Raw genomic sequence first — 241,382 nt, 5'->3', positions numbered from 1 at the left:
AAAATGTCCTGTTGCATAAATGGGTAACAATAATAAGAACACAGCAGAACTTACCGCCACATTATTACATCTTAGGCCCTGACATTGTCCCAAGCCTATAGAGATGAAGGAACCCACAGCGCTGTTTCCATCTATCTTTCGAGCCTGCAGCAAAAAGCCCTCGAATACAGAAGTCTTTGTCTCCAACGTTACTTGTAGAACAAAGAAAAGTGATATTCAATCCGGCACAATAGACGGTCAACAGTGAATACAGTAAAAATTTCAAATGTAAGTCACCCTACACAAATATTACAAATGAGTGATGTCAGGTGTACCTAAGGGTAATAAAAAACAAAAGTATTTTCCTTGTTAGAAGAAAACAGGTGAAAAGTTTTTTAGGTGTAGTCTTACCAGGGGATTTGGATTTTCTGAGCAGCTCCGTGCATCTTTAAATATATACTTTAAAAACAGGGATGGAAAATCGGAAATGAAGAAAGAAAGAAAAGGCTATTGTAGCAAGATAGGATGTTAAGTCATTGTATTTTTTTGGTGTCCGATTCATATGGAAGCCAGAAAACTTTCATCTTAAGGGGACGTTTTATGGCCCAATGTTATTCTGCAATAGGTAAAGTGAAGAGGGGGGGGGGGGGGAATGAAAGCTGCTCCTCACCTGTGATTTGGTCTCCTGGTGCATATGTGGATTTACTCGTTGTAACACTAAATGGAGGAACTGAAGTCTGGGCAACATATCCAGTATGCCCTGGCATCATGCTATCGCAGGAGATTGCAACTGAGCCATTAGGGAAACCAAAAACATCTGGCACCAAATAAGCATTCATTAGAAGCAGGCTGAAAATTGTTTTTTGGTGCATCTAAGAATAAAAGAAAAACATTACAACATTTTGTGATCCATTGATATATTTTTGGCGAATCTTTAACACTATCGTGTCATCTCCCATTATTTTTCTGAGCAAAAAGACATTGGCATTAAAAATTAAAAATTAATTTAAAGTAAAAATTAAAGTGCCACAATTGAACTCTCATTTACAATGCTTGCATCTTTGCATGACACATTCTTTAACTGAGTTTTCATTTATCAACTGTAATGTTTTAGGGTTTTTTTTATTTTCATTCACTTTTAACATTCACATTCATCCTGAATATCATTGGAATCTGTAGTACATTAATTTTGGAAGTTGGTTTAATTTATTGTGTCGTGGGAAGAAGACCTAAAAACTGCAGCTGATACAGTGTTTATTTTGATTTAAAAATGGCAACCATTTTCAATTAAGTTCACAAAATGCTTTTTCCTTCATACTCTCATGGCTCAATCACATTTATGTCTTTCCCTCCTAAAGCAGAACCTCCTCTACAGATTCCTAGGTTCTAGATGAGCTGCAACAGATATTTATGTCCAGGACGCTCAGTATATGTGTTGTAAAGAAACTGGTAAACCACACACATGTTCTTATTTCAAGCCTGAGTTATACAACTTTGTACTTCTGAAGGTTTTATACAACTGATAGAAATGTGGCAAATAAAAATCAGGTACAGCAGAACTACAATTGAAGTAAATCTCTCCATTAAATGACTTTGGTCATCTGGTCATACAATTGAAATATACTGCAGTAAAGTTCTGTGATGGAAAGTTGAAGTTGATATATCCAAGGCACTGTAAATATTTGTGCTAATATATGTAATAGCTTGATATACTGTAGGTAGTAAGTGTACATTTATTAAATAGAAATCTTACCTTTTCATCAGTACCTGTAAGAAGTAAATCTTTGGAAAAGTGAGGTTTCCGATGAGGCTAGTTAGTTAATACTGGATGGTTTTATTGTGGTCTAACGGGTGTCAGGTGTACACCCTTTGTCAGGTGTGTTTTACTTCATGCAGTTCCCAAGTGATTGAATTGCAGCTTTTTTTCTCAATAGAAATGTTTCCTATAGACATGTACACTGAATAATTTAACTGGTCAGGCCTTTTTCATATGGACAGTAAATGCGGAGTAGCTCTTAAAACATTTTTGCAATTACATAGCGTTTTTTACTTGTCCTCTCCATTGCCTTATTTTGAATATACATACGGTACAGTACATACATTCAAATGCTGTAAATGCTTTCAGATTTATGATGCATGGAACTGCAATGAGGCCATCAACATTATGTTTGATATTCTAATAAATAATTGTAATATCTGTTAGCATTCTACTGATAGGGTTATACGTCATGGATTTTGTTCTAATTTGGAATTATGGGAGTAAGTATTTCTGTTGTATTTTTCATTGTGCATGCAGAAACCTTGTGTTTTACCCTTGAGCTGTTCTTCAGCAAGAGCAACTGGTATCCCTGGGGAAATTGGTGTTTGTACGCAGGTGGTAACAGTCATTTTCCCCTGTTCGGGGAGGAAGAGTGTAGCTGTGTGTAGTGCTTGTAACATGCTTGCCTTTGAACGGATTCAGATGAAAAACACTGTAAAACATTTCCACAGCTTTAACCTCTAATGAGATGTCTGCCTAATTACATACCCCCTCGTGGTGCTTATTTGCCTTATGCCTTATACTTTTTAGAACAAAGCAAAAATTAAAAAGAAAAATATAATGAATAAATTATTCAAAGATCTTTGTTTTACTTTGAAAGAACCTCATAAGCATTGTTAATCAATCAACAATAAAAAATATAGTCCAGTCACTTTACATTTAAGTTGTACAATACACACTTGTTTACATATAGAATTGTAGGAACCTTAAACAACATACTTAACCATGTTGTTGAAGGTGATAACCTTGCACTTGCACCACAGATTTGTCTTTTCATTTTCTCATATTAAGAGTTTTCCCATTCATTTTTCTAAGTAGAATCAATATTCATGAAAGACCTAGATTAGTATTTTACTGACAAGTGGAAAATTCCATAGAGTTTTTTTTTCAGTCCTTCTTTGACTTTAAATAAAGACAAACAACTGAAGACAATAGGTTCACACCCAATCAGCTCATTAGGAAAATTTGAAACCACTGAAATATGATCTGTTCTCTTCAATTGCGTTGCTATCATGTGATTTTTTTTTTACTGTAATATGTCGGAAATAAATATAGAAAATTAAGTTTGGACACCCTAAAACGAATATATCATTTTAAATTAGTAAAAGTAATTAAATTCTTTCATTTTTAATCCATTTGACAGATTAAATTCTATCAGTTTTACACCCTTACCCATTTCTTATATCAGTTATACAACAATCACAATTAAAGAAATTAAATATTACATAAAAAAATCATTAACAGGGTTGGAAAAACTCTAAGAGTGATGGGGTATTTAAACGATTTACAGTATTTCAACAGTCTAAATTACAAATGCTATGTGGATTTTTAATTTTTCTATTAATGCTTGATGGTCACCTGACAAGAATCTTCACGTGAATTAGAGTTCATATTTAGTACTATACCTGAAACTTGCTTGGAAATGTTGATATAATGTACCAGTATCGTATTTTTTAAGCGTCAGATGAAGCGTGACTTTCCTTTACATTTGCAAGTCTCCAAGAGCTCATATTACCGTTGTTTTGCTGAGTCATGTTGACACAGGGCTTTTTCAAGAGAGTGACGATTGCAAAACAAGAGTGCGGTCTGAAGAGAAGTACTGTACAGTATTTCAAAACCAGACTTTCAAGGCATGTCTTTTCTGAGTCAACCGCAAATAAGCCCTTTAAAAAGTTTGTAACACGAAACAAATAAGCTTTTAATAGCTATACTAAATAACACAGGTCCTCAAAGAGTTAATATCAAACATGTCTTCCTCTAAACTGGACGACATTATGTTTCTAGATACTTAGTTCCAGTCTTCTGTGATTCCAGATTTTAAATCTGTGAATTTAGCAAATCGAAAAAACGATTGAGAAGCTATGAACCATTCATGTGAGCTTTCTCTGTGTGTATGTGTCATCCACCTCGCAATTATATTTAGCAATCCGGATGGAATAATAATTGGCTATTCACTAAAGTGAATAAAGTTTCATTTGCTATGGCGGCCTGAGCAAGAGATTAACATTATTTTAGATCAGAAAACAGCAATGAAATAATGGAATGAGCAATGCATAATATACAAAAACATAACAAGGTATGTGACGGGCAGAAATGATTTAATGATTTTACTGAAAAGGACCTCAGATAAAACTGAAGTCATTTAATCTTATTCTACAAATTATTCTACTCAATTGCAGTGTATATTAAAATGACTTGTGCTCTAGGGTCAGTCTGAGAAAAGCACAGCATGATCAATTGCAAGATGGTGCAGAAAGCTGCAATAAATTAAAATGACCCTAATCAATTACTGTATGACAAAGTAAGATTTTTTTGCACAATTTGTAACTTAAAACCTGTGAAGCGATTGTCTACTCTGCAAAGACAGACAATCAAACAAAATGTAATGACCTACTGTAGTAATGAGTGAAGGGAGCACCATAAATCTTGGGGCAAGACAACAAGTTTCCAACAAAACTTTAGTAGGTTATTCTGTAAACAGCATCAATAAACAGAATATGGAGGTAGTTCAGGTGGGTAGCTGTATCAGTATGTTTAGTCTGCAAAGGAACATGTAATAGGTTTATTCCATACTGAAAAGAAGAGAAAAAACTTTTGGCTGTGAAGCCTTCTTCAGGTGTGAGCTTTTTTTCCTTTTTTTTACGCCTAGAGGAACATGTAAAACAAGATGAATGTGTGTGAGATCAAGGAAACCTAGTTTAGACTTGAGTTTTGACAGGTGCTGTTCTGCACTCTAGGAAAGGTCAGCTGAACACAGATGAATGATAGGCACTATCTTTCACTAGAGAGCATGAATGTATTCACCATATACTTAATCAACTGTCATAATATTTTAGGATTATTTAAAAAATAAGGGAATATGTGTATGCAACAACCCATTTAGAAGCATGGCTTGTGTGCACTGATTTCTTATACTGTCTAAAGAGGAGTAAATGAGTGGACTTCTCAGATGTTCTCAAAAGCCTTAGCATTTCAATAGGCCAGATTGTACTTAAAGTTGACAGCTCAGGGAATACCTTATGTTTGGCTTTAGCTTGTTAACAATATGACTAAAACAATCTTTAGAAAAAGATCCAAGCACCTCTGTTGGGAAGAGCAATATTGTACTCCAGTTTATTAGTTAACACACAAGCTGCTTCATAAACATCACTGGAGATTCTCTTTTCATGCCACTTCTATTGCATGCTGCAAACAAAGTTCAATACATAGTAAATGCAATTGAAATACATTTTAGCAAAAGATATTTTAACCAAGTCTCAGAAATAACTAGTGTTTCTGGAGAACAGCCTTAGCTGACTGACTTATTAACGGGAGACTGCGTATGTACGATAAAAGATTAAGTAAACCTAGACGGAGCTATGCCAGACATACTGTAGCTGCTTCGTGAATGGCCGGATTAGAGTAAATACCCTCAGAGCAAGGTAAAAACAAAAAAATAATCAAGCATCGCGAAAGAATCACCCTGAAAGATAGCTACTGTAGAACAGGTGGTCCCAGCCCCGTCATGGGAATTCCTTCCTTTTGTTTTGTTCCATTTTTTCTGTGATTGCGTTTTAGTGATTTGGGATTTCTGGCGATTTTAGTGGTGGGAACCACTGACAATGTTTACCGGCATAACGAACAAGTCTAATCTTAAATCTTAAAATGAATAAATACATTCCGAGAACAGACCTGAAAATATTTCAGTCGGAAACAAAACTGTGAATCATCCGTGCTTAACAGAGAATTGCGTAAATGCCTCCCCCCATCAAAAATCTGCGTCATGTGTTGTTTGAGTAACTCTACCCATAGCAGAAAAGTCATGTTTAAAGATTTTAGCTTCTGCTAGTCACCATCTTTGATGAAGAGGAAATATACGGTATTTTTTTATATATGCTAGTGCTAGTATTGAGGAACATTAGGGCAGACTGCACCTATTGGCACACCAATAAATGTAAAAGCAATAAAGATTAAGTCCAAATTTTGACTCGCCATCGCTATTTTGTTTCTCTTGATAAATGTAGTGTAAAGTATAACAATTCAGTTTAGGCTTGAGTAAAACTGAAAAGCAACAAACAGACCTGATGTCAGTAACAATGTAAAACAAAGAATAAAACTAGTGGACCTAGTCTGCCAGTCAACGATAAAACAATACAAATTTTACCAAACAATTTAGGTAGCACAACTATCATTGGAAACGTCGTATGAACTGCACTGGGAAGGAAGCTACAGGATTGGTGTGGTATCAAAGGGTCTCAAACCAGCTAATTCCCCACCGGCATCAGCCTCTTCAATGCACTTTCCTCGCCTTTCTCTTTCCCTGATGTCATGATAATTCATGTACTCTGCTCTGATCTTCCCACTGCTTTTCTGTAGAAAACGAGTCCTAATCAGAACCGCCAACTGTAATCACACGAGCACACATGGATAAAAGTAAGCAGAATGAACTGTATTATATGTCCAAAAGAAGACCAAGAAATTAAAACAGGAATATTGTACATCGTTCCTAACATGACCTAATCTTGAAAAATCTTGCTCTCCTAATCTGGATGATAATACCTGTTCCGGTATTTGGCCACACCTTAAGCCTGTATGACTGTTGTGAATAAGCATCTGTGTCTCAAAACTGCTCAAAGAGCACCAAAGCACTGCGCAACTGTTAAAGGGATTTACAGTAACTAGCAGACAATTAGATTAATCGAAACAGGCTTCTTTTTGATTGTCTCTGATGAAGGTAAGTCTCATTATGTTTGCTGTACGGAAGGTGTAGTAACTCCCGTTTTTGTTTTACCATAGTCGTTTAATGTTAGCTAAACCGTTCACTTACTATTTTTCACTACTTATTACGTGTGTTATTTCGTCAAACCGAATAATCCTCAAGCGCTAGTAAAAGCAAGGTAGTGTCGTTACTGGTAAAGTAACTAGAACTGCAACACGAAAGTCAATTGTCAGTTTACTATACACCTCCTACCCCAATTTAAGCAAAAACTGTTTGCCATTGTTTTGTATTTGCAGTCTGAGTTTGCTGTGTATATATTATTATGTGTTGTATTACTGTTCTTGAATTATATGAATTATTTTAATATTGAAGTTGATATTAATATTTAAACGTATCAATAGCATGATTCATTATTGACGGCGATTAATGTGCATGAAAGCGTAACTTTCCTCAGCATTAGATGTTGTTTCAAATGTTGTGGTCAGCGCTACATGAACACAGTTTATTTCAGATTTGTGTAAGCATTTTATTGTAAACAATTCTTGCAGTTTGGATTGCGTAAATGAAGAACCGATACAGTCTTTGTACCTTCGGGTATTTCGTGTGAATTCAAAACATTTCTTAACTAAAAAATGATCATTTAATTTTCCATAAGGGACCACTAATTTTATGTACTTAAAATAAATTAGTGATTTAGTGGAGCTGGGAAGCAGGTCAATACAGTATAGTGTGCTGTACGTGTTGGATAGTAATCGAGCTTCGTTTATTATCTCGCATCTCAATGACCACGTATTAATCATACTGCATTTTATCTGTTGTAAAACGTTACAAGAATGGCCGCAAACTCTTGATGAAGTCTGTCTGAATGCTACTGGAATAACACCCTACTGATAGAGGAAGAATATAGACATTATTCCTATACTGATAAATCAGAATTTGTTAGATATTGTGATCTCTAACAATATATCTCCAATTACCACTTTCTGCACACAAATATCCTAATCCAAAAATATATAGTTTTTTACGGATGATAGTGTCTTCACAGAGCTTTGCAGTTAAAAAAAAAGTTTTTTGAAATAAAAATAAAGTCTACTGATGAGTGCAATTGTTTAATCCAGTTAAAAAAAGTTTTTTTTTTAGATGGACAAACGGAGTCTCTTCTTCATCCTTCTCGTTTGTAAAAGTGCCGTACTGGGTGTTATGGGATATGGGAATGGTGCTGTTACATCTGCTTGCTCCAATATGATTCCCAACCACGGCAGTACCGGTCAGACAGTGACCTCTCTATACAGTGTCACAACAAGTCAAAACAGCTTCAAAGAAGGAGACTCGATCACAGGTAAAGATTATCTGGTTTTGATATTTCCAACTAAATGTTTTTCAGTCATGTGAATTAGTGTACTTAGTAAATAAAGGAAACTTATTTTTTGCCATATGCAAAAAGAATATATAATATTTAAAACATATGAATAACAATCGTATCTAATGCATAGTTTAAAGAAAAATTTGCATAATAAGATGTTTGAAACGTTTGCAATTAGTTAATTGACAAGTTGCGATTACTTAATTGCTGTTTTGAGCACAATACATTTGTAAATTTGCATTTTTCTAAAAGCGGTCTATGATTTAAAAAAATTGGGATTTTGTGGTAAGAAAGTACTGTCCCTCGTGAGATTTTTTTGAGACTTAGAGATGGGCGCAGTTGCATCAGAGCAGTAGTGTGAAACATTTTTTCAAATAACGACACATTATCTTTAGCTTGATTTAATATTTGTACAGTATGTCATTGTTTATGCAAATAAATTTAGGTGTGTTTTCTTTTTTTTCTTTTACAGTGACTCTCCAAGCTAATTCTAATTCATTCAAAGGTTTTCTGTTAGAGGCCCGAGAAACTGGAGGAAGCAGTAATCCTGTGGGTACTTTTACTGTAGCAGGTGCTGATTCTAAGGGTCTATCATGCAATGGGATCCAAGTAAGTTTATTCTTTAACTTATTTGTATTACAAGTTAGGGAAACTCCTCAAAATATTTTTCCTTTATATGGAGTACCTCACTTTGATTGTTCAAGTTCTGTAGGAACAATGGAGGAACAGCTCTGTCCATCCCAAAGAATTCCAAAGTGCTCTACATACTGTACTGTATAGAAGAGGAACTATACAAAGAGGGGCCAGTATACAAAAGCTCAGACAGAGAAGTGAGAAGTTACTTCAAATGAATTAGAGGAAATTTCAGAAAATGCAATAGCATCTTTGATGATCAAGTAGTTAGGACCTCAGTTTTGCCTGTCAGAAATGCTTGCTTAAATTGCTGATACTTTTAACCTCTTATTATTTGTGTCAACTTCCAAACTGAAGTCAATGAAGTAGCAAAAAAAAGTTACTTAACATTTTGGCTTTTGGCTGTCCTCGTTGTTTATTATGATTGGTAAATCATTACACATGTTTTATTTAATCTGTATCATAATTAAAAGCTCTTCTTAATTCGGGACATAGTGGAAAATGAGGATTTTGCAATGACCACTTTTTACCGCAATTTCTACCAGTGTACTGGGATTGCATAACACGATGAAGAACTGCTTCAAGATACAGATTCTCAAGACTTGCTGTTCATCACCAGGAGAGTCTGCATTTTTGTTCAAGTTTCCCTCTCAGTAGTAGCAGTAAGGTTTATGTTTGTATCTCAAAACCACTGGTATATCCAGGCATTTATTGGTAGCAGATTTATCCAAATTTCTAAGCCGGTATCTTTCTGGTAAATTCCAGTCAGAATGGAAGTGTTATGGAAATATGTTTGAACAGAAAAAAAAACGACAGCACACCCCACTTCCTTTTTTGTGCATTGTCACAGTTAGACCACATACCTACGTCGAGTGCCAACTGAAAGCAGAGACTGACCAGAAACCAAAAGGACTGTTGTGTAATATGAGCACCCAGAGTGGTGAATTTACACTGCCATTGAATTTTGTAGTGGTTAGAGGGAAGATGTGCCATGTGTAAGCTTAAAATTTTTAAAAAGATAATCATTTCCACAATTGGAATGTGTTGTCAGGGATAGGTATGCAAAAAGTGACCTCAATTTGCAAGCTAAATGAACTTGCATCAGACACTACCTAACAATGTTAAGTGTGCTAGGACCCCTCTCCTTCAGAGCAGGTTCTTCTCCCAAAACCACCAGCGCCCCCAAAGGACTGACAAGACAGTTATCCGAAATAAATAGATTTTAATTTCTCTTGACAACAATTCTCGATCATCTAATGTTAAAGTATCCACAACTGACACCCATACTCACAGACCAGGATAAGAACTCCATGGACCCCAGGTATCCCAAACCAGTGTCCCAAAAGAGAAATCCAGCATGGTCATTCTCCTGAAACAGCTCAGCCTGGTTCCTAGAATCCCTCCTTCCACCATGGTGTAGAAAAGGGCGAAATGCTGAATTTGTCCATAGGTTCTGCCTAAGTGTTCTCCCGAATTTATGGCAGTTCCAAAAAATATAAATATATTCTGGCCAAATTTCCCTCTGTCCTTAGCCGATTATGGCCCCCTAATAATACCCATCTATGAACTGGCTTCATCACTCTGTTCTCCTCCTCACTGATAGCTGATGTGTGGTGAGCTTTGGTACTGGTGTACTGGTGTGTTTTGGCTCCCATCGCATCATCCAGATGGGTGCTGCACATCGGTGGTGGGAGGGGAGTCCCCATTACCTGTAAAGTGCTATATAACTCTAAGAGTGTAAGGAATTATTATTACCCTGTTTTCTCCAAGTCCAATATCGAGTAGGGGAAAGAAGACAAGATGCCTGATCCTTCCTCTGCTGCTCTCAGTAGAGTCTCCCTCTGGGGTCCCAGTCCTATCCTGTGTTCAGTAGTGCAAGCTGTGTCTTGAATTCTTTTCTTGATTTCTCTTGACTGAGGATTATCCAGCCCATTGCTGACCAGAGCTCAGAACTTGAAATGAGAGAAGGGAATGTCCTACTTTTCACAGTAGTGTATGCAGAACTAACATATGGAGGCTAATTAATGAACTGACTGTACGGAGATAGCTGGGTGTTACTACGATGCATTGTCTATTCTTCGTCAATACTGGAGCCCCATCTCAGTCTTAGTCTGTTAAACCTGTCCCACAATCCCACATCAGCTCTGAACGTTTTGGGCATTTATGCAAACAGTGTGTTGTTCAATCTTTGTTGATTGCTAACTGTCCCACTGTTTGTGCTAGGAAGGCCCAAAGACTTTAATTAGAGGAAAAGCTCAAAGAAGGCAAATATATCAATCTTGACAATGACACTGGCCATTATAACCATATTTTATGTCAATATAGTCCCCAAGCTATTGCCCTTTTTGAATTCGCTGTTGTATTTTCGAATTCAGAAATAACGTTGTGATAACTAAATCAATGAATTTTATAGGAGTACAGTTAGACAAAATCCCTAATGTTGACACCCTTTAACAATCACAAGTATTTTAGGATGTCACAAAACTGGATATACAGGAGTCCTTGTGCTCTGTGCCTGTAGGGTTAGACTACTCAGCTCCATGCATCCTCTAAGAATAAAATGACTGCTAAAAATGGAGGGATAGATTATTACTTATTTGCTTAGTGGCCAGTCTTATCTAAGCTAACCTAAATTACAACTTAAATTACTTGTAAGTCCTCTATAATAATTAAATCAAGTATAAATAAGGCTAGCACAGTAAGGTGAAAGTACAATGCAATTGCCATTCAAAAATAAAAAAGTAATAACTAAAACCTACTGCTCAAACTGATATTAACGTCATTGAACATCATTAGTGTTATATCAGCCATTGAAACCATTAACTGATCAGTAAATTACAAAACACAAAACTAAACATACTGAATCCAACTAGTTTTTGATAAAAAAAAATGTTTCTTACTTCTTGTACTGGTACTGAAAATTGTCAAGAAAACCATTAGTATCTGTGTAACAGCAGGACAGGGAAAGTACAGTCAAACTATGAAGAGATGTAGCCTTGAGCCTTAAAAAGTGTTTTTTTTTGTCTCCAGAATTCAGCAGTTACTCAGACAACCAGCAGCAGCAAAAGTACCATCAGTGCCACCTGGAAGGCTCCAACATCTGGAAGTCTCAAGGACATTGAATTCAGGTTTTTACTATTATTTAAAACCTTGTTATTTTTTCTTCTTCTTCTGTACTGTATATATGTTATGCTCAAGCTGAAAAATCAGTTGTTCACTGTTCATTAGAGGAGCAGGACAGTCTTGTGCAGATTCAGTTTTTTTGAGTGCGATAAGATCAACAATGCGCGTCGGGTCTGCCCCACCTAACAGACAAACTGCAAGGGTTTCCCAGCTCTTATATACAGTCAGAAGAAAGTTTGTTTCACAATCTGAGTGCTTGTCCTGTTCTATGATATGGAATTACTTCTTGTCTTGCTCTAGGTTCTGTCCTTTGATATGCAGCAGACATTGGTCTGGTTTATCCATGTCTTTTATTATGTAGAGTTAAGCAAGTCAGCTTTATGGCATCTTAGTGTAGCTTTTGTTTGAGGCTAAATTAACAGACCCCACCCACACCTCTCACATTGTGCTTAAGTGGTTCCCACTTCATTCACCAAATAAATTTCATGATTTAAAAACCAATAACCAATAAATGATTTGATGTTTTCTAAATGTATGTAGTTTATGTTGAATAACAGTTCCTGTATTTAACTGGAAATTTAATACTTCACTTGGTGGACATTTTCAATACCTTATGTTTCATTGCTCTTGGTATTCAGATGAATTTCAGGAGAAGCAGTAGCTCCAAAAAGGCATCTTTGAGTTGACAATTTGATTAGTTCACTGTGCACAAAAACCTAAGCAGCCAAGCCTTCTATTTATTTTTCTGCCAGTTCGGAATTTTACATTTTTTTGCAATTTTAAATTTTCTAAGCTTTCTGAAATTAGTTTACAAAAAACTGAAGCCACTTTCTTTTAGGCTTACCTCTTTATACTGTTTATTTTGTTTAACTTTTGACAATTTGAGCAAAATGGTATTTTGAGGTTGGTCTTTGAAAATGTTTAAAATGTTAAAATGATTAAGTGTTTTTTTTTTTCTTGTTGTTGAATGACAAATTCTGAGATTGAGTGAAATGGGTTCCTTTTTACAGAAGCCATCAGTGGAATGGAAGCCCATTAGCGCCACAGAAAAAAAAACTGTTTCAATTCAATGTTATCTTGTTTAAACAAAATCTTATCTTGTTTAAATGCAATACAACAATTATAGTATTTAAAGGCAAGAAATATCTTGTTTAAACATGATAATTATTTTGTTTAGAGCCAATCTTATCTATTTTAAATGCAATTTTTTTTTCTTCGTAGATCTAATGGTTCTGCATTGATAGGCTTCTGCATATCAGACTATTGTTAGAAATTCATTTGTCATAATGTATTACTAATAATTAGATTAAAAAGAAATCCATCTATTGTGCTTGTTAACCAGCCTTTTTACTGTCTCTTTCAGGGCAACATTTGTTACATCAAAGAGTGTATTCTGGGTTGCAGTCCCAAGTGCCCGTGTTGCTTATGTTGGGAGCCCATCTTCTGGAAGCACTACACCATCTGTAAATGCCCCAGCACCTACTTCAACTACCATAAATTCACCCAGTTCTTCTTCAGTAGGTGTTTTGACTGAAAACCTATTCAGAGGCAAATACACCCAGTAACGTTAAGCTTTACTGTGAAAAAGCTGGGGCGGAGTGGTGGCTCTGTGGCTAAGGATCTGCGCCTGTGGCTGGAAGGTTGCTGGTTCAAATCCCGCAGCTGGCAGAGGAATCCTAGGATCCGTTGGGCTCCTGAGCAAGGCCCTTAACTCCAACTGCTCCAGGGGTGCTGTTTAATGGCAGACCCTGTGCTCTGACCCCAGGCTCTCTCCCTATCTGTCTGTCTCATGGAGAGCAAGCTGGGGTATGTGAAAAGATAATTCCTAATGCAAGAAATTGTAAAGGGTCAAAGTGATGTTGTTATTATTATTATTATTATTATTATTAAAAAAAGAACAGAGCAAATCTGTAATTGTGTTAATGAAACAGATCAGAAAAGGTTTAGAAAATATGGAATGGGTTCTATGCTGGGTGCTTCCACTGCCTTTCGAAAGATCACTGTGCAAATCCTTGTCTTCTTTCTTTAACCCCTAAGCTCTGTCTTCTCGTGTTGTTGATGTGATCAGTATTTGACTCTTATGTGATATCTGGCACTTTTCCATTCATGAATCTGTATCATCGCAGGACACTTTCTAATAATGACCAATTCAGCAAGTTTTTATCAGTACAAATACAATAACACGTGCAGGTGGAAAGAACCCAAGCTGAAAATATTGAAAAGTGCAATTGTATTTTAAAAAGTTTAGCATGAATTTCCAGATGGTTAACATGCTGTACTTATGATGAATTCAGCTTTGTAAATAATATCCTAGTAACCGATCTAGAATCATGATAAAAAATCTTCCAGTACAGAAGGATTTTTTTTTCTGTGTTCACAGATATCTGTTTCTAATGATGGTTGTGGGGTCAGTAAAAGCTGTTTCAGTTACCCTAGCAGTTGTAATCCAGCCACCAACAGTGACTGTTACTTCATGTCAAGTGCAGTTTTGCCTTCTTCATCCAATTCTCCAATACAATTCCAAATGTGTGGTCGCTCTGATGGCTACGTGTCCTTTGGATTTTCAGATGATGTAGAAATGGTAAGTTGAAATGGCCAGTGTTTGTTGTTTGTTCAGATCCTTTGTGCTCACAGGGAATTAAAGATTTCTTAGAAGTCAGATATGAGTGATTTAAATTGGCGTTAATCCCTGAAGAACGTCTTATAGACTGGTTCAAAGCATATTCATTAATTAGAATTATAGAGAGGAAAGCCTGCCAAAGAAGGTTTAATTACGCTGAGTTCCAGACACAGCTGTACCATAAGACTTAAATATCCATGAACAGACTTATTACCAGTAAATTACTAACAAACACCGAATGTGCTTGTTGTGGATCGTGTAGGTTATAATAGATAGACATGTCACACATCATATTTACAGAGATGCTTATTTACAACGAATGAAGTGTAATACTTCAAAAACAAATTCCCCATGCTATTCCCTATGCTTTTCTTAACTGTTTAAATTGAAAGAGTGCCTGTAATTGCAATATTTTTCATTTATGTAATGATCAACAATAGATGCAAATTAATAGAATTGACTTGAATGACTATTTGTTTTCTCAGGGAAATGATGACATTTATGCCTGTGTCCTGGATGGAAATGGAGTTGTTCAAGTCCAGCATGCGTATTCTACAGGAACAACAAAGCCAAACACATTACCTTTGGTACATTTATATATATTGGTGCATACTGATCAAACATATGTACATATGTATTTAAATATGTATTTAACTGTGTATACATTTTGTCTTTTACTGTTGCATCGTAGGGAAACGTCACAGAGATAAAATCATCTTACAGCAATGGTATCATCTGCTGCTCATTCAATTCAAGTAACACTATTTCAACACAGAGAAGTGCTGGGAACAGTCTCCTGTACTACATTCTGTTTGCTTATGGACCGTCTTCGCAGGGTAAGCATATTAATTTAGTCCAAGGTGGAACAGAAATAATTTCATACTTTAATTTAAAACAATTGTACTGACTTTAAGGGCTTATGCAATTACTAATTTTCTAAATTGCTACTTAATTATTTTAATAGTTTCATATTTCTGTACTGTCACCTTGTATTACAAAGATTTATTAGGATGCAGTGTTGAATATTTTGTCCTTTTCTTTGATAACTTGTTGACAAGATGTACTGTAATACATAAATCATTGTATGTCTTTAATCATATAATGACATCTCTTGCTCCAAAACATCTGGGACTGATTCATGCTCTTGACAGGTGAAATACAATATCACCCAAACAGACCTTTTGTCAGTAATGAGAAGGTGGATCTTGCAGCCGCACAAGTGGCAAATGGGGGTTCTGAGCAACCAAGCATAATTAAGGCTCATGGTATGTACTGCTTAATATATTAAATTGCAAACTTTCAGATCTAATATTAAAAATCTTTGGTCACCTGGTTTTTAACTAAAGGAAATATTGTCTGTGGAAGGTGTCAGTATAACAGTGTGACAATTAAGGTCTAACTCTTTCTGAAAAGTATGTTACTCTTAGGGATGTATGAAGGATTTTAAAACGTATGTTTAAGTGGACATGGTTCTTTCTAATATTTTGTTTTCTGCTTTGTAAATCAACATTCTCTTTTTCTTTTGCAGGAGCTCTTATGCTAATAGCCTGGATGACCACAGGAAGTTTGGGCATGATAATGGCCAGATATTTTAAGCGAATTACAACGGGGAAAAAGATGTGTGGAAAAGATTTTTGGTTTCTGGTAGGTCTTCTCATTGTGGCTAAGACAATTTTTTTGAGCTGGATCAGATCTGGTTCTTTGTCTTTTTCTGGCAGACACTCACTCTGAGTGTATTGTCATGTTGGTAGCAGATGTAGAGTACTGTATATCATCAGTACATCACAGTACGTTACAGTAACTGGGATTCTGCAAGTGGTACCACATACTGTAGTTGGAATAGTGCTAGACCTATATGGTCTGGGCTTTCTCTGCCCTCTGTAAAACAGTGGGTCTTGAGAACTTCTTGGGCAGGCTTGCAGTGATGTTACCGACAGATGCATCATGTCACCAATTGGATCTAACTCCCTGTGCAGCCTGTCAAAAGATAAATGACTGTGATGGTGGGTTTTATTTAAGCGTTTAATTATCCAATACTGCATTATTAATTGTGCTCTATATCCAACATCTTTAAAAAAAATGTGATGGTGGAAATCGAAACAATACTGATACAAATGTGGGAATTATTTGATAAGAGGTGTTGTAAAATCTGATTTGTTTTGTAATTTTTATGTCAGTGAACAGAGAATTCAGGAAACTTAATGATAACCGTTACTCATTGGTGCCGAGAATACAGTATCAGTGTCACACTGCCTGTTGTCAGCCAAAATGTTGAAATTAATTTAAAAATGATAACATACTAGCAACTGTCGGCATGTGTGAGGCTGCTTGGTGGCATGGTCTGTATTGCAAATAACCTGACCACAGAAAGTATAGAAGACAGCATCAAGCTTAAGGACAGCCAGATTGCACATACTGTTGTATGAGGTGTATGATAGATGGCACATCTTCAGTGTTTTTTTAATGTTAATATCCTATTTTTTAGGTTCATGTGTTCTTGATGATACTCACTGTTGCTGCAACTATCATTGCATTTGTTCTGGCATTTTCATCGGCAGGAAATTGGAGTGGTGTAAGTATTAGGTGGAAGTTTAATACTCCTGACAAGCCTTTAAGTTATGACATTGCTCATTATTTATAAACTATACCATAAATCTCTGCTGCATTTCCTGTTTTCAAATACTTATGAAGACATTTATTTTACCAAAAGCACAAGTGTGTCGCTAATTGCTATAGTTAAGGATTTTTCTACACTTCACTGTGTGGAAACCCAGGTTAATGCCAACCACCTAGATCCCATCTTTGCTGATTTTACAGTGTTTTTCATGACAATATGGCACCGTTAAGGTCATGATTCATTTTGTGCTAATTCTGTTGTCCCTCCTAGTCTTGACCATTTATATTCTAAGACATTTCTGTGTTTTTTTTTTTAATGGCAGGGAGCTCACCCAGTATTGGGGTGTATAGTGATGATTCTTGCCTTTGTCCAGCCAGCAGCTGCGTTCTTTCGATGTGATCCTACTCACAAATTGTAAGGAAATGAAACAGCGCAACACAGAGCGTAAAAGTCTTAACATTTCTATAGCATCACACAAGTCAGCCTGTAGCATTTACTTGCAAATATTTTTTATGGCACTGCTGAGGTCCTTGAAAAAATTATCTGCTGGAGCTAAAATAAATGCTTATGGGTTTCTTTAGAATTTCATTTAAACAGTCAGAGCACTTAGAAAGGATTTTGAGTGCATGGATGGGTGATAACATCCAAATGCAGGTGAAGCTGACATGCTAAATTATTGGATATTTTTGTTCAAGGAAATTCAGATGTTTCTGGTGTAGTCTGCTGTAGCTAATATTAATTTGAATAGTTGTTAACCAGCTTATTCTAGCCCAATATCTAATTCTATCACAAGTATGTGAGTTTTTAATTATTTGAAAAAAGAACTTGCTATGTTAGTACACTAAAAGTCCACCATGCCCTAAAAAGAGAATGAGTGGGGAGAATAAGGCAAGCCTGTTAGTCACCAGTACTGCAGTCTATTATCACTGGCAGGTACTGACATTTAAAAAAGCAGTGGAAATAATATTGTCTTGTAAATAGACCGTTTTTAGTACTGGTTTCAGTTATGAAATCTTGAAATAAAGTATAAAAAGCTACTCGTGTTTCTACAATACCTTGATTTCACTTTTCCCCTCTAACCTTTAGGAGGGTTGTTTTCAACACGTTTCATGCTCTGAACGCCCTGGTAATCAAGATTGTTTCAGGTATGTACAGTACTTCTGTGCTCTAAGGTGCCCTCTGTTGCATGTTTGTCCCCCTAGTGATTTTAGCCAACACATTTGCACAAATACTGTATGTATCGCCATTATTTAAGAGGTGGTTAACATACTTGATCAGGTGTTCATTTCCAGGGACGTCCTGTATTCCCACTTTCTTCAGCCCTACTTTAACCAGGAATAGCTTCTTGCTCAATGAATTACTTTGGACTCATAAGTTATAGAATTAACAGTTTAAAGTCCTGGCTGTAACAAAATATTATAGACTACCTCACTTTACTTTTTTTTATTACATCAGTAACATTTACATAAGCACGACTGTGTAATTTTCTTACTGTAAAAATTAACTAAAGATATTGTCAGAAATACAGGTGTTTGATTTACACCCACAGGTTATGTGAATACTTAGTGAATGTAAAGCAGTAGATTTTGCATTTGAAAAATTACTTTAAAAAAATACTTAAAAACGTCATGTTTCCTGGTAAAAGATTAAAGAAGCACTAGTTGAATATTTGCTTTGAAATTAAATCTGTCACTTGTGAATCTCTTTAGCCCTACATATTATTGTGCTCTAATGATGAGCTGCTTTAAACTGCCTGCATTGTTTTTCAGTGGCTGCCATATTTACTGGCCTGCAGCTTCTTGATAGCTCACCAAATCAGTGGCTTGCAAAAGTAATGGGAGGCTTTGTTGGATGGGAATTCCTGTTCTATTTGCTTCAGGACTTTCATTTGTTTTACAGAAAAAAAGGTGAGGTTGAAACAACCGCTTTTTAAAAGAAAAATAAAAGTTTACGTCTGTTACTGGATGTTAATTAAATGTGATGTGTTATTTTGTTTGTTTTTTTCAGACATTTCAGAGACTTTTCTGAACACGGTAAGAGTCACTAAAGTAAACTACTTTAGGTCCTAAGATTTTTTTTAAAGTCATCTTAGCAGTGGAAAAGCGTGGAGAAAATAGACATACTTCTTCAGGTCTTGGGTCCTGGATTCTGTTTCCAGGCTTGGGCGGTGCTATGATGGACTCTCCAAGGTGTAGAGCCATTATGTTGCACATGTTTCCAGAAGAGTCTTAGAGTTACCGGAGTCGTTGCTAGGATTACTGGGATTAAACCGTATTTCTGAAAATGGATGTATATGTTAGGAGTTATAGTGTTCTACTACTTATTTAGGAACTAATATGTTGTGTAGTTTTTAAAATATTTATTAAAGGGCTTTTTTGTTGAAATATGAACATTTTCTTTCTACTAATGTTTAATGTATGTTTAATGCAATCTCAATTTACTGGTACATTTTCAAGTACTGTACCTGTGTGTCAGTTATGAACATTGGGTTACAGGACAGCAGAATATAGAAAAACCTGTTGCCCAGGATACTCTGGTTTAGATAACGGGACAGATTCTGATAGTTCTCTGTAAAAAAGCAGATACAAAAAATTTTATAGTTCAAGGTCTTCATTTTCCCCATCATTATTGTAAATCCATCAAGAGGCTTAAATTAATATATACTGTAAATATATGTAAATGAAAAAGTAAGGTCTCACTTAATCATTTTGTCTTTCAGATGAGGTTTGAAGTCATGTTTCTGGTCCTGTATCTACTTGGGAATCTTATGTTTTTAATTGCTCTTCTTGTTGGAATTGGTATGTCATGAAGACTCGAGCACAAGGACTTGTCAAATACCCATCCTGATGGGGTGTTAAATACATGTTCCTTACTCTTCTCAAGGCATAATAGGAGAAATTGCTGAAACAGTTGTTTTTGTCAGTAAAAAAAAAAAATCATTTTTCACACCTGAATGTCCGTAAATGCAGGGTCATATTTATGAATATTTTTCATTCTTTTCACATCATGTCAATTTAAAAGGTCCCCAGTTGTAAAAACAAACCAGTTGTAGTCCCATTTTACATATGAAGTATGTTATTTTCTGCTTAACTTAATATCCAATCTACTCATACTTAAGAGATAGGTAACCATTTTAAAGATTTAAGTACACAATATTTATATGTCAATCTGACTGCATGCTAAGAGTAAATACAGGCCTTGGGGCCTGGACTCTTTCCAGGCTTAGGCAGTGCTGTGATGGACTCTCCAAGGGCTCCAAGGACTCTCCTCAACGTACTGTCACACTTTAAAATCTTTCACCGTCTTTAAAAAATTTCACATAACCAAAAGCGCTATATCAAAAATCAAACAAGCACTGATTTTTTTTTAAAAAAAGCTAAAACAAACTTGTTATATGAATACTATTCATATCATTAACTATTTGCTAAGTAATGAGTTTTTTCTCATACTGATTCAATTTAAATATATCCATATTGAGGAAATATTTTGTCCTGCAAATATTTCTTTGCAAAGATGTTTTTTTTCTAAAATAATAGTCAAATTTACCACAAAGTAGAAAAATGTTTTCATTACTGGCAAACATGTCAATATTTAGTATATTGATTTAGGCTAGTAATTTAAGAAACAGTTCTTCATCTAATAATAACCATTGATAACCAACTATCTCCAAGGTGCTTTAGTTTTAACAGCTACAGAAAAAAACTGTTTCTCAAATTACTCTTCTCTGTTTTTTTTTCCATGTTTAGCACTGGTTAATGTTTCATTAATGTCATATTGCTGTAATAAACATTGAATCCAGACATTAAGATTTGATCAATATTTGCTGTTGTACAGTATTTTAAATCCTAGTATGTTTAATAAAAATTAAGTTCAAACATGTAAAGCCAAAATGTTTGTTATTAAATGTGTATAGTTTTCTATAATCCAAGCAAAATTTTAATCAATAAAACTAAATCATTATTAGACTTTATGTCAAGTATGACAAGAATGGCTTTGGATGTTTACAATAACTAAAGATAGAACTAATATAACTAAACCACATATATAAAACATATTTTGTAATTTAGTATTTTTACAGTTTAAAATGTAATCTATACATTTTATGCTTGTAAAGATTCGGTGTAAATATTAGCAATTTTAGTACAAGGATTCTCATAAATAAAGACAATTTACCTCACTTATAAGATAAATAATGAAATAATGCCACAGCCAACTGAAACAACTATGTAAAGAACAAAATGTATTAAATGTCACTGCTATTTCTAAAGTATACAATAAAATAAATCTAGACGATGTTTGGTACTTCTTTGTGTCACACTGAGGCCAATCATAAATAAAAAAATCTCACATTTACTTCACTATTTCATTACATCTTGTTCTCGAAAGTGTACAGCTTTTCTGGAAATGTGCTATTTTAACATTTATTAGTGATGTCACATTGTCCCCCCAAAAAACAGGTTTTCTCCAGAAGCAGAACATTAACGGAAACCAACAGAAGACAAAAGATAAAGCCCCTTCTGTTGTTAGCAGAAGTGACGAGAGGTTAAGCTGTATCCCAAAGGAAGCTTGTTGCTCATTGTTGCTGTTTGGCATCACATAAACAGAAACAGGCTTTTTTCAAACTGTTCTGTGTTAACAGAGAAACAAACAAGAACATGCAGTAAAAGCACTGGTAATTCATTTTTTTGCCAAGTGTGATTCAAGTGCTTGCACTGTAGATGTTTGGACCAGTAACCTAACCGGCATTTGTGACTGACTGTGTTCAAAACACTTTTAATTGAAGTCACCTGACATAAAACACAAGCCACATGAGCCACTTCTCAAAGTCATTTGATGGTACCACCCACTAACGAGCGTTGACATACATACTGTAGTCCTATCATATTGGATTAAACACAACATGGTTTTGATAGCAAGTACACGGACCACCTTGTACAGTATATGAGGCCCCAATGTGATGTGAAAGTTCTATACTTACATGAACATGGTTTGGAATTGAGTGTTAACATGCTTGCTTCGCAGGAGGTTAGTGTGGAGAAGTAACAATGTATGTTGCTCTGTGCACTACTTTTAATGTTTTATTCTGACAGCTTCTGTGGTAATAAGTCTTAAACTGTTGTTTCCTGGCTCAATTACAGTGTGCCTGTGTGGTTATGAGGCAGTAGTTCATGAACAGTAGCCTGCCTGTCCAAAAACAGGATATTTCAAAAGGCAGTTGGCATTAACTCAAACCTTCAAATTGTTTTTGTACTGTACAATGAAATGCTAGGGACCATGATTTTTTAACCCTTTAAATACAATATATTATAGCTTTGATACTTTTTTGTATATACAGTAGGGGAATCTGACATCTTTTTACATTTAAAGAAATTACTAATCTCATTCAGTGATGTTAAATTATAGCAAATTGTGATTAATTGTAGCAAGTTTTATAATGCCATATTTAGGACAATCTGTGCTACCAGTATACCACTCAAATAGAAGCCAGTGATCCACTGACTCTCAATGAAAAGGTGGGTAAAATGTTTTACCCTACCCTGATTAACTCCTGAATAATGGTTGGTAAAACTGGTATTAATGTTTAGGAGGCATTATTAGGCAAATTAGTAGAAATTATTAGATTAGATTATTAGATTATTATTAGATGTCTTTTTACTTCACCAAACATCAGCACTGAGAAAGGGTTTCAATGTTCTTTCAATTTTAGCTTTGTTTGGTGCCGTGCTGCACAGGGGAATTTCAAAATGCTTTTATGTCATGGAGAAAAACAACATGATTTCCCATACATTCAAGTTTATCTCAATTCATGTTTTTACCTTGTCTTTTCTTTCCTCAAACCCTCATACATTGGTTAATTTTCCAGAACCTTCTCTGAGATTTCTACTTTCTTGCGATGACAGGGAGAGAGAGAGCTGGAGCTAAAAGCAAGTCTAGTCACACTTTGAAGATTGATAGTTCAAATTAGCCAATTATTTCTGGTTATATGAAATTAACTGATTTTACTGTAACAAAATAATCCATTTATATTTTGTGCTTCCTTAAAAACATTTTTACATAAAACTGTGAAGAAAATTACATTATAAATTCGTTTTTAAATAAGACTTCAAAGTACTTACCTTGAAAAGCGATAACAAGTAGGTAAAAAAAATGTGGGATGAAAAAGAACATCAGTTTTCAAAAAAAGCTTTTTCTTAAGGTTTATTTCATTTTTCTACCTGTTGCACACATCTTTCAAGAACTTTGATTTGTTGATACAAAAATCTGTACATGTCAAACATTAAGAAACAGCATCTATGACTTCTGCCAAAGAACATAATTCATTCAAGCAAACATTTCTAAATAGAACTACACATCCCGCCATCAGTCCAGATCTTTTTCTTTATCACAGCCCGATGAGCTGCCTCATGGCCTTTGTCAGTCCAAGAACAATGTTCATAGCACCTTTATAGGAGGTCTACCTGGACAAAGTATAGAACCTAAAAACTGTGTTCTGGTAGACTATGTCTTTAACATGGACAAATTTCACATTCTTTTCAGTTTTCTACTGGGACTTGTTTCTGCATGATAGACAGCAGGCCTTTCTGTAGTACCAGTGTGTGCAGAGTTTCACTTTCAAAACAAGAGCACAGTTTGCAGTGGCTTTGTCCTGACACGCGTCGTCTGTGGGGGAAGAAGAAAGGTAGTCACTTTTTCATACACACCGAATGCAACAAACTGGATGGTGCTCCAAGCAAAACGTTCTTCTACTTTCAGAATGTGTTATAAACCCCCCCACGAAAATCTCCACAGTCTTCACTAAGATTTTTTGTTTCGTGTGTGTTGCGGCACAGTGTACCTGGAGCTTCAGTAGGGCAAGGCTGGACTTCACATATCTGCCTGGACTCTGGCTTAAGTCCCGAGTCACAGCTGTGACTGATCTCTTCCCCTTGGTAGCATTTCACCTCACGCACCTTCACACCACTCCCACAGGTCTTACTGCACTGCAGCAGGAAGGAGAAATTGCCCACAAAACACAAAAAACAAACAGGTTCTGCGATCAAATGAAACTCCACAGAAACATTTGGTGGATGGGATTAGATATGCTGTTGACAGATACTCACTTTTTGGTCCTGACTGAATATTTAAAATGACAGCTTAGAAAGAGTAGAGCCTTATAAGTAGAAGAAATGACACTTTCAGATTGCCTTCAGTTCTGGACAAAAACTCTAAAAGTCACCAGTTTGATACCAAACCTTTTTTCTTTTGCTGGAGTCTGAGTTCTTTAGCAACAGATGATTATAAATATTTATTTTATAGTTTTTTTATAGTGTCTTTAAATTGAAGAATGATCCCCTCCCTGTGGAAGAAATCTACTATTATTCCCACTGCCAGGCCAAGCCTTAACAATTATGGGCCACTTGCTCTCACATCTCTCCAACAAAAAGTCTAAAGAGTGAACAGTGAAGCAGCACATCACAAAGAGCACACAGAAGCTTACTGACCCCCTGCAGTCTGCATAGAGAAAGGAGCAGAATAGACAACACAATATTCACACTATTAAATCTGGTCTATCAGCATCTCGACCAAGCAAAGACGATTGTAAGGATCCTATTTGTTGATTTTTTCTCTGCTTTTAATTCAATACAACCACTGCCTTGGATGGAAAAACTCTCAAAGAACTTCACTTTAAATAGTAATTTAATCAGATGGGTCCTAGACTGTTAATAAATAGATCCCTACTGGCCCCACTAACACCTCTTCCAGCAGGAACCTTTGCTTTCCCAGGAAGTCTCCCATCCAGATACTGACCAGGCTCACACCTGCTTAGCTTCAGTGGGTTGCCAGTAGTAAGGTACAGGGTGATGTAGCTGCTGGCATAACATGTAGCAACAGACAACGGACGTACTGTACCTGTGACCAGGATGTAGTGAACCATTTGGAGCAGGGTCTCTCGAAACAGGCTGCCTCTACCTCTGGTTTCTTTGTAGGGTCACAGCTCTGCTCTGGGAACTCCTTGAAGACCCCATTCTCCAGCCCAGCACAGATCACCAGCCGAGTTTTCACACCCCGCCCACAGGTGGCATTGCACTGAAACACCCCCACAAACACCATTAAACGTGGCACCTCTGTTAAAGTTATAAACACTACCCACTGGAAAACCCTAAAAAAACCTCTTTCTTCAAAATTGCAATTCTTGATATCCTTTTCCATAACATTACATACGAAAGTCAGCAAACTGGAAGCCACTAGACTGATCCAGCTCATTTGGTTGCTAGTGAATAATTAATCAGAGGTTCTCATCAGACCATTTTGTGAAAGAAGTTTATGAAGTAGTTTACTTCTATTACTTGCAATCCTATAGAAACAAGCAGTGATCTTCTATATAAGAAAACAACTGAACACCGGCTGATGTACAATAAATATGTAAAACAAAACCACATGATGTGTAAAGGTTCATCTATTATTCAGTACCTTCTCCCATTCCTGCTCCACCCAATGGGCTGGGCAGTTCCTGTCTCCACAGGGATACACCGCCAGGGGCTTGAGGGACAGGTCACACTGTATGTCGGAAATAACGTTGCCATCGCTGTTCTTGCACACCACGTAGCGCGTCATCCGTCCCTCACCACAGGGCCCTGAGCACTTCGAGGAACAGTCCGGGAGAGAGGGAGAGAGCACCGTTTCACTCCGACACGGATACGACAGACTCCGCTTATTCAAGGGAGACCGTGGAATAAAAAGGTGTTTTTCCTTTGACGAGAGTAGCTACGAATTTACACTCACACCCAATTTCTTTTGACACCTCTGTTTTTGAGGAAAAAAATAGTATTACTCATTTAAAAACATTTGTTTTGAAATAATTGTATTAGAATAAATGCCTGTAATTTTCCTGTTTTGTTTGGTAATAAAATACAGCTCATTCTGTTTATTTTATATGGCTTTTTTTGTTCATCTTTATCATGGGTGCCAACAAATTTTTGAGCCCAATGTATATGCTAGGATACCTTAAATAAATCTGCAACTCATGATGGCGTGTCCTAATACACATTTTCAAGTTCCCAAAGGCTTCCGGTGAGCCTAAAAGCTTCTTTTATGGTACAGAAATTATTCAATGCACTGCTTCGAAACAGCATGACTCACGGGACCCCAGTCGGACACTGTCCACCTCCTGTCACAGGGGGAGCCCTCACACTCCTTCTCACTCGCGGGCTTGGACGCCTCATCGCACAGCCACGTCTCCATGGAACAGCGAACCTCCCGCCTCATGAGGCCCCTCCCTCCGCACCTCGCTGAGCACTGCAGCCCACAGGCACACGACAGTCACACAAGTCACTCAAGCACGTGACCACAAAAACCAAGTTTTACTTTACTGTCCTAACACTTCTGGAGGGCACTGTGTGTTGTGTAAATGGGAAATTACCTAGTACGTCATAAGGTTACATAATTAACGGTTTTTATTGCCTGTGGAGAACTTTAATATTCATGTACATTTAAAGGAATTTTTGAATGTAATGAGCCTTCTTGAAAGTCGTAACATTTGAATAAGAGACATCTTAAATGAAGCAAAAAAAACACTCAACGTTATTTCTATTGAGGCCTCACCTAAGGTAATATTTTTGAAGTCTTTCATGATACAGCATAATATAATTTAGCGTTAACATTTCATCCAATACAATGACAAAGAAATGACCACAGGAAGCCTCAGAAGTGCAACCGTACCTCTGACCATTCGGAGATCTCCCACTGAGGCCCACAGCTCTTGTTCTTACACGGTTTGCGTGCCATAGGCCTCTGGAGGTTTGCGGCCTCGCACAGATCGTCGTAAACAGAGCTGTCAAACCCCGGTGCCATCATCTTCCAGCAACGCACTCCCCGGAACTGGTAGCCTTCCCCACAGGTTCGCGAGCACTCACTCCACCTGCTGGTCTCCCACCTGTTACAGAGGCTAATGGAGTGAAAGGGAAACAGCACCCGACAGCCAAGAAGCCTCATCAGCCACTACAGTGTCACTGTAAAGTCACCGAAGTTCCAAAACGAACAAAGCTTTGGTCTAACAGTTTGTGCTTGAAAACTGTTGCTACTGATAGTCAATATATATGATGAAATAACAGGCCAATAAAATTATACGAGTACAACCAATTTGATTATTCTAATAAACTGACTGTTGCTTTGGAAAAGAATGAGCTTGAAAAGGATGTTTGAAATGCTACCAATAGCCTTAAATATATTACTGCCATTTTTCCATTTTACTGTGCCTAGTTTATTATGCTGTACTGTATTGCTTACTGCACCATAAGAACTTCTGTCTTTCATTTAGGAAATTTGTAAACTTTGTAATAATGGTGCTATTTTAAGATGTATTCATAATAGTTTGTAATACTTTTTAATAATTTGTAATACTTTGTACTATTCTTATTGGAACACTCGTAAATCTTCTTGGATAAAAGCATCAGCCAAATGAAGAACCAAGAAAGATATCTGTCTCAGTTCTCATTGTACCTTGTTCACCCCCTCTGTGGACAATAAGGAAACAAACACCTTACTGAAGATACAAAGAAAAATACTGTTACAGAACAAAATTAGAACCACTCCTTAGCGCAGAAATGGACTTCTACGTATATTTTCTTCAGAAGGAGGCAATACACTGCATAATTGTTAACAATGAAGCTTCCTATACTGCTTCTGCTGTAAAGACTCTAGTTTTCAGTGGTTCTAGTCCAGCAAGTTTCAAAAGTTCTAACAGATATCTAATGACACCCTTTTCATTTTAGGCTGACCTCGGAGGGCACTCTTTTCCTGTGCAGAATTCGTGAGTGGGCTCTGGCCTTGCCAAGGCATCACAGTAGCTTTCGTCAACCTCCACTCCATCATAGCGAACACACATAGCGTAAGAGGTGCTTATTCCTGCGGGAAATTAAGATTTTTTTTTAGCATGATAATTTTCACTTTATAGTTCAGACTTTTAATTTGTTTAAAATCAGGATATTGATTCTGTGGAACAATCCTTGTAGGAAGAAAGCCTGCAGGTCTGACAACATAAACCCTACAATTTAGTTCTGGATCAATGAATCCCATCAATTATTAGACACTCTGTTACATACATATTGCTAGCAATAAACACAAGGTATTAGGCAAGTTTGCCTTCTGCGTCTGCTTTTGTCATTTATGCATAACCAAACTTTTTGTCCAAAAAGGACAATTATTTTTTATCTCAATGGCATCTGGAAGGACAAAGGAATGGTGAGGGGCTCGCCTCAGTGATATTGAGGAAAAGAAAGGACAAAATCTGCTGCTCCAGTAAAGCTTTTTTGACACAACCCTGGAGGACATTTCCCTAATTCAATACACTCTTTGGCCAGAAAGGTTTTCAGCACTTGCACGAACACAGTTACTGATCTGCCAACTGGAGAAGGTTTTACTTACGAAAGATACACATGTACACAAAGGCTCTTTCTGTAGACAGCAGTCAGAAAATAAGTGTGGAGTACTGTATATGCCAGGATGTATGGTGTGGTAAATAGATGCACCTGTAGTACATGTTGAACTGCAGGGTGCATGCGCGGATACCTTCCATCTGTACATGTCTGCCAGGCTGATGTCATGATCTACTGATTCCACCTCAAATTCGTTGCTAGGGAGACAGGAGAGAGGAGACGGATATATGAACAGAACAAGAATCTTCTTCGTTTTTCACTTCAGACAATTTAGCACTTCTGCAATATTGTAAGCAAAGTAAGACCTACTGCTACGTCGGTGCCAAAGGATAACAAATCACATATTCGGCTGCCTTAAAGAAAAACATGCACTAAATACTAATGAAAATTGCAAAGGATTTTGCCAAAGGAATATTTAGAGCCCCATAAACAAGAGAGAAAATGTTGACATAATACCTATATCCAGCTATCATACAAGGTGTTGCCCTCAACTAGCTTACCTCTCCGTTTTGGGGGCCTGTACAGGTTCCACTTGATGAAGATTGAGTAAACTGAGCCTCTGTGAGGAGGTGGAGTTCAGCAGAGAGAGCTTCAGTTCTGGTGTATGTTTGTAAGAGATGCCTCCATCAGGACCCATCTCGAGCTCAGGGGTCAGAATCCCTGCATACCCTTCCAGGGACAGGTTGTTGTCTAGTGAGGCACTTGAGTTTTGAAGGCCAAGCTGTGCCTCTGGGCTCCCTGCGTTGGGACAGACAGAGTTGCGTCCTGAGCTATGGTCCCCTCAAACTCTCAGATGTGGAAACGGTGCCTAAGGATGGACTCTTTAAAGGGGGCTTAGGAGCATGAGGTGTTATGTTTTGATCCCACAGATCGAATAAGAATCACAAGGAAACGGCATGATCATTTTGTACTTCAATTTTGTACTTTTGTAGATAAAGACAAATTAGTAAAACTTAACTAATTTGTTAAGTAAACAAATCTAAGCCCTTAAAGATTAAAAATCTTCTTGAAATAGGCAGGGGGTATCCTCCACACATTTGACAGGGCACTAACCCTAGTCAAAATCAAACTTTGGAATCATGTTCCATGAGAAAATACCTTACATGCATCTAGATTCTACATGTCCTCCCCTTGTACCGAAATACCTTTTCTATTTGCAAAGTTATCATACAAAACGCAATTGACCCTTTAGCTGGAACCTTTAATCCAGACCCACCCACCAATAAGCTAACCACCTATTCTAAGTTGCAGATAAATATCCAATGGAACAAGTAAAAGGTTTATTTCATGCTGAAAAGAGAAGAAAGGAAACACAACGTTTCGGCTGTGGAGCCTTCTTCAGGTGTGCACTAAGCAGTAGGTCTTACTTTGCTGACGCCCGAAGAAGGCCGAAAAGTTGTGTTTCCTTTCTTCTCTTTTCAGCATGGAATAAACATATTACTTGTTCATTTGCAGCTTACGCATGCCAACACAGCTACCCACCTGATAAATATCCAATTGCACACACAGTCTATACAGTATATGACCCCAGTGACCATTTCAAGATCACCCAAAGACCGTCGTGCTTGTCTGGCAACATCTTTTAGAAGACCGGCCTCTGAACAGACAGTTCAGAACTGTGAAGATCAAGGACTTCACCAAGCCAACAGCCTCTCATTTTTACATCTCTAATACATGACCACACTGACCTTTACGTCTTTGGCACTACACTCCTTCACAGGGATTCAAGAACTCCCATAGCATTGAAAGCCAAACCTATCCTTAAACTTGGTTCACATACTCAGTGATTGATTCCCTTTCTAATCTCTCTTTTCATGTATAAATATATATCTTCCACAATTCCCCTGGAACACTTTTCCAGCGATACTTCAATTCCCCCAACTCATTCTCACACTTCATCTTCCCAACCCCAACCTATTGCCTCACATTCCTGATCTCTCTCTCTCTCATTACCACACAGAAATGAAGACGTTTGTTTTCTTTTCTCTATTTATTTTCAGTGTGGAATTTTCCAATTCATGCTGACTCACATTGACACATCTCTCCACTCCTACCTCTTCACAGTACTTTAAAATGTCAAAATTATAATTACAAGCAAAGAAAAACATCATTTTGTTATTACAAGTAACCATTATAATAATTTGTAGTCTTCAACAGAAGCAAGTCCCTGCAGAAAATGCCTTTTCATCAATATCAATAATGTCAATGTGACCTGGTAAGAATCATAGTAAGCCCAGGGCTATCCCGCAATCATATAGGGTAAAAAATGGTACTACATCCATGATGGGACACCAGTCCTGTACACAAGGATAATTTAGTAGTGCCAATCAACTCAGTGAAAGCTGATCAGTGAAAGCCCATACTTGAACCAGGAACCCAAGAAATCAAAGAAGGCAGCGCTAACCACCACCCCATCTCTTTTTACCAAGAGCACGTGATCGTTTCAAAAGAAAAAGCTAAATCCTAGTGCAGTCGCATATTTGACGAACCAGGGAGTGAATTCAAATTACAAAGTATACAATGATTTTTTTTCTTCTCCATCCTGAATTTAAATAAAAAAAAACACTTCATGGCAAAGGAAAATACTTTTTGGGAAACATTCAATTTGGAGTATGTTCCTTTGGTTTCGAGGTACACGATGAATTTAGAGCAAGAGGTTATCGGGTAAATGCTCAACAAAACCTGTTTCTTCTTCATGTCCCTGGAAGCCAGGTAAAGCCAATGAGGTTTCCACTTACCATAGCTGGTAGGTCCTCCATTTTCCTCCATCTTGTTTTCTACTTTGTTTTCAAAGAACTTGTTAACAGACTTGAAGAAGACGAAGCCAGGAATACTGGAGAGATTAAGAGGGGCCTGCAGCTCCCAAACCAACCCTTCCCGGTCTAGATGGGCTCCTGGGCCGTTGTCAGAGGCCAACGGAGGAGTGCGATTTCTATATCTGTACTCCTCTCCATCGCTGATCTCATTGTTGTCATACGAGAGCTCCACTGATATGTTGTTGAAGTTCCCAGTGGGGCCAGCCTTGTCCTGCTCTGGCTGCAGGCCCACACTATTCCCAGTATTTGCCACAGCATCTGAAAGGCCTGTCTCCGTCCTTGGAGGCACTGTCCTGAGCTCCGGGGAGGTGGGCACTGTGTACTCATATGTGATATGAGGCATCTTTCCATTTAAGTTATAATACTTGAAACAGAAAAACAGACCTGTCAGTGCAAAATGACCTGTGCCAAGATCAATCTAAATGTCTGTAAATCCCAGATGTTCAGGGAAAATACATTTTGTGTAAAAAGCCCTGCCATTTTTAGCATTTGGGTTACCTACCATCACATTGAGACCTTGATTGGTGGGTCCCTGTGCAATGATGTACTCAAATCCATCGGATCTGAAGCTGGAGGGCCTCCTGTACTTGAAGATGGTGCCTGCCACGTGGAAGTTCCTGGGATTGTCAATTACCGTGTTCCCATTAAAGAAGAATTGTCCTGCTTCATCTGAGAGAGCTAGGAGAGGTGACAAAATGCTGAACATTGTTTAAAGGTGAACATTTGGTATGACAGCCAACAAACAGAGCAATATAAATGTATCTGTTCCACAGGGACAGACCAGATACTGTTTGCATTTCTGGGCATGTTGCTGATGATGTGCAATCATGATATTACAATTTACCTGGACACCTGTTATCAATCATGTTGTTCTTTCTGCTTATCTGTACAAATGGGAAACATCAACCCCAAAGCTGAAGACTACAAAAATAAAAGGACTTTGTTTTAAAGCTTTGCTGCTTTTACATCTTTTTCCTGTCCTTAATCATTAATATACTTTTGAAAGTAGAGTGTAGATTGGGCTCTGTGATCTACATGTTGCAAGTTCCTGGACCAGAAGATTCCCAAAGAAGTAGCATAATTTCTGCACTGTCAGAGAAGGACTGTGATCAACTGCCCAGGGTTCTCTTGGCAATCCAGCACCTTTGCAGGCACCTGTAGGATTGCCATGACATCATTGAAGGACAGGCCTCCACCTGGTGCTGAATCTCCTGTACATCACTACAGAGCTTGCTCAATGACTCAATGGGAGGATGAGCTGGAGGAGCCAATCTGAACTTCCTCAGGGGTTGTCACAGTGAACTGAGACATGTCTAGCGATTCACAATCAGATGGATATAGCTTTAAAACAATTGGGAATTCTATTGGTGAGAAAGCCAAAATGATTTTTTTTTTACTGTGTGTGTTTCTAAGCTTTTCTTTGCACTTTCAAAGTTTCATACAACTACCTGATCTTCAATATCAAAACGAGTGATGCATACATTGCCTGACTTAAGATTAAAACTCATCTTCTCAGTTTTCTTGATGTATGATTTATAGAATTTAGTTAGATAAGATTCCCATTTAAAAGATAAAACACCTGCTGCAATTCTGTATCTTTATTCAGCTGAGAAGTTCCCTGCAGAATTTGTGACATTATGGAGTAGCTGGATGTGGACTTTTCATTCTGTGTTAAGGTCTAAATATATTTATATCCTCTTCACAACATGATATTTATGGTATAGAAACAAAAGAGCTTGTTCGAGCTACCGTACAGTATGTCTCTAGAGTACATAAAGTGCCTATGAATGCCTGAGCTTTAGTGCTTTAGAGCTGCAGAATGAGAATGATGGTGTTTCAGTGTTCAGCTCTTCAAAGAGCCTTTTGTGATAAACTTATTTAAAAACTACTGAACTGTGCTGTCTTGCATCCCTACATTATCTACAGCCTGAAGTGCAGGCTCCCCCTAGTGCTGTACAGAAGGATTGATAACTAAGATACTGGCAGGACAGAACTGGCTTCATTACATTAAAGTGCCTTGGAAGTGATTAGATTCTCCTTTGTACAGGCTTACATAAAATAATTAGGCAGTTACCTAAGATGTTTTCTGTCTTTCTTCGTTCAATGATCTGGATGTCTGTTGCTCCTGCTGGGATGTTGGTTATAAAGTGGTAACCTAGGTAAAGACAGAAGTCATTATGGACAGTAATACTAATTTCAATGCTTGAATTGAAACAACTATAATGGCTCTCTCTTTAATATGTCTAGTGTAAAACACAAAATATTAAAACCTCCTGAAGCATCATACATTTCCAATTAGGAAATTCATAATACTATTTATTTTAGAAAAAAAACTTGCTTCATTACCACTGTGCAGATCTCTTAGGTGCTTGATAAATTTAGTTCCCTCTTCTAGGGTAGGCTTACTGATGTTAGTTACTTAGAAAGACCTGAGCATGACCTGAAATATGGGTTTACAACAGCAAAACTGACACAGAGACTCCTAAGTTAATCAACAGGTAAAGGTGCTAGTCTGTGCACGAGCTGAACTCTACGATCATGCGTTTGAGTCTGGGCCACGTCACTAGCCGACTGTGACTGGGGTTCCCCAAGCAGTGGCTCACAGTTGGTGGAGTCCTGCTAAGAGGACTGTAGGTACTTAGTCCAGCAGGATTCTCTTGGATCTTAACAACAGTGCAGCCTCCTGCCTCCTGGGCGCTTGCAGGCATTTTGTGCTGTCAGTAAGAGTGTAACGTAAGTGCCTTTCCTCCAATGAGCATAGAAGCTCTCGCTTTGGCCTCTGGTCCGTGTGATTTGTTAAAAAGACCAAAGGTCGATACCTACACATTCTCATTCATTCCTGTATGCAGTAGCAGATAAACGATAAATACACAATTCCAGTCTGGGTGGTTAAAACAAAAAAAAAAGACAGGTATTCTAAATTATTTATTGAGTGAAAACAAATTAGCAGTGTATACAAAAAGATTTACCATATACCATCCCTAATTCATTTAAGTACGTTTGATCAGATCAGTATAATGCACAAAGCCTTACAACCTCTTGTTTCCCATGTAAGGTATACCTAACTGTGCGATTCCTTTTCGGTACGATCCTGAAATGCGGCAGCACGATCCGCCATCTCCTCCACACACTCCACACTTGTCGACAGTTTTCCTGGAATACAGCTTCCCGTCACAGCCCACCATCTACAAGAGCATGCAGAAAAGGGTGAAGACTTTTTGGCGGGTCTCTTCTCCCCTGGAGCCTCCCGATTTACGAAGCACCCAGGAAGCGCAAATCTCCTGTCTAAATACACGCCCCCAAGGCAGCCCGGCCTTACCTCACACTTGCCCTCGATGCAGACTCCTTGATGGATGCCATCCCTACAGTTCGTGCCATCGTGGGCGGGGACCAGCAGCTGTCTCTCCCCGCTGGTGGTAGTGCACTGAAGATCACAGGGCTTGTTCGAGATGTTGATGTAGTCGTCTGAGCAGTGGGGTTCAGAGCACAAGCACCTAAATCAGAGATCTCTAGCCCTAGTGCCAGAACACCCCTGCGCACTGTTTTTCCTTCCAGCTGAGCTCCCAACTCACTTAATTCAGACCTTAATTTCCTTAACGGGTTTCTTGATCAGCTATTTTCAGCTGAAAACAGTTTAAAAGGCCTAGTTAAACACATTATTACTTCAATAGCTTCAGTTGGGTATCTGAAAGCCCCGCTGGAACAAAAACCCAAGGAAACAGAAATTCTCAGCGCTAAGTCTATATCATTGTTGAGACCCTTAAAGACCTCCTTTAAAACGTACTCCTTTTTTATCAACTCTTGAAGAATACTGAGATTTCTTATTCTTTATTAAAAATGTAAGGTAACTTTGCTTTATCCTTGAAGCTTAAATGCCACCTTGTATTTCAAAGTGCTTAACCATTTGTCTGCTCAACAGGATTAGGAAAGTACAGACAATTTTATTTTCGATGATTATTAAACCAATTAAGGGGTCGTCATTTAGAACGACAGACCACGACAATTATACTTTCACAGCATTTTTTCAGTGACAAGGTGAAGTTATACAACTTATACAACTTACAAACTAGGAGTTTTAAGATGTGCAGTTTTAGTAATGCATTAATTGCAGAAGGATATACAGACCCACGTGTGTTGGATGTTTAACAAACAATCCCGTCATGACGAAATAGTTTACCTGGATAGAGAGGGACCCAGGTATAATGTTTTCTGCCAAAAGATTTAGCATTGAAAGATGAGCACTGCTGCTGTTTAAAACTGATCCCATTGTTAGGGCATGGCTGAAAACACAAAGAGATACATAAAAGGACAGAAATGAAGTGTGTTCTACACATATTTGGAGACTCTTTCATCCCTAATCTGTTAAATACATAGAGGTTTGACGAGCTGGGGAGGGAGGAAAAAGAAGAGCCTTTATGGCTTTTATAATGTTTGGTTGGGATTGTAATTAAAACCTACTGTAGACCATAATCAAACAAACAACATAAAACATACAAAGGCTGATTAGCTTCAGGAAGCGGTTTTGGTTTTGCATTGCATTCTGAACTCTTCATGGATACAAGCTCCATCCTTTACATCTGGGACCATATCAGTCTCTTAAATTTGACCTAGCCTTGATATGCTTTTGTTACACCAAACCAAATGCTATGACAAAATACATTTGTTTTCAGATTATACAACTGTATAGAGCTTAGCACTAAAACATGCTGACAAAAATGCCCAAAAGAACAGGCTCCAGTGCAAATGGGATTGTTATTATACATTTCATTTATATTTACTTCCTTTTACTTTTTAGTGAAGAATTAACATCTACTTAATCTGTATTGTAAAAATATCTTTCCATTTACACTTACTGGACAAACTGACAAGACTTTTTATTCACAATATAGTAGTGAAGATAAAATGATTCAGGCATCACAGATTAAATATGAAGGCAAGGTAGAACCTGTACTCTCAGATCTGCAGACACTCCAAAATTGCCGCTACTGCTCTGTTCAGTATCACACTTACTGTACATGTTTTTTAAACCACTACCTGATTTTGGCAGAGCTGATACTGCTTGGAAGATCCAACACAGATGGTGCTGTTGACATTTTGCATTGCAATGAGCCTGGAAAAAAAAAGAAGAAGAATTTATTGCAAAAACTGTGTTTTGCTTCTGGTTAAAAAAAAAAAGAAATCCCTTTCCTCCCCTTTAGCATAAAGTGGAACTACCACAGAATCGAGCAATTTTTGCTAACCATTCTGAACTGGCAGGATTCCAATGAAGTACAAGCGAATTAAAATGCAATAATTGCTTCCTTTTCACAAAACATGTTTGTCTGCAGCATCATTTCTGCATTTGGCATCTCAAGCATTGGACCAATGCGGAAAAGTGTTAAATGTTTCATGCTTGTAACCCCCATCCAGACAGCAGATGTTGTACTTTCCCAGGCTTTCTCAGCACTATAATGAAACACTCCAAAGCATCGCCCAGATGATGGTTGCTTCCTTTTTTTTTACTTCTCAAGGGAGTGCTAATGGAAGCCAGCTGTGACCTAAGTCCTGGAGTTATCAAGCAAGGAATATCCCACATCAAGCCAGACTTCATATGTTTTCATATGAAGTTATTTACAAAATACATTAGCATTGGTGATCTAAAGGGTTGACTCCTGTCATCTGCATAGTGTCTGCACTCTGCATTATTTTATTTGTACTGATTAGAGCATGAAAAGCAGGTTCCCCTCCTCTCAAAAAATCTTATCTCCACTTCCCTCATATTTTGTCTACAAGTCTGCTTTTCATAGAACAAACACTATGCTAAACAGCAGTCTAAGTATGAGTGCTATGCAGAACACTAATAACATTATAAAAAAAAAATCAGAAGGAACTCCTCTATAAGAGGTCATATACATAACATTAATATTTACAGTTATAATCCTCTGGATAATATTGCACATTTTGTTTTTGCTCTTCTAATTACTTCAAACATTTTCAGAACCCAAGAAAAGCACAAAATCATGAACTTTGTGTGGTTGTCATTGTTGTTGCAATCCACTGGTCTCGCCATGAGCAGGAGCATGTGAAATGGCCCTTCCTGCTCACTAGTCACTGTAATGACGATTGTAATGCGATGTATGAGCGAATAAGTACAGGTTGAGGAGAAGACACTTCACCGCAGAAATGTTCCAACATGATCTCCATGCAGAGTTAACAAGTAAGTAGTATTTGTCGGCCATCTTGAAGCCGAGAGCAACATTTCTGTTGGATTAAAAGAGATGTATTCACAAGCCTGCTTGTTTACACTGCAATACTTCACGTCACTGGAACTTTTGTTACCTTGTTCTGAATCGTAGAATATAGCGCTGCGCATACCTGGAAATGGTCTATTTCGTGATGTAAACGAAAGGTTTTACATGTTACTGTGTACATTTTGCTTTCATTTTCGTTTGAAATGCACTCATCAATGCCGATTCTTTCCAACACCGAAATAGACAGTAAAAAAAAGTGTTGCAGTTCCCCTTTAAGCTAGGGGCTCTGGGGAGACTTTACCTCTGCTTCAAGCAGTGCCTTTCCTGGGAACGAACCCCTCCTCCACAGGTACGTGAGCAGGTGGACCACGAGCTCCATTCTCCCCACCACTTGGCAACCTCTTCAGCCTGGCTCTGGACATCCTCTCTCCCCTCACTACTGTCCTGGCAGAGACAAAGACACGGCTCGTCACACCCATCCACAATGCACTCAGGAGCGGGGTCTCTCTTTTTCAGAAAATCACCAACCTCTACTCTCACCCCCTTAACCCATCACATTCCACTAGAAAATAGTTTTAGTGACATTTCAAGAAAATCAATGTTTATTTAATGGTGCCTCTCAGGGGTCAAAAGTCAATAACAGACAAGGGGCAAATGGTCAAAATGTGGAGATTCAATTACTGGAGTACCACAGGGATCTGTATAAGGTCCCCTACTCTTCCTAATTTATATAGATTAGATATACAATGATTTACATAGCTATATATATAGCTATCCAACTAAAAATACAAAATGTGAAACACTAAAATAGAAGAGGCTACTCAGGAGAAAAAAACGTAGATGTTTATGTTAACACATCTTTTACCTACATCGTACAGACAATGTGGGGAAGCGATAAAAAGAATATCAAAATGTTACGATATATAGCTAGACATGACAATAGAACTGATGAGAATAAAGTGAACAGGAGTCAAAATCTGACATGTATGACACTGAAAAGAGATCTATGTTCGTGAGCAAATTGTTTTTTTACCAATGAAAGTATGCGGAACTTACTTCTCTTGGAATTAGCTTATAGCATCTGAGACAACATAGAGCAAGAACCTTTCTTTTGTTTTCCTTTTGCGATTTAGGTAATGATGACAACTATTAATCAGAGCTGTAAATTATTTTTTTAAAAATATTCTGTGTGGTTGGGGTAGCTTTAATATTTAGCATGGCTCCCTCATTACTCTCATGAAGCAAGACATTTTGCATCCTTGTGGGAGATGTTTCTGGGAGACCCAGGGCTCCAAAAAAAGCATTTCGTCTGTTGTGTGAATAATGCTCTAGGCTTCTTCGGCACTCACAGACCAGAACACAACAGGTTGATCCTTTACAGTGGATCCTCGGATCTTTCGACCTCTTGCAGTGTTTTCAGCAATTTTCCGAGGCAAACACTAGTTTCCAGAACACTAGGCAAAACAGCTCCTCACTCGGGTGCCCTACTGTAACTGCCTTCTGTGTACAACTTTGGTGATCTAGTGCACTTCTACAGTTCATTCACAAATTTTACATTATTGAGTGTAGTAGAAGTAGCTATGGGAACAAAGAACCAGTCTTAGTTGTAGTCCCTTGAAATTCCAAAGCAAGGTTTTTCACCATTTCCAGTCTCCTTTTTGTTTTTGATAAAATATCTCATCTATGTTGGTGCCATTTCATTGCAGAAGTAGACATGAGAGAAAACCTCTTTTCTTAGGCTATAAGTGGAGAGGTTCAGAAAATACTGGCAAACCTGGATTAAATTTATGATGTCACTGACACTCTGGGAAAGCAATTTTCTGTGTGGATTATTAGCTGTTTTTTGTTTTTACTAATTTCCATGTGTAACCTCCCATCTATGCTGGCATAATGTAAAAAGTTAATTATATAAAAAACACAATATACCTGAAAAAGGGAAGATAAAAGTAGAAAATCCTTTATTTTGTATAAGTTCTACCTGTAACTCAATTAATTGTTAAATAAAACATTTTTAAAAAGAAATAGACAAGAGGTCAACAGTGTATCCATTGCAACCATTTGAAATATTGCAGTTGCCAATACTTTACAGAGTAGCTTGAAAACGATTCTGAATATACCATTTATATTACAACACATTGCACAATTATTTCCACCACAGTTGTCATAACCAAATCTCACTCATACTAAACCCAGATCACTCCCAGACAATATCTAATCAAGACACTTTATTTCAACAAGGCCTCCTATTTCCACCAGAAGTGGGAGAGTAATTTTGTGTGTGTTAAATCTGTGGTATGAGGGAAAAGAAGCACTGCAGAGAGACACTTCAATACAGTTCATAAGAACTTCAGGTGTGATTTTCCCACTGGAAGCTGTCTGTAGTCTGGAATGGTAAACAAGCCCTGCATTGCAAAGGCAGCATACTCTGTTCACCAAACCAATTAAAAAAAGCCATGGGGCAAATGAAATATCTGTCAAAGTGGCTCATTACTTGACAAAGAGCAGGCAAATTTGTGCCAAACAAACAGGGTTTGATCCCGACATGCCGCCTGCAAATGCTAATTCAATTCATGCACAGGTGCTTCAAGTTATTTCTTGAAGAACGTTAATCTGCTGCAGACGTTTGGAGTCTGGATGCAAAGAAGCACAGCAGCATACACACCCCGGCCCACGGAAATAGCTTCTTTCTCTGGCTCAACATACCTTGTCGTGACATCAAGTCGAAGTTTTGAATGCACCTGACTAATGAGCAACTGGATGACTCCATTCAAGTCAACCTCGCAGCTTATACTCTGTATTACAAAGTGCAAGGTACAGAGCATGCAGTGTCAAGCCCTTCATTGAAATTAGGATATGCCTACAGTTTTTAAATAATAATATATAATACTGTAATTGCAATAGGTATATAACCTATTGTAACTAATGCTTTACAATGTGGGTGGATTTTAGTTTTCGTAACTAATTAGCCTCCATTTGAAATGAATTCTGGAGATCTGTGTGTCATTTTGGGGGATTTTCCGTCGCAGTCTTTTTCAGTACTAGAAAATAAAATCTTAGGATACAGCGATGTGACCACACTGCCTAAACAAAAGTATCTGATCATGTCATGTAACTAAACAAAAGATTAATTTGATATGCGTTCCCTCTGATGGCATAGATACATCAGTCCTTTAAAAATATTTAACATGGATTCGACAACATATACTGGTTAAAATATCATTTTTTATCTTAAAAGAAAATATAAACCTCAGATCCTTATCAATGACCCTAAAATCTGTGCCTTATGTATCTCCCTAAATGTATTTGCACAACACTGATCAGACACATTGATATTTCATTAGGCAAAGATAAGTATTATTTCTCTCACAAGCTTAAGTAAGTACATCTCAGATGTTTCAGTCCTTAAATCCATATTGAAGGAATTATATGTCCCACAGAAACTCCAACAATCAGGTTTTAAAATATAATATGCCAGTCCTGCAGGATTCCATATTATGTGATCTTGGGGAAGTGTTCATTCCTCCCAGTTTAAGCTATACGACACAAGGAAAAGGTGCTTCATGTTAATGTGTTTTCTTAGAGTCCCAAGAGAAAACACAAATCTGCCCCAACCTAATGTTCTATTTAGTCATGGTGTAAAAGTAGAGACACTATGGCTTAGATCTGAAACAGAGCATACGTCTGGCCATGAATCTCCTCTCTTTTCGAACAAAGACAAGCCAAGATAAAAAGCTTTGACATGACTCTGGTGAGTTAGAGAGTGAATCCATCAGTTGGAGAGGGGGAGGCAGGGGAAGACAGAGGTGGAGGTGGAACACAGACACTTAAATGAGAGCCAGATGAAAGGGCGAGCGCTTGTGCTTAAATTAACCTGACTCTTCTTGTCTAGACATCACGTTAATCTCTCCCTCCAACCCTGGTATCAGGGAACATTAACGGCACTTAGAAGCTCGAGTCTGGCAGCCTCTCAAGCAATTTTTGGCTGTTTCTGACCTGGCCTATCCATTTCTCAGATATTATCTTGATAGCGAAAGAAACACATCCACAGATCACTCCTATGCAAAAACAACAAGCAGAAAAAAGCAAACCCGAAAAAACTGATATTTTAACCAATAGTCAATTCATATTTGAGGTTTTTAACCTTTGCACATGCTTGGTGTCAGATGATATGACACATGCTCTTAACCTTTTGCAGATGTTTTGCAGCTTTTACTTTAATGTAATGGTAGTAATGGGAGAAACAGAGTAATGGTAGAAGGCAGTAGTTCCAGTGAGTTCGTGTGTCACTGGAAAGGGACAAGTAAAAGGTGAATTCCATGTGGAAAAGCAGAATAAACATTTTTGCTATTACATTGTTTTTCCTTTTTTTGTTTCAGCTTTGAATTTACCTTTACTCATTTCTTTACTTAATGTAGTACTGTATTTGATTTTCTAGGAGATCAATGAAAGTATACAAAGATAAAAACACAAGTAAAGAAAATGTTTTGCCAAAGATCACTTTTGAGAGTTCTGTTGCACTACTCAGGCGAACACCCTACTGTTGTGAAAGACAGACTACAATTTGAATTAAATTATTGGTCGCTTTTTGATTCCTCCTGTGCGATCATTATACAATCCTCATTCAAAGATCAATTTCAGAAAACAGGGAGAACACACAGGCACTAACTTTGACATAACTAGTCAATATGCACTTGCTTTAGCCTGCCATGTCCAAAACCTCCCTTCACTCTATATATAATTCAGAATTCACACCAAAGATTGTAAATGGTGAAATGGCAAAAGGGCAAAGAATCAAAATTATATAGGCCCATCCTGCACATTTATCCACAGATCTCAGGAGTCACTGCTGTACGGTGAAATGAGAATTTTCCAACCCACCCCTGAAAATTCCTAACCACAGTTAATATGGTGGTACTGCGTATGTCCAGGACACATGACTGACATTTCTGTACTCGAGGAGCAGTTTAATTAATTCACTAGCATTACCTTGTTCTCTAAGAATAACAACGCCCCAAAATTAGGTGTACTGAAAGGTTTATGGAGTGTTTTCACAATAAAATTTAGCTTAACCCGTTTGTCTGAGGGCGAACCTCAGGAAGACGAGAAGGCTGGGACCCCCATGCAGAGTGAGGAGTGGAGGTGGGATACAGAAAGACACATGTGAGAAAGAAAAGGGGATCACGTATAGTATTTATAGTGTTTTAGGACAGGAAATGACATCAAGAGTGATTAAGAATTACTGACACCCGAGTCTGATAGAACTTCATTGTTGTTATCCCACCCAGACTTTCATTATAATCTCCATAAAAAATGTATTCCCAGAATCCATTTCTTAACATCTTGTTGCTTCAGCATAACATTCACTCCATTCTTTTCCCCCTCATAAACTCTGCCAACAATTCCTAGCACTTTTATAGGTCTCCTTTAAGACTTGCACGTAAAAAAAAATTACAACCACTTTTATCAAATCTGGAACCAAATTTATTCTGGCACAGAAAGCTCCACAAATCATTTAGTACACGGTTTTAAGAGACTCAATAAATACCATCTACAGTATATCTAAACAGAGATAAGAAAATGTCCCTATAAGACACAGTACTCTATAAGTAACAGTTCTAGCGTAACTTCTAGTATAAGGAGTCCATCTTTTATAAGAATAGCAACACCTACTCTAGCTACGAAGAGACTTCACACCTTGAGGTTGCACAAATAAAAATAATGATGAAATGTCTTGATGTCATTACTTACGAAGCTAAGAAACATCCTTCAGCCAATCTCTTCACATCTACAGAGGACACAGAGTCTATCCAAACAAGACTCAGCATGCCTGTGTTTTGTGTCGGGGTATGAGGAAAACGTAACATCATAGCTACTGGGGAACACAGACATGTTGTGGTTTTTTTTATCATGATTGGGCATTAAGATCTCAATGTTTACCACCTAGTGAGTTAGACCTCCATATACAAAAGACAAAGTAGATAAAACTGTGACTGCCAGTTTTAACACTACCACATCAAGACACGCCCAGTATAAACTGAAGTCATGTGAAATAAAACCATGCTTGGTTACAGAGTCAGTCGGAACTAAACAACAGCCAATGCCCCATTTCTTAAAATTTAAGTATTTTAGCAATTCAGAACTGATTTTTTTCCTTTACCTACATGGATAAAGACAGTAATTTAACCATCGAACAATTTGTAAATGTGAATATATTAAGTATTCTTTAAGTATTAAGTATATGGGCGTAAAAAACACATAATTCATAGGAAAGGTTTAGCCACTTATCATCTTGATTGACTACAAATTTCTTCATTTATAACATTATATGCTAATATCTGAACACACATAATCTTTTATATACATTATGTACTGCTGTCTTTACAAAGATTGCTAACAAACTGACCACTCTAATACTATTTTTGTAAAACAGCTTAAAAGAAATGGTGCAGTTAGAAACTGCACATTAGTGCCATTTGTTACATCTGAAGCTGTTAAATCTCCTTAATTGCATGACTTGTTGCGCCCAGGTATCATCTTTCAGGCCAAATGAACGTGCTCCTCACTCTTCCTAGGTCGCACGCCTGAGCAGTATTTGCACAGGCGGTCTATGGCTAATTGCTCATTCTTGTAAATTCAAATTCCAAGTCAACAAAACTAATCAATGCACAAACCAAAACTTCCGAAAGTATATTTGTTGCTGTTGTCAGCCTTGCAAGTAAAATGTAATATGAAAAATCTCAGAGCAGATTAAAGCAAACACGTTTAACGCGTATTATTGCCCACACAGGGCAATAATAAAATCTAAATGTGTGACAATAACGAAAATATTTTAATTTCGTATAAAAATCCGCAATTCATGTTTTCGTCCTGTTGTCATCCAATTCATTTCATTCAGAACATGCAAAGTGTGTAATACCATATTCTCAGAAAAGCGAGCTCCGTACATGCAAACCCGTACACTCCCATACGTTGTCACCATTTTAAAAAGCTGATATACAAATAAAAGGACAATTAATAATACATTTTACATCGCCAATATCAAAATTTTCAGATGCTGATACTTTGTGTAATATTTCAAATGCTTATGCAGCAACAGCTACAATAAATATTAGTTCTTTTTATACCGGAATCTACAAGAAAAATAATTTCCCCACCCATGAACAGTATGTTAATTTGACTGAATTAGGTATTTATTTTCATTAAACACCCGTCCACTTTGTGTAAATCCCTGCCTGTCGCTCCAGTCTCATTAACCAAAGCCTACTGGACCACGAAGCCCCCTTCTAATAACGTTCAGCCACTTCAACAACTTTGAAAATTCCAGGGAGACATTAAGACTCCAGCTGGGCTTTGATCTCTAAGCTTAAAGACCACAAAAAAGAAAAAAAGTAATGCATAAAAAAGTTTTTAAAAAAAACTGTGAGCGCTTAACAACGGATATAACCAAAAAGAACTACCTGGTGCCGTGGACCAAATCGCATTTAAAGTCTTAAAAATTCTAATACCTGAACTGCATTCTGTTAAATAAGTTTAACATTCAGTTTCACATACTCTGGATACTGTTAAAATGTCACATTCTTTTTTATTATATAGTTAAATGAACATGGACCTTTACTGATCATATGTGCCAGGAAAGAAAATCACCAGACTACATACAAAAGCTTATATTGCAATGGAACGAAATAAAGAGTGGGATTTACCTTAAAACTGGTGTTAGATGTTTTTCCCAAAGTTCCGAAAAGTAAGAGTGCACAACGAATAAGAATAAAGCCAGATCTTGCCTTCCCAAAACAGTGCATGGTTCATTTGAGAGCAAGGATGCCTCCCCCCTTAACCTCAGCCACAACTCAAAAGGAGGCTAGCACAAAAAAAGTTCTAATGAGGAAAAAAACCTAGATACACTAATGGCTTTACAACCTGCTGGCTTGAAGGAAAAAGGGGCTGGTCACACTGACTTTTGATTGACGTGGTAGACTCGAGGAACTTAGCACGTTGCCATCGTTTCTGCGGTATGTGTGTGCGCGGTGAGTCTCGGACTTACAGATCTCCGTCCGAGCTGTAGCATTTGTGTGGCAAGGCGTTAGTAGCTAAGGTGGGGGGACGGATGCTTCCCACCTCTACAGCGTAGTTTTTTTGGGCTTCCGCCGGTAGAAGCTCAACGGGACAAACCTTGATTGCACGGTGGCGGAGTTCAAAATGGCAGGTCAAGCGTTCAGCTCCAAAGGCCCCCGACCTCTTGACATTTTAAAGCCCATTTTGAGGCGTATGTTCATTTTTTCCCCCCAAACGAATCAAACGTAAAACAACACAATCTAACACTTAATCATTTCAGCCAGAAAAAAAACCCCATAATTAGTGACTAGTGTACATAAATAATTGTAGTCTTGGTATCATTAAAGGCACATGCTGTCGATAAAAAGCATTCTTTTGCACGGAGGTTTACTATTTTTTTAAGGCCAAACTAAAATAAATGTCAAGGGGTTCTATACTGAACCTGCAACACACAGCATCCCAGTAACAACGTCTTTATTAAATACCATAGACTTCAAAGGAAATCACATCTTGGTTATGCACGTTTTAAAGCCTTTTTGAAGTAAAACATTTTTCTCGTACAGTTGTTGATCCTCACTAGATAAATGTAGCACCAGAGGACCTAAAACAACAGCACATTTCCATCCCTTTATTCACTCACGTCATCCGTATCAGAAATGCACACTTAGATTGTTTTTTACCGTGTACCATGTTTGTAAATGTGAAACGTTTTGGCATATTCATATACTTTCAGAGATGAATTTAAGTAGTATGAAAAATGACAGCTGTCTTTGTAAGATACAATGTTTGTGTAATAAGATAATGGCAGAAGAACAAGCCAATGGGTGTTGCCAATTGACAGTGTCACATCAAACCCTAGAGGTCAGATGTTAGCACTGTACTGATGCTCCTAAAACAGACTAAAAAAGGTTAACCCTTCACATACCTCTGGCAGAGCGGTGGCACTGTGGCTAAGGATCTGTGCTTGTGGCTGGAAGGTTGCTGGTTCAAATCCTGTGGCTGGCAGAGGAACCCTACTCTGTTGGGCCCCTGAGCAAGGCCCTTATCCCCAACTGCTCCAGGGGTGCTGTACAATGGCTGACCCTATGCTCTGACCCCAAGCTTCTCTCCCTGTCTGTGTGTCTCATAGAGAGCAAGCTGGGGTATGTGAAAAGATGAATTCCTAATGCAAGAAATTGAATATGGCCAATAAAGTGATCTGATCTTACCTATGGGCTCTTGCTAATGTTACCCAACAGGAGATCCTGTAGACTTTTTGGTTTGTTCTGGACAAGCAACCCGGTTTTACTTCATGTAAAAACCCTAATTATTTCTCATAAAAAAAAACAGGTTTTCCATTTATGGCTCAACGGCAAAATTTTATTCTGCCTGGCAGCCCCTTTTTAAACTTCTTTAAGAGCTTGCAGCTCGACCCGGACATATGAAAGACCTTGAAGACTGTGGCCTTCCTCTTGTGTCCTTTCATTTTTCTCTTTTTTTCGTTTTCCTTTGCTTATCTCTTCCACATCTCTGGTTTCCTTTTTTCTACCCCTTTGTTCCTGTTTTTATATTATTGCTGGATTTACTGTTTAGGTACCCCGTCTGTCACCCCATATTCTTTTCTAATATTCTAATATTCTTTTCTTTCTGAAAAACCAATAAACAAATTGAACATAAAACTCTCATGGCTTCAGAAGGGATTGTAATTCTTAAAAGAGTTATCTCATTAGAGTCTTAGCTTGCCAAAATGCTAGGGAAAACCATCTTTCATGCACCAAGGAAGAAAAAAATGTTAAACTATAGTGCTGTATATCAGAGTTTTAAGGAAGACAGCTTTGAGGTGGATCAATGCATCTGGGTATCATACTTGCCATGAGCCAAAAAATGTTTTTGACAATTATTGCTTTGTTGCCACATACAAAGTAAACCTTTGTATGCAGCATTATTTTGTAGATAGGCTTTCTCATTCCATTTCCAGCTAATCATTTGTGTCTGAGTATGTTGCTATTTGCCCAGCTGCCTTTGAAATAGTTATTTCTTAAGATATTCAGCTTCAAAGCTTCATTGGAAGGGGCAGTCCTGACCTGTGTGTCTGGGCATTGACTAGATAACATTCATAGTCACCACCCCTAGTCTTTCCAGATCTCAGTAAAGGTGGGGATGAAAACAGAACACCAACACACCTGCCAATCACAAATTCCAAGCAAAGCATTTCCTGTATGACCAAAAATTCTCATTCAGGAATTCCATTCTGGGCTTGATGTCTGGCTTTCTTTAAGTTTTCCTTAAATTCAGTGAAGCAGTTTCTCACATCTGATCTGCTCTATAGTGAGGCTGCCGGGACTTAATGGCTACCAGGTGTCATTCAGGTAGGTGGAGGATGAAGTGGGTCCCCTACTCTATGTGAAACGATTTGAGATTCCTTCAGATGAAAAGCACCCTAATCATTAAAGGACATCTTCATTTCAGTTTTGATTAAATTCAGAGAAAATGTATTGAAGGAAACAAACTGGTACATGCTCCATAAATGGGTCTTGATAGCTGCTCACTACTGTAGCCAAACTAATATACGATCTTTCTCAATGTGAAAATTTTGTATAGACATTTCAGTGATCTTGCATGTTGAAAAAGACTTTAAATATAAAATTAGCTACTGAAGAAAATAACTATTGAGTGAAACATACAGTATTGTAGTATGCCTGCTGATTCATTATTTCCGAAGGTGAAAAAAGTGAGAAATCAGGTACAAATTAGTGGTTTACATGTGACCCTGAAGAACAGTGATTCTGGTTTCTGAAAAACTTGTTCCCACACTGAAACCTCGTGAAAGTTTATTGTTTTAAGAAGCTATCACATTCACTAATCAGTATATACAGGATAAAAATGACTGAAACAGACTAAAACTAGAATGGAAAGAAATGTGAATTCACAGTAGTTAATGACTTCCCTTCACTGAAATAAACCACCCCTGAAATAACAACGTTTTCAAAAACCAGCAAACCTCCAGCTATGCAACCCCACGATGATTTTCCTATGAATAAATGGATTGATATTAGTCATTCTTTGATACAATGAAAATTTGTGTTCTGCAGTTCAAATTTCAATGTTTTAAAGCACAGAAGAGCAAGGTTCTTGAACTCCTGTTCCCAGACACTGTCAATAAAAGAGCCATCAATACAGTATGACCTCTGTGCTGAATGTAATTCCACAAGTTTCCTTTCACTACATGAAAAACAGCACAGACAAATGTACAGCATCCTTGTGATGTGGCAAGAGATGCATAAAATATGCTTGGAAACAAACAATATTAGCTATTATTTGCCACTGAGTCAACAACAGACCTTTAAATTATACTGGCTGCTAGGCAGAAAAGGTAAAAAATTACTCCCCCCAGTGGTGAAAGGAAAGAAGACACCTTTTAATTTTGTGGAGTCTAAGAACCTTCTCTCCCATTATAACATTTCAGTACTATGATACAAATTAACACAAACATGTGGTAACAAAATAGATTTTTATCTTTAATATTTGGTATTAATTACAAAATTCACAATCATATAATGTATGAGCTCTTAGTAAGGCACAATCAAACTGGTTAGGTATAAAATCCTAAATCCTAAATCATTAGGATCATTAGCACAGCATAAAAGATATAAAAAAAAACATTTTATGCTCATGTTGATACCGACTCAGACAACATCAATTCACACCACCTCTCTCCGAAAAACACGTTTTGTTGAGAAAACAATAAGGTTTGAGTTGTCTTCTGTGAGTAAGTAATGCATTCTATATACACCATTTGAAAAACTGAATCAAAGGTGTAAAAACAGTTAAAGAACCTGCACACATTTAATTCATATTTTTGTTTTCTCTTTACCATTAAACTATACATTTATCAGATATTTATGAATGCACTTGCACCCCTGAGAATTTACAGCTAAAACTCCATACTGGGATTTCAGTACTGCAAAAATAGTTTCACTAGTAGAAGCCTTTCAAGTAAAGCAAGAGGGCAAGTGATAAAAAGCAGAGCAGACAGTATCAAATATACAAAACATTTATAAAAATATTCTTCTCCTTGTCTTCCACTATTTACCAAGAGCTGTAAAGGAAGTACTCTCAAGTCAGCTGGTGCAGAAATTCATCTACCCTTAACGATAATTATTTGTCTGAACCTATAAGATTTGTTTTGAACCACACACAAACATATGCTCATTTCTCCAAAAAAAGCAAAACCCCACCCAAACAGTCCGTTTCGTCCTGGTTTTCTTTAACCGAAGGAAAAACGACTGAAACCAATGAGAATGAACCTGAGGACCACACAGAAAGCTGGCAAAGGCAATTTAAAAATGCATCAATTTTAAATCTCTAGAAAAATGCTAAATGATTAGCTGCTCCCCACGGCTTTTCCTTTCATGAAGAATCATACCTGACCATTCGCCTTTTTTGCCGACTTGGTCCCTAAATCTTAAGAACCTTTCAGGACAATGTGAGGATGGTTTTATTTTATTATTTATTGGTGTTCTTGTAGCTAAAGTAGAAAGAGAACCAGTGCAATCCCACTTTATTATTGAGACATTGCATCTCCTCTACATCTCTACCTTCCAGTCAAAAAATAGGTTTGAAATGGAAAAAAGTGGGATCATTATCCCTCACTGCAAGTGCTTAAAATTGGTCCCAGGGACAAAGGGAGAACGTTTCCCCATCTCAGCTGGGTTCTTTGTAAAAATCACAGCTTTGCTTTTCAGTACCATCTTCAGCTGTAACAGGTACAACCAAATGCGAAATGCGGCTCCAAAGGCCTCCAAATTTGTCAGTGTCCATCTCGTTGAAAGTGGACGGGTGGTGGGAAGACAGGAATTTGTTCTCGATATAGTCCCGGACCTTCTCCTCCACGCTGCCCAGAGTCTGCTCAGTGCCCAGCTCGTCCTCTTCCAGAAGAACGGTGAAGATGAGAGACACAGCCTTGTAGGCCGCGTTCTCGTGGTCACAGTACTTGTAGAAGATGAGTGTCGAGTCTGGAGGAAGCTCTTCAAACCGGTGGATGACTGCTGCCCTCTTGTTCCCCTCAAACGCGGCTGTCAGCTCCTCGTCTATTTCCAGTTTGACCCGGTCGCTGTCCAGCGCGGCCTTGCTCAAGCCGTCTATGTGGAGGGCACTGGCATTGAGGGCAGAGGAGTAGGCCCTGGCCAGGCCACTGGCCAGACAGTGCAGTGTCCTCTCAGCCTTGCGCCCAGCAGTCAGGATCATGCTGACGGGTTCAGTGGGCTCCTCTGACTGAAGGTGCTTCTCCATGTGGATCCTGCTTCTCCTCCACAGCTCCTTTCTCTGGCTGGGGAAGCCGGACTCCAGTTCAAGAATCTGCACATCAAAGTTTTTGTCTGTCTGATTTTTACTTTGGCGGACTCTTTCAACGAAAGGAAGCACAGCCACGAGAGCCGCAAGGATCAACAGAGCCAGACACACCAGTAAAAATTTAGACAGCCATCCTGTTTGGGAGAAAAAAACAATTCTGTTATTTAATTCTTCCATGTCTTTGGATAATTTTAATTTTTACATTTCTAAAATAAAAGGAAAGACTTTACAACTGCTGAAAAAACAAATAAACACGGGTAAAACATATTTTAATACAAAATCTTCTCACAAAATGTTAAAAACATCTGCATGTCAATGCTAATCTAAAACAGAACTCTTTTATATTTAAATAATTTCCGTAAAACAAAGTACTGACCTTTTCTGGGTTGGGGAGAAACAGGACCCTTTTTGACAACAGTTTGTCCTGTGCTGTATTCTAAATAAACATAAAAGAAATATGTATTTCTAGTTAAAACCATTGTACTGTATATGAATATAGTTGAATACATTTCAACAGAACCTACGTTATATTTCTGTTTTTGTGTGCAAATGTTACTGTATTATAACATCTTTTCATATCCTTTGTGTAAACTGGAATAGGAACTAAATCAAATCTGTATTTGCCAATGTTCAACTGCTCTTTGTGTTCTCAATATGAATTTAAGTCATCAAACCACATAGCACAAGGTCTGCAATATCTCATACACAATTTTGATTCTTACAGACTCTCAAGGAGAAAGGCTTTACCATCCCATAAGAACCACTATATGCAATTTAAAACAAATATGCAAACATCTTAAAGGTTTTACCAAACATTTGAGAGTGGCCATTAAAAAATAACAAAATGTGGATTAAAATTACAGGAAAAGGCAAGCAAATCAGGTATCGTACTGTTTTAAACTAGTTTTAACAGCATCCTTACCTTTTTTCTTTTCGCGTTCTACAATCCGATTCAATCGAGGAACGCTCAGCAGGCACTCATACTGTTTAAGCGGGCTGCATGGAGGCCCTTTGGCATAGCCTGCATCTGACACACTGTGATTAGAACCTACATAGTTTTGTTTTGGGAGGCCTAAAAAGAAAAAAAATTCAGTATTAGAATACTGCCATTAGGCTGTAACCCAAATTCTCAAGCCTTAAAGTCACCTTTCATTAAAATACACCAATGTTTTAACTCATACTAATCTTGAAATAACCAACACAACAACAACAGTTTTTCTAAACTGATTACAAGACTAACATTTTATTTAACGTGCAAAACTATGAGACAGAAAACTAATTTAACTGGTAGTAGAATAAATGCCATGCTTTGACCCACGATGAATTAGCGTTTGTGCATCAGTGCATTCCCAATGGTCATAGTACCTGTTTCACTGTTCTCCACAATTCTGTGACTTCTAATGCTCCTCCTAGAAATACGCTCGTCAGACATATATGGCGAATACTGACGAAGACCTGGAATGAAAGGAATAAGAAAGGTATTGTAGTGGGGCAGGTGCTGTTATGCCCCTGATTATAACCAGCTACAAAAAGGTCAGCATCTTTTCAAGTTTATTTAGACACTGAGACACCATAGTGGAGTAACACAGAGACTGCTAAAGAGAAACCTAAGCCGTACTATATTCACATTTGACCTTTTCCACATTGTATTATTTATTTTCTATATTGCATAAATACAAATCCTAAAACTGCAACCATGAGTGGTTTTTCTAATTGTCTGACTTGCGTGAGACAATCCATCGGTACTATACCTTCGCTCCTCTCCAGAGGTGGAGGTTTCTGGTTCCTTGATAAGTTTATCGATTCACCTTCAGTGCGGCCAATTGATTTATACATATATCCGAGCAAATCTAAAATCCAAAGAAAAAGATGGAAAAAGAAGCAAAAGTCACCGATGATGACTGCAGTCAACATACTGGTCTCATAAGGCAAGCTGTAGTATTGGGTTACTTTCACATCTAGTCCTTAGGACCTAGAGTTGCAATATTAGTGCAATGTTATTCTGTTAAAACTGGACTTCAGCCAGTAAACCCAACTTCACCTTTGATCAGGTGTTTTGCAACCCAGTCAGTCACTAAGAGCAAAATGTAATCTGACAAAAGGCTAGTCATCTTTCCTGTTCAGTGGTCTACTGTCTGGCTTGATGAAGCCCTGACAGCTCATTATTTTAGGGTAGTGTTAGTGGTTTGCAAACTGTCAAAAATACTTGCTTGAACAGACAGCTTTTAAAAACAACATTCTACTTTGAAATACAGATCCCCATCTGTCTAGCTTATGTCAAAACCTATGCAGACAACACAAGAGTACTTACGCCCCAAGTCCCTGTTGTCCAACATAACTAGCTTTGCCAAAATTGTTTTATATACAGACAAAACCAAAAGAACTGAAAGATGGCATGTCTCATTTAGTTGAAGTGCACAGCTAAAGAATGTGTTTCCCAGCTCTGTGGTGTGACCCGATAAATCCCCAGTCTCCATTACTACCTTCAGATCCTCTATCTGCCAGAGGAACTGGGTCTTCCTCTTCTTCATTCATCTCGATATCCTCTTCATAATCCTCTGGTGTCCCAGGATGGCTGTGATCTTCGTGGTCAGACTGAACTTTCCTTATTTTATTGGGAGAATCACCGTCTGTGAAAAGGGGGGCAAGAAGAAGAACGTAGGATGTTTCTGCACGTAACTATGAGCTTATCCATCAAAGTCTGAAACTGGGACGTGATTCATGAAATCTCTTCCGAGATCAGACAAAGCGGTGCTCACCGAGATGTGAAGCCCTGCAAGTTAATTTCCTGTTAAACACTTGGGGAAAAAAATACATTGAATTGATCACATAAATCTTAAGGTCTAAGAAGGCCTCCACAGTTAAACTAATCACGGGTGTGCTGTGAACAATTCCTATCTGGTTCTCCAGGTGTTTTGGGTTTTGATCAAACCAGTGCTGCCAGGTTATAAACTAATAACAAGATCAAAAGGCTAGTTCTAATGAGTCTTGTCAACTTAAGTGTTGGATACCTACAAAACCTGCAGCCCCGCAACAGGATCGCCATAGGGTGAGATCCTTCTGAAAAAGCATGCAACCACCACTATAAAATAAAACGGCGTGTGAGAGGGCATGACACCACATGATAGCTTGGTTGGGTTTTGATCAAAACCGTTACTGCTTTTAAGTGCTGGGAGAACGTGATATTAACTGCAATATCCACATTATTAAAGTCCCACACTCAGGAGATGGTACCCTTTTGTGTCACCTACACCTCTAAGCTAAAATCGAGTGCGTCGCAGACGAGGATAAATAAAACTGGACATTTTGAGATCTGAATAATGTCTTTCTTGAACACTGGAGAGAATACTGGAAATCCTTTCCCGTCACCTGCTGTTAACAGGTATTACAGCTGTAGCTGTTTATGAAACTAATATGACAGCATATAATGTATTAAGTGGTCCTCCCATAAGATAAACTCTATAGGTCTAAATCCTTCAATGCTCACCCTCGCCATCTTGCTGCAAGTTTTCTTCTTCGATTTCCATGTTGTCATCGCCTGCTCCAGCCTGGCTCCCATTTTCAGCTGGGGTGTCTTTTTTCTTTCTCTTTCTCCTTGCTCTGCTCTCTTCCGACACTACGACTAAATGCCAATGTCAGAAATTCACAATGTTGCATTCAAGATTCTTATGCCAGTACGCACTCCAAAGCCCTATACCAATAAATCCATCTAACGTACTTAAAAGTTTCACTATAACATCATGAACACTTGAAAATCGTGTACAAGACATCCACTTTATTTTAAAAAAAGCGTAACATCTTTGGAGAGGAGCGCAACACAAGGTAAAAACAAGAAACGTTATCTATGATCAATTCATTCTTTAAAAAAAACAGTGCCTACGGGCATCTTAGTCTTAGGCAACCAGTCTTAGTAAAGGATTTTTAAAACCTTTAAAAATAGTTTAAAAACGATGTTGTGAAACGATTTTTAAAATTATTTTAATAGAGATCCGAGACTTTCTATATAACGTATTAATTAATATAAAATTCTGAAGAGTTGTTTTAATTTGCGGTCTTCCGATTTCCGGTTATAGCTTAAATTGTAGTCCGTTATGAAATGTGATTTAATAACGGACCCAAAAATATGAATAATAAAGTTCAGCGTGACAGCAACTTCACAGCTGTCATTAATAAAATATAGGTTTCATTTTTTTTATTTTTAAACAATATTAACGCATTTTGTTTTGCATTAAACGGGTTTTTCCGTCGCAAAACGAAAGTGAAACAAAACTAACTGCGCGGGATGGTTAAGACTAAAAGAATAAAATTCAATGGCGAATAATACATTCAAACTTAATGCGTGCATGTGTGTCATCTGCTTCATTTTTTTCAACGAATGTGCGCTTCTTATTAAGCAAAACTGTGTCATTGAACTTACAGTTAGCAAAAATATTTTATTTTAAATTATGAAAATCCTTTTTAAGAGTCGTTTTTTAAGCCCTACTATGATATCTAACATTTATGAACAAGGTTCACGGTTTGGGTCACTAATGAATGAAGGGAAACTACTGGCTTGCTTCAAAACCTCCATCCATGTTATGTCCTCAACTCAAAACGTACTTAAAACAGCTCATCCGCCGTTTTTACGCCCACTTACCAGTTTTCGCTGCTCTTTGTCTCGTTTCCCGCATGTTTAATTCTAATCTTTTCTTTAAAAAGTCTTGCGAATCCGACTTCCGTGATACTTCATCCCCTTCTGTTACAAGACACTTGGAGGACTTCCCTGCCACAAGCCGGAAAGAAGAACTGGAGGTTGTTTCCCGGGGACTAGTTTTGGAAGAACACAAGCGTTTTCCGGAAAAGGCGCCTTCGTGTTGAGTAGAGTCTGAATGTGCGCTGCGAGCCGCAGAGCCAGTAGACTTTCTCTCTTTAATGGGTTGTCGCGCTGTCACGTCAGAAAAGAACACCCGTTTTTTCGCTGTTGTTGCCGACATTATCTCGGTAGTTTTAGTACCGCTTAATAGTTGAGGTATTTACAGATAAAAAAATAAGACTTAAGTGTTTCAGGTTGACAGGCCCTTTCGTAGGTTTGATAACAGCACTATCCTGTAGAACGAAAACGCTCGAAACGAGGAATCTTGCAATAGAGACTAATTCCAAACTCAGCTTGGATTCCAGTGTTCCGTCTAATATGGCTGTCCCAGTCGCATTCCTGCAGGGTTGTGTCGTCAGATACAGGATCTTAAAGTGATAGCAGCTCGTCAGTGGAGTTTGTCCCTCCTAACTTGTTGCTGTACACAACGATTTGTGCACACTAACCGTTATAGCAGTTTTGTGGTCCTTACTCCTGGATTACTTTATAGGCAAGGACGTCTCAACCTTAGCTGATCAAGACCTCTAAAAAAATACGAGAAGGTTTTCGTATTGCAACATTAAAGCTTAGATTCGTATTTAAGTGATAATACCAAAGGAGGGGATTGTCACATTGTACCTAGTGAGAAATAAACTATTTTACTTTTTGAGTTCGGACTGCGTTAATAGGTTAGCACAATATTTCAAAGTACATTTTTCAATATGAGAAAGACGTGCACCTTATGAGTGTTTTACAAAGCATGTGTTGGAAACAGACGTCCGTATGTAATCTGAACAATGGGTTCAACACCTGCTAACTTCTTGGCACAAGAACCTATCTGAATTATTTGTTCTTCAGATTCCAGATCGTATATGAAAATTGAGTTGAAGCAAAGTACCCTATAGAGAGAAATTGAACTCCCAATCTGTTGAAGTCTGTACAGAATTATGAGAATTTCAAATACTTATATCCTGAGTTTAGCTAGATGTGGCTATAGAAGGCTCTACTAGTGTAACTATAGATAATTGTGCACAAAATTTATTTTTTGAAATTTCAGTAGTCTCCTATTGACTAAACCCGAAAAGAGTATGTGTGCAGCATTAGAAAGTGTCCATGTATCAGAAATGAAACGGGGTAAATTTAGGTTATAGAAATGAGAATACCACCCATTGACCAGCAGCCATATCACCTTGCAACTCACAACTGGCAACCTACTAAAGCTAAGCAGGTGTGAGCCTCGGCAGTACCTGGATAGGAGACCTCCTGGGAAAAACTGGAAGAGGTGTTAGTGGGGCCAGTAGGGGGTGCTTTCTCTGTGGTCTGTGTGAGTCCTAATGCCCCGGTATAGTGACAGGGACAATACACTGCAAAAAGGTGCTGTCCCTCGCATGAGATAAAACTGAGGTCCTGACTTTCTGTGGTCATTAGAAATCCCAGGCTTTCTCTTGAAAAGAGTAGGGGTGTAACCCTGGTGTCCTGGCCAAACCTCCATTGGTATTTACTAATCATGGCCTCCTAATCCCCTTCTGCGAATTGGCTTTATCACTCTGTTCTCCTCCCCACTGAGAGCTGGTGTGTGGGGAGAGTTCTGGTGCTGCCGTCGCATCATCCAGGTGGATGCTGCACATTGGTGGTGGAGGGGAGTCCCCATTACCTGTAAAGTGCTTTGAGTGGAGTGTCTAGAAAAGTGCTATACAAGTGTAAGCAATTATTAATTACCACACATCATATAATAAACAATGCATACACCAGTATATCTCTGGATTCTACAAACATTTGTACATCTTTAAGGCACATAAATCTTTATTTACTAAACAAAGACATAATTTGCATGACAGACTGAATGAAGTTCAGGATCCAGATGGTGGCCGGCTATCATCTTTAATAACCCAGGTATTATAAACTAACCCTGTAGAAAATGAAGAATTTTGTTAAACTATCCAGATGAGGAACAAGCTCCAGAAGTTTTCATTACTTTCTTATCCATTCCACGCAGATCGAAACCTGTCTATCATTAATTTGGCATGATTTTTTTTTTATTATTTAAATGGAGAGAGAAAATATTTGATTCATTTTTCCCAATGCAAATTTCAGTAAAAAGTTTAAGAGTGGGTAATGCTACTTAATTTAAACAGTTAAAATTCACTATGACAGTTTTTGTTTCAAAACCATCAGCAACCAAAACATGATTTTATAACTAAGGACAGTAACTGATGTTTCATGGCCTACAAACCGTAATTAAGGAGACACGATAAAACAGCATTTTCAGAAATGATTACAGAAGCTGACAATTGTGAAAAGGTTACAGAAAGTGTCATGAAATTGGCAAGCAAAATCAATTTCTTAGCTCTTTTCCAACACTTAATAGAAGACATGGAAGGAATCCCTGGCTTATAGTTCAGAAAAAACTATATAGTATTTTCAACTTTTGTATATCTAAATATGCATGTTATATTGGGAAATGTATTAAGTGCTGTTATTTAAACATAATATTCTTATTGCTAAACCCTCAGAGATACAAATCTGTTCTTAAACACCCTACACTCCATTTTTGCCATCTTTGTTCTTCAGTTCATGTTGGTTAAACATAACTTTTGTCTTTTTACTATTACTTCACTTTGTTAAAACTGTGTGAATTCTGCTACGTCTGAGCTGTGAAAAAAATTAAAATCTCAAATTCCATATCTCTAGTGCTATTATTAGACATTTTTCAAGGCAACGTTAAAGTGCATTGACACAAGGTAAACAGGTTTATGATTATGTTACTCAGTGTATGTCCAACGAAACTGTCTTTGTCAATGTATTCCATTATAGAATGTCTCTTAAAATTTCAGTTTTTGACTGTACACAATATCTAAGATTCATACTGGAAAAGGCGAGTAAATCATAAGGCTGCAGTTTGGTTTAACAGGAGACATAAGGGAACACACTGGTTAAGACAAGTTTCCTGCATTCCTGAGCTGCAGTAGCCAATATCAGTAAAGGCCCAGTTGTACATTCCAATCTCCATACGTCTTTTGGTGAGAACTGACGGTTCTCTTCACAGATCGCAGCCTAACCTTTCACTTTTCTCCTCAGTGCTAACAGGTAAAATCAAGTGTGAGATCCGACTCCAAAGTCCACCGAATTTATCAGTATCCATTTTATCAAACACAGTCGGCTGGACTGATATAAAGAATTTCTCCTGAATGTGATCCTGCACCTTCTCCTCCACGCTGCCCAAATTCAGCTGCGTGCCCAGCTCGTCCTCTTCCAGAAGAACGGTGAAGATGAGAGACACAGCCTTGTAGGCCGCGTTCTCGTGGTCACAGTACTTGTAGAAGATGAGTGTCGAGTCTGGAGGAAGCTCTTCAAACCGGTGGATGACTGCTGCCCTCTTGTTCCCCTCAAACGCAGCTGTCAGCTCCTCGTCTATTTCCAGTTTGACCCGGTCGCTGTCCAGCGCGGCCTTGCTCAAGCCGTCTATGTGGAGGGCACTGGCATTGAGGGCAGAGGAGTAGGCCCTGGCCAGGCCACTGGCCAGACAGTGCAGTGTCCTCTCAGCCTTGCGCCCAGCAGTCAGGATCATGCTGACGGGTTCAGTGGGCTCCTCTGACTGAAGGTGCTTCTCCATGTGGATCCTGCTTCTCCTCCACAGCTCCTTTCTCTGGCTGGGGAAGCTGTACTCCAGCCGAGTAATCTGCCTGCGAAACACTTCGATACTTCTGTTCTCCCCCTTTTCAGCAGACTGGCTTTGGTGCGGCCATTTGAATAGCCACAAGCCAGCAACCACAAGTAGCACTAGAAGAACTGCAAGAAATGGACTTAGTTGGGGTAAAGCAGAATTATAAGATTGTTGGTTGTCTCCATGTTCTTGTGGTATCATAGTTTTGTTCTTCTCATCTGCTGGTTCAGACGTAATTTTAGGATGCGTGGGCCTCTTCTCATCTAGTTATGGAGAAAGATTTTACAAAGAATAAATAACTAATAAAAGTCATCGTATTAAATCTGGCTCCAAACCAGCAAGGCAGTAATACTAGCCATTGTACCACCATGCCACCTATACTGCATAATAATAATACTAATATTAATTATATTACTAATCATTATACATAATAATAATAATAAAAGTATATATATACGTATATATATTACTATATATAGTAGTATAATATATATATATAACTATATACAATACTAATTAATTATTATACAGAATAATAATAATAATATTAAAAGTCCTACTTTTCTCCCACATCTGATTCCTTTTCGCTTTTTTAAGATAAAAAGGAACATGGTTTCTTTAAGTAATGCCAAACAGGCAACTGCAAAAGATGGAGAAGTTTCACTATCCTTGTCTTGTTAGGTAGAGTTCTCCTGGTGTTTTTGGTGAGAGAAATCTTTGATATGAAGGACAAAACAACTAAAGATGATTTGTGTAAAGCATGAGAGAAAAGAAAGTCATTACATTAAGGTTTGCAACACCTGGACTCTTGTCACAAATAAAATCTTAAGTAAAGTATTTCGGGTAAAGTATTTACGGAGAAATTAGTTGACAAGTTAAAACAAATATTTTACCAGTTGTTTCTTTTCGGAAGGAGTCATTCTGGTCTTTTTCAGCAACTTTCTCCTTTCTCCTCCTAACGTCAGATTTATCAACTACAGCCGAGACCTCTGGGAGGAAAGGCTGTGAAGCTGTGTCAACAACTGAATTTCCTGTAGGCCGAGAAAAACAACAAGAACTTAAGACTTTTTCTTTTAGTCTCAAAAAATATAATTCAAAGTCTGACATGTAAAATAAAAAGCCTACAATCATTTGAATCAAGGCCCATCCAACTGTCCAACTGATCCAACGATCTCAAAACTAAGCCATGCACATAAAGACCTTCATACAGATTAAAAAAATATACACGCCTTACAACACTATTCATATATTCCAAAGTAAACAGTCATTAGATTGCATTTATATCATGGTGGTCTTACCACTCTTGTTTCTTTGGTCAGAACCTTGCTGGATTTCTTTATCAATGTCCTGTTTACAGCCAATACTCTTGTCTTTTCTGTCACTGTCCACCTGGACGTTTTCAGCATCTTTCTCTTTAGGGCAGGCAGATCCCTCTCTCGAAGCCCAGTCCTTCTGTTGAAGAGGCGGTTGAGTGGACTGAGTGTCAGTTCCTTCTACAAGACCTGAAACCCCCAAGAGAAGGAACCATTTTACTTCCATCAGAACACAACAGCAAAGATGACATCCATCCCCATTCCCAAAACCTACACTAAAAGGTTCAACATGTTACACAAACAACAAAAAACAGAACTCAAGGTGTCCAATATCTCTGTGCCGCAAACAACAATAATACAGCGGTCTCACAGTTCTCAGCCACCTCACTATGAACTCCCTAGTTCTATGGAGATGGAGTTTCCTGCCTCTACTGCAGGTGGGTAAATTGAAGACTAGTGAAGGAAGACAGATTTTCTGGCAGATCTGCTGTCCCCCAATCCTCATGTCTTTCAGATGTGCTGTCCGAACGGGCTGTATTAGATGTTCTGTCAGTGCCCTCTGCTGGTTGTGAATAAACATGCACGCTTGTACCTTTACTCCAGATGTCACCCTAACTTAACAAACAGGCAACAACTAAAGCAAAGACGTTGTACCAGTCTTGGATTTCGGACTGGAGTCCCCCTGGCCCTTTTCACCACCTTTCTCTTCAGGGAAGGCAGATGTCTCACAGGAAGAGTCCTCTTGAAGAGGCTTTTCGGTGGACTGAGTGGCAGCATTTTCTGAAACGCCTGAAAACCCCAAAACAAAGAAACATGTACTTTGATCCATCAAAATGACTAAATGCTCCAACACAGTGCCAAATGTGCCATTTTCGACTTCCACGCCTAAAACATCAAATAAAAAAGGTTGACAAATCAAGACAAATGAACAGAAATGAGTCCATCATCTCTGTAAAAACAACTCTAATACAGGAGTGTGAATAAGGAAGTTCTACCAATCTCGTGTTTGTGATTCTCTTGGTCTTTGTCAGAGGTGTCCATCTCTAGTGAGCAGGAGGCTTTGGAAGATGAGCGTGTTTCTCCATCTCTTGTTTCTTGTGAGGCTGAAATCGGCTCATGATGAGGCTCTCCAGTGGACTGAGAGTCTTGTGCAGAATCCAAAGCTGAGTAAAAGAGAAAACAACTTTTACTCACCAGGTCCAGAAGTAGAATAAAAAAGAAGACATTTCTGAAATCCCTATTTGTTTTCTGAAACATCATCTTCAGGGTATAATAATCACAGCCAAATAGATGTACTATACACATACAAATTAAGACATCGATAAAACTCGGACACCAAATTCTAAATGATATGTTACCCTGCAATGAGACCTGAAATTTGGTTTATTTGCACAAACCATGAAATCTTCACACTAATGGTAAGGATTCAATAGATCTGCATAGTAAAAGCAACTTAAACAGTTCACTGCAGAACAAGGCAATATCCAAAGAGCATTTGAGACCATGCTCGTTGAGTGTCTCTAATATGCTATTTAGACAGTTACCTTGCAAGAAACATTTCAGTTTACTGGACAGCACTGAAAACAGGATTACTAAATTCTGAATACCACCGATACCACAGACAGATTTTCTGGCAGGCCCCATACGGTCTGCCAATCCTCATTTCTTCCAGACATGCCTTCCCAATGGGCAACATTAGATGTTCTGGCAGTGCCCTCTGCTGGTTGTGAATAAATATGCACGCTTGTACCTTTACTCCAGATGTCACCCTAACTTAACAAACAGGCAACAACTAAAGCAAAGACGTTGTACCAGTCTTGGATTTCGGACTGGAGTCCTCCTGGCCCTTTTCACCACCTTTCTCTTCAGGGAAGGCAGATGTCTCACAGGAAGAGTCCTCTTGAAGAGGCTTTTCGGTGGACTGAGTGGCAGCATTTTCTGAAACGCCTGAAAACCCCAAAACAAAGAAACATGTACTTTGATCCATCAAAATGACTAAATGCTCCAACACAGTGCCAAATGTGCCATTTTCGACTTCCACGCCTAAAACATCAAATAAAAAAGGTTGACAAATCAAGACAAATGAACAGAAATGAGTCCATCATCTCTGTAAAAACAACTCTAATACAGGAGTGTGAATAAGGAAGTTCTACCAATCTCGTGTTTGTGATTCTCTTGGTCTTTGTCAGAGGTGTCCATCTCTAGTGAGCAGGAGGCTTTGGAAGATGAGCGTGTTTCTCCATCTCTTGTTTCTTGTGAGGCTGAAATCGGCTCATGATGAGGCTCTCCAGTGGACTGAGAGTCTTGTGCAGAATCCAAAGCTGAGTAAAAGAGAAAACAACTTTTACTCACCAGGTCCAGAAGTAGAATAAAAAAGAAGACATTTCTGAAATCCCAATTTGTTTTCTGAAACATCATCTTCAGAGTATAATAATCACAGCCAAATAGATGTACTATACACATACAAATTAAGACATCGATAAAACTCGGACACCAAATTCTAAATGATATGTTACCCTGCAATGAGACCTGAAATTTGGTTTATTTGCACAAACCATGAAATCTTCACACTAATGGTAAGGATTCAATAGATCTGCATAGTAAAAGCAACTTAAACAGTTCACTGCAGAACAAGGCAATATCCAAAGAGCATTTGAGACCATGCTCGTTGAGTGTCTCTAATATGCTATTTAGACAGTTACCTTGCAAGAAACATTTCAGTTTACTGGACAGCACTGAAAACAGGATTACTAAATTCTGAATACCACCGATACCACAGACAGATTTTCTGGCAGGCCCCATACGGTCTGCCAATCCTCATTTCTTCCAGACATGCCTTCCCAATGGGCAACATTAGATGTTCTGGCAGTGCCCTCTGCTGGTTGTGAATAAATATGCACGCTTGTACCTTTACTCCAGATGTCACCCTAACTTAACAAACAGGCAACAACTAAAGCAAAGACGTTGTACCAGTCTTGGATTTCGGACTGGAGTCCTCCTGGCCCTTTTCACCACCTTTCTCTTCAGGGAAGGCAGATGTCTCACAGGAAGAGTCCTCTTGAAGAGGCTTTTCGGTGGACTGAGTGGCAGCATTTTCTGAAACGCCTGAAAACCCCAAAACAAAGAAACATGTACTTTGATCCATCAAAATGACTAAATGCTCCAACACAGTGCCAAATGTGCCATTTTCGACTTCCACGCCTAAAACATCAAATAAAAAAGGTTGACAAATCAAGACAAATGAACAGAAATGAGTCCATCATCTCTGTAAAAACAACTCTAATACAGGAGTGTGAATAAGGAAGTTCTACCAATCTCGTGTTTGTGATTCTCTTGGTCTTTGTCAGAGGTGTCCATCTCTAGTGAGCAGGAGGCTTTGGAAGATGAGCGTGTTTCTCCATCTCTTGTTTCTTGTGAGGCTGAAATCGGCTCATGATGAGGCTCTCCAGTGAACTGAGAGTCTTGTGCAGAATCCAAAGCTGAGTAAAAGAGAAAACAACTTTTACTCACCAGGTCCAGAAGTAGAATAAAAAAGAAGACATTTCTGAAATCCCTATTTGTTTTCTGAAACATCATCTTCAGGGTATAATAATCACAGCCAAATAGATGTACTATACACATACAAATTAAGACATCAATAAAACTCGTACACCAAATTCTAAATGATATGTTACCCTGCAATGAGACCTGAAATTTGGTTTATTTGCACAAACCATGAAATCTTCACACTAGTGCTAAGGATTCAATAGATCTGCATATTAAATACTTGTTGAGTTTCTCTAATACGCTAAGTAGAGAGTTACTGTTGTAAGATACATTTCCATTACTGAACAGCACCGAAAACATGATTAATAAAACTTCTAAGTTACCATATAAAACGATGTAACAAGATAAATATCGAACTGTAGTTTAACGTAAGTCTGTAATATTTCATGACAAATCTGCAAAGGTCACCAACCAGTAGTATCGCTAAGGGATTGAAAAGAAAAAAACACTAGCAATAGACGTTACTACTGTTACATAATGAGCTTAACCCAAGAGCTTACAATACAAATTATCGAAAGACAATTTAGAAATAGCAAAGATACAAACTATTTTAATAATTTAGTCTTGTACATTCTACACTTACTATTAAGGTTCATAAATGAAACCGAAACTTCCGAATTTGTTGCTTCCTCTACACATTGAGAAAAACGGACATTAGTCGCAGTTACACTGGGTTTTTAAAAACGGTATCAAGACACCGCATTATAAAACCTGACAGGATTCTGAATGAGACTCAGTACTCCACTGTAAACAGAAAACTGAAGTATCGCAGTGTCGAAGAAAATAGCCCAGCCATCTTTTGACAGCCTCTAGGCTTTATTAATCTTCGATATGTTTTGAGGGTATTTATTTTCTTTTATTTCCATGAGCAAGTAACCGAAGCTCACCACAAGTCTTGGGTAACGAAGCATCAATCTCCATGCTTCTTCTTTACAGCGATTTGGACGATGAACTTTGCACGCCGCAACACCTCCACACCATCTATCTCCACATCATAACTTCCACGGCGGTACGGTTTCCCCCGGACTTTGTTTAGGGGAACACGGGGACGTCACACGGCGTCGACTGTGATTGGATCATCACTGTCTCAGGTATTTACAATCCTTAGAAAAAGTCGGAGTCGGAAAGTGATGCAGTAATACATTTTGAGTAGCGTGCTACGGCATGATAAAACAATTAAAGTGAAGTACCTTTTCAAAGCTTACAACGGTTGCAGCTATTCTCATTTTTGCATTTTAAATAACGAGTCCATTTATTAACTTTCTACAGAAAGTTTAAAACACATTTTTTTTAATATTTTGAAAAAAAGAACTGTAATTACCCCGGTTTGTGTAAAACGTTTTATCGTAGTCTTTATAAAGCGTAGAGAGAGAGAGAGAGAGTATTACTCTTTGTATTATTTAATTCAAGAACAGCCTAAGGCTTTTAGATTACTGTGTGATTTTGTGAGCGCTCTGGTCTGGGTATGCTTTAAATTATAAATTTCCCTGATTTTATTCTATAGTAGTAATTCTAAATAAACCAATTTATTAATTGACTAATTAATTGGTCAAAAATAAAGCGTGAAACTACAGTTCTGGTAAATTATACCACAATTTATTGCGGTTTATCATAGATTATAATGGTGATTATTGTATCTTTTCATTTGTGAGATTGGCATTAGACTTGCCAGACTCCTGACGAACTATTCAAGAAGCATAAAGCTCTAGGGATGTAGACGTTTGGCACAAATTCTGCTGTATCCCAGTTCTACATTACATTGACCCCTGGAACACGATCCCCATTTCTGATTTAGCACAGTTAGACACGATTTGTGAGGTTGCCAGTGGCCTCAAGGATAAAGCACTTAACTTTTCATAAAAATGATACAAAAAAACTAGCCACACCAAATAAGGAGCTCTTGTTGTGGGTTTAAGTGTCATACTGTAGCTGAAAAGACGACATTAGGTCTGAACCTTTTCCCAGGTTTACCAACCCAGAAAGGGTAAATGACGTATGGGACATCTTTTCTTAATGATATAAACTGCAGATGGCGCTACTTGCCCAGCTAAGGTCTAGTGCTCCGTTAACAAGTTCATCTGCACTGAAGAACGACAACCTGCAACATTGTCTCATGCAGAAAGATCAATCATCGACCATTCATTAACAATTCAATCCTGTCTATTTTTTACGTTACAAAACTCATGCAAAAAAACACTAACAAATAAATACTTATCTCGAGTACAAATAGCTTTCTGTTTTTGCTCTAATGATTCAGTACATTTTCTCTTAAAACTACTACTGCTGGCTTCCTTTAAAAATACTATAAAAGACTTTGGCAGTAGGTTACGTCTTACTGCTCCTTCACACAAGCAAAACTCATTAAAAGTATTATTTAAAGACATTTGGGTTCTGTAGAAACTGACCATGCAGGGTGAAATATCCCTATAAGCGAAATTGCTCGGACTATACAATCTTGCAGTATGCGTTTAAACTCCTCCCTGCTTTTGATTAATCCAGAGAGAACCTTCCCACCGATCACTTCTTCGCTGCATTCGAAAACTCTTTTGCTTGCGTCCATCCAGTTTTCATACAATCACTGAAGGATTTACGATTACCGGAGACTGCACGGGATTGATTTTTAATTCAAAAAGGGGACACGTTTCTTTGCAATTTGGTGCTTTTAACTCTTTGCTAGAAACTCCTGGAACCCCATACAGAAGCAGAATGCAATTCTTATTGAAATAAAAAGGGAGAATTTCTGGATATTGCGAATTGCAAAGAGGATAGCTGCAGCCAGAGTTGGTTTGACCACCCAGTCAATAAAGTACTGACCCTGGGAGTCCTTGCAGAAGTCTATGTGATGGCTAAATTGGAGCTCTGGTGTCTTTTGTGGTGTGTAGCGCTCAGTGGTACTTCACCTGCATCCAATGGAACGGCGAACAACAATATTAATGATGATAAGACCAGAGGGACAGAAGAATTAGATGAAGACTATATTGAAACTCTTGGAAGTGAGGCGGACAACCAGGAGAATATTTTATCACAGGTATTAAATGATGCGCTGTTTTTTTCCCCAGTGGGTATTTGTGTGTGAAATTCCATTCAGCCTTGTTTAAAGATTGATATCTTATTTTTCTCTGTCTTCAGGAATTTCCGCTGAGAATTATAAACGCTGTTTAGTTATATCTAGATGAAACAGCTTTTGCAGAATTTCAGGAAAACGTTTAATCCTGAGCATTAAAATGTAAAAATGCACTATACAGTATGCGCTTCGGTTAACATCAATTTTGGTGGTCCCTGAAAGCTTTAGTCTTTAAATTTGCCAAAAGTTTCGGCAAATGCAGTAATGCAGTTATGTAGCGGAAAACAGAAGTACTGTACTAGTGTCACTATGGGATAGTTAAATTGCGGAGTACTGAAGAGGTGAGATTTATATGCCCAATACTTTATAGATAAATACAGACAATCCATGCTTTATGCGTGATACAATTAACATTTGTTCTGTTTCATTTTTCTATCTGGATTTATTAAGGTGTTTGATGCAATTATGAGATTTTCTTCATACTCATAAACAACTACTAATAATAAAATAATAATTCTGGAATCTTTAAATTGGCATTCTCCCTAATCTGGTTAAGATCCCTCCACAGTGTAGTCTACAACTTTTTAGCGCTGCTTCATTTTATGTTATTTCAAGTAAAAAGGCCAACAAACAACACAAACTATTTGAATGATAATGTTGTTTTTTTTAAAACGAAACGGGTCCCTCCACGATACCACCCTTTACATGTCATAAGTATTTTTTGGGCGGTGGGGTGGTGACTCCCTTACCATACCAGGGGATTAGAAATTATTTTTCAGAAATGTTGAATATGTCAATATTGTGCACTGGTAACGCTGCTGGAAAATACATACATGTTCTTTTTATTGTAGCTGCTGGGTGATTATGACAAAGTGAAAGCGGTTTCGGAAGGCTCTGACTGTCAGTGTAAATGTGTTGTCAGACCCCTGAGCAGGAACGCCTGCCGGAGGATTGAGGAAGGCACTACCAAAGCGCAGGACTTTTACACAGTGGAGACTGTGACTTCAGGCCCAGGATGCAAGTGTGCCTGCATTGCTCCTCCTTCAGCCCTGAACCCCTGTGAGGGAGATTTCAGGCTGAAGAAACTTCAGGAGGCTGAGGCACAGAATATTAAGGTAACACTTAGACTGGAAGCGTCCTGTATTTTCTGCTACCCATAACAGCCCCATTACATTGTCCTTCAGCTTCATTTGGTGTGTTAGATAAACGGGTTTCTCAAATAAGATTCAGCCATGTGTTACTTTGGGCCACATTTCTGATGTGCAAATAAAAACTTACAATATGGCGTTTATTTTTATTTTTATTTACAAGTCTGTTGTACATTTGGTATGGTGTATAGCTTGGTATAGCTTTTGTGTTTTACCTCAGAATGTAAATATGCATATATTTAAAAGAGGAAGCAGAATTTAAATTTTTCAAATTAGAACGTATACGTTTAGTTTAATTAGTGTGCATGTCTAATTAGTGCTTACAAAAGTGTTCCAGAACTTATCTCAGATTGAACTCATTATGCATCCTTGCCTTTTCTCTTAGCTTTCAACAATTATAGACTTACTGGAAGGGGCCTTTTATGGTATGGACCTCTTAAAGATACATTCAGTCACAACCAAGTTGGTTGATCGCATTGACAGAATTGAAAAGGTAAGTCATCACCTTGTTCAACCAGTTACAGACAAGATGCTGCAGTATTTTGAGATAATGTATCAATAGATATTATCAGTAAAGCTGATCAAACCCCCCTCCCAGAAACTTCATTGTTCCTTATAAATACAGTAAATTAATATCTGAACTATAGTCCAAAAGATCTGAAAGAATAAAAGAAAAAGAGTAATTACTTAAGCAATGTTTACATGGACTAACCCTATTCCTTATTAAAAACTACATTTAGTCTTAAAACTACTTTGCCAGGACTATGACAAGTAAGAGCTCAGATTGATTAGATCTGTTGCACTAGTTTCAACAGATTGTAAAGAACATCTCTTTCAGTAGCATTTTCCCTGTTCAGGAGTTAACTGTCAAAATATGTAAACACCGCATGATGTTAGAGCTTTGCATGCATTGACAAAACTGTCCACAAGAGCTCTGAAGTTTAAAGAACAAACAAAAAATAATGATAGCTTTTGAGAGTAAATATGCACCGGAAATACTGTTTTCAAGAAGGTCACTTGATAAGATGTTTTATATCGCCACAGCATTGTGTTTTTCAGGACAGTGATGTATAAAAGTCTCAGAGTTGAAAATCGTGTTGGTGCTATTCTTATAAATTCATGTCTGAATGAAACCCTCATCACATCAATGTAGTGCTGTGGGCTAGCTGGCTGCCTCCTGTCAATTCTTTGAGTCGAGTCCGCTCAGCCTGCCTGCCACTACAGGACAAGGGTGTTAGGTTCTGAATATTGCCTTGTTTCCTTAGGCTGTTTCTGTAAACAACACCAAAGAAAAACAAAGTGTAAAGAGGGACTTTGATGGGCAGACACAGGTTAAAGAAAACCAGTCATTCCATCGAGTTGAGAAGAAGAAACGACTGAACAATTTGGCTTTAGCCCTGCAGAGAGATGCTGCTGCTGCATATATACACACTGAGGTAGGACTCATCCCAGTGGTGTAATGTACCCTCACAGAATGGACTTCCTTTCTCTGTGTGGGAGAGTTTATACTTTGTTTATAATGAGTGCATGCTGACAGAGGTACAGTATAGCTGTAACAGACACCTAGGAACCTTCACAGCACATTCATTACCCTGAATTTGCGTACCCTTTTAAATTATTTTAAACCGTCATTACCCTGATTGTTTGAGAGCACTAGAGTCTCATCTCACAGAGGTCTAGTGTTTTGGTGTAATGGGGCAAATGCTCATTTTGACTGCTGATCTTGGGCTCTCAGAAGAACTCTTCCATTAACAGTACCAAAAACATGAGAAAATAAGGCAGAATCTTTAATACGGCTCTATATGCTCTAGAAATGTACGTTTTCAAAACATTCCAAACACATGCACTCCTCAGTCCTACGCTGTGTTTTAAGAAACGGATTTAATGAATCAGGAAAATGAATGTCATGTCTCTCGTAAATAAAACTTACATATTTTTTACCTATGTAAAACGCATTAGTGTCAGATATTTAACTTCCATGCTACTGTTCTTTCTGCTTGTCAGATTTTTGTCCCTGTCTGGGAAAACTAAGGGCTACAAAAGTAGTTCATCAATACACAGATTTATACTCCTGGTAAAAGTACAATTGTTAACACACATCCTTGGACTATGAATCACTGCAAATGCTTACCATGAACATGATTAGACATTGGAAACAAATGACCAACCCATCACATAATGTAGCTTTACTGCCAAGTGACCAAAAGCATTTTTTCCATTACTTTTCTAATTTGAATGATTAAAAGACAGGAAAAAAAACTTTAAAATTATTTTCGCCACTTGAGACTTTACAGCTCAAATTATTTATATAGAAAGAAGCTTTTGGCAGAAGATGAATGTCTTTTTGCTGAGCACTATTGGCTTACTTTGTGCAAGATTCCTTCTGCTGCTCCTTACACCTACAGTTGAACTAAGTGTGGAAACTGAGCTGAAAATTTATTAGCCGTTTTACTTAGCAAAATTTAGCACCTAGCTTAACAGGGTTTGGGTTTTGTAGCCAAGATATCTTGTTTTCCTAAAGTTAATTCCTGGAATGAATTATTTTATCATTTTCATTTTTACCACACACTGGATCTGTTAAAGCATCCGTATTGTAAAAACTTGGATCATATCAAAGTGAGCTTTTTCTCCCCCAAATGGCCAAGTGTCAATTCTGTTATTCATGGAACAATTTTCCCGACAAACCTAAGTAAAACAGGACTCATAACAGTGAAGCCAGCTTAATGACAAATAACAAATGGAATGGAAGAATCATATTGGACATGAAAACAGTTATATAAAGTCCAGTGGGAAACTATTGGAATGTTTGCAATATATGTTTTTATGTGGGGCAAGAGCATTAATGACTTGAAAGACAAGATCATAGATTTGGAATGCTGTTTCAAATTCATTTTGTTTATAGTCACCAAGCTCTTCCATATGTATGAATGCCAACTTTTCTGTTTGTGAAAAAGTGATTTCCAGATTTCCAGGTGATCAGAATTTGAAAATGTGTTCTGATCATTTCTTGGTCCATAATATAACACTCTTCCTATAATTGCCTCCAACAGAAAAAATATGAAGAAAGATTTATCAAGGATCGAGAATTCACTAAGCCCCACTTAAAGAGAAGTCACACTGAACTCCCGACTCTGGCTCAGCAAATTAGGGAGCCACAGCAGACAAATGCCGTGGGGAAACCGGCCATCATCAGAGGAATAACTTACTATAAAGCCAACAATGTGGAGGAGGACACTGACACTGATGAACAGCGTAAGCAGATCCAAGATTGTCCTTAGAGCACCTATTTAGTAAATCCTTTTTAAATATCCAAGTTTCACCCAATGTACATTTGTGATTATTTACCTACCTAATGTAGAATTGTCAGTTTAAGTCTCATGTTACAGACATATCTCTTGTCCGGGTCACAGAGAACCCTGCTCCTTGACAGATGTGTCAGAGCCCCATTCATCTTTCAGCATGCGAGACAGTGCCAACTGGAGCAGCCTGTCTCTAACTGACATCACTGCATACTGTACTTGCAGGAATCCAACAACTCACAATCCAGCAAGCGGTATTGTTTCACCAGAAGCCACAAAGACCCTTGCTGACTGATTTAAGCCAACAATGCAGGGTATCCCAGTCACAACTTGCTAGTGGCATGATCTACATTCCAGTAGTGCTCAGCCTTAGTCTCTGAGCAAGTGTCTTTCACAGAAGAGCTATTTAGAAGCCCTAGGCATACCATTTTCTTTTGCATTAAAATTTATATTCAAGAGGTTAAGTGAGATGCATATCTGCTTAAAAAAACCCAACATCAACCCAAACCAAATGGCAATTACAATACCATTTTATAGTTTTTATACCGAGGATTATTTTTTAGCCAAATGAAGTTTTTGTGGTTTTTCCATTTCCCATCATTATAGTGTACACGAGTGACTTATTAGTTCACTCTCAGCTATTCTGTTGTTTGTTACTTGACCACAGCTGACATACACAGCAGATTCCTCTCGAAAACAAGAAAGGCAACTGTCCCTTGGTGAAAAAATGCCAATGTATAGCACAAACCTGCCATCATGTCTCCAGGCTGCTGTAGTTACATCCACTTTGGTGGTTACAAAAACATTGGCAAGGTGTTTTTATAGCTGATTAACAGGCTATTTCCCAAACAACAGAGGTGTTTTTTTCCCTTTTGGTTTTGCTCTTGAAAACTGGCAATCACCTACAGAACTGAACAGAGATTTCCAAAGGCAGAATTTTGTTTTTATTCAATGCATCTTGCCTTTATCAGAATGCAGCTTATTTCTGGGGTCACAGTAACCCAAGGGGATACTATATCTCAGTAGTACAGTATAGCGTGCAAGTCAGGACCATACCTTGAATGGGACGCCAGCTCATCGCAGGGGACACACAGGTCACACAGGGACAATTTAGATACACAGTTAACATAGCCAGCATGTTTTTGGAAGGTAAGGAGAATCTGGAGCACCTGGAGAAAACCCACTTAGACATTTAAAGAATAACGAATCAGGAAGTGCCCCAGTCCCAGACTGAAACCAGATTTTATTAATATTGTTTGTAAAATATAAGATCTTCATGTTTTCTGTGGTTACTACTTACTGTAGCAAATGTACATATGAAGAAGCTGTGTATAATGCTTGAGGACTGTGATACAGTTATTGCTTCAGTTGAATTTCTCCCTCTTAATTGTTAAGTATGAATGGAAGTTGTCTCCACTCCTTCACTGAAACAGCAGGCTATTTGGCTATGAGGTGTGAAGGAGTTGTTTTTTTCCCCAAGCCCCTATAAAATGAAACAAGTGCCTTTTTATTAGACTGTGGAGTCTGCTAAAGCAACTTATATTGACTTTTAAGGCAAAAAAAAATTTTAAAAGCATTTGCATTTGGAGATGATTTTTTTCACAAGGTTGGCAATGATTTTTTTAAAGACTTAAATACTAGCAGCTTTTAGATCTCTTTATTTCTTGCCTATCCAGCAGAGGATGAAAGTTTGAGTGGTGATGGGCCTGCAGATTTGCTGTTTGAAGAGCAGCTTATCAAGCAGACAAGTAATCCGGCTAGAAGCAACAGCAGGCCAGAACCAATGGCAGGACCTCCCACACCTACATCTTCCGAGAGTGAGACAGCTCAAAACTCTCAGTCAACACAGGCATCAGCTACGCACCCTGCCACTGAAGAATCTACAACAGCTGCCACTGTATCCTCTGGGGTTTTACCGTCTTTCACCATGACTGCCCCTAAGTTCACAACCCAAGAAACCACTGTGAAACATACAAGGACCACTGAGCAAAGCCCTGCCATTGCCACAACAGTTCCGGAAACTACCATCTCCCAGGGCACGACCACTGTCGCCACGACAACCAGTACTACAACAGCTAGTACTACGACAGCTAGTACTACGACAGCCAGTACTACGACAGCCAGTACTACAACAGCCAGTACTACAACAACCACTGCAAAGCCGACTACCAGTGAAACAGACTCTGTTACTGAACCAAATCTTACCACAACTAAGGCACCACTTCAAAAAACCATCACTCCTGCTACAGTCCCGCAAATAAAAACTGACGGCCCTTCTCCAGGGGTAAAACCTAGGCAGCCTTTCCGCTTGGATGAGGTTGTATCCCAGGAAAATATGGGGGATGAAGCACAGAAAAATGGTGAGTCCTGGCTTCCATCTTAGGTTTGCTCTGGTATCTCATGTACAAGTTTAGTTTCACTTTTGTTTAGCCTGAGCAACATTTTTTTTTCTTTATCAAGAGCCAAGAACGGATGTATTTATTAAGCAACGGATTCACTAAACAATTCACTTGAGCCTATTTATGCAAAATGTTAGTGACACGTTTCCGTGTAATCACACTTGTAAATGAGTATGCCTAAGTCAGAGAAAGACTCTTAAATGAAACTACTTTTTTACATTGGTTTTAATGAACTATGCCAGAGGTAGAGGTGGATGTTAAGCACACTGAAAAAAAACAAAACAAAAAGGTTTTTGTCTTTAAAAACACTAATTTTGTCAACTTTTGTTAATAGGAGTGTGTAAGGACACCTTGTCCACAATTTCTGATCCCGTGACTCATAACACTTATGGTCGGAGTGAAGGAGCCTGGATGAAGGATCCCAAAGCGAGTGATGACAGGATCTATGTCACAAACTATTATTACGGAAACAATCTTTTAGAATTCCGCACCATGGAGAACTTCAAGCAAGGTATTTTCTGTGTCATTTCTTTACAACAGGCAATTACTTAAAGGAGAATTTCTGATTGCCAATAAATGTCCTATCATTTTAATTCACAACTACGTTTTCTTGCCCCAGAGAAAAGTGTTCAAAGAGGTTTACAAGCTGAATGTTTTTTTTTCCCTTCCTAAGGTCGCTGGACCAACTCCTACAAGCTTCCCTACAACTGGATAGGCACGGGACACGTCGTGTACAACGGCGCGTTTTTTTACAACCGAGCCTTCTCGCGCGACATCATCAAGTTCGACTTGAAGCAGCGGTACGTGGCGGCGTGGACAATGCTGCACGACGCCGTGTTTGAGGAGGAGACGCCCTGGAGGTGGAGAGGCCACTCGGACATCGACTTTGCGGTGGACGAGAATGGACTGTGGGTGATTTACCCGGCCATCGACGACGAGGGATTCCACGAGGAGGTGATCATCCTGAGTAAACTGAACGCGGTCGATCTGAGCATTCAGAAAGAAACCACGTGGAGGACTGGCCTTCGGAAGAACTTTTACGGCAATTGTTTCATAGTATGTGGCGTGCTTTACGCTGTGGATAGCTACAACAAGATGAATGCCAACATCTCCTATGCCTTTGATACACATACAAACACTCAGATGATACCCAGGCTGCCTTTCCTTAACAATTACACTTACACCACGCAAATTGACTACAATCCGAAGGACAGAGTTCTTTACGCGTGGGACAATGGGCATCAAGTCACATATGCCGTCATATTTGCGTACTAAGAGGGGTCGCAGAAAGTTACAAAACAGGTTCTCGGCACTTTTCTGTATAAAAAAAAAAGAATAAATAATTTTATATCCCTGTGCAGATTGTAGATCAATCTACTTGGCTTATTACTTTTTTTTTTACTGGATGATGTAACTCGTACCGTTTTTGTATAGCTTCCTGTTTAATGTCTACCATGCCTATGTTTTTTTTGTTTGTTTTTTTAACTATGTTATTTATATTTCACTCCATTTCTCACCTCCAGAAGGGCTGGCAAATTAACTCCTTCATCACAGCATGACAAGGCTTATATTTTACTGCCTGCTATAAGTCAAAAATATATAATTGTATATAATGTAATTAAAATAACAAATAGAGGAAAATAAAGTACAGAGGAATTTAGGAGATAGTCTCTGGCCTTTCCTTTAAATTTTTAAAAACTAGTGAAAGACTATTGCAAGACCCGAGTACACACAACAATAAAAACAAACCCAAATAAGGATTAAACCATTTGTAAATAAGAATATGCACCTAAGCAATGGTATTGTACAGTGACATTTGTATGCACCTATGCAATAGGTGTGAATTACTGAATGATGTCGATGTATGATATACCACACACCTCGTTTAAAACTAACAAAATTAATACTATACTGTACCAGTTTCTGAATTGGTAGCTTTCAATCCTATTTGTTACAGTCCTCTGCATTTTTGTTCCAGTTACACCAGAGACTTAAATTCTTAGCTCTACATGTTTTTTTTTTTCCCCAAAAAACCACTTAAGCACTCTTCCTTTGGATTAGTTGAACAGTAACATATCTGAGCAGTGTGCAGTAAAAGAAAAAACATTTTAGTTACCGGTTATTTTCTAGTTTGAGTAACACAAAAAAACAGTCATAAATCACTTCTCTGTACAATACATGAAAATTGCATGTAATTTCCACTGGATTATGGGTAGTATTCTAATCCAGAAATTTGAACATGAAAGAAACTGTGGACAACACTACAGAAAAATGATGGTGTATATAAATGGCAATGGAAATACATCAAAATTGTCTCATTGGCTGTGGCAAAATGACTATGGGTTTCTTTGTGGCTTTTCTTTAATTCCCAAGTTTTAGCATAACAACTGTTCTCTTTTGAGTTTCTCTAAAAAAATGATTAATGTGCTTTTCCCTGTGTATTTTAAAACACAGCTTTTAGAAAGTAAACAGAAAATCAGAGACCTTATTTCATAGGATAAATCATTAATGTTTGAAATCTGTTTGCAAACAAAATGTTTTCAGACTGAAAAAAAATGATCAGTGTGGATTAAAGTTTTATTTGTCTAAATTTTACAATACAATACAAAGATCAAATGAATCTCACAGACTTGTCCTTTCTTAATGAACTATCGCCACACATCCTAGGTTTACAGGAAGGAAAAGCAAGAAAAACTTCTGATCTATACATTTTTTTTGTCAAGGTAAAAAATAAAGTAGAAACTCAAAACAAAATACAATTCCCAAACAACAAGTAATTTTTCACAGGTTTTGACCCTTGATTTTAAAAACATTTTTTACACTGTTGGTGGTTGTGCATTGCACATATTCGTACATTTTTATAAAAAAGTGAGCACTGCAAGCGATATATAAGCAAAGTTCACAGCTGAACTGTGCATCTGTCAGAAGTCCTAATTAACCAACACAGTGCTGTTCAGCCCTTTACCTGCTGTAAAAGGTTTTCCTTAATGACATACTGCAGGCACACTAGACATTGACCTGGGTGAAATTTCCACAAGTGTAATGGAGGGTCAAGCAAAACTGAGGATTAAAAAAATAAAACAGTGTTAAAGTATCAGACATTTATCAGCAGGAATAAACTACAATTTCATTATAATTTAATTAACCCTTTATAAAGCAACTGCATTTCACCAGCAACATGTGGTTTTAAAAAAGGTTTTCTTAATTACACAATACGCAAGTCCCAAGGTTCAGAATAGCACTGGAAATGTTTTATTCCTTTTACAATATCTTTAATATAGCATATCCTTTAAGTAAACTATCTTTCGTTTTTTCAAAATAAATACAATATATATTCATCTAGCAACTTCAGATAATTCTTTAAATTTTTAGCACAAACATTCAGCTACTTTTAATCAAATTGGTCTCACATTCGGCATAATAATGAAGTTCTACACTACACCGGATAGTGTATTTGAATAATCTGTATAAAAGTCTGGTTAATAAACACTGCAGTGAACAGTAGGACTAGCCCTGTATGTATGCTGCTGAGATCGCTGTGCAAAGAACTGTGTGATCTGTATAAAGAATTCTTTTAATAAAAGTAAAACCTGCACACCTTAACCCAGGTGTTTACACAAGCTTGTCTGTTCACTGCACTGATTCATCAGTGTAGGAGCCAAAAATGTTGGGCTCCTTCGACATGCTCTCTACCATTAGGAATTTGGCTGTAATCTCAGGTCCTAAAGCATTTTTTATTATAGTCTTTTAAGATTTTTTGATAGTTCATGTTCAAACTGAGAATTCTGAAACACCCAAAGCAAGTTATTTTTAATATAATTAATTACATGCCGAACAATGCTTTTTCAGCCTTTTGAAAAAAGGAATATTACAAGCTGTATTTTGAACACTAGGGCATTTCTTTTCCTGAGGAACAGCTTCAGAAATGATGATAACGTTAATAAGAATCTTTGACGTCTTTTTGCATGAACAATTCAAATACCATACACAGTACAGATATTTGTTAAGAAGTATTGCTTTTGAAGTATAAGGCTTCTTAAAATCTTCTTAGTATTTATAGGGGAGTGGTATAATTTTTAATTGATATGGATTTTATGAGGCAGTTACAATGCAAAGTGCCAACATCTAGCATAATTATACAGTATATGACAGTACAAATAGTAAAAAAAAACTATATCTCAGAACCTGAAAAAAATCTTTAAAAATAAAGCAAAATTAAAGACAAGACAGCTTATGAATAGAAGTATGACTTTAGTGGTCAATGATTTAATTTTAATGTCAATTCATATTTTAATATCAATTGATATGATCCAGCATAATTTAATATTATAGATCCTTTAATGTATGTATACGACTCCAACTAAATTAGAGGATACGTTATGAATTTATAGCTTTTCACATCTGTGACAAAAGCTTCAGGTCTTATTTGAGCCTTCACTCTGTGGCTTGGTGCGCAGGACCAAAAAATTGTTATATGAACAGGAAAAGAGAGGAACGCCGTAAAAGCAAACACTTCATGTCATAGAGAGGTGACTCAAGGTTCATTCTTGAACCACCTGCTGTTATTCAACAACTACTTTGATGAGGATAAGAGGCTGGGAGCCCACAGCCAAAACAGAACTTACACGTCACACACCCGGCAGCTCCACTAATATAGGGCAGAGGTATAGGAGAGGAGCAGTACCTGTTAGTCACAAAGGACAAAAATGCACATGAATGAATGTGTAAAACATAACTTGAATTCTGGATTTCTGCAAAACGGGCTTTAAGATATTCTGAAGTATTTACATTAAAGTTTACACTCTTTAGCAGACATGATTGATAGATGCAGAGGAAAAATACATTCAGTGAAGAAACAGAATTTAGGGAAAACATAATGAAGGTGAAATCAATTGACCTGAAACATTATCTTCGTAAAGACGTGCATTCTTCAAAAAACAATATGTATAAAACACACTGCTGGGTATCATTCCAGCAGTGCACTCCAGGCTCATGTGGCAGAACCTGTGATTGCTCCGACAGGTGGTGTGGCCTGCCTGCTGGCGGAGGAGTAGAAAGAGTCAGTCCGATTGCCACTGGAGGCCCGTAGGAATGGGGGGATGCTGGAGGCCTTGATATGGAGGATCCTGGTGTCCATGACCTCACAGTCAATCTGCATCATCACTTCGTATTCTTCTTCCTTTATCACACTCTCTGCAATAAAAAAACAAGCCATTTCAGGAACACATACCAACATAACTCCAACATAAGAAAGAAAATCCATGTGAATCGTATAAAAGGATTTTTAATGTTCCATTGACGGAGATCTGTAGAAAATGATAGCCCTCATTTTTAATAGCTTACAAAATAAGTTCCAAAATTCAGATTGTGCTAGTATAGCACCATTTCTGACTTGGGCATTAGATGACACCTTTCATGACCAAAGTGTCTTCTTCTTTCCTTTATTTTTAATTTTATTCATACTCCCTTTAAGTGAAGGCTTTGCAGCCAGTGAACCAGAAACTGGAAAATAAGACCGGACACTGTAAATCCTCAACCCATCACAGTGTAGGCTAGGCTGTGAGAAGTTAATGAGTGCATCAAGAATGGGGATCCAAGGATTTACAACACAACTCATATCATTAGAGGCAGAACCTGAGAGGGAACTCCTATGGATATCAGAAAATATGAATATTTGAATACAAGTTGATAATTCAAATTTCTTTTAAGAGTTATTGTTAAAAATTCCAGCTCCCAAAAACTGCTGCCCCCGGTGATCTTGTCTACTGAAACACCACAAATTCCTTTCGGCCACTTGAATCAAATCTTGCAGCACCCATTCTAGATCTTAATAGTTATTTCCTATAATTTTGTTTTGTTGTTCGGAACAAACAAGCGTGTTTTTGACTTGCGACTAATTTAGGCTACACATTTCACTCAACTTTATCCATAAATTATGAGGCCATAAATTCAGTTGCCGACCAAGGAAGGAAATATCCTGTTGCGCAAGAGGTTCACTTAAGTTAGGGGTGGATGCGTTTGCTCTCAGATGCAAACTGTTTTTCAGTTCACTCAAACTCCCATCTTGGACAAATGCCAGACAGCATTTACGTATCAATCCTTAAACTGTCTCAAGTTTACAGTACCACTGAAGTTCAAAAAATGCTGTAATTTCTGAGAGAAACTCCTATCATGGGTTTCTTTGTGGAATACTATGGATCCACATAACTGAAACCATATGGATTAGATGCATGTATTATACATTACCAACTTTACTGCCGTCTTGAATGACCCAGCATTCCGGATGAGGACTAAAAAGTCAAATAGTTCCTTAGGGGAAAATCTTCAAGTCTTAAAGCACCTGCAGAACCCATTAAACCTATTATCATCCTCTCTTTGCCCTACAGAAGCAGTTATAGCTTCTGTAGTTTAAGCTTTCTGCATTTGAAATTGTCAGAATTTACGGTTTCAGATGATCCAAGCATAATCACAGCCCTCCAGTATAACAATATATCAAACTTAAACTGAACTGTGCACAACTAAATGATTGCACTGCCACCACCTTAATTAGCTACCTTCCATTTCATTGTTCCTTTTGCATGAATGAACTCCTGAGAACGGACTTTATATTTGGTCTCTGCTTTTCAAATGTAAACCCTTTAATAATCATTTAGAAACCAAGATCCGATAAGTTAGCTAAAACACTTTGCTTCCTCTTATTATGCGTTCCTTTATTAACTATGCAATACAAATGATAACAATTAGCATACTGTACATCAACAATATTTAAGCATTTTTGTCAAAACTTTAGACAAACGGATCCCAAATTTCCATTCAGTTTGAGAAGCTTCCACAGCAGATGGGCCAGACAATCCATCAAGCTGAATTGAGAGCACACAGAGGAACATGTGGAGACATATCTGAAGGGTTACATCACTGGAGAGAGCCTGGAAACTGTTCAGATGTCTGACCAAGGCCACATCACTCAGACTGTGGATCTGCATTGTTCAACATACAGTAAGTCCTCTACCCATCATTTCAAGCCATTAATCATAATAAAAAGATCTAAGCAAAGCAGGATTGTAACAAATTTGCTTTTACCAGCATCAGCAATTTAATGATGTTTGCTTTTCTGGACACCCAAGCCCAAGTTTTATAAACAACTCTATGAGGGGAAAAAAAGCTTAAATCCTCTCGCAGGATAGATTCATTTACACGTATCACTTTACCGAAGCTGGGCTGGGTAGTTCAGTCTTCAACAAGGAGCTGAGACAGACTTTCATGAGAGAAAGTCAGCAGGCTGCCTAACAGCAGACGTGTCACCAGACAAGGCTCTGGCACTGATTACACTATGAACTGCTTGCTTACACTTACACAAATCACACTTGTGCCTTTGACTCTGCATTTCAAATGCAATCTGCATTGTAGTCAAGCAATATGAATCAGTTAGTAGCATCAAGGCTAAAATGCAGTTAGACTGCACAATTAAATCTTGGCAAATATGGTCACACGTTACTCAAAATGCATTATTGTCCAATCTAGGAAATGCAAACAGAGAAAATAAGGGAATATTTTCATTCCTTACGTTTAAATTTGTATTTCTTCAGAAACATTGTAGAATACTTCCCACAACAAAAAAAACATTTTTAATATCTCACTTTGGCCAAGTACAATTATTTAATCTCTTACAATTATTTAACAAGTTAATCTCTTAATTAATCTCTGAATTTGACTTTGACCAGTAAAACAAAGACTGGCAACATTTGACCAAGGCTATAAATAAAATATCTCCTAACTCCATCATAAACATTACACAACATTATATAACAACTGCCATTAAAAACATTTATGCAAATCACATTACAGGCATATAATTATTTTGTTACAATTCATAACAAGACCATTGCAGCCAAAAGCTAAGAGCAGAATTCTAGAAGGGGAAAGTTATTGTACTGGAAGACCCCATTAAGGACTTGAAACCTGTCAAGAACTTTCTGCAGATGCAGCTCAATAACAGTGGTCCTATTATGTTTAGGTGTTTAACATTCTTTTATGCAAGTTGTTTTATTGTGTTGTGAAGTCTTTCAAAGGAGTTATGAAAGGGATATTTAAGTCCTTTTAAGTAAAAACCAAAACAATCTTAATCTTGAGATTGTAACAGTATGATATGACAGCATAGCAATATTCTTTACTGTTAAGCCAATATGCTGGTATGCAACAGTTAAGATTTTATTTCATGTCAGCTGAGTCTGTTTAACAATCTCTTTATAAATTTCACAGTGCTGCCAGTGCTTCAGCATATGAGCAAAACATTAACAAGTTTAATTTAACAATGCATAAGGACTGAATTAGTTACCTTAGAAACAAAGCATGACAAACTGGAAGAAAAAAAATGCTCAGGGATAAAGCATTAGCATTTCATTCAGAAAATCAAATGGAAAAAAGATAACATTTTAATTTTAAATTTGAAAGATGGCAATAAAGATATTAAATATTGACAGTTAACTCCTGATGTGTCATTCTCAATGTGACACAATATTTTATTACAACTCGGTATTAAATCAATACCAGAAATACAACTCAGTATCAAGAGCAAAATTACTCTGTATTTTTTATGATGATAAAAAAGATTGCTTCTGATAAGATGGCGGACTGCAGGAAAAACATTTTGCGGACAATAATGTTAAAATAACTGATTCTTCTTGGTTGTTGCGATAAAAAGTCCTTTAACCAGGACCAAGGCAGAAAGAAGCAGAACACTGAGTCATTACTGAGGGTTCCAGGTGAGAGTCTACACTCTCAGAAGATCAGAAGTCTGTGCTCTGTGAAGTTGCTATCTCCTCCCTTAGAGCAATCTCCAATCCTACAGTATGTTCCCATTCCAGCTCACAAGCTTTTTGTTCCAAATGGCTGAGTCACCTTGTTATGTCCAAAGTTTCTGAATAAAAGAATGGCATTCATTGCTGCACTGCAAGTCTACTTAATCCAAAATAAAAAGTAGATTTTTAGACAATAGCAGGCTCCATCATTAGAGGACAATAAAAAGGAAACATAACCAGCAATTAGGAAGTATCTTCATGCAGACACTTTATCACAGAACGCCGTTTGCCACATCCAGGATTGCATTATGAATTGACAGAAATACCTGATGATTTCAAATTATAAAGAACAAAATTTTGGTTTGCGCCTGTCTCCGCTACATAGTGATGTAAGAATGTGTCCTCAAATTAGAATATAATGATTACACATTAGTTTTGATACATATTAAATTGACACTCTAGAAAAATATCACGTCAGAAAAAACATAATGTTACATTATGGACCTGGTAGAATTATCACATGACATCAGGCAGCCCTGAAAAAAAGTTCTTTTTAGGAATTACTACCTCCAAAGAGCAAGTTTCTAATATACTTTAGAAACAAGCACACAAAAAAATAATGTCATTATGATCATGTCATTAAAAAGTAGTAAAAATGACTAGAAAATCACAGGAAAACTGTAAAACTTATGTTTGGTATGAAAAAAATGAGAGATGAAAATTTAAGAGCTCCTTTTTCCTAAAGAAACAAGCTCCTGCTAATTGTTTCCATATTAAAATGTATTTTAAAGTACCCCACATATGAGTGAAAAAAATAAATTAGTGGTGTCCTGGGATTTAATTAAGTACAAACAGGGTCTTGATTTCACTGGGCTACACCTACAAATCCTGTAAGACAGTGGTTTTTGACAATAAGATTCCCTGTCGACAATATATTTCCAGTGGAGCATGAGTCCTTTGGAATAAATTATATCTCTGGTTACATTTTTCATGTTTCCCTTCAGAGAAAAAAAAATCAGCAGAATTTTAACCATTTTAAATCAAATTAAAGTTTTAAAAAATGCATTTAAGCAAAGGCTATTTTCTACACTTGAGGTGTTACCTTGAAAAACATTATTTACTCAAATAAAGTCAACCACAGTGAAATATTTTATGTGGCTGAAATGGTCATGGATCCGCGAAGACTTATCTTTAGCAATACTTAGACGAACCCTGCATGACTAATTAAAGCCTTATGGTTTCAGGTTTCTGCTGTGCACCTGTAACAATTTCTAATGACAAGAGAGGGGAAAAAATCTGAAAGGAAGCAGCACTTGAGAAATTTAGAACAATAAACTAAAGCGCCATGCTTATAGAACCCACAGCTGGTATAAAAACAGAAAGCATTCTGCACCACACGTCAACACTGTTGATGTTTTTGCACTGCTCAATTTGCTGGCAAGTCTCGATTCCCCAAGGTCACTCAGCAATACTGGGAAAGGGTTAGGGTCAAACGATACACCCAAAATACACTGCACTAATGGTCATATGTGAAAATATTATTGGCCGTTTCCAAAGATACCAAACTGTGTCATCTGTGTGATTGGCTGCCTTTGAACCATGGGAATCATTCCTATTAAAATAAATTCTTTCACGTTTCATTCCTTATAGGGTAAAGTTAAGTCCACCTCAGAACGTATCCTGTGATATAAAACCCGCTGTGTTCAATAAGAAGAAAATCAGAATGCCCTTCGTATAGCAGAATACTGGACCACTTTCAAGCTCATCGCATGTTTTGCAGTTTCACGTATTTAACCACCTTTTTCATATTTGCAGGACCAAATAAAAACAGTCCAGATGGAACCTATTTTTCTCATCCAGAGGGTTTCTCTAAATGAATTCAAGCTGTGAATGGAAAGAATTACATACAATAAGAGCTACACCTGGAACAATTGCTCTTGGTTTCTTCTTTTTCATATAAAGTATTATTTAGCATGATAGCAGAAATATAAAAATGTTTTCAAGCAAGAAAGCGTGCACCAAATTCAAGAAACATTGAACAATCAGGTTTTCTTTCCATTTGGGGGAAAAAAACCAACTAACAGCTAGAGTACATACTGCAGGCAGTCCCTTACATAACTCCTAGGGTGACTGTCAATTGTTAAAAACAGAAATTGTGTTTCTAAAACAATGCTTCCTTTTATTAGATGAAGTCTTAAACAGAGGAAACTGGGCTGTCATGGGAATGAGCTAATAGAAGAGAATATTAGCTAACAGATTATTTAGTTTGAACAAAATGTATCATTCCATTGTACAGAGCACTAAGGCATGTTTTCCACAGATGTGTAGCACAGCCAAACTTGAAATACCTGGGCTTGATTCATGGACTTGATTAATATTAGCCCTAAGTGGAATTGCAACTCATTATTTTAACAAAAATCGGTCCTGCCAAGATCTGCCACAGATATTAAACAGATTCATTCAAATGGAGCAGTTCTGAATAACAAGTGCAAACCATCGATCCACCTTTAACTGATGGGCTTCTCCACTGGGGTCAAAAGAGAAGCCGTTCGCTAGTAAGGGTGCACTGGGTGCTGGAATATTTGACAATACTTCTACTGTAGCTTAGATTAACCACTTGAAGAATGTATACACCATAAATCCCCCTTTTTTTCACAAAAGCAATCTGTCAAAGTGAGGCATCTGTGTAGGTTCATCTTAAGTATCATAAAGTGCACAACGTGTCAACCATACCATAATGCAACAGGGAGACACAAATAAATGTTCATTAGAAGTGGAATGCAGCCATGTGGACAGAATGTCCGAAAAACATCACCATTTAACCTGAGGGGTTTCAAAGGAGGATTTATTTTGGAAAGTGTTCCCCCTGTGTGTACTAATGTTCACTAAAAGCCAACATAGGTGTTAAGAATATATGTTTTGAACCTCCCTGATTCTTCAACCTTTATGAAAGGTATTTATTCCCTACTCTACTTCTAAAGCATAGTCCTGTTTTATGTTCAATTGACCAATAAACAAAAAATAACCCTATTTACACTAAAAAGACATTTTATTTGATATTACTGAAGGCAAAGAACTAAACTCAGCCCTTTGCGTAAGGTAAGCTTTCATACTATATGTTTAAGAAGCATTCCTTATAATGCAAGCACAATGAAAATAACTGATGAGTTTCTGTGTTTAAATAAGATGGTATAATGTAAAATAAACACAGATCTGCATTTTTTAAGATGGGACAGCTGACATCTACTGGACCAGGTCCACAATGCCCTGTATGCATGTAATGGTAATATTATTCATCTGAGTCATCCTTGCTTTTTACAGCTCCTAATCCAATCTGATGTGAAGATGATTTCACTGCAATAAAAAGCATTCAAAAAACAGCAGGAAAACAAAAAACAAAGAGACACTGAGCACTCAAACCAAATATAATCACGTTTCACCCTGACACCATTTCTTTCTTGCATGGTTCACAGATGTGCTTCCTTTTCATAGCTATACTATTTATTATTTGGGCATTCTTTACTGGTCATAGGGTTAATTAACATTCAATGAACAGGGGTTCAATCATTTTAAAAAGTATTAACAAATTATACTTAGTAGACTTAGTCAAAATACAAGGTATAGAACTGAATTGTACTTGCAGGCATTCATGTTGTGAATAGAATTTAAAAAGTAATGCATTACTGAACTAGAAGTTTCCATTAATTTGTTTTACCTGTGTGGTTTTTCTAACAACAAAAGTGTTTATGCGTCTCAAAAAAGATGTTCTAAAGTGTTTCTATTTAAAAAAATATCAAAGCTTATGGTATTAACACTTTGTTTTTACTATGGAAATAAACAGTAAGAAGCCCATCGGTCTACATTTTGCTCAAGTTGTGTGCGTGTCTATTTTCACATGCGCCATATCTACAGAAAATCCCAACACTATGATCTCCTGCATTTTACTCAAAATAAATTCTGGTCATTCTGGTCTGATGGCGTCTGCTCAAGACAAGTGGTTTGTTTTTCCCTTTCAAAACACTGGCAGATCAATTAAACTGTTTAAACTGATTTTTAATTTGTAGATCTCCCTACATCATTTGCTTAGAATATAAATTTGGGACTCTCTTACATATGTCCAGTCCTTTCCTATAAGGATTTTCCAAGGAATTCACACCTACAGATTACAACATAGATAAAAAAAAAGATCTTCACCCTTTAAACGTAAGGGGTGAGTTACCGGTGCCTGATCATGCTGGACAGAAAAGAAAATACACTTGTAAAATGCAAGGAAGCGAACTTGAACAATGAAAAGTGGACATCTGTTTTTGAGAGAGAGGGTTTTCTCAACAGAGGCCATCAGGAAAAAGTGATGATTCACTCAGATTTTTTTAGATTTGATTACATGAACTTCCAGGACCTACAGTACAAACTACCATAAACCAGATGGGCATCACTGGACAAAAGGGCCTTCATTAGTAACTTTTATTTTGCTGTTATACATGGACTATAAAGACTATAAACATGGAGCCAGAAGCAAAATGGAGAGCTCTAAAACAATGTTCTTCAAATGTGTTTCTAATTGATTTACAGCCCTGGATGTGCACTATGCTTCCTGTATGTCTAGTTTCTCTGTCACATAATTGTACATTTGTTGTTTCCTAACCATTTGTCTGCATTTGCAAGTTAAATGACAAAACCTTGGGGGATCAAGTCCATCAGTATGATATTCAAACTCGTCACTTCCTTTAAAATAAACTATTAACTTAATTGGAATCTCACCGTTAATGCACTGTTTCCTGCAAAGCACAAAGAATGAAGTGCCTCATCAAATCTTACACAACAGTAACAGCAGTCCTGGGAGTTCAGGAAATGGTAACAGAGAGTGAATGCACACACAAACTGTCTATTTAATAGATTTAAACTACATGGTATAAACCCACATAGCAAACTTTAGTGGTAGTGACTTATTTCAGCTTACTAAAAGAGAAAAAAAATGCATCTGGTTCCTATTAGACCCTATAAAAAGTCTAACATGTAATTAACAATGTAAATAAGCCAAGCACAGGGCTCACTATTGTTTTAACTTGTCTTTGAAGACAGATTTGCTACAATACAAGTGGAAAGAAAAACCCAAGTGGGACTTTGAAAAGAAAAATATCAATATTTATAATAATAACAACAAATGATAGCCTTCCAAAATAATTAATAAACAGCTTGTTAAACATATATCTATTTCCATTAAGCCTGGGGGAAAAAAAACAACATATAAACATTTATTCTTTTAACGATGACTCCATAGGCCTTAAGGTACATACTTACAAGTTTTAATTAAAAAAACTACTTTCTCACAGTCATGTCTAATCTGGAAGAGAGGTACTGTAGTGCATTTACTCCATATATCGGGATAATTAAATCATCCTGTAAAATAACCAAAGTTAACTGAAGAACTCCCTAATAACAAAGGAGCAATTAACCATCTGTTTAGCTCTACAGCTTTACGCTTAGTTTTCAAACTCTGACTGTGTGGTCTCCTTTGTTTCTGTCTTGGTTAAACAGATGAAATGAAATGAGTCATGTACTGTTTCCTCTTGTTGTTACTGTTACTGTTGGGTAATCCTTTTATCTTCACCTTAGCTTGAGTCAACCAGTCATTTTACCTTCTTGTGTACAAAAAAAGACATTTGTTATCATTTTGGTTTTGACATATCTAAGGGGTTCAATAATGAAAAATGCTGAACTTTCACACAGAATGTTAATCAGAAGAATAAACGAATAAATCTTATAAAAAGAATCCTAAATGGCGTTCAACAGAGTATCAATAAATAAAACACGCAAAAACCTTCAACAAGCACAATGTTTTGCCCTGTTACACACAAGTTGTAACAATACGGTTATCTGTTGTTTTCGTGACTGGTTCCCTTGCTTAGAAAATGTGGTAAATGACCTGTTTTCTGCAGCAAGTAAGGTAGTTTGTCAAAGACGGAGAAAAGGAGGGGTAAATGAAATATCTGATACGATTACATTGCATATATGCATAATATACTTACCATTTGTGTTAATAGCAGGTAAGACCAAAGACATCTTGGGCCTGTTCCCCTTAATGTGATTTGTAGCAGGCAGAAGAAGATGATCCTGAAACAAAGGTTAGAATGCAAAGCTATGAATCATTTTAACAAGAAGCAGCATTATTTGCAGTATTAGAAGTATTTCCAGTACACTAGCTACAGCACTGCAATTGCACGTGGAATTGCAGCATTTCAAGGCAAAATGTGAAATTACATTTCGTGTGACCTATTTTCGTTATTTGGATCGAGGGTTGTCAATTTTCAAAACCTGTCAAACAGTCCCCCCTCCACCCCCTCCCCCCACCCTCATTTGATAACGTGGTAAGAATAAGAGGGACAGTAAATTAAACCAAGTAATTACTACATCTGTGAGATACTTTGCTATTCCTTCCATGTCTCGAGAGGGGGGTTCTTTGCCAAGTCAAACAGGGATTTGGAGAGCTGACATCATTGTCTCAATCTGCCTGGCGAGGATGTGAGAAGACACACAGACCCGAGAGGGATGGGTTCTCTGGGTTAGCACATGAAAACTACTTTGGGTAGGGTAGAAACTGAACTAAAATAAAATCACCTAGGCACTGTGGTCCTTGTATCACATGAGAAAGTCAATGGGTCCAGATAGTGAACAGCTCCTTCGTCCACCTTCTAATCTAACTGATTTCGGCAACACAGAGTCGTGGGGGAGCCGAGGTCTATCCCAGCGAGCACAAGCCCCCCCCTTTTTTTAAGAACCTGATAAGCATGTTTAAAAATACAAATGTAACTTAAAAGGGAACCTTCCATTAACATGTATGTGTACAGGGATGACCGAGATGTGGCGATATGGAAAAATTGCAAACAGGACAAAATTTCAAAAACCGCTGCGAAAACAGCACTACCGCGTTTCCCTTTTCATCTTTTTTTTCTCTCCCACGTTCCAATTAATTTCATTCAGGACCTGGTCAGCTTACTGCCATCTATGAATAACACCCAATATTTGGGGGGGGGGGTGGATGTGCACATTCAAGTTTCTCCAAGACCCCAGCAAATTTTTTTCTGCAGTTCTGAAGTACGTGAAAGTAGTCTTTGTTGTAATTGATTTTGCTTAAGTAAAAGATAAAAAAAAAGCCTCTGAACCTCTCTAAGTCGCTTCTCTCAGTTTACAGTCAGCAACCAGCTGTGTTAATCTCTCACCCCAGAGGCTACAGCTTAACCTACTGCTCACAGCTGCGATTGAGCACTGAGCAGGTCACATCCTTAACTCTCTGTAAATACAGTAGTGCAAACTGACGTGGAAAACAGCCAGATTCAAGCTTGAAAAAAAACAAACAGGTTGGGGTCTTGCAGTTCTATTTTTTACATTGAAGTCCTGACACTAAAAGGAAGATAATGTACCATCAACATAAAAAAAATTAAATTTACAATATATTTCTCCACAACATGTTAGCTTTACAAAACATTCAATCTCTTCAATTAAGTAATTCACTGTATTTCTGCCCCAGTTTTACAAGGCTGTGTTCTCTTATTCTTCCTGTAAAAAGTAAAACGGACATCCTGTTTAAAGAAACTGTTGGTTCAGATCTTCTTTAATACTCAAAGGACTAATGCTAATTTTATTACCCATACCAAGGTAAAAAAAAACTTCAGCCTTTGGACAAAAACATCTATTGCAGTATGTTCTTGAATGTAGCGGAGATCTGGAATCTGTCCAGACTATACATTTATTGCAGGCTAACGGGGTCCCACAGGATAACTCCAGTAAGCAATCAGTGTTAAAAATGGAACTCTACTGGACAAAGAAAAATAGAATGGAAAAATAGAAACTCAAGTCTAATTTATTACTTTTTTGTAAACACGAGTCTTTGACTGTCAGACACCCATTGTTGCACAGCTGCATCTGTGATCTCAGGGTGTTTTTTAATGTCTTCTATGATCCAAGGGTTGGGATGTCAAGGACTTGAGTAGATTCAAAAGGCTTAGAAATAACAACAGGACACAGAATACTTCTTAGAAGTGACCTACTCCAACAAAATGGATTTCATGGAAAACCAAGCTTTGTACAAAAACATACTGTACCTCCATTTTCAGCCTATTTCTGTTGTTTTGTTCTCAGTGTATGATGACTAGGGCCTTGCATTTTCACAACCTGCTTTCTCAATCTGTCATCCTCAAGACATAAGAAACGTGTAACGCGTCATCATTAAACTCTCATTCCGTTGTGTTATTCTAATCACTTCATGAGCTTTCCCACTACCACAAAGTACATAATTAACTGACAAATAAACAGCAAGATATAGCTACATTGTCTTGTAAAAGTATTAAACTTGTCCAATGTTGTCCCACTTCGTTGAGTTACAAATTCTGTAAGCACTTTTTTTTTTTACAGAGAATATTTTTAATCCAAAAAGCACAATGCCTTGTGTTTCGGGTCATTGCCCTGCGGAAAGGTGAAGTAGCAGACTGAAGTGTTTTTTCCTCTAGAATTTGCCTGTGCATTTCTGTATCTATACTGTCAGAAGCAGCCCCATGACAACATACTTCCACCACCGTTCTTGACAGTGATGTTGAACACATTGTGAACACGTTGTTCCGAAGCAGGAAACACCATAAACCTTATATATAGCCAAAAGCAAATCTTCAAGATAATGACAATGCTAATAAAAAAACACCCTTTTAATATGTGGTCTGAGCTATACAGTAACTTGTTTTCCAATAAAATGGTCCTGAACACTACACTCCGAAGCAACACACAAAAAGACAAATTCACACAGAAGCTTGCCAGTCCTCTTTCTCACAGTAACTTTAAGACAGATGCCCATCAGCTGCAGTTACATGGGTCTGAGATTCCTTGGTATTAGCAGAATAAAGTTCTCATCATGCTTCATAGGCTATCCTTACAGTATTTTTTAGATAGACAGGAAACAACAACATTAAAAAATTTACAAACGCCTGTACTGTATCTCAGTATTTTTTAAATTATTATTATATTAAAAGATTATTACCCACCTAAGAACTGGTTTTGAAAGAGTTACATTCAGCCAGACACTTGGCTCACTTCAGCTAGAAATTTCCAACTTTTTGAGAAGCCATTCCTATATTTGCATAGGCTGAAGGTAAAGTTGTATTCCTGACCAGAATCACCTTGAAAACCATAAGATCCAGCTCTATACCAATGGATTCCTTCTACATCGTGAGTCTGTTGTTTCCATAGCAAATTCTGCCAGATGACAGGAAAACAATGAAATCTGATTCTTGCTCTGCTCATTCCATCAGCCATTGGAACTCTGAAATAAAACTTTCTACCTTTGCTGTCCCAAACTGTGCAGTTGCCATTACCCCTCCTTGCCCCTCAATAAAACGTCAGATGATACCATTCACAGCTCTAGTCAGTTGTCTCTCAATCACAGAATGGAAGGTATGCCTCATGATGAGAAAACTCAAACAAGTTTCACAAGTACTTAAACTCAGACATTTAGAGAGATCCCAAGAAATAACCTAAAATGATAAATGTAAATGAGAAAGTATTCCTTGCTTCTCTTTAACATGCGAGAGCTTTGATTTGCAAACATGACAATGTAGGTCTCCTTACTATCAACATTTACTATCAACAACAGAACCAAATAACTGTTAAAATTAAAACAATGTGTAGCCAACATAAAGCCCTCGAAAGCTAATGAGGACCAGAATAAAAGGAAATTAAAACCACAACTGATTGTAAACTTGATACAAAAGATGCTTGCTTGCATAATACTTATTTGAGAGTATTTCTAATCCTGATCTTAAAAATCAAAATTGTAGCATTGATTAAAATCAACACATATTGCAACATAACAGTGTGTTCTTTCACGTTTGTAACTGCTAATTTATATTTAATTAGATCTGAATACATGGATCAAACAATTTAAGAATGCATGTGAAGTTCATCCATTCAGCAAGCATCTTTTTAATCTCTAACAAGCTACACCATTAATGCACAAAAACCAAAATGAAGAAAAAAATAAGTAATTGGAGAAATCATCACAGTATGTATTCCAGTAATATCAACAATATCTTAATATCATCTGTGGTTGATAAATTGTATACTGTACTGAAACATGTCCTGAAATATCTTCCAAATAAACAGGGTTAAAAGACCAGACTACTGAACTTTAAAAGCTGACCAGCAAAACCAGATCCAGAACATCTGTCTGACTAAGAAACTAACAATGTAAACTTTAAATAACAATGTATTTCAAACTGAATAACTCACTCAAACTTCCTAGGGTTGACTTCAATTCTCAAGAAAATGTATTATCTTAAGAATCCAACCAGTGAAAAATCCAAACACACCAGTTCCTGCGTTGGATCCTATTAAAGTCAAACAAGACATTCCAGGAAATACGTTGCGAAAGAAACAACACAAGAGCACGACCCTTTGAAATAAAAGGTCAACAACTTTCCTGCTACGGAACACACTTTTACACTTTAAAATATCTGGACCACAACACTACAGTCTCCCTTCTGACATACTACAACTTGGAAATGAACTCAAAAAAGTTTATTCTCATAAGGCCTTGAAATACTAGATGGTGTAGGAGACCGTGAAATGTTTCAAGAATTCGGGTGTGAAGTCATTCTTGGGCCCAAAAACGTTGAAAAGTCATCCATGAGGGATTTAATCACGCCACTGCAGTGTGTTGTGAGGAAACACCCTTGGAAGAGTAGCACAAGAGGATATTTGATCCTCTGGCCAGCAGCAAAAGCAATAAGCGATCCTGACCTTTTCTGATCTGCCCCCAATATAGAAGAACAAACGAACATTTCAGATGGAGAAGTGAGAAAAAGAAACCACTAACAATGGTCTTTGATGAGTTTAAAAAAAATTCTTAGTCCTTATCAAAGAAATATGACCCATTCGTTCATTGATAAGTATTCAGTAGGTTTGAAAGACACTGAAACCTAGTCTTCTTGCTGTCCAGCATGGAGGTGGAGTTAGAGCTAGGAAAAAAAACTGCACGTTAATGAAAGCTTTATTTCTGTCAGGATACTCTATATCTTGAAATGGCAGAAATGTCACACACCACAGAATAAGAACTGATAGGGTCAGTGGAGACTTTCTTTCTCATTTGACGAAAAGACTAAACAGCATTCGCCAGCAATAAGAGGAAATGGTGAAATTTGAAATCCTGGCATAGTTTCTGCTTTCCATAGGCGTCTGTCGATAGAAATTTCAAGGATAAATGACTCTCTTTCGTGTTAAGAAATCTGAGGCGAAGAAAACTGCTTGGAAGACAATACATATGGAGATCAAGATTTGATGTTTTAAAATGGGTATATGCAGCATTGATCACTGCTATTCCTCACTAAGCATTACTGACACCACCGCTGGAGTTCTTACTACTCTCTACTACTACTACTCTTAATACTGCAACCCATGTAAAATGTACACAGTAACGTGGTAAAACTTCCGGTGACGTTAATTAGCCATATTACTTTGTAAAGAAGCAGGCTTATGAATACATCTCTTTTAATTCAATACAAATATTGCTCTCGACTTTGAGATAGTTTTGCCGACAATACTGCTCGCTTGTTAACTCTGCATGCAGATCACGCTGGAACATTTCTGTGATGAAATGTCTGCCGGCACAACCTGGAATCATTTGCTTGTACATCGCATTACATGATGCATTACGGAGCAGGAAGGGCAGTTTAAGTCACAATCCGTGCAAATCCGCGCTCTCGCCCGGGGCAAGACCAGCGGCTTGCGACAGCATGGCGACCATACGGTGCTGAATTCGGAATTTGTGCAATTTTGTGATACTTGTTGCTTTGTTTTGTTACCGAGATTTATTAAACAGTCCGAGAAATTGTGACTGCAGTTCCCCTTTAAGCTCTCACTGTGGAATCTATCAAACAGAAATCATACAGCTACACATTTGTATAGACTTACAGCTAGAGTCCCTCATATCTGAGACACTGAATATTTCATATACTGTAAGTGGGGATGACAGCTCCTGTTAAACTTCTTTCAAATAACTGTGAAAAGTCACTCCTTACGCAAAAGTGAAAATTATACATTTCAATGTATATACAGTTATGGCAGCAAAAGCCTTACAGTTAATAACAGCCTTTTTAATTAAAGAAAGCCAGGAAGCATGTCAAATTGTGAAAGACTATGAGGATTTTGGGTCAGAATATCTGTACAAAAATGTCACAAATATAAAGCACTTTGAGACTATTGTAACCGTGCTACAGCCCGACAAAATTTGTTATTGGAATATCAGTACAAAAATGACTTTGGGGAAAAAATACTGGTTAGTGTTGCACTGCAATTCTAATATTACCAATTATATATAATAACTCATTTCTTTATAGAAGCTACACCCTTCTGTCTACAGGGGCCTATAATTTACACTAATAAATTCAATGATGGAGTAAGGGTACATTGCTTTTAAGAGTCTGGCGTTGGATCAGTGGAACAAATAGCAAGATTCTTAAAATATTGTGGTGTTTGCCGAGTTTCAAATCCCAGTTGTTATGTTTTACAGCAACCATGCATTATTTTTTCTTTTTAAGAACATCTGCTTTCTCACTTTAGCTTTCCTATTTAATTAAGAAACTGAACTTCAGAACACAGCTTCTACACTGGTGTGAGCTCAGCAGTTCAATAAAATGATTTGCTGCAATTCTGGTTATAATCGGCTATATTTAAGCACCGTTTAAAAGCTTACTGGGGGTTACAATAAAATATGCAAAAGCCAACAAAATATTTTGGTCCTGAAAGGCTAAGCTGAACTGTAAATTTCTTATAGGACTCAATTTTAAAACTAAGAGAATAAATGACCAGCTGTGTGCTGAACACAGAAAAGGAATAATTTGAGTTGTTTTGATTGCCTACTTTAGTCTGAAAAATATACAAAAGTATTGGAGAAATTCCATTTGCACATCCACACATTTTGAAAATGCATGTTTATATGACCATATCATTGTAGCCTTTTAGTTTACAAGCCTTGAACTGACAACTAAATACGTCTATATGTTAAAAAGTGACCATAAACCATTATGATCTTTTTGTTTAGAAGTGTTAAGAAGTTAGAAGTTCTGTTTTAATATGGGGCCTTTGACTACTCACTGCTGCCCATGACCATACTGTAGTCTTGTCATTAGGAGACTTGTGAAAAAGTACTTAGGTTTGCCAAGTACAAGTAGTTTTTAACAGAATACCAGTGTACTGACACACTACTGGCTAATGCTGTACTAGCAGTCCAGCCCATTCTCACAGATTAAGTAAGACACCTGTCAACAGCCAATGCTTTTTATGTGCAGCGTCAGGCTAACTTTTGGGTTATTTTAAATTTTTGAAATTTACGTGAGATATAACTTCAGACATAGAAGGTAAAAAATATACAGGCCCAGTGGGATTATGTGAAAACCATAAAAAAACAAAAAGTCTTAGAAACCTCTGTGGAAATTTTTATTTCATTATTATAGGATATTTGGTGAAAAAGTCTTTCGAATGGTACTTGCGGTCTCACACTGCAGACACGACACAGCTAAAGAAGACACTCAGAAACGCAAAAAGTGGATCTAAAAGCCTGTGTTCTCTAATTAACTTTTTATGGAGGTTTTAAATAATACCAGAGGATGCAGTGAACATACACAGCATTCAAAAAAACAATAATACTGCATAGCTGTACATACGGGTAGATAAAAAAACTACAGTCTAAACATGGGTTTTCAGGCCCGTAGAGAATATTATATATAATATGCAGACATTTAAAGTATAATCTGTTTCGTTATTATATCCTTTTCTGATGATTTTGCTGCACTATAAAATAAAACCTCAAATTAGAATTTAAGAAACATCCATACTTACCCTTCGAAATGACACCACATAGAAAGTATCTCCCCTGCGGTGAATCTCTTCGAAGAAATCATTGTAGCTCCGGTGAGGAGCATAGTACACCTGTAACTCGCTCCCTGAGTTCCTGAGGGGATTGGAGTCATGAGTAAAGAAGCTGTACTGTATCATCATCATTATGAAATTATTTAACCGATGACTTGATTCTATCTAAGCAATTTGCAAATCAATGAAATGTGAAATATTAACTGTGCAAAAATATGTGACATCAATAAAGGAAATCAGTTAATACAGAATAATTCCTGGTCTGAAAGGAATTTCACACTCAGAGTAGAGGAACTCAATCTTTTTATCCATTTGATTTACATGGGGATGTGATCTTTAAAACATACAAGGTAAAGAAAAAATCCAGAAAGGTGATGGACAAAGTCAACAAAGCAGACATCTTTAAAAAAATGCCGCAACAGAAGGACCTAGGGACACGAGTGAAAATTACATGAGGTCTTTTCAAGACACAAAACAAAGAGACATCTTTACATGCAAGATTTTGCAAATCATGCTGTAGGAGTCATGTGGTTGAAGCTGACTCTGAGGGGTCCTTCAAAAAAGGAATATAAAGAACTCTTAGATCACTAAGTTACGAGCAATAGACAAGCAAGACAGGCTAAAAATGAGAGGAAGACTTTTATTCCTCCTTATGTTCTTATAAGACAGCTGGCATTCTTGCCCTGAATGCGCTCTATCACAGCACCAAAGGCAGACTATGTCAGAACGTTCACAGCTGCTACACTGCAAACATGAGTGATATGCTGCCTTGACTATTCCACGAACCACTTGCAAAGGCCACTATTGTGGGCTTTTGGCAAAATTATAGTACAGAACTTGTGGCAAGCCTTCCTGCTGAAGAAACAGAAATGTGGCCAGACCGTTGCTGTATGGTCATAAAAATGATATAAAGTGGGAAGCTGCCTGGACAACGTTCACAAAAAATACTCGGAAATGTGGAAGGTTAAAAATAAAGCAGAAACTATGAAATAGCATTAAACCTCGTCCTAACAATTATATGAATTGTGCAGCGTAATGGAAAATTGCAGACAAAACAACTGAACAATATGAAGTGAAAATAACCCTTACAGGATTCACATCCCATTTTACACACATATCTGTAGAGCATTTACAAAAATAAAGGGAAAAACTGTAACCACAAAGATAGTCTGCAGTCAAGCCACTTACCCTACCAGAGCACACAGAGAAGTAAAACTGCAAAGTATGGATATCTACTACATAAGCAACCAAACGCAAAGGCTTGTTTTTATGCTGTCTCTGCTCTATTTCATATTAGAAATGTTTAACAGAAGTAATGTAAAATAGAGTAATTTTATCAATTACCATACAACATCACAGAACTGTTTTTAATGATTTATCTTGAGATGTCAAGACAGGATTGAGCAAGCTGTACTTCATGGTTCATAGTATTTACTGTAACTTGGTAAGTATACACATATTCATACATGGACATATTTTACAGATGGCCAACCTCAAGTGAATAATGAATTTAAATATATTTTTTAAAACAGTTCACTACCAACATGTAAGACTGGGGACATATACCAGGCCTACCAGAAAAAAAGGCTTACTTATCCAATGTGTCGGTGTACTGGACTGTAACAATCTGTGAGACTTCAGCCTTTTTCTCCTGGGCTTTCTAGAAAAGAAAAAAAACACAAAAATTGAAAACAAATCCAGTGAACGGCAACGAGGTCTTCATTCTAATGAAAATAGATCAGGGTTCTCTCACTAAGCTCTATCCTATGTTTTTCTTTCCCCTGTTACATAATATGTTTCCACAGGTCTTTCTGCTTGTACTCAAGGGACTGGTGGGAGATTAACTTGAGCATCAGGACACCACGCAAATGAACCTGGGACCAGTCATCAAACATTACTTTGATAAAAGTCATGGCTAGAACTGAATTCTGATTGGAGTATTTTGAACTACCTGTTTGTTCTTTTGCCAACTTCCATTTTGCCTCATGAATACAGCATATCAGGACAGAGCAGCGCTGTATGACCAACATGATCACTCACAGACTTCTCCACCACTACGCATTTCAGTAGCCCACAGAGCTTTGCAAGCAATGATGGAATGTGCATTGTGTCCTTTAAAGGCTGTAATAAGAACGTATAAAAAAAGTTTAATGATCACTGACGTGACCCAGTTAGACGGAATTCAAAATGAACGTTCAGGAGAAAGACCATACCCCATCTGACAACGACCGGATCGCTAAAGTATAAATATGACACTACAAGCTTTCTTTCCCAACATCCTTTGCCCAACCACCACCAAAGTGACCAACACTTTTGCGCCTTTTAAATGAGAGTCTCCATTGCCTTGTCCACATGACCACATTTTTCCACCTTCAATCCTAACATACTGTATCTTAATTTCACTTAATGTAATCACATCAATTGGGATATGTCGGGATTTGTCTCCCATTTATCTGTAATACCACTGGGATTGTTAGATCAAATATCCAGTGAAAATACTGTAGCTAAGCAAAATGTTAATCACCCTCCCAGTTTTCTCTCCGAGCTGTGAAGTTTGTCTCGCTTCCTTCCTGCCCTCACTGTGCCACACTCTCACCAGACTATGCAGTACTCCGACAGCGAGACGTTTATAACCAAACAAACTTTCATCGCAATGAACTACTGAAATAGTTTTGTTTGTTTTTTTTTTTTAAATCTTATGTTTCCAAGTTATATGGCAAAAAGCAAAAATTATAAATGACTACTGAGAGGGGCATGTCTTTAGGGTGACAGCAAATGTAAGAGACAATCGTGCTGTCAGTTTATGAATAGGGAACAGCTGGACAAACATTTCTTAGGCTGCTTTCCAGGAACTGGGTTGTTTAGTAAGCTAAGACCTTGCCATTTCTCTGCACGCTACAATGTAGGTTGTTCTGCTGATGACTTGATAATGTTTCTTAGGTTAAAATATGCAACATTAGAGGCTCAAGGATGGTGTACAATTATAATACAGTACTATGACCAGAAAAATACCACCAGGCCACCAGTAATGCACTTAATTGCAACTTAAAGGTAACCAATAATTTACAAGGAGTTGATTTATAACTAACAACTGCAAATGCAAACAACAGTTCCTTCGTGCCAGAGTATATCCTAACTGTTTTGAAACTAATACCAGCCTGGTTCCCACAAGTAAAGAGTTTTTGTTTTTGTACACCATATTTTCCAGAAACAAAGGACTCCTAAGAGTCACGGGATGAGGACTGTGGGGGTTAAATTCTGTGGTTTCCACTAGTAACTGGAAACCATTCTAAAAGCTGAGTGAAAGCAAGGAGGCAGATTAAAGAGGATCAATGAAGGAAGCCCTGTTTCCCTTAGAGGCCAGAAGAAAAGTGATCATGACAAATAGTTTTCGACCACCTGTTCCATACATCCCGAAGAGTTTGTCTTCTCACAACAATTGTATTATGAAAGCAATCAGCCCAACACTCAAAACAGATAAAGTTAAAACATCAAGGTCTTTGGGGCTTTCCGTTTCAATTACAGTCTGACACGCAATGCTTCTATCTAAATAAACTGGCTCTGGTCCAAGTGGAGGAGAAACACGTTCCTCCAGAACACAGGAGCATTTCTGGGCAAGTTTAAGTGACAAACCCATTGCAAATCAACTGCTGCAGCTTCACAACATATCAGGCATAGTTCAGATACATTCAGTATAAAATATAATAGGACAGCTGGTGCTTTTTAACAGAATCTTATTTACTGTGGAGTGGCACGATGGTTAGCTTTGCTGCCTCACAGCACTAGACCTCTGAGTTAAACTCTTGGGGCGCTATCTGTGTGGAGATTGTATGTTCTCCCTGCGTTTGTGTGGGTTTCCTCCTGCAGTCCAAAAACATACTGGTAGGTTCACTGGCTTCTGGGAAAAATTGGCCTTGGTTGCGAGTGTGTGTTTGTGTCTGTGTGTGTCCTGCGATCGACTTGTGTCCCGTCCCGGGTGTACCCTGCTTTGCACCCCCTGCTTGACAGGATATGCCCTGGCTCCCCCTGGATAAAACGGTAAGAAAATGGACAGATGTTCGATGGACTGTTTCCAGCTACACATAAAACATCTAAATTCAGTAGAACAAAAAGTCTACCCTTCAAACTACACCTCGATCTATTTGTGTAGAATTTAGTTATGTACTGAACAGATTATCATAAAATAGCTTATCCTGCCTGTATTCTATCTTCATATTAGATATTTCAAATGCTGCACAGTAGTGCTGCAAATTGTACTAAAAAGGCAGTCATTAATGATGCCTTAAATACATTTTTTAAACCTTCACACCACAACACTCATGCTACTTTTTAGAAGCAGTAACATAACTACTCAGTGAGATTAGAAAACATAATGTCAGGACATGAAAGAAACTAATTCATTATAATATAAAAGTTCTAAAACAAATCATTATTCTAAAATGTCTAATTTTTATAATTGCATATGTAGCCCACATGAATTACTGAGAATATTATAATTGTGCTCAGCGGGATTTAAAGTACTACAGTCATAAACATGTCTAGTTAACCTGTTTAACCTACCTATTAAGATAATGACTACAAGCTGTTTTGAGGGAAAAAATAAGTTGCAATGGGATTTGCAATCACATTTTCTGAATACGTATTACCAAATTAAACTTGTACATGTTAAAAATACAAACTAGCGACTGTTCACCAAAACTATTTGTACCAGGAGTCTTTTATACTGATGGTGGTTTATCTCTGTTCACTGAACATCTGCTAAATGTGGTCATAAAACTGACTGCAAAATTGAATATATAAACCATTTTAACTTCCCATAAATATGGGTAAAAATACCATGACTCATTTAAACCACTTTCACATGAGTAACATACTAATTACAAAACAGATATTAAAAACATTTCACAAAAGGCAGTAAAAAGCAAGACTTTGTGCAAGAATTACTCACTAAATGTTTGAGCAAGAATACTCACATAGTATTCTTAGTGAAAACAATTTCAATATAAAAAACAAAGTTAGCTTAATCAGAGTGAACTGCTAAAAAACATGTTTTAATTTTCTAAAATAAATGGACCACATCTGTGTCTGCAGCTACACAGAGCTAGAGGAATCTCAGACTAATTCAGATTGAAAGCAGCTACAATACAACCAATCACATCCTTCAAAAACAAGATATCCTTTGCATCCTTTTAAGTTCAGTGATCAAATACTTTAATGAAAACAAGGGTTGTATTCTACGAAACCAGCCATTTTCCTCTTGTTGTCACCACTAAGCTGCCTAGAGCCATAAAGGAACTTGCAGAACTGCCCGTGAATGATTTGAATTCTGAAAAAGGGTATGCTTGTTTTATACATCTGGTTGTAGAAAGCTTTTGCCTTCAGGTTCAGTAGAAGCATTATTTCACTGAAAAATATTCAAACTAGCGTACACTGCCGTGGAAAGCATGTTGTAGCTATTATTTTACCTACTGTGTTCGTAACAAATGGAATACCTATTGTAGTTGAGACCTTTTTCAGCAAAATGCACGCAAGTCCAAATTACTTGACATTATTACTCTTATTATACCGCTTTTTTAAAACGTCAGCATGAATTCAGAAATGTCCGGAAAAGTTTAATGACAGGAAAGACTGTACAGACCAACATCCTAACTGAATAAAATAAAGGAGCTCTTTCAATAAATCCATCATTCCCAGTTTTTCCCTGTTGGTTCTTGTTTCTGTTATTTTCAGAGAATTCCTTGAAATTCAAGATCACCTTGATTTCACTTGTACCTGAGCAATTCTTTAGAAGAAAGACACAATGGTTCATTGTTTCTAAACATGGTTCCTACATACAAAATAAGGCTTCACCGGGATATTTAGTTTGATGGAGAATTTAAGAATGACTACAAACGAGAGGAGGCCATTTTGTTCATCTGGCCTGCTTGTCAGCGAGTTTCTTGGGTTTCATGATATCATGTTTCTTGTAGGAAACCATGGTATTGGCTTCAACAACATGGCTGGGTAGCTTTCTCCTTTCTCCCAGCTTAGCCTTTTTTATGAAGTTTCTATCCTTAGTTTGTGGTTCTCATGCTTATCAGGATCCAAATAACAATGTTCATCTACCTTAGTTACCATCAAGACTGTTTAATCTTGTTTAAAGGTTTGAACAGGATATCAAAGTAAAAAGGCCTGTGAATAAGAAAACTTATTTTGTGACTTGCAGGAAACCTTCTGCATGACATTTGGTTTCATTAAACCGCTGTTGACACAAGCAAAAAGCAATTTCAAACTGCAAAGTCAACCACATTCTTCTCCTGAAATATGCTGGATACCAAAATCAGTGCTGCATAACTACCAAACTTGTGCTAGCAAAAGATTCTTAGGCAACAGATTTCAGTTTAACCTAAATAGTGTCATTGTCAACAATGGCAACACCAGTTAAACAAGCACTGGATATAGAAATGGAAAAAAAAAGCAGCTTACAGTGGGCCTAATTTAAAAAAAATAATCTCCAATTTGTAGGATTATATTGCACTTCACAAAAACATGCATATGAGCACACAAAGCTCTATCCTAAATTGCCAGTCAAAAAATAAAATTCTACTGTTTTTAAGAAAGTAAATAAGAAACTACTGTTTCTGAAATACAAACAACATTTTTCAGCTCACAAAATACTTTCAAGAAGGTTTTTTCCATGAGAACTCCTATGTAACAATATGTAGAAAATGAAAAAAGAAATCACTAGGTACCAATCACTTAATTATGAGGGCCTATTCTATAAACTAAACCCTTTTTAAACTTGCATCTTAATTATTTTTATTGGAACTCAGGCACATATAGCTGCACACAGTAGTTGCAACTTGGTTCAAAACAACAGCTTGTGGCAACGCCCATGTTCCTTATTTGAAAAACAAGCTGCAAAGTTATGAATATGGACAGTGCTTAATCTAGACGCTGTACAAGACCACACATCATACCGTCATTGTTTTTGTTTTGTGTTGGTGGTTTGTCATTCTTCGGGATTTTGTCCGTTCCACCTCATGACGATGGACCCAGCCACGCAGTTCGTGAGCCAGCCTGCAGGAGAGATGTAAGCAATACTATAGCTCGTATACAGCTAACATAAGTAAAAACATTAGGAGAATCCGGATTGAATTAGGTTAAAAAATAACAATTTAAGCCCACCAATTAGAAAAGAGAAGGCATTTGTGTATTTGTCTGTCAGCTGCTCCACTCAGAAACCCTTTCTAGTTTATTGACAGAAAACTTCTCTCTTTACGTGGGATTTGCTTTTGTTGTCAAACAGCCAGGACTGTATGAAACTTTCAAGCCCCTGGAGCTATGCATAGAGGTGGAAATAATGGTTTGAGGATTAAAACAAGATCAGTGTGACTAATTCTTTAAAATCAAGGAGCTCTTTACCAACATGTGCAGAAAACATTATGGCAGAAACAATCACAAAAAGAAAAATGTAAAAACTTCCAACTTTGCATTCAATCACAGATTCAAAAATCATATATGTAGTAACGCCACTTAATTTTGACAAAACTAAAATTCTGTCATTAATGAGGACGATAAAGTATAGTACTCTAAAGTACAGGACAGTAGGGTCTCTACATCTACGAATTTAACATTCGCAAATTTGCGATTCGATCTTGACTATGGGGTCTTGCATGGGAGCAGGGTGGCACGAAACCGAGTCAAAAGGTAGTGAAGCACAACTTTCAAATTAGCCACGCCACAGACTGTGATCACAAATCTAACCAGTTTGAGAGCCTCTCCTTGCCCCCTGCCCAAGTACCCACTACCCAACACCTGCATCTCAACGTGGTCTTATGTGGTACTGTACTGTAACGAACACTCCAGGTTCTGTGCCGGAGGTGTGGGGAATGACAATCTGGAGATGACTTTATAAGCTCACAGCCATTTATATAGCCCTTTCCACTACACTGAAGTGCGTACTAATCACGGAGGTAGCGAGAGAAAGTGCACGCATCCATTGGACACAGAGGAGGAATTCATGTTGTTTATTTTAACTGATTGCTAGAAGGTTGTGATTACTGTTGTTCCTTTTAGATGATCAATGTTATTTTAATTAACTTAAAGCCAATATTTTAGTACGTAAATTATCATATAAGGGAGGATGTCTTTTAATCATACATACTATTTAATGTACTACAATAACGCAATGGTATAGGGGTAGAATCAATTATATGAGAATTCGCCCATTCACCACAGTTCTCTGCACCGGAGCCTCGAGAATGCAAACCACCTGATGAGCTTAGGGTTTGACAACAAAAGAGGATCCAGACAAATTGAGAAGGAAAGGAAAGCGGAGCGGTGGCTCTGTGGCTAAGGATCTGCGGCTGTGGCTGGAAGGTTACGGGTTCAAATTGCGTGGCCGGCAGAGGAATCCTACTCCGTTGAGCCCCTGAGCAAGGCCCTTAACCCCAACTGCTCCAGGGGCGCTGTACAACAGCTGACCTTGCACTCTGACCCCAAGCTTCTCTCCCTGTCTGTGTCTCATGGAGAGCAAGCTGCGAAAAGAAAGTCCTAATGCAAGAAATTGCATAGGGCTAATAAAGTGATGTTATGGGTTGTTAGAAAGACATTGATGGGCTCAGCACTGACTTGATAGACTTGGTTCTGTTGATAGGGGGCTGACAAGGAAGAGGAGGGATGAACAAAAGGGGCTCCTTCTTCACCACCATGAGAGCCTTCTTCTCCAAGGGAGCACTTTCAGACCTTCAGGGGAAAAAAAAAAAAGACGCCACGCAGTTAACCAGGAATCCAACTCTGCATCATCATTCTTGGCTTTTGTATTTCTTATTGAGAGCTTTTTATTTGCTGTTCTTCTGGTTTGTTTCGTATTAAATCTAAAAACGGGCATTTGTAAACTTTAACAATGCCAGATCTGAACTGCTATAGATGAATTCGGAACACTAAACCTTTTTTTTTTAGATCAATGCACAGCAAAAGTAGCTTTAGTCTGTGAGGAAGAAACACATTTTTGAATGTGTTCACACTTATATATTTCCCCTTTTATGAGACAATTTTTCCAAACTGTACATATCATTTTGGGTCTATGAACATCTGTTGGGATGAAGCTTTGTTCTGTTAGCCAATGCTGAGGAGTTGGATGTCGCATATATTTGAAGGGATATATTTAGCCAAGCTTCGTTTATTTAGATAGGCAAATTTCAATCTGGAGGCAATCACACATATGGTAATTCCCAGCTGCCAGAAAGCACATCAGCACAGAATTTCAGCAAATCTAATGCTTTTATCATTTAATGCCAGAGGTGTTTTTTCATACCAAAGGTAAAGAGCCATTAAAAACACTGTAAATTACACCATTATTAACAGGAGTGACACTGACTTGTATAAAGAGTATGCAGACACATGATCTACTAGATAACATCCAATCCTATATTAAAAAGCCAAACTTTATGGAGCATAGGTCTAAATAATTGAAATTAGAGGGGGACGTAAACTTAATTCTTTATAAACTACCAAATAAAATGCAAAGCACAAGCAAAAGTAAATAGAAAGCAAATGTTTTTTTTATTTGTACAGAAAAGAAGAATTAAGCTGAAAACAGCCATCTTTATGAAGAAGTTCAAGCAGATAAGCACCAGCATGCATAGGCTGCAAAGGAACAAGTTAGGGTTTATTCCATGCTGAAAAGAAAAGAAAGACAGCGTTTCGGCTGTGGTGCCTTCTTCAGGTGTGTTGTGAAACATTGTCTCTTTTCAGCAATTTATTACCCAGGCAAAGGGACCTGGCTAGAATTTTTCAATATAACTGCTACAAGGCGCACTTCATTAATGACTAAGAGAGTGGATAGTACTGTAGGATATTGCTGACTGGAAATATGGATTAAAGTTGCAGTTTTATACTGATCCAGTATAAAATACAGGATACAGGTACAGGATTCAGGGATTAGTGTAATGATGTGAAAAGAAGCTTTTGCTTAGATACCTTAGATAAAGGTAAGTCTGTACTCGATCCTTGTGGCTTATGCTGGTGTTATATTATCTGAAACATTAAGCAGACTGAGAGCATGCTGTTCGTCCCTGGATGTGATACTAGTCGATTGGAAGGTTACTTAGGGCAGTGCTGTATCTATTTGTGAAACTGGGGAAAGCTCAGAGTTACAACCGCAGTGTCCCCTGCAGGCTCTCAAACTCACTGCCTTCTAGTTGAGAGTGCAGAGCCCTAACGTGACTCTGTGTTTCCCCCTAAAGCTTGGAAGATACCACCTGCACTCCAAATCACCACCACCGCTGCGACCACCTCTCACATTCCTTGTAGCAGTGAGGAGAAACAGAAGTGAAACAAGAGAAAATGTAGAACCAATAACAAACAAATCTGTCTTAGTGAATGGATGTCACCATCTTACGTCAATTTCCGTTGTGCAGAGTGTTTTAAAGAGTTTTGCTCCTGGTCAGAAGTTTAATGGTAATAGTAGACAATTCAGACATATTTTAGATTGTTCAAGACACAGAAGTAAAGCTGCAAAAAGCACCCAAGCACTCTTTTGTCTTCCTAATCTTACGGCCTTCATTCTCAGGGTAGAATTACTTTGTAACTGTATGTTTTGCTATCTAATCTGCATACCACCGTAGACATCACAAACCACTGCTCCAGCCTGTTACTAAGCATCCTGCCATCAGTGGTGAAGCCAATCTGCACAGATTGGGCACAGTGGTTTCTGGACTTAAAACTATGATAATTTGCCTTTATATAAGCTAAGACCATTTGATCAGCTTTCGCATGTAATTCTTCCTTTCCTGGCAACAGCCTTCACTAACAGTCATGTTTAATGGGAAATGCCAGCACAGAGAGTCAGAACCATTGTGAAACCTAGCTTAAGAAATAAAAAAAACTAGGATATGGTTACATAACTTCTCACCCAGTTCAGTGACTATTAATACTAGTACTTCCCTTCCCTTTTTATTACATAATCATCATTCATAATGTTGTTTTTCCATGGCTGAGGATAAGTGATTAAGTTTATATTACAGTCAGTATATTTTGTGGTTGACCAAATAAAGACACAAATTGCAAAGGAAATCCACTTAGTAAACACACGCCATCTTGAAGTTTAACACAGGATTAATTTTAGATGGGAAACAAACTTAAACCAAATTTTTCAAAATACTGTACACTGTGTTTAACACTTTCCTTAATAAAGACAGCTTTATTAAGGTCTTTTTCTATCAGGATTTTAATTATTATTGCCATTCTTAAGATCATTGCTAATCAAAACAAATGTAAAAGTACTCTGCTCATTTTCCTTAACTTTTTGAAGTAATGCTAAGTAGATTGTTCTCTTGTTATATTTCTTTCCCCTCACCCATCACCCCTGAATTTCCAAGCTGTTCCCATATCTGTTCTTGGCACACAGAAGGGATGAGGTCTGGTACACTCTCCTCTGTAATGTGCATTGTCAGGCCATTTGCAGTTTTTCACAGCGCAAGTCCCAAAGCTTCAGAGTTAGAGACAATCAGAAGGCCAGTGTGACACTCAGTGATAACACAGCAAGCCCACAGGAGCCCAACAGGACACAGGGGAAATTGCTGAAAGATGATTGATGACACACTGGCCTTCTCCTGCCCACCCAATGCCGGCGTCACACACACCTGACTCGACACCACTTCTAATTTAGTCAAATTTAACGGCTGCAGTTGCTGAATCTCACTGCCTTTTCTGTGCTAGAGGGCGTCAAATGATACGACTAGGAATCACAGGGGGTGACTAATTACACGATTCCCTCATGACTTTTCATCACAGTTCCAAATCTCGTATTGCGCTGCAAAAGTACCGCGAAGTTGCCTCATTTTGGCAGCCAATCAATGTGGAGCACACCAGAATAAAGAAGCACCGCCCGGAAGTAAACAAACAACATGGAGAACAAGCAGGTAGTGGTCGCCTTCACTGTAGCCTGTGCTCTCCTTTGTGACGAGAAAAAAAAAGAAGAGGATACGCCGAAAAACTTGGAGTAGACCACATTTGTTTGGTTGCAGTACTTCTGGTTGAGCACCCTCTGGCTTTTGACTGTCACAGACACAAGAGCCCACCCCTACGACTTGCGACTCGCTACGAGAAAATCAAACCAGTTTGATTTTGTCGCAGAGAGTCATAGCGGCTATTAAGAGCGCTTTGACAGAGTCGCTGGGGGTGTCACACTACACAACTGACGGTAACGGGTGTGAGCTGCGACTTTCTACAACTCTCTGTGATTTTCTTACGATTATGGACATGAAGGCTACGACCGAAAACCCTAGGAAAAGTCGTGTAGTGTGACGCCGGGTTAATTCTGGCAGAATTGTTTCGAGAATCTGACCGATAACATTCCAGACCAGAATCGGTAATGTCTGAACTGAAAGAATGAATACAGTTCGTGCTTCAAACAAATACCTTTACTGGTATTCCAAAGGCTTGTGTTAATGACCTAATAGTGCTTAAAACTATGTACATGTTCATTATGTAAACCCAAAAGATCATGAAAAAGCAAGAGGTTACAAAATGAAGATCTCTTAGAGATTTCAACATTTTGGTGAAAATGCTCTGTAGAAAAATGTTGCAAAAGTTTTATAATTTCATATAGCTGTTTGATCTGCTGAACACCATCCAATCATAACTAATTTCTGAAAAAACAGCTCTTCGCAATTTTTTTCCAAGCGCTAAAAAATAATAACCCCTGACTTTCCATATACTTTCACAGACTTCTGCTTCGACCAGTGGTGTATAATTACCTGTCATGCGTTTGAGGAATGACAATTTCAGGAGTTTCCGCAATTCTGGTGTTCTCATTTTCTGGGGAGAACTCAAGCAGATGTCTGCTGTTGTGTACAGCCCCGGTGGGAATCTTAGATTTGGAGTCTTGATCAAATAAACTGTGGGGAGAAATTATAAAGTTAAATAAAGCAGAAATTCATACTGACAATAAAAAAAATAACCAGCAACAAAATTTTAAACAACACAACATTGGCCAATGGAATCCCGGTTTAATTATAAATGACTATGTAAAGACTTAACTATTGAACCTCTGTGTAATGTTTTGTATTCATGGCCACAAGTGAATCATCTCTTTGGTTAATTAAAATATGCAAACCTTTTAGATTTCATTTAAAATGAAATTTACTAAGCCAATCATAACGTTTTAAATAGGGTTTACAGTAATCAGGTGTAAAACTGCATCTATAGTTAAATTTGAATGCTTTATCAGCATTGAAGTACTGTCTGGTATTGCAGTATGATTTTATGAAGAGTGTATTAAAAATGTATCTCTTACATAAAATAAATCAAATTAAGAGAAATGATCAACATTGGCTCAAAAACTGTATTCTTAAATCTTTCAACATTGGGTTGGGGGGGGAAATGTTGGGGTTACACCATCAGAAATCATGTGATACTAATAAAAGCTAAGTTCTAGAAATGATCCATTGATTTTATTAATATGAGTTTAAATTTATTAAAGGCATCTGCAATATGTGAAGAGGAGAACAGTATTTACATGTTGTTAAATAACTAATAGGCTTCCCTGTGTGGGAAACTATTAACCTAACTGCAGAAGCACAGTGAGTTTGAAATCTCTATTGGTTTAAAACAGAAAAAAAAATGAGTGACACAAATTATACTGTTATAACTAGCATTATTAGTGAGGTCAGAAATTATGTATTGCTGATCTTGCTAATTTCAAAAAATGATCTACGGCAAAACCTAAAATTACACTTCATGCTCTTCTACTTTAAATTTATAGCCTTTTCACTTTAAATTAATAGATGTATACAGCTACATGATGTTTTTCAGCCCAACCACCGTAAAACCTAGGAAAATTATTAATGAGACCTCATACAAAGGTCTATTAACTAATTTAAAAAGTACTACGTTTAAGCTAACATCATTGTATACAGTAATTAAAAAAAATAATCAGATGGAAAGGGAAAAGTAGACATGGCTAGGAAACCAAAGGCAAAATAAACAGACAAGAGAAACAGAAAACCATAAACAAATAAAATCAGCACACAAGTGCCTGAAGTGTTTATTCTGAAATACATTAGCACTGGTCTGCAGCATCATAAAACCGCTGGTATGAAAGTAAAGATAATTAGAAAAGATTAATTTTATCCCAAACTGTAAGTAAAGCATATTATACACAACATGGATCATATTTTCAAAAACCAAAATGTTTATACTTACTATCAATCTTTCACATTTTCTAATTCTGTTAGCATAGCATTAAGTGATTTTTTTTAAAACCACAGATTTGGCCTGAAGATAAGTCCTCTTACAAAAATTAATTTATAAATCAAGACATCCTTACATATATGCTAGCTATTCTCTTTCTTTTTCATAAAGTAATACCCATACGGATTACAGTGTTAAAAATTACATTTTCTTAAGTAAACTTTCATCTAAAAAACAAAAACAACATTTCTTTGCACTTAACAGTAGACTGCACATTCCTTATTCCTCTAAAACTGAGACCATGGAAATTCCCAGTCACACTGCTCTCCTCCATCTTTCCAAAACTTCATTAAAACTTTTTTTTAGGTTTTATTGTAAGCAATCATTTTTTGCCAAAAGCAAAAAAGGAAAGGTAGTCTGTACAGTTCGTCTGGAAATAATGCTACAGCTGCTAAAGCAAAGGACATTTGCAAACACTTCATTAGAACAGGGTTATATTTAACTGTCACCTTTTGTTTTTAGCATCCTGCATTCATTTCAATTCAAACTGAAGATGTAAAAAAGGTATATCTTTTATGACTGAAAATTCTAGCGTAAATCACAATTACCACTCATTACTGGCAACTACGGCAATGCTCCATCAAAAACTGTCTTTAGAATAATGCCAATTTCCCAAACTGTGCCCAAGTAAATGATCTGAAGTAACAATAACTGACTGAGGTGAAGCAGAGCACATTCTGAAGTTATTTTCTAGTAATGGGCTCTCTTCTGAAGGAGTGACTATTTTAAATCTTTCCATACAAGCTCCTTAATCTTGGTATGCTTTCTATTGAAAACTCTACAACAGAACAAGGTTAGCTTTTCAACTGACCTACAGCTATTACATTTCTATAATGAATAGCAAATGCATTCTTGACCTATAATTCCTTTGTCTAACCCCCCTTAAAATAACCAATACCAACATTTGTCAACAGTCAAAGTCAACTCTGGTTTTAATAGAATATATCCCTACACTGTCATATTAATTGGGGTGCATTAGGCACTCAGTAATCCCTTCTAATTAAATAGACTTGAAAGGCATGATTTACAAATTGTCATCCTTCAGGTTCCAACGGGATTTTACCCCTCTTTCGCTGGGGGAAAGTTTGGCCAGATTGCTTATTGAACACAGATGATTTTAAAATAGTAAAACAGTAACGTAAATACTTACCTTATTGGACCACTATTCAGCATTACAAACGCCAAGACCACCATTACACACACCGCTCGTCTTTTTGGTGCTGTCACTTTAAGAATCTTGTTCTACAAAGAAAACCCAATTAGACCCATCAGTCCAAGATGCTTGCATGGAGTAAATCAGTTTATCATCAGACATTATTTAAGTCTGTGCCCGGCCTAAGCCATCTGCAACCACGACGGCCGTTAATGCAACACACAAGTGTCAGAGTGCCCTCAGGCTAGGGTTGGGATTAGTCCGCCAAGGCTCTTGGACAAACAAATTCTGTGGCTTGCTGGGTACGGGCACGTTTGTAGTGACGTCAAGAACAGATACATGACATCTCCAATGCACCTCTCCAGTCAGGCACTGTGGAGTTCACGGCATGTTCCCAGCGACAAACGGGTCTGAAGGTGGGCTTGATGAATCAGCCTGTCCGCATGGCTCCTTCTCTCCTGAGTGTGCACAGGAGTCACTGCAGGACAGGTGAGTCTCAAACCAAATCGCCAGCTCTACACTGGGCGGTTACGCGATTAAAAAAAAAATTGTCTACTTTTTTTTAAAAAAAAACAACACTTTGAGAGCTACTGAAAATTTTAGCTTTTCAGGTCATAGCTGAAACAGTGATTATAATTGCCAAGTTGCAACTGCCGCTGACCCAAAGTCAAGCCTTCTGCGTCGAAAGCCCTGGCGCGGTATTGGCCGGTCTGTGGCGAATGTTTCGCTCTTACCTCGGTCAGAAGCCCTTCGAGCTGCTTCTTCAGGGAGCCGTTCTCGTTCTTGAGGTTTTCGTTCTCGGACAGCGCCATTTTCAGCCTGGCCTCCAGGGTCAGCAAATACTCTTTCTTCTTCTTCCGAGACAAGGAGGCCGACTCCCGGTTTTTAACCATCCTCTGTTGCCTCCTCATCACACTTGTCTGGGGGGGGGGGGGGAATATACATTTCTTCAAAATACAGGGTCAGTCAAAATGTTGTCGACAAGTATAAATGCCATTTCTTTTACGAAAGTTTAGTTTACTCCTCCAAAGATGGCGAAGGATTATAAGGTAACTGTTAGAAACTTTGATATTTATGCTTTTGTTTGAAACCTTTTTTTTGTCACAGTAACCCATGTAATTAACTTGTAATAAACTGTCAAAGTTGTCCACAGCATTTTGATTAACCCTGTACATGCACTGAAGGGGTTTGAACACTTTCGGCAAATTTGAGATTCAAGGACAACCTTCACCCAGTGCTGTCAAAAACAGACAGGCAGCCATTAAAGCAGCTCAAGAAACATACTAAAAATTAATCAATGCAAACCTATGTCTTTTAAAGGCAGTTTTGCGTCACATATTTTGAGCTGCAAGGCTGTATTCAATATCATTGTCACAGAAAAACACAACGAGCGAAGGAAAAACAGATCATTTAAAATAAACGTTCATTCAGCCACAATGAACGTGAATTTCCCCATCAATTTTAAGGGAGCTGTGAAATATTTTAAAAAATAAAAACAACATTTCTCCAGAAATAACTGGAACAGGCAGGCATATTGAAGGCAGCTTGTCTTTAATTTGTCTGCTGCTGTACAGGGCCTGAAAGAAGAGGCCAACTGAATTCAAGGTGAAGAACTGGAACCTGAACAATCTTTGGCACTTCATGGCCACAGTCTCCAGCTGCATGCCTTTTAGTAGTCTAGAGCACTGGACAGTGTAGCAGCACCTCCATAACAGGTGTTGAAGTACATTAAGCTAAGATGGAAAAAATTACAGGAAATCATAAGCTCACGAATGGGCAGAAAATGTGAAACAATATTAATGACTCCAACATGTGTCAAAATACCTCATATGAAATAATTCAAAACCTTTTTTTTTTTCCATTCACTGCACGGTTGGTTGTACAAGGGTAGACTATTTTATGTCTGCTTGGCAAATTATTTCCTGTCCATTAAAAATAATGTATTAAAAAAAACAATGTTAAAAACAACTTATTTTCCCTTGCACGTGCTACAATGGAGCTGAAGGCTGCCAAATATCCAAAGCCTGCATTTCATCTTAAATCTAACCTAGAAACAGAAGTGACATATTTAGGAAAGCTGTTGATCTAACATGTCAGAGTGACAAGTAATAAAATGCACGACTTTAAGTAAAAACAAATCTGCAAAGTTATTCCAGACATATGCAGCTCTCAAGTTATTTGGGACCAGGAAGAACAACATATTAAAATATAGAAATGTTTTATACTCTTAAAATATCACAATCGTATAATTCACGCAACAGGATTTGTATGGGAGCTTTTACCTACTTTATCTTTAAGGTCTTGTTAAATAATTCAGGCCATTAACATTACATAAGTCTGTCTCAGTTGTCATTTGAGATGCAGTTATACATTTAGCCCTTTGTGAAATTAATGAAGGCTTGTTATGTGCACCACAGCAGGAAAACTATTTTTTCTCTGGCAAGTGTGCCCTTTTCCTAGAACCAAAGGTGTTTCCTGAAAGAGCCATAGTCTAGAAATCTGAAAAGATATTTGGTACTGAACACTGAAAAATTCTAGACAGACTTTTTTTTTTTACTGTAGCTGTGTTTTCATCCTGCTTCAGTATTCAAAAAGATGTATGGTAAAGAAGTTTTTATATATGAATAAAATTTTTTCCAGAACCAAAAATGTGTTGCGGTGAGCTCTCATATGGTATAGAGATCCATTTTTTCAAATTAAACATTGCTAATGCATCTTCCAGAGCAGATAATATTTCAGGGCTAAAGAACTACCTTTCAGAAAAGGAAGGAACAAGCAGAATCAGGAGCTTTAAATCTTTAAGCACCTCTGAAGCCTCAGGCAGAAGTACCTCTTTTTTATTGCCCTATTAATTATTGATCCAAAGATTACAAAGCATTTAACTGATTTAATTAAAGTAGACCAATTCAGTCATTTATAGATTATTCCTGATATGTTGATGAGCAGATGAGGAGTGTTAGTTGAACTGTGCTTTACAATCTGTTGGCAATACTCATTCAGAAAAGGATGAAAGCAAAGAATAAGACACTCCAGGCCTTTCTATATGTACAATATTCTTAGCTCTGGTTACTGTCAAATGATTATTTTACACAGATTTATTTGTAAGGATATGCTAGGGTTTTCAAAAAACATGACAAAGTTGAAGCCAACCACTGAATTATGCATTTTGTGAAAATAAACATCACTTCAGCCTTGTGTTTAAAAAGGTACAGCACACTTAGCTTGGGAATAAAATAAAGGAATAAAATGGCTAGACTGCTTGTCAGAATGGCACATTCCAAAGGAAAAAAAGCTTCTAAGCAGTGAAACAAAGAAATGCAGTGAGGGTCTCATCTCCATTTGTATGCTTAATCAACTGTTACAATCTCTGGTCTCTAGCTTTACTCAGCTTTGAAATGGGAGACCTTATAATAAGAGTTTTAGAATTCTAATAGCTTCTGCTATAACGTTATTTGAATTCCAACCACAACGTTTTAATCAGTCTCCTAAGAAACCATTTAGTCTGGGACCACTGCCACTGTAAGGTCCTGGGAACAAGACGACTGTTTAGCTACAAAATTAAGGCTGGGTTCTGCACCCACATCCCAAAAGTAGTACCTTGCACAATTATTATAATAACATTCTCTGCCCCTTTTAAAGAATGAGCCCTGAAACAGGAGTCAGCAGAATTTTGTAACTGTAAGCAGTGAAAGAAATGGCTTGTCTGATTGTGCAAGCCTGGGCTGAAAGGGTAAACAAAAATGGTGATTTGTGTGAATAATACCAGTACTATATCATCATTATTTTCTATGTTTGAAACTGGAGAGCATGGGAAAATACAGATACAAAAGGAGACTTAGAATAAGCCTATTTTAGATATTCAATAAAAAATATGTATCAACAATGGAAGAAATAGTGGCGGGCAAGATTTAAAACACCAGTGTCCAATCCGGGTCCTGGAAGTCCAGTGCGTTTGCAAGTTTTCCAGTGCATTGTTGTCTTAACTAGGACCAAACTGGTATTTTCTTTCCTAGTTCTTCCAGTACTGGTGCTTTATAGAGACCTAGAAAACATACAGTCTCCCTCCAGGGCCTTGACCGGATTAGACACCTCTGTTATAAAACCACTGTCTTCCAGACCATACAAAACATGATGAACATTGTGTGACCATGCATCTATAGAATGAGTCCACAGAGACTGGACTATTGCTAAAAATCTAAAAGCAATCTTACAATATCTTGGTATATCTTGTATTATAGTATAATAATTCATGTACCTTAATGCATTGTTCAACTTTTTACCTGATAATTTTCTTGGATCTATGCCAATCTTATATGTTTTAACAGTCTAATTCAGCAGTTCCTTGGCCACCTGCTCCTACTGCTCTCTTCGTTTATGCACCCTTGTGTTGAATACACTACTGCAGGCGATGTGTCAAATATTCAACAGGATTCTCTTTGATACTATCTGCAAGCTAAAGCACAGATCTAAAGAACCTGGTGCCATTAAATGAGGTGCATGTTACCTCCTCTAAACTCCCGTCGTGGTCTCACAGCTTAAATAAAAAAAGGACTAGACCTTCACTGTTCTGAAAATGTTGTGATTGTGTAAAGGTCTTAACAGACAATAGCCGTATAGTATTGGGAGGCACATTCTAGCTAGCATTCTGACATCGATCGTAACATGTTGCTAAACAGAGGACGTCCTAAGAGGCTCAACCAGTAAATGTGCTCTCCAGCAGCAGGGTTGAGCTTGGGTCACGTTACTAGCCAACTGTGACTGGAATTCCCCAAGCGATGACGCAACATTGGCTGAACGCCACCGAGGGTAGGTTGGGACTAGTCAGCAAGGCTTCTAAAACACAGCGAATCCAGTGACCCGCATAGAGCATGCGGGAGGGAGCTCCAGTCAGTGCTGAACCTCCAGTAGGAGACAATGTTGCCTGTGAAGTCTGCTACACTTCCTCTCTCTCCCCTGTGTGCGGTCACTGGGTTCGTAGCTACAAGATGGGATCTTAAAAGCCCCATAATCTGCATTTCAGAATGGGGTAGGTTTAAAAAAAAAAAAGTGGCAATCCTAAACCTCATCCTAAAGATTTGATCTTATTCTAAATCTTATTAGGACAGACTGAAGCAGGGATTGCTTGCCACTAGCACCCACTTTGCCTCTATTTCAGGTATCATATTGAAATATTGCCACTAAATACAGTACATCCTCCTCACAAATTCTCTGCCATCATGCAGCATCTATAGTCACTGTCTGTTTAAAGCAGCCTACAGAGCTCCTACTACAGGACCTAATTCACAGTGCTATTATTATCACACCAGACAAAGCAGGTTCACATCTTTTCCCACAATAAAAATTATTGTGTTCGTCCAATATTAAATTTTGATAGCATACGTCATTGTACTCAATGCTTCTTTTAATTAGCTCTTTCTTATTGGGAAATTTTAGGTTGGTCTTACTGTAAACATAGCCCATCTATCTACAGTTTTCTCATAATGATCCTGCTGTTTCAGTTAATGCTCTCTCTTTTCTGTATCTTTAACACTAGCCTTTCACCTCCATATTGTTCCCACTGCAGAATTTAGCATATTAATTGTGCCTTTTAGAAAACACCATTTGAACCTGTTACATTTATACATACTCAAATCTTACAGACTTTGTGAAATTGAGAAAACATACTGTAATTTTTGTAAATGAGGAAATCACAGCTGTTTTAAGTCTATTCAACATCTTCGTCTGCTGGCTGTTATCACTTCCTCATTATATCTACTTGAAATTTTGGCAGTAAATTTTATGAGACATCTATCAGCCAGGCTTAGAAGAGATTGGAAGTTTCTGCTTCTTCAGCATATATTGTTTTTGGTATCACAGCCTTTTCATATTCAAAATAAAAATCCAGATTTGCAACGCTAACCAAAACATAACCTATATTCTGTTTTTTTATGTCATAATCACAAACCTGTGAAAATCAACCCATTGCTTTTACGTGATACCATTTGCTAGATTTTGCACATCAATTTATCAAATTGTGGGATTATAAGAACAAAGATCAGTATAAGAAAATTACAACAAAGTGAATTTCACAGGTTAATACTGACAGACAAAAGAACAAGATGTATAAAGATAGACAAAATAAGCAATCTGTTATCTGAACACTTGCTGCGATGCATTACTTTTTTAAATTCACCTAAAAATACCACATTGCCTGCACCTTTGACCAAATAAGGAAGACAAACTACAGTACATTGTGTATGTATAATAAACTATCTTATATCATTACAGTCATTATATATGTGAAAGTATTCTCAAACCTCTCTATCCTGGTTTTTCAGCACTTCTATTATTTTATTCCCAGTGTGATGAGATAATAACAGAACAGTAATTTAGGCTACATCCATGGAACAATGGAGAAAACAAAAGATCACTCTCACATAAAGCATTGTCCACAGAAAGACAGAAACACATCTCCGGAATCATGAGAGCCATGACTCAAATTCCAAATTGTGCACTGCCTGCAAACAGGATCATGAGTCCTCGGAAATATCCTGAGACAAAAACACACGAGCCCTTGCACTTAACTCAGAGTTGAGTTGGCTGAGTTTATCATTTCGAAATGCTTTCACAGATTAGACACATTAAGAAACCAGCAGGGAGGGTAGGAATGCCTCAACTTAGACGGATCAAAAATACTTTAAAGACCCTGCTTACAGAGCTGCAGTGGTAAAGAACGTAGATTTAAATTTCACAGAAATCCTTAAGAAACCCCTTTTTTTTTTAATAAGCTCATGGGTCAATTTAACTCAGTCCATCTTAGTTATTCACAAAAATTCAACATGTAAACTGACATTTTTCTGTTATTACAGTACAAAACTATCTTGCATTAAACACCTACAATAACAAACTATTTTTTGTTTAGCATTGCCTTCCTAGGAGGATTGTATTAGCACAGCAGATCTGGGAACTTCACACAGAAACCACGGGCAAACATTAATTCCGTCTACAACTGTGCACTTAGAGAAATAAATTGGCATTTAAATACCCCCTCATCATCTCCAGCACAACTATATTTTTTTTCTGTGTCATTACACTGTTGTTATTATTACAAATAATGGAACAGGCCTGCAAAGAAAAGTTCCCAGCAAGATTAAAGCAAGTCTCTGCAGCTGTCCTTACATCACACTGTCGGAATGAGCTTCGTGGAGGAGCGCTGTGCAGAAACTGAACCCAATCCCTCTCTAACTCTTTTTTTCTCTTTAACGGCCATGGCTACAAATATCTAACAATTTCCACGTCAACTCAAATGCCCCTCCAAAATCTTACTGATGAGAGGTTAAAAAATGTTGCTTAAACCACTACTTTTTACAAGCATAAAAGGTTGGATTAACAGCATTTTGTGACAGCATGCTACATGGTGTTCCGCATTTAGAAGGATTTTGTTTTTTACAATGTGCATGCAGTGCCAAATATCCACAGAGTGTCCTTCTTGTGAGGACTGCATCAACCTACAGTCAGTCCCAGAACCACGCAGTGTCATGTGGACATTACTCTCACCCTGAACAGGACACCAGTCCATCACAAGGCTACAGAGGAAGGGACAGTTCCGAACAGCCACCCAAACCTAGTCAGGATGTCTGTAGGCGGTGGAAATCGGAGTATCTTGTATAATCCTTCTCACTGCCCGGATAAACTTCTCAAAACTGAACAAAGGAAACTGAAATGGAAAAAAAATATTTCCGCTGCGCAGGGTGTAGTCTTTTTAGAAAGCTACGCATGAGCATGGGCAAAAACAATTGATGCATAAAACTAGACAGAACTCAGATTTTAAAACAGAACAAGAAACACAAGGGGCAAGCAGATAATAGCAATAGCCCCTTTCATAATGTTAATACACCTCCTTAACATCCTTTTAGTTTGTGAATTCCAGTACAACAAATTACTTCTTTTTTTGTGCAGGTGTGGAATTAAGTGCTTAGGTCAATATCGCAACACCTCTGCAGGTCTGATAAGGGTTCCTAAATGCGTCACCTAGCAACATACCATGAAACATGGTGTGGATTACTCAAGTCAACCGCTGTTAGTGTACAACACAAATAAAGCAAATTGAAATAAACTCTGTACTCAAAGTTTGCTGACAGGTTGTAGCAAACTACCCCTTTTCTTATCAATTTGCATCACCGTAATACATTTTAAGGGCAGGTTTCAAGCAGGAACAAGTTTTATGGAAAAAACATAATTGTCAAAATGTGGCGATTGTCAAAAAAACCAACAATCTCTAAACAGGAAAATAACTCAATTACATAAGCAACAGCACATTTATTCACCTAGACACTTCACCATTTCACCCTATTAAGGAACTCATTGACTTCCATAATGTTAATCGTGGAAAATATGATGGGAGAATGTTTTGATCGAACAGTAGAGATGGTAACTAAAACATTCCTCACAGGCCTAGGGAAGTCCTGCCATTATTTCACTCAGAGGATATCTGCAGGGGATAGAACTGTTTCCTATCAAGCAAAGTTTATTGAGCACATACTTCTAGGCACAAAGTCAATTGTGTAATCTTTTTCATTACATAGCTATTTAAAAAATAAAACATTTGTATTTTAAAGCCTGCTTAAAATTATGTGGTATAAATTTCTGTATGCAACATCAACAGATCTATAACATATGGTATATTCCATCTCTGTCCTGTTGCAAATTGATCGATTCAATGTATCTGACTGAATTACACTTACTGGAACATAAAATAGATCTTGGAACTTAAACTTTTTTTTTTTAATTTATTGTCTTAGGCCTGTTTCTACCCTGAATCTATGTTGCTCTTATACTCATTTCTCAACACAGACTTTCTTCATGAATTTTTACAACTTAAACCAGTTCCAGATGAGTACACCAAAGAGCATGGATGTTTTCAGTCTGGAGCAAAAAATTACTTCAAACAGTGTGACTCTTCTTCATATGCTTGCTCTCAAAATGACATTTTGATAAGACTTCGGAAACTTTTTGTTTCTTTACAGAATAAGGTCAATTCTATCTTTTCAGGATAACTTTGTCTATTAATTTGTTTTAATTCCAGACATCCCCTGAAAATCCTGTACTCAAAAGATAAAATTCGATCATATATCCCAGCACTTATTTAAATCAAGGGATGTTGCCTTTAAAATTTGTGCAGTGCATTAGTTAGACTTCATTTGAAATGGTAAAGAATTGCTGCTCTGGAATCAGTCCAGAGAACAGCGACCAGATGCATTCCTGGGTTTAAAGGAATGTCACACACTGGCAGGCTAAAAGAATTTAATCTTTTGTAGTTTTAATCACAGACAATTACAAAGGAGACCTAAATCAAGTATTTAAAGTCCTCAAAGACAATGAGGAAATCTACTCAAAGGGTATCTTCAGAACCAACAGTGTAGCATGAACCGACAGACAACAGAAAGGACAGGAGAATGCATTTAAAATTGAGAACGGGAGACACTTTTAACCAAAAAGGGTGTGGTGGCCTGGAACAAGCTACACTGTAATATTGTTGACGCTGACTTCTGCAAAGGCATAAATGAGAAGTTCAAAAGCTACTAGAAAATAAATGAGCTAGCTAGGCCAAATGGCCTCCTTTGATTCATAACCCCTCTAATGTTTTTAATTTTTCAAAACCATTCAAAGTCTTTTTGACTTTTTTTTCTGTATTTTTAAGTACAGGCATCATTAAAAAGCCTCAGGTTTAAGTATGAGTATCGTGCTAAGACTTACATCTCCCAGGGCAGAGGTGTTCTGAATGGGTACAGTCAAGACAGGCGGAGTGGCTGCAGGAAATGAGCCATTTCCATTGGGCGCGTATTTGTCCTGGGCGAGAGTGGGCACGGTGATGAGCCCGTTAGGCATGGCCAGCACCGGCTGTGGTGGAACAATCTGTGGACTCTGCAGCTGCACCAGTCGGGTCGGCTGGCTCAGCATCACAGGTCGTCCTGGCAACAAAAGCAAGACACTTAGCCAACAGCAGCATACTTCACAGTTTTAAATGAGCGCTCCCTATATAGTAATACCTGCCTACTTAAAGAACATACTGTATACATGAGGAATATTTTCTTAGTTTTTACTCAATAAAGCCAACATATTCAGCTGCAACAATCAAAGAAGGGCACCATATCAATGAGGTAAAAAAAAGACAGAAAACTAATTTAAAATCATGAGTAAACTGCAAATTATACAATAGCTAACAGCTATTATATAGATTCTAAACAGCTATTTAACAGATTAAGGGGGTTAAAAGATGCAGAATTCTGGAAAAGATTCAGCCTATTTTGTATTTCAGGAGATATCTCGGTAAAGTAGTTCAACCTTGTCGTGATAAAGTAACAGATCTAGATTTCAGTCGGGAAGTCCTAGTGATCCCCAGATAAACGTCCTTGCAATTCGGCAGCATGCCGCAATTGTATCAAAAGATAAATATAGAAGGCAAAAACTACTTTAAAAAAAAATCATCGAGGTTCCAACACTGAAGGGGTTTCAAGAGTTCATTAAGTGCAAGACGAGACTGCAATTAATCTGCCATCACCTCTTCCAGAATTTGTGCAATAAACGGCCAATTAGAAATACCAGCACTGGACTACAGGGGATCACTAATGATGTTAGCAGCAAATGGGGAAGCAGCAGAGAATCTAGCATTAGGTAGGCATGTAGGTTTGGGGTCCAAGATACAGGCAGCAGGTCTCATTTGAACTATCAACTCAGTCACACGAACAGAAGGGAGCTGCTGACATTTTAGAAATCTCCATTATCACTGTGATTTTCAGGGGACGTCAATCTTACTTTATTAAAAGCGATTTAAATAAGAAACAGAGCAATTACTTCCCCATCCACTGTTATCAAACTGTCGTCACCAGCAACTGTTTGAATGAATTAAAAGCATGGCTGTAATAAAAAAAGCACTGAAAGCTTCCATGCTGGAAACAGGGGTCTCCATGGCGATATCAGTGGTATGTCATTTCCCAGATGGAGCAGAGTGAAGCTGGCTTTGTTAAAATGCAATGCAAGCGCTTGTTGTGCTAAAAGGTAAGATTCCCGTCTTATGAAAGAGGAGAAAGCTAGCAATGTGCACAGACCCATGAAAAAGTTACTAGATTTGCCATTTTACTTTTGTTGTTATACTTGTCAGAAACCAAAACGTCACCTATAAAAACACTTCCCCCCCCCCCATATCAAAACTATCCTAATAAGAAAACAGTATACTCACTGTGTAATGAGTAAAACAATACCACGTTAAGCGAAATGATCACTAAGGTGTGAAAAATAAGTTCCAAACTTTTTAAAAAATCTGTCCGTCTCACCAAACATGTACTTCCGACGGTTGGTGTTTTGGGTCTCTGACCAGACTGACAAGATGACCATTCTAAATTTGAGGGTCACAGTTCGTTTGTAAAAAAAATCAATTAGTACTCACTGCCACCCACTGGGGTCTATCTATATTCATCATAAATAAAGTAATGCATTATGGTCATTATTGTTGAAAATTAGGTCTGTACCATGTAGTGCTTTGATATTGTTTTAATGACATAATCCTGAATGTTTACTTTCCCATTGTACAGTAAATTACCAGTCATTAATCTGATTTATTCCATCTAATTTAGAGGAAACCTTCCAGCTCTCAGTGCAGGGAGAGCCCTTGTCCTGGCTGGGCTATAGGAAATGGCTTTGTATATTATAGCTATTCCCAACACCATTCCCAGTCACAGACAGCAATCACCTTTCCCACCCTCTTAGGAGCAGAATGACACAGCATGGAATATACGAGCTTGGGAAAAACCTCAGGCAGTAATTGCTGTGAGGAATTCACAAGGCTACAACCAACCTACCAGATCCTATATATCTGTCAATGCAGTTTTAAGAAACAAGCTGTATTTTGCAAGCCCCCAAACCCATTTTTATGCAGGGAGCATAAATTGGTAACAGCTGAGCCCAGACCCAATAATAGAAGTTTTTGTCTTGTCACATGCATGTTTAGGAATTAGTGACAGGCATAACAAAATTAAATTATTTTAAATAATAACAACCCTGTTTAAAGAGTCCTCTCATTAATCTGTAGACTATAGTAAGGGTGATATCAGTTCCTATGCTGCTTGAAATTCAACTGAAAGGGTGATCAGTGTGTGTCAGCTCTGATACAGGTCATTCTTCTTTAAGCAAGAAACTACCTGGCAGAGTGCAGAAGGAAAAATTCTGCACTTTGTGAAGCAGGCAAAAGGCAGACTGCACTTGGCCAAAAGCTTAAAAAATACTGTTCCGTTGTTCCTGGGGTTTAGGCTATGGGTGGGAACAAATTCAAAGACAGGAATTCCCCAAGTTCTATTCGCCCCAAGGACAAATGGAGCAGACCACAAAACAAAACTTGGATTTTTGTGTTCATTCATGCTAGCACTTGGACAAAAAAGTGCTGGCTATGGAAAACACAACACTCCCACTAAATCTGTATTATTTATTTCACTGATCTGTCAAGGGCTTCGCTATAACTAACCAGCAGGCTGAGCTGGGACCTGTATTCCCAAATGAATCAGAACCACATCAGGAAAAACATGAGGAAAATTGAAGAGCTATTTCACTAACACCAGTATTCCTTGAGGGCCACAACTGTGGATATAGGACTGGATTACATGCAAATGCTTTTAAGGGCGCCACAATCTTTAACAAATGTGCTATGCCAAAGGCTCTCATAACACAGGTTATAACGATTGAGATTAATATTAACTGTGACTAAGTAGTCGTTGTTGTTTAGATAGGCTGCTATCCTGGACACAAGAATGGCCTTAAAATAAGTTTCCACAACAAACATTCCCTAACACAGCCAAGCCCTGCTGGCTTTCACGGGAGGCCCGAAGGATATTTAGGCACACAAGAGCAAAATCATTCATTGGAGACAAAATTATAAGCTAGAGGAATTTCAGAAATGGATACTTATCAAATGATTTATGTTGGCCTATCAACTTGTGTGTTTGGTTGGAACAAGGGGAATAATGAATGATGGGAAAAAATACAATTCCTTTCAGTGTGTCTGAGAGATAAGAGAATACATATTTGAGACTTTTCAGAAATAAACTATGGATTGCAATAAATACAAAAATACCCCTAGTGACTGCTTTGTATAATAAATATAAAAATTATATATAAGTAGTGACATCTGCTGGATATTCTCTACAACTGCAGTTTAATACGTCAGTACTATGGTACTGCACTCATCCAACTGTCTCCTTAGCTGTAGTTTATCTGGAGTGAAACACGAACAGGTAAATGATGTTACAGCCATCCATCGTCTAACTGCTTCTTCCAATTCGGGGTCTGTGAGGTCCCGGCGTGTCTCCTAGCAAGCAACAGGCACAAGGCAGGAAACATCCTGGACAAGAAGCCAGTCCATCGCAGGGGCAGACACAGACACACACACTCACACCAGGGACAGTTTTCCCAGAAGCCAATTAACCTACCAGTATGTTTTTGGTCCACAGGAAGACAACAGGGCAGCTGGACAGACACCACACAAACAGGGGGCAAAGAAACAAACTTTACGGAGATAGCACCCTAGGTCTGGAATCGAACCCAGGTCCGTGCACTGCGAAGCGGCAGTACCAATGACTGTGCCCTGACATTACATTTCATATTAAAAAAATCAATTCAATCTATAAAGCCATGCTATAATCTCATCAAAACAAGAAAATATTCCACACAGAGGAAAGAATGCTTTATACATTTAAAAACAAAATGACAAACAATCATCAGACACCATTCAGCCAATAAACATCCTTCCCTTCGGTGGATTTTTTTTGGTGATATAATTACTGTTAAAATGTTTAACATTACAAAGCCTTGAGACCCAACCCTAGTCACACATGGGAGATGCCCTCTTAATTTGGCTCTATAAAAGATTAAAGAATGGGATAGTTTAAATAAATGTACTGAGCTTTCAGAAACACATCACAAAAGGGACTAGGGTTTAGACACTGGCTTTAGGGGTAGACTTAGCAAACTGTAAGGGTAAGGGTTAATATTCAGTGTTGAGTTTGAGATTCATTACACAACTTTGAAAAAAAGACAGACCAACAGGTAATAAAGTGCCAGCAAATGCAATTCTTACCACCAGGGGGTGCAGGCTGGATGCTCACAGGTGGTGGTTTGGATACGGAGAGCACGGTCTGAAGAGGCTGAATTATTATGGTTTTGGCTGTAAGGGGAGCCGTGGAGTGGGCAATTGGAACTGTGATAACTGGCTTGGGCTGAATGGACACTTTGGGGGTGAGCTGAATGGGACGTTTTGGAGCATATGATGATTTTCCTGCAAAGGCAAACCAAACATTTTAACTGTTTTGTGTCCCCAGTAAACTGGTACATCAATCAGATTGCTTCAGAAAACAATATACATTTATTTTTAATCCAAGATGATCTACAAATGTCAGACCAATTAATAATGATTAACCATTCCATACTCTGGCAAATGTATGTGTATCAGAAAATGTGCTACACCAGTTTTAAAGGAGAATGCTATTTTCATATTTTGGAGTTAGAAAGAATCGGCATTAATGAGTGCATTTCAAACCACAATGAAAGTCAAATGTCCACACTAACACCACAAAATCGATAAACTTTCCAGGTGTGCTCAGCACCATATTCTGTGATTCAGAAGGAGACAACCAAACATCCGGTGAGGCAAACGTAGGCAAACAAGCAGACTTGTGAATACATCTCTTTTAATTGAACAGAAGTATTGCTCTCTACTTCAAGACGGTTTTGCTGACAGATACAACTTTGTTTTTAAATCTGCATTCAGATCACACTGCAACATTTCTACGGAGAAATGTCTGCTGCAGAACCTGTACTTCTTCGCTTATACACCGCATTACATTAGTCATTACGGTGACTAGTGAGCAGGACGGGCCACTTCACATCATAATTCTCACAAACTGTCACTCTCGCTTGTGGCAAGAGACCAGCGGTTTGTGACAACATGGCGACCATACAGTACTTTCACAAAGTTCACGATGATTTTGTGCTTACTTCTGAACTGTTCAGATTTGGCGATCCAGCCTATTCATTTGTTATCCCGATTTCATAACTTGTCTGAGAAACTGCGACTGCAATTCCCCTTTAACATCATTTTGGGTTCCTCACAACAACCGTCTTAATTTTGTCACAGCAGGAGATACCTCTGGAGCTCTGGCCTGCCCTCTTCTGTGGCTTCTTTTCCTCCACGACATCATAAGAGCTGCTGGCGTCGGAGCAGACAGACACAGGCGAAGGCTGGGACTGTGGAGAGAGATCTAACTCCTCCTAAAAGAAAACATTGCAGGAGGAAGATTAGTAGGTGTGGTTGCTTTCAAAACAAAATTGTCCAGCTTGAAAGGAAATAAAAGGCACAATACACAGACTAAAGCCATCCTTTGCTTTGTTGGTGTTGTCTGCCACACACATCAAGAGCTTTGCCTCATAAAAAATGACCGTATAACTAGATTATCACACTGTCTGCGTTGGTGTCTGTCTGCCCTGTGATGGACTGGCATCCCGTACAGGATGTACCCTGCCTTGTGCCCATTGCTTGTCAGGATCCCGACTTAAAATAAGTGGTTAGAAAATGAATGGATGGATAAATATATTATTACACACTACAATGGGATGATACTGTAAATTGTTAGGTTTCAAGAAGATCACAGAAGAAAGATAAAAATGGCAAATGGAGCAACCTCTTTATTAAGAGGTCCTCAGGCCAGTTCAAGTCGGTGGCACAAAATAAAAACTGTCTGCCAAATGTAATGCTAATAAAACCGTTTTTTATAATGAGCGGGTAGTTTGAGAAGGTGGCGGCATAATTGGTATGGAGCTGAGCTGATAGAAAATTAAGACATCAATTTACCGTACAAACAGGATTTTAATCATTACTGGAATCCACTGGGGCATTGTGGCAGTTTTTTTCCCTCATTTCCAGCTGCTTAAAGCACACAGAAGCAGCTGGCATGGAAAAGCAATCCATCTGCGATGTTTCCTGATATAACTCCAAAACAGGTCAGACATTTCTTTTGCCTTTATCTCATCGCATAGCTCATCGATTCTAGCTGATTCTGTTGTTACTCTTGGAGCTGCACAGTATGTTTTTGTATGTTTTCTGTTGACTCAATGTCCACTGCCGGAGTTTGAATGGATGTTTTGTGAATTAAATAAAAAACGAAAAACAAAACAGGCCAGGCGTATTTCTACAGTGCAGTGTCTCCGAGTGGGAAAGCAGAAGGCCGACTTACAGGAACACAATAGGAGGAAGGGGACGCCACCGAGCAAGGAGAGGAAACTGAACTGAGCGTTAGGCTTGGTGAAAAAGGCCCCGCAGTTGTATCTCCATCTACAAAAAAATACCATACATGAAATAAACTGCTATTGTGTTCATATCATTATAAACACAGAATGTTCAGGAAGGGAAAAGGCTTTACAGCAGGTAACTGAAAAGATATTTTCTAATGACCCTACACTGGAACGCTAGCAGTCATACAGTTGCACTTATCTACATAACTGTTATCATACATCTGAGTGACTGAACATTTCAGAGCTTTATCCTTTACCAGGACACTTCAGTACAATGGTTAAAGCAGGCCTAGTGTAACTGATTTGCACTGCTTAGTCTAATTCCAACAAAATGCAGTTAATTCTGTGCTAGTTGAATTTATACACCCTAGAGCACGAATATGGGACCATACATTACAAGTTATTTTGACATAAAAACCAGCCATTTTTAAAGAATCAGGAAATCAGATTAAGAGGACTCTCACAGTGTCTGAACTGGTGTACTTATATTTCTCTTAGCCCAGGGTCAGGTTGAACTGCCTCGTTCCCCAGTGATCACATTCTGTAGCTGAACACATTCAGTCTAGAGTTACCTGTGCAGCTGTCCGAGTGCCAGGGCATCAGATCAATGTCAAAGTCTAGATCCGCCACCTCACCGGTCTGAGAAACGGGAAAAATAAAGATGGATATTTCACGAGAACGGCATGCTCACGTAACATGAAAAGATCCTTGCAAGGCTTACCCTCTGTGAAGCGCGGGGCGAGCTCTACGATCAAGGGCCATCATCACGGCACTAGCCCACCGTGACTGGGATTCTACAGGTGAGGTAGGGCAGGCATAGTCGGCTAGGGCTCTCTCGGCTCTCAGCAAACACAGAGACCTCTGCTGCCTGCCAGCCACTGAGGGATGCCTTGCAGTCGATGAGGACCAGGGACACACCACACCTGTCCTCAAGTTGGCACTAAGCCACTGGTATGGGATTGTGTTGCCCGTTAGAAACAAGCAATTCAAAGCTGGGCAGGTCAGAGGAGTCTGCCCACACTTGCTTATTCTCCCGTGTGCACTCACAGGGTTCATAGCCATGACCCGTGAAAAAAATGTAAAACTAGAGAATCCAAATTTACACCTTACCTCTGAAATTTAAAAATGGACATTATAATCAACATAACTCGGAATTTTAGGCAAACAATTTAAGCAGGCAGATAAAGTCAGCAATCTTTGGCAGTGCACTGTACAGTGGCATATTTATCATTAACTAAAGGTGAGCTCCTAAACTAAACTTCTAACAGCAAATCAATTGAAAAGCCGTGAAACACAAGGTATGAGACATGCAGTACTGGACTTACAGCATTTCCCAGAGCCTGGAACAGCTCGTCAGCATCTCCTAAATTATCCAGATCATCAAACAGGCTGAGATCTGGAACATAAAACAGACAAATTCAATTTAAGAAAGTGAAAAAAAATTGTTCTAGCATGTTGCGACAGTATTGATGTAAACAACAGAACTACAGCTATTATTGTAACAGTAAAAGACGTTACTATTTTTTTAACGTAAAAAAACTTACGTTTAAACACTGTCAAGAAACTGTAAAGCTTCTGTGAATTACTACTAATAAGAGAGAAAAAAATGCCCGAAGCTACAACATTAAACTAAGGTTTTATCCGTTCATGTGTTGACTTGATGTAATCAAAGTACCAGCCAAATAGTTGTGTTAAGAAACTTAATTTAATACAATTACATTTTATATTATGAAGATCATGTTTATTACTTGTTGGTATCAGTTTGCTAAACTGACAGATTTGATATTGGAGATATTAATCACAACTTCCTAAATTGTTTCAAGCTGAATACTTTGAATTGTGTTTAGACTCATTAGCACATTTTCCTCGTTTTTAACATATTGAAAAACATTTTAAAACTGTGTTGCGGTCTTCACTTGCTCAATATATTTCAATTAAATAAAAATAAAAACTAGAAGATTCCTGGAAATAAAATTCGGCCCTCTGTCAGTAACCGTAGTCAACTTTTCAAATGTTTATTATCACATTTAATTCCACGTTTTACTATTCGAATGGAAATTAAATTTAGCCGTTGAACCTGAAAAAACGACAAATGTACATTAATGGTATCAGGAAAACGCAGATTATGGAACACTTACCCCACTCGCCATCCTGGTCGATACAGACATCCCCGCTGTCGCTGTACATCTTAGTATCAATATGATTTAGCTGAGAACGAGTCTCTAAGTCTAACATCAAATCTGCCGACATTTTTCCTTGAATACATTAGTTACAGAGATAATAAACTCCGTGAATTCTGCGCAGATCTATAACGCTCAGTAAGAGATTAATCATATCGTCAATGTTCACACTACACTTCCTGCTTCAGTGGTAAATACACGTCTATACTAACCTGTACTTTTAACAGCGTCGAAGTATGGAAACCGTAGAAGGACAAACCTTACGGAACAGAAAAATGGAATGAAATTCGTATCACAATTTCCAAAGTAAGCGGAAAATGTGTTAAACGTCCTTATCAGAATGGCTGGATGTTTATTGTTCTTACACAGACCATTTTTCTTTCTTTCCTTCTAAGACCAAAAATCAAAAGTATATTTGAAGCCAGACAATTACCAATGCCGTTATCAAGCTCAATGTTCACAAACATATTGATGGTTACACCTCCAGTAATGATAATGTTTCTTTATTAGCCCTATACAATTTCTTGCATTAGGAATTCATCTTTTCACATACCCCAGCTTTTCTCCATGAGACACAGACACACAGACAAGGAGAGAAGCTTGGGGTCAGAGCACAGGGTCAGCTATTGTACAGCACCCCTGGAGCAGTTGGGGTTAAGGGCCTTGCTCAGGGACCCAACGGAGTAGGATTCCTTTGCCAGCTACGGGATTTGAACCGGCAACCTTCCAGCCACAGGTGCAGATCCTTAGCCACAGAGCCACCGCTCTGTATGTTTCTGTGTGCCCAATGTGTGTACCACACATTGGGCATGTCTGCCAACATGGAATATGCATTTTAGCAATAATGCTACAAAAGCTGGACCTGTTGAGTTGAAATTCACTAGGTGTTTTGTTAATCATAAGCACATTTTCAATCTTATTAATTTTGTACATTTTCATCAATTCAAAGTGGCCAATGTGGACCACCTGAAATCCAAGAAGTTGTTCAGAATTAAAAAAAAGTTTTAACTATATTTGACCTATGCTGTAGATATAAAATAGCATTATGAGGTCTTGAGGTGTGGTTGCTACATTAGCGTTTGCAGGACTTTTGTCAGTTCAAACTCTTCTCACGCACAGTAAATAGTATACTGTAGCTGTGAAAATGTTGTCTACAGATGCCCCTCATATCTACAATTGATTCTATTTGAATGGATAAAGCAGATGTTGTGGTGGTTACGCTTTTTATGCTCTTGAAACACAGTAAAAGGTAGCCTCATTACACTAGTTTGGAACTGAAAGCAATTTAAACAAATCAAATTAAACCTGTTTTTAAGCCACTTAAGGATTAAACATATAACTGAGAGGTCAGCTGGAACAAATATCATTAGGTGATTGGGTCTCCATGACCAGAATTGGGAACTCCTGAAGTTGGGTATTTCTGAAACTCAAGAGTGAGTGCAGGAACAATCTGACCACATCTAAACAAGCCGGCAGAGCAATTAAAGTCATCAATTAGCACAGGAGATGTAAATCAGCTAGAATCAGCTGGACAGATAAATGTACCTTTAATGAAATACATGTTTTTGTGCATTCAACTGTAAAAAGCCTTAAAAAACTAATTTCGGAAAAGAATTAGGTTGTCTGATACTTCAGGTTTGAACAAAAAAAACTTAAGACACAAGGCTCTCCAGGAACTGAGACTCCCTGGTGCATACTTACAACCACACTGAGCAGTACATGCCTTATGCAAGTATTCTCCAGGAGTGAATCACGATGATTAGTCATGTGGCTTGGTGGCTATATTATATTTTCTCCACAATGTGGACAGATTTAACTGAAATGTTAGTTGTGAGTTCTGATCACCATCAAAAAGGGAAATTTGCAGATTGGATTACCTTAATATTTGCCATGGGAAGTTGTACATATTAAGGTGATCCAATAAACCAAGAGAGTCACCATCAATCAAAATGTTTCCTTTTAAAAAGCTCATATGTGATTGAAAACAGCTGATTGAATAGTTGTTTTTGGGATTCCCACGACCTGAATATGCTGTTGGTTTACAGATTAAGCAGTTGCATTCGTTGCAAATGGCCTATATCTGATGCCATGATAAGAAAGCAAGATATATCCATCTTCTAAATGCTTTTTTCAATTCAGGGTCTTGGGGGAGCTGGACCCCAACCCAGCAAGCAATGGGCACAAGGCAGGTTACAACTTGGAAGGGATACCAAGCCATCGCAGGGTAACACAAACACACTCACCCAGGGGCAGTTTCCCTAGAAGCCAATCAACCTACCAGTATGTTTTTGTACTCTGAGAGAAAACCAGAGAATCTGGAGGAAAACCATGCGAACATGGGGGAAACATATAAAGATAGCACCCCAGGTCTGGAATTGAACCCCGGGCCCCCACACTGAAAATCAGCAATGCTAACCACTGAGCCACCCAGAAAGCGAGGTACTGTCACATGTAAAAACAGAAGACATTACGCTGATAAGCTTAAACGTTCTTTTCTATGATGCAGTAAACTGATGCATGCTGCTTAAAAAGTACAGTAACCTGTGGAAGCCATAAAGGTGCTTGAAACGTCTAGATTTTATCTGTATTGTGATATATAATTGGAAGGTGATTTGCACTATTTATTTATAGATAGATAATACTTTATTAATCCCGTAGAGAAATTATATACGTCTGCCACAAGCACCCATGTATTTTTTTTAAAAAAGCTACTGAACTATGGCGTTGTTTCAAAGGCACATATTTTATTATGTCTACAATATATTAGCTGAAATAAAAAAAGCAAAAACCAAAGCTCTTCGTGTACTGCATGGATAACCCAGAGCACAAGTTGGGAGAATTCTCTTCGATGAGGTTTTAGCCCGTTGTTGCGGCAAGACGTGACCTTTCCAGTTCAATTACAAGTACGACAATGTTCTCTTCCCGATGTAAACGTTAGTTTAAATGAAGAGAGAAAGACCCAGGGAAAGAGTCGTCCGCATCCAAGCTAGCTGTTTCCAGACAGGAGTCCAGGCATGTGTAGGGGCTTGATTTCATCCACTCGATTCTTATGGATCTGAAAGGCCGGGGTCACCCATCGGCCGCATGAACACTGCTCGCCGTACCAGTTGAAAGAGCCCAGCTTTGAGCTGCATTTTGGACACAGAAGCTGGAGAAAAATCAACAAGGATTGTATGAAACAACAAGACTCTCCTTTTCACAAAATCGATAAACCAGAAACAGTCTTAGGAATCAAAAACACTTGGAATTGCCAAAAAGAATGTGAGTTAAAAATAAATCATATTTCTCTCCCATTAAAAGGAGAACTTTTTTTTATTAACCTTCCATCTGACAGCCTTTGTTAGAAGATTGCCAATGTATTCTCACCTGCCCATCGAGAACACCGAGCAGTGCCTGTTCCATCCACTGTACTGGCTCAATAAAATGGGACGTACACTGCCTTTGATCTGCACTCCTGGCATGTTCTATTGTACTACCTATCTTTTTATGAGCAAAGGCTGTTGGTCCAGTTCCAGTGTTGTGACTTAGAATACTAGAATTCCGAAATAAGGTGCGCCTGTGAGAGGGAGACAAAAAAAACAGATTTCAAATCTTTATTACTAATTTATGTATAAAGCAGTCCTGTTTTTTGTGGTGTATTCCAGAAGGATTCCAACACTCTTCTGAGAGTATAAACGGTTATTTAATTGTCATCAAGAAAAGGTGACATTTAACTGGACAGAAACACACTGGTCTCTTTCAGATAAACAAAATCCTCTGAGAAACCGTCATATATATATATATGTTTTCATACAACACCTTTATTATACAATGTCCTTCTTAACTACAATGAGCACCACTGAAAGTACTGGAACTGCTGCCACATACGCTGTCTTTGATATAAAGGATAAAAACAGAGGCCTTAAGTTGTTAAAATGGCAGGTTTGTGTTTAAAATGGCTCACGCAATTATTCTTGGCCTGTCAGACAGATACATGCATATCATCTTCACCCAGTTTACTGACTGGCATTGCAGCTGCCAGCACACAGAAGTGAGATACCCTCCTGTAGAGGTCTCTAGTGAATCGCAGTTTACGAAATTCGGCTCCTGCAGATGTGTATGAGCGTGGAGATCTGCAGGCAGCGGTCTCCCGCTATCCGGTTTGCAAAGAACAGTCAGTCACGATGGTGTCACCGTCACTGTGCAGGCTGCCACTGAACACGGTCGGTAAACGTCTTTTTGAGTGTGGCCATTTCAATGCTGCCAGCTCCTTCAGTGTTTCATACCTATCACCTTCTAAAGAAGGGTGTTACACGTGTTTCATTGCAGGAAAAGGTGCTACTTGCCACACAGCTAAAATGACAAGAATGTGGAAAAGAAAAAAAGGCAATAAGCCTTTTTTTTCATAGAGCTAGATCATAAACCCCATGGAACACATATGGGTAAGTCCAGAGAGGGAGTTAAATACATATTCTTCCATACAGATTGAGAGGGTGGAACCAATGCAGATGTGGATTGATACCAGACCTATTTGCATACAAATACTGGTGTCACAACAAAATACTTAGATAGCTCATCTAACATTTTTCATTGGAACAGAACAACTGTGTTGTGAATGTCATAGATGTTCGTGATTGCCAGGACAGCTTCCAACCAAACTTGCATCACAATTATTAACTTCAGGCATCATCTGGATATTTCTAGTAACAATAAATTATTCTATTTCAATTACATTAGTATTATTCTAGCTGCTATAGCTCACTCAGTGAATAATCTTGAAATACCACGTACCTACACTTCCTGCATCTGTAAATGATGTCACTGTCCCTTGTCTGTCCACTGGATGTTGGATCAGCAGCAAACACTTCCTTTGGCACACTCTGAAGCTCTGAGAAGAATACAATTAATAACACTGGATCTGGAATGTATTTTATCAATCTTGATTAATCCCTAGCTTTTACACATGCAACGCTAATCAGATATGGATATCAACTGAGAAAAAAATGCTTTTATTTAAAACAACTCATTAAAAATAAAATGAAAAACTATCATGGGAAAAACTGCTTATGTTTCTTACCAATTTCATGCTTCAACACATTTATCTCATCTTACTGCTCAAGGTGGCAATCAGAACTATTACCTGGATATTTCTCTGTGAGCTTCTTCAGTCTGTATTGCTTATACAATGGACTACTGAAATCCACTTCACACCCCATCATCTCATACAATTCCAGTTGGTCCAGAAACTCATCATTAATTCTAAATAAGAAAATAGTCATTTAAAAATATTTAAAAAGTGATTTACTCATTCTGTAAAGAGCTTTGAGAAGCCACCTTTAAAGGTGCTATATAAAATAAAGTGTATTATTATTATAAAAAATACTTTTAATCAAGCCATTTATTTTATTTTTGTTTCATGTTGTAAGCAACCATTTACTGTATGTTGGAAAATGGAAGCTACAGTAGATTGGATTATAGACCTTTCTTTAATGAACAGTGAAAAACAATCAAGTCAGCTAGTGTTTAAATACAACATTTTAAATAATACAATTAAAATTTTATGTTAACCATTTTGCATCCCCCTAAATAAGGTGTAAACTCACTACTAACCTGACATCAGGCTTGACATTCTGGAGTGTAGTATATGCAGTCATCAGGCTCACTTTGTTAGACTTCATCAAGAATGCAGTCACCACTGCTGCACTACGACTTTGCCCTGCGTGACTAGGACAATGTACTAATGATTATTAATGAATATCACAAATTGGAGTCATTTTATAGAGATGTAATACTTTACTGTCAAATGTAAAGAATACAGTTGACCATGCTTTAAATTGTTGGTAACCCAAAAAACATCCACACTTCCTTTGATTATAATAAAACAAATATGCTGCAAATTTTATAAAACAGCAATATGAATCGGATTATAAAAGCATTACGTTCACCACAGGTACTGTACAAGGTATACTCCTTTTGGAGGGAAAAGTATCTAAGCAAACAGACATGCTGTATAGATATACAGATATATATATAGATCTGTTTATGTAGATTTAACATCTACACAACTACCATAAAATATTAACATTTAGAGCACTACAAATCTTTATTAACAGTTTTCAACTCAACGTGATCAATATCATGATTAACATAATATTAATCCTTACACCAGTGTGAGAAAATACATAGAATAAAACTGATTACCAGGTGCTTTAATTAAATGCATGCCTACCAGTGTACTAGGACTGCAGAAGATGGATTAGCAAAAGCTTCTGAGATGAACGTAACGCAGTCATCCAGAGAACTGAGCAGATCAGTGCAGGACTCGTCTAGAGCATACACAAACTTGCTCTGAAAGCACCCAGGAAGGTTAGGTGCTTCCGAATCTACCGTGAGCACGTGAGTTATACCATCTGCTGTCAACCTCTGACAGTCTTTCAGGTCTGAAGCAGCCCCTATATACAGTCCTGTCTGCACACAAATCATGTTCCCTTCTTAGCCTTTACGCAGAGTATAAATGTTTAAAGGCAGCTTTGAGCTAATCTGAAAAGGAAAAAAATACAAATTAGTCGGTAAAAATCTAGTTTTTTTTCTCATAATTCACCATGGATTTTGATCGAAACCGAAACAGTCGCATAGCATAGTTTAGTGCATAGTTTTCTAAGCACTGAATTACAGGTTTTTTAACTAGAACGAGTTACAGAATTGATCAAATATCACAGTACGCATTAAAATGCTGAAGTATACATACATAGTAATTTGCATAAATTTGTGTGGGGAAAATAGTTTTCTTGTAGTTTATATATTTCATTGAATAAGTAAATGCATTTTATGTGGAAAGCTTGTATTGAACGGATCAACAGCTAAAAAAGTTTTATTTAGTTCAATGTGCATGCTATTTCTGATTATTCATTATGTTTAGACTGAATATCTGTATTTAGATTAGTACACTTTTACGTATCCTATTTATTCAGAATAAAGTTAATCTAATAATAAGATCATATCAGTCACCGTTAGTACAGCAAAGCATCAAGAAGAAAAACAAAGCGTGATTTACCATCCAACCTCTTCCTCATTGCTCTTGTAAATAGCATCCGATCAGGAAACAAAGACGACGTATTTAGTTCCCAGCATTAAAATTTCCGCAATATTTTTCTTCGTTTTGTAAAATACAAAAGAAATCATTAGGCAAGTATGATTTACACATTTTAACGAAGATCACAATTTTGCACACACGTGTCACCTAAATTTCGAAAATTAATCACAATTTTATTTAACAACCTAAGACTTTAAAAACAAACCGCAAAGGTATCTGTCTGCAATTTGTAATCAATATCTGAGATAGGATGGGAAGAAAGAAACTGTAAAGAGCAAAAACCACTGTTATACAAAGGCATTTTCGCGGGTATTGTCCGTTTATAACTAATAACACTATTTCTGTGGATCTGTGTCGCACAAAAAAATCCCAACCTCAATTAAAATATTGTTTTCATTTGATTTGACAAATTCCTAGTTGTGTAGCCTATTTAATTTTGAATCCAGAAAAAAAACTGGAATAAAGTATTTGGTGTATCTGTGGATATAGTCACTGTACTATGTAAGAGGTGTCCTTAACTATAATGTTGAGGGGGGTTCCATAATTAGTAGCTGGTATACCTATGTCCTAATGAACTTCATGGACGTTTCCTATGGGGGAACACAAATGACAGATCAGCGAAGACAGTAGGCAAGTGTGATTATAGCCCTGAAGGGGCGGCACTGCGAAAATGAGAGCCCCCTCCACACATTAGGACTGCTTCCTTCCTTGCAAAAAATGACAAGTGGAATTTTTGTTAACAGAGCTGAAGAAGTGAGCTTAACTGCACCCTGCTAGGATGGCCGGCGTGGCTGCGGCGCTGAGCGGGATGCTGTGGAGATACAGGACCGCTAATGAAGTCAGGACCGAGCGTGAAGGATCCCAGAGGCACGCACAGGACAGATGGCAGGAATGCGGCTCCGTGCTGCTCACGCTGGGCTCAGCTGATTGGCCAAGTAAGTGTGATATTATCTTATGCTCAGCTGTGGCAGTTCAGCTTAATTTACAGTTGTGCTGTGGAGCGCAAAGATCCTAGTTTTCGATACCACTGAAAACCCTCCCGTCAACGAAAAAGGAAAGGAAGAATGCATTTTAGATTTACAGCGAGGTTTCAATAGTACGATGAATCTATTTCATTTCTCTCTTTGAAATTATGCAGATTAGCGAATGTTGTAGTTTTCCTCTCGATTCTACATGTATCTTTTAACTTCGTTAAATGATTTGCCATTCAACAATATGCAGTTTATCCGGGAAAGGAGTATAAATGCAGAGGGCCGTAGTAAATTGGAATACATGTTTGAGTTAGCGAACAAATGTCTGCCCTGTGTTGTAAAAGCGATGTTGTAATAAATACGTTTTCATTTTAAAAACAGAGACAGGCGTTCTGTGATAAATCACCTCCGCATTCAGTTTTAAGGCTCTTGTGATGAGCTAGAAAAGCATTCTTACACAAACGCTAGATGGCAGCAAATAGTCCCTTCTGAACAAGTGCAAATCGCTTCAAGGAACTTCTGGGAGGCCGGATGATTGCACAAAATCTTGTTGATATAGTTACAAGAGCTTTCATTTTAAATCAGATTATTTAAAAAACAAGCAAGTGTTAAATATAATTGCTTGAATAGTATGTTTAGATTGTGTGATGAACTTTGATCAGATGTCCATAGCTGTCAGTTCTTACTTCTGCATGGTGTTTACAAAACAATAATTCAGACGGTAAACTTCACATACCACAAGCTGCTTTTTTGTAAATGAATTTATCTATATCCTTTTGATTGTTTTGTAACACTGACATTTTTAAATGTCATACAAAATGGCAATGAAGAAATCTGAAGAAGGCACAAGGGTCCAAATGGCCTGAGCCTCATTTGTAACCTTTATTAAAATTACATTATAAATAGTTCAGGCTGCCACTCCTAGGTGACCTGTTGATATGCTAGTATGAATTATTATCCTTAGTGGAATATAGAAGTATTCCACTATATATATATAGAAGAGTGTAACATCAGACAACCACTATGATTAATATCAGAGGACTCGATCACACAAAATTGGTAGCACATATTAAGCAGTGTTTTTAGTATATTTTTCTTTGAATGTAATTGCTTAAGAACACAGGGGCTATTTATACAGAGCAGCAATGTTGATGTTTTGGCTCGTTTCTTATTTATTTATTTTTTTCCCTGTCTCTTCAGCGTGTTCTGAAAACTGACACTGTGACATTTGAGTAGGTGTGACTCAGTCTCTCTCCGAGCTCTAGCAGAGAGAGAGAGAGTTATTATTTAAAGCAGCAGTACATCTCCGTCCGGCTTAATTTTAACAGAATCGTTTTCTGTTTTGTTTTTGTTAAATGAAGTCGTCCTCGGAGTCACATGCCTCTTGTCCGCTAAGGACATTGTATATCGGACTTTCTCTCATTAGAACATAAAACAGTGAGTTCAACCCATCTAGCCTGTTTGGGCTAGATCTCACTCGCTGAAAGCTGTGTGAATATATAACACATCAGATAAAAACAAAACAAAACAAGAACTTCTGCGATGTGTGATGCATTTATGTTGCTCCCCAGTAATATAGGAATATGGTGCTCCTCTTTCCAGGCTCCCTGTTGGATGTTCTTAAATTACACATTAAAAGGTCACATTCACACTTAAAGATCCAGAACAGGTGATTAGACTAATCTCGTCGGTTTCCTCGGGACACATTCAGATTAACCTGAAGTGGTCCTTTCAGAATCCCTGCAAAATCTCATCCAGTGACTAATTTCTGCAAATGTATTTTCGTTAAGTCTGTCCTTGGATCTGTCCTTTGGTACAAGTATACAGGAGACACTAACAAATAATTAGAATACTAGAATTCAACTGTCATTTTACTTTGTTCAATAGCATGCCCGTCGGCTCTGAGACTATTTTTCAATAAAAAGTATACATAGTTCTGTAGGATACCATGACTGTTTTAGCTTCACAATACAAATGAAAATATGTTATAACAGAGTAAATTGACATTTTGTCCCATTGAATCAATTGTCCATTGGTATTTGATAATAAAATCCATAGACAATACATCACACTTGGTAAATAAAGATAAAGATGTATTATACACCAGCTTTATATAACCTTCAGTTTATCCCATGTGGCAGCAATAAATAAGTCTGAAGCTTCCAGACAGAGATGTAGGATTAACTAGTTAGTCTCGTGCTTCTTAAAGATATCATCTGTGAAAAATGGATTAAATCTGCATAAAGTAAGAGGTTGCCTTAGGAACTGTCTGAATAGATTTGTGAAATGGTAGATTTCAACTCTTACGTAGTAGAAACTGCGTTAATTATAATTTGGCGCTCCCTGACATGAAGAATACTTTTTGTCTTTGGAAAGATAGGCTTGGAATTCACTTTTGCACATAAGATAGCAATTATTCACGTGAATACAGCAGGCTTTGAGGACTTAATTTCGCCATCTTCCTATACACATTCAAAAACATTGCTCAACTGTAAGAAACTAAAGCCAAATCAGTAATTGCATGCACATAATACAGTGTTGTGTCATTTCTCAGAAATTATTCCATCATAAACATGTATTAGTAATTGTGGTTAATTACGAAGTTACAAAATCACCATTGTTATTGCTCGATCAAAATGATCTTCTCAGCTGTCATAATGATCTAATACGAAAAGCTTGTTTTATTTTATTGTTCTTCACTGTGACCCTGTGAATCTATGTGGTCAGTTAGTGAAAGTCTTTCCCGCTAATCAGTCTACATCCATTCTCAGGATGAAAAGATGATAGTTTTTGACTGAAATAATAACACAATTTAAAGGCTTCATGCCATATATTATATGTCTAAGCATTTCTCAGCTGTCTTAAAAATATAGAGCTCCTGTTATGTGTCAGTCTTGCTAAAGGACTTATTAATAGCTGTGTCTGAATTTTGTGCTACAGTTAAAAATAGATTTTTCCAAATGGTGTTACTACCCAATATAAGTGTAAGATCCTGCTGCTTTCTTTGGTATTAAATATTCATATTTACATTTATATAGCTTTGTTCATCTATAAGTATCCTGATTTTTTTTACGCACAGGAGCAAAACAACTTCAGCCATGACTGCAGTTAGCACCCACATGGATAAAGTAAGACACTCAGTAAAAATCAGTCAATCGGTCAGTCAACCATTTTGCTAGAGCTATAGCAACCTTCACAACTTTACAGAATTATATAGCTGTTAATATTGGACAGCAACAGTAGACCATGTGGGCACAGACGAGAGGAAAACAAACTCCTAGTTGGAGAAAATAAACCTCTAGAAGTCCCAGGTCTAATAGTTGCCCCCATCCAATCCAGACGAGTTTGTTGAGTAAAAATTATAATACATCTTGGACAATCTCTGCAATGTCAAGAGCTGAGATCCTGTTGTTCTGGGTACTGTGCTCCGGCAGTCTCACTTCACAACAACTTGAAATAAGTGTGTTCAAAATGGTATTACCCCTGCTCTTTCAAAAACCGCCATGAGATCTTTAATGACCATGTAGTCAGGACCTCAGTGTAATGTCTGAGTTAAATAACAGAGACCACTGGGCATTGATTTAGGAAATTATGGTATAGAAGGAAGAGCACCACCTGCTGGTCAACAAACACCACTTTCAGCTGCATCTTGGATGCCCTCAGAGGTCTCTCATCCCAGCCTGACCAGACCTTCACCTACTGAAGATAAACTATTGTAAACAATTCCTTGGTCACTTTCTGCTGTAGGCTGGCTGTTGGCTTTTTTTATCAGAGTTAAATGATTCACGTGCCTTGAGTTTAACTTTCACTCTGTTGTGCATGATTTATGATTAACTTCCTTTGCCAATAAACCAAGAAATAATGACTCATGAAATAAAGGCTCGTCTTTCCTGTAGAGCTACACACTTCCCTTGCTTTTGAAAGTCACCAACAGGAAACTTTGGCAGGGTTCCTCATCAATTATATTGCATAAGAACAACTTTCTGTGTGCTTTCAGGAAGAGTATGAATTTCAAACAACCACACAGGAAAGAGAAGCAATAAACAGTATAAACTTTGTAAATCTTATTTTTCTAATTTAATTTCAAAAACCTCTTGAGCTCAATGTACTTTCTAGCTGTAAATGCTGTGATACTGAAATCAAAGGACTCCCTTTATTGCAAAGAAAATCCCATGGCTCCAATTCGGTTTTACATTTGTCTATATCTTACTATACCTGGAAATACAATGCATTTTATGAAGTAATGGTATTGAAAGATTCATGTTGTTTGTTTTTCTTAGACGAGAACATGAAAACAAGACTTTGTTCTACAAAGAAACTGAAGTTAATGGGTATGAAACCAATATGAAATAGAGTTTACACTGAAAACTATATAATATGTAATGCAAGGCTTACCTTTGATTTTTATCAGAAAAATGTCAAAAATCAATTAACTGTATGAACACAGAAGTTGTGTGTTGGTTCCACTGTGGTGAACTTTTCACATAAAGAAGTGTGTGTGTTTAAACCCAGCATTCATATGCTTTCTGTTTGGGAAAATCCCATACATCTCTACACTCTTTCTTGAAGACTTTTCTTTCTATTTCACGAAAACCATAAGATGATTACCATGATACATTGTCCTTCAGAATCCAAAGAATGATTATGAACTTTTCTAAAGAACAAACAGAAAAAAATGTGTTGTGAAGGCATGAAATCTTTGTGATAAAAGCTGTTTATTTGTCACCTAGAAGAATAAAAAGGTGTCACACACCTCACACACAATTTTTTGTTCATTAATCAATCTCTTATTGTCTTTTAATACAAATGAACAAAAGCATGAATGGTTTTATAAAAATTAATGAATATGATTGCATTTTCCAGACATTCACTAATGCAATTATTTGCATTAGAATCAGAATTAACACAGATATTTAAGGTTGAAAACTGATGCTTGTTCCTTTTCTTTATGAAAGGAGAAGCCCCGTTTTGTGCTTGCACATACACAAAAACCTTGGCAAGTCCAGTTTTGGAGATCTGTAATCAGTACTACAGTGAAAGATGACAGACTTTATAGAGAATGACAAAAGAAATGAAATTGAAATAAACCTTGAAGCCTTGTGCCCCCTGGCCAACATTTTTTTTACTGCAGCAGGTTTTCTTATTCTATGAAAGATTTTCTTTTCTGTCTGCCTTTACAAAATGTAAAGGTAAAAATAAAGACGTAACAACTGAGGCATGAACATTTTTAATCTTTTGTTTTCATGATTGATGACCCATAAGATTGATGATACTTAAAATTGTTGATTAGGGTCTCATCACAGCCACAATCCAGCAGGATGCACTTATCATTTTGGCCTGTTTAGGACTTGATAAAGCATAATGTGCCTAACTAATGAACGCTTGACAGATGGAGAAAATGCTTTCTTAGCAGAGCCAAAATCATTCTGTCTTAGATTAGACAAAAAGGCTGTGTTCCTTTTGATTTGCCTCGGCATTATAAACAAACGTTACCACTGCAACTAATTGGTATGTTGGGGTTGGACATTAAGAATAAACAATGAAGATAATATTATTATAGCGTTTGCCATATCAGTATGTGTTTTATCAGTAGTTTCACACAACTGTTTTCTTTCTGTTATGAATTGTGCAAGTTATTCAAAATATAGTTACAATGTACTGTTTTAAAGAATTGTTGTAGAAATATGCTGGTTTTAAGTCCTAGTCAATAATTAGTAGGCAGTAATAAAATATCATGGAAGATGAAATTTTATTCAGATTCGATTTATATAGATTACAATGGCATCCAAGTCTGCTCTTGGTAATTTTCAACAGCGGGTAACAAGTCCAAGTGTTTTATAAGATCCTTTATTTTGCTGAAGCTCACATGGAAAATTGAAATAAGTTCCTATATTTCCCAACAGATTGTCTCCTCCTAGCACTTTCTCTTCAAATTTCAAACTACTTCAGCAGGGAAAATTGTAAAATGAATAATAATAATTGCTTACATTTATATAGTGCTTTTCTGGACACTCCACTCAAAGCGCTTTACAGGCAATGGGGGCTCCCCTCCACCACCACCAATGTGCAGCATCCACCTGGAATGAACCTGGAATGAAAATAAATAATTTATATAAAAGACGGTTACATTTGAGCTCCATGTGTAATAGGAAATCAAGTTCTATTATAAATGCAAAGTAATAAAGTCAGTGTGTTAATAACTAAGAAAAGATGTAACGGGGAAAAAAAGTGCAACAGAATATCTCAAAACCGTGTCCAAAGGGAGGTTTTGGGATGAAATAATTAAATGTTTTTTAAGCACCAAAAAACAGAAGAGATCTATGCAATTATACCTCCAGAAGAACAGTACATATTACTCCATGAAGAATCCAAGACAGGTTTACTTGTGAAAATCCTATAAAGTGCAAACTCTGCTACTGTTTGTGCCCATCGACAGGTGGTTCAGGTTTGTAGTGTGGGATGAGGGATTAGTACAGAGGTCATTGTTTGGCTGGATAGTGTTGTGAATACAAAAGGGTTACCACAGGAGGTCTGGATCGTTGACTGTGCTGTTGGGGGAGGGTCTTTGAGATTTTAGGTGATGACGGAAAGCAGGAGGGTGTGGTGAACCCGGTATATTGAATTATCTAGGCCAATTGTTACAGTCAAATAGTGATATTATTGTCATTTTTTCTCACCATCACTTTATTGTCCTGAGATTTTCAAAACAAGGAGTGAGGTGCTGATATTGAGTCATTAACTTTCCATAAAATACCCCTTTGTCTGATTCATGGCTGCTAGGCTGTATGGCACCAGGTCAGAAAAAAACCCAACACATTGCATTAAGTGACAGAAATATATTAAAGATTTTTTTTTTATTTCTTCATATAAAAGGCAAAATCTACATGCACCTACAGTACAGTACTTGTATTGCAGAATGCACACACTCTTGAAATCACAGCGCAAACACCTATTTATATTATTTTCTTTAAATTATTTTTTTCAAGTGTATTTTTTCATCAATTTTATTTTTTTTTTGCTTTCTAAAACTAATGCTAAGAGCTGGTAGGTTTGTCTGATCTTACAGGAGTCTTGTGGAATATACTGTTTAAGCTTCCAGACTAAAAGGGAGACTTTTGTATTATTTTATTCAAATTTCTACAATAGGTCGCAATACCTATATATATATTTCAGTACAGGTTTGATATGAAAGGTTTCCTTTCCAGAAGCACCTAATTTAGCGAATTTACTTATCAGTATTTGCACGCAGATACAACGGATTAACCGTAAAGAGTACAGATAATACATAATTCGTCTAAACGACAACTACATAACAGAACCTTACGCTAACTTACACAGACAAAAAAAGCCGATTAGAGGAAAATTTAACAAGGGTTATGTCCTAAACCATGTGCCTCCATTAGAGAGATAAAAGAAGAGATTGATAAATTGCCATTTAGTCCTTTTCTTTGACTTTCATGAATTTACATTATCTAATGGGGGCAGAAATGAAAAGCCCTGATTAGTGTGGAATGAGTTGGAAAAAAAGCTATTTGTCTTTGTTAGCATCCTCCTGTGTTCTTTTATGACCCGGTTTTACAAGGGTGGGAGCCGAAATGCCTTTCCCATTAGATTGAAGAGCAAGGAGGCTGAGTGGTCATCCCGAACACTAAACGGAGTGTCTCCAGAAACAGAGTTCAAGATTGTGAATGCTGGTGACTCCTGTGTAACCTTCTGAGGTACTGAGAGCTCACCCTTAAATGACCCCTAACTCTGAGGAAAGATCTGGGTGCTTCCAAGGGGTCTCCAGACCAACAATGAGAACTTCAGTGTTTAAATAAATGGACCAGTTCTCCCTCAAACCCTTCATCTTTAAACACGAATAGCGACTGTATTACAAAAATACGGTTACAATGTTGGTAAACATATTCCTTTCTTTGTTTACAATTTTGTTACAAGATCCTAATTGTAAACAAACTACTTTTACTGATATTTTGGGAATATCTCAAATAATATTACTTTGTTGTTAAAGTCAATGTGGTATCTTAATTAGCAAAGGACAGAAACATTAGAAACACATAATTTTTTTAATTTTTACCTAAAAGTTGCGTTGTTAAATGATCTTTTTTTAATTGCATGGTAATTAAAACCGTAAAATGTTGTACGTGCGAATAAAAACTTACTTTACTGCTACTATAATGGAATATGACTGTAGGATTTTAAAAGCGTCAAATTAGACTTTTTAATTAAGCGCTTTTCACGAATACTTGGCAGCCTGATTGCCAAGATTCCTGAATTTCAAAGTAGCGGTTACTAAAACACAGCCTTTCCAAAGCAGCATTACCCTATACACGTTCATTTCGTCAATTTCAAACAATATCATTTCCTCGATAAAATAACGGGGGGCTGAGTTTAAGTATGTTGATACTGTAACAAATATGAGCTTAATTATGTTGTACTGTAATATCAGTAAACAAGAACTAAAACTCTGGGTGTTTTTGATGATAATGAAATGTTTAGACAACAAAATCCAACAATGTTATTTATTTTAAATGCAAAACGTAACATCGTTAGATATAAAAACGCGTTTTGTGGTTTAAAGGAGGAGAGAGCGCGCTTGGGTTTGCTGACGTTCACCACTCGGGATGGAACATTTTCTGTCTTTCTTTTCACGAAATGTCCTTTCCCAGAAAATTTGAAAATGTCCAAAATAAATACAAAGAGCTGTCCGGGGATGCGACCGCTGTTAAACCGGGCGGTTACACAGAAACCCTGATCTGATGATAACAGCGAGTGATGCGGTCGTTGGGATTATCCCAGTTTTCGCCACCCCCTTAGCGGGGCCCCTCTGTGTGCCAGTCCTGCTGTAGCAGCAGTGAGAGTTCAGTCGGGTTGGGGAGAGGAATTCAGAGGGAGATGCTGCTGTCTGTGACGGCGCAGCTACAACAACCCTAAGGAAACCACCCAGCAAATAAACTCATCTCGCAATGGATAATAATGACGCGTTTCTGCACCTCAGTAAGTGGCCTTTCCGCCTTGAAGATTTCACCGTCGTTGGTTCCTTGTGCAGTTTTATTTAGTTTTCCCGTCCGTGTGCCACGCTTGCGATGTACTGTACGGCGTGCTTCCCCTGCCTTTTCCAATTGCAGGGTCTGGCAAACTGAATTCCATCAGCGGACTTTAGACGGGATATAAATCCAATGGCCGTGTTATCTGTTTAGCTAGCACTTGTCTTGCAGTAATGTTTATTGACAAGAAGGCTGTGCCAGTGTAGAAAGTCAGGTGATAGCAATTCTCCCTCTCTCAGACAGGGTCAGGGGTTGGCAGTTTAATTACTCTTATGTAATATATGGCCTTTCTAGCGCGTCTCCTACTAAACTGTTTGCAGCTGAATCGCTATTTATTAGTCTGCAATGGTACGGAAGACGTCAAGTACTTGTAAGAGGAGCTGGGACTTTTTGCCACTTTGCAGAAAAGTTAATCTGGCCAACCTAACTAAATGGGACTTGACGTACAGTGCTGGACAGTTTTTAGAAAAGACGTCTTAATGGGCACAGTACAACTGCCTTAAATACATTAGTGTTTTTTTTTCAAAGTACAGATATAACGCATATTTGTTAAGGAGTCCACATGCGTGTGTAGCTTAATACCAGATTTCTTGAGACAGATCTATGTAGTCGCACGTCTGAATGTTCTGCAATATTGATGCTATAATTTGCCCGTTACAGACATGGATACACAACACCGTGCTACGGCTTGATATTAAACAAATAGACAGGGAATGGAACATTATTTTTCAACACGATGGCTTGAACCTGAGAAAAAGCGGGCAAACCTGAATATTTCGTTTCTTGTTCCATCTATGGAAAAGATGTAAAGACACAGCGCCTGCATGTTGTTTTTTCCATAGGTTTTGCGCTGTTTCCGTGAATTGCAGTCAACGAAAGTTGATTTTTATGAAAGATCTTAAGTAAAGACCGAAATAAAATCTGTTTGAATTTTTCTATATACGGCTGAATTCAGTATTGAGTTGTGAGTGACTACTGCCTAAGATTTGTTAGGGAAGTCATCCACGATTCTATTACCTGAAGGTGCCAAAAAAAATGTGTGTAAAGATAAAGATGTTTCTCGTTATTTGGCAGCTGTGGTTAAGATAGATTTGTGGTTAAAGTCTTGTCACGTTGATTTATCTTTAAAAACAGTTTATTTGTCAACAGCAGCTTTTAATAAAACTAACTCAAGGATTTTTGAAGCTCTGTTTTAAAATATTAATTTAAAAAGATTTTAAAAAGTGATAGTAAAATTGGGAAACATAACTGTATAGCTGAATACTGTTTCAATGTCACCTTAAATTTGTCCTTTAATACACATTTTGTTCTGGGTAAAGGCTTCAGCAAAATTAATATTTAGGCCTACAGTTGTTGCTCCTGCATAGTGTTGTGTAGGGCAGAGAAAACTGTTCTGTGGAATGTATTTGTGTTAACCTGAGATTTGTTTGATACTGTGGACTTTGACATCCAGTGTCAATAATTTCCTTGTTTGAAGATCTGAGAGCTCTTGCTGCTCCACAGTATGACAGAGTACAGTGGATTTGTTGTTTTAAACCTTGGTCTCTGATAATACTCACTGATATGATCTAAAGTTGTTGCTTCTGATTGGATAGTCGTGTTACTCTAGTGTTCTCTAAAGCATCAAGTAACTCTTTTCAGGCAAGAAATTGCATGTTTATAACATCTGTGAAAGTTAAGAGTCATAACAATATTAATATTAGAGTTGTATTTTGTGAGCTGTAGATGTTTAAAGACTATTTTTGGAATTTCACATTTAACATTCAAGGGAATTACTGGATATTTGGCTGTGTCCTACAAACCAGGATAAGTGGACTGACGATGGATGGTGGATATCTTGGACAACTGTGGGAAACTTTATTTTAAATATTACTATAATGTGCTATCTTCAGTATTGAATCACTAAAAAAGAAATATTGCTTTACACTATTACAACAGGAGAAGTGCATGATTGCAAGCTGACCAGTTTCAGAGTGTGTTGCATTCTGTTGGTTAAACATGCAGTGTCATCTGTCCTTGGGAGAAATTGCTTAATGTGAAAGTTACATACAGACGCACTTAAACTAAATCAGCCTTCCCAGTGACCACTGGTATGAGATCAGTAAATATTTTACTGTCTGGTAAGCATGTCAGAGGTCATAATGAATTATAATAGCGTCTTGAAAAATAAATTGTCTACTTAATAAATTAAAAACTGTTATACCGCATTTGTTGAGATAATTATAGAAAATTATGTTATACAACATAACATAACATAACAAAATGTGAGTGAATCCTTCTATGTGTTAAATGTACCTCTAAAATTACACAGCTTAAATGAAATGCAGGAAGTCACCAAATTCATTGTAGTCTTTACATTTTCCAGGAAATTACTTTAAAATTTATTTTAAACAACCACCCACATTTTCTAACATTATTGCTGTGGAAGAGCATGTATTTATTTGATCAAATACTCCATAAGAAATTGGAAAGTGGGTTGTTTATTGCTCTCAGCTAAGCTATGTTTTATCTTTTGCATTACGGAATCTACACAGGGACAACATTTGTGGAGAGTTTTATGAACTAGGTTGCAAGAAAACAGGATCTAAGAATCCTTCTGTGTTGCTGACCACTGAGATTTAAAAAAAAGGGTTGTAGTTCATTTTCACAGCATCCATTAACAACTCATCTTGTAATATACTTCTTCCTCTCCCCTCAATTCTTTGTAAATTGGATACTTTTGATTTCTATTATAAGGTTTTTAAAATGTCTTCGTAACATGGTTGTTCTGTCTTGCAGTCCGTAATGTTCTCTAATGTCACAGTCTGCCTCAAGGCTTGCTGATACCACTGAATTAATTGAATTATATTCAATTCATTATGTACCGAGTACGATAATCTTCTGGTTCACTGTGTTTTGTTTCATGTCAAAAGGTGTAATACTGCTTATTAAAACCTTTTTCTAGTTTAAGAAACATGGAAGGAAATTGGGATTTTATTAATGTGTTTTAAAATAAAAGTTTAGTAGTAAAGCTTGTATGTGACTGATCATATATAGGTCATAGCCTGAAAAAATAAGAAGTTAAGATTCTGAAGCCTACAGTCTTATAAACCAAACAGTTTGGTTATAAAGAAGTCTAACTCTTTTCAGAGGATAGTCAGTTCACTGGTATTATCTAATAGTATCAAAACTAACAAACCCTGTATGTGATTTAAGGCCAGCTGGTCAGACAAATTTATATTATGTTCCTTGTTATTGTGCAAGCTTAATTACTGTTGTGTAGATATAAAATACTGTATGGTGATGAAGTAATGCTATTAAAAGAGCAAAATGAAAATGTAGTTATTTTTCATGATGTGGAAATTGAAATGTAATTGGTCTGGATAGTATGTACTTTTGTTTATCCTCCTTATATTAAACTTGATACAGTATCCTTTATGCCATGAAGAAAAAAATACTGTAAATCTAAAATTTAAAATCAAATTGCTTGATTGGAATTTTTGTTTTCACATGCCTCAATTTGTGTTTGGGTTACCACATTTGCTTATATTTTTCTGGAAATTAATACTTGTGTTTCTTACATCTGGATTAAATTCAAGATTTGACCATATTCAGAATGTGTCTCTCGATGGCCACCTATTGTTTGCTAGATACCCAAAGAAAAGCCCCTATCAAGTATTACTTTTGCAATTTGTAATTGGCAGTAGGTTGGATGTTCTGATTGAATTTGAGCCCTAGTTGAATTTCTATTACTTTAATCTTCTAGTGGGTCTCTGAAAGCCGAAATGATTCACAGCCTTCTTGCTACTTTGAGATGTAATCTTGAAATGCTTTCAAAGACAAACGCTATTGTCTTTGAAACATGAACCCATGTACCGCTAACATTTATTTAATTATGTGCTTTAATAGGAGGTACAAAGCCCATGTTGTCTCTTTAGGTATGCAAATGCCATTTTTATCAGCAGATGTTGTAAAGGGACTCTAGGAGAGGGATTGATTTGCTGGCTCACAGTGTACCTGTAATGCACTTTGAAAGCATAATGTGATCTGTTTTGTTCCCAACCTGGCTATTGTGAGTTATGATTTCAATGGATTTAAAGTGACTCAGATTCATAGAGAAAAGCAAATGTTTTACATACTAAAAATCAAGCAAGCCTGAGGAAGATTAAATCTAGAAAGCAATATTAAGATTTAATATTACTCTAAATTGATTTATGCGACCAATTGGGTGTTCTTAATGTAAAGTATTTTTTACACATTATGTTTATCTTTATGATCTTGAGGCATCAATTTAATTCATAAATGCGATTTTTGAATTAACATGGTAATACAGTATGTCAACACGGCACACAATATACATAAAGCAGTCATTATTTGTGTTACAGCAGAATCAGTACCATAACCTGGAAGTGGTCAAGTGGTTTCTGCTTAAATTGCGTTGTATAAATCTGTTTGGAAGGAGGTTTGTATTGGTTAAACATCTATTTATTTTGGCAGTGGATACTTACTGTATTTTCATCACTTTAAAACGTAACTCCCAAAACTGGAGAAATCTTACGGTAAGGTATACTGGGGCCTTTTTAGCTACTTCAGTTGAATTTGCACTTCAAACATTGTGGGATTGTTTTTAGCCTGTTATTTTTAATTTGTGTTATTTCTCTCAATGCAGAAGAAGATAGAAATGGAAATAAAGAATCTATTAAATAACATTCAGCATGCACCGATATGCAGCGCAACTGTGACAATTACCAAATGTGCAACGACCCTGTCTTCTAATGAGCATGTTATGTGCCCTAGTTACAGCAGTCGTAGTTACAGAGCTACTGGGGACATTCAGAAAGAAGCAACACTTTCAGTTGCTTAATTCTGATTATGACTTAAGAAAAAAGAACTTACTGTATACCTTGAAAACAAAGAAGACCATGAATTTTAATGTTACTCCATAAGCAAATTAGATTTTAGCTACAAAGGTTATTTGCTCACATTTTTAATATCATTAGACACCCAGGTTTGACTGTGGCAGCCAAATGTCAGATAATACTCCTGCGTTCTGCAACTCTTAAATCATTGGAAGAACTGTAGGCTGATTTAGCTCCTGAAAAACATGCTGCTAAAACAACAGGTGTTCCTGAGCAGATAGTTGTACTGACGCTGTGAGCCTGATGAAAAATAATCTGATCTGCAGCAATAAACGGTTCTTCTTGGACTGATCTGAAGATAATCTTTCTAATCCAGCACCGGGCACAGTCTTTTGTTTTTTGCATCTTCGCTCCTGTTTAGCCACTTGTCGTGTCTGGTTTCACAGCTCTGTTGTCTGCTGTATGTGCTGGAAATGATTTAGTTTATCTCACTATGTGGCACCCACTACATTCAACTCCTTGTGAAAATGTTACTGGATCTTCTGGCTACCCGCACTGTAAGTATCCTAGATTCAGAGAATGGCATGATTTGTTTTATTGAAATTAAAAGGTAATGTTCATATTTTCAGTTCCTACTGTATGTGCGTTCACTTTTGTGTTCGTATAGGAACTTTTAAGTATCATCTTGTCATTTTTCTGTCTGTAATAAACTGTTTTTTTTTGTAGCAACTGGCCATGCTACGTTCATCCTCCTGTGAAATGAGTACTTTTCTTTGTTCACTCTAGTTGGGATCAGTCTATTTTTAAAGCTGCATGCGCTCAAATTACTCATGAATATTTCTTAATTCTTTTCAAACAGGTAGATTAAGTCTGTCTCACAAATACATGTGACATTCAACTGTCAATATATTTTTTGTGATAAAAGAAAACCCACTTACAGCTGATTCAGTTTTATCATGACATTTGAGGTTGAACTAAAATGACCTAATCTATCAGTGTATATTATATTATTTGTGTGGGACATACATTCGTAATGTGTTCTTCAGTCTGAAGACCTGTAAACTGAAGACAGTTTTTTTTTATTTCAAAATGAAAGAAAAACTAGATCTTGTGCATAGGAGGACATTTGTAGTCACAGTGAATGATTAGAAGAACAGCTGAACTAGACAGATTGAGAAAAAGAACCATGCCACATTCCTTGCTTGTATTTTCTTAGTTTTATATTAACTGTATTTTAAATTGAGAAAATAAATAAAACCCTTTATCATTAACATTATGTCAAATTCAGTTATCACATTTCAAGCCCAGTCTAGTAAGTCCACGCATATTCAAGATCTCTTTGTTTTGGGAAGCAGAGATAAAATTTAAAGACTTAGCCAGAAAATATTTAAAGAACCTGGTAATTATTTGAATTCATCAAAACATTGTTAGATTGGCATATCTGGAATCTGGCAGCCTGAAAACCCTCCAGTCTCTGTGTCATTTTTTACTTTTCTGCTCACTTTTGGTTAATTATTAGACAATCTGTCATCAGAAACATGGATACTCTACTGTCTATTTGCTTTTTAAATGCATGTTGATGCCTTAGTTTATAGAGGCTCAGTATTTATAGAACGATATAAAACTGTACAGAATTTTAATGAGTTAATTTATGTTTTGGGCTTTTTTGGTGCAAATGCACAATACCAGGAACTGTTAATTCCTGCATAACCCTTTATGTAGGGGCCTCATTTTTAGCATGAGGGTCATGTGAATTTTAAAATGTTTTATTCTTACGTAAGTTTCTTTTTGTATGAAGTGAGTCAATTGTACAATGTATATATATTTGTCATGGAATGTTGCCTGCATTTACAATACACTATGAATTCTCAATTAAGGACAAAGAAACTCTTTCAATGTGATGTCCCTGGCCCCTGATAGCCAATTAATTTGAATTGTTTCTACTTCCCAGTAATTAATAAGTAAATGAATGGGTTCCTTTTACAGCAGTGTAGTGCTTACAATGAAACTGCTCTGTTCTGGCTGCAGTCCAAGACAAAGAACTATCCCACTGGGCTTCATTCTGATAAACACTGTCAGTCCTTTGCTGTGAATGTAATTATAGCTATCAGTGACAGAGGGCTCAGGTAAAACATCATGGTTGAGCTAATCTCTTCCTTTTTCTACAGTTCATTTTCACTGGGAAATATTATACCCATGGCTACTATTCCATAGGTGGAGGAAGTCTCACGTCTTAAATCATACTTTTTCATTTGTCCAGCTATTATTTTAATACATGAACCTTTAACTGATACCAGTAGAGAAGACTAGTGAGATTGCCCCTAATGGTTTGTTGTTATGTTTTGTCTGTGATGTAACAATGTAAAATAATCAATGTTAGGTGAGTTAATGTGGGCTGAAGATTGAGAAGCTAAGCTAATTTTCTTTCACATGGCTTGATTCCCCAAAACCACCTAAAGCACTGTGCTTCACAAAGTGTTATATTAAGACATCTTTCTCCTTCTTTTCTCGGCCCGGTTTAAAAGTTGTTAATGATATCTGGTGTTCATTTCATTACACAGAAGTTTTCATTGGTTTCTTTCAAGTTAAACACGCGCTACTTGTATTTTTAAGACCAATGTTCAATTTTAGCAATTGTATTTTGAGTAAAAAATTGGAGTGCTTCATTAATTAAAGTTTTATTATTTTAATTTAACAATTAAAAGGCTAGACTTGTTTCATGATTTATATTCATATTACAGGTGAGGTTTAGATTTGACATTAAATTAGTCAATAGTTTTTCTGTAAGGTCACATGAAGTAGGGTCATAAAAGTAGCCTCAGGTATGAGCTTGCCTAGGCTACTGGTAGAAGCAGTACAGTGTCATCAGTCAATCACTGGGGACTCTCATGTTCTGGAGTTACAGTAGCACCCACTCATAATTCTCCTTCAGGATTCGTTGGTGATAAAAGATGCTGTCAGCCCTCATTCATGTTTGCTTGATTTACATTATACAGTAGATTGAAAGTCCCCTTTACTGCAGGTCCTGTTTGAAAGCATTAATGGGATTGAAGATAAGATCACTTTATTAGCCAGATACAATTTCTTGCATTAGGAATTTGTCTTTTCGCATACCCCAGCTTGCTCTCCATGAGACACACAGGCACACAGACGGGGAGAGAGAAGCCTGGGGTCAGAACGCCGGATCAGCCATTTATATGGTGCCCCTGGAGCAGCTGAGGTTAAGGGCCTTGCTCAGGGGCCCAACGAAGTAGGATTCCTCTGCCGGCCACGCAATTTGAACCCGTAACCTTCCAGCCACAGCCGCAGATCCTTAGCCACAGTGCCACAACTCCTTTCTTGACATTTGTGAGAAGAAAAAAGTGTGATTTTCCAGTATTCAGAATTTTCCATGGACGTCAGTCATGTCTTTGTTATGTGTCCAGTTTGTACAGTATGCCTGTCTTTACTTCAAAAGTTTGGTGAGGCAAGCAAACCATACCCAAAACAAAATAATATGAAGCAGAGACAATGTGAAAATAGAGCATCATCAAATTTGAACCAAACAATATCGAGATTAAATATTTTTGTTATGTGTTTCTCTGGATAAACATGAAGGAGTATTGAATTCTGGATATAGGTTTTATAATGTGAGATTTCATGATTTAGGCTACACCTTGTGTATTGAATTAAGAATTTTAGTTAATAGCAAAACAAAATCTTCTACTTGCATACCCTGCAAAACAAATGTCTTGGATTTCTTAGTCCCAGCCTTAACATTTTTCAGTCAACGTTTTGAATTCATATATACATACATTTCAATGAGCTTGGTAAGCTCATTGCATTTTATATATTTCTCTGGAGCCCATTGCTCTTTTATTTAAATAACAGTTTAAAATTTATGGTTGTTTTGAATGTAATTCTGAATGCACAGTACCTTGCTTCAGTTGGAAAAAGCACTGCTTCACACTGCTGATCTAATGGGGAGTGTCATTTCTGCCAATAGAATTTTCTATGTGGATGTCCAGTAGCAGATTGCTTCTTTACCTGTGTCCAACTGTTTCAGCCTGAAACTCCCAGCCATGTACTCATCGATCGAAGACATTGACCTTTTGTTGGTGGGATCAAGGGATTTTGACGGCAGCATCACAAATGGATTTGCAGTGTTGGTTTCTGCTATTATTCTGCTATTATTATTATTGTTGAAAATTTGAGGTTAAAATTCTATTTTTTTTTTAGGGAAGAGACCTGCCAGTCTTCTCTCACAGCTTAATCCAGTTTGGACTTATCAGTTTTTTGTGTTTGCAGAAGATGTGGAAAAAATATTCTTAATGTAACTGTAAACTAATTGGTCAACACATTCAAATCTACCTAGCAACACTTATCCCCAGTTAGGAAAGAACTACCTGAAATAGTAATTTGGGGGAATTATGAAGGATGTATATAACACTGATCTAAGAAACTGAATTTGACCTTCTTTGGGTATTCTATGTTGATGAAGTTATGTTACAGCTCTTTGTTACCTACAGTATATGTCTATATTTTGTCAGATGAAAAACAGAGGAGAATCCTGTAGCAACAGCAGTTTTACAGGTTCATTTAGATATTCAGCAGTACATAATTCAGTTTCAGGGCAGGCAGACCAGGTTCATCGTTAAAGTTCTTTCGTTCATGAAAAATTAAAATTTGCAAGTTGTACGGGGAGTTTTGAGAAAACAGTTTTTTCCTATCCTTGTTCCTTGTTTGTGGTAATTTAAAGCTTTTCCAAAAATGTTTTCTGTTTTGTTTTTTTCTGAGTTTATAAGTTCACCTTGTAACTTCTGTTGGCAATTACAAAAATTACAAAATCAATATGCTAGAATGTATTTCTTGTTATGTTTGTGCTTGACATAATCTGCTGAAGGAATGCTTTATCGTCTTCACCATGACCAAGACATCATGGAAAAAACTAGATGAGATTTTATCGTGAGGAATTTGAATTGTCATTTAAATTCTGTTCATTTAATCTTGGGTTATGCTTGGAGGCTAGAATCTGTAGTAGTAGTTTAATGCAGGTATGGGACTGCAAAACTATTACGAGCAAGCTACACATTCAGATATTCTGCACTAGTCTGCTGGTCTGTTGCACAATCCTAGGTGTATAGGTTTAATGTGGTATTGAATATATGTAGCTTTTCTGAAAAAAATGTAGCAGCATGCTATGTTGCTCTTGTTCTTAATTAACTCCTGGTAACAGTGGTATCTTATATAGCTGCTGTTTAGGTAAGACATTTGGACCAGCCAGTCAAGAATCAAAGTACCAGAATTTGTTACAACTCTACCAGATCAAACTGTATGTAATGTATTGAATAGATAGTTGCATATGTTGCTGTAGCCATTGTACTACAAGACGTCTGTGGAGTTAAAAGGGATGTGTTTGAAGGGATGAAATGAAGAATAATTCAAATAAGTGCTTAAGTATTAATACTGTACTGTATTTTTGTAACTTATGCAGGACAACAAAAGAAAAAAGGATTGTGATATAATGTTGTCAGCTTGTTCAGGAGATTAGGAGACTGTGTTTAATCAGGTTCTGTTTAATGTCTTCAGCCAGAGGGGCTTAAGCGGTAGGTTGTGTTTGACTATGTTTGCCCCAGTCTGGACAGCTGGGCTCCTGGTAGATAAACTGGTTGGAGATGCTTACGGAGGGATAAGAGGATTTAGTGCCACAATTGATCAGACATCAAACTCTTTTAGAAATAAATGAATGTATTCTTCAGTGGATTGGGTGATGGAAGGGAGGGTACTTTGGAGGGGGGTGCATGGATTAGGTTGTTTAATCTACCTAATGTATGTTCTATATTTAGTAACCTAATAAAATTAAATGATATTTGCTTTCTATTGTTGTGCAATCTGAGGATCTTAGATTAAATTCATTGCTCTAATCATTATTATGATATTATGGACAATTTGGTAATTATTCAGATGCAAACTATAGTAAAACTGTTAGTCACTTGCTTCTGTCTTACTATTACATCTAAAATATAAGCTAATAATAGATTATTATTGACTATGTATATCATAATATCATAACAATATCAGCATATTGAAAGTTTGTCACATTTAAGCAATCAAGATTTCTGATGTAACAGCATTTTCCACCTTTGTTTTGTTGCGTGTTTCTAAAAACTAGGTCTGTCTTCATTAATACTTGTGGCTGCAATAAATCCAATGATCTTTTGTTGTTCTGCATTTCATAGCATCAGTGTTTTCTTGGAAGTGTCAGTATTTCCACATTTTATCTTCTTGAACCTTCTCCAAAGATAATTTTAGGAGACTGCATTTCAATGTCTCCCAAAAAAGACTTGTGTAATGATGTATTTTAAGAATATCACATTGAAGTGAAGGATACAGGAGGAGTGCGTTACAGAAAATGTAATGAATCTCTCTTTCTTATGTTCTTTGCAAGAAACACTGATCAGCCACTGATCAGCTTGTGTGTAAAACAGCTATGAGTTTTCCTTTCCCATTACATGTTCCCATACACAGCCACAATTTTGTGCTTTTAATTTAAGATGTTATTGATGCTTTTGAACTCCGTTGGAACAAAGTGTTTCTGACCTTTGAGTTAGAACTGAACTGATCAAAGGTCAGTTTTTTCAGTGTTTGGAAATCGAGTTTGACTTCCAGACACAACTAATAGTTCAATGTAGGTTATTTCTAATTACTCAGAACATGGCCTTGCTTCTTAGACATTAAGTTAATCATAACTTTAGCTTCCACTGTCCCCATTGTGGAAAACATGATTGGAAAATGTCAATATATTCCCTAAAACGGGTGAAGAGTGTAGTGTTTAGAATTGAGTGTAACACAAGAGTGCAATAAGTGCACAGTTTTCCCCTGTTCACTTGTAAGTGTACAAAATTTAACTGTAATATCTTACCATTGTGTATGAAATTAAAATGCAGCAAATGTATTAAGCAAAGATTACGGAGACATTATTTGATACTGATATTTGATATTGATTTGAATTAAAGATGCTTGTATCCATGTTTAATGTTTAATACTGATTTATATTATTTGGACTGATAATAAGTAATACATCTATCTAAAGCTGAAGCCTTCACATTCACATTTTACAAATTTTAATAAAATATTACTGCATTTCATTAACAACTTTGAACTTAATAGCAAAACTTGGCTTCTGTGTTTCTGGCATTCAGAGATAGTTTTGGTTCAGAGATGGAGTTGGTTCAAATCCTACTTATGGCACAAGTTTAAAACATAGATGTTTAAGACTGCCAAACGAATATTATAAGGGGCAACTTCATCTCATTGAACAGAGCGACATTGGTTAATGGCTGCAGTCCATCGAAGTGATGTTAACTGGATTAATACTTCATAATTAAGCTTGTACATTCTAATTAGACTAATTTAAACGCTCAGGATGCTACTTTTAAATACTCATTCTGCAGACTGAGGGCTTATTTTAGCATAAAGTCTTGTATTATATTGAAATTAATGATTTTACTGATTCTGATTTGATTCACACAGCTGTATTGTGAAGAATGGTATAGGAGAGTGGTCGTGTGTTTTGTACAGTAATTTGAATAAAAAATCTACCTTTGGCTTCATGAAGCAAATTGAAAACGTTCAAAATGTATTACCAGGCTCTCTGCTTGAATTACTCTCCTTTAAAAAAAGTACTTGTAATACATTTTTGTATCTGTCTGCAGTTGTTTTAGCATACAGTATGCAGGTGTTTCTCCTCCATGAAAATAAGCCATTTGGAAGTGACATTTTGTGACAAGCAGCAGTAAGAGGAATAGACCTTGCTGCGGGCCACTGTGTCGCTGGTGTGCGGTGTGTGTTGACTGAGTAGCCAGGAGCAGTGACACTTGGCAATGTGAGTCTGTCAGTAAGCCCAATGTTTCTAAACCCTCACAACAGCTGCTACACAGAACAGGCAGAGATACCAGCTCATACTGGAAGTGTCTGCTACGTACTATTTCAGTGCAGAAGCCTTTCAGAATAGTTCAGGGAGAAATCCTTGCAGAGATGGTAATTATTCAGATGCAAACTATATTATATTGCAGCTCAAGCTCTGGCTTTGTAACAAAAAAAAAACTGCACCTGAAAATACACCAAGGTTTCCAAAATGTGATTGGAAAGTGCAACCATGTAATGATCCATAGCAGTGAAGCCTGATAGGATATTTGGTCTATTTCATAGATCTTCAACCAGAAGTTAAACTAATTAGCTTAAATGAACTTTTAAAATGTGTGATGTCCATATGTATGATAAGATGTCCTGTAGCGCTGAATGCGTCAACGTTTGTTATCTATATGGGATTTGTGTTGATCTAATTCAAACATGCATTCCTATATTAGCATATTTTTCACCCTACAGCCAGGTAGGTATTGTTTTGTATGTTTTGTATGCAATTACTATACAGATTTTTGGTTATTTAAGAATATTACGAACTGGTCATTTGTAAAAACTGTTCATTTGGCATAACATTCTTTGTGACATATACTTATTTCATCACTGGGTCTCTGTGTCTGGTTAATAAGGAGAATTCTATTTCATACAGTATTTAACAGTCAGTTAATTAGAAGAGTGAGTACCCATTCGGACACATCACGTTGTGATGGTTTGTATTTCATATTAATAATATCCGGAACAAGTCTATTCATCTACATGGTAGATAAACTTAAGAATGGTTTATTTTAGGCTGTACTGTCGCTTCGTAATGGAAAGATCAGATCTTTAAATTCTTCTTTCTTTGGGATGAAATGCTCATATAAATGCAAGGAATTATTTTTTTGTAATTACTACCTCTCTTTTGAGAAAGTTTATTATAATTTCTTTTAATTGAGAATGACAGTGCTTTGAGACTGCTATCAAATTCTTAACATGTCACTATTCTTGTAAAACAAGTACACAGTTTGATATTCATATAAATAAAGGAATATATGTTTAATCCAGTCTGTTGTTCATCAATATTATACATCTTTGGTGTGTTGTTTGCCAATATCTTGAGTGCTAGATTTAGCAATCAGGAAAAAAGCCTTAAATGTAAGTGTCCAAAAGTCAGTCCTGTCCAAAATCTAAATCCATTTTGAGTAATGTGAGAGCAGTTGGCACAGGTCTCAGTGGCACTGTTGATTTAGCACTACAGAATGCAGATGCCATGCCATAATATCATAATGACTGACAGATTTTCTAGCTGAGTTTGGCCATCTAAACACTTGTTTATATTCTCAGACCAAAAAAAAAAACACTGAAGCTAAGCAAACCTTATTTAATTTGTACTGAGGGATATTTTCAATCAATTAATATAGCTATATATCACTGGATATAACTTTACATTTGACAAATTTATATATAACAAAACATTGCATTCACACGATATGTTACAGGATCCGTGTCATTTACAGTGGACAAAATAATACTAATTCTAATGAATTCAGATAAAAAAATTCACCAGTCTTTAGAGTTCATATGGTCATTCGTGATTATATGTACTGTATAGTCAGGCACAAACATCCAAATACTTCTTTCTTGGTATTTGGTGAAGGCTAGTTAATGATAATGCTGGTGTAATAACAGCAGATATTTAAGTCATTGCTAGTAAAAAAATTAACACTTCAAAAGTCTTGTGGATGTGCTGTATCCAGTACACATACAAGTAGTGATGGGAAAATAGTTTGTACAGCAGTGACACCTGTACAAAGCACAATGGGTTTATTGACACATTTGAAGCTTTCAATGAATTAATTTGTCCTCAGGAAAAAATATTTTTAAACAAATTAGCTCACTATATGTCATAGTCATACAATGTTTGTAGATGCTAGCTATGTTAACATTCTTTTCTGGGTTTGCATTTTTATATTATACTCACAGGTAAATGAAGTGAAAAAATTCCTCGTTTCATTAAAACTCTGAATTAGGCCCATGTGTCTGCTTATCTTTATTCTAATCTACTATGCTTGCTTTTAGTACACCCAGAGAATTACATTATTAACAACAAGAAATTGAGAGTTAGAGCAAGTTTGGTTGTTCGTGATCAAGTGATATAAAATTGTAATTATGCATCTGTAGGGAAGTCACTTATGCGTTTCTCTCAAACTGTGATGTTTTGTTCTGATTGCAGATTCTTCTGTGCAGGTAAATCACGCCTCTGTGACCTCTCCTCCATCTCAGCCTGCAATGAACACCATGGTCGGACACCCATCAGTGATCAGTGCTTCGATCAATTCCTCAAGGCCAGTTCCATCACCAATGAACACTATGGGATCCCCTATCAATGGACTAGCTTCGCCTTATTCAGTTATAACATCCTCATTAGCCTCGCCATCTGTTTCTATGCCATTGACGCCTGGTATGAACTTCGGTTCATTAAATAGTCCACAGGTAGGTACAGTATCTCTCCTTCACTGCAGCAGTGGATTAGGATTAGGCTTCCCTCAATTCTGAATTGGATGGGATTCAGTTGTGCATTCCACCAGGGCATTTATTTAATATTTGTAGTGCTCCTGAAAAATGTCCCTTTGTCACAAAAACACGTTCCAAATTCATGTGCGTTTCTAGGCGCATCCTTTATATGTTTTGCTATTACAATTGCTGGAATTTTACCGTTGTATCCATTTGTCCACAAATACAGTAGCTCATATTTAAATATTTGAAGAAGATGAGGCACTATCACAAGAATTTAAGCCGGGCAATGCTCGCACTTTTAAATGATATTTTAGAAAAGATGTCACGTTTCATTTTGGAATGTCAGATTTTTTCTCGCTGCTGTTATAGGAATTGACATTGTGTGCCTTCAGCTTGGAGGGGAACATTTTCCTGGCTTTTGCAGTGATGAGGAGTGACAGGCCAGACCCATGGGAATGAGTAGCTTGCCAGTTAATGGAACCTTAACCGAGTTTCTTTCTCAAATGTTATACATCTTTACTTCGAGCATTAAGATACCATTTCTAAGTAGCTGTACTACTAGTTTTACTACGTTTTCTTTGTGATGTTGCTACATGAATTTGAAATGTATGTATGAACTAGAAATGTGATGTTTTTCTTTATGTCAGTTGTTGCATTCATCTGTATGTCTTTGACTCAGTGCAGCTGAATCAGGTGTTGGTAACTGTAATGGTTTATTGGTTTTATTTTCACTTCTAGGAATGTGTTTGCTTTTCTTGTTTAATGTTTATTTTGGCTGTTTTAAATTGTATCTGTTGGCCTCTGTTATCATGGACCAAGTTAACTCAGGACCTCAGGTTGATCTCAGTTAACTTAACAGACTAAGTCAAGACTGTGTTGGTCTGTGCCTGAAGGGATTCAGTTTCTTGATTTTCCTGCACTGTTTAAGTAGTGAAATAATCCAGATATTATTGAATTCAGTGCCTAGACTTAGAATCAGTGAATCCGTTTAGAAAGAAACACTTTGCTTTTTCCCATTTTCTAGATTACACCTTCTCATCTTTTAATTATATTTTGTTCTAGTGCAAGATTTACTTTGCATGGAGAGTTAGCTTTTTAGAAAAACACTCAATTATAAATGACGTACCATTATTTAACGTATTCAGCAGAGCATCTATAATCTACATCTGATGTGCTTAACATTAAATTTGCAGACTACAAATATTTAGGTCAGTCCTGTTTTGCTTTACATGCCAAGAAGTCTGTTCTCCTTAGGAGGAATGCAGGTAGAAATAACTAACTGCTGTCTTGTTCAGTGGCTTTTAGGTCAATTCATTGTACTCAGCGTGGGGAGAACATTCAAGAGCGCTACCCTTAATAGTCACGCAAAGCAAAGTTGCCGTTTCCTTTTTTTTTTAGTAGACTGAAAATCTGCTGACCTCTACTGGGGAATAGATGAACTGCAAGCAATGGCAACGACTTTTATTGAATGTTTCGTGAAAACGCACATAATTGCATGAACAGTGCAACGCTGTGCTGTAGTTCTTTGGCATTATTCTCCCTCATCTTCCATTTAAACAGCTCTTCCATATTATTGACACTTACTTCCATAATGGCCAAAGGGTGAATGGCCCAGAGATGGTGAAGATGCTTGAAGCACTTCAGTATACCTGATGACCACTTCTTTCTTTTTTTCAGATGAGTTCAATGAATAATGTAAGCAGTACGGAAGATATTAAACCTCCCCCTGGGCTTTCTGGAATTGGAAATTTAAGCAGCTACCAGTCTATGAGTCCAGGATCTTTATCCAAACATATTTGTGCAATATGTGGCGATCGATCATCGGGTAATTACACTGCACCTTGTTCATCCTTTCTTTTGTGTATTTTTTTTTAGGATGCTAAACTGTTGACACCTAATACCAAAGACTACTTGCTTAATAAAGGAACTTTCCTCAAGTAAAGCAAGAGTCTTCCCATTTATATTTAATATAAGATCAATGAAATTCCCAATCGTAGGATTCCTTAAATAATCAAGACCTTGGAACAGAAAGCTTGAAACATTGTGCATCTTTTATGATACAACTCCACAAGAAAATATGAATTGCTCCGAAGAGTTCTTACTTTTCTAGCGATTTCATCCCAGTGTTAATAGATGAGCTGAGTGGCATCTTATTTAGGACAGTTTACCAGGAGAACCACAGGAACTGTAGGAAATATGTTAAAAGTGTAATGACTATGTCACACTCTTAGATGTTCAGAGTAGGTGTGACAAGATTTTGAGAAAAAAACACATCAGTAAATCAAGCTACACTTCTTCCTGTATCTGTTGTGCACCGTTCAGTGATCCCCGACACTGACAATCCTGTCATCTTCACAGGCAAGCACTACGGGGTGTATAGTTGCGAAGGATGCAAAGGCTTCTTCAAAAGGACCATCAGAAAAGACCTTACCTACACGTGTCGCGACAACAAAGAGTGCCTGATCGACAAGCGCCAGCGTAATCGGTGTCAGTACTGCCGCTATCAAAAATGTCTAGCAATGGGCATGAAAAGAGAAGGTAGGTTACAAAGACATGAAATACATACAATATAGAATTAATAACATCATATCAAACTAGTGGAAGGTTGCATAATTCTTTGACGAAAGTCTGAACCCTAACCTACCAAAACCCTGAGCTAGGGTTAGGGTTAGGATTCCTACAACATGTAGAGAATGTTTGATGGCATGGTTGTGTTTTAGGAGAGAAAAGAAATTTAGGAAAAGTGATATGTCAGCGTTATCTTTACATTTTTTTTCTTGCATATATGGCTCTATGCACTGCATTGCCCTAAATGGGAATGTTGTCTAAATTGCCCTAAAAGGAAAAGTTTAAAGGAAACTGGTTATACTTTTCAATCTCTTGCATTTTGGCATGAATTGCTATTGCGTATTAAGAGATACAGCCAAAATGTATTGGGTATTCCTGTCTTTTAACCTATGTAAGCCTGGAAACACATTTATTGAGAACACCATTGAACATGAAATTTCAAATACCAGAACACTTATCAAAAAATAGAATTCTACCATTGTTGTCACATTATTTTTGGTTTTCAGAGATTACTTAGACTTTTTACACTAATATTTGGATACACGGAGGTATATTTTCCACCCAAATGAGTAGAAGGTTGCATTAGCTTTTTTAGGGCTAATCTGAACTGTAACCCTAACCTACCAAACCCTGAGCTAGGGTTAGGGTTAGGATTCCTACAACATGTAGAGAATGTTTGATGGCATGGCTGTGTTTGGGGAGAGAAAAGAAATTTAGGAAAAGTGATATGTCAGTGTTATCTTTACATTTTTTTTCTTGCATATATGGCTCTATGCACTGCATTGCCCTAAATGGGAATGTTGTCTACATTGCCCTAAAAGGAAAAGTTTAAAGGAAACTGGTTATACTTTTCAATCTCTTGCATTTTGGCATGAATTGCTATTGCGTATTAAGAGATACAGCCAAAATGTATTGGGTATTCCTGTCTTTTAACCTATGTAAGCCTGGAAACACATTTATTGAGAACACCATTGAACATGAAATTTCCAATACCAGAACACTTATCAAAAAATAGAATTCTACCATTGTTGTCGCATTATTTTTGGTTTTCAGAGATTACTTAGACTTTTTACACTAATATTTGGATACACGGAGGTATATTTTCCACCCAAATGAGTAGAAGGTTGCATTAGCTTTTTTAGGGCTAATCTGAACCGTAACCCTAACCTACCAAACCCTGAGCTAGGGTTAGGGTTAGGATTCCTACAACATGTAGAGAATGTTTGATGGCATGGCTGTGTTTGGGGAGAGAAAAGAAATTTAGGAAAAGTGATATGTCAGTGTTATCTTTACATTTTTTTTTTCTTGCATATATGGCTCTATGCACTGCATTGCCCTAAATGGGAATGTTGTCTAAATTGCCCTAAAAGGAAAAGTTTAAAGGAAACTGGTTATACTTTTCAATCTCTTGCATTTTGGCATGAATTGCTATTGCGTATTAAGAGATACAGCCAAAATGTATTGGGTATTCCTGTCTTTTAACCTATGTAAGCCTGGAAACACATTTATTGAGAACACCATTGAACATGAAATTTCCAATACCAGAACACTTATCAAAAAATAGAATTCTACCATTGTTGTCACATTATTTTTGGTTTTCAGAGATTACTTAGACTTTTTACACTAATATTTGGATACACGGAGGTATATTTTCCACCCAAATGAGTAGAAGGTTGCATTAGCTTTTTTAGGGCTAATCTGAACCATAACCCTAACCTACCAAACCCTGAGCTAGGGTTAGGGTTAGGATTCCTACAACATGTAGAGAATGTTTGATGGCATGGCTGTGTTTGGGGAGAGAAAAGAAATTTAGGAAAAGTGATATGTCAGTGTTATCTTTACTTTTTTTTTTCTTGCATATATGGCTCTATGCACTGCATTGCCCTAAATGGGAATGTTGTCTAAATTGCCCTAAAAGGAAAAGTTTAAAGGAAACTGGTTATACTTTTCAATCTCTTGCATTTTGGCATGAATTGCTATTGCGTATTAAGAGATACAGCCAAAATGTATTGGGTATTCCTGTCTTTTAACCTATGTAAGCCTGGAAACACATTTATTGAGAACACCATTGAACATGAAATTTCCAATACCAGAACACTTATCAAAAAATAGAATTCTACCATTGTTGTCACATTATTTTTGGTTTTCAGAGATTACTTAGACTTTTTACACTAATATTTGGATACACGGAGGTATATTTTCCACCCAAATGAGTAGAAGGTTGCATTAGCTTTTTTAGGGCTAATCTGAACCGTAACCCTAACCTACCAAACCCTGAGCTAGGGTTAGGGTTAGGATTCCTACAACATGTAGAGAATGTTTGATGGCATGGCTGTGTTTGGGGAGAGAAAAGAAATTTAGGAAAAGTGATATGTCAGTGTTATCTTTACATTTTTTTTTCTTGCATATATGGCTCTATGCACTGCATTGCCCTAAATGGGAATGTTGTCTAAATTGCCCTAAAAGGAAAAGTTTAAAGGAAACTGGTTATACTTTTCAATCTCTTGCATTTTGGCATGGAATACACTGGCATATTAATAGATTAGCCACAATTTATAAGGTATTTCTGACTCTTAACCTAAATTTGTAGTATGGAAAACGGAGAATGTTTGATGGCATGGCTGTGTTTTAAGACAGAAATTTAGGAAAAGTAAAATGTCAGCGTTATTTTCACATTATTTTCTTGCATATACAGTATAATAAATTACACTAGAAGAAACAAAGAATCTTGAGTTCTTTCTGTGTAATATTCATTGTATGCTGATGCAGAATTCTTGAGGATATCCATCCATTTATTTTCTAGTAGCTGTATCCAATGCAGGGTCGCAGCAGAGACGGAGCCCTTCCCAGCAAGCAACAGGCGCAAGGCAGGATACACCATGAACAGGACACTGGTCCATCACAGAACAGACACACACACACACTCAGTTCAGGGCCATGTTTTTCCAGAATCCACATAACCAAGAAGTTTGTGTCTAGACTGTTGAGGAAACCAGAGCACCCAAAGGAAACATGCGCAGAATCGGGATAAATATACAATCTCCACGCAGACAGCACCCCAGAAATTGAATCCATGGTCACTGCACTGTGAAACTACAATGCTGAACACTTCACTACTGTCCTGCCTGTTATATATGATAATATATTAGAATAATATGCTTGTTGTCTCCCTCACGACCCTGTACTTGACAATGTGGTTAGAAAATTGATGGAATAATAATAATAACTGTATAGATAATTATTATATTTTATAGAGTAAATATAGAGTAAATATTATAGGAAATTAATTAACTTAAGTATTTTGAATCATTTTGAATCATTGAGGTTCCTGAGAGGCTTCAGTATTTGCAGCATCTGAGTTCACATAAGCACAAATCGATGCTTTTCTAAAGCCTTGTATCTTCTGCTCTTTGAAGCCCGCTGGGTTTTAGGGAGAGTTGTTACACTTAAGGGTATTTCTTGTTTTTTTTTCTCGAAAGGGTAGTTTCAATCCAGATTTTCCTCATACCTGACCTTTTGTAAATGTCACTTGGCGTTCCCTTTTTTTTATACTTCGGTTAACTTAAAATAAAAAAAAAACTACAAAAAAGGCGAAAGATTTTGCACTCACGAGGCCCTGACTCATCTTTCAGCCGTCCAGGAGGAGAGACAGCGGGGCAGAGAGAAGAGTGACAACGAAGTGGAGTCCACAAGCAACTACAATGAAGACATGCCAGTGGAGAAAATTCTGGAAGCTGAGCTTGCAGTGGAGCCAAAGACGGAAACATATATGGATGCCAGTCTGGGAAACTCAGTATGTACTTTGCAAGAGTGTAAGATAAAAAATCATATCCATTTCCTACATGTGCTATCATGATTTGACACATAGTCAATTTGCTTTTGAGCTGTAAGAGTACAAGGATGTTTCCTGTATTTCAAATGATTCTTTTGAATCTCTGTGCTCTGTGCCGATGCCAAATTGTGTCATGCATGAAGCACAAAAGATTTATTTAAATGCTTAGTTTCTGTCAGAAAAGAAATATCATAGTCAAAACAACTGGTTATTACAGAGTTTCTGTAGTGCTGTCTTTACAGCAACCATGTCTAGTGTGGTAATGTGTCTCTCCTTCTCTTGTCAGTCTAATGATCCTGTTACCAACATCTGCCAAGCAGCTGACAAACAGCTCTTCACTCTCGTGGAGTGGGCTAAGAGAATCCCCCACTTCTCTGAACTACCTCTCGATGATCAAGTCATTCTTTTGCGGGCAGGTAAATTAAAGTGGTTATAAAACGGTGTTTCTACCTCTCAAAAGAAATGTTTCACTGCTTATATTGTCTGTTCTGGCCAGTGGTGAGATGGTTGAAAAGAAACTGTCCAGGCAAGACTTAAACCTTAGCTTGTCGTCACAATCTGCTGTGCTTTTTAAAGTGTAATAGCAATAGCTGGACGTCTCTAGTGTGTTTTTCTGTTGTTTTCAGGTTGGAATGAATTGCTCATCGCCTCCTTTTCTCACCGCTCAGTCACTGTGAAAGATGGCATCCTCCTGGCCACTGGATTGCATGTCCATCGCAGCAGTGCACATAGCGCTGGGGTTGGATCGATTTTCGATAGGTATACTGGAATTCATGTGCTCTCAGTCTAACTTAGCACTCTCTACTTGTATTGTGACACTAGCTGTACTGTACTGAAGAAGAGCATAACCAGGATAAAACACTTTCTCATACTGTATGACTGTATATTGTTACTTACCTCAACTTCCAGTTTAATAACAGCTTAATAAAGTGACTTAAAATATACAAATTTTTTCTCAACCTGAAGGTCTGCATGAGGAGCTACTGAGATGTCTGCATAGCATCAGAAGTGGGAACTATAGGTGCCTGTTGATTAGCCATTCTTATGATGAATATAAGCAATTATTTGTTTTAGATTTAAAATTCAGATACCTATGTTTATTTCAAGGATGTTATTATCCAAAAGAAATTTCTCCATCAGTATAAAAACTACATGCATTTTTTGTATAAAAATAATACATACATTTTAAAATGGCACTTAGTTTGATACAGTAACACAGTTTGAGCCAGCCATCAATAATAATAATAATAATAATAATAATAATAATACATTATTTCTACAGAGTTCTTACTGAGCTAGTGTCAAAGATGAAAGACATGCAGATGGACAAAACAGAATTAGGGTGCCTGCGAGCCATTGTTCTTTTTAATCCAGGTAAGAAGCTTTTCATTCAAAATGTGAATGTGCATGTTTATTTTAATCTTCTATAAATCTTCAGAAAAACAGGACAGTTTTCAAATCACTGTGCTCCCATGCAAAATCTCCAGAACTTACTCTATCTCCAAATCAACGTCTTCAAATCTAAACAGTTTTGAAAACTGACCATTCCCGGCTACTCTCATCAAACCTGGAACAACTTTTGCTGTGGAGAACAAAAAAGATATGTTCCGACAGTCTCAAGACATATTGTGAGGTACAGGTCTTTGAATTACTTGACCTTTTTTGTTGTAGATGCAAAGGGCTTATCGAACCCATCTGAAGTGGAGGGACTGAGGGAGAAAGTGTATGCGTCACTTGAGGCTTATACAAAACAGAAATACCCTGAGCAGCCTGGCAGGTACGTGTCCTTGTTCCAGTAGTGCTTAACCACCTCTGAGACGAATCCTATGAATCCTGTACTTTCAGCACATATGTCTGTTGTAATAACCGTCAAAGTAGTAGGTCGTGAAACACGTGCACCTGTTTTTTTTTAACCTTTTACAGCCTTTAACATGCTAAGCTCAATTATCTGATGAGCTTTATCTTTATTCAGCATGGTGGCGCAGTGTTTAGAATTGCTGCTTTGAAGTCCTGAGGCTGTAGGTTCAATTCCAGACCTTTAGAGACTCTGCATGGAGTTTCTATGTTCTCTCTGTGTGGTTTCATGTGGGCTTCCTCCCATAGTGCAACACTGTACTGGGAGGTTGGCTTCTGGGAAAATTGCCCCTGGTGTGACTGTCTGTGTCTGTGTACTCAGTGATGGACTGGTGTCCACAGTGTATTCTGCTTTATGCCTGTGCTTGTCAAGGATAGGCCCTGGCTCGTGTGTGATCTGAACTGGAAGAAGCGCTTAGAAAATGGGAGGATGGCTAGTTTTAGTTGGAGCCTGTGCTGACAAACAGTGGGCACAAGGAAGGAGACAGCCTGAAAGGGATGCCAGTAGAAAAAAAAATAACACTGACAAGAAGACGAACGTTTTTTGGTACATTAAAATAGCCGCTGTCCTTTCAAAGTGCACGAGAAACACCATTTGTCTTTTCCTCCTATTTCAGATTTGCCAAGCTTTTGCTGCGACTTCCAGCTCTCCGGTCCATTGGTTTGAAATGCCTAGAGCATCTCTTCTTCTTCAAGCTAATTGGAGACACCCCCATAGACACCTTCCTAATGGAAATGCTTGAAGCACCACACCAAATAACATGACATAGACCTCTTCCTTTTGTAAATATTTTGAAGACTATGTAATTGATATTAAAAATGATTACATTGTAAACTACATATTTTGTATCATGTCCAAGCACAATTATTAGTGTGGAAATTTATAATGGGATTTAAACAGCTCTGTCAAATGATTTTCATAGAAATGTAACAGCAAGGTTTTGTAAATAGATCATTCGAGTTATAGTTTCCAATTTAATAGTGGCTTAATGCAATGTACATCAAATTTTATTTAACAATAAACTGTTCAAACAGAAACTGTCAGAAGCCATGAATTTCTAGAAGATGTACTGCAGGAAAAACAGCTTTGCACTTTGTTTTCATTTTGAAATGCAATTTTTGTAGGTCATAAATTTGCAAAAACAGATAATAAATACAGATACTGTTATGTAGATTGTTACAAATTAACAACCTTTTATACAAAAGGAGCAAATGATGAACTAGGCCAAAAAAAGTGTCTAAAAGTATAAAATTAATCGTGTGCCAATTATATGTAATTTAAAATATTAATTTAAAGGGATTTAGTTACATTAATAGAGCTTGATAAATCATAAAATCCGTAGTTATTTGCCCATTCTGAAAATCAGGCTGTAGTTGTTCAGAATGCAAATATATCACTAATGCGCCGCTAGGTGGCAGGTTTTGAAAAGAAATCGTCCCTCTTTGCTGTACTGTATTTAAGCAGTTCTGTTTGTACTATTTTTTTAATTCTCAAAATGACAGTCTTACACACTAATTGCACAAAATCGTCTCACCGTCTGCTTCAAGGTAAATATGTAATAAAAACTTGACTCCATCTTTGTCTCAGTTTTACTTAAGTTCAGTATACTCGGTTTTATTCCTTGAGGTTATGCATACATTGTTTGTATAATGAGTCAAACTCTTTATTACCAAAGTTGCACCAGCAAAAATAAAACTGGAAAAATAGAGAAATGAGGTTATTCATCAGCAGGTACAGTGGCATGGTGTTTAGCTCTGCTAACTCACACATCTTGGGTCCCAGGGTTGTTTGTGAACTGGGGCTTTGGGCTCTGGGCGTTTGTTCCTCGCCGTGAAATTCTGTTTTCAGGCGTCCTCCAGCTTCCCGTTATGGAAGACAGGTAGGATAGGCTGATGGGTGTCGCCAAATTGTCCCCATGCGCGTCCCTTTAAGCGTATCGTCCTACCTTGTGCCCTGTGCGTCGGGGATCGGCTCTGTGGGTCGCTGTGACCCTTATCAGAAATAAACGGCTTTCTGATGATGAATGGAATTTTTTTCAACAACTCAATTCTTCCGCACAGCAAACAAAGCTTGTGTTCTATTGATGAGTAATATTGGGGGGGGGTCATTTTGTCTAGGGAAAAAACCTGGTACAGAAGTAAGCCCCTATGTCTTCATTCATATAAAATTGGTATGCTTTGTTAACCAGAGACCGACGAGTATTCAAGTGGAATGTGATTGGTGGTGGATTTAAAAGTTTCAATTTTTAAGTCAGTATTTAACGATTTAATGCATCATGTGTTTATACAGAAGCAAAAAATAAATGGATCAGAGTCATGATAAAGCTTCTTTTCCTGAACTGATTTTACTACATACCGTAGAAGCTGTTTGGTCGGTATCGGCATTTACAATTCTTCGTTTATTCTCTCTGTTGGTAAACCAGTATTTTTTGCTACTAATATAGTCTCAACACGAACACGTCTGGGCATGGTTGAACAAGGTCTGTGTTTACCTGAAATTTGGAAGATAAGCATGATTCTGAAATGTAAATGCCCTACTCAAAATTGTCGCTCCACGTAAACGTGGGTGGTTTTCAAAACTGGCAACAAATCGAAAAGCTGCCGAAGACTTACTTCCTAGAGTACACTATCCAAACATTTTTAGATCAAATATGATTTGTTTGTACGATTTGTTGAATGTCAATAAGAGTTTAACACCGACACCAATGAAAAACCGTCCATGACATCGGTCAGCCCTTTCCTACTGTATATGCACACACAAAGCTGGACTTAAAAGCGGTCTATCACAATTAAAGCGAAACAATATACTTTTACAGCCTACCATAAAAGTCAGAATAATTCATCCACAACTTAACTGCGCATCACGGTCAGAAAGTTTTCAGATTGCCATTCTATTTAATGATATTCCTGCAAATGTCAATCACTTTTCCTAACATTTCAGTGCTGCCTGAACAATTGTAACTGTTCCACGAGTCTGCGTTAAAACAATTGGAAATGCGCTTAAAGACATCATGAAAACGTCTTTCCATCCAAGAAAAAAAAACGACGAAGAACGAAAGGGTTGAGTACACAGTTTAAGTGGAACCTTGTAAACCTACTGGGTTGTTCAGAATGTACAACGAACAACGAAAATATGTGGTACCCTAACACCACGTGATGTGTAGTTTTCATTTACAGCACATTTCCTCCTTTAAATATAGACACATTTTGTAATAAATTATATAGCCATGCATAGGCCTTCTATAAGGGGTGGTGGCACAACTGCGATGGTGCCGTAAGGCGAATGGCATGAGTGCCCTTCAGTGGCTTTTATCAGCAAAATACTGTCCAATCTAATGTTATTATTTCGTTCCGCTTCACACTGATCTCTACTGCTGAATGTGTGAGAAACTTAGATCATGAAAAACTGTCTTTCTAGGCTTCGTTCAGTAGGCAAATGTAGTGCAGTATCCGAGTCCAAGCATCGAATGATGTCTGTAAAATGTGAAAAACAAAGGGAAAAAACAGCTACGCATTGTAATTTTTCTCGCTGCTCTTTCGGGGGGGGAAATCAATAACTTCCAAAAACGTAACATTAGCAACAAAGTGGGATTTTTAAAGGGATGTTCGAGGACTTTTTTTTTGCTGTACCGTGCTGTGCTGAAAATACTTCTTCGATGGCATTCGAGCAATTTATTACAGAATCTTAGAAGTCTAAGCTTTCGTTATAACCAACATGATCAAAATTAAAATATAAAGTTGCAGTTGTTACTTTCATACTAATGAAGCAGTTTCATTAGACACTTATTAAAATATTTTATATTTAGGTATTGAATTATACTGAATTTGTTTTTAATCTGCATAGCTAGGGAAGACCTCAGTTCTTTCGTCTGCCGATTACTTTAAAGAAAAATAGATGTCATTCAATGGTAAAATGTGAAAACTAATTATAATTTCTCACCTGATTTTACGGGTTTATTCTATGCGTTCATCAATTCTTTTTACCACGAACGCAGAAATGTATTGCATTTTAATTAATTTACCACTGTACCATGAACACGTGTTATTGTTGGGAATGTGTTATCAATTTAATGTGAAAGGCCAGTGAAGGAAATAATTCTGGACACTCATTATACATTTTAATAACAGAATCTGATAAAAAAAACCGTCAAACGTATTATTTGCTGATATCTAAGCGTGCTAGCTAAAATCACATTATTCACACGTAAGACAGATGTATACGATTAAAATAATAAAATACGTACAGTAGACTCAACAAAAGTGGCATTCGGGATTTTTGGCCGTTAGAATTATTATATTATGATCTATGCGTTAGTACTAGCTTTTGTCAGTATGATTTTTCGAATTATATTTTATAACGCTGTATAACGCTATTCTCATTGGATACAGATGTCTGATTTTAATTGTATCTTAATTGTATCTTTTCCTATTCCTATTTCCTATTTATTGTACATTTAATATATACATTTAATGTACTGTATTGTCTTTCTAAGTCTAGTGTGGTAGCCTGATGACAGCTGAATACAATAACCTTCGCTAGCTACTATAATACACGTGGGTGATGTATGAATATATTATGCTAATAGTTTCATAGATTACGCACGTGTTTCCATATTATAGATAAGTTATAGCCATTTATATACCAGTAATCACAAGTATTCATAATTACTTAAAGAGATTATTAATTTTATCTATAGTTTTATCGAATATTTGATTTCCGTAGGTTTATACTAAACGTAATGTATAGGCCCATTCACAATTCATTTGAACAAGAAGCGAGAACCTTTTTTCTTTCCGAACCTGCTATTCATTATTCACCTTTAATTCCATTTGTTTAAAATATACTTAGCAGGGTCTAACTTTTCTCTGACTCTAAATACTTTTTTTAAAAAAAGAAATCCAGAAATAATACTTTTTACAATCTCGTCTATTATGAAGCAATTCGAAAAAGCATCTTTCTTCAAAAAAACGTAAATACAAATTCCTATAGGAAACTGAAAAACGTATGGAAAATATGCAGCCAAATTGCTTAGGATAGCCGTTTCTTTTTTCTGGAATAACTACACGGAACGATTTTTTTTTTCGCTTGCTTTTGTTTTTATTTTATTTTTTATTCTAGTAATGGATGCATTTCTGTGTTTAACAAAACAGACATGGGAAACTACAGTACCTGAAAGTTAATCTGAAATCGCCAAGCGAGCGCTGAGACAGCTGTAGAGAGATGGGAGGAGAGTAATGTGGTCTTGCAAGGCAGCAAGGCAGTAAGTAGTCTTGGTTAAAGAATCCCTCAAACTCCTTCTAGGTGGAGAGATGTAGAGATACCGCTAATGACGGAGTAATGGGTTAATTCATCATCAGTAAAAAAGAAGCCGACCTGGAATAAGCTGCGAACAAATTAGGACAAAAGAAAACTGAGTACAGTTTACCTTTGCCTCTGGCCTAAAGGAGATTTAAGGCAATTAAGGTTACATTGGAGTTTTTCTTTCGCACCTTGAACTAAATTAAGCCGCAATTAAAGACCCATTGAAACACCTAGGACCGAGGAGTCATGTAAAGGTGACGTATTAAAAAATTGACAGAAAACATTTTGTCGTTGTTTTTTTATCTTGTGATATTTTTTATTAAAACATTTTTAACACAATACTTTTACACTAGAAAAACTAAGGGGAAAAGTCCAATTATTGCATTTCTGTTGTCTTACAGTCCATGAATTTTAATTGATTATTTAAGGTACCGTAAGATAATCACATTATGCTTGGTCTAATTTTAAAAATGTTTATAAGAGGCACTAACAAAATACACATCATCTTATAATCTTGTACCATTCGATCTCAAGGAGGAGTGTACAGTTATGAATGCAAGAGTATAGGTATTGCACAGATGCAAAACTACTGACTATAATTTTAAATTGCTTTTTTTCAATAGGCGATGCTAGAGATAATTAAAATGGAAGAAGACATTCAAAATCTATCTTCACTACCATCCTTGCATGGTGAGTATTCAGAAAAACAATCCTATTTGTCTTTTCAAATAAGTAGAATACTAGAAATAAAGAGACCATCAATATATGACTGAGGTTAAGGTAAAAGAGATTTAACCCATTTTACAGTTCAACGTTCTTTCCTTCTGTAACGCGATTGTTATGATAACCAATAAATCATAATCTTGTCCCTTCGAGGGAGATGTGGCTGCAGTCAAACACCCGCTTCAGGAATAAAATGTTGTGTTTTTAATGTCACGGCAAATGAATTGAGCTTACAACCTTCTTTAAAACAAACGTTATTGTTTTAAAAATATTATTTTTAAATATTGAGATTTAATGTAATAACCCATTTTAAACTAAAATATTAAACTGAAAGAATAACGTTAAAATGAAATTAACTTTTTTAAATTAAATATCTGATTAATTATTTTTGCTTCGCTCTTAAATCTGAAAACGTGCAGCATTTTCAATACTGTCGAAAGAAATATAATTGTACTCATTTAACTTTATTTCTGAATTATAAATATTTGCTCAATTAAAGTTTTCTGTATGGTCCATGTTTTGATCCGACAATTCATTAAGAGATTTCCATAAGAAATTGTATCATTAATGACTCTTTGACATTAGTTCCCATTACAGATACAAAATCCAATATTGCATACGGATATTTTGCATATTTTGGTAATCAGTATGTGCTCAAAAGTTATTTCAAAATATATGAAAGTACATGAAAACTGTTAATTGGGACTCTATTACGTTTAGTTTAAACGGACGTCTTGGTTTCTTAAGCCATAAGCATTGAAAGGGTTCATTAGTATTGTTAGATATTATATTAAAATGGATGTGGTTTTGAAAATAGCAAATATAACCCACCTCACGCCTTTTCCCCCCCCAAATTAGCCAACTTTTCTTCTGTTGGATGTGTCCTGTTGTTTGAATAGTATCCTAAGGTGTTCCACTGTTTCATCTTTTCTCGTTGTCTTTCCAACCTGCAGATTTAAAGCAGAAAGCCGTGTGCGAAGGCTGCCACAGACTGATCTGTGATAAATATCTACTCAGAGTCAATAACTGTTTCTGGCATGAACAATGTGTGCATTGTGCGGCGTGCAGGGAAACCCTTAAGAACACTTGCTTTCTGAGAGAGACAAAACTCTACTGCAAGCGTGACTATGAAAAGTAAGTACTTTAGTGTTTTTTTATGAGTGCCCATTAGACATTTTTGGTAATACTGTACGTTCAGTATTTAAGAAAAGTAACGTTCGAATTCGTTAACTTCGAGCATCTCTGTCTTCCTTTAAAACTGTTTAAAACGTTAGTTCGCTGTACAGTATGTTAACCTGTCTTAATACCAAAGAGAAAGTTTTCAGAAGTGCAGAAATTAACTTCATGCTAAAGACGCTGTTGTCGTGTCCACACGAAGAAGAAGAGATTTAAGCTCCTCGGGAAACGAGGCTTTTCTTCATGAAGTTGTTTTTCCAGCTGTATTGATTATAAGGGATACATTATGATATTTCAGAGCTCAAGCACAGGCTATTTAAGTGAGGTATGATTTATAATTTATTCAAAGCAAACGTGAGCTAATTTTTTAAAGTACCGTTTACATTTATGCACGCCAAAAAAAAAGAATAATAGCTGTACAGTCTTATTGCGATAACCGTTTTTAAATTGTTTTCTGTGAAGTATCGTTTTAAATCGTATACTACTGTACACTGAAGTGGTTCACTTCAGCCCTACTTTAGAGATGTTCTAGGTTGAAAAGGGTGAAGAAGGGACAGCTGGGCCCATGAAAACTGGCATGTCAGTAATCCCTATTGTTCTCTGTGGGAGTTTTCGCTGCATGACTGGTGACTTGTGCTCCACAGAGTCTGAAAAAAGGACATTCTTTACGTATAAAACATGCTTTCTCACTTTTCCCCTTTCTTCTCATTCTCGAGCGGTGCAGTCTAATTAATTTTCCCCTCCCCAAAAAAGGGGTTTATTAATTGATGCTTTCACATACCCGTGAAGAATAGATCCAACACAGTTCTGGGTTCATTAACATTGTGTGGCGAACTGAATGTCTGTTTTAACATCCATTAGGGAACTTTGGAATAGCATCGCTTTACAAACGAGTGGCTTTAAAAGGAAATCAATTTGAAAAAGAGAGGCCTCACGGTGTGACTTCATTTTGGAGAGTACCTCTTAAGAAACCATAAATGCAAAATTATGTTGAACTCCTCTTCTGAGAACTGCGGCACTTAAGCCAGCACTAGTGCGTTCTGCAACAAATAGGTTATTGTTGAGAAAGGTCTGAAAGGCTGGGCAGAGTCCTGCTTGCTAATTTGTTTCTCTGTTGCTTCTCTACGCACACTCCAAACTGCAAACTGTAAGAGATTAAAAAAAAATGGAACCCATGTTATCATTTGGAGTTCTCCCTATGCATGTGCTTATGTATAAGTATATTCTATAAATGTCAGTCTCCTCACAAGAATGAGAGTGAAATTTACCGAACATTCCCCATGTACAGTACAATCTCCCTTATGTCTGAGTGCTCAGAAACTGATAACGTGTTACAATATTTAGAATCCTGGAAGTAGGGTTGGCCAGACTGAGGACGAGGAGCATGATTCAGTTAAGGTACATGAAAGACAAGGTGACTGCAAAATAGAAGGCACTTTGGGCTGTGGAATGTGAGAATACTGCTACAGGCAGGGAGAGTTCTGGGGAGAGCTAAAGTGACACATTGTCAAGAAGTGTTAAATTAGTGAAATCCATTGACTTGGTAACTGCAAGCTGGGAATGACATATGGCCGTATCAGCATGGCTCATCCCGTGCATACACTGAGAATATATAAAAAAAGACAAACAAAATGCTGCTTATACTGTCATATTCCTCTGCAGCTTAATAATTCCATCAGTGGAGCTGTGTGTTTTTACAATGAGTTCTTTACATCTGGAAAATACTTTGTGTGGAAGATGCACCTGCTGAAAATGATTGTCTGGCTGATGGAGAATTAAGGAAAATCCTATCTGGTGACCAAACTGTTTTTCTGCCATGCTCCGATAGCTGTGCTTGTGCCAGGGCACATTATGATCTAAAAAAGGACCACTGAGTTTTTAATGGATTGGAATAGGCTGCCCACATGGCTGATAGTGACATGTGTAGAAAAGCTGCATCCCAAAGGCCCCGGTGTGGGGAAACGGGATAGGAACAATATCAGCACCATATGTTCCTGGCTTTGATAAACTTGCAGAAGGAGATCTTGAGGAGACGTGAGTACATGGGCCATGTTGTGGCATCTGGATAACCCTTCCCCAGGAGCCTCTGTACTGTGGTGGGACACTGCTCACCCAACCATGAGTTATCTGACCTGACCAATTAGCCATTTGCATTGAGCCAAGCCTTTCTGTTCGCTATTCACAGTCTGCTCTGATGCAGCCTTATGCCTTTTTCAGTGGGGTGGATGGTGCCACTGACTGGGGTCAATGTGACAGACTCTACCGCTTATTTCCTACTTTGCCCTGATCTCATTGAGTATAATCAAAAGAATAATGAACTCTTTGGTGTAGCCCAGCAGTTTACAGACTATGTGAACAACATCAGTCTCCAGCCATCACATACTAAGGAATCAATGACTGACATGCTAAATCCTTGCACTCTGATCTACTGTAAATTAGTAGAAAATGTTCACAGCTGATATGTCAGTTATTAACCAAGTGGGATTTGTATTTTTAATTACATAATTTGTTATATTATATACAGTATAGTAATTAATATAGAAAACTAAACAGCAGTTTTTAATTTACTTTTGGACAGTCCTTTGTTTGTACAGAAGTATCATACTCAAATGACCGACTATCATTATCATACCAGAAAAAAAAACCACCTTGATTAAAGGACTGACCACTAACCTGCAGAAGGCTTCTCCTGATACAAAGAAACCCATTAAAGAAATCCCTCCGATGCATTTGAAAATAATCAGGAACAATGAAAACCAATAGCCAGGTCTATTCTGATCTGTATGAATCAGCCTTGAGTTTTGATTGATCTTCCATAAGTATTTAAACTGATAAACTCCCAAGATCATTAAATTTTAACGTGCATGGAGCGTGATTCTTTTAAGCTCAGCTATTAGTGCTGGGCAGAGCAGTGTGAAATTAATTTTTACGGATATTTTCGTTAATACCCAGCCACTAATGGCTTTTATTTAAATTCACCATGTCCATTTTTCTCCATTTGAGTATTTTCAATCCAGCTTCAAATTCCTATCTGTCAATAACTGCAGAAAAAAATGCTTAATTATTAATTACTCAGCTTCTTTGCACCAATTAAATACTTTTTGTATCGGCAAACTTCAAATGTGATATGAGCACTGTGAAAGTAGTGTTATGAAATGCACACTGTGTGAAATTTTGAATGAGTTGAGGGTTTCTTTGAAATAACGTGACTACTACAATTGTACCATGTAATAGAAAATAAACTGGATGAAATGAGATACTAATACATATTTTTTTGAAAGAATGTATCCAGATTTTATTTTGTTCCTATTTAGGACAGTCTGTCATGACCTAATACCTAATAGGGGTTGTGAATAGATAAAGAAAATAATATCTTTTAAATGATTTATTTTGTATTACTGTACCTTTGAAATGGCTCTTTTAAAAATAACTTTAACCAATCTCACTGTCATGTGAATAATTACAGACAGATTCAGACTGGTCTATCAGACCTATCTCAAATTTTCTTGCTGGTCTCCTAGGTGATTTTTAATGACACTAATAAGAAGCAACAATGTTGTTCATTGGGATGGTATGTCCTTAAACTATGAACTTCTCCACTGGTATCTTTGTGACTTGTATAGTAGGTCAACAATACGACAGATAAATAATATTAATGTCACAGATCTTATTTTCCATATTTGATCAGATAATCTAATGAAATTAATACATATTTACATTTAAAGAACTCATAAAGCAGAAAACTTTGGTGTGAGCAGTTTTAAGAAGAATATTTTCATGTCAGTCTGCAGCATTTGGTTTTTGTTTGGTCTGTTCTATAAATAAAGAAAACAAAATGCTAAAACTCATTTCAGATGGTAATTTACACACATTGTCCAGCTGTGCTGCTCTTCGTTTTCATTTACTTTATTGAAAAACATGAAAGTGCTTTTAAATACTTCAGGGATGTAATGATCAAAATGATTTCGAAAATCTAAAAATGTTCAAATGTAGTTCAGTGTAATAAGGCCGAACCCCCATCATTTGGAATAATGCAACTGTGGTGGAAAAGAAGCAGGAGACAGACAAATGTGAATTCATTGAGAATAAGACAATGAACATGAGGCTATGTTAGCAGCCTTTGTTTTTGTTTAGTTAAGTATAGTTAAAATAATACCATGGATCAGCCTGCCCCATGGGAGAGCTGATTCCTCCCCTGACTGGAGCCATTGCATGCAGAGTTTTATTCTCCTATCTCTGTAGGACTGAAGCCCTTGGTTCAGCAGCCAAAAACCACTCATAGTTTAAAGAGCTTAGTCCAAGTTTGGTTGCCAGGTGCTAAAACGCACACTTGCCACTCTCACATGGAGGGGTAACTGGGCAGCGGGGGGGGTCATGTCAGCTACGCCAATAAAAGGCACTACTCAGCAACATTCCAAGTTCCTTTGACATATTTTTTTTATGAGCACTGGAGGAGAAAAAAAATGTGATCTTTTACAGAAAAAAAACAACTATTTTGGTGACAGTGAGAAGGTAAATACCATTAATGTTCAGATCTTATGCAAAGTTTATTACAAATTGAAGATCATAAGAAAGTATTATATATGTAGAAATGTAAAAATAACATTATGTTCTCCTTAACTACAGTACTTATTTTTGCTGTCTCTCAGTCTTTCGCATACCATATGTCAGCATTGCTTCAGTTGTATGCTTGGTAAAACGGAAATCCAAACTTATTGTATTTGATCTTATTTTATTGCTGACTTCTTTTTCTTGAAGTCGCTAATGCACATTTCATATAGAGTAATGTTTTACTACCTAACAAACGTATGCTCACAACTCCAATGTCTTGTGACTTAGATCCCTTACAATACTTTTTCAAATGAATATTTTCTCTAATATGGAAGAGCAACAGTCCATACCATGTGTAGGAGATTTAACGAATAGAAATTATGCCTACAGACAATTCTGTCCAAGATACCCTGACATCTCCCATGCAAGTAGAGCCAGCATATTTGACAGCAACATTTAATGAGGCTGCTCACGTACTGCATATTTAAAACAATGACTAGGAATCCTCTGTCATAGTCGTTTTCTTTCTTTCCCACACTAATTAGATTGTTTGCAGTGAAGTGCAGCGGTTGTTTGGAGGTGATTACTCCAGCAGAGTTGGTGATGCGCGCCCACAAGTTGGTGTACCATCTGCAATGCTTCTGCTGTTGTGTGTGTGAGCGGCGCCTGCAGAAGGGGGACGAGTTTGTGCTGAAGGAGGGGCAGCTGCTCTGCAAGAGCGATTACGAGAAGGAAAGAGAGTTATTGAGCCTCGTCAGCCCGGCCTCATCAGATTCAGGTACGGACTGGCTAATAACAGGGAAGGGCTAAAGGAAGGCATGGCTGCATAAAAACAGCCGCTGTGTGAACACTGTACACTGTACACTGTCAGTGATGAATCTGAAAATATATCCAGGATAATGAATGACAACAGCTTGCTGCATTATTGAGGTAGCATTTGAGGGTTTGTTTGCATGCAATGGCAAGGATCTTTGCTAGAAAAGTCTTCTTTTTTTTCAAAAATCCAGGCAAAAGTGATGAAGATGAAGATAGCCCTGATAAGTCTATGAGTAGCACAAAAGCAGGTGAAGACCCCGAGCACAAGCGGCCTAAACGTCCCCGGACAATTCTCACGACCCAGCAGAGAAGGGCTTTCAAAGCTTCCTTTGAAATCTCCTCCAAACCTTGTCGAAAGGTCAGCAACAGCTTTTTTTAATTTATCGGTCCATCCATTGTCAGAAAGTCACTGAATTCTGGACAGGGCTGAGGCAACCAGGAGCCGACCCTAAAAGCTTGTGGTGCAAATTTGGACTGCACCCTGGAGGGGATACCAGGCTATCACAGAATGCTTGAATCGGTTACACACACAGTCGCTAAGAGGAACAAATTAACCAAATCAGTATTTCTTTTGGAGATGGGAGGAAACCAGGTATAAACTCACATTGAAATGGTTAGAATATGAAGAATCCTGACAGATAGTATCTCAGGTTGGAATCAAAGTCAGAACCCAAGAACTAACTGCTACACTACCATGCCCCCACACTAGTTCACTTGGGGTGTTCAGCTTTATACTGTAAGTATTACATTGCAAATAAATAAGAGGAAAGAATGAAACAAATCACAGTATAGAGATGACTTGCATAGAAACAAACTATATTTTCCAGACATCTATTTATTTATCTTCTAATTGCCTTGCATTACAGTATCTGCACCTACAGTACCCATTATAAAATCTGAAAGTTTCAAGTCCTTCTGTAATCTGTTTTAACCAAAAGCAAGAGTAACACAATCCACAAAGAAGTGACTTGATTCTGGAAAGTTCTAAATTAAGTGAGTTGATAAGTGATAGACAAGTTTTTAAAAAAATGTATCTCTATAATTTATAATTAACATTATGATTACAACTTGTAACAGATTTCCATATTTATTAGCAGAAACTTTTGATACTAATAAATGTTGAACAGTCATTGGTTCTACAAAAGCTGCATTTGTACCCGTTAGCCTTATTTTGTCAAATACTGACCTTTGTTAACCAAGATATAAAACTTGGTTCATGTTTAGTGTTATTACTCCAGTAAGATAGCTGTTAGCATCAAAGCCTTTGCTTAATAGCTATGGCTGTGTAAACAGCTTATTCATTTTGAAATTTCAGAAGCTAAGCAAGACTGGGCCTGGTCAGTACTGGGATGGGAGACCTTCTGTATCAGTAAAATCAGGGTGCTGCCGTACATAGGACTGGTGGACCAGTACATGGTACCTTTCCTGCTGGACTAGAATTTCTAAGACCAGAGCCTTAGGATTGTGACAGTGGACACTATGTTTGGAGCCCATTGTTTGAATGTGATATTAATCCCAATTCTCCTGACTCCTGAAGACCCATTGCTAGTGTTTGTCAAAATCTAGAAGTTAACACCAGTATCCTGGCTAAGATGCACTCTGGGCGTGACATGAACAATCTGGACTGCTCCATGTTCTCCTGAATTCAATTAGTGAATCTGTTTTGCACTTCTCTTCCTGATCTACTGGATAGTGTGGCTAATAGACGATTAGTATTGGGGGTATCAGGTGGATGCTGCACTTCAGGGGTGGGTGAAGTGGATCCATTCCTTTATGTAAAGCTCTTTGGGATGCAAAGCTCCATATCATTATAAAAAATATTATTGTTTTTTTTTGTTAACTACAGGTAAGAGAGACACTGGCAGCAGAGACAGGATTAAGTGTGCGAGTTGTGCAGGTCTGGTTTCAGAATCAAAGAGCTAAGGTAAAGAAAGGTTTAGTCTTTGTTCACCTATAGCCAGTCATCTCTGCCTTTACAGAATTTGCAGCTATTGGAGGTCTAATATATTTTATATTGTATATATATTGATTTTCTTTATTGTGCACACTTATACTCTTTATACTATATTTGACTTTTATCTTTCTTGTTTAAACATGTTTAGATATTTAAATACAAGTGTACTGTACATATATTAAAATAGAACACAGTCTGTCATTTTCTATGATGGCTGTATTTTTCACTTGCCTGTAATAGAACCCTTCATCTTTTATTTTTTCACCAATGTTCTATGTTCCATTGACAGTCTCCAGAAAGCTCCTAAGAAAATAAGAAAGGTTATATAAATGAGAAGAGGCACCCAACGACAAACAGTATCTGAGCAGTTTGTTACATACACCTATAGCCTGACAGACTGGATTTCTCTCCTCAATGCATTCCTTCATTATTACATGATTATAATTAAATACATAATATCTTAGTTTACTCCTTTATAATCTTGGGTGCTTAGGATTTTATTTAACTGTTGGTCTTGAATTCATCCTCTGGATTGATTTTGTCAATAACTTTCAGGGTTTTAATTACTTGAATTGATTACACTTGACTCCTCTGTTATAAAGAGATTCACTTCCTTTAACATACCTGTTTAAGACATTCCTTTATGGTCCTGACTGTGGTACAGTGGCTAGGGTTCTAGACTTGGACTTGGAAGGTTGTGGGTTTAAATCTCAAATCTCAACAGCTACACAGCTGTTGTAGCCTGGAGCAAGACACTCCCTCCGAAGTGTTCCAGTGAAATACCCCGTTATACAAATTGGTAAAAAATGCCTGATGCTTTGGATAAAAGTGTCAACCAAATAATCAAAAAGATCAGACATTGATCTGATTGCCTTCTTCTGAATTCATACCAGATCAGCTTATATGCTCTGTCATGTGGTGACCAAAACAAGCATTATTTTGTTTTTACATCAGTAGTCTGAGCCTGTTTTGTGCGTTGTCTTATTTATACGCTTGTGTTATTTTTTTGAAAGATGAAAAAACTTGCCAGACGACAACAACAGCAGCAAGACCAGCAAGATCAAAGTAACTCCCAAAGACTTCATTCAGGTACATAAAATCAGATTGAAAAACCTCCATTGTTCCAAAGGTGCTTTAGCTCAGAGACGTGAGCAAAGACATGGAAAGGCATGTTCTTTTTATAACCACTTTGTTTTGTACTATACTGTTTCACTGATAATAACAACACCAAAGAATTAAGTGGATTTGTCTTAACTCGCTTGGCTGAGGGCTGAACTCCTAGCCATACAACAGGGAGGCTGGGACCCCCATGTGGAGTAAGGAGTGACCAAGGGGCAGCTGCAGAGGTGGAGATGGGCTGGAGGTGGGATGCAAAAGATGTATGTGAGGGAATGAAGGGGAATCTGTAAGGTGAGGAATTGATGTCAGGAGTCATTACAAATTACTGACAGTTGAGGTTGATCCCTTCCAAACTTTGTTATAGACTCCATTTTGTTCTGTCTCTAATTTATGCACTTTCATAAACAGTGACCACAAACAGAGTTGTCAACCCTGGCATAGACAGCAGACACCCTTTCTCTGACGTGCAGCAGCAGCAGCATCACATTTTAGCTCTGGAGCAGCAGTCCTACAAGGTGGACCCCTTCCGACAGGGACTTACACCCCCACAGATGCCTGGGGATCACATGCTCCCCTATGGTAACCATTTCTACCATTTCAGCTTTATGCAACTTGACAGTCTGAAGTGCTTAAAGTCTTTTCTAATTCTTTTTTTCACTGCCGTTGAATGCTGATCAATATATCTCTATATTGTCTGCGTCATAGTTAAAGTTGCTATGCCTAATAGTTCAAGGCAGTGTACTGCCTTAGTCTGGTGAATTTGCTCTTCAAGATATTGAGAAGATGTTGTTCAATATTTCAGTTTTGTTTTTAATTTTTAAAATTGTAAGGTATTTATTCATTGCACAAGTAGGTGCATACACTAGCACTTTGGAAGGCTTTTCTTCAAGGATTTTGTTGACTTTGTTGAATAATAAGATTGTTCATTATGGTGTGTAGAAATAAGTCAAAACAGGTGTGTTTTTATAGAACTGACAAAGACACCTATAAACACCACCCTGAGGCCTTCACTTCTTTATCTCCAGAAAAGTTCAGGAAAAGAGAGAAATTACTTTTAAAAAAGTCTCACCCATGTAATCTAATAATAATTGCTCAATTATATTTCTTCTATTCTAGATCTCAGATGGAACTTAAAAAAAACATATACTTTATATCTGTGCTGGACAGCTATATAAATAATGTAATTTCTTAATTGTCAGCTTACACGTACTGTTTTTCTATATTTTCAGGCAGCGAAGGCCTTTTCAGTGAAATGGACAGTGACACTGCAATTAGTAACATTGGAGATTGTCTTCTGTCTTTGTCTGAGGCAGGACTTGGAGTTTTAAACCCTATTGACCGTCTCTACTCAATGCAAGACTCTTACTTTGCCTCATGAGTCTCTAAAACTCCCACACTTCTGAATTTGCTTCAGGTTATTGAGCAGCGGTTCAGTAGTTCCTAAGCAAGTGGTATATATGTTTTGTCAGTACTTTATCTAAAAAAGCAATGCAATGGAGACTTATTAAATTTGAAATTCTGCATGGATAAAATACAGTTGTAAAGCACCTCAACATCTTAAACAAAATCTGACATTTAGGTTTGTTATTTATGAAATGTGAATCATGAAAATCATACTGAGATCTAGACATAGGTAAGAAGGACATCAAACAAAAGAGTATGCAATAATAACAACAATAATCATAATAATAATAATCGGATTATTGGACATAGATACAAAAGTGACAAGACTGTATTTATTAATTAATTTAAGTGTTTGTTACATCTTACACATTTAATTGAAATGCTTTACACACTCAAATATATTGTATTATTGGTAAAGCAATATTATTGCTTTATAACAATAAAGCAATTTACAATACAAATTATTATATGTGACAAAATTCCTGTATAATCCCCCTTTCAATTTCTTTTTTTTACCATTTTGACAAAAGTTGAGCAAAAAAGCACTTATACAAAAAGTAATAGGCAATGCATTGCAAAATACTGTACAGTAAGTAGTTTGATTAAGAAACTATTAATACATGTGCACAAAATTCATTATGTGGAGTTGGGGTCCTTTACGGTTTTACCATACAAAACACATCCCTCTATTGATTCATGTTTTTAGAAAAATGAAGCATTGGACACAGAGCTCCCCAATACTCACTGATGTACAGTAACAGAATGTAACACCACCTCAAGTGGACTTGTCAGCACTGAAGCCAAGTCCTTTTTAGCAATGAATGAATGATTTTGTATTGGTCTCCCTTCTGGACTGCAGCAAAAAAAACAGATACACTCATTGTAATACAATTAGTCCAACAGACTAATCACCGGGGTGGTCTAAGTGTGATAGTCTGGATATAAGTGTGCTGAACAGTTCTCCATTTGTAGTGACTCTTTGCAATCTGACCACACAGTGCTACAGTGTAGCATTGATCAAGTCTTGGAACCTCACTTACTGCCCTTCCTGCAAGCTGATCCTGATGTCACAATATTCCAACGGGACAGCACACGTCTTCATGCTGCTCATGGAACAACACCTTACATGTGAGTTAAGAATGGGACAGGTCAGCAGTTGCTGGCCTAGTCTCTACAAGTGAGCCACACCAACCAGTTCAGTTCGGTCAACCCCTTATTTGGGTGGAGATGACGCATGATTCAAATGGCTGAGGAGAACAAAGATGAAGCCCTTGAAATACCCTCCTTCAATGAGGAATCAGCCAGGGAGTTGCAGCTTGGGCAAGGAGGGGGTAGTGGAAGGATACAAAAACTAAACGCACAAGGTTATACAAAAGAAGTACAATATTATATGGAAGTGGGCGAGATTAGGGTTTGATCTCCCCCAGATTTTTGCTTTAAATTCCATACCTGCGTTGAACAGGGACAACATGCTAGTCCAGACGCTATAAGAGCACTGAGACAGAATCCCCCAAGACCGTCTCAAAAGGTGGTACAAAACACGCATTGCACATGTGCATCTCGATTGCTTCCAGCAGTAGCAACACATGCTACCAGCCTGCAATTTGTTCAGTAGATCCCATTGATCAGCCCTGTTGATGACGAATGTTAATCGGCATCATGGATTCACCTCTCGTGTCTGTTCATAAAGATGTCAGCACGCCTGCGAGCATCATTTTTCAACTTTGTTAATTTTGTGGCAGTTGAAAGCGATATTCTTCTTTGGATGCTCAGTATATTAGAAAATCATTTAATGGCACTCTGGTCATGTATAATGCAGAAGCACCTACAGCATGAAGCTGGTGCTATGAAATTCGAAACAAACAAAAAAATGCCGTCACAGTTGGAGAAGCACTATTGGATCAGGAGCTGTCACACGGAGTAATATAACACCCACACAGTAATGCTGGGAGCAGCAGCGTGTGACGAGAGCATGGAGAAAGAGGTGAAGATGCTAACAATAGGTGAGGCCAAGAAAAAGGAAAGAAGGAAGAAGACCACAATCACACCAAATATAAAAAGCGGATTCTTTCCTAGCATTTTGGTCTATTACAGTACCTTGTTCTTCAAAGACAACTGAGTATTGAAAGGTCCCGTACAGTTTAAATCTCATCTTCTGCTTATGACCAGCTACATTTTGCATGTTACAGCCACTTTGGAGCTTGTTGCTCTTTATTTATTCCAAACATGTTCAAATAGGCATTGTAAAAGACCCAGTTGTGTTTTCACTGTAATGATTTGAGTGTTCTGTGTGTTTATCTGTGGTCATATTTAATTGAAATAAATTAAGTGCATTTGAAAGCTATATATACTGTATTGTGTGTATTGTAGTGAAGGGGAGAGGACTTGATGGTACAGTTAATTGGATGTGTCTCCAAGAATAGTACCAGAAACTAGAATATACCTCCAAGACGTTTTGACTGTAACAATGCACCATTACAGGAAATAATTATATGAAGCAATGTGAACTCACCGTGTATGTCATCTGACATAAACCAATAGCAGTATTTTCTTTATGAGTTCTTATTTGTGCAATAAACTCTTGCATTTGCTGTAGCATTATTTTAAAACTTTGACTTGCGTTGTCAAGTCTCCTACTTTAACATGACTTTTCCATAAGAAGGCACAGGATGAAGTAAATAGTGACTGACAGTTCCTCAAACCTTCACCAACAGTAAATAGTATTTTAAACAGTCTTATTGCTAAAGGTAACATGCGAGGCTTTAACAAACAGGACAAATGAAAATTACTTCATAAATTGACACTTCTGGGTAAGGTAGGGCAGTGCCAATTCAATCATCCAAATGAACCATCTCCATTCTTTCCTGTTGGGCTGCTGCTGAAAGCTTTTTCACCCAGAAAATCCAATGCCATTTGGAAAGAAACACAGTCCAAACACAGCTCTGCAAAGATGCAGTTTAGATGCGTGTGTTAAAGACCACTGCCTGTAGCAATCATATCATGGCTAATTTCATTAAGGCTAGTGTCTAAATGCCACTAATCAAAAAGGCACTCAAAAAAAGGGAATGTCTTTGTTTTTTGTTTTGACCTTTCCTTTACAAAGACCACCCATGTTCAGTCTTGATCCTAATTGTTGGAATGTACTTATACAGGGGGTTCAGACATCAGAAGACTATGACAGAATAAAGGCTCTGTATGACACACAAATATGAAGCATTTTTTTCTCTTAATAAGTTTTACCTCCTTGCCCTTGCTATGAACTTTTTGGCTCATCTCAAATTTCTTTCCATGGAATCAAAGCTGGACAATAAGACTGCAATTCACTGACCAGGAACAATCTGAACTGTCTGTCACATTGTGTATTCAGTCAATGTTACAGTACAGTAGTTCTACAGCAGCTGCATTATGGAATTAAACCTAATATAAACTTTAAACTACATTTTAGCTTCATTACAAATATGTACGGAGAAATCATTAAAAACAAATAATGCTTTTTAAAGAAAGTCATTTAATATAAGAACATACTGTTTTCTTGAAAATAACTTTTTTAGTAAAATCTTATAGTCATGTAATTATTTTAGTTCTTAATGACATATACAATAGTTCTAAACATACTGCAAGTGCATGAAAACCCTAACAAACATTCTGTAAATACCATTCCAGGGCATAAACACCAAAACCATTGCCAGACTTTGTACAACAAAACGGTTTAGAAAAGAGGCACAATTCCGAAAATCTGCATAAAACCCACAGAAGAGCTGGCTAATTGCAATGGAAATGAAATATATCAAAAAAGGCAATGAAATATCAAAATATCTCATGCATTACTAACAGTACATCGATATATTAATGGATTTTAATGAAATGTTTGTATTTTAATGTAATTTTGTAAATTTAATGTATTTTTCGCCGTTTTTAAAGATGTCAACATTCTGTGAATAAATGGACAGTAATTATTAAAAATGATTTTAAATCCATAATTTACAAATATTTAACACATTTTAATCAATGTTTTTCATAATTAGGACAGTAACTTCGTCAGTTGTTCAGAACTCTAAATTCACTTATTTGATGTCATTTTATAACAGTGTTACTACTTCTACCAAATGCACTAAATTCAAATCACAAAAATATATGCAGCTACTGCCAAATGTGTCACAGGAAGGAAGAGAACACTGTTTAAGTTGGAACACTAATTAGTCCAAAATGTATAGACATTGTACACCATAAGCTGAATTGTATCTGACAACATCTATGTAGGGAATAAGAACGAAATTGCTCTCAGTGTGGTTTGTTGTCCCCTGTGGGTTAAATAATTAACATCATTAAGTAAACCTTACTGTAACAGCAGGAAGAAAATCTTAAAAATGTTAAAGGAAAGGCTGAAGACCTTCACCTGTACTAATTCCAAAAACTAATGTTTTATTATTGATGGAGAAGAAACACAATGTATTGTAAAGTACTGTGCTCAAGTAAGTTTGAAAAAGTTATGGTAAACTCCTAACAGCTCAAACAGCAGGCAGCAATAACCTAATTATTATTCTGAAAATAACTGAACAGCAGTCCTTCTGTTGGTCCGTTATTTATTGTGGGTTTCTGTGCCAACAATTGGCTATAAACCCTCTGTCTTATAAATGTTATAATTGGCGTCACGCTGGTTCATAGCACAGACAGATGAGGCCATTTTGTAAAAGCAGCCCTACAGGATATTTTCATAATTAAACATTATTAGCCAGATAGTTATGAATATTTATACCCCATACAATGCTTTTAACAGGTAAACCTGAGCAGCAGTAAGAAACATTTAGTTACCTGAAGCTTGGGCTGTTGGTGTTGGGTTTTCTAATCTCACTCGAAATTTCTTTGCATTGTTTTTGGCAAAACAAATATTTGAAGCAATTTAAAAAAAGCGAATCTGGGCACGAACTATACCCCCTACCCTTAAATGTGGTGTGTAAAACAAATGAATGTGATAGGCATGAATTAAGAAGTATGAGACTCTGTTCAAGATATCTGCATATAGGGTTGTATTTGCAGAAAACAATATACAGTACAAACATTTAAACATAGAAAACATAAAAATAATAAAACAAGACTGTTGAGGATACACAACCAAAGCAAAGATCATGCATTTTCTCATTTCATCAACGATTCTTCTGCTATATTTTCACATTGCCTCAAAAGCAGGGTTTTCCAGTTCTTCCATAACAGAATTATTCCTGTATGAACAGTAATGACAAAATATTTAAAGCAAAATATCAGATCACTGCCTCTTCCAGCAGTCATTTATATCATATTTCATTTTGTGGACATTAAATATTTAGACAAATGTTTAATGCAAATATCAAGGTAAAAGAAAATCAACTGTACAGTATCTTACCTGTTAGGATAAAGTTTATTGTCACGTGAACCTAAAAGTAAATACACATCAATAAAATATCAATTTCATCAATGTTTCCAACTTGAAAATGCACGCTGTATTTACAAACCTTATTCTTTTTTTATCTAAACCACATTTTTACTATTTTATCAGGTAACTCAATCTTAATTATTACAATGTGCATGAAAGTTTGCATTGCCCTTACCTCTCCTGGAAAGGTGTTTTACAATGAAGAAAAGTCCTCCACTCAATAGGAGCAGAGAGAGTCCTGCTCCAGCACCCACTCCCGTGTAAACCAACATTGCCATCCCAATAGGAATTTCCAGCGCTGAAATAAAGCACATTTACCTTAAATGCGCATTCGTTTTATGTAATAAATTCCAGGTCTTAAAGATTATGTTGTATTCTTTCCCTACAATTCTGTAAATACTGGAATATTATTCATTTGCTTTTGCTGGTGCCCTTATCCAGGGTGACGTAGAACATATAAATTAAGTAACAATCATATACTTAAAATGCAAAATGCATCCAGCACAGGACAACATGAACAGTACAATTTAGAACAGTAAATTGATAGTGTGGACATCAAGCAACATGGAAATGCAGACTTGTGTACAATGAGCAGGAGCAAGAAGCAACTCACACTAGCAGCCTAAGAAGCAAGGATACACTGAAGACTGCAGCTGAGAGCTAAGAGATCACAGGTGATGTCTAAATGGATAAGTCTTGAACAGGTTTGAAAGGTGTTTAGCAATTGAGTAGCTCTGGTAACTACAGGTAGTTCAACGCATCACTGATGAATGTACTCTGGAAGTGAAACCTCTTTGTAAGGAAATGGTGTGGAAATGATAAGTTAAATGATCATATCTGACTAAGTGCAAGAAAATGAGTAGCTAAGTGAGAAAGCAGTTCAGATACACAGTATATATACCTTCACAGGAAGGCTGCAGGTCACTCCAAAACCCAAATGAGTTACAAGATGTTTCTTTCGTTCCATTCAACCTGTAGCCCTCGCTACAGCTAAAGTCACACTTAGATCTGAAACTGAAGTTCCCCAGTGGATGAGAGCAGTTTATTATCAGTGGCCACCATACTAGCAGTGCTTTACACTCAATAACTGAAAAAGAAATTCAGAAAAGGACTTGAAACTTCATTGCATTTAGGAAGAGTGAACAATTTACTGTATGTTTTTCATTGTTGCTGTAATTGTTTTTAAGGTTATACTGTAAATGAGAAACAGGCTGTTTACTTCCATTATATTATATAATCTAAAAATAACAATCTATGATTACTATATGATAACATATTATGCAATGTATATTATATAATAATCCATCCATTTTCTAACTGCTTTATCCAGTACAGGGTAGCGGCGGAGCTGGAGCTTAACCTGGCAAGCAGTGGGTGCAAGCCAGGGTATGCCCTGGACAGGACAACAGTCCATCTCTAGGCACACATAGACACAAACACGCACACACTCACATCAGGGCCAGTTTTTCCAAAAGCCAACGAACGTACCAGTATGTCTTTAACTGTGGGAGAGAATCAGAGCGACCATAGGAAAGCTACGTGAACATGAGGAGAACATACAGACTCCACACAGATAGCACCCCAGGTTCAGACTTGAATACAGGGCCCCCGCACTGCGAAGCAGCACTGTAACCACTGCACCACCATGCTGCCAGCTGTTCACTTGTTAAGATTATTCCAGTATATGTAGAAGAGTGAAAAACTCACTGAGTGACTGAACATTCTGCTAGTACTGTACATGCTAACAAACTGTGTGATGTCATACTGGACATCTATATCATAATAAACTGGGTCCAGATGGACCCAGGTCACAACAACCTTTGAGACACCGATATAAGTCCACCTTTTGTGAAGTAGGCAAATACATTCATTGCTGTTTTCTCAGTTGTGTGCTGTTTACACTCACTGGAGCAGCTTTGCCAAAGGTATACACTCATTGGGAGACAATGTCTTTGGGTGGCTGGTGTGAGGAGCATTAGACTGACTTCCATCTCCTTTCCTGGGCAGAAAGATTCCCAGATCTCAATCCAACTGAAACCTGTATAACTAGTTCAGTCCAACTAACCACTGCCCTCATTACAGCTTCAGCTGAAGTCTTTACTACCAGAATGGAATGGGACTGGGCTGAAAAAATAAAAATAAAAAACCTTGTGGAAGACACACCACACCCTATTCAATCAGGTAAGGCAGTACAAATTGACCTGAAGAATAGGAGACTTTATTATTTTATTTATTAACGTTCACGAAACTGTTGCAGTCCATAGAGAGTCAGAGTGTTGAATGAACTCACCCTGGCAGGAGGGCAGTGTGTGTGTCCAGAGTCCAGACGCAGTACACTGCAGTGTGTTTGAGCCTCTCAGTACAAAGCCTTCCTCACAGTCCAGCTCACACCTGGAACCAAACCTGAACTCCTCATGGGGATGAGAGCAGTTCATCAGCCCCCTGTCTGGAGCCCTTAGTGGGGCACATTCATGAGCTGGAACGACAAAATCACACATGCAAGAGCCAATAGCAGGAAGGGCTGAACTAATATGAGATGTGGGTTATTTACAAACCATGGTGTTTTACCTTGACAGACGGGAGTGCTGTCAGTCCACTGCCCTTGTGATGTACACTGTATGAAGTTGGCTCCATTAAGGAGAAACCCTTCTTCACAGTCTATCTCACAGCTGGAGTTGAAGCTAAACTCTCCATATGGGTGAGAGCAGTTCATAGCGCTGTGCTGAGGCACTCTTAGTGAGGTACATTTATGGGCTGAAATGATATTTAAATGATGAATAATGTTAAAGTCGAGATTCGTCTTCTAATACAATTAGCCTGAAAGCTGAAGGAGCGACACCGCTTCCCAAAACAGTCCAAGCCAGTATGTCTTCAACAGGTACCCAAATAAACCTGCTCGACTAACCCTGACGTGTTTCAAGAGTGTTCTATTGACGGAATAAAAAAATCATGTATTTTCACACCACTAGGGGGAGACGTTAACTCACAAATACAGCTCCAAGGAGAGCAGCATGGAGGAAGAAGTTCAAAGATCATATAAAAATCCTAAACAAAGATACAAACAACCAGGTAGTTAAAGGAATATTCGAACACTCCTGCATCTTCAAATAAAAAAGACAGTATTGAAAAATACGGATTTGGCTGCACGGATATTTTTTAATATCCAGTTCATAGTTTGGTTTACCTTGACAGACAGGAATCCTCTCAGTCCACAGCCCTTGTGAAGTGCACTGGGTAACATTTGCTCCGTTTAGCAGAAAGCCCTCAGCACAGCCCAGCCTGCAAGATGATGTGTAGCTGAAGTTCTCTATGGGATGCTGACAGTCCATGATACCGTGAGAGGGAGCGGCGAGCTCTTCACATTTCACAGCTGGAAAGAGGATCAGGGGAAGCTTCACTTTTCAAGAAGTATTTTATATGCAATATTTAGGTGTTACAGCTATTTAAACTGTGAACGCCATCAGTTTTTTTCAGAATTTACATGTATATGTGATAACTCTTATGTGTGATGTATAGGCTCAGAAGTTTTTATTTGGGCATATTTATTAATATATATTTAGCATATTTAGACCTAATTATAGGTCTAATTATTTTAATATACCCAATACTGACGTATCAAACATTTTGTAAGGCAGAAAAAAAGCTGTGTCATTTGCTGGTATCTACCCACTATTATTTTCCACTCCAGAGTGTGGGTGTTGATTGAACTCACCCTGGCAGGAGGGCAGTGTGTGTGTCCAGAGTCCAGACGCAGTACACTGCAGTGTGTTTGAGCCTCTCAGTACAAAGCCTTCCTCACAGTCCAGCTCACACCTGGAACCAAACCTGAACTCCTCATGAGGATGAGAGCAGTTCATCAGCCCCCTGTCTGGAGCCCTTAGTGGGGCACATTCATGAGCTGGAACGACAAAATCACACATGCAAGAGCCAATAGCAGGAAGGGCTGAACTAAAATGAGATGCGGGTTATTTACAAACCGTGGGGTTTTACCTTGACAGACTGGAGTGCTGTCAGTCCACTGCCCTTGTGATGTACACTGTATGAAGTTGGCTCCTCTCAGGAGAAACCCTTCTTCACAGTCTATCTCACAGCTGGAGTTGAAGCTAAACTCTCCATATGGGTGAGAGCAGTTCATAGCGCTGTGCTGAGGAGCTCTTAGTGAGGTACATTTATGAGCTGAAATAATATATAAATTACAGATAATGTTAAAGTCGAGATTTGTCTTCTAATACAATTAGCCTGAAAGGCAAAGAAAGGACACGACTCACCAATATGTCCTTCTACAATAGTTCTAACATGAAAAATGCCTTTTATATCCATAAATTAAGATGGTAACATCAAAGTTTGTTTGGATATGGATCATTCTTAGCTTTCATGAATCTATGTGAGGACAGACTTGATAAACCCTGATTTGTTTCGTGTGACCTATGGATGGATTTAAAAAATCTTGTCTTTTCACACCACTAGGGGGAGACGTTAACAAACAAATACAGCTCCAAGGAGAGCAGCATGGAGGAAGATCAAAGCTTCTTTAAAATTCCTGGACAAAGATACAAACAACCAGGTAGTTAAAGCAATATTCGAACACTCCTGCATCTTCAAATAAAATAGACAGTATTGAAAATATGAATTTGGCCACTCCGATATTTTTTAATATGCATTCACAGTTTGGTTTACCCTGACAGACAGGAATCCTCTCAGTCCACAGCCCTTGTGAAGTGCACTGGGTAACATTTGCTCCGTTTAGCAGAAAGCCCTCAGCACAGCCCAGCCTGCAAGATGATGTGTAGCTGAAGTTCTCTATGGGATGCTGACAGTCCATGATACCGTGAGAGGGAGCGGCGAGCTCTTCGCATTTCACAGCTGGAAACACATCGCAGACAGTAAGCTGCTTTTATTTTGCATACTGCTCATGAAATAACTCAAGTATTGCAACTGACACAAATTCCTATCCAAACACTCCTGATGTTTTATAAGACCAGAAACTAGTAAGAAACTTGTTTCGTGTGCAGTGCAGCTTGAGTCAGAGCTTTGCTATACCAAATGCTGCTGTTTCTTGGTGTCTATTCACTGTTCTTCTCCCAGAACAGAGTGTGAGTGTTGATTGAACTCACCCTGGCAGGTGGGCAGTGTGTGTGTCCAGAGTCCAGACGCAGTACACTGCAGTGTGTTTGAGCCTCTCAGTACAAAGCCTTCCTCACAGTCCAGCTCACACCTGGAACCAAACCTGAACTCCTCATGGGGATGAGAGCAGTTCATCAGCCCCCTGTCTGGAGCCCTTAGTGGGCCACATTCATGAGCTGGAGAAATATATAAAATGAGTTTGAAATATTTTCAACATTGACCATTCTCAACATATGGTGCATGCGAAAAGCATTGCCTTCTGTAGGCAAACACCCAAACAAATAATTTTGTAAAAACGAAAAATAATATACACAGGAATTTGTATTTTTTACGCATATAACAATCGTGCTGACAGGAACAATATACTTTCTTATCAGAGTGTCTCAATGGAGCGGGTTGTAATCTGCAATAGATATGCCTTTATTTGGGAAGAAACTCTCCTGCAGGCTTTGTAGGACACTTTGAAGACCACTTGCTGAAAAGTGGAAAAGAATGCTTAATTGGTTCCGTTTAGAAAATTAGTGTCTCAATTGAATTAATTGAGAATGAGGTGGATTAAAAGAGGAGAGACACTTGGATTAACCATAGTTTAAGGAAAGGGATTTGCTATTGAAAAGTCAAACTCTCCATGCAATAGTTTTTAAATACGTTTAGAGTAGAGGTTGTTTGGAACAGTGTATACTATCCATCATTTCCCAATTTGCTCCAAGGAAGGCAGATTCTTTCTCTGGAAAAACAAATGAAGTGTTCTGGAAGTCGGATGATAAAAATAAATTTGAATCTTCTCTTAGAACCTCAGAAAAGGTCTGTCTTGGCTACGGAGAAAGGTTTTCTCCCATAAGCAGTAAGACAACTAGTGTTTTACCCTGACAGACAGGAATCCTCTCAGTCCACAGCCCTTGTGAAGTGCACTGGGTAACATTTGCTCCGTTTAGCAGAAAGCCCTCAGCACAGCCCAGCCTGCAAGATGATGTGTAGCTGAAGTTCTCTATGGGATGCTGACAGTCCATGATACCGTGAGAGGGAGCGGTGAGCTCTTCACATTTTACAGCTGGAAAGAGGATCAGGGAAAGCTTCACTTTTCAAGACATATTTTAGGAGGTATATTTTATATGCAATATTTAGGTGTTACAGCTATCTAAACTGTGAACGCCATCAGTTTTTTCAGAATTTACATGTATGTGTGATAACTCTTATTTGTGATGTATAGGCTCAGAAGTTTTTATTTTGGCATATTTATTAATATATTTTCAGCATATTTAGACCTAATTATAGGTCTAATTATTTTAATATACCCAATACTGACGTATCAAACATTTTGTAAGGCAGAAAAAAGGCTGTGTCATTTGCTGGTATCTACCCACTATTGTTTTCCACTCCAGAGTGAGTGTTGATTGAACTCACCCTGGCAGGAGGGCAGTTTGTGTGTCCAGAGTCCAGACGCAGTACACTGCAGTGTGTTTGAGCCTCTCAGTACAAAGCCTTCCTCACAGTCCAGCTCGCACCTGGAACCAAACCTGAACTCCCCATGGGGATGAGAGCAGTTCATCAGCCCCCTGTCTGGAGCCCTTAGTGGGGCACATTCATGAGCTGGAACGACAAAATCACACATGCAAGAGACAATAGCAGGAAGGGCTGAACTAATATGAGATGTGGGTTATTTACAAACCGTGGGGTTTTACCTTGACAGACTGGAGTGCTGTCAGTCCACTGCCCTTGTGATGTACACTGTATGAAGTTGGCTCCACTCAGGAGAAACCCTTCTTCACAGACTATCTCACAGCTGGAGTTGAAGCTAAACTCTCCATATGGGTGAGAGCAGTTCATAGTGCTGTGCTGAGGAGTTTGTAATGTGGTACATTTAAGAGCTGCAACAATATTGGAAAAAGTCATGGGCACAAGGATAAAGAGCAAACGGAGCTACTTTCTCAGCTTCCCCTTTTGTTTTTCTCCTTATGTAAATGAACAATGAGTTACCTTGACAGTTTTGAGTTGTCTCAGTCCACAGCCCTTGTGCTGTACACTGAGTAGAGTTTGACCCATTCAGAAGAAATCCTTCTTCACAGCCCAGCCTGCAAGACGATGAGTAGCTGAAGGGTGCGATCGGGTGCTCACAGTCCATGATGCCATGAGATGGAGTAGTCAGCACTTCACATTTCACAGCTACAATAAACAAACATCATTACTGGCGGTGAGCTTGTTTTCAATTTTCAAGCATGGCTGATAATTCCACGGGTTATTCAAACCATCACAAAAAATCTCTCATTTTTTTACAGAAAACTCTAAAAGAAAACTGAAAGATTTCTGAGTACGAATTTACTAAAACAAAATAAGAACAATATAGTTCAGCAGAGTACACATCACTACATGTGAAAAACTGGTTTTCTTTTCAGAGATAGCACTGGAACCATGTGCACAAAGTGCTTTCTTATGGTAAATTAACAGCAAATCCCTAAAAGCGACAGCAGTTCTGACGGACATCATATCCTATACTCAGTAATTCAAACCAGGAATCCCAGTGCTGTGAAACAGAATAAATTAAGGGCGTAAAGTATGCTTTTATATATTGGTGTCCCTGCTGTTCATTAAGTATTGCTCGTCTAAACTTTCAGTTTTCACTGTTTATTGGTTCTTGGATTTTAAATGATTAGAAAAGTTAGGGGGTGATATTTTTGAAAACTGACAGGACCACAGATCTGAGATGTTCCTCATACCCTGGCATGCTGGAGTGTCTGCGGTCCATGCCCCAGAAGCCTGGCAGCGCAGGTGCTGAGACCCACGCAGCTCATAGCCCTGGGCACACTGGAACACACAGGTGGAGTTGAAGTGAAAAGGCTTGAAGATGTGGGTACAGTTCATGGTTCCGTAGGCAGGAGGTTGCAAGACCTCACATCCCACAGCTGCAGGGTCAGGAAAGCAAGAAAACCGTCATTACCTGCAAACCTTCCTCATCCGTGAGCAAGACTGCTGTGGTTTTATCACAGCGATGCAAGTCACAATAAACGCAAAAACATGGACACGAAATGGCTTGGCGTATAAAAATACAAAATGTGCGTTGTTAATGGTAAAGCCACTGATTTGTGTTTTCAATAAGTAGGTCCTTACTGTCTACCATAAATATTTAACACATCAAGAGTACCAAGGAATCTGAGAAGATTAGATCCTTAAAGAATTCCTGGTGGGAAATAAAGATTCTTTTTAGTTTTGAGCCTCTGTGGAGCCCTTTCCAGTGATGGCTTAAATTCGTTTTGGATTCACTCAGATCCTGGGTAGCACAAAAACCATAAAGATCTCTGACCTTCACAGTGTGGTCCCTCGAATCCCTCAAAGCACTGACATGTGTAGCTCCCTATCGTTTCCACACATTCTCCCCAGGGGCTGCAGGAGGACTCAGTGCAAGACGCTGCGTGGAAGAGAACAAATGGACAGGGCTGAAGAGGAAGAGGTGAAGCATAAATGATGGAGATGGTAAAGGAGATGAAACTTGCAATTTACTAAATGAACATGTGCGCATGTGCTATCTTGCCTTCTACTCACAAGAAGCAGCAAGACCTTCACTCTCCTGAAAGTAATAAAGAGAGGCAACAAGATCAATCAGAACAGCAAATGAGATCCCTTATACCCGTATTGGAGACTTACAATGATGATTCAAAATGTGTCTTCTGATGGCTTAAATTCTTTCTGGTATTTACAGGGTACAGGGAATTAATTTTAAAAAATGAGTGACCTGGTATCATTTTACTAAACTGGATTGGTTTTCTGCATTGTCCTTCTCTTTGGCAACAGATTAATTCCATTGACTTTCAAGTTACATAATTCCATAATGGTGACAGGTTTTTTGGAGGCTGTGTAAGACTTTATTGCAACATTTATGAAAATAGTAATTCTAGGAGACCGTCCTATAAAATTCCAAAGAAGAGGGCAGTAAAATGCAGACCTTGGCCTGTTTGAGGATGTGGTACAGGCTTAAAGTGCAGCCTGGTCTAAGCAATGTGTTATCTTAGATTTTTGTACTGCTACTAAATGAACAGTGAGTCAGAATAGTGCGTTTCAGGGTCTTCTCTAGCTTGTTACATTGTTGATTGCGTTGCCATGATCCATCAGTAATTTGGTTTGAACGTCTACCATATCTTCCCTGAGAATACAATTTTGGCCAACTTGCAATTCACCCATTTGGCTCTCTGACATGTGATCTCTCCTAAAACTGAAGTTGTGCCAGTGACCATGAGGTCCCCCCCACAAAAAGCTTCTGCCAGTGTTGAGGTGTCATGAACTGTATGAGGTGCTGTAATGCATGTTGCAAAGAGATGGACTGTGTGGAGCAGTGATGTAATTCAATACAATAAATGATACCGGGTCACATGTTAAGGTATGAATTGTCTTTCTGTTTTGAAACACCATTGCATAGGGGATTCAACCATTGAGACCAATGATGATGAAGTTAATAATAATTAATTAAAAATTGCTTACACTTATATAGCGCTTTTCTGGACACTCCACTCAAAGAACTTTTCAGGTAATGGGGACTCCCCTCCACCACCACCAATGTGCAGCATCCACCTGGATGATGCAACAGCAGCCATATTGCACCAGAACACTCACCAGCTCTCAGTGGGGAGGAGAACAGAGTAATGAAGCCAAATCATAGATGGGGATTATTAGGAGGCCATGATTGGTAAGGGCCAATGGGAAATTTGGCCAGGACGCCAGGGTTACACCCCTACTCTTTTCGAGAAATGCCCTGGGATTTTTAATGACCACAGAGAGTCAGGACCTCTGTTTTACATCTCATCCGAAGGACGGTGCCTTTTTACAATATAGCGTCCCTATCACTATATTGGGGCATTAGGACCCACATGGACCGGAGGGTGAGTGCCCCCTGCTGGCCCCACTAACACCTCTTCCAGCAGCAACCTTAGTTTTTCCCAGGCGGTCTCCCATCCAGGTACTGACCTGACACACCTGCTTAGCTTCAGTGGGTTGCCAGTTGTGAGTTTCAGGGTGATATGGCTGCTGGTTGAAGAGCATCTATCTTCAGATAGATGAACGTACCAAAGACAGAGGAAGGTACACATCTTCAGCTTTTGCACTTTAGTATGCTAACTCTATTGCATGCAAGTAAAATTTATACAATGCCATACAAATGCAGAAATTGCATTCTAGTTCATAGGCCTGTACTTAATTTTTTCAAATATTTCTTTCCCAGTGAATTAATAACTGTTTTGCCAGTCATTCAACAATCTCCTATTTTGTAGTGACGAATTACCTTTAAAACAAATGACTCCCTTTTTCTTGTTGCAACGCTCATCATTCCACTTTGCAGTATCCAACTTTCGCTTTATATAAATCTCCACGCAGTCTTGAAATTTCCCTATGTTATTCGGTTCACCCGTAGCCCAGTTTTCAGTTTCGTTTGTTAAAGCTTTGTTGGTACCAATCCATGTCCAGGTGTCATTGATTTTCCGAATTCCGATCCAGTAATAGTTTGCGTTTGGTGGCAACATTTCATTAAGATACGCGATTTCTCTTTGGTTCTGTATTGCTACCATGTTTGTGTAGTATTTTTTGCACCAGTCACTAGCAGTATTCCAGTCCATGTTTGGGGTGATATTGTAGTGATATGTCCATGCCTGCACCCTTGTATCACCCTTAAAATCTAAAAAAGAACAGAAGAATTGTGTGCAAAATTCAAAAGCATACATCTTCATACATTTTCTGACACACTGATAAATGTTTTTTTTTTTTATTTGAACAAATGACCAATACTTCCTGTAAGGCATTTAAATAAGTTCATCATGACCACTGATAATAAAAATAATGCCTTTTTCAACGTATTCTTAAAGCTCAAGGGCATCTTAATGAGTTACTGTATATGTTCCCAGGTCGTATCTATAATAGTAATGTGGAATATTTATACAGTTTGGTACAAGAGCTCACCATTACTGATGACAAGCATAGTAACAGCTTGCAGTACAAGCTGGAATATCCAGTTTAGACAGCATGAGAAGTGCAGCATCTGTTGGAAATAGAAATAAACATTTAACAAATATGAGTACACAATAAATTCCAGATTTCTTTTGCATGTATTACCCAGGTTGAACACATTCAATTTTCTGAAGTACCTCCTCTTTTGTTTGTAAGTTGTGTTTCCTTCTTCTATGTTATTAAATATTAACAGGGTTTAAACCATTTAAAGATAGCAGATACACTTCAAATGGTACATCAGTAATACAGTTATCTAATATACAGTATACATATTTATTGCAGTATTTCAAAGATTTGCTATGCATCTAGATTTTTATAGGTTTAAGTTTATAAGATTGATTTTTTTCCCCAGTCTTAGAACTACAAAGCTGTGATAGGTGGTGTGTAAGCAATGAACCCTAGTATCATAACATAACAATACATGTCGTTTTGTTCAGTTCATTTCAGGAATATTAAGCTTTCATTTAAAAATACCAATTGTCAGGGAACGACAGACATCACTGAAAACATCTGATAACTCCAATTACTTCATCTGACAGTTGTATATCTGAAGCTTCATCTTCATTGTTAATTTTTATGCAAACTTTTAAAATTCATGTGACTCCAAGGTGTCTTGGCTGCATGTTATAATAAATAAATGTTCTCCTTATTCTTCTAAATGTAATTTAATTCATGCACTACTATTATTTTTAGTATTAATCATAGACAGGTTGGCTTACCATTTCGTAAAGATATGTGGTAGTGGCTTCCTTCAGTTATTTGCAATTTCACTGCTGTGCAGCTGATCATAAGGGTGTTGCTTGAACTTCCTCTCTACCTAAGATTTTGCAAGAGAAGCACACTTTGACAATATTCTAATGACAGCCTTAAAAACATCACGTTTGATGCTACTGATAAATGTCTTCAGGCAGTAGAAGCTTCAAAGGCATCCATTACCATATTCTAATTTAAACGTTTCAGTTTATAAATTACTTTCTCTATTGAGCTTATGTGTACCCGCTAAAAGATCCCTGCTTACAGTATTTTCAGCTTTGCTTCTCAGCCATTGTCTTCTAAATGTCTTGTAGTTTGAAAGAATCTGCTCTTATATTTGATAGATTGAGTTTTAACGGATTAAGAACATTACGAACACTGGTTCTTTTGTTAAGTAGGGAAATGATGAGTGTTTCCTGACTTCCTTAGGCTTTTATGTAGAATGACAAATGGATTTCACCGCAGTTTAAGCAAAATAAAAAATGGAAAACTCTTGAGTTATTGTGAAGGCTTTCGTGCACATTCTTTCCCACTTACTTTTTACAGTCCAAGTGAACTGCAAGTAACCTAATGGGAAACGAGAATGATACCTTCTACATTTAAAGCTCATTGGCCAAACAGTTTCTGGAGAGAAGTTAGCAGCACCTAGAGTGTTTCAACAAGAAGGGAGACCTGATCTGGATATAGAAAGCTTCAGTGTGACATGTGAGGTACACATTTGAAACAGGTCGATCAGTCAATCAGTGTAGTGGATCAAAGTCTGAGAACAAAACAGTGGATGGTTTAAACAGGAGTCCCCACTTTCATTTTACACCTTGACACTGGAGTGATAGCTATGGATGTAATAGGACTAACAGGTTTTGAAGAACAGCACGTTTTGTCAAGCAGGTGATTAGCTTGTTTGGGTCTAAAGCATCCTGTGAGGTGACGTTCTGAAGCATCTCTGGGTGTGATGAATCCTGATAAATTTCTAGTCTATCCATGCAATGGTTCCCAAGATAATGGCAGTTTGGCTTTTGCAAAACAACTGTGTCAGGTGGCTATTATGGGTTGTACGAGACTCCCATTTTGTGATAGGTCACCTGTACCCACTTGATTCCTACCAATTTTGTAGTTAATTGGCTAAACAGTCCTTGAACAAGAGCAGTTTGAGTAAGGTGCTTGATTTTGCTTAGAATCATAACAGTTCATGTGGACAAATTAGTAGCAGCTTTAGTTGTTCTGTCCAGTTCTAATTCAATCAATGCTGTGCTTAGTTCCAAAGATATAAGAAGAAAATGGCTGTCATGTCGCCATTTTTCTGTATACAGAAATAGCAGTGTGTTAGATGTTACTGGTATCGGTACTGGTATTTGGAGTTAATTGACTGAATGTTTTTTATATAGCAAGAGTTAGTGTTAACAGTTATATGTGTATCACCATACATCATCCACAAGTCAACAACAAAGAAAAAGAAATGTATGAGGTGGCCATGTTGGAACAAACAAGAACCCAAATTTTACATGCTGTTCTGTATATTCATTCCTGTTGGTTCTAGAATAACACCTGTCATGTTTGGAGTTAATTGTCCTGAAATTTAATTGGTTTACTTAATTGGTTTCTGAGAAGGAGCAATTTATGTGACAGCCAATTTTTAAGATTAGGGCCTGCTGCAGGTATAAACATGTAAAAGTGTAAAAAAAAAACTTTTCAAAGCCTTTAATATTGATAAAATCTGCCATTCCAATTCAATCAGTGCAGCACGTTAATTCAGAAGCCAGGTTTTTGTCACAAAATGTATTGTGACAAATTTAATCCCAGTATAACTGCCCCAGATGAAGTTGTTAAGATGCCCGGTCTTTGATCACAAGCAATTTCAAATGTAAATGGAGCAAAATTTGATTTACAGGGCAGTCAAAGATTTATAGAGCAGTCAAAGCGAATTACACTTGACTTTCACCACTTTGAAGCCTAAAGCGTGAAATATGAGAAAGAATTCTTTCAGGCCTTTTCTCGATGCAAGAGAATAATTGCAGAGAAATGTGCACTATAGGCTGCCAAGTCACCAGAGTCTTTGTTATCTGCAACAAGGGGTTCCTCCTGTGTGATGCAATATGAGCTGTTCAGGAAGGGTGCTGAGGGAGCTAATGGGTGAATGTACCCAGCCTATTCAGGTTTACTATTTAGGTAATATTGGCATTTGTGTGAATGCATGAATCCACAGATAACTAAATCAGATAGCGAAGGAGATGATTCAGCTGAAATGGGTTTACAATCCTATTATCACATGAAATTAGTCAAAATCTGAAATGGAAAGAATTTGCCTTGACACGTACAGTAACTGAGGCACGGGCAGGAGAAGAAAACTGTTTCGAAAATTAGGATCACTAGTTGTTATTACTACCAAGCTAAAGTTTGTTGTGGGTTTAAAAATAAAGTCCCATGTAATGTCCCTTTGCCATCTGAAGTAATGTATGACCCATCAGTTTGAAATATGGATTAGTGATGATGTTTCTTGCACACAAAGGTCTTTTTGACAGTTTCAGTATTATCAAATACACGGAGTGCACAGGAACATTTCCCATGTTTATTTACGATGGCAACAATCCACATATTAATTAAGAGAATACTCAAAGCAGTTAAAAAAATACAAGGTGACCAATTGTATCATAAAATAATAGTGTATTTTTAAAATTGATTTAGTATTAGATTTGTATATTAATATATTAATTTTTGTTGATTTTACCACTGTTGTTTTTGTTATAGATGTCTCTGTTGCTATATTATTTTGTCCAGCATTGCTAACCGTGGTGCAAATGTTCACTCAACAAAAGGAGCTGCTACTGAGCTGCAGGAACACAAGCTTTTTTCATGAAGATCAGATTCATTCTCCTCAAATGCACCCTTAATTTACATTCTTTAGGTGGGACAGCTATAAGACAGTAACATAAAGCAGTCTGTGTTAAGGATCAAATGAAGTTTCATAATAGCTACTACTGTATATTCTTCACAACAGTAACCATAGCTGTGTCCAGCAAAACAGCCAATTAACCAAACAACTGGGAAAGGTTCCTATACGAATCCATGCTTTTCTTGTTAGAGCAAAGGACTATAACTAGAGTCATGATTTGTGAAATGATTGTAGTTTTTTGTAGTGCTTTTAGACTCTCATAGTCATTGTATAAACAGATTGTTATACTTTTCATACTGTTTAAGTCATTTAAAATAATTGGGACTGGTTTATGTTTATATAATGGTAATATTACAAAAACACTGATTTTTTTTAGGAAGGGAAAAGTCATTTCTAACCTTTATTATGATCAAGGATATTTCCAATGTTGTGTGTTTAAAAGTCAAGTACAGTATGATCATTAAACAACGTTGTATCCAAAACCCACATTAGAATGGATGGGGTGAATGGCCTACTTGTATTGGTAACCTTAATTACATTCTTATGAATAATAGCTTTTTTATGTATTTGTCTTTAATTTTTCTTTAATTCTTTAACAATGAAACCTGAATTCCAGTTATTTAACTATTAAATAACAGTCGAGAGCTTATTTTAAACCTAGACTGGGAAGCACAAATGAGCCAGACCCTACAGTTTATTTTGTTTCAATGACTGAGAGTCACTGACATATTCAACACAATGGATTTTTTTTCAGAATCTACAGTGAAAAACAAACTACAGGACACAAGTGAACACACATGAAAACTAGGTGAAAGTAGTAGTAGTAGTAGTAGTAGTAGTAGTAGTAGTAAAGAGTCTCATGGAAGATATCCAGTCATGGTGTTGAAGTTGAAAACACGGTCTCCTCCTAAAAACAGCAGGTTGAGATCTTCGGCTGAAATACTAACCACCAAACAAGACGTGTGTTGAATGGCCTCCTCTTATTTGTAGCTTTTCATATGTCTTTATTTTAGCAATTGCTATACCTTTATTTTTTGCACTATAAACAATATAATGTGTCTTATCACAAAACTCTAAGAAAAACAATTTCAATTCTTTACTGTAAAGGTTTTTATAGTATAGAAAATAGCTTCAGAAATAGAATACAATATTTTGTAACTACCGAGTGCCATGTACAGATGATTCTTAGTGATTTGTCACTCGTAATGTCATGATCAAATATTTTACAGTCATGATAAGTCATAATTTAAAGATACAGGTGCTCAGCAGTATTTTGCCATAGAAAGGCATGTTTTCTATAGGCAATTATATTTAATACGTTGCAATAACTACAGTGTGATATTAAAACATATTTAATAGAAAAGAGAAATTATAGCATTGTTATACTTGACTGCATGCAAAGGTTTGGTTTAATTCTTCCAGTGATGTTGTACACATCTACAATAGTCTTCTTTAACCCTTGTTTAACACCAGCAAGTAATAGAAAGTACTACTTAAAGCAGTAATAAAAATACATATAGCATTCATTACTAATAAGCTAAAAATTGTGAGTTCTTTATAAAGCTGCCATTCACAAGTCTCATAAAGCATGTTTTATTATTATTTACTACAATTTAGAAATTGAAAGAAAGCCCTTTTCTCATAGGAGTAATACATGAATCCAATCAAATACAAAGTGAACTGAATTAGGCTAATTCGATTGTAAAAAAAGCTTTCTACTCCAGTACTTTATTACAAATGGGCTTCAGCAATGCAATCAAGCATTATCCACAGTAAAGATGTCTGACATTGATTTCAACATGCTGCTCTTTCGGCAATCTATTCAACAGATTTCTTACAAAATACAATTTCTTGTTATACAAAGCCCTAACTTATCTTACATTATGCTTTATTCGTCATTATTTGATAAACAGTTAAAATGAAATTCTACTGACTTAATCCCCCTGTGTTGTGAAACCTGACATCTCAACGCAAGTGAAATTCGGTTACATCTTAGTATCAATGCAGCAGGCCATTATCTCACTTTGAATGTCTAATGGGATGTGAAAGTGTCAATGCCAGAAACTTCCTGTGGTAACAGATGTTCCTGAGCTTTGTGAACACCACACCCTTGCCCTGGCTTTGTACCTTACACAACAAGATATTTGTCAATACTCAAAAACGGGCAGCTCTGGTCTGGAAGTTTCTTTAGATGAGATCTATCTGAAATTTGTGTAGGTTATGCTGCAGGTCTGTCAAAGATTTCTTTCAGTTTATGTTTCTCCTCAGGAACTTCAACTTCTTCAGCACTAGCACCAATCATCCTAAAAAAAAAGAACAGTCCACATTTGAATGTTGTTTTTCGGCAGGAAAGTGAATCCTTACTTTCTTAAAGCAACTCAATTTCTCAAGTGCTTTGAGAAAAACAAAAGGCTTTGTCTGTACATAAAGAGCATAAAAAGTTTTAAATTGTATAAAAACAGTGCACTTCAAATTACATGTAATACATTAGAGTCACAGACAAATTAGATTAGAGGCCTTGGGTGTGCTGAAAAGCCATGTAAAAACCCTGTGTCATAGTGACACTGCTTACAGCCTTCTGCACTGAAAGCATTTGACAGCCTTTGCTGTCTGCATATGGCCATCTGCTGTAAAGGTGACTCAGGATGAGAAGCTAAACTCAAATGAACAAATTATTATTTTTTGCTAGTTCTTGTTCATAGCTTGCTTTACAGATCATATTTATTAATGGCCAATGAAAATTCAGATTGAGTATTTCACTGTTGTCAAAACAAAATATAAGCAAACATACCTTTTCTGAACATGCTTCCTTCCTTAAAAAAGAGTGATAAGATATGAGACACATATTGTTTTGCTCTGTATTATGCATGCAGTCATATTGTTTTATACTAAACTTGTTGGAGAAGAGAAAATACAGATTTTGAAATCATGAACTGTTTCCCCAAATTTGTTAAATCTGCCTACATGAAATTAAAACTCACGTACTACCTTCATAAGGGCTCTACAACATTCATAGTCTTTTAAAAATAAAAAAAAACATAACTACTGCTTGAGTATTCATAATGATCCCAACCCCTACCCATAATCCTTACACTGACCATTACCCTAATCTGGACTATATTGTACAGAAATATTGAGTATCAGGATTGCTTACTTTTTCTACAGTGTGTCAACAAAAGTAGTACAATACAGGAACTTGCAATAATACTGGCCCCGATGACAGCCATTATAAAATTCTCATAATCTGGAAGATTGAAAAAAACAGAGAGAATGATTGGATTTAATATTTACTGAACATACAAATTACAGTTATAAAAACATCATTCTTTCATGCTTAATTTCCTATCAGCACCATTGAAAATCAGTCTGGCTGCACAAGTAGTTAATTAAAGGAAAGAAGGTATTTAATATAGATAAATCGTAAAGGATGACACTGTAATTGTATGCATAACAGAAAGTGAAACTTTTTTTGTTTTACCTGCACATATTGGTTTTCGTCCTGTCCAGATTCCTGAGGGACCACACGTAATTGTAGTTGGCCCGAGTAATAGAAAACCGTCGATACAGTGAAATTCGCAAGTTGAGTTAAAACTGTGGTTTCCGTAGAGGCCTGAACACTGGATAACTCCATTGTCTGGATGTGACTGCAATTCACATTCCACACCTGAAATAAACCAAGGAAGGAACTTGCACTATGCATCGAACACATTAAACATTACACCTCTAACCTTCCAGTTGTTTTTGTAGAATATCACTCCTTGATTTAAAGTAGTTTATTTTAACTTGGAGGCTTCATAGTGTAACTGTTAACAAACAAAACACAACATTCAAAAAACAAAGTTTATGTACAATATTCTTAACGTTTCTTTATATTCACTGGTAGTTTTAGTAGTGTAAGACATAAAGAGACATGCTTTTCTGACATCGATACAACTTTATACTTCAAACAAAAGAAATTGTAAATCCTGTTTTACTATGACTTATCCAAGTAAACCATATAATCTTTACAATTTATTTAATGGGAAAATTCCTCTGACATTTAAATGTTGATCGCTTTGTTACATTTTCTTTATCATGAAGAAAAATTTAAAATTTTTACACATAGTTTCTGCATCTGCATTTAAACAGAGAACAACAAAAATAACATTAGCGGTTTATCTTAAAGATGGTCAGTGTACTAACCACAAAGTGGACAACTTTAGGTGGAAGATATCTGAACCAGAAATATTTTTGGGCCATACCTTTACAGACAGGGACTTCTCCTGTCCATTTCCCTGAAGAACTACACGTTATACTCTTTGACCCGTTTAAAGAGAAGCCATCAAGACATCGAAACTGACATGTTGAATTGACATTGTTGTTCCCATAATGTTCCAAGCAGTCGATATGTCCATGGGCTGGCTTAGACAGGACTCCACACTGCACAGCTGAAATTAACTCATTATCACAAAATGTTAAACTTTCTGCAGTGAGGGTAAGCTTCCCAATATGTTTTGTGTGATGAAAATGAAAAAATTGTTCCTGTACATATTCACCAAAGGATCAAGTAATAGATTTATTCCATGCTGGAAAGAAACCTGAAGAAGGCTTTGTTGTTTTCTTTCTTCTCTTTTCAGCATGGAATAAACCTATTACTTGTTCCTTTGCAGCCTATGCATGCTGACACAGCTACCCGCCTGAACTACCATAGTCACCAAAGGTTACTTTAGCGTTTGCAAGCTTCTTTTGTTTGATTTCAATGGTTTGGTTTGACTTTTGGACTTTTTGAAAACCAAAAAATGTCAAAACATTCACGGAGCAAAATGTCAAAGCTGTTTTAAAAACAGTTTTTATAATCATTTGAATATCCTCTCTCAAAATATCCATGAATAAAAATAGCCATTGATATGTGGCAACATTTTTGTCATCATGAAGGCTCTGGGTATATTGAAAGGTCATACCAGGCTCGTTAGTGGGAAATTATACACAAATCATAATGCTGTATAAGACATTGAGTATAGAAGGCAAGTCAAGTTGAAGCGTGGTCAAACAAGTTCATACCTTGGCACGTTGGTGCTGCTCCTGTCCAGTTTCCTGATGAAGTGCATGTAATACTGTTTGACCCATTTAAAGAGAAGCCATCAAGACAATGAAACTGACATGTTGAATTGAAACTGTTGCTCCCATAGGGCTCTGAACAGTTGATATATCCATGGACTGGCTTCGTCAGGGCTCCACACTGAACAGCTGTAAAGCCCATTATTGATAGTTTTTATAACAACAAATAGCAACATTTGTCTTGAAAGTGAAGTAACGCATACTGAAATACTGAAGTAAAGTGTTTCTTAAAAAGCTGTCTAGTACAAAGGGTTTAATTGATTTTCAGCTTAGTGGTAGGGTTAGTAAGTGAGTGTAATATGGTGAATACATAGTTTCAGAAGTAAGAATTTTATTAGTGCAATTTCCAGATAGGTTTATTGTTGTTTTAACTTTAATTGGACAAAGTGAAACCATACTATTGCTCTGTTTATAGTCTAGAGTCTGTTTCTGCCCAGTAATATCTACTGCAGTTTAATCTTAATAAAGTCTTTATAAAATATTTTAATCTTAATGCTGATTATATGAGGTCCCAGGTGAGAAATGACTTTTGTTAATTTTGTTATTGACAGTTTATTAATTAGCTATTAATTAACAATTGAATGTCTCAGACAGATTGGACAATGATTGGTTTAACATATGAACTATTGTGAAATTATTTTAAGATGTGAATGTTGCACAGGCGTATGAGTTAAGTATTGTATGCTAAAAAAACGGTTTTGGCTCTCACCTTGACACTGGGGTCCAATAAATCCTTCTTTGCAAATACATGTATAATTGTTAATAGTTTCTCTGCATTCACTCCGAGAGTTGCATGTCTCATTATTACAGTGAGCTGTAAAAGATCAGAATATACAGGGATCACATTTATTGACAAGCATACTCATTCTTCTATTGTACTCCAGCTGGCTTAATGGAATGTCATACTGAGCTTTTGCAAAAGTACAACATTTCAAATTCCTAGCTGCAGCAAATTACAGGCATTCAATTACAGGCATTCGGCAAAAGTAGAAGTCAATGTTGCCAATATGGCAGATGTGGAACTAGGTGTGGAACTAGGTTTAAGGGAGTTCAGCTTTTATCAAAGCACCTAGCGTAAAATATATGCAGAGGAAAGATTTTTCAATCTTTAAATCTATGCCAAAATACAATGAAGACTGACAGGGATTTGGAAGGCACAATGTGCCTCGATCATTTGATCAATGCTTCTGAAATTAACTAACATTCTATGTTTGTTTGACATCACAATTAATAATGTTGACCCAACCAGCGCTACTGCTGGCACCTGGGTTGAAAAGTAAAGTCTGGTAAAGTTTTTTCTGAATTGCATGACTTTTGAAGGTGCACAAGTGCTTTACTACAGCTACAGCTAGATTTACTGCACACACGGTCAGATTGCATTAAAAAAATGCAATTCAAATAATTTATTTCCATTTGGAAAAGAGGCTGAAGCTGTAATACATTCGGGAGTTTTTCATATTATTGTTGTCAGAGAACTCGGCTTATGTTACTCCTGATTTCTGGCATTGCCGGGACAACAGTTCTTTACAATGGTAACCGGGTTCGAATGACACAAATATCAAACTCTGTACTGATGTATTTCACAGGCTAGATCTTTTTTTATCAGATGAGGTTAAACTTGCATATTTAAAAGAAATATTGGTACCAATTCCATAACTGAAAAAGACAATGCACAGTCTTAGAAATCTAAGTTAAGTATAGAACAACTTAAAGTAAGTTGTTAAAGTTTTAAACCTTTTTCCCAATTAATTGTCCATTCTACAGTATATTGCTTACCTTTATAGCACAGTGCAAACTTTGAATGTGAACAAGGATCATCATTCCATTTCCCACCATCAGATTCTCTTTTAATGTAAATTTCCACACAGTCCTCTCCCTCCCCCTGCCTGTTATTGGGCTCATTAGAAGCCCAGTTGGAAAACTCATTAATAAGTGTTTTCTGAGTTCCAACCCATGTCCAGGTGTCATTAAGTTTCCGTATCCCAAGCCAGTAATAGTTTGGGCGTTTGACCAAGGTCTGATTAAGGTATAGGTTTTCTTCTTGGTTTTGAATTGCAACCATGTCGGTGTACTCTGTTTTGCACCAGTTTCTAGCAACTGTCCAGTTCATAGCTATTTCAGATGAGTGGTAGGTCCATCCTACTGCACCGGCAAACATTAAGAGTTCTGAAGGAAATAATAACATTTACAAAACGTGAAGAGAAGTTAAAACAAGTGATCAAAGTCTAAAGCCATGTAGAGGATTCCATACAGTATGTTTTCTGTATCAGTTTAATCAAAGTAAGGTCACATAGATAATTCCCCGTTTTCTGTATTTGTTTCATTGAAGTTTTTCTACACAGCAGAAAAGTTACTTTCTGGTTTAAAGAAATTATAACTAAGGTCTTGCACATAACAAGAAACAATGGTTTTAATAAATGTGTATAGATTTTTTACCTTCCATAGTTTCGCCTTTTCTATAATGAAATTCTTTAATAAAGATTTTAAAAATTAAATCATAGTTTTAGAGAATGCCAGTTAAAAAAGGCGAAAAAACACTGATGAACTATTTCCCTAAGTGAAGACATTTTCAGGTCATTTTCTGAAAAATTAGAAAATCAGGAATGGTAGCCTCACCTTGTCAACTATGCAAATAATTTAATATCTATTACTGGAGACCGTAAATATATAATTATATATAACTATAATTATATAATTATAAATATGTGCTATAAATATGTGCAATTATTCTATGCTCACAATCTTATTGAGATATTATTCTGTACCACAATTCAGGATGAGAAGCCACTTCAAACTCATCATCTGGAACACTGGCTTGGAAGGAAAATTTCTTCTGTGCATTTTCTGCTTAAATAGAAAAGAAGAGCCTTGAGTTAAAATTAAAGTAAGCATTCCAGTAAGTCTGAAGGCATCCTCGGAGGTATCTGGCAGTATTTGTCTAGATGTACAATAGTCAGGTGAAGGAATAACATTCCAAGCTAAATTTCCAAGGATGAAATGTTGTTTTATTTATAATGGTTTTCTGAGAAGCCTTGCAAGAAGTACAGTTCAATATGATACAATGAAAACATTATAAACATATATAATTTAATGACATTCTGATGCATAAAGCATCAAGGTTTATTTGAAGAGTGATACAAATAACTTACCTGTGTTCTTTTTTTCATGTAATGTCACTGAACATTCCTCTTTAATTGTATTCTTTTCCTGTTCTCAGCCTCAGAAATGTGAGGCTTGTCAGTGTTGCCAAAATGAATAAAATGACCAGTTGTGAGTATATATATATGTCTAACAAAACGTTCACTCCCGTTTCCTTTCTGAATTATATGCATTTGCATATAATTGCATTTTTTAAAAGAATTATGCTATCTTTGTTTTCTTTTGAAATTTGAATGCTGTACATAGAAAGAGCAAGAATGTTAATCTCTTGGCCAACCTGAACTGTTACAACACAGACACTGTACATTTATTTAAGAGTTTACTTGACAGAAAAGTAAAACTTTTTAATTTGTACTATTATAAGTTTGCATTTTATTTACATCCAGGGCATACATAAACCATGAATTAATGGTCATTTTTATTACTGTATTTTTTCTTGAACTGCACAAACTGTTATCAGTTTCTTACAATGTTCCTGCTGGAGTCTCATATCATCCCTGTGATCCAGCAACAGACTGTCACTGTTTCAGAACCCTTTACTTACAGTGACTTGGCTTCCTCTTACTTATTCTAGGTGCAGGGGGATCTGTGAGTGTGAATAATGTACAAAGAGACAGAGGACAAATATATTATTTGTTCATTAGTTTTGTTAGTCCCTGGATTATTTATACTGTATCTCTGTTAATTTGACTGTCATAATGATTTTGATATTTAATAGATTATTAATGATTTTTTGTGTCTGAAATATGATACACTAGGGATCCAGTTCTCCAGGACTGTTAGGGATTTGTGTGCCAGGAGATTATTAATAAGCTTTATTAAATTATATATTACTGCCATTTCAGAACTGCAAGAACTATGTACTGTCAGGCACAATCAAATACCAAACTGAAAATGTCATTCCCTCATCTAGACATACCCCCTCACCCATCCCCCACAGTCACACTACCCTTCAATTTTCTACCTAAGGACTAATGTTAAAAAGTCCCCCCAATGTTGCATTATTTAATGAGGGAGTAGTAGATGCTAATGGAGTTGAAAGCTCAGTGTGATACCTAGTGCTATCTAGTCAGCACCTCTCATTTCTCATTGGATTAATATCTAATTGTAAGTGATGTGGGGCGGCTGGGGGACTGGGTTCAATTTTCGGGGTGTTATCTGTGTGGAAATTGTGTGTTCTTCTCCTGTGTTCGTTTGGTTTTCATCTGGGTGCTCCGGTTTCCTCCCACAGTCCAAAGTCCTACTGGTAGGATAATTGGCTTCTGCGAAATTTGGACCTGGTGTAAGTGTGTGTTTGTCCTACAATGGATTGGCATCCTGTCCACAGTGTATCCTGCTTTGCACCTGTTAATAGCTGGGATAGTTCTCTGGCAACCCAGTATTAGACGAAGCAGTTAGAAGATGGATGTCACAAGCCAGCAGGCCAACCGAGTAGTTGGGCCCTATGCGGTGTCTTAGTTGTTGAAGATGAGCAGGTAAAAGGTAGGAGGAGAAGACTAAGAAGTCTCATATCCGAAAGGGGCTAGGCTGTAGACGTGGTCGAAGACTAAATCTGAAGTTCAATTCCGAAAAGTCTAGAGAACTAACTTGGACAAGAGGGAGAGGTAAGGAGTTCCTAAAGGAGAGACCGATACCAGTCAGTGAACAGAGGGTAACGCAGGTTTAAGTATTACGGGAGGTGGAAGGTACAGTGATTAGTGAAGTGCTGTGGTTGGTTGATGGGTCAGAACGATGTTGTTTGCTAGAAGTGCTCAGGGCTGGAGTGCAATGAGAGTGAGGACGTTTCCGCGTTGGAATCTGGTTAGTTGTGGGAGTGACAATGGATGGACGTGAGGGGTGGCAGAAAGTTTTCATGCATAACCCTAGTGGTTCAGTTCCCTAGACACTTCTGCTTCATCAAACAAATTACCTTTCCAGACATTGTCAAAGGACCTTTACCTCACACTAAATGAAAGGAAATCAAACAAATTCAACATTTCTCAGTTTGTGATTATATCAAACTACTGTAATGGGGGAAGGAGACATTGTTTAGAGGAAACTGGATGAGGAGATGTGATCTCTGACATTGTATTTTGCTGAAACAGTTGAAAAGGAGAGGAACAATGGAATGGAACACAGTAGAACATGTTTTCCAAACATTTGCAGTTATACATCTGCCAGACTGGAACATACCTATAATTAATAGTTCTGTACAAGCTTCCTTTCAGGATGTTATTCAGCATCTTGACCTATGCCAAATAGTAGCTATTGAAATGCTGAACAACAAATGAAAAACTGAAAGAGTAATTGGTCTCACGCTTGGGTATTAGTTAACTAGAGAGTGTAGTCTGTAATTTAACTTTTAAGGTGTATATTAGTTCTTTATGATCACATATTTACACTTAGAACATCATAGACTGGTTAGGTAAAGACCAGAACCACAGTGGCTCATTGGGCTAGAACTTGTCCTGGTTTCGGGAGAGTTAAGTGGACTAGAAAGCACATGACTGTCATCTGGATAAGACACTGGTCCATTGCAAGACATCATGGAGACTAAATGTGTTGTTTTGCCAGTATAATGAGTCTAATATCAGTTATTTATTACCGAGGAATTCACATTAATATGCTTTTTGGAATAACGTTCTAAAGCATTAATTTGTGTCATAGATTACACGCTTACACTAAGGTGATATGAACCTTGTTTTAACCGAGACAATTAAGTTATTGATCACACCCCTACATCAAATGAAGATTTGTAATCAATCTACTAATGTTTTATATCTATTTAGACAACTTTTGATAACATATTACTAAGCTGTTCATGGACATTTGAAACAGATGTCTAAAACTTAAGTATTACCATTCTAAATCTACAAGGTCCAAAATGAATAATATTTTGATGAAACTATTGCAGCTTACAAGGAACACCACAAGTATCTAATTGGTCTAGAAAGACAAAATATCCAGTGTATGATGCCCTCCATAAGTATTTAGACAGTGAAGTCAAAATTGCTATTTTTGCTGTACACTGTACTTATACAATTCATATTGGGGATGAAAAGGTTAATATGAGGCAAAAGCACAGAATGTTATCTTTTATTTCTTGGTATTTCTGTGCTTATATGTTGTACCCGTTTTAGTGAATGTGTAGTAATGTATAGCCTTTGCTCTTCCTTTTCTTGTCTGTCTTTGAAGTCAGTCAGCCTAAACCAACATGAAGACTAGAGAACTGTTTATGAAAGAAAAGACAAAATCAGTCAGAACCATAGCACAGAAAGAAACCTTAGTACTTAGCACTCCGTAAAGACCATGTTGGCCAAGGAAAACAACTGCAGTTGATGATAAAAAAATATCAGAGCCGTGAAGAAAAACTCTAAAACAATTATCGCTGAAATCACCAACAACCTCCCCAGGGCAGGGGTGAAGGTATCACAATCTACTGTTAGCAAAAGCTAGAATTATAAAGGCTACACCACAAGATGCAAATATCCCATTAGCACCAGTAATAGGAAGGCCAGATTGCAACTTGTTAAAATGTACAGACAGTAGAGTTCTGGAACACAATGTTATGGACAGATGAAATAAAGATAAACCTCTACTGAAGAAATGGCAAGATGTAAGTGTGGAGAAAGGATCAAACTGCAGATCCAAAGCACAGCACTTCACCTGTGGAACATGGTAGAGTTAATGTCATGGCTTGGGCATGCATGGCCCAAGCCATGGGCTTGGAGTTGGCTCACTCATCTTTATTGCTAATGTAACTAATGATTTGTAGAAGCAGAATGACTTCAGAAGTGTACTGAACCATTTTGTCTGCCTGTGTACAAGAAAATGCCTCCAGACTCATTGACCAGGTGCTCCATCGTGCAGCAAGGCAATGACCCAAAACACACCACCACACAACATAACTTAGGAGTTCATCAGAGGGAAAAAAGTGGAAAGTCTTAGATTAACCAAGTGAATCTCCCAATTTAAATCCAATCGAGCGTTTCACTTGCTAAAAAGCAGACTGAAGTCAGAAACCTCCCCAGAACAAACAGCAAGTGAAAACAGCTGCAGCAGACGCTTGGACAAACATTTCAGTAGAACTAACCAAGAGTGTCAGTGGGTCACAGGCTTGATGCAGAGATTTTGTGCAAAGGATTTGCAACCAAATACTAAGTTTTATACTACTTTAAGTCAATTGGACTCAATACTTATGCTGACCTAAAATGGGGTGTGGAACACAAAAAGTGGAATTGTTCTCTAACATTAAAACATATACAGTATGTGCAGAAATTCCCAAAAATAGAAGGTGACATTCTGTGCTTTTGCCTCATATTCATCTTTTCATCTCAAATCCGAATTGCTTGAGTAAATAGCAAAAATAGCAATTTTAACTTCACTGTCCCAATACTTATGGATGACACTTTAAATACATAGACTCTTCACACTCCCTGACAGTCAAGAGTAAATCAATAAATCCACAATGCTCAAGTATGAATACTCAAGTTCAACAGTGTTAGCTGCAATATACTCAAGTATGAATAATTAAGTTCAAGAATCTAAATTGCAATATTTTTCAATTGTTTCTTTCTGTCAATTCATGAATACAGTATATATTTCTGGTGTTTGATTTTGAGATCTTTCACTCTCTTTCTGTATACATATTATATATAACTGTGTAAATAGATTATCTCCATTAATAGATTCAAGAACAGGATTCAATACCAAATTCCAAGCGACATTTTCTATCTTCAGTAAAAAACAAGAAATGTATTTAATGCAAGCACCATTAAAGTCACAATGGGTTACGAGGTCAAAAAACATTTATTTAAATACAAAATGACATAAATAACAAGTACAGTCAGCCTTCTAAAAAGTAGTTTTCAAATATATAGGATATCATTTAAATTTATTATGAGCATATATCTTTACATATTTACAACATTCTATTTGTTACAACATTTTTTCCAAGTCTGATTCATGTACGGCAATAACAAAGTTCAGAATTTTTTAATTAATTGAGTTTACGTCTGCCTTTCCAGTATAACTGTCTCAAATCATTTGCTGGCAGCATATTACTTATTAGCGTATTACTATACAGACTGAACAGCTTTCAAGAATTAACCTGCTGTATTTCACACCTCCCTTGGGGAAGAAAAAAAAATGTTATTTCACTCTTATAGTGAAATTCTCAAGTATGAGACTATTTACATTACAGTATATCCACAGTTCACATTTTACATTTCAGATTTTCTTTAAGAAAAAAGAACTCTTGTCAGTAGAAACACTCCTGAAGAATACAACACAACACCAGTCTTAAAAACCAGTGCATCCATTTAAGCAGTTTCTCAGATTAGAGATGGCGCCATTTTCTTACATTCGATGTTTTCCAAATCCTGAAAAATACAGAGATGTTTATAGAAAATATAATGCAAGTGCAATACTTCAGTACAGAGAATATTTCACAAGAACTGGACATTTTCTATATTTAGATTTAGTCTGCCTATTGTATGAATATCTAATAGTTAGAAACTGCGTATATTTACCTGACTTAAAATAAGTCTAAATCAAGCTGTCATTGCTGCTTTTGTACGTCTGAGGATGGGGCTCTTCTGTGCTGCTGTAAAACACAAATTAGATACAACATCATTTACATGGAACACAACTGTAACTAAAAGATTGCAAACACAGATGTCAGAAAGGATCAATAATTTGAGTTGATCTTACCTGTTTAATTCAACTTGTTGGGCTGAAAAGGAACAAAAACAAAGTTTGTTAGACCCTTTTAAACAGCATCTGCAAAATGGCAATAGCCATTAAAACCAATGTTTTTTTGTATCTAGTTCCTTATATACAGTATATGAAGTTATAATAAACTGTGTAATTAAACTGATTAATGACTGGATGACCTATTTTCATTGTAAATCAGCAATTGGCCTAATTTTAGTTACATGAATGTTAAACACGTTTACAATACATTGTTTAAAATGCCTTTTTTTCTAAGATGGCTCAAATAAGAATGAGCTGCTTATAGGTCCTGGATTGGGAACAATGAATTCCTCTCACATTCATCAGACCTGGCTCTAATATTGCCAGTGGTTTGAAGTGGTTTTTGAAAATGATTGCTATGTTTACCTTTCTTCTGTAGGCGCTTCACAATCCAGGCAGCCAGTGACAGCCCACTCAGTGCAGAAACAGATCCAGCCACGCTTATAGCTGTGTAGATGCGCAGTGACTGAGGCTGTTCTGTGAGCAAAAAGGGTCTTGGTTAGTGTCACTCAAACCTCTGGGATTGAAATTCCTTTAGTTGCCAAACATTCTGAAAGTTAACAATAGGTATATATGTGGACTTTTTAAAATATGTACCATGACATGAGGGCATTTCTCCTGTCCAGGTGCCTGATGCTTCACATTTCAGCATTGCAGAGCCGTTAATAACCTGCTCGTCGCGGCAGTGAAAATGACAAACGGACATGTAAGCAAACTCCGCCTGTGGGTGCGAACAGTTCGTAAATATGCTTTCCTGCTCAGGCAGTGGGTCACATCTTACAGCTGTAACGAAAACAGAGAGATAGGTGTATTAAAGCTTCAGTCAATATTTATTTTCCATTTTGTTCAATTTTCCAACTTCGGGAAAATAAAATGTCAATTTAAGTGCCATTTCACAAAGCAGATATGTTAAGTAGATGTAAGTGAAGAAAAGTATTCTGTAGCTCTAAAATCTGTTATTACTGTTAGCCAGATAATATATAAAACTGATTAAAATTAATTATGCAAGAGCATAATACTAATGAATATTTTTGTATTAATCATTTTTGCTCGTTATATTAGTTTGGATTTTTATAGTTGTTCTGTTCAAATAGAAACACATTTTGGCCAATATTTTTTCTTTTCTTCTCTAAAGAAACAGTGGAGATTGTCTTGATTCTCTCAGCCTAACAAGCAAATCAGATGTGTGGTTTTCTACCTGTGCACACAGGTGGCTGTGCAGTCCACTGTCCAGGGCTTGTACACTGTAGGCTGTCAGCCCCTTCCAGAACAAAGCCTGGATCACAGCTGAACTGACAGGACGAGTTGTAGCCCAGACTGTCAGCAGGATCACTGCACACAACAGCTCCATGAGCCACTGTCCCTGGACCTGCACATTTAATAGCTGACCGAGAAAGTATGAGAGAGAACATAGTTATTTATGTGCTGACCATATAGTTCACAACTCAGAATGCTCATTGCTTTATTAATCCTTTGTCAATCAATAACTTCCCATTGAGCCAGAAATATTATGTCTGAGTTTTAGTTAATGGGCAGAAGAATGAGGGGTCATGTTTAAAGAAAAGCATATGCATACAGTTTTCTCAACTCTAGTTATGGTTTGATTAAAGCAATTTGGATCATTACCTTCACAGTGCGGGGCCTCTGCTGTCCATTGTGTGGATGCAGTACACATGATCGTGGGGGATCCCTTTAACACGAACCCCTCCGCACAGCTGAACTGGCAGAGGGAGCTGTAGCTGAACTCCCCGTTCGGGTGAGAGCAGGTCATATTGCCATTGCTGGGCTCTTCCAGTCTGCTGCACTGCACAGCTGTAGTGATAAAAGACAAGGTTACGATGCAACGATGTGAAGCCAGCACTTCCATGACATTCTGTTTTTGTTTTCGGGACATTTAAAAAACTTGTCAAAGTGAAATACCTTCACATTGTGGTTGACTGTCATTCCATTGTCCAGATGCTGTGCAGGCAAGTGTGTCTGAGCTAGTGAGCCTGTAGCCTTTCTCACAGGCAAACTCACAAGCACTTCCAAAGCTGAAATTGCCAAGAGGATGCACACAATTCATCGAGCCCTTTGAAGGGATCGCTAGTGCACCACATTGAACAGCTGAAAAACAAGAGCAAGACGATTTAATAAATGGGGCACAGGCATTTATTGTGAAAAAAAATGGGGATTATAATTTGCTCTGATGAATGATCAATGATTTTACTGTTCTGTCACTACATAAATTTAAGCAAACATTAATTATAGGAAAGTAAAGCAATATATCAGTATCAAAATATCCGTATTGTTGAGAAAACTGACAGCAATATTTGTAAATTACATACTTCACACTCAAATTTATATTAATTTATTTCAGCACCATTGTTATTGAAAGAAAACAGTCTGTACGGTGCAGGATGGCAGGCAGGAAGGATAACATCAAGATTGTGAAGCTAACTCTTACTTAAAAAATACAGCCCCTTTATTAAGAATGTAAAATGAATATTTACGAAGACATACCTTTACAGACGGGTGGATCTGAGGACCACTGCTTGGAAGCAGTGCAGTGGATAGTTGTGGTAGCGTTTGGTCTATATCCATTTTCACAGCCAAATTCACAAGTTGATTTATAGAAGAAATTTCCAAAAGGATGGGAGCAATTGATAAACCCATTGCTGGGCTCTTCCAGTCTGCTGCACTGCACAGCTGTAGTGATAAGAGACAAGGTTACGATGCAACAATGTGAAGCCAGCACTTCCATGACATTCTGTTTTTGTTTTCGGGACATTTAAAAAACTTGTCAAAGTGAGATACCTTCACATTGTGGTTGACTGTCATTCCATTGTCCAGATGCTGTGCAGGCAAGTGTGTCTGAGCTAGTGAGCCTGTAGCCTTTCTCACAGGCAAACTCACAAGCACTTCCAAAGCTGAAATTGCCAAGAGGATGCACACAATTCATCGAGCCCTTTGAAGGGATCGCTAGTGCACCACATTGAACAGCTGAAAAACAAGAGCAAGACGATTTAATAAATGGGGCACAGGCATTTATTGTGAAAAAAAATGGGGATTATAATTTGCTCTGATGAATGATCAATGATTTTACTGTTCTGTCACTACATAAATTTAAGCAAACATTAATTATAGGAAAGTAAAGCAATATATCAGTATCAAAATATCCGTATTGTTGAGAAAACTGACAGCAATATTTGTAAATTACATACTTCACACTCAAATTTATATTAATTTATTTCAGCACCATTGTTATTGAAAGAAAACAGTCTGTACGGTGCAGGATGGCAGGCAGGAAGGATAATATCAAGATTGTGAAGCTAACTCTTACTTAAAAAATACAGCCCCTTTATTAAGAATGTAAAATTAATATTTACGGAGACATACCTTTACAGACGGGTGGATCTGAGGACCACTGCTTGGAAGCAGTGCAGTGGATAGTTGTGGTAGCGTTTGGTCTATATCCATTTTCACAGCCAAATTCACAAGTTGATTTATAGAAGAAATTTCCAAAAGGATGGGAGCAATTGATAAACCCATTGCTGGGGCTCTGCACGCTGTCACAGGCAACAGCTGAAAGAACAGAAATTTTGAAAGCAGGAACATTATTGACATTATTCACAGGACTTTTGAAAGAGCGTTGCAAGAAACACAACACAACGTCACAATCAAAATTCAACACCTACCATGTTCGCATTTTTCTCCATAGAATCCGTCATAGCATTTGCAGGTGTGGTTATTTATTGTTTCAATGCATTCCCCATTGGCACATGAAAAGGGCTGGCATGATGCTAGAAAACAATGAAAACAGTTTAGTTTCCTTAAGTCTCATTTCAGTGTATTTGCTTTAGTCACACACGAGCAATGCAGACCTTCACTTCTGTTTGAATGGCACTGCTCAGGCCGACTTCAGTTTCAACATACCTGTATAGCACAAAGCAGTTTTGCTCCGTTTGCAGTCTTCATCATTCCATTTCCCCTCATCTTTCTCTCTTTTGATGTAGATTTCCACACAGTCCTCGGCAGTCTTCTTATTGTTGGGTTCTCCTTTGGCCCAGTTCTCAGCTTCTGTGGTAAGTGTCTTGTTGGTTCCAACCCAGGTCCAAACTCCCTCTCTTTTCCGAATCCCGATCCAGTAATATTTCTTTTGCTTTGGCAGAACTTCATTCAAGTATTCAATTTCTGCCTTATTCTGGATGGCAACCATATCGGTGTAATGCGTTTGGCACCATTCCCTGGCACTGTTCCAATCCATAACTTCACTGGAGTAGTTGTAGGACCAGCTATCAACACATCCCCAGATGGAGAGCTCTAAAAACAAAAACAGCATGACAGTTTGAAGAAAAACAAGTGGCACAGTGATTATCAAGGTACATAATGGAGAGAAGTGGATTTAAAAAACATTTACCCATTTTTAGGGTAAACATTTTCTTACCATGACATATTAAGCTCAAAAAGAACAAGGTAGTAAAAGCCTTGGGGGTCTCAAACTGCTGTTTCCCAGTAAGAAAATCCTGTAGAAAAATAAAAAGTAACCATTTAATGACATTCCGTAGAAAATGTGAAAACTGCTCTTAATAATCAACTGTTTTGAAGTAGGTTCGTGCTTTAATTTGTGTGAATTAAAATGTAGACATAGTGAGCCTTTCTTTTTAATTACTTTATTTTGATAAAGTCTAATAAAATAATATATAATCTAATAATACGTTACTGCTAGCTTCATAAGCTAAAATCAGAACTAGAAAAGCTTCCCTGTGTAAAAATATAAATCCTCATTTTAACATAAAAACTTAATAAGAGAGAAGAAATCGATGGGAAAATTAATTAGTAGTAAGAAATGCAAATGCATTTTTCACATAATTGCCTTTCCCTTTTGCTTACCATGGTAAACTGGAAGGTCTGTTTGATGGATCAGCGTTGCAGAATTGATCTTTTCGTGTCTTAATAGAAAATCAGCTAGTGTTCTTCACTGACATGCTGCAGGTATATATATGGTATGTTGACAGCCATTTCCACTGTTTCCCAGAAGTTTCTGTGACGCTGTAATGGTCAGCTTTGGAATTTCCCTCACAGGAAATTGTTTTCCCTCTGCTTGGATTCTTTACAAAGGCATTGTTATCTAGCACTGAGCAGAAGTGTTCATTTAGAAGACCAGTTGCAGAAGACAAGGAAATGCAGTCAAGTTCTGTTCAAGAAACCCTGTTTAGCAGTTTTCTTGTTATAATAATCCCAGGAGAGCTCATGTGATTTCCTTTTTTGTACAAGACAGATAGATAAATAAGTAAATAGCAAATAATTTGAGATAAACATTGTCTTGAGCTAAAGATTTTATTTCTTCATGCTAGCTAATGAAGTGAATATACAAGTAAAAATAGTGTAGCGGTCTTAGCCCAATTTATTTTTATATCTCTTTTGCATATGCTATACAGTGCCTTTCCAAACTATTGGGAAATGTTGTGTCCTTATAAAGACACATTTTTCCAAACTAGTGAAAATGAGTCTGCGCATGGTCCCATGACAGCTGAGAATTGTAAAGTAGTAGCAGACCAGACCTTTTTTCCCAATGTGAAGTCAGTTCCCTTAAAAGGAACAGAGTGGTTCCATATCTCCATGGACCTTTGTGAGGTTTGCCACTTTAAACTAAATAGATTGACACTAGAAACTTTTAATTCCATCTACAGTAGAATGGAGAAATGTCTCTCGACATTTGCAAGCACTCAGTGCAGTGAGCCATTCCCAAATTTGCGTATAACCTAGTCCACCCCTATACCTTCACATAATGTGCCTTTTATGATAATTAAAGTACTAATGCATTGGATACAAGTAAATTAAAATAACATTGATCAATTAAAACAGCCACAGTAATCACAAACCTATAGTAACCATTTAAAATAAACAACATGAATGTGGACGCCTGCACTTTCACTCCCAGACATTTCCCTACTCTGTGATGAGCACGCCCTATTGTAATGAAAATAAAACTGTCAGTAAGCTTGTAAAGTAGTCTCCAGCCTGTCATGCCTGATGCCATGGCCAAAGAACTATGAGCATTTGTTACTATACAAAAACAAGGTGATGTAGAGATGCAGATGCTCGATAGTGGGTACCTGGACAAGAGGCAGGGATGGGGCTCACTCACCAGCTAGATTCGTCTCATGATCCTGGTCTGTCGTGCCACTAATTTGAATGCTGCACTTAACAACTTTCTGCTTGGTTTCTCCCCGTTCTGCTCTTCGTCTATCCAAGACCCAGTCAACAAAACCGAAACATCAATAAGCAAATCTGTGAATGTTAAATTTGCAGATGCTGAGACCCTATGGTATTCATCTTCAGCTGTGGATTCTAGAATATTATATAATGATTCTTCAATAATTTCTCCTGACTCTTTGCTACTTGGACAAGAAGGTGTATAATACCCAAACAAGCACAGAAGAAACCAAAAAGAGGACATTTTATTAAAGAGTGTATTAAGTAGAAAATGATGGCATGACTTGATGCAGATCATTAATCTGTCTCCACTGTTAGTCTTTGTTGAAGGTGGACCAAACAAGTTTTACAGTGAGTGTTTGCAGAACTTACATTTTCTTGACTTTCACAACCATTTTCCCCTTCAAATTATGAGCTGAAAAACAGAATGAAAGGACTTTATTCACATTAATGAAGCAATACATTGTGACTGAGAATTTAGATTCCCTTCTGTTCGTATGCAGGTTTGCATTCAGGAATTCTGGGGCATGGAAAAAATAATTAGGGAAGGACCACCGTGTAGCAGCTAGCGAAACAGCTAGCACACATTAACCAGATTATTCTTTTAAATCTGACATTTACAGCATTATTTAGATATATATAAAAACATTCTGGTGGAACAGCAGAGGTGTGGCCAGATCAGGGCGGTAGACTCCAACAGAGCCTTGCAAACCCCAACCCTAAATACTGGTATTTAATGGCAATTCTTAGGGTCCCACTTTGGGGATAGAGGGAGTTTATCCCAGAGAAGAGGTAATAGGCTAGTAGTGGGAAAAGATGTGGCACTTTGTAATATGCAGGTGTATTGTATTTCCCAGTTGTTTCCCTTAACGAAAAATAAGACCATAATTAGATAAATGCCATTTAGAATATTAAATACAGTGTATTAGAATACATTACAAATACTACAATGACTTGAAAATCCAGATGGATTCAATCAATTTTGCAATCAAGTAAAATCAAGATTTTGAAACTGTTTAATTACTCGATTGTGTTTTATTACTGATTGTGCTTTCGGTGGAACTTTAATTCTCCTTTATGGATTCTAATAGAGCCAAGAACCTGGAGATGTCACTCCCATTCAGGATAGCTGTGCATAATAAAAAGGGATCGTAACTCAATCACCACACACGTTACCCCACAATCAATATCAGTGTTCTAGTATTGAAAATTATATATATATATTTCATATATATATTTCAGTTGTGAAGATGTCATAACCAAATAATATTTTTAGACAGATGTCAGACGGGAATTTAATCCAGTAATCTCACTGCTCATTACAGGAAAGGAAATGACCAGACAAAGTTTATACAACCAAACTGGCGCCTTTCCTACAACACAATATCAGAGAAATTCCACTACGTCTGCTGGGCTGAAAGTCTCTACATATATTTCCTGGAACACACTTCGAATTACTCTATACACACGCTATAAGCAAAATCTTAAACGTTTGTATAGTAAAAAATATTTAGTACAATAGGTATATTTTATGCCACTAACTCAACACATTCTCTTTTTAAAAATTGGACCTTAATGTGCACCTTCAACTGTATCAAACTGTGTGTTATCATCTTGATGCAGAGCCAAGGCTTAGGTGAAACCTTTGGAAATTGAGAAAGGAAGCCTGTGAAACTCTTAATGTAGAGTATAATTATATTATAATGTCTGAAGACGAGAAGGATAAGTGATTTACCGTTATAACTTTGTACTAGGAAAACACCTCATATAAATAGGAAATCCAGAGAGCTTTTTGCATGCGAGCCAAAGGAAAACTGCTTAATACTGTCACACACTTCACTGATAAAGTTTTGATTAAAAAAACAATAAAAAAATAGTCAGCCCAAGAAATGACACCTTGTTTTAAATCTGGTTTATCCCAATGGGTGAAGGAAAAAAATAATTAATTAAAAAAACAATTTTCTTTCAAATAACAGAATGCTGAACACAATGAGTCCATCAAACAAAGGAGAAGATACAGGAAACAATTCTTTCAATGTCACAGCGATGATAACAAACATCCCATTTCGCTTTCTTGAAAGATAACACTTCAGTGTAGTTGTATTTAAAAATCCATTAATCAAAATATATTATGTTCCCAAGAATTTATTACAGTACATCTAAACTGTATTCACACTGTTCTGGTTAATCAGAGTTAAGGTTTATATAATCTCGGCCAACAAACTCACAAAAGTGACACAATAAGTAAGACTTAACCCGATCAGTGTGTTTAATCATCGAGTGATGACGAAAAATAAAGAGGAAATAAAGCTGAGATAGAGATGAAACAGCTATGGAATGAAGCAGAAATAAATATGAATGGAATAAAGATGGAATTATACCTTCTGCTCTGAAAGAATATAAGTGAGAAAAAATATTTGAAAATAAATTAGACGTTTTTTATACATTGTCAAATGCCAGAAAGATCTAAATTCACATGGTCAACAAACAAAAGTGGCATAAGGGAGACTAGGTTTGGAACAAGGTAGAGAACTTTCTTTCTTTAAATAAAGAGCTACAAATGCACTATAAACTAATTGAAAAACAAAATCAAATGGAAAACATACAAATCTCGTAAATTCTTGGGACCAATACAGAGCAAAACATATAAGGGTAGTCTATGAATGGATTCTAAGAGCCCCACAGAACAACCACAATTCAGCCAACCCAGAGACTACAATAAGTAGGGACTATGCTTACTCAGGACTAAGACTTCGCTGTACTTTACTACATTTGACCGTGGAAACACCATATAGACACGTTTACAATAGTGCGCTATTGCACTCCTGGTGCAAAATGTTAGTGAAGTTTCGCATGCAAGACTCCTTCAGTAAATGTGCCAAGGTAAACGCTGTAAAGGCAATGGCTGACGTGCCTTTACTGCCTGTCAGCAAGTTCCACCAAACAGACCCTTTGAAAGATGTAAACAACTCTTTCCTACTTTCTTTTGCAGTGCGGATATTACTAATTTTAGCACTGAGTGGGTTTAAATACAGTAGTTGTGCCTCGGTGGAGCCTCAGAAACATTTGAAGTTCTGATTTCCACAAAGGAAATAATAAAGACACGAGGGTGTTAGTCACACTGTTGCCATTCTAAAAGTACAGCCTAGCTAGTTACTGTTAATTCCAGCTGAAATCATTTCACTTTATCTGCACGGTCATTTGTCCATTGTTCTCTTCTATATCACCAAAATAAACGTTTCGATTAATTAGTCATACACATTTTGGATTTTCCCGACTCAGGAAATGTCTGCAGGGGGAGAAGCTAGCTGTTAACACAGCTTCTGCCTGGGGCCTGCACTGCAGATACACCTTGATCAAACAATGGTTTGCCAGTCAATCAGCAAATTAGGTTTTTTTTAAATTAAATGAGGCAACATTTCAAGGTGAGCGTTGTCTCTAGGTGCTTCCTTTTAGAAAAAACACCAACAAAGCACAGTTAAGGTACAGAAAAGCTTTAGAGAAAGCACAGGAAGGTCTCAAACCACAGATGAAAGACTCAACATAATGTATTTTTACAGGAAGCTTCTACGTTTTCAAGAACCTAAGCATTTTTAAGCACCCTAAAAACACAGGATGGTGTACAAACTGGATAAACAAACACCAATCAGAAAGAAAAACATTTTAAAAGAGGAAAGTCCGAGCAAATGATTTCCTTCCTAAAACACGAGATAACTCGACATTAAATGTATATGCAACTTATTTATGTAAAAAAAGACTCTTACAGTGTCATTATCAGCCAGATGGGTCATTAAAGTAAAATAAACAACATTATGAGAAGGCAAATAGAGCAAACAATGAAGGTGTCTTTAAACCATACAGTTTTAGCAATCCTAACTCTTCACAGAGATATTGGGTATTTAAGTACTCTGAACCTTTCGCTGATGCCTGCTCTCTTACTGTATGTCAACTTACATTCTTTACCCTGTAATTTCACCAAACTGTGATATCTAAGCAGCTAAACGTCTTATAAATTGGATTATTTGCTTGTAAACGTGACACACAACAGCAGAAAATTGCTCAGCTTGTACTGTAGCACCACATACAATTGTTTTTACCAAATAAGGGTGACGTCATAACAGAACAGCTGTTATATAATAGTGCGTTATGAGGCTAAGTCTGCTATGAAATAATTCTTTATTGCAATATTCCCATATATTAATTCAAACAATGCTTTACATCTCTACAGGTTTCATCCATCCATTTTCTAACCAAGTCTTCCAATTCAGAGACACGGGGGAGCTGGAGCCTATCCCAGCAAGCAACGGGCGGAAGGCAGGGTACACCCTGGACAGGACGCCAGTCCATCGCAGGGCAGGCACACACAGACTCACACCAGAGCCAGTATTCCCAGAAGCCAATTAACCTACCAGTATGTTTTGGACTGGGGGGAGAGAAACCATAGCACCCAGAAGAGACCCACACAAACATGGGGAGGACATAAAAACTCGACGCAGGTAGCACCTCAGGTCTGGAATTGAACCCGGGGCTCCAGAGCTGTGGTTTAGCAATGCGTCACTATGCCGCTAGATCTCTACGCGGTTTTTTTTTTACCAATATTTTTTCTTTAAGAAAAATAATAAATACGCTGTAGATCTTTGCACGACATGTTTATCGTTGGTGATCTTGCAAAAACTCTAATTTCTAAAAAAAGACTTGTAGAAAACTGGCCAACCTCACAACAAACATGACCTCCAAAGGCCTCTTAACTGCACCTTATTGTTGTACAAAGGGAAATGTTGAACTTCGCAGTATAGAGAGAACAGCATATGCAGAGATTTTCCTCTGGGACAGCGGAACTGATTACACAGCAGGTACAACTAAAAAGATGTGCAACAACAGGAAAAGAAGGGTAATATAAATGCCAGCTGACAAAGCAGACTTGGTGAAGTACTGTACGCCGCTCAACAGTGATTGAAGGATAGGGTGGTCATTGATCAACAACGGATTGGTTTAACTGTGCCTGATACTCCAGTGTGGTGTTAAATCGCCTAGCGCAAGCTACGTTTTTACTTTAAATCAAATTAAAAGTATACTGAAATATGACTTTATGAAGCACTTTGGGATAGTAAGACGATGTAAAGACTATATTATATGGCGGGAAATCTTACTGATTGGGGTTAGTGGATTTGCACAGTCTGACAATTTGACTCGTGATTGCTACAGTATGAACTTAAATAACTGTGTCGCTTTAAAGTTCATCCGTCACAAACACTTGTTTTCCACGTATGACGAAGCTCCACCCAGAATACCAAAAAAAAATTGCCAACAGAGAAGCAGTAGTGTGCTGGCTATCAGAACCGGAGAAGGCCATGGCTGATTTGTTGAGTAAAGTCTCTGATGTTGAAATAGACCCCGACGGAGTGTTTAAATACATTCTGGTGAGGGTGAAAACGAAAGATGGGTCTCAGCACAAAGATATAGTGAGAGGCACGGCGAGTGCCGAGTTCCACAGTAAGTTCAGCTCGCTGGATGAGGTTACCTAAATAATTCGAACGATTTACACGCCTCCATAAGTCCAGTGTTTGCAAGTGCTGGAGAATAAAGATTGGTTTTATGTAGCGTTAAGGTTATTATATGTGAAATATTTAAAAATATAGTGTCTTTCAGGAAGGAAAACTAAACGTTTTAAAAATAAAATGTGCCTACTCGCATGTTCTATTTTTAAATACCAAACGTAGCTTGCTTGAAAAGCAGCTTCGTGACACAGGCATTTGATTGTAAAGTATAACGAGATTGCCCCGATATATAGATATAAAGGGGGTGTACCTGATACAAGAAATGTTGCATTTAGAACATTTTTTATCAAGTTATGATTATGAATTTTTCATTTTTTTCCCCTTTGTCCTAAACGTACACTATGCACTGTTTTAGTCATATGAGGTTGCGAGGTTTGGTCATGTTCTGTATTCGTTTGTGATGAGTAATCTTTAAATATTGAAATTAATTACATTTTAATTCGAAATTAAAGAAAGAAAATCATAAGGGGTGCAAACGTCACCGAGACCAACATCGTTGGCCGACCACCACATGACCATTACTGGACCGAGATCGTACGCATGACCTAGACACCCAGTTCTTTTCTTTCCTCACAGATCACATATTTGAGAAGGTAAATCCTGAGATGGAAAATTTAGGAATGGAATGCAGCTGTCTGGGAGGAGGGAAGGTCGAACACAACAGTAAAGAGAAGAAAATCAGGGTGTTCGGTCTTTCCACCGTAAGTTCCACCTCAACCCTTCCATTTGGACCCTGAAGTTTCATGTGCGGTCATAAAAGGGGCACTACTAAGTATTCTTAATAAAAATACTGCTTGTGAATAGTTGAAACCCGCGATGGACTGGCGACCCGTTCAGGGTGTAGTCCTGTTTCAAACTCTGTGTTTCCAGGATAGGCTCTGGGGTTACTGCAATTCTTTCCAGGAATAAACGGCATTCTGATAATGGCTGAACAGTAATTGTTTTCTTTGAAAGCATGCAGTCGCAATTCCTTTAACGATCTGAAGACAGTTGGCAGAAAATGCTCATTCATTTATGCGGTCTTGGCTGGTGTAAAGACGCTTTTCCTTAGATATACGAAACTTTGTTTTTCTTTCAGGGTTATGGAAAAGCTGATCACTCCTTGACGGTTGAGAAATTGAAGGCTGTCTTCAAAGACTATGAAATAACCTGGTCTGATGATAAGAAATAGATTAAAAAAAATATACATAATAAAATATTAAGAATTGCACTAAACATATATCCCACTGTTTATATAACAGACATTATTTTCCCATGTGTAAATAAACTTGAGTGTCAGTGTTAGATGAATTATGATGTGCGGTATGATATCTTTAAAGCTAATAAAAATGATTCATACTACATGGTAAATTTTACCCTAAAAGTAAAAAATGTACCCTTTTCCTTCATTACCAAGTTGAAGTCCTGTTTATCTGTATTGGATTCAAGAAGACAATCAAGTATTTGGATATGATTTAAGACTGAAAAATAAATCAGTTCAAACAGCTCTGTTGTCCCCCTTGGCTGTTTTTAATGATAGTCATGTCGCTCGTACTGTAAGCAACCAGGCAGGAAACAAAACATTGAAAGAGATGAGAAATGAAAAGGGATCGTTTGAGAGAGGAGACCATCTGACCCATAATTATTTGGTTGCTAATAGGTGTCTGATTGAAGGATCCCTCCCAGTCCTTTCTTGTAGGGAAGCCTAGTGTGTCAGCTTCAATAAGATGACTGAGCAGCATGTTTCAGACTCCTACAATACTAAATGTAAGGACATTACTCTTAATAGTCTTAAATGCAGGTCTCTGTACTTTACAGTTCTGTCACCTGGTTCATGTTTCACGGTTAACCTTGAAGTCTAAGAGGTCTTTGTCAGTTTTCTGAGATTCTAAAAACTTGAAACAAGCCCAGTCAAAAGAGAAGGCCAAAAATATTTGATAATCTTAACCTGTCAGTCTAGCGTTTAATTCCATACTTCATAATGTCGATGTTATTGAAGTTTCAAATCTTAAAGGTAGGTTAATTCCCCTTTTCAGGCCATAAAGGCCCCTAGGGGAATGGGGGGCAAGGGTCACCATTTTTCTCAACCATCCAACACTGGAGGTGGAGGTGATGTGGTCAGCATCACGCTCCGGCCAGCCTGTGACCCCCAGAAGGATTAACCCCCAGTACTCATTTGGAAAGCGGGCTGAGTGGAACTGGGAGCCGTCTGGAAGGAATTAGAGCAAGCTATATTGCTTGCCCCTACCTCGGATTAAACCCTGGGACCTTCTGGTCAGGAGCTAGACACCCTTGCTGTCTGAGCTACCACGACTCCTAATCTTAAAACATACTGTAGTCCTAAAAGATTTCTGCTAAGGTGGAGGTGTCTCTAGGAAAGCCCTAGAGAATCAGTCTTGGAATAGTATTTGTTTTATTTCCACTAAGATTGTATAACGTTTTTATCATTCTTGATATAGAATATCTTGTTGTCTAGTACAGTTTTTTGTGAGCTGCCCTGGCTTTGTTGAAGATGATGCCCTGGTTTCTCTCAAGACATTTCTGGATGAGATCCTTGGATCAGTTAACTAGTAACTACCAAACTTGTTACATATATTCAGTCAAATGGTCTCCTTTCTTTTGCAAGATTTCATATGTTCTTCTTCAGATTAACCTGTTCCATTGTAACGTGAGTTAACATCTGTGCAAAGCAAGGTTTTAAAGCCATGCTGTATATTCTATTAATTTTGCTCTCAGTAACCTTGTAACATCTCAGAGTCCATCAGGCTGAAATTATTAAATGAAGCAGCATAAGCCTGGAATTATTCCAAAAGCAATGAGATTCCAAATCCCTAAAGCTATGTGACGGGGGGTGATTATGGCACATAGCTTCAATGTGCATTGTACAAAGAGGAAACCATCAGCTACAGAGGAGACCATAGAGGAAGCTGGTGTGAGATGTGCCAAATAAAAAGCATATCCTGTTTCCGTTTAAAGAAGAGTCTTCTTTCTGTTAGGACCTGGGAAACAGGTCAGTGAAAGATACATACAACAAAGACTGAACAAAGAGTTGATATACATCTTCATCAGCTAGTGGCAAGAGGAAGCTCAGTCTAAGACTTTCACCAGGCTGTATTTGCTCTGCCCTATGTACAGATGGGTCTTATGCTACTTCCTTACCTCGTTTTTTAATTGACATTTAAAAAATGAAACGTTCTGACTCTGTAAACATGTTTTCCTATTATGATGCGTAGTTATTTTTCGCTCTCCAACCCACCTTCCCTGCCTGACCTTGGTATTAAAGGGTATTGAACACATTCATCTGTTATACAATGAATGTTTCCACCGTTCCGATGCCAAGTTCCCTTATCCTGATTATTATTTTTTTAAAATCTGCTCATTTAAAAAGGAAGATTTAGTTTGAAAGATACTTGGCTTTGAGTAAGGTTTCCTTAGTATTTCTGGGTTAATGCAACATTTGACACAAACAGGACTTTTCGAGAAATTCCCTGCTCCACTAATGAGTTTAACAAATGAGACGAAAAACAGTAAGTGTTACTAAAGAAAATGACAATTAACCTATGTAGTAGTGCAGTAGTTCTTAACCTTGACTGCAGTCTGCACCCCTGTGGTTCTCAAAATATGTTCTGGCAGCCATTTTCAAAAATCCATGAAGTACTATACGTCAGTTCTTTAAACCTAAGCTACAGTATGTATATCTGTATATCAGTATAACTGTATATCATTACTATAGAATGAAAGAGACAGAGTTATATATTTTTATTTTGCAGCAAAATAAAGAATACATAAAAATTCCACTTTTTGTCTACTTTAAAATGCCTAGGTTTGATTCAACAAATGAGCTGCACTTACATGCTTGTGCTTTAAGCGATTTACCTTCCAAAAGATCTGGGATGTCTCACATCCCTGGTGAAGAACCCACCTCTGTTCTAATGACATTTTCACAATTGAGACAAACAGTATTCATGTGCTCTTCAAAAAACATATTGTTTCTTAATATCCTGTAATAGTTATGTTTTATGCATATGAAAGTAGAAGTGTCAGTTAATATTAAGGTATATATTTGTGGAAGCATTTCTGATTTATTCCTTGATTTTTATGCCATTGTGATGTATATTGTACAGGATATGAATACTATTTACCATGAATATACTTATGATGGTCCTGCCATCATCAGAAAAAAAAAAAACAACTCTAGATTATTTTGTTTGTGTGAAGTTCACATTTCCGAGAAACTGGTAGGCAGATAATATAGAGTACAGTACACATTAACATGTTTTGTGATTTATATGAAAGAACTTCAGTCTAGAACTGAAGAATCTGTTAAAACTTTAACTTCACTCCACTGCCTAATTGGTTAGGTTCAAATTAACAGGGAAATGCAGGTGGAATGGAGTATACTTTTGCTCAATTCATTATCCATCCTTTTTTTTAACTGCTTCACCCAATTCAGGATCGCGGGGCAGCCAGAGCTTATGGGTGTAAGGCTGGGAACACCACACCCTTAACCCAGCCAGTCCATTGCAGAGCTCACACAGTCACACACACTCGCACTTCTTGCCAATTTTCCCAGCAGTCAATTATCCTACCAGTATGTTTTTGGACTGTGGGAGAGAACCAGAGCACCCGGAGGAAACCCATGCGATCACAGGGAGAACACACCGAAAAAGCTCCATGCAGATAGCACCCAAGGTTCGGAACTAAACCCAGGGCCCCAGTGCCACAGGGCAGAAAAGCAAAACCTCAATTAGATATGAAAAAACAATATTTTACAAGCATCTGTTTTCTTGCTGTAGAATGTCTTGTTGTTCAGTTGTCCTAAGACTGGGAAGCACGAATCTCTGGTGCAGCACAACTTAGAAAAGTCCAGGAATTGCAGTTAGGGATAGCTGCAACATGGAAGTTCTTAGGGAGCTGAAGGGAGGAGTAACAACAGACAAAGTCAATTTCATCCAGCTTTTTTAAATCATAATCATTACTGATTTATACTATATATATATCTCACATAAACACCTCTTCACAGTTTTGTTGCATAAATCCCTCCTCCACCCCATTTCTACCTTTGCCACTACCCCTTGGTTAACTCCTCACTCTAAATGGGGGGTCTCGGCCTCCTTGTCCTCTGGCCAGGGGGCTGCGCCTTAACCAAGCGAGCTTAAAATATTCCATAAACGTTCACAAAGCATCGGATGTTTGTATTCCAGTGAACTTTCATCTAAAGTATGAATCAGACCTACTCTGCTGAAAGTCTCCAGGTACACAAAGGCAGGCGTTTTACATACAGTATCGATAGCGAAAGGAACCTTTGACTGTTACAGCCGCCTGTTTTGATTGGCATTAAGATTGAGTCGATGACAGATGGTGGGAAATTAGTATTCTGGTTTTGATTTCTATTCTGAGAAGTTTTGAAGTAAATGAACATGTTGAATTCCCAGAATTGTCGCAATTGTATTCAGCAGCCCTATACTATGTAACTATGGAAAGAAAAAGTGACGGGAAACAACTGTTTAAAGCAGGGCGCTTATATAAATAATGTAGACTACATGGAACTCTGCCAGTGTACCTGTATCTTGAATTCCTTTATTAGCATTCAATTTCTGTACTTTAAAAAGCTGTACAGAAACAGTCCTCGATTCCGGATCAAATTGGATTTCAGGTCGTGCGATTTCAGTTTTCATCGTAGGGAAGAAATGCGCATGAAAGATAGAGGTGGTTTGGGGGTCAAAACGCAGTTCTTTGATGTGGAAATGATTACAAAGCACGTATACAACTTGGAAACTCTTTGACTATGCTGTAGAAAGCCAGCCCTTTGGTAAATATTTTATTGTTTTAGCTTGAGTTTCCCGGTAATAGACAAAATAGAGCAAGACTCAATTGACATTAGAACTCAAGTTTTCGAAAATGACCAGTACGTTATTGCAAGTATAAGTGCTTTTCCTATTTTTCACCACCTGTTCTGGGGTCACATGTACAGTAGGATTCCTCCCTGCCAGAGGCATGAGATGAGCAGGAAGTACTCACTCTAGCCTGTGTTTTGGCAGTGTCCATTAAATTTCTTTGGATTGCAGGCCTGGGTTTTGGCAGTGTCTATTAAATGTCTAGAGAGTGCACATCCTGCTCATCTCATTGCTTTGATTGATTCCTGTTGGACAACACTTCACCAGCACACACCAGTGTGTGTCCTTTTCTCTTTTTTGTGCCTGCTCTCTCAGATCCATCCCCTAATTGGCTCTATAGTGCTTGGCACACAATTAATTCACAAACCTTTAGTTCCCTGTACTATTAGAACATGAAACAAGAGCAATTTACAGATAAGCGTTTAAAAGGGAATTATGTGGCATGTTTTCGGCAAATTGTTTGGTTAGTTCCCAATATGAATGGAGTTTTCTACAGTAACTTCAGAAACGTTCTGTATTTATGACTTTTGCAGATACAGCCACATAAAGTTAGGATGCATGCAAGAACAAATACATTAATTCCAGGAGCCAACCGCAAAGGGCTTGGTACTAGATGAGAAGGTCACATTTATTTAACAATGCTATGATAAAAGGATATCAGATTTATTTCTTGCTAATGTTACATTGAATTAGAACATTAAGGAAGCGATAATGAACTGTGCTTTCCACTACCAAGGTACTACACCCTTCCTGAACAGCACTTCCTTGCACTTCAAGGCATATGGTAATAATACACATGTATACGGACAGTGCATTGTGAACCACATTGTGAACCATTGTGATTAAATATGTCTAATCCATCCGTGTTCTAAACCACTTTATCCAGTACAGGTCACAAGGGAGCTGGAGCCTATCCCAGCAGGCAATGGGCACAAGACAGGCTACACTCTGTATGGCCAGCCCTTCGCAGGGCATGCACAGATATAGACACAAACACCCATACACTCAAACCAGGGCCAATTTTTACTGAAGCCAATTAACCTACCAGCATGTCTTCGGACAGTGGGAGGAAACTAGAGCACATAGAGGGAACCCACATGAAACCATACAAACTCCACACAGATAGCACCCCAGGTCCAGAATTGAACCCCAAGGCCTCTGCACTGTAAGGAAGGATTGCTAACCACAGCACACTGACAGT

The 241,382-nt window shown here is 37.4% G+C and overlaps 13 protein-coding genes across 22 annotated transcripts; 5 read left to right on the top strand and 8 right to left on the bottom strand.

The window, feature by feature from the left end:
- The first annotated feature begins 6,576 nt into the window (after positions 1-6,576).
- On the top strand, positions 6,577-21,363 carry LOC148823467 (ferric reductase 1). 2 transcript variants are annotated; one of them, XM_088927140.1, is made up of 16 exons: positions 6,577-6,731; positions 7,901-8,055; positions 8,552-8,688; positions 11,743-11,840; positions 13,199-13,352; positions 14,216-14,416; positions 14,941-15,042; positions 15,147-15,291; positions 15,607-15,720; positions 15,984-16,099; positions 16,941-17,027; positions 17,395-17,486; positions 18,159-18,217; positions 18,842-18,979; positions 19,080-19,105; positions 19,792-21,363. In XM_088927140.1, the coding sequence occupies exons 2-16, from the start codon at positions 7,917-7,919 to the stop codon at positions 19,879-19,881; spliced, it is 1,698 nt and encodes a 565-aa protein (XP_088783266.1). In that variant the 5' UTR covers positions 6,577-6,731; positions 7,901-7,916; the 3' UTR covers positions 19,882-21,363. The 2 variants fall into 2 exon arrangements, with proteins under 2 accessions (XP_088783266.1, XP_088783265.1); XM_088927139.1 differs by having other exon boundaries at positions 6,597-6,731; positions 7,857-8,055.
- A 2,250-nt stretch (positions 21,364-23,613) lies between these two features.
- On the bottom strand, positions 23,614-45,331 carry LOC148823466 (ADAMTS-like protein 2). Its single transcript, XM_088927814.1, has 18 exons — positions 45,233-45,331; positions 37,834-37,976; positions 36,337-36,412; positions 35,480-35,582; positions 34,622-34,767; positions 34,364-34,487; positions 33,377-33,457; positions 31,805-31,980; positions 31,225-31,666; positions 28,987-29,224; positions 28,580-28,683; positions 27,830-27,956; positions 26,772-26,985; positions 26,193-26,348; positions 25,524-25,694; positions 24,963-25,139; positions 23,908-24,052; positions 23,614-23,732 (listed from the first exon to the last, which is right to left on the bottom strand). The coding sequence occupies exons 1-18, from the start codon at positions 45,329-45,331 to the stop codon at positions 23,614-23,616; spliced, it is 2,841 nt and encodes a 946-aa protein (XP_088783940.1).
- A 3,732-nt stretch (positions 45,332-49,063) lies between these two features.
- Positions 49,064-56,116, bottom strand: LOC148823465 (uncharacterized). The gene is made up of 8 exons (XM_088928036.1): positions 55,552-56,116; positions 54,403-54,537; positions 53,399-53,545; positions 52,667-52,765; positions 52,281-52,370; positions 51,838-51,987; positions 51,292-51,351; positions 49,064-51,049 (listed from the first exon to the last, which is right to left on the bottom strand). The coding sequence occupies exons 1-8, from the start codon at positions 55,886-55,888 to the stop codon at positions 50,268-50,270; spliced, it is 1,800 nt and encodes a 599-aa protein (XP_088784162.1). The 5' UTR covers positions 55,889-56,116; the 3' UTR covers positions 49,064-50,267.
- Positions 56,117-57,527: 1,411 nt separating this feature from the next.
- On the bottom strand, positions 57,528-65,292 carry LOC148823464 (uncharacterized). The gene is made up of 10 exons (XM_088927965.1): positions 65,157-65,292; positions 64,035-64,202; positions 63,694-63,828; positions 62,877-63,044; positions 62,536-62,670; positions 61,719-61,886; positions 61,378-61,512; positions 60,709-60,912; positions 60,304-60,441; positions 57,528-59,673 (listed from the first exon to the last, which is right to left on the bottom strand). The coding sequence occupies exons 1-10, from the start codon at positions 65,188-65,190 to the stop codon at positions 58,787-58,789; spliced, it is 2,172 nt and encodes a 723-aa protein (XP_088784091.1). The 5' UTR covers positions 65,191-65,292; the 3' UTR covers positions 57,528-58,786.
- Positions 65,293-66,796: 1,504 nt separating this feature from the next.
- LOC148823463 (olfactomedin-like protein 2B) lies at positions 66,797-75,539 on the top strand. 4 transcript variants are annotated; one of them, XM_088926766.1, is made up of 8 exons: positions 66,797-67,297; positions 68,185-68,448; positions 68,867-68,974; positions 69,747-69,917; positions 71,532-71,733; positions 73,460-74,140; positions 74,514-74,690; positions 74,853-75,539. In XM_088926766.1, exons 1-8 carry the CDS (start codon positions 67,112-67,114, stop codon positions 75,452-75,454), a joined length of 2,391 nt encoding a protein of 796 aa, XP_088782892.1. In that variant the 5' UTR covers positions 66,797-67,111; the 3' UTR covers positions 75,455-75,539. The 4 variants fall into 4 exon arrangements, with proteins under 4 accessions (XP_088782892.1, XP_088782891.1, XP_088782894.1 ...); XM_088926765.1 differs by having other exon boundaries at positions 73,457-74,140; XM_088926768.1 differs by having other exon boundaries at positions 66,800-67,297; positions 68,256-68,448.
- Positions 75,540-76,742: 1,203 nt separating this feature from the next.
- atf6 (activating transcription factor 6) lies at positions 76,743-131,009 on the bottom strand. 2 transcript variants are annotated; one of them, XM_088926769.1, is made up of 16 exons: positions 130,732-131,009; positions 129,919-129,989; positions 129,166-129,232; positions 128,536-128,633; positions 127,450-127,573; positions 126,384-126,581; positions 122,015-122,229; positions 113,014-113,199; positions 112,277-112,368; positions 109,632-109,772; positions 105,502-105,615; positions 103,848-103,947; positions 98,481-98,548; positions 96,859-96,970; positions 89,007-89,091; positions 76,743-79,372 (listed from the first exon to the last, which is right to left on the bottom strand). In XM_088926769.1, the coding sequence occupies exons 1-16, from the start codon at positions 130,841-130,843 to the stop codon at positions 79,170-79,172; spliced, it is 1,986 nt and encodes a 661-aa protein (XP_088782895.1). In that variant the 5' UTR covers positions 130,844-131,009; the 3' UTR covers positions 76,743-79,169. The 2 variants fall into 2 exon arrangements, with proteins under 2 accessions (XP_088782895.1, XP_088782896.1); XM_088926770.1 differs by lacking the exon at positions 105,502-105,615.
- A 2,488-nt stretch (positions 131,010-133,497) lies between these two features.
- Positions 133,498-138,207, bottom strand: dusp12 (dual specificity phosphatase 12). 3 transcript variants are annotated; one of them, XM_088927695.1, is made up of 7 exons: positions 137,807-138,207; positions 136,982-137,292; positions 136,363-136,476; positions 135,893-136,011; positions 135,544-135,640; positions 134,140-134,329; positions 133,498-133,921 (listed from the first exon to the last, which is right to left on the bottom strand). In XM_088927695.1, exons 2-7 carry the CDS (start codon positions 137,233-137,235, stop codon positions 133,760-133,762), a joined length of 936 nt encoding a protein of 311 aa, XP_088783821.1. In that variant the 5' UTR covers positions 137,236-137,292; positions 137,807-138,207; the 3' UTR covers positions 133,498-133,759. The 3 variants fall into 3 exon arrangements, with proteins under 3 accessions (XP_088783821.1, XP_088783820.1, XP_088783818.1); XM_088927694.1 differs by lacking the exon at positions 137,807-138,207 and adding an exon at positions 137,761-137,798; XM_088927692.1 differs by lacking the exon at positions 137,807-138,207 and having other exon boundaries at positions 136,982-137,459.
- Positions 138,208-147,657: 9,450 nt separating this feature from the next.
- Positions 147,658-172,929, top strand: LOC148823460 (retinoic acid receptor RXR-gamma-A-like). Of its 2 annotated transcripts, none has more exons than XM_088927690.1 (10): positions 147,658-147,813; positions 162,816-163,075; positions 164,777-164,924; positions 165,458-165,637; positions 169,300-169,460; positions 169,786-169,915; positions 170,126-170,258; positions 170,782-170,873; positions 171,171-171,276; positions 171,971-172,929. In XM_088927690.1, the coding sequence occupies exons 1-10, from the start codon at positions 147,783-147,785 to the stop codon at positions 172,116-172,118; spliced, it is 1,389 nt and encodes a 462-aa protein (XP_088783816.1). In that variant the 5' UTR covers positions 147,658-147,782; the 3' UTR covers positions 172,119-172,929. The 2 variants fall into 2 exon arrangements, with proteins under 2 accessions (XP_088783816.1, XP_088783817.1); XM_088927691.1 differs by having other exon boundaries at positions 147,670-147,813; positions 162,830-163,075.
- Positions 172,930-177,281: 4,352 nt separating this feature from the next.
- Positions 177,282-188,375, top strand: lmx1a (LIM homeobox transcription factor 1, alpha). Its single transcript, XM_088927720.1, has 8 exons — positions 177,282-177,345; positions 178,332-178,512; positions 183,651-183,883; positions 184,113-184,279; positions 185,768-185,845; positions 186,889-186,964; positions 187,403-187,573; positions 188,224-188,375. Exons 1-8 carry the CDS (start codon positions 177,282-177,284, stop codon positions 188,370-188,372), a joined length of 1,119 nt encoding a protein of 372 aa, XP_088783846.1. The 3' UTR covers positions 188,373-188,375.
- Positions 188,376-193,412: 5,037 nt separating this feature from the next.
- selp (selectin P) lies at positions 193,413-205,660 on the bottom strand. Its single transcript, XM_088928004.1, has 20 exons — positions 205,637-205,660; positions 204,870-204,948; positions 204,199-204,588; positions 202,231-202,335; positions 201,647-201,832; positions 200,910-201,095; positions 200,615-200,800; positions 200,337-200,522; positions 199,798-199,983; positions 198,923-199,108; positions 198,486-198,671; positions 197,799-197,984; positions 197,521-197,706; positions 196,993-197,178; positions 196,377-196,562; positions 196,099-196,284; positions 194,710-194,895; positions 193,984-194,106; positions 193,779-193,809; positions 193,413-193,617 (listed from the first exon to the last, which is right to left on the bottom strand). The coding sequence occupies exons 1-20, from the start codon at positions 205,637-205,639 to the stop codon at positions 193,566-193,568; spliced, it is 3,201 nt and encodes a 1,066-aa protein (XP_088784130.1). The 5' UTR covers positions 205,640-205,660; the 3' UTR covers positions 193,413-193,565.
- Positions 205,661-209,823: 4,163 nt separating this feature from the next.
- Positions 209,824-216,891, bottom strand: sell (selectin L). 2 transcript variants are annotated; one of them, XM_088928006.1, is made up of 10 exons: positions 216,807-216,891; positions 216,423-216,501; positions 215,434-215,823; positions 214,367-214,471; positions 213,601-213,786; positions 212,802-212,987; positions 212,039-212,224; positions 211,715-211,804; positions 211,352-211,373; positions 209,824-210,863 (listed from the first exon to the last, which is right to left on the bottom strand). In XM_088928006.1, the coding sequence occupies exons 1-10, from the start codon at positions 216,822-216,824 to the stop codon at positions 210,779-210,781; spliced, it is 1,347 nt and encodes a 448-aa protein (XP_088784132.1). In that variant the 5' UTR covers positions 216,825-216,891; the 3' UTR covers positions 209,824-210,778. The 2 variants fall into 2 exon arrangements, with proteins under 2 accessions (XP_088784132.1, XP_088784133.1); XM_088928007.1 differs by lacking the exon at positions 216,807-216,891 and having other exon boundaries at positions 216,397-216,471.
- Positions 216,892-221,588: 4,697 nt separating this feature from the next.
- sele (selectin E) lies at positions 221,589-227,501 on the bottom strand. Its single transcript, XM_088928005.1, has 15 exons — positions 227,422-227,501; positions 226,976-227,054; positions 226,465-226,851; positions 226,227-226,331; positions 225,928-226,113; positions 225,346-225,531; positions 225,052-225,237; positions 224,470-224,655; positions 224,176-224,361; positions 223,748-223,933; positions 223,147-223,332; positions 222,916-223,026; positions 222,508-222,529; positions 222,327-222,400; positions 221,589-222,176 (listed from the first exon to the last, which is right to left on the bottom strand). Exons 1-14 carry the CDS (start codon positions 227,422-227,424, stop codon positions 222,343-222,345), a joined length of 2,067 nt encoding a protein of 688 aa, XP_088784131.1. The 5' UTR covers positions 227,425-227,501; the 3' UTR covers positions 221,589-222,176; positions 222,327-222,342.
- A 6,536-nt stretch (positions 227,502-234,037) lies between these two features.
- LOC148823455 (14 kDa phosphohistidine phosphatase) lies at positions 234,038-235,787 on the top strand. Its single transcript, XM_088928003.1, has 3 exons — positions 234,038-234,240; positions 234,882-235,006; positions 235,384-235,787. The coding sequence occupies exons 1-3, from the start codon at positions 234,099-234,101 to the stop codon at positions 235,474-235,476; spliced, it is 360 nt and encodes a 119-aa protein (XP_088784129.1). The 5' UTR covers positions 234,038-234,098; the 3' UTR covers positions 235,477-235,787.
- The last annotated feature ends 5,595 nt before the right edge of the window (positions 235,788-241,382 follow it).

The sequence above is a fragment of the Atractosteus spatula genome, chromosome 11 (genome assembly GCF_055471065.1).
Source record: "Atractosteus spatula isolate fAtrSpa1 chromosome 11, fAtrSpa1.hap1, whole genome shotgun sequence".
In the NCBI taxonomy this organism is placed as follows: Eukaryota; Metazoa; Chordata; class Actinopteri; order Semionotiformes; family Lepisosteidae; genus Atractosteus; species Atractosteus spatula.
This window is presented reverse-complemented; position numbering and strand designations above follow the sequence as displayed.

What these genes read in the sequence shown, in the direction of transcription:
- LOC148823460 (XM_088927690.1), top strand. Translation starts at nt 147,783, where the DNA reads ATGGATAATAATGACGCGTTTCTGCACCTCA. An exon ending in AATGGGCATGAAAAGAGAAG is followed by an intron (nt 165,638 to 169,299) that starts GTAGGTTACAAA and finishes CTCATCTTTCAG; the next exon opens with CCGTCCAGGAGGAGAGACAG. An exon ending in AGTCATTCTTTTGCGGGCAG is followed by an intron (nt 169,916 to 170,125) that starts GTAAATTAAAGT and finishes TGTTGTTTTCAG; the next exon opens with GTTGGAATGAATTGCTCATC.
- dusp12 (XM_088927695.1), bottom strand. Translation starts at nt 137,235, where the DNA reads ATGATTTGTGTGCAGACAGGACTGTATATAGGGGCTGCTTCAGACCTG. An exon ending in AATGTCAAGCCTGATGTCAG is followed by an intron (nt 136,012 to 136,362) that starts GTTAGTAGTGAG and finishes TTTCTTATTTAG; the next exon opens with AATTAATGATGAGTTTCTGG. An exon ending in TACAGATGCAGGAAGTGTAG is followed by an intron (nt 134,330 to 135,543) that starts GTACGTGGTATT and finishes TCCCTCTCACAG; the next exon opens with GCGCACCTTATTTCGGAATT.
- lmx1a (XM_088927720.1), top strand. Translation starts at nt 177,282, where the DNA reads ATGCTAGAGATAATTAAAATGGAAGAAGACATTCAAAATCTATCTTCA. An exon ending in TGCAAGCGTGACTATGAAAA is followed by an intron (nt 178,513 to 183,650) that starts GTAAGTACTTTA and finishes CACACTAATTAG; the next exon opens with ATTGTTTGCAGTGAAGTGCA. An exon ending in CTCCCAAAGACTTCATTCAG is followed by an intron (nt 186,965 to 187,402) that starts GTACATAAAATC and finishes TTTCATAAACAG; the next exon opens with TGACCACAAACAGAGTTGTC.
- LOC148823465 (XM_088928036.1), bottom strand. Translation starts at nt 55,888, where the DNA reads ATGTCGGCAACAACAGCGAAAAAACGGGTGTTCTTTTCTGACGTGACA. An exon ending in CTTGCAGCAAGATGGCGAGG is followed by an intron (nt 53,546 to 54,402) that starts GTGAGCATTGAA and finishes CCCTTTTCACAG; the next exon opens with ACGGTGATTCTCCCAATAAA. An exon ending in ACCTCTGGAGAGGAGCGAAG is followed by an intron (nt 52,371 to 52,666) that starts GTATAGTACCGA and finishes CTTTCATTCCAG; the next exon opens with GTCTTCGTCAGTATTCGCCA.
- LOC148823455 (XM_088928003.1), top strand. Translation starts at nt 234,099, where the DNA reads ATGGCTGATTTGTTGAGTAAAGTCTCTGATGTTGAAATAGACCCCGAC. An exon ending in GGCGAGTGCCGAGTTCCACA is followed by an intron (nt 234,241 to 234,881) that starts GTAAGTTCAGCT and finishes CTTTCCTCACAG; the next exon opens with ATCACATATTTGAGAAGGTA. An exon ending in GGGTGTTCGGTCTTTCCACC is followed by an intron (nt 235,007 to 235,383) that starts GTAAGTTCCACC and finishes TTTTTCTTTCAG; the next exon opens with GGTTATGGAAAAGCTGATCA.
- sell (XM_088928006.1), bottom strand. An exon ending in AGAAGTCCCTGTCTGTAAAG is followed by an intron (nt 212,225 to 212,801) that starts GTATGGCCCAAA and finishes GGTTTATTTCAG; the next exon opens with GTGTGGAATGTGAATTGCAG. An exon ending in ACGAAAACCAATATGTGCAG is followed by an intron (nt 211,805 to 212,038) that starts GTAAAACAAAAA and finishes TCAATCTTCCAG; the next exon opens with ATTATGAGAATTTTATAATG.
- sele (XM_088928005.1), bottom strand. An exon ending in TGGAGAAAAATGCGAACATG is followed by an intron (nt 226,114 to 226,226) that starts GTAGGTGTTGAA and finishes CTGTTCTTTCAG; the next exon opens with CTGTTGCCTGTGACAGCGTG. An exon ending in ACAGCCACCTGTGTGCACAG is followed by an intron (nt 223,333 to 223,747) that starts GTAGAAAACCAC and finishes TTTTCGTTACAG; the next exon opens with CTGTAAGATGTGACCCACTG.
- LOC148823464 (XM_088927965.1), bottom strand. Translation starts at nt 65,190, where the DNA reads ATGGAGATTGATGCTTCGTTACCCAAGACTTGTG. An exon ending in CAGTCCGAAATCCAAGACTG is followed by an intron (nt 61,887 to 62,535) that starts GTACAACGTCTT and finishes TCTTTTACTCAG; the next exon opens with CTTTGGATTCTGCACAAGAC. An exon ending in GAATCACAAACACGAGATTG is followed by an intron (nt 61,513 to 61,718) that starts GTAGAACTTCCT and finishes TGGGGTTTTCAG; the next exon opens with GCGTTTCAGAAAATGCTGCC.
- LOC148823466 (XM_088927814.1), bottom strand. Translation starts at nt 45,331, where the DNA reads ATGCACTGTTTTGGGAAGGCAAGATCTGGCTTTATTCTTATTCGTTGT. An exon ending in TGGAGGACCTACCAGCTATG is followed by an intron (nt 29,225 to 31,224) that starts GTAAGTGGAAAC and finishes GTCCCAACGCAG; the next exon opens with GGAGCCCAGAGGCACAGCTT. An exon ending in TCACTACATCCTGGTCACAG is followed by an intron (nt 24,053 to 24,962) that starts GTACAGTACGTC and finishes TTCCTGCTGCAG; the next exon opens with TGCAGTAAGACCTGTGGGAG.
- LOC148823467 (XM_088927139.1), top strand. An exon ending in ATTCACCCAGTTCTTCTTCA is followed by an intron (nt 13,353 to 14,215) that starts GTAGGTGTTTTG and finishes CTGTGTTCACAG; the next exon opens with ATATCTGTTTCTAATGATGG. An exon ending in CAGAGACTTTTCTGAACACG is followed by an intron (nt 19,106 to 19,791) that starts GTAAGAGTCACT and finishes TTTGTCTTTCAG; the next exon opens with ATGAGGTTTGAAGTCATGTT.
- atf6 (XM_088926769.1), bottom strand. Translation starts at nt 130,843, where the DNA reads ATGTCGGCAGATTTGATGTTAGACTTAGAGACTCGTTCTCAGCTAAAT. An exon ending in GGCAGGCCAGAGCTCCAGAG is followed by an intron (nt 126,582 to 127,449) that starts GTATCTCCTGCT and finishes TTGCCTTTGCAG; the next exon opens with GAAAATCATCATATGCTCCA. An exon ending in ACCTGCTATTAACACAAATG is followed by an intron (nt 79,373 to 89,006) that starts GTAAGTATATTA and finishes TTTTTATTGCAG; the next exon opens with AGAGTGTGATAAAGGAAGAA.
- selp (XM_088928004.1), bottom strand. An exon ending in CCTGCAGCCTTCCTGTGAAG is followed by an intron (nt 194,107 to 194,709) that starts GTATATATACTG and finishes GCTTTATTTCAG; the next exon opens with CGCTGGAAATTCCTATTGGG. An exon ending in AATAAACTTTATCCTAACAG is followed by an intron (nt 193,618 to 193,778) that starts GTAAGATACTGT and finishes CTGTTCATACAG; the next exon opens with GAATAATTCTGTTATGGAAG.
- LOC148823463 (XM_088926765.1), top strand. Translation starts at nt 67,112, where the DNA reads ATGGCTAAATTGGAGCTCTGGTGTCTTTTGTGGTGTGTAGCGCTCAGT. An exon ending in CACTGACACTGATGAACAGC is followed by an intron (nt 71,734 to 73,456) that starts GTAAGCAGATCC and finishes TTGCCTATCCAG; the next exon opens with CAGAGGATGAAAGTTTGAGT. An exon ending in CATGGAGAACTTCAAGCAAG is followed by an intron (nt 74,691 to 74,852) that starts GTATTTTCTGTG and finishes TCCCTTCCTAAG; the next exon opens with GTCGCTGGACCAACTCCTAC.